The sequence below is a fragment of the Pseudonaja textilis genome, chromosome 3 (assembly GCF_049901715.1).
Source record: "Pseudonaja textilis isolate UNSWEBS1 chromosome 3, rPseTex1.2, whole genome shotgun sequence".
Lineage (NCBI taxonomy): Eukaryota > Metazoa > Chordata > Lepidosauria > Squamata > Elapidae > Pseudonaja > Pseudonaja textilis.
In genome coordinates, this window is record NC_141992.1 from 136,956,754 (window position 1) to 137,245,111 (window position 288,358).

Consider the following 288,358-nt stretch of genomic DNA (forward strand, 5'->3'; position numbering starts at 1 on the left):
TGCAAGGCTATTTGATGTCATTTTGCTGTGTTGGCTTAGAAGAGGCTCTCTTAGGAGGGGTCTCATTTATGCTACCAGAGAACACCCATTATACTTACAAAGTTTAAGTTTTCTGCTGGCAACATGTTAGATTGTAGGAAATGATGGAGCTATAAAATCCAGAGCCCCTGATTCAATTGAATGCTAGTTGAGATTAGAAATATTAAAATAAACTAAGTACAAATGAAGACAGTGTTAACAGAGCACTTATAACAAGATCAGAATCACACGCAACCAAATGCACTTTTATTTTATGTGAGATATTTCAAAAAGCCAGCTATTTGATCACATCCTCCTACCTCCTACAGAATTTGGATTCATGGTGTGTAATAATATGAGTACCTGTCTGATAGCAGAAGGGAGACATAAAAGTTCTTTGGATGAGTTGCATAATTTGGCTTAAAAGGTTGAAATAAGTTCGCTTTGCATATCATAATATAGTAAGATATACAACTGCAGCTGATACACATGAACATTTCAGTTAGTAACAAACCTTAGGAAACTGCTTTTGCAGCAAGATGGATAATAGTCTATCATAATACGTTCAGAAGAAGGCTCTCTGATATCTAGGCAATTCCAAGATAGCAAGATAGCTACTGGAAACTACATTTAAAATCATTTTGCATTTCTATACCCAAATGCTGTTTCAGAATCTCTCTTCCTTGTTCACTTTGCATTGATAAAAAGAGCCCTGAGGAAAGACCATATTTGTATTACAAAGCTCTGGATGTCCTTCAGCGTGCCAGGGCTCTCTCACAGTATTTGTTAGCCACTATCTGAAGCAGCAGCATTTTTTCGCATTCTCCTTATAGATACAGCACAGTTCTGCAAAATAATTAGGTTGGTTTAAGGAGTTGCTGAAGGATGTTAATGTATACTAAGATCTGAAAGACATTTTCTTTCCCTGCAAATCCAAAGTCTATGTAAGCCCCGGTATTTGTCAAAGATTGTTAAGGGAACCACAAGGCAAAAAAAAAAAAAAAAGCTTTAACTAAAAAGTGAAGATCACTAATCAAATTCCACTTGGTGGAGTTCAGACTCCTGAGACAAGGATGCTTTTGGCACACACGTAGAGAACTAGAACATTTCTTTCAAGTAATTAGATTGTTCCAGTTTTTTAAAAAAATAAATATGGGCCTAATGGACACCAACAGAAGCCATCCAATTGCTCTCTAGGAGAATCACATTAAAAATTTGGCCAGAGGCCTCCTTTTATGAAAACCCCCATGTTATGCCTGTCCTTTCTTCCTTTTCATCATTTTAAAAATATTTGAAGAAGGATTCTTCAAATAGTTGGTTCACTAGCAAAAAATAACCTTCCATAATATACACTATGACCATTTATTTTTTAAAAATATGAACTACAATTTGGAAAAGAGATAATTAGTTAATGGAAAGTACTATAATCTTTACTCCCATTCTTTTGCTGTTTACTTTTCCTACATTAAAAAAAAGAATATTGTACCAGTTACATATTTTTATCTGTATTCTTGCAAAGCACATAACATGAACAGATGTAATTCGAGTACCTGTAACTCAAGTTCTTCAAGTAGTGATGACCAAGAATCCAGCCAACCCATCTGCATGGCCCATTTGCTGTTCAAGGTTCCTTTTCAGGGATCTGCTGTATCAGAAACTATTGAGAGTTTAGTGAGAGCATGCCAGTTATGCCTGATATTCACAGAGGATAGGACCCCTACCAAAAGAGCTATTATTGAGTTGGGAGTGCCCTAAATATTGCCCTGTGCAAGATTCAAAACTTGTCTTGGTTCAAAGAACAAAGGAGAGATTTCAGTAGTAGATCTCTATTGGTCTTGGGATTCTTTCCCCCCGCCCACCCCCGGGGATCTCAGAATATATATGCTAAAGTATCTCAACGTTATTTATTAAAGTTGTATGCCACCTCTCTCACTGATAAGGGAATTATGAACCTTATATGGTTAATTTTAATTTTAAAAAGCATGCAGAAAGTGCAGGCAAAATGTTTTCCCCCTTTCGAAGAGTCTGTTCTGAAAATCTGGATAAGCAGCTTTGTTAAATAAAGCTAGATCAGATGGGTGGGTGTCAGTGGGAAAGATGGGAAAGTTAGCCCTGGCTGTACCTTATAATGTCTGCTTTCTGGCATTCTCTTGCATTTATTTGTAGTCTAATTACTTATTTGAGATCAGAAAAAAAGAGGTAGATTAGTGGTGGGAAATCCATTTTTGTGGTGTAAGCTGTATGCTCTACTTTTCCAAAATCAGAGAAGGAAGGCTATCCAGATCACTTTTCACAAGCAAGCCACTTTTCATTTTGGAGCACTTAATTTTAATATGCAGTTGCTCTAGTGGTCTTTATTTAAAATTGATCATTCTGGCCTATTTTACAAAGGCAGAGATTATAAAGCATGCCTGTATTTTAATCTTTAACACATACTGAGAAACAATGCAGCAGTTCAGTCATTTATATGAAATCATATAGTATAGCTTGCTTTATAAATTGTCCTGACAAAAAGAAGAACTAGTTTAGATCCTATGACAAATATTCATTATATAATAACCAGCTATTTAATTGCATCTTTTTTTAAAAAAATCTTTTTGTTTTTGAAGGGTCAGACTCTAGCACCCATCAAAATGAAATCAGTTTTCAGGTTCCCACTCGGTCACAGCTGGGCGAGAAGTTCTCTTCAGAAGCATCCGGGACAGATTCTACTAGCCAAGATGCCTGTGAAGGAGAAGCACCTGTGGTCCAGTCAGATGAGGAAGATGTGCAAGTGGACACTGCCCTTGTGAATACAGAAACGAAGAGCCCCTCAGATGCCAGCGATGAAAGTGATTAACAGATTGAGGCTTATCACAGTGCCCTATAGGAATTTAGACTGGAGTGAAATGAGGAAAGAAATAATCGGCAGAGCTTATCATGTTTTATCTGCAGAGAGATAACTGTATACAGTCATAGAAAATATGTGTTTTTATATTAAAAGCATTCTGACAGCACATCCATTAAGCAATAAACTCTTGCCTTTGGAACAATTTACCTTCCATGTTGATGCTTAATAAAAAGGACAAATTGTGAATAGATTTATTTTACAATCTTCAGTAGAACTATAATACGGAGATAATTTTATGCCTACGTGGTAAGTTAGTATATTTTTGTTCCTAAAAGACTGAATATAAAAAAGGCTGTTTATCTTACAATGGAGAATAGGCTAGTTATTTGGAACAAGAGACATTGAATGGGTATTTACATTAAAGAATTAGAAAGGTAAATGCTGTATCCCTATAAAAAAGATAAAACGATGTGTATAGAGTACTTGTTACTCTTTGTGTAGAGTGGAACCAAAAATTGAACAACTTTTTTTTTGTGGCTTTCATGCAATTGCCTCAATTGAAGAGATCAGCAATGGGCAAAAAGCAATGCTTGGATTTTATAAAAGAAAGGTTGGGTGACCTTTGGATTTAATCTGGCCCCCCTATACCCCTGTAACTTACATTATTTGTCATCAACATGTCCCAGGGATTCACAGTGGGATGTGAAAATAAGATACATGCTAAGCATGAGATTAAAAACATGTTTAAGAAAACCACACTACTATTTCTCACACAGTGGCCCTTACAGATGGGCAACCTCTATATTAGATATTTAATTTTATACATTTTTTAAAAAATTATTCCACCTTGTACTATTTTTATACATAAGGTGGTGAACATATCTAATACTCCTTTCTCCAGTTTTCCCCACAACAATAATCCTGTGAGGTGAGGTGGGCTGAGAGAAATTGACTGACCTAAAGTCACCCATTCAGTTTTTAGGCCTAAGGCAGGATTAGAAGTCACAATTTCCTGGCTTCTAGTATGGTACTTTAAGCACTATCTGTTATCTTTCATCCCTTTAAGAAATATATTTTACTATTAGTTATTTTTCATCCTTTTAGCTGGGCTTCAGTATTATTCACCATATTGGTAGCTGTAGTGATATTGTGAGGATCACAAGTTCTACTTTCCCCCTTCTGTAAATATTTGAAGGACAGGTGTTCTAATTTGATATGTCTAAGGTCTTGTTCTACGAGGACAAATATACTAACAATTGGCGGCTTTATTTTTTACCTTTTCTAATATTTTAGAAAATATTGATTTAGCTTGCTCACAAAGCCTATGTACTATTGAATTATTCTGTCTCAATGGAATGTGAGAGGGAAAGATAATTCAGTGCTGTAGTTCTTCAAAACCCCTCTGTTTGGACTTCAGATTAGGTGAAACATTTATTTCACTTTTGTTGCAGTAATATAGCTTTGCAAATAACTTGAAGTACTATTCCATAAACTACATCTTTTCTAAGCCCATGATGACAGTTCTAAGTAAGACAGCTAGTTTTAAACCATATGATCTCTACTGCTTTCAGAAGAAAGACAAAGTGTCCAAAAAGTGTATTTTTATTAAACCTTGTATTACAAACCTGAAAAGTAAACAAAATCTGGCAATAAACATGAAGTCTTTCCTTACAAGGAAAGAGCAGAGCAGCGCTAATAAATTAAATGTCAAACTGTAAGCCATAGTCAGAAGTTTACTGTCAAGAAGGAAAAAATACACAGCAAGGCCATAAAAACCGGACAACCACATTGGAAACACTTGACTCTTGTGTTATTGTTAAATATTCCAAAACAATTCAGTCTTCTGCAACAACCAACAATATGTATTTTATAAGACTTTCCTGACAGTCACTCACCACTGGCAAGCTCAGTGCAATATGGGTAGCTCTACGGTTTTGTTGAATTCAATTATGAAACAAGAGTTTGTGAAAACATTTTCCCTTTTTTATTCCACACATACTGTACACACAACCAGAAAAGGGCAACAACTACTCCATTATTATTTTTGTTGTTGTTCAGTGATGTAAGCAGCACTTATAAATGTTACAAGAAAAACCCTGTAAGCATCCAATCCATCCGACGAAGAAAGTGAAACGTAAGGCTTTTCTTCATCTTGTCTCTTTGCCACCCTTCCCCACCCTCCCAAGAAAAGGCTCAAGTATTTAAAACAATTTACAGGCTTATGTACAAAAGTTATGATACTTTTTTTTGTTACACGTGAAAGGAAAAAAAAAATAGACAAGATGGGAGCAAATGCATTTTCACATTCAAAAGAAGTATGCAAACGTGCTAGTGGCTCTAAATGTGATCATACAACAAAACAAAATTAATGCTGACTGTGACAGGGTAAAAACAGCAGTGGAATGAGAATGGAATGTTAAGATTGCACGTCTATGACAAGAAGCATGGCTTCAATCATTTTTCAAGGATGCTATTGAAGGGTTTTTGATAAAGTAGACAACAGCACCAAAAAAACCACAACAACCCAGAATGGATTTCCTAATGAAATCAGGCACAGTTTTCGCTTGCATGCCTCCGCAAAGCAGGCAGTCTTTTTTTTTTTTTCTCTTTCATTTCCTCCTCGAACAGATGCATAGTGAAGTGCTGGTAACAGAGAACATTTTCTCCAAATCTCCCATTTGCCTATGATTAGAAAACTAAGTCCATCTTCAGCTGCCATAACCTCTCAAATAAAAGTGTTAAATTCTCCAATTTAAAAAGGTACAAAACTTTTCCTGCCTGTTACAGAATACAAGCCAAAAGTATAGCAATTTCTTTCAAGTTTTGCCTCCTATCCCCTTTTTTTTTCGCTGTAGAAAAAAAAATCTGCTGACATGATTGGAGAACAAATTATAAAACTCACCAAACTTCAACCTACCCAGAAAAATAAAAGAAGGGGGTTATTTAAAAGCCTTGTCACAATTAGGTGGAAAAAGGCCTTTTTTTGTTTTCAGGCAGCGGGACAAAAACAAATTATCGGTTCCCTTGCTGCTATCAAAAAATGTGTGTGTACAGCAGTTAAAAAAATCCTGCTGAATCAAACTATCCTAAGTATAAAATAAAAATAAAAATAAAATTCAACAGTTTAATGCTAAATCAAAATTAGTTCTCTAAAACCAGAAGAAAATCTTCTGTAGAGCTAGTGCAAAGACAGCTTGTAATCTACAGCAATACTCCAAACTATGATATAATTACAAAAAATATATATAAAATTGACCAAAATGAGAGAGAGTGTTGGCATCTTCATGATTAACTTGAAGCACTTTTGGATGAACTGGAGGATGAAAGTCTTGATGATGGCACGTCAAGGGTTGCTCTCTTGCGAGGCCCTCGTTTTGGTGTAGGCTTGCTGATACAGATCTCAATGGTGCCATTCTTGCCAGATACTTTGCCACAAATTTGATTGACTAAGCTGATGATTTGTTCCTAGTTGAAAGAAAGAAAAAAAAAACATTTTTTCTAACAACCAACTTCCTATTCCAAATACCCTGGCAATAATATGATAAATGGAAGGCAAGATAAAGCGACCAAGGCTTTTCTTAATCGACTGGCTGTAATCTGAAGCGATTATTACTACTGCTAGTCTCTTTGTATCACATAGAAAGTTTGTATTTGAGCATTTTTCTGTCTGGGTTGACTGTAGCAACCTGCCCTGTCCCATTTAAAATGTTGGCTTGCAATGTTCAGTTCCCCTTTTCTAGCCATGCCACCTTTTCTGAATGAGCACTGCTGAGTGTATTTATGCCTTCCACTTTCAGTCTTTATAAAAAACATACTAAAACAACTGAAAATCTTCTCTACAAATTGCTTCCTTATCATTACAATGCTTTAATTTCTCCTTTGAGAACCATCATTTTTAGTTTTAGTGAGACCTATGGCCTTATTTTTCTAAAAATGCTCCATTGTGTGTACAGAGCTTCTCTACTAATGGACACGCTAAGGGCTTATTTTGCTGTTGCAAGAGACATCCACCGGAATTTATACCCATGGTAAAACCTGACATTGCAGGTGCTAGAGTAGGTCATGTTGCCTTCATTTGAGTGATCACAGAGTCCAGAACATTTCTCTCTAGTCGGCTGATACTTGTATAATCTTAACAGTAGGTTAGGCCTCAAGAACTGATGAATGTCAAGGCAGTCAAGATTGAAGTTGGTACCAGTCTTGGATCTTAAGCTTTCCAAATACAAAATGCAATTTCAGCTTTAACTGCCAGTATCAGTGTGCAAGAAATGCAAGTAAAGGCCCAGTAGGAGGATCATAAGCTTCCAAAGAAGAAACTTCATGTATTAGATTTGCATTTTCCACTCTGGAGCCCCAGTCACCAATCCTGGCTATCATTTAGTAGTTGTATTTGGGAAAGAGAATGCTAGAGCCGTGAAATCGAGTCCGAAGACCACGAGTCACGCTCGTTCGGTCTGGCGCTGCTTTAAATTCACGATAACCAGCTGAATGAAGCGATTGATATAGAGGTTTGTTTAAGCAAATGTGAAGTTAAGGCGAGAGATGTTCCAGGCAAAAGCCTCTCTTCCCCCTCGGAGCACTGAAGGCGCTAACAAGGTATTGGAAGCTCTGTGATGGTGATTCTTTTAGATAAGACTGATGGAGCTGGTAAGGAATCTCAAGAGGGTAATTAGAGAAAGAGAATCAAAACTGAGAGTTTTGGAGTCTTTTTTGCTATTCCGGCCAACCAAAAGAAAAAGCTGCCTAATCCTGAGAAGGCTGAGCAAAAGCTGGGGACGCTAGGGAGGAGTACCAGGGAGGAGGAGGAGCGTCCTTGTAATTAAGCCCAGCCTATCCAAGAGGAGACTGAAACACCTCCCGCTACTACTGGATGCTCTGAACAGCTCAGGGGAGAATTACACAGTTCTCCCTCTAGGGATGTATGGACTTGCAATTTTGCCAAATGCCACATGATTAAACAACCTCCCCGTTAGTGACTTGATACTGTGGCACAACCCTCGTTCTTCTCACAGAAAAGAAACTCTCTTTTGTGTGTAAGATGAGAGCTGTGATTTTTAGTTTAAACACCTCAAGCTTTCTGGTTTTCCACATGTGCTCTGGATTTCTGCATCTTGTACTGTTAGACTTGTATGACCAATTTCTAATATCTCTATGAGAAAAAATAGTCTAAGAGGAAGTACTGTAGATCCTAACCCAGATTTTCCAATTAGGGATACATCACTTGTAACTGACCAATAACTGATCTTGCCACCTGTTGATGATGTTTAGTTGAGGCTATCACACTCCGATGATATATCTGTCTTAGCTCTTTGAACCTAACAAAAAATGCTGAGTCCTGATTTCCTCTTTGAGGGGAAGGCTTGTTCAGTAATAAGAGAAGTAACCCCCCCAGTTCCCTGGGGAAACTGAGGGATACAACTATGTAGGGTCTTCTATCTTAAGCATCTCCTTAAAATATATATTTAGCAACTATGTTGTTTTTCTGTTTTCTTACTATGGCTATTCAGTGTTCTTGAACCAAATGACCAAACTGCTTATGCCAGACCCATTTATAAGTATTTCGAATGGCATCTCAGAGAATTTGGTGTTAATGGTTTTGGGTTTAAGTATACCTCTGACATCCATTTTATTTGGGGGGATTGTTTTCTGCCTGTTTCTTTGGATTTAACCCTCAACGAACAAGTCAACCTGGGTACAGAAATTCATATAATGTATTGACATTCATTCCAAACAAACATTGGGGCTTTTCATTCAGGTATTATCTGTATTGCACGTGCTACTTATTGAAGTTACAGTATGTCAACTGCAAAACCATGGCTTCCCTTGATGAGCTTTGAAGACAAAAGATTGTACACACTGTGTATGTAAGGAAGATGTCTGAAGCCAAGGAATTGCTAAGGAATTGTAATTTTTGTTACTGTAAACACTGTTTACAGTATAGGGATGTTCAAATCTATTTTTTTCATTTTATAATTCTTAATAAAACAAGTGAGGGGGTAAAAGGCAACAGTGCAAATTTATCAAAAAAACTTACTGCAACAATAAATAGAAATTATCCATTATATTAAAAAGCAAGAGCAACAACTCTACAGTTCATAAATGCAATATATCAAACTGATACAGTCTTAAAAAAATACCCCACAAGAACACAAACAGTATTATACAAACCTCATCATAACGATACATTAGTTTCAATCCACGACAAGACTTCTGTTTTTCTACATGCCGCTGGGCACATTCGAGGCAGAAGACAACATTTTCATTTTCCTGTACAACCTACAATTTTACAGCATAGGTTGAGAATACTGATAAGTTACATGTCATATTAAATATCTGTGTTTCAGCTGAAGCCTTAATGTAACTTATCTTAGATAGTGAGATAATATTATATTTTTAAAAAACAATTTATAATTTCAGTAAAACTGAATTCAATGTGCTATGAAGTAGCTAACTATCTTGTTTCAGAGCAAATATTCAAATAGGAGCATATATCCCCTATGAAGCAAGTATCTCCATAGCAAAGGGTTTTTTTTTGTACCCCTGACCAGTCTGTAACCTTGGATGGTGGCAGATCAATTCTGAGCATCCCATTTATCAGTGCTTTCCAGTAGACTCTGTTGAAATATATGTCTTGCACTTTGCTGAAGTATGCACATTATTTTAGAAATTATTCTGCAGTTAGGAAACAATTGATATATTAAAAGACCAATAATTCTATTACATTCCTGTTCTAGCCTCTACCCTCTTGAACAACATCCTCCAAGAGACATGAATGGTGTCCATTCTCTGGAGGTTTGGGAAAGCTCTCAAACCCTGGGTTTGCTCTCATGCCTGGGATTAATGATAGACCGGGGGTGGTTGGAGACTGTTATATTGGGTATTATTATGGCTTCTTTTAGTCTAGGTTGTTTTGTTTTGTCTGTGTTTTTAACTGTCTATTAAACTTTGCAAATTGAAGAGTCTAGTGGGGTGAGCAGTTGTGTGAAGAAAGAAAGAAAGAAAGAAAGAAAGAAAGAAAGAAAGAAAGAAAGAAAGAAAGAAAGAAAGAAAGAAAGAAAGAAAGAAAAAACAGATGGATGGGTAGACAGATAGATGGACAGCTGGATAGATGGAAAGAATCGGGAATACAGGATTTGAGAAATTTATCTTACCATGGATAAGTAACAGAGATGCTGGCATATCTGACACCTTCTTTCGGATGTCTCTAACTGCCACTTTCGAGGCTTTTTCTTTCCATCCACTCCCAAGCTGCTGTTGTCATGGCTCCCATAGCGAGCTGAAGAATGGAGACCGGCCTCGTATAGCTGCCGCCGCTGCCTCAATTCTGTGTCCCTGTGAAGATTTAAAATAATTAGAAAACAGCAGTCTCAAAAGGAAATTCAACGTTACACCTGGAAGGCCTCGTTTTTACATGCAGCCGAGCCTTTAATGATTGTCAGTGGATAACATGGCACTGCATACACTTCTAGGGAGCAGTGCCAAACTCCTGCTGCTCCTTAATCCCACCTAAGATTGTGTTAGTGACCACTGCAGAACAAGTAGGAATTCTAATGGACTGAAAACTTCAGAAGCAAAGACTTCTTGCTGAAATCTCTATGACACTCCTTGCTTCAACTAGATTGTTTTGCCAGCCTGAATTGCCAAAAGAAATGTCCCTCAAGACACTTCCTAGGAATCCAAGAATGATGGTGGCTTAACATTTAGTAAAAAAGAAAAAGAAAAAAAAGTAAAAGCTGAATATATTGCCTAGAGTCATTATGGCTTCAAAAGTGATTTCTGAATGCATAAATACTTGCTGACCATAGAAGAGGAACAAATGGAACATCATGTACAAAAGTAATGAGTGGATGAGAACAATGGAACATTATTCAAAGCAGCACAAATTAGACTTCAAAAGAAGACTATCCTTGACTTGATACACTGAAGATGCTTTGCATTGCAACTTAAAACAGTTCCAGCTACTCTAATGGTTAACAGTGTTATTATGAAAACTCTTGCTGTCCTCATACTGTAAGAAAAGAAATTCAATTTGAACAAACCCGAGGACCATTTAGATGGACAAATAGGAAAACAAATGCAGCCCTCTTCACATTTACAAAATGCCCTCTTAAGAAAATGCATATGTAAGAGGTAACATGGATGTAACATTCTTGAGGAGAAACTCCATGTGGAGATCCTCAATGAACTTCTCAAGTCTTTTGCCCTGAGTGCAAATACGCAGGGAAGAAGACTTGATTCAGACTATCAAATTAACAAATTACTTTATTAAATACAATTTGTAGATTCCAGTCATCAGTTTTTCTATGGATCGTTGATCTATGCGATGTGCTATCGATCACACTTGAACAGTGGGTAACGAAGCTACATGATAAAGAACAAAGAGAACACAGCATTATATTAGAAAGACAACACCTTTTCCCTCCTTTCAAAAATGGGAGGGGAGGGAAAAATATTAAATACTTGTTCAGTGTTGAAAATGGAGAAGCTGTGGAACTCTGCTCATGCCACGGGCAGATTGAAAGACAGGCTTTCCTTGCTTATCCATAATTACAAAATAACCTATACAAATATTTGGAGCAGAAAGTTTTAAGCTCTGGGTGCAAATACTGAGTTCCTTCATTTTACAAAAAAGTGAATGCTTGACAGAATGCTTGAATCCTTCGTTTTGTCTTCCAACGGTTTACCAGCACACCAAGCCTGGAAGGTCTTCTCCATCTGTGGTTGGGCTCATTGGTCCTGGCTCATTGGTCCTCTCACAGCACCCACTGTAATTGTCATTAGAGTTTCTTTCAAGAGAAAAGCGGATATGAAACAAGGTTACCTGAGCTCTCTCAGAAGGGCCGATATTGTACTCAGAGCAGACCCATTTTCTTTCTTGGCTTCAGCTGTCGCAATTTGATACAGCAGCTTTTCCATTGAAAATGGCTTGGGTATATGTCGCCTCTTCATTTCCTACCACAAATATTTCACTGTTAGCTCTCTCTTACCATACAATGAAACACATTCCAATGGAAAGACCCCATGCAATCATTCATATGACATCTCCAAATCAGACTTAGTTAACTAAATCACGGATTTCATTTTGAAAGTTAGACATTGTCTAAGAAATTTATAAGCAAAATAGGTGTCTGTAATAATGACTGGTTTCATTAAATAGCATGGCACAATGTGTCTGTGAAGTCTTCTTTCAAAAAAGGCATTCTGCTTTTTTAAAAGTTCGACATTTTTACCTTGGCAGTTTTAAAACCCATGCTTGTCCACTGGGTGGTAGCAAAGTGCACAGTTTCAGAGACATTGTAACCGCAGCATACTTTTGACACGAAAGATCCTGGAAAGCAGACAATGAACTGCCCACTCTGTTGTACAGTACGGTGCACCTTGACCCCCTCTTTGCACAATACCTCTGGGGCGATCTAAATAGAAAGAAGAAAGGAAATCACCCTTTTAAAATCTTATTTTCCTGCCATTCAATACTTCCTGCATAGTGCAATGAAAGCCTTCAGGTTATAGACATTGTACTTCAACCCCCATAATCCCACAATCCCTGATTCATAAAACAATACAGATATCATATAAATGTTAAATGTTACAATACAAACTGGAACTTCCAGTGCTTATTGCTTATGCAGATGCTATGTTCCTGAAAACAAGCACAGCTATTACTTGTTAGCTACCACAACTGAGACTGGGACCTTGATCATTAAATGAAGTGGTCAGTAAGTGAAACAACAACTGTGCTTATGATCTTATTTCAGCTTTCCTTTGCTTTACAGACTTGTACAGATTGTACATGTGAGGAACTGTCACAAAATTATTTCTTCATCACTGTAATAATTGTAAATGGTCACTAAAAGACACATTTGCTAAACAAGGACTACTTGTACTTTCAGTAGAGAAACCTTAAAGGTAAACTTTGTGAGATACCATATTTGGATGCATCATGAAAGATACTTTAGGTAGGAGTTTCAAATTTCCAAAAACGTTGACAACATGAGAAAAATATTACCTATCCTTGAAGGTTACTTTTAATGGAAATCAAAATATGTGCCAGCCTTCTTTACCTATTTACCAACCAAGATTATTGGTGGGTGTAGGGGATGTAACCTTTTTTTAAAAAAAAATTGGATGCATGCGTTGTTTGGGGATGTGGTATTAGCTGTATGATATGCTAGAAATGAATCTGAAAGATGGCAGGTCTGGATAGTATCCAATCAGGTGGTTAAGGAGTGGTTAACTTCTATTTTGAATGCACTGGTATCCTTATCAGTTTTAGGTTGCTGGAGACAGAGATGTTCTGAATCCATTAATTCTCTGTCCCCGCTGTTCAGTTTAAATGTTTATCCAGGAAATCTATGAATTTAATGCCAAGTAACTCAGTCCCTTTCTTTGATGGATGCAAACCATCTCTTTTGTACAGTTTTTCATTGGACCAGCTGCAGACATCATGATTAATAAAACCAAAGCCTTCCCTTTTACACCACTCCTTTAGCCACACATTAAACTCTGCTACATGCTGCCCTTTCCCTTTTTGTTCCTTGTATACTGGTAGAACCTCTGAAAAGATAAGCCTACAGTCCATATTACTAAGTTCATACCCCAAGCTCTGGAAGTCTTTCTGAACAGAAAGTACATCCTTCTGGGATAGATCATTTGTACCAAGATGTATAATAGCATCAACATCACAGCCCTTGCTGGCATTCTTGACTATCTTAAGAATACACTTCTTGTCTCTGATGGCAGTAGCACATGGTAGACACCTGACCTCTTTCAAAACCTCAGTATTCTTTCCTAAATTTATATCCCTGACAATTGAGTCCCCAACCAGAAGGTGGCTTCTCTTTTTGGATGCCTTGCTCTTCTTGTGTGACTGGTGCGTAATACCTGATTCACACTTTCTCCTTTCCAAAGTAAGTTCTTCTAGGACCATGATCCCTGGCTTACTTAAGTTATCATTATCACAACTACCTTGACCTGTCACTTTAGTGTCCCTATTAAGATGAGCAAGGGCTTTGTATTTGTTATGCTGGGACACAGCAAAAAGTTTGCATTTATGGTCCATAGCTCTCACCCTGCCAGATCCCACAGTTGTCTATACTGCCCTTTTCCTGTAGGATCTTTGTGGTAGTGGGGGCTGGTAGCACGGCAGCTCAATAGATGGCTGGGTTGGGCACCTAATTTCTGCTTGAAGAGCACAGATTAGAGATTCTAGACAGGTAATCTGTCCATGTCGACTGGTCATTTTTTTACAAAGAGGACAGTATCCAAGTTTGAAAAGAGTACTGCGAAAGACAGCTGTAAAACAAATATTACACTGAACTAAGCCGGTCATTTTGAAATAAAATAAAATAACCATCTCAAGCGCACTTACTGTAAATATCTTATTGGTATTCTTGGTTTATAGTTATATGATTCATGTGCCGTTAGGCGCGTGGGCCGCTATCTTTCTCCTTTCTATTCACCCTCTGCTTCCTTCACAAGCAGCCAGCAGCTCCTCCCACAACCTCTGGGAATTTGAAATGCAATGGAAGCAATTCAAACTGCCTTTCTCCTTTCTACTCACCCTCTGCTTCCTTTACAGGGAGCCAGCAGCTCCCCCCACAACCTCTGGGAATTTGAAATGCAAGTCTTATGGTGTGCACTGAGATTGGCCTGAGATTTGGATATAACTTTGCCTTGGATTGTCTGAGCCAGAAGAGGAGACCCAAGTGGCAATTGTAGTAGTTGTTGGGGGCTGGATGATAAAAAGGTCAAAAGCAGAGATTTCTGACCTCCTTTTCATTTATACTAACCCCAGGTGATATAGCTCTTTGTTTTGATGATAATATTCTTATGGCTATTCTTATTGGTTGTTATGTTTTAATATTTTAACTTATCCTAATGGCTTTTATAAACATTAATGCATTACTATGGTTGTTTCAACTGTTCTAATATTATAAACCACTGGGAGTCTCTGGGAGATTTGGTGATATATTAGTGTAATAAATCAATAAACAACCAATATTTTTCTTATAAAACTTGCACTTGCTTTAACACACAAGAGAAAAATGAATGTTTTGCAATTTGAAAAATATATAAAGTATCTGCTTTTAAATAAAATATACTTTGATTTGTTTTAAATAGTTTAAATGCATTTTTAAGAAGAAATGTTCCCAAAGTAGAACATTTATAGAAGCAATACAATGGAGATTCTCTCAGAGATAACACACCGTTTAATGGTGTTTACTTCTAGGTAAACATATGCTGGATTACAGGGTTAAAATAATAAATGCCTTAGGCTTGCAAAACTGAATATTTTTTTCATTTATTCTGCCAATGTATAGGCAGCCTATAGGAGTTTGTCTGCCATCTCCACATTGGGGTTTTTTTGGTACTGCTATGGCCAAATCATCAGTGTATCCAAATCTGCGTCCCCTTGTTGCTGGCATATCTAATATGTTTAAGTTGAATAGCGTGGGTGTACTCACAAAGCCTTGTGAGAGGCCATTGTTTAATCTTCTTACCTTCCTTATATTGTCCCCCATTATTATCTGAGCACTTCATGCTCAGCATGTTATTAATTAGTTGACACAGAATTTTGCAGGGGATAATCCTTCCAAATGGGTTGTGTCACATGCCACAATTAGATCTATGAACATGGCCATGGTTTTTGGAATCCTGCTTCAGTATAGCCTGTTAGGCTTAGCACCTGGTCTACACAGCTCCATATCATGTGGCATATCAAGATTTAATGAAATGGTTGAGTTTTACACATACCCATGGCAATATGTTTTTTTTTTGTTACTTAGTTCCTTGCTTCAAAATAACTGTACAACAGAGTTCACTGCTATCCATAAATTTACAAAACAAAATTGAACTGGATTCTTCTAGACAGAAATCAGAAATTGACTTACCATGACATTACTTTCAAGCATTTCCAGTCCTGGAGTGCCATTGGCTTGCAACAGAGTATGTACCACTTTGTCAAGTTTTTTCTCCTCTGCAGCAGGAATGCAATACCTGTTCACATTTGACACAGAAACGAAATCACAAAAAAGGATATGAATTATGGATCAAATAAGATACTATTCATCAGAAGGCAGTGTCCCAAATTGTATGTCCAAAACTGAATGCCAGAGTCTAAAATAAGATTAAATTTCAAAATTACAGTATTTAGTAACAGTACATCATGACACTAATGCCGAGTTATATATTGCCCAAGATAGAGAATAAAAAGATTTTATTAGCTGAACAGCACATAGAATGGAAGGGAAGGGACTTGATTGAACCCGACGCTTATGAATCTGCAGTCAGCATGCTTCCGTATGCAAAGACAGATTTTTTTAGGTAAGTGTTTTCAATACTAAATTAGTTAATTATACATAACTGAATATGTCATCTTTATAATATAGAGCTCATTGTTAAAATCTGAGTAATGTACAACTATCTGCAGCAATAATATCTGTGCTGGTTGTCACCTTTAAAGCCCTTCATGGCTTGGGTCCGGGTTATCTGAGGAAACATCTCTTGGCAGTGACATCTATCTGACCCATTAGAGCAAGGCGGCAGGGAATGCTGCGGGTTCCACCCCTGAGGGAGATATACCTGGTGGGACCTAGAAGAAGGGCCTCCTCTGTGGTGGCTCCATCTCTCTGGAACATCATTCCCCCAGAGATTAGAATGGCCCCCTCATTAATAGTATTCTGAAAGGCACTGAAGACCTGGTTTTTGCCAGTGGGCCTGGGGAACCCAGAAAGGAATGGAACCCATCAAATGGCTAGTGTGATCTGCTGTTGTCGGGGTGGGGGGTGGGAGTTGTTTTGTTTTGTTTTTTGTTTTCCCAAATTTTGTTCTATTGTACTTTACTAATTAAAATTGATTCTTTTTGTTAGTTCTTATTGTTTTTATTTTTATTTTTTGTTTTAAATATGATTTTACATTGTGTAAGCCGCCTCGAGTTGCAAAGGGTGAATAGGCAGCAATATAAATAAAATAAATAAATAAATAAATAAATAAATAAATAAATAATCTGTACAGTATAAATCGTAAGGTAAGATAAAGAATGACAGTAATTTCCCTTGAACAGTGAAAAAGCTATCCTTATATAACCAATTAAATTAATTGAAGTTAGATTATTAAGAATTTATGTTAAGACAAATCCAAATTTCAGATGTGGCACAAATTCATATCTATCATGATTTAAAAAAATTCCAAGTAAAATTAAATAGTGACAGATTTACTTCTGAAATGTTGTTCTGGATAAGGCACACTCCTACAACTTAATTAGCCATCCTGTTTTTGTTTTATTTATTTTTTTAGCGTATGGTACATGTTCGCCAGGGATAACCGAGGTGGCAGGCTGCCTCTCTGAAAAGAATTTTTTCGGGCAGTGTTATCTTTACCCGTGATAGGCAAACAGGGGAGGCTCCTTTCTTGGCCCTACACAGTTTATTCACTCATGGGAATTGAGCTGCCTACCTCAGTGGTGCGCAGGCCCAGTGTCTTACCACATGAGCCACCGCTAAAAAAAAAAAAAAAAGCCATTCTGTAGCAACTGTACATACTTTCCAGTAAAATATGCAAGGTATTCTTGCAGGAGTTACTGTGTACAAAACTTCTTTGATATATTTTGTGAGGTCATAAAGTTTAATAACACTTAGTTTAAAAAAAAAGTTGGAAAAGAAATCCAGCCTGGAGAATTTGTTTCATTCTATTATAATTTCATTCTATTATATATTTTCTGAAATTTTCCAAAATTGACACTAAATATAGGAAAACAATCCCAGCCAATTGTTACATTTCTATAGTTAAAAAATTAACTATAACAATTTCTTCACAGCTAAGTCAAGCTGTAGACCCTGGATATTTAAATCTTTCTCCAGATAGATTTTTTTTTAATCAAGAGCCACTGATTTAAATTTCATACTGGTTATTAATTACTCAAGAAAGCCATTATCTTTTACCCTCCCAATGATTATATTGCAGTAAATTATATCTTGCACATTTAGGCTGTACCAAACCTTGTACATTAGGTCAATAAAAAGCACTGAAAACTTGAATGTGTGAAACAGCGTATTCTTTTAAAAAAAATACCTGCTTTCCTGACTTTGGGGGAAGCTTTTTTTCCTATATAACAAAGCAGGGAATTTTTAAAAGCTCTTTTTAAATTTTACATTTAGTTTCAAATGGCTAGAATAAAACCTAATCTTGCAGGAACAACAGAAAAATCCATGAATGGTTGATATATTTTATCAACTTCCAATCTTTCAGTAACTCCTCTCTCCCTATTTATGAAGCAGATTTTAAAGAGGTAAAGAGAACCATTAATGGAAATCAGAATGGGTTATTTCTTGCTTGAATAAGAAGTCTTTTCTGATACTGTGGGATTGTTAGGCCCGTTAATCCAGAAAACACAGATTGAATAAGATTCTCAATTTCTCAATACCTTTGTGAGTTTAATTAGTATCTGAACCATTTAGAACTGACTGAATTTTCAATAGTAAGACTATACTAATCTCACTTTCCTGCTGTATTACTGTAGGTAGTAAAATTTAATTGTGCCACAACAAATGCCAGTCTGAATTTTAACTGGATATTTTAAAATACATTACAGCAGTTAAATTAGAGAAAACTTAAAAAGATAAATCGTAATGCAACTCTACAAAATGCCTTTCTCACCCAGGAAAATAACAGTAATTTGGTGTGCCAGGTTAAACATTTTGTTTATCCTAAAATTTTACTTATCTATACTTACTAGGATATTTTACAGTGCTCATTTTTAACATTATTGGATGCTGCCTTGACATTCTAAATAGAATGATGAATGATATACATTTTTTATTTTGGAATCCCCAACAAAAGCAAGGGAAGTACAGAAAAGAAACGCACATTACTTACCAAATGCAATCAGCACCAGTGTGTAAGTAGTCAATATATGGAAGGTGATTTTGGTCTCGAGACCAGCATGAGGTAGAAAAGACCATGCCAATGTTTAGCCAAGGAATTGTCACTCCTAAATTAGTAACATCAGATCAGAAGAAAACATGATTACTGCCAATCTTCTCATTTAAAAAAACCCTATTGAATTATGAACTGTTAACTCTTAAAATTATATTGAAAGCTGTATGTGACATTTGATGTTCCCTGAAAATTTAGATCTGATCAGAAATGAAAAAAGAATGACAGGTTTTACGAAAATGAACATGATCCTAATCTGATCAGTCGAAACTCTTTTGATCCCTGGGTCCTGATATTGACATGTAACAGTATCTTAACAAATCAGCTCATATAGCTTTGTATGCGAATATGAATTTAGCTTTTGCCAATATAGCTAATCCTTAATTGATGACCACAATTGAGCCCAACGTTTCCATTGCTAGCTAACCAAGACAGTTGTTAAGTGAGTTTGCTGATCTTTCTTGCCACAGTTCTTAAGTTAATCACTGCAGTTGTTAAGTCAGTAACAGGATTGTTAAGTGAATCCAGCTTCCATCATTGACTTTGCTCACCAGAAGCCAGCTGGAGAGGTTACAAGTGGTAATCACATGACCCTGGGACTCTACAACTGTCATAAATACATGCCATTTTCTAAGCATCTGGATTTTGATCATGTGACCATGGGGGTGCTACAATGGTTGTGTGAAAACAGTCACAAGTCTCTTTTCAGTGCTGTTGTATCTTCAAATGATTGCTAAATGAATACTTGTAAACTGAGGACTACTTGTACCATGTATTAAGAGCTAAACAATGCCTGTACCAAACACAAGCAGTGCTCATAAAACAATGATTGGAAAAAATAACATTCCCTTCTTCTGAGGAAGCCGATCATTCCATTTATCTCCACAGATAAATGCAGTCACACTATTGAAACTGCATGAAAACATTACAAAGGGTTTTTTCAATAACAAAAATTGCAAGTAATAGCAATATAATACCACTATCAGCTTTGACAACTGTCTCAACCAGCCTTTGTAAAATAGAAATCACCAAATGTTTTTGTAAAGAAAAAACAGTAACAGCAAAAATCGGCACATTAATTGGCACAGCACAAATCCTTTGGGACAGCAAATAATGGAGCTACTTGTGCCTATCAATCACTATACAGACCTTAGATGCTACCACTAATGCACCGAATATTAACGAACAGGCTACAACAGATTTGAAGAAATCAACAAGGACATGATCTGCACAATATACACTGCTCAAAAAAATAAACAGAACACAAAAATAAGACATCCTAGATCTGAATGAATGAAATATTCTCATTAAATACTTTTGTTCATTACATAGTTGAATGTGCTGACAACAAAATCACACAAAAATTATCAATGGAAATCAAATTTAGCAACCCATGGAGATCTGGATTTGGAGTTACACTCAAAATTAAAGTGGAAAACAACACTACAGGCTAATCCAACTTTGATGTAATGTCCTTAAAACAAGTCAAAATGAGGCTCAATAGTGTGTGTGGCCTCCACATGCCTGAATGACCTCCCTACAACACCTGGGCATGCTCCTGATGAGGTGGCGGATGGTCTCCTGAGGGATCTCCTCCCACACCTGGACTAAAGTATCCCCCAACTCCTGGACAGTCTGTGGTGCAACATGGCGTTGGTGGATGGAGCGAGACATGATGTCCCAGATGTGCTCAATTGGATTCAGGTCTGGGGAATGGGTGGGCCAGTCCATAGCATCAATGCCTTCATCTTGCAGGAACTGCTGACACACTCCAGCCACATGAGGTCTAGCATTGTCATGCATTAGGAGGAACCCAGGGCCAACCGCACCAGCATATGGTTTCACAAGGGGTTGGAGATCTCATCTCGACTACCTAATGGCAGTCAGGCTACCTCTGGCGAGCACATGGAGGGCTGTGTGGACCTTTAAAGAAATGCCACCCCACACCATTACTGATCCACTGCCAAACTGGTCATGCTGGAGGATGTTGCAGGCAGCAGAACGTTCTCCACGGCGTCTCCAGACCCTGTCACGTCTGTCACAAGTGCTCAGTGTGAACCTGCTTTCATCTGTGAAGAGCACAGGGTGACAGTGGCGAATTTGCCAATCTTGGTGTTCTCTGGCAAATGCCAAACGTCCTGCATGGTGTTGGGCTGTAAGCACAATCCTCACCTGTGGACGTCGGGCCCTCATATCACCCTCATGGAGTCTGTTTCTGACCGTTTGAGCAGCCACATGCACATTTGTGGCCTGCTGGAGGTCATTTTGCAGGGCTCTGGCAGTGCTCCTCCTGTCCCTCCTTGCACAAAGGCGGAGGTAGCGGTACTGATGCTGGGTTGTTGCCCTCCTATGGCCTCCTCTGCATCTCCTGATGTACTGGCCTGTCTCCTGGTAGCGCCTCCATGCTCTGGACACTATGCTGACAGACACAGCAAACCTTCTTGCCACAGCTCGCATTGATGTGCCAGCCTGGATGAGCTGCACTACCTGAGCCACTTGTGTGGGTTGTAGACTCCATCTCATGCTACCACTAGAGTGAAAGCACCGCCAGCATTCAAAAGTGACCAAACCATCAGCCAGAAAACATAGGAACTGAGAAGTGGTCTGTGGTCACCACCTGCAGAACCACTCCTTTATTGGGGATGTCTTGCTAACTGCCTCTGCTTTCCACCTGTTGTCTATTGCATTTGCACAACAGCATGTGAAATTGATTGTCAATCAGTGTTGCTACCTAAGTGGACAGTTTGATTTCACAGAAGTGTGATTGACTTGGAGTTACATTGTGTTGTTTAAGTGTTCTCTTTATTTTTTTGAGCAGTGTATTTAGCCTCCACCTCAATCTGATTCTTTTTATAATAAAAGGATCTGGGTTAAACTGTGGTGCGATTATTGTAACAGACAATGCAAACTTCAGCAGCTTCATATGAAGAGAAGTCTGCCCATCTGTGTTGAACAGACTGAAGGGTCAATGGATAGCATAATTACATGCAGTTTAAATACTGCGATGACAAAAAGTTTACTGAATGTTAATTTATTTTTAAACAGCATTTATTGATGGCTGGTTACAGGGAAACAGGGAAAATGTGATTTATTCAAAATCTTTCTAGAGTGCCACAACTACAAGTATGGAGAAAATACATCCTCTTACCAGGCACAGCACCAAGATGTCGCAGGATGGATCCTGTGTTATTAGGAAGGACTGTTAGGTTCCATCCATGCCTGTGAAAATTAAGTAATATTAGCAAATACTATAAGCAAATATTAAAGGCCAATTCAAAATACTCAAGTTTCTGATAGTGAATCTAGAGAAAAAAAATTGTCCCCTTTCTTTCTCAAAAAAATCTAAGTGCACAGTTTTTTTTGTATAACTGATCAAAAATCTTACATTCATTTTCAGTGTTGTGCCTAATTTTTTTTGAAGAACTAAAATGATTAATAAGAAATTGATTAACTTTTTGAAAAATGTTTATTTTTATAGATGTCAATAATTAAAACCATCAGGACTACTACTTTTTCATTTTAATAACTGTCCTGTTCCCAATGTAGAAAAACAAATCAACAAAATATATAATTATTCATTGGTGACTAGATACTTTCTGATGACAGACTATATGCTGGTTGAGAATTCTGAGAACTGCAATTTTAATTCAATTAGAAGGCACCATGTAAAGGGAGGCTATTACAATGTTTTTATGGCTACCTTGAAAGATGCCAGGAATTAATGGCTAACTATACATTTTCATCCAAAATAGGTTATAATTCAAATTTAAGCAGCCTCTGAAATACTCATATTTGGGGAATGAATAAAGTAAACCTAGCAAAAGGATTAATTAATTCAGAACACAGCATAGAAAAGCTAATATATACTGGATTCGGCTACTTTATGCAACCAACCAACCAAATTTCCACTCCCTCGCATCCCAAAAGAATTGAAATAATCTATTCTTGGCAATAGATTGACTTGAAATATATACTCCCTTTAAAATCTCTTGCTCTTAAGTCAAAATAGTACAGGAACATGCAATTTTATGGCTCTCACAGAGTCTGAGCTGAAATTATATGCCTCTCACTTAGAACTTCATAATTATCAATGCACACCACACCACATGGATCAAACTGAGTAGTATCTCAATAAAACAATTAGTTCCCATTGTTGTACTGCCAGAGTTTTTAAAAAATCAAGCAGAATTCTACATAACGTTGCCATGTATTACCTTGAAAAAGGTTCCGATTTTCCCACAGGGAAACCACTGCCATGGGTATTAGTGTCCACTTTCCCACAGTGTACAGCTACATGGCAGTCCTTCTGTTCTACTAATCTCCAGTATTCTTGCTATTAAGGGAAAAAAAGCTACCCAGTTGTAATAAATGTTTAAAATTATGGCCAAATACAGTATCTCAAATACATTCTTTACCTTTTTTCTTAGAAAAAGAAACTTTAGCAAATGAACATGCTGTAGATTTCTTAACAAAAGTTCTTATTTTCAGTCTTTCAACAGATAAAATGTTTCTGTTGGCGAAAAATATTTTTAAGGCATTTAGAAAGTAAGCATTCATTTAATATTGCAAGAAGAATAGAGAGCATCCTGCTGCAGCTTGGGGTCTTTCGGCAAATTTAGAAAATTGAAAATTCTGGAAGTTTAATTGTAGAAAAATTGTGGAAAACATATAAAAGAAGGAAGAACCATGACTACCTAGAACTGATAAGACATTGAATCAAATGAGACCTTTTCTGAACATATTTTTTTTAATGTAAGATCAAGTATCTTTCGCCAAACAATGAGTTAAACTCTTCTGGTACAGCTACCAGCAAAGAGAAATTGCTTAGAATTTAACCTTAGGATTTGGTGACTTTCTCACACGAATGCTAAATTTTATGTGGTAAAACAGCAGAGACTGCAATAGCTATGAATAATGATGGACCTAACTTAAATTATTCTATTATGTTTCATGAATGTTTTTGACAGTTGAATGAACGTATTTATGATAAAGTGGTAATAAGGAGGAGATTTTAATGAAATATTGGATCCTGAACTTGACAGAAATACACTGACATGAAAAAAAAAATCATTAGTGAAGAATACAAAATACAGAAGTATGATAGCTAAATAAGTGTAATACACAGATATGCATTTGAATAATATTTACACTAGAAAAGTATATTTAGAATTGTAACTTAACTGTTATAATGATATATTATACCGTTTCTTTTGTTATATTTTTAAAGCACTTTTTATGTTTTGCTTTTTTGAGAATCTATTGTATCTATCAATTAGTTTGTATTTTGTTCCTTGTCTTTTTCCATTATTATTTAAAAAGCAATAAATAAATAATAAATATCCCCCCCCCCAATTTCCTGCTTCTCCTTTCTCTCTCTCTTAAACTTAGCAACATTTTTACTTGTCTTTAAAGCAACCCTACTTTTAAGGTTACAGAACAGACTGCATTCATGATGACCAAGATTGTATCATTATTACCTGCCTGCATCCAGTTATTATGAGTTTCCATGTAAAAGCATGGTTGCCATTACTTGCTGGATGCTTAGGATTTTTCATTTGTAGGTGGGAAAGCATCTGAGTCCAGAATAAGACCGGTTTTAATACTAGGACATTTCTCACCTCTATTTCTGCTGCTGTGGGGTCTTTGCTGAAGCACATACTCATGACGTTTCTTGCTGTTCGGTAAAAAGTTGTTAAAGAAACAGACCTTCCCTATGAAACAGAAACAAAAAGTGGAAGAATTATGATCCTACATTTTTTCCATATACTATAATGCAACTAAATAGCAAAAATAGGGGAAAAACAAATGATTTGGAAAGAAAATTTATTCTGGCACTCAGGATATTACTGTTCTTTTTTTTGTATTTCCAGCTACTGAGTTCCCTCCTCTGTTTCACAGACAGTTGGTAAACTGGTTGCGCCACTGATTGTTTTTCTATATTCCAATCCACCAAAAAAATGCTGGCATGTATCTCAACTTTCCCTCTAACAGATTATTCTCCTCCATTATTTATTATTGTTATTATTGTTGTTTTGTCACACAGTTAGACAGATGTTCGGACTGGATTTGGCATTTTTTTCTATTTAATGAGTCCTTTCCAAGGACCTGGGATAGGCAGTTGTGGATGTTTGATGGTGTTACAGATATTGTCACAGGATGTAAACTGTTCCAAGTAAAGCTGTCTTTTGCAATTGACTGATGGCAAATTTGTCAATGCTGATGGTGTTCAAGTGGTGCTCCAGTTATTTTAGGATTGTACCCAAGGCACCTATTACTATTGGGACTACCTTTGCTTACTTTTGCCACAGTTTTCTATTTCTATTTGCAGGTCTTTGTATTTATTATTATGATTCATTGCACAATCAGGCAGATATTTAGATTGGGTATTGTTATCATGATTAAAAGAAAAAAATGGGAAAAATAGAGAAGGCAGGATTGTCTGAATACTGGCCTCCCCCCCCAACTCCTGATTATGCAAATGAATCAGGGTTAGGCTTATCCAGAAATCTATGCGTTCCTAAAAGGTTCATTCAATCATGTTTTATGCTATGTGTCAAAAAGATGATGCCTTCCAGATACAGACAGTTGTCAAGCAAGGAAAGAAAAATAATAGCAATTGCCCCCACCCCAAAGATGATTTCTAACTGGCAATTTATATTGGTTCTGAAAAAAAACACCACAAAGATACTTCTTTAGAAATGTATTGGAAGACTTGATTTCAAGGAATTATTGCAGGCAAGGTAGAAAGCTAGATAAATTTCCTTCTACCACATATATTCTGAAATCATGCCAGCCATACAAAGCTAGAGATTAAAAACCAAATGAAAAATAACGTATTAGTATTTAGCCATATATCACTACCTAATATATTGCAAAACTGAACTAAAATGTTTGTTAGAAATAAAGAAATATTACAAAAATTCCATATTATTTATTTATTTAATTTATTAAATTGTTATTGTGAATCAAGAATGCATCATGATTACACAGCTGTGACTTTTCTCCTTCATTTAACTGCTGCTGCAAAGTTTGCTTTCAACTGGAATACATCTGTGTCAATTTCCCATAATTCTCCGCTAACATGACTAATGCTGGCTAGGAGTTACAGAACTCCAAGGATGTGGAAGGCATAAGATTGGAGAGGCTGATGCATGGCTTATAGCTCAGTAGTGGGAATATCCCAATGTTTCTCAATCTAGTATTATCTAGATGCTTTAAATACAACACTTGTCATCAAGGGATGATGGGAGTTGTAGTGCAATGCATTGAAAGGGCACCTATTTATTGTATTATGTCTTTATAAAGACAGAGGATCACAAAGAAGAACTATACTGAATTATTATTATAAAGGTTTTGCTTATTTCAATGACATAAATTTTCAAGATTAATACTGAGAGAATGTAGACTAATTTTTTTTCACAGCTGCCTGGATTGTGGAACTCAAAGCTGGTATACTGTATATCATGAACATGCAACCAGTGGTTTAAAAATTATGTTTTCTATCAAAGCATAAATTAATTCAATTAAATCTATTGATATATTTCAATCAATTAAATCTATTGATTTATTTTATTTTATAGGATGTACTGACACAAAAAACAATCAATTATAAAACCCATAAATAATTTTCATTTCAGGGTAAGCAACATTTTGCATTGTCTTTGATACATTAATTGTATGATTATACAATTTAAGATCTCTTGCAAATCATTTGCTTTCTCAGCCAAAAACATGCATATAAAAAACCCTCATGTTCCGGTTTGCAAGGCTTCGGCGGCGGCAGGAATCTGCTATCGTGCACGGTTTCTGCTGCGCTCGCCGCTGGAGTGCCCCCGATCCAGCTGGATTTGGGGGCTAATAGTTACCCCGTAGAGGTAACTGAAGATGGGGTCCGGGGGAATCGCAACCCCCCTCCTCAGCTGGCTTAACTCCCTTTTCTGAAAGCGGTGGAGCGGTGGTCAGCAATGGCCGCCACAAAGAAGCTTTCATCCGGATAAGAATGTGCAGGAGGAAGCTGTGAAAGTGAAAGTTCTGGCTGACCGGGATAATAAGCAGCATCAAAATACCCTGAATTTGAATTTCATTAAAGATACATCGCTCCCAAAGAAGATTGGAAAAAGCGGCGAATGAAAGTTGAAAGGGAAAGTTTGTTTTTTCTCACTCTCCTTCCTTACGGTGATAGCTGTTGAAAGAGAAATCGGAAAAACCCGCTTTGATATCAGCAGGTAATTAAACTGAAAAGTAAAGCCAAGGGGACAATAAAGATTTCTGAACATTGAAAAAAAAAACTTTCTTCGTTATAAGTGGGAAGGGAGAGGAAAAGAATTAATATTAAGATTTTGCTGGAGGAGGCTGCTTGGAATCTATAAGATTAGAGCTAGATTGTAACAAGACTTCTAAAAGATACATTCTAAATTGGAACTTTGCAACTGAATTGTAACCCCAGGAAGAGAAAGTGCAAAAAGAAGAAAGTGCTAAATGAAACAGTCTGTGTGTATTTGGATTGCTTGGTGACTTTGGGACTTTTGGAAATTATTATTTGAAAAACGAAAAACATTTGGGTTGTTTAAAAAATATTTTTTTTCACAATGGCATTACTTGTCGATGAACTGAAAATGGAATTTAAAAAGTTAAAAGAAGAGGAACAAGAAGGGAAGGGCTCTTCTGGCTCTGTTTTTCATTTCTTAGAAATGGCGATTTCTACCTATCAGAAACTACAAGAACAACAAGAAGATTGGGGTGAAGAAGAAGCCATCTTTAACGAAAAAGCAACTTTAGCTGGGAAAGAAAAGGGAAAGAGGGGAAAGAGAATGGGAAATTTAAGACCTAAAAAAACAACCCAAAAAGAGAAAAATAAGGTGAAAAATCAATACAATGTTAGAAAGCAACAGAAAAGAGGAACACAGAAGAGCGTGGAGATCAAGAGGGTGGAGACAAAGGGGTAAAAAGGCTAGATTGGAGAAGAAAGGAAGGGAAAAGGGAAAGAGAAGTTACAAAGGTTTGAAACAAGATGTAAAGAAACAGGATTTTTTCAGAGATAATGGGTAAAAATATAATTAAAAAAGAGATTCTGCAAAAGTACATAAGATTGTATATTTGTATTTGAAACAATGTTTGAAAATTGGAACATTATATGATTATAAAATGGGATAAAATATTAAAAGGAATGTGTAAAATGTTTAAGATTTAATGATAGAGTTTAATTTGTTATTACTGTTTTAATTATATTATTATATTATATTATTATTTTTTCTTATTTTAAAATATAGTATGTAGCTTTAGAGTGTACTAAGCAGAATCTGAATGAAAATTGTATATTATTTTAAGTGTTAAATTTAGGGGAAAGATATAAAGGCGTCATACTTCAATCAGTGATTACAGGAGAAATTTTGTATTAATGAGAAAAGATAATAGATAATTGAAACATAACAGACAAAAGATATAAGCATAATGATCTAAATTGAGTTGAAATAAATAAAATAGAGTTAAGAAAGTGAAAAGAGGGGAGAAGCTATATAGAAAATGTAGAATGGTAAATAAGATATGAAATGGTATATAAAGTGAGCATGAATTCGAATTTATGTCTGTACAAAAAGATGTAACCCGGGATTAAGCCGCTTTCCAAAAAGAAATTTATGTTTTTATGTTTTGTGTTTTGTTTGTGTATGTTTGTTTATTGAAAATTAATAAAAATTTTATAAAAACAACAACAACACCTCATATGCATATTCATTTCTCAAACCAATACCTTTCTAACATTACCATAAGCATTCTATATATGTTTATCTATAAATGAACTACTAAGGAGACATCAAACATTCTTGTCATACTCCATGCTCAATGTCAAACTTGTTCCTAGGCATTCCAATGATTTTTACACATGTTTTACTTCCATTATACACCATTCTTACTGGATTTAGTAAACAACAGCAACCATAGCTTATATTTCATTTGTTGATCATATGTACTCCATAAATCAACAAATGTACAATAACGTTTCTTCCTCACACATTAACTGATGAACTGCTGAAGAGGAAAAAACCTGATCTACACACTTCCCCACACAAAGCTATGTTGCAGATCTTGCTCTATCTCTTCTTGCACCCTTTTAATCAGAACTCTGCCAAACATTTTCTCAGGCACTTAACAAATTACTCATCCCTTCAATTTTTACATTTGCCCTTCCTCACTTTCCTTTTGTAAAAAAGGTCATTCTTCGAATCAACAGAGCTGCTTTCTTTACAGATAAAACTGAACAACCTCTCCCTAAGGACATCTCATATATATTTTAACTTTTCTTCACTCAGACCATCTTTACCTATGTTTTTTAGTATTTAGAACATTCTTACAGAATGTAAGATTTTACCATTTTTCCTTAGTCATTAATATTTATCTCATTTCTATTTTACTCTTTGGTAAATTCAGTAACTACAATTTCCATACAGATCTCTAAAATTGTCCTTCAAATTATCAGTTCAGTTTCACCCTAAATCAATTCTTATTACTGTTTTAGCCCTAATTATTTATACTCTGTAAGATGCTCAGAGTTGTAGTTGTGATGGTTTGTAAGATGACTGACTGATTAAATAACTGAATTCTCACATCTGCTTGGGGATTTCTCCTATAAGCTGGGAGGCAGTTTTGCACAGAGTCTGATTCAGCTTTGGAGACTTAAGAGGGTCACAGTGCTTGATGTAATTAATTCCAAGCTACCCCATTTATGATCCATGGTTTACTGAGGACTTTTGACAGGTGAATGATAGAAGAACCACTTAAATCACCAGTGGACTAAGACAAAAAGTAAATCTGAATATGGTAAGAGCTTATGTTTCAACCTACACTATGTGTTGACATGTGCAGTGACCTATTCCCTTTTAGGGTGATAATCAGAGAGAATTGCTATTGGCTGCTGTGATGTTTGCACAACGTACTGCTAATAAAGTTATTAAGTTTTGCTACAGTCTTACCACTTGATGAATGAGTAAAGGGTGATTGGGGAAAAGTCTTATAATGTGATCTGGGATGCATTTTGGCCTTTGGAAAATGGTTGGTATTCTCTCACATCTACCTCTTTGTTTTCCTTCAACAAGGCGTTAGATGTCTCTTCTGGTGTTCCGTTTCCTAGAGGCTGTCCAAAAACATGGCAGCTTCCAAGAAAAGGAAGAATGCATAAGCACAATATGATCCTAGATCACTGTCACCTCCATTTTCCAAGTGGTAACTGAGGCTTCAATCAAATTAAATATACCAGAACCTCAAGAACAGGGGAGAGCAATTAATTTTCCAAGAGCCTACATGAGAAACTGGGACTGCTATGGAGGGCCTTCTGCCTCTTTCACCGCCATTCCCCCACTGTCCCAATGCTACTGCCTGGACAGAGGCAGCCGAAGGACTTGATGTGGCCCAGAGACTATAAAATGCCCAGGTCTGTTCAGGAATAATTTCAAGCCTCTTTTGAAACCCAACAGGCCGTTAGGCTCTTGGTGAAAAATAATCAGAAAATAATCAGATAGGTTTTATTTCTTGCAGAGGCATACAAAGTAATCAAAGAGTGATCTGACCATGACCAGGGACAAATATTATTACCCTCTCCTCACTCGCTAAACCGGAAGTATGCCAATTAAACTCAGCTATTTATTTCTACTCTGTGTTGGCCTGGAAATACTCTGGAGACTGTTGTGGTCAGTCAGGTTTAAAGACTGAGGTAAAATTCTAAAAAGGCCAGATGGGTTTAGTCCATAAACCATCTGGTTTTCTGTGGGCTCCAGATTTAGCTCTGCATGAGATGATGACTTGGGAATTCTCCTGAACACATGACTTCTGCTGCATATGATATATACATTATTGTCACGGTCAGAGAAGTCATTGTCCTACTTGAAGTCCTATATGGAGAGGGCCTGGTTGATAGTATATCATGTCCTTATAAAAGCTAGAACTAGTTTCTCAAAACACTTTATATGAGGCTGTTTTCAAAACTACTCTAGAAAAGCTTCTGGTACAGAATGCAGTAGCCCACGTGCTAGTGAGTGGGAGCTGCACCATCATATAATACAGAAGTTAGTGATAAGATTTCTGGGTGCCTTGAAAAATGCTGACCTTAATCTTTAAAGCTCTATAGGATATGGCTTGTAGTATGTCTAGGACCACCTTTTCCAAATGCAACTAATCTGTCCAAAGTGCTTATCCCATATAGGGAGGTGCAGGGTTCCCAATGCATATTACATGAAAGATCATGGTCCCCAAAGGCAGTGTTTTTTTTTCCCTATGATGGTTCCATGATACAAGAAGTGCAACCACAACTCAGTTTTACTGGAAAAATGCTGAGGCTTCTAATCTTCAAACTACTTTGCAGGGTTACTACTTGGCTAGGATATACATGCAAGTGGTAACACTACTCAAAGTATTTTTTCCTAGCTAAAATCTAGCTTGAAGCACCTATCTAAAGAAAGAAAGGAAAAGAAAGAAAGGTAATTGATTATTACAAAATATTAAGTGTCCACTACAGGAAAAGAGGCAATGAAATTTTTAAATGTTTAAATCTCAGATTTTCATGTTTGTAAATAAAAGGAAATTGTGTGAAATATTTATTGGGCCAATTTAATAATAAACAGCATTCAAAGCACTACTTCTCAGCTATCCAATCTGTGCCTGTAATTTGGGGCTTGCCAAGGCTGTAAAGCTAATACCAACAGATTTTGAGTAATTTTTGCCAATTGAAAGCAGAAACTATTTTTAATATTGAAATAATAGAAAATACTTGTAGCTCAAGTTTTAGATTTTGCTCTCTAAGTTTAGATTTTTTATTCGTCATAAAGAAATCTCCAATGAAAGCTTTCTCTTGCCCTTCTTGAATTCTAATTTTTGCCTAAAATTTATACTCATACAAGGTCACTTTGGTTTTAAATAGAAAAATATACAGTGTATGTGAAAATAGTGTCTTTGCTTCTTGGCTCTCTCTCTCTCAAAATATCTGTATAGATATGGAAAGGATTTCTTGGACAAAAATAAAAAAAATTCCTTTGATCATTTCTGTTTACAATTCCTGGATTCAGATACATCCTAAATGCTATATGAACTTGGCTCTAAGAATGACAGAGCTCGTAAGCTAGCTTTCCTGGCTAAAGCTGAAACCAGCAAATCATAATTAATCATGATTTTATGTATGTTTCTAAATCCTACTTTGCAAGCAGAAACCACTGGATCATTTCAGCAGAAATTATATTTTGATGCACAGTGAAGAATGGTTGAAGTTCTTGAGCTTAATGCATATAACACTAAAACAGAATTTAAATCTCTAATTGATCTGTTTGCAGGGCTGGACTCTTTGGTATTATATATACAAGTATATTCAGTCTCCCGACCAAATACCTATTTTTTCTATTTGAGATAGATTAAGTGCACTTTTATTTACATAAATTGCAGAAAAGCAATGCCTTTAATAAAAGTATTTAAATAGCCATGCGGGTACATATTACAATGAATATGTACTTAGCATTTGCTTAGCATTCTATTTTCACAGGTATTTAACTATGAAAAGCGATTTCAAGCAACGATACTAAAAAAAAAATAATTATTTATGTATTAAATGAGGCTTACTTTAAGGTAAATGTGCCAAAAAGATACAATCATTGTTATTATGTTTATACTTAGTTCACTTGGTTCTGGTGACCAAGTTTAGCAGAATAACAAGAAAGTTGTAGATATTTTAACAAAGTTAATATAGCCAGGTAGGTGTATGAAAGTAACACAAGTTATTGCATTAGTTAGCACCCATGTACTTTTAGCTGATTGTGACAAATTGTTGCAGCTGAAGCAGCAAACAGCATATTTTCGAAGAGGTGATTACAGCCTCTAAGGGGGTAGAATATAAGATATGCTGTCAAATTGGATGTGACTCAAATGTAATATTATGGAAAAGAAATCCATAAAGATAAAATATCTCAAAGGAAAAAAACTAAACAGGTTAGCAGGCAGAAGGAGGCCTGACAAACCAAAAAGGCCAAGTTTAATCAACATGTGCAAGTAACATAAAACTGGGGACCTAAACATAGTACATGCTAGTCCCTGTCTGAAATAACCTTTAAGTTTAAAGCAATCTTTACAACCTAAAACAAAATTTAAAAGTTGTCTAGATGCAAAGAAAAGCATCAGTCTTTAGTGTCATTATTTCCCAGAATATTTCTGGATTCCCATATAGGTAAAATGGACCTTCTTAGAAAAAGGTAATTTGACTATGGCCTAATGCTTAGTTTCTAAATGTGCATAATATTAAAATAAGACAAAGGTGTAATGTAGGAGCAAAAAGAATGTATAGAGAAGATTAGAAAAATGGGGCAAAGTAATTCTACCAGCTTACTTTCCAATAAATGAGTCAGCATGATTACTATGGTGACCATTTTAAGAATGAGCATGCCTTCCATAGTGATCATATTTTGTGAGTCCAATTATATGCTCTGCAATTATGAAATGTGACCATGGCTCCCAAATTTTGAATCCGTAATGCAAAGAATGCTGTTCATTATGTACAGTCAGTGGATTCTTTTTGTTCTATTTTGTTCATTAGGTTGCTTCCAGATGAGATTTTAACGTTGTCCTCACCCTGGTATAGTTAATTTTCAAGGGATCTGGATGACGTTGTCTTCATATGTAGCCTAGCCCTGGATTTGGGGGTGTTTTTTTTGCGGGGGGGGGGAGGAACGACAAGGAGGAAAAGATGGGAATAGCTGCTCAAAGTTTTTTTGAGAAACAAGCATTGTCTAAAACTCAAATTTAATCTTACAACATTCCAATACATGTTTATTGTATATAAATGTGAAAAGAGGATGACCCTGTAATAAGTAGCTTTAGCTTTGCTGGATGATAGGGCTCTTAAAATGTATTCAGCCACAAACCATACCAATTATTATTATGGAAATAGGATTACTTGTCACAGGGAGAGTTGCAGATGGCAGTATAGCTCCCAATAACACAGTCTACTTCTGTGCTGAAATTAAGGAAGATATTGATAAAACAAGCCAATATGATTTGTGGGCCAACATATTGCAACCATACGACCAAACAAAAGCCTGAACATGGGTTAGTGTGAAGTGGTCCTATAATATACACTGCTCAAAAAAATAAACAACACAATGTAACTCCAAGTCAATCACACTTCTGTGAAATCAAACTGTCCACTTAGGTAGCAACACTGGTTGACAATCAATTTCACATACTGTTGTGCAAATGGAATAGACAACAGGTGGAAAGCATAGGCAGTTAGCAAGACATCCCCAATAAAGGAGTGGTTCTGCAGGTGGTGACCACAGACCACTTCTCAGTTTCTATGTTTTCTGGCTGATGGTTTGGTCACTTTTGAATGCTGGCGGTGCTTTCACTCTAGTGGTAGCATGAGACGGAGTCTACAACCCACACAAGTGGCTCAGGTAGTGCAGCTCATCCAGGATGGCACATCAATGCGAGCTGGGGCAAGAAGGTTTGCTGTGTCTGTCAGCGTAGTGTCCAGAGCATGGAGGCGCTACCAGGAGACAGGCCAGCACATCAGGAGACGCAGAGGAGGCCACAGGAGGGCAACAACCCAGCATCAGTACCGCTACCTCCGCCTTTGTGCAAGGAGGGACAGGAGGAGCACTGCCAGAGCCCTGCAAAATGACCTCCAGCGGGCCACAAATGTGCATGTGGCTGCTCAAACGGTCAGAAACAGACTCCATGAGGGTGATATGAGGGCCTGACATCCACAGGTGGGGGGCTGCTTACAGCCCAACACCGTGCAGGATGTTTGGCATTTGCCAAAGAACACAAAGATTGGCAAATTCACCACTGGTGGCCTGTGCTCTTCACAGATGAAAGCAGGTTCACACTGAGCCCATGTGACAGATGTGACAAGGTCTGGAGACGCTGTGGAGAACGTTCTGCTGCCTGCAACATCCTCCAGCATGACTGGTTTGGCAGTGGATCAGTAATGATGTGGGGTGGCATTTCTTTAGGGGGCCGCACAGCCCTCCATGTGCTCACCAGAGGTAGCCTGACTGCCATTAGGTACCGAGATGAGATCCTCAGACCCCTTGTGAGACCATATGCTGGTGCGGTTGGCCCTGGGTTCCTCCTACTGCAACACAGTGCTAGACCTCATGTGGCTGGAGTGTGTCAGCAATTCCTGCAAGACGAAAGCATTGATGCTATGGACTGACCCGCTCGTTCCCCAGACCTGAATGCAATTGAGCACATCTGGGACATCATGTCTCGCTCCATCCACAAATGCCATGTTGCACCACAGACTGTTCAGGAGTTGGGGGATGCTTTAGTCCAGGTGTGGGAGGAGATCCCTCAGGAGACCATCTGCCACCTCATCAGGAGCATGCCCAGGCGTTGTAGGGAGGTCATACAGGCACGTGGAGGCCACACACACTACTGAGCCTCATTGTGCCTTTTTTAAAGGACATTACATCGAAGTTGGATCAGCCTGTAGTGTTTTTTTCCACTTTAATTTTGAGTGTAACTCCAAATCCAGACCTCCATGGGTTGCTAAATTTGATTTCCATTGATAATTTTTGTGTGATTTTGTTGTCAGCACATTCAACTATGTAATGAACAAAGTATTTAATAAGAATATTTCATTCATTCAGATCTAGGATGTCTTATTTTTGTGTTCCCTTTATTTTTTTGAGCAGTGTATATTTTAATCTGCTATTTGGAGTTAAAAGTAAATCATGAATTATCTGAAGATGGGAAGGCAGGTTCTATAAGAACCCAGATACTTTTAAGAAGATAATACACAGCCATCATAATCAAAATGGGAAATCCTCATCTGAGATAATAGGTATGAAAATATATTCATCAAAATGGTTAAACTTACTCTGTAGAGCAGGACTATCAAACTCCTGGCCTATGGGCCGGATTCGTCATGCACTGGCCATTTTGCAGTTTAGCGAAAGGGGAAAAGTCCCAATACGTCATGTGACAACGTGAGTTTGACACCCCTGCTATAGGGCATCTCTTCAACCAAGCGGATGTGAGATGTGTTTGGACCAGAACTCTCGCCTATATGCTCTTTGGCAACAGATTAAAAGGATCTGCACTAGATCCAATGTTAATTGGATATAGAAAAACCAATTTTATCTATTCCCTAACTAAAACTTAGGACAGGGCAAGGTCTCACACCTCTTTTATAATGACAGAGAAGGCAAGGTAAACGGATATTAATTTCACATATACTGCCTAGATCCTTGTGGGAAATAAACAGGGATATGAATCTGGCTAATAGAAACCTAATGATATTCAGTGTGGGAGTCAGATCTCCGTTCCTGAAAATGGTGATTACTTCAAATAAAACCACTGACTTGTGTCTGTGCAGTCTTCCAAGCGGCACCTAATTATCAGTTCATAGAGATGGGACAAAGAGCTGTGATGGAAAAGCAGTGAGCACTGGACACAAGTACCAACATAAAAAAGCAATGTATCTCATCCTCCCTTAGCATTTCAACATACTCAATCCAATCTTGCTAACAAGTACACAGCATGTGGTAGTGCCAGATGCTTAATATAGTGGGAAGGCTGCCAAATCAAATTGAGTGGAGGAGTCAACATTCTTTTGCAAACGGATGATGAGCTCAGTGACAAGCAAAATAAGCATTCCAAATCACTGTTTGAACTAAATCAGAGCTGGCACAGTGTGTGAAAATACTATGTGCATTTTAGACGTGCTTTCTAACCAAGACCCCAGCAAGATTTCTACTGACCTTGTATATACACTTGTGGAGGTCACAAAGAACACCAACCTCTTCTTCTTCTTCCATTGTGGTCTCCTTTTCCTGAGAGAAGAGTCGTCGCCTACCTGTTTTTTGAGGGACCTCAACTTCTTTTGCTTTGTTCCGGAAGCCATTTTTATGAACAACGCCATTGATGAGTCCGTTTTTGGGCTCGTAGCGGGGCAGAGACTGGAATTCATAGTTGTTATCTGAATGTCCTTCCAAAGGACCCCTCCGCTTTTCCAGAATCTCCTTTTCAAGGAGAACTTCTTTCTCCAGTCTCTTGTGCTCCTCAGCAGAGAGGGAATCATAGGAGAGTAGATACTGGCAATAGGCTTCCTGCAGTTTTGCTAACCTGTCCTGTGCAGTTTTGGGGATACGCAGCATATCTGCCAGCTTATTCCATTTCTTGAGGTCAGTCACCTGCTGCATACCCCCCATTTCATTGATCAACTGGAAAAAGCAGGCCAAGTCTAGCTCACAGCCTCCTGGAGGTCAATGCAGCAGAAAAGCAGGGGGGGGGGGAAGGAAAAAAAAACAGAAAATTGTTAAGGAAATTGAACCCAGACCACATTCATTCAGCCCCTAATTTTTATGAATATATCTAGATAGTATCATTTAGTTGCAGATGAAAGTAACTTTTCTCTTAAATGCAAAAGCTCTCTGTGAAAACCAGAGGCTGAGGAGAAGGATTAGTTTAGCCTTTCCTTTGCTTGTTTTTTATGGGCAATTAAAAATGTTGCAACCTAGGTAGAATGATATGGCCAGCATGTTAATTAGGTATTATTTCTTTGCTAGTTTTCTAATGAAAACAAAGCAAACATACATAAATAAAAACACTTCCCACCCCCCAATTACTCTGATTACTTCATGAATCTATTACTGTCTTTCCATTTTTAACTTCCCTACCCAATAGAATCTACCATACTGAGAATGGAAATCTGCTTCAAACAGGATGTATCTCTTTCTCTCTGCTTGTATTTGCACACATCATCATACCACAATATGTTTTATTTAATTATTATTCAATACTTTTGAATATAGCCAATTGTTTAGTCCACAAACTACAGTTAAACAAGGTACAGCTTAATGCATCGGCAACAAAGCCTTTGTTCCCTTTATGTCCATCAGCTTACACTGAAATAGCACTTTGCTTTCCCTTGCTACAAAAGGTTAGAAAGGAGAGTTATTACATAAAATTCTGCTGTAAATGTGAGCAGCTGAATTAGTGTTTTTACTTTGTTATACAGTTTTGGTCCAATTTAGTTTTGTGGTTGCCATAAACCACTATTCCACAGACCAAGTGAAATGTATACTATAGCTCATATTTTCAATATAAACAAAAAGCACATTTTGGTGATTTCACTTGGTGAATTCAGTTTCTGAGGTTTAAGAAGAGGAACCATGTGCAAATAAATGTCTGCTGATGGTACAAAATGTATTAGCTGAGTTCACACAACACAAGTAGCAATATTAATAAAGAAAGACAAGCTGTTGAATCACTCCTACCAGGCATGGCTAAACAAGCCTAGAGAGATCAATACACGATTTATCTGGAATATGTATGAACAAGGAAGGCTGAATATACGAAAGTCATGGGCAAATAATAATTTCTGATAATTGTTTATTACAAAGAGCAAGCCAGAATTCTTGGTTCATGCATAATTCTAAAAAAGCCAGCTTTCAATTTGATTTGTTTAATCAAAGGAGCTAAGTAAGAGGGACTGAACAAGATGCACTCCAACATTATTCATTCCTAGTAATTCTATCTCATATGACATTTTAATAGAGACTATCCAACATGATAGCCACATGTCAATAACAGAAAATGTATACAATACATGAAAAAACAAGAGCCAGATGTGAATTTTTGACAAAATCTTAACAATTTCTGTTAAAGTTAACAACATAAAGAATTAATGCAAACAAAATTTACAGGATTAGTTCTGAAAATATTCAAGATGTTTAATACTAACAAGACACTAATATCAATAGTGTCCGAATTAAAAAATCATTTGAATTAAAAAAGCAAGGTTATTGATATAAAAACCTGTTCTTTAGCCATTTCAACTGGAGTTCAAAAATATTCTGCATTTAGATATTATAGTGTCTGTTTTCATAGTAGCCTATTCATTTTCTCAAAACATATTGCCTTGACACTTGTTTCCTTTGGCAATTATTTAACATTTATTTTACTAGAACTAACATTTGGGCTAATAATTTTAATGAAACATAGGGCTTTTTAAACAAACCGATGAACCCACAGGAAAAATCTGTATTGCAGTCTAATAATTAGCCTTAGTGAGAATATACTTTTTTGTCTTCAGGCCAAAAAATATAGGAAAGCTTTTGGATTATTGCATCCTTTTATAATACATATATTATATACAAATAACATTAAATTTTATTCCAAGTACAACTTTTTTTTAACAAATCAGTCTGTGGAAGAAAAGAACTAACACAATTCAGATATAACTGGGTTCAGATTTAATGCCAAGCAGCAGTTTACCAGCCTGATTCTCAGGAAGACATGTTCCCAGCACTGATATAACTGTACAATATAGTGGTACCTCAGTATTCATGCTTAATTGGTTCCAAGAGGCATAATGTATACTAAAAAGGATGAGTAGCAAACAAACCATATGACTTACCACTTGACGCTTTGTTTTGGCTTGGAAAAGCTTTCTACCTGTCCTTGTTCGCAACCTTCTTAGTAAGGCTGACTTCCCATCTACCCTCTGTGCTGTTGCCTGCTTCCTTTTGCAGTGAGCTTCTCAACACGGCCAACTTCCTGTTCTGTCCTCTATAAGCTGTCTCCCACTTCATTTTGCTGTATGTTGAGTACCAGGATAATATTTCGACGTTGAAATGCGTCAGGTACCAAATGTAATAGTTTTGAAGCAGTCAAATACTGAGGTACCACTGTATCAGAAATGATTAGCAGTACCTTCTCTAGGCTTTGATATTTTCTTAAGTGCTGGTGTTCTTCTTTGCCTTAAAGTGATGGTACTTGAATTGTCTGATAAATTATTCCATTTCTTGGTCTCAAACAATGTCATTATTCCCACAAAATTCCCAAACCTGCTCTTTGACACAAATGTCTTGGCAGACCCACAACTGGATCCTCAGCTCACAAACAACCAATTACAAATTGCTCCAACACCCCCAGGATATGCAGATATTTTCTCAGTTTAAGAACCTCTGCCTTAGAGGACCTGTGGGCCCATCTCAGTCTTACACATCTGCTTCCCTTCTCTAGCAAGGCTGCAAAACAAAGGATTCTGTTGCAGTTGAAGTTTCCATTCAATTGACGGTGGTAAACAAAACTGTATCATGGTTCAGGGACATCATCCAACACTATGTTATTGTCTGATACATGAAGAAACAAGCCAGTGTCAAACTTGGACTGTTTTGACTTATTTTAACAAATACTAGTAAATAAATCACAAAGTGTGGTAACACACACTGAATTTAGGATGAAACCAACCATTTCTATCTTCCTTTCCACAACTTTACCCGAAGTGAATGGGGATGTACAAGAATCCAAGGATCATGCCAGCTCACTCTAAGCATGCTAAACTGAAAGAGCATGACCCATGCATTCTGGCTCCCTGATCCACTCCTTTTTAGATTCTGTATACAGAAACAAACTGGGAAGCTGGCAAGCTTGCCTGTCTCCAACTAATGGTCTGCACACCAGTCCTTTGGTTTTCTAACTGGCCATGTCCCTTACAGTAGCCAGTTGGCAATTGGACAAGCTTTCCTGTGGTAGCGCATCTCAAAATTCTCATAGCTCAAAACTGTGGCATTCTCCAGATTCAAAGTTCCTCTGAATGAAGTCAGTAATGCTAAGCACACACATGAGCAGGTTTAACAGAAGCCCAATAAATTCTATTAACTAAACATTTAAAATGGTAACTATCTGCTCCCACTTGATAAATCACAGTATTGATTATATTTACAAACAGCACATCTCACAAAAAATGTCTTTTAAAAATATACCGTGAGATTATAAACTGGTGCTTTAATTATACTTAATTAAAAAGTTCCTAATTATAATTTATTACCAGTACAATCTTTCATTAATTTAAAAATCTACTTCATATTCATATTCACATAAGCCTGTGTTCAATATTTTCTTTTGTATTCCCAAAATCAACAGATTCTTAAAAATAAAAGTAGCATATTGGATAAAATCCTAAAACTTGATCATGCTAACTACACTTCTGTCAACCTATCTAACTGTTTAAAGCTTACAGGTAGTCCTTGACTTATGACCATTCATTCAGCAACCGTTTGAAGTTATGATGGTGCTAGAAAAAAATGGACTTATGACTGATCCCCAAAGTTATGGTTGTTAAAGAGTTCCCATGGTCACATGATCGCTTCAACTCCTCCCAGTCACCTATCTTTCTCTCATCTCTGTCCTTTCAGATGCCCTGAACTCTGCCATATACCTTGCTGCCACAGCTGCCCTCACTGACCTTTGGCATCTTCCTCCTGCTGCTGCCCCCAAATCCAAAAGCTAGGCAAGTATGCAGCTCCGAGATGTGAATGGTAAACACATCAGGGTGGCAAGGCCTCATCTGCTGAAGGGAACTTGTCAGGCTCAGCTGAGAAAGAGGCAGAGACAGCAAGGTGTGGCACTCTCCCTTGTTAGGCGAGGGAGTAGAGCTGGCATTGGCTCCCTGGATTAAGATGGAGGTTGTATGGGAGGTGTTGTTTGCGATGGCGGCAGAATTGGAGGAATGTGTAGTACACAGAGGGGCAGCATGCACTCTGTAGCTCGTGTTGGAAGCATTCCTGGAAAAGCAGTTTGTGAGCTTCAGTAAGGGGAAGACCTTCCGCTCGCTGTCAGCCAGACTTCTTCCTGCAAAGCTTCATGAAGGGCTAGCAGCATCCAACATGCTGAAACCCACAGAACGGTTCTTCAGGAGCACTTCTAGCATGCACCCAGTGTCTCACATTGCTGGTCATTCTTCCTCCCTGCTTCCTTCCAGTTCAACCTGGCAAGTACCCTTAAGCAGACGCGGCTTTACCAATTCTGCCACACTCACTGTGCACATCTCAAGGCTATGAGATGTGGTATTTCACCAAAACACTGAAATTCCAGCCCCAATTGCCACTGCAAGCCAAGGAGCTCAAAAACATTAATTCTTAAACTCTTAGGAATGAAAGATAAAATACCTTTTAAATAGTACAAGGCATTTTCAAATGAATTATTGTTCCTACAAAATTCTACTTTTTGCTATCATATGTCTCAGAAACAAAGAAAGTGCAGGTTCTTTTCCTTTTCATTACTCATTGCAAAAGACAAATAAGTCCACATTTTGCAACACTGGAATAGGTAACTACTTATCATCAAAAATTGCCAAATGCCTAGGAAGCGTTGAAAATAATCATTTCAATCACTCAAGTATCCAACTAGAAATCTCTTTAAGAAACGACCAGGATAAATTAGAAGGAACTTCATTTTAAAATGAACACAATTTTTCTCATGAGAAGAGAAAAGTTAAATATGGGGATGGGGGGGGGAATAATTATATGCTTTTGATCCAGATAGCTTCCCTGGGAACCCCCTAAGATTCAAATGTAGAGTAGATAAGGGCTATTTTATTACATACATATCTGATCACTATATCTTCTCAAGCCATAACATAACGTACTTTAGAAATCTGAGTATGTTTGCTCTGAAGAGAACTGCCCTGTATGGAATGGCATGGAAATCTATTGCTTACCCTCTACCACTGCTTTGTGTTTGCTGACGATTAATCTCAGCATAAATCAAAATGGTTGCTTGCCCCAAAGAGCAACAAAAAGCCTCTGTGAATAAGGGACTCACCTATGAGTGGAAGCTCTTCCATAGTAATGCCCTGAGATTTGAGGTGCTTCTTGATACAGGCCAGACGCTGCACATTGGGCCCCCAGCGCCTGCTGAGTTTGTGAATGTGCTGGATCTGGGTCACAAACCGCATCTCTTCATTCAGCTTGCACTCGGGCCTCCAGTCAGGAGGAGGGATCACCCGGCACATTCCATACTTCTCAACCTGAGCACGGACTGACTCAATGTATATCAATGGGTCATGGAACTCCTTGGGGGAAGGCCTGAGAATAGGAATCTCTTCCATCGTGGCCCACCCAGACTTGATGCTACCTTTCTCGTGCTTCCCTGTTGAGTCATGTGGCTTGTGCAAGGACTCTGTTTGAGAGGTAGAATAATGTTCACAGGAGGCATTTTCTGTTTTGCTATGTGCTTGTTTCCCTGGCGTGTTCTTCCCAGCAGCAGCAGCTCTTTTCGGCCTATTCCTTTCCAGACTCTTCTGTGGCACTTCCTGACTTCCAGGCTTTTTCACGTGGCCATTCAGCAAAGGTCTTTCCATGGATGCTGTTTTTTTGCTTGGGGTTTCGGTCACATTGGTGGTGCCCTTCACTTTCTTGATGGGTGACTGTATTTTGTCAATATGGTTCGCTTCTTCCAGCCTCCTTTTTGAATTGCGCAGCCCTTCCCTCAACTGCCTCCCTATCTCCTTAGTGCATGTCTTTTGGTTCAACTTGCCATTGACCTTGACACCATTAATAGCTGTATTATTAGGCTTGGTCACTCCAAGGGATAGCACCTGTTTACGGGTTTTTGCATTGCTACTTTCCATTTTCCCTGAGATTGTATGGTTGACAGGTGTACTGAGTTTGTGGTGATTTAGTTTGGTTTCCTTGACCAGTTCTTTCTTGGCTTTGGTGTATGTGACAGTTCCCTTAGTCACTGTTGCAGTGTACTTCACAGTTTTGGACGGTGAAGGTCTGACGTCTCTCATCTTTTTGGCACTGGCTGTATTTGCACTCAGAGTTGACATTCGAGTGATACCGTTGACCTTTGAAACCTGGAGAAGCCAGGAATATCAGAAAGCAGGAAGGAGAGAGAAAAAAGAAAAATCAATGAATACTAGATAAGTCAATGAATACACAATAAACCTTGAAGGCTTCACCTCTCTTACAAGCCTCTTGGGGAAAAAAACACATACACTTAGTTACAACAAATGGCTCTAGATATTATTGTTATGTCATAGACTTTGCTTAGTAGACAGCAGTATCAGATGCTTTTTTAAAAATAAATTTAGGAGTGAAACTATAGAAGAAAACAGCATGAATTGTGAGCATATCTTTACGCCTCTAATGATCCCCAGTGAATGAGACAGTGCTTCTGTTTCTTAGCACTGCTAGATAGTGGGACTATGCAAAGATTTTGTATCATGGTTTGGTTCTAGAATGGATCCAATGTTGTTTGGATTTTGTGAATATATAATATGTGCTGCCATGTTTCCTTTTGCCTTTTCTGTATCCTACTGTTATAAAACAATTTATGTATATATAGAGGCATCTCAAAAGTACTTAAAACTTCCAAAACAATATAATATTTAGGGCAAGTCTAAATTAGTGATAATAATAACATTAGGAATGACAAGGCAGTAGAATGAATAACAACTAGGATGAAGTAAAGTTGTAATTTATTCCAAGTTAAAAATAATCTAAGTCTGTTTTGCGTTTGCGCAAGATCACACATATAAATGCATAAATTTTATCTCTCTCCACTCAATACTTGTTTTCTAATATTTATGTGCTGTATCCATCATCTGTCACCTATGAGACATAGGTCTGATTGTCTGACTAGGGATTAAGAACCAACAAGCTAAAGGCAACTTTAAAGGAAAATATCTCATATCCATCTTCTATCATAATTTAAAACTAGTCATAAAATAATAAGCATTCATAACTAGGATACAATATTTAGTACTGCAAGGAAATAATATCTAATATGCACCCAAGAGATTAGTCTGGCTCTGAATGATCCAGCTTCTACAATGATCTCAGGAGGTACATGTTAAAATTATATACTGAACATTTGATCAATAGTTATGATATGTGCAATTGTTATTATTTTATATTGCTCAACAAATTTGATATCAAAGCAGTTTTACCTTGTATTAATAATAATTTGGAATTGCAATTATTACAATCCTTAGCCAGAAGTTCCAGTAAGATCTCTGGGAATCAGTTGAGATTAATTTTTCTTAAATTTTTCACAATATTTAATTTAATTTCTCCAGTATTTGATCAATGTCTAGCTTTGCCAAGGTAAGTTAGAAAGAAAAAATATAATAAAACCTTGGACAAAGGTATTTGAAATTCTGTGAAATTACCTTATTTTCTCTATGTGAAAGTAAGCGAGGTTAGTGTAGAGAACTGTACTTCTGTACATGTATCAAATTACTAAAACAAAAAAATTGTGTGCTGTTTTACACTGTATAAAATAAATGACAAGATTAGTGCAGACTGCACTGAGAAGACTACTGGATTAGATTACTTCGTTTGTTTCTTCCAACTGTATATAAATTTGATGCAGCAACACAAACATTTAAGTGGAAATAATTTTGCTTTCAAGTGATGAGAACCTGCACATAAAACAATCCCAGGGTACTACCAGAAAGATGTTCTTGTTCAAATGTTTGCTAAATCATAGGCATATAACAAAAACATAAAAACTCAAGTCTAAAAGAGAAAAGAAAGCTGGAAACGATTTTAAAATTAAATCTAACTCCTTTTAGCAGAAAGCTGATCTCAAAATATTCGTACGTAATGCTGCTTTACCATTCTTAATTCCTAGATTTGGTGGCCGGCCTATAACCCTTTCTGCATTTTCTATTTTCTGAGTTTTACTGTAGTCTGATATTATTTTATAACAGATATGATGAAACCACAGTCTTCGGGTTTGATCCATAACTTTCCATAACAAACTTTCAGGAAAAAAAACCCATCTCAGATTCTGTCTGGTCCAAGAAAGTGGCTACATTAAGCACATACAATATATTGGATAGTATGAGAATAAGACAAGGAAGAGTTTATTAGATTATGTTTCATATAAATTAGGGTTAGAATTAGCATTCCTCAGAATTTAGTAAATAAAAAGCATAATTTTTTTAAAAAACCTAGTGAAATCTAATTGTTGCAGTTCTTTTCCAGTTCTCTCTAGATTTTCAGTGAGTGCATTGTTGCTCATGAACAAGTTTCCCAAATATGCTGCAGGAGTAGGGAACGTAAATAATTCAGAATGCAGCCAGGCAAAGGACTCCTACTCCTGAAAAAAAAATCCTTTGACTGTCCATACTTAAAGAGGAATAATGTTATTTTTCTGCCACTGCAGCTTCTGTTTATACAATGATGCAACATAGCTGAGTGAATAGTACTGCCTCTTCAGTGTCTTACTTAATGGATGCCATACATAATTTTTTCTTTACACAGTATTTTGAAGTTTTCCTTATCACCAATTTAGTATCCTATTTTTTTTTCTAGGAACATGTTTAGAATTCTTTTTGAAGAGCATTTCATCAGGAAAGGGAAAGTTGCAGCCTTATTTCTAATAAAATTATGAAAAAGTAAGTCTCTATTATTTTCCTACTCTGGAAACCCAGCTAGAAAAATGAAAAACTTCTCCACATTCTGAACTCTCATTCCCTTTTCATACATTTGAAAGATCCCTTTGATCCACTATTTCCAAAGGAATTTTCTTTTTAAACAGGTAAGAGTAGCAGTGGTTAACATTAATTAACTGTATTTCAGTTTTGCTTTGCTTTAATAAGAGAATAAAACCAGATTACAAATGGATCACAATGCCATATTGAGTTTTTATAAAATTCTGTGAATGAGACAAGATGATTGTTCAGTAAAAGTCTTTTGAAGAAGCTTGCTCACAACCTTTAATAGATACTGACAAAAATATTTAACAGGTTCAGATGGCTAAGCTTTTGTGAAGAACATTTATGCACAACAGGGTTACAACAGTAAATAGAGAAATAAGACATTAAAAAAATAAGTCTGGGAAAAAGGGACAATAGGGAATCAAATAGCAGCCAAGTTGAAGTACATTTGGCTCATGAAGAGAGAGCCTGGAGAGAATCATAGAGAATAAATGGCTATATCTGAGGAAAAAAGATTGTGCGAGAGCAACTTTAGTCAGAAATGGAAGTAGAAAGACCAAATTGGAGATAAGCATCTGAGAAGCAAAATAAAAGGAGGAACACATGTGACTGGGGAGAAGAGAGAAGACAATTGTGAAGAAAGAAAATAAAGCCAAAAACTAAAAGACTCAGCCAAGTGTAAAGAACAGTGAAATACAGATAAGCTTAGGAAAGGGATTATTTTAGCAGAATTCCGAGGAACAGTATCGGTTCCTTAAAAACAAATTAGCAAACAAACAAACAAGCAAAAAATCTTTCTTTAGAAGTCTTTTATGAATTCAAGCCACAGCCATCTTTAAAACGGCTGTGTTTTCCAACACTTGGGTGGTGGTGATGATGGTGGATGGGAAATCTTCCTTATGACAACTCTTCTTCATGAATGTAATCTCCTTAAATCATTGGACAAATGCAATCTATAATAAAACTGCCAAGATAAAAATGCACGGTATTGTAGGGGAAATATTAGAAATTGCAACCTATCATAACTAATTTGGTCCCTAAAAAGTACCTAAATAATACCTCCAGCTTGGATCTTTCTGAGCCAGCTATGAAACTGCATGAGTGCATAATCTTTTTAAATATATTGTCTTCTATCTTCTAAAACTGTCCATATATATTTTAATCCTTAATTTGTTTCTAAACAGATTTTTTCCAATCCAAAAATGATACTAGGTAGCTAAATATGAACCAGTATTTTACTTTATAAGGCACAAAATAACCTGTCTGAAAGCCTGTCTCCGAAAAGATGCTTCTATAGATCAAGCAGAAGGAGCAATGGGTCTCATTCAGATTATAAAAATCTTATTTTCGATTGCTTGACTATTAATATTAATGCCAATAGAAAAGAATATTTATACCTAAAGCTTGAGCTGCAGAATTCTTGGTGCTCTGCGAGTTTGGTTGTTTTCTTGCAGACGTTTCATCCAACTAGGTAACATCATCAGTGCTAGAAGGGAATGGGGTTTGCTTTCTGTGGCTGGGCAAGTAAGTGTTGGTGGGAGTTTTTTTTTAAAATAGATCCTTAATTAGGCTGTTATTTGTCTAAGTTGGTTATTTCTTGTTTGGGTACTGTTTATTCTTGGTCTGGTTAATTCCTTATTCCATGCTTCCAAGTTGGTAAAATGAGGACCCAGATTGTTGAGGGCAATATGATGACTCTGCCTTAGACCACTATAAAGTGGTGTATAACTCTACGTTATATAACATTTTATATCACTTTTCCTCTAAGTGCTATTGCTATTGTTAATGCAGAAAGAAGTTATTCCTTGGTGGAGGTTTGTCTACAGTAAAGGACAGCCTAATCAAGGAAGCACCAAGAGGAAAACATCACTCCCATCAACACTATTAGGGCAGCCACTATATATAAATAGAGATCAAATCCCATTTTATTTTAGCTTTGATGATGTTATCTAGTTCGGTTGTGAAATATCTGCAAGAAAACAATCAAGCTTAGAGGGGTCCAAGGACTCCACAGTATTTGTATTAAGCTGAACCAAGGGCTTCATTCCAGAAAGAAAAACATTTTTTTAAAAAAGACCCAACTATATATCCAATTATAATAGTAGGTTCCAGATGTTACATTGTTTACAAATTTTGCATTTTGCTCATAATTACCTTTAAATACTCTGCTAAAGAACTGATATCAAAGGAAGCAAAAGCAATTGTGGTAGGCAGTTTCTTACCTTTCTACTGTTGACATGTCTCCCCCCCATTAATCAAACACACACAACTTTTGTGAGCCAGTCTAATAACATGGCTGCACTCCCCGATGCGCAGGATCACCATAGAGGTTCTAGAGTCAGAGTTCCATCCCGAGGCAGTGCTTACACTGAGCACATAAGAAAGAAGTTAGTTGAATTGTAAAAAGTAACAGTGATTAATCATTAGATTTTATCACTTGTTACACCCACGCCAGCTAATGAGTTAAGAATCGCTACACATTCACAAACATAAAACTGTGTTTTCTACTTTCCACAGTCACAATCAGATTCACAGACACACACAGACCAGAGGTGGTGTTCAGCAGGTTCTGACCGGTTCTGGAGAACTGGTACTGGAAATTTTGAGTAGTTTGGAGAACTGGCAAATACCACCTCTGATTGGAGATTTTACAGTCTCCTTCCCCTGCCATGCCCACCAAGTCACGCCCACAGAACCGGTAGTAAAAAAAAAAAAATTGAATCCCACCACTGACACACACACACACACACACGGTTTAAAAATACTGAATTAATATTAACTTATTTGAATTTTTTTCCAAGATGTCAACCCAGTTTTGAAACAACATTTGACTACTGTTTGAATAACCAACAGAGGCCACCAATGCTTTAGACTTCCCAACTCCCAACCTCTCTACCACAGTGATTGAAAAAGGGACTGGACAGCAGGGGAGAGAAAGCATGTAAATAGCAGAGATTTATATCAGAACAGAAGAAACAAATATGCACATCCACCAAAACATAAAATATGTAACAGAAAAACAGAAAAGGTTTGGACGGCCAGAGCTAAGAGAGAGAGAGAGAGAGAGAAAAATCTCTTTTGGGATAAAATATGTTGACATTTATTCCACAATTTAAATAAAGTGGCTAAGAACTAATGCTAACATTATATATCTTTATACGTGTACCTACTTGTGCTGAAAAAAGAGCCTTTTCATTACAATAGTTCTAATGTAAACTGATCCAGGAACTCATATAGATATTATATCAAAAATTAGTATGACAATAAAAAAGAGTTCATATGTTTAAGGCAGCAATACTACAATATATTATAATTTTATAGTAACATTTGCTAATATCCCTATCTGGAAAAGAAATGAATGCAAGACAACCTTCATTCATTCCAAATGAATGTTAAAAATCCCTCAACTTTAAGAATGACTCTATATGAGCGATGGAAAGTTTTTTATACTCAGTTTTTAAAAGCCTTACCATCGTACTGCACAGTATTTCATTTTCTGCTTTATCCGTTTATTTCTTTCCTACCATTCAGTCTTGGGGGAAAAATCTGTAGATACTTTGAAGTATTATTCAAAACTGGATATTTCATACTTTTCAAATTATGCTGAGAATAAAAGAAACCTTCTCAGTCTAATAAAATGGCTTTGTCATCTGTGACAAGAAAAAAGTATAAATATTTGGGGTCACTTTTTTTCCACTTCAGTGATTGTCTTGTGCACTTTCTTCTGCCCCTATTGTGTTTTTGGTGTATAAACCTTTCTCTGCATTATCTCCTCTTGTCCCATTTCAGAAAAGAAATATGTTCACAATAGAAAGAATAAAAAGTCTTATGCATTTCTATGGCTTAAAGACCCAATTTCATTGTGGGTCTTGTGGAGAAATTTCATTGTCACATTTGCTTCACCAACTTAAGAAGCACAACAACAAAAGTACAAGGCAGTGAACATTAGGACTAAGTTTGAATGTTTATGCTGGATTTCATAAACCACGAATGGGCATGAAGGTCAAGGACTTCTCTTTGGCCTCTCACTGATCACCTGGTTTCATCTATGGTTAGCATTCATATTTTTCATTACATCTAAAGCCAAACAATTCCCGTTTAATAGCTCTTTAAAGCAGTTAACAAACTAATTGGTTATCACACAAATCCAATCCAGGTTTGACTGAAACAAAACTATAATTCCTTGATTTTCACATAAAAGAGGACTCCAAATGTACAACACAAGCTGAGAATCAAGTGTCAACCAAGGGATGAGGAAACGTTGGAAGGGGTGAGACACACATTTGACCCTGGCACTCATACTTAGCACATAAAACTGCTAGGAAAGTTCACCTGAACCGTCTTAAATCAATCTTTCTTGCTCCTGTGTCTGAGGCTTTATGTCTGTCAATTTTGATTTACATTTACAGACAGCTAAGCAGAAAAGATACCAACTGACAAAAGACGGGCTGGGATTCCTGGCCTAATTGCTAAATACAGATGGGGAGGTTACCTTAAGGGTGCCAACTGGCAAAGAGTCAAAAGCATGCAGATATTTCCTAGTCTTTTCCAGCTGAACAAACATCAGCCAAACAAAGCCTTGTTTTAGGCTCAGTTAGTTCAGGGAGGTATTAGAGATTAGAACCCTTATGTCACAGAGAGGGGAAAAAGCAGTCATTACAAAAGAAACACAAGTCAGGGAAACATATTCTAGAGAAATGGGCCCTTCTGTCTTAAAGGCTGATATGAAATCCAGCATAGAATGATGAAGGGTTTTCTCTTGATTTATCTCAATAAAATTGAAATAAAATGACAAAGCCTGTAATAATCATCAGGAATTCTGATCTATTTATTCACTATAGCATGCCCACCCTTTTTTATCAGATGGGGATGATATGTTTATCACAGCTGTCCTGTCTTTCCCAAATTCAAATGTTTTTGTAAACCTTGCATCGGTGATTGACACACTACCTTAGCTTCGAGGAGATGCTTATTTGAGTCTGTTTTTGGTTGCTGAAACTCCCTGAGTTGGTTTTGACCCAATCATCTCTCAATGTACTGTACCCCCACCCTAAGCTTGGTATTGTGGGGAATAAGTAAAGGAGAGAATCCTAGGAACACCATCTTGAGTTCCTGGCAGAAAGCCAGGGTAGAATCCTAAAAAATAAATTAAACAATACATCAAAAAATAGAAGACAATGATGTATAATTTATGCAGAATGCAGCTTTTGGGTAGGATGATCAACAACCTCTTGCAGAAAAGCAAGACCTTTTCAATGGCTATTTATTATAGTAAGCCCTATCAAAAAGGGGAACTGAAAAAAAGTTCAGTGACTTTAAAATCACTCTATTTCACAGTGTACCTCTCAAACCCACTCAATCTTTGCCAGGAGTGGTTCTTAAGATAAACTGATACCACTTTACCCCAACTGATTTATCACACAATACCTGTTTCCTTAAATCCTGAGCCGAATGATGAAGGGTATGGTGGTTGTTAGCAGTGAGCCCTTTTGTGGAAAAGCCCGTGTTTGTTGAAGAATGGTGATTAGCAGCAGCTTGGTCTTTTCGACTCTCAGACCTGTGTTCACTGTTTCGTTCCTTTGCTGGCACTGTGTCTTTGACTTTTTGTTTCTGAATAGGCTCCCGCTCTTTCACTGATTTGCTGGATCCATTGAAGACTGGACAGGGAAAGCGGGGAAAAACAAGAAAAAGAAAAAACTGGTAAGTGTATGAGAGAAATTAATTCTATTTCAAACAGAAAATACTATCACTATTAGCTTCTGCAATTGATCAGTACTTTGACATAAATAAATCTCACTAGTGCATCACAATAGGACACACAGAGTTAGAAACAGATACAGGTAGTCCTTAAGCTTACAACCATTTTTTTAGTGACTGTTCAGTTATAACACCATTTAAAATATTATGACTGGGCTTTGCACTTATGACTGTCGCAGCATTCCCATGGTCACATGATGAAAATTTGACAACCACCATTGCTATTTGTGACCTTCCAAGCAGGCTTTCAACAAGCAAAGTCAATGGGGAAAGCCAGATTTGCTTAACAATTGGGTGATTCGCTTAACAAGCAGGTCAAAAAAAGTTATAAAATATGGCATAACTCCCTTAAAATTACCTTGCTTAGGAACAGAATTTATGATCCCAATTGTGGTCATAAGTTAAGGACTACCTTTAATCATTTCAACCTATATCCCAGAGAAGATCTGCACACAGGACAATAATCATATCTGTGGATTATAAAGTACTTTCATCCTGTGCCAAACAAGGATAAGTATTAGTATAAAATTCCCCTAGAAAAAAGAACACCAGAATAATAAAAGATTGAAAATCCCCCAATAGTATGCAACTTGTTTCAGTGGTTCTATCTTAGACCTTTTGGATGCAGGCATTTATTTGTGAGAACACGTAAAACAACAAAGAGAAAATTGGAATTGCTAACATATTAAGCTCAGTTCAAACATTCTATTCATCCTTACAAGGACAGAGCTATGATTGGCATTCCCACTCCAATGGCTACAAAATATACTCATGATGATATTAAGCAGGGGTGGGATTCAAAATTTTTAACAATCGGTTCTGTGGGCATGGCTTAGGTGGTCATGTTATTGGCTGGGTGTGGCCAACTCAATATCACTCACATCGAGGCACGCATCTCCTCTTCTCTCATGACTGTGGGAATGCTGCAACAGTTGTAAGTGTGAAAAATGGTCATAAGTCACTTTTGTCAGTGCCATTGTAACTTTAAATGGTCACTCCACACAAGCAAAGTACCAGAGAAGGAGGGGGAAAAAAACTCCAGAGAAGTTCCTGAGACAGGAAGTCTAGTCCTGCCAAGAATGTAATAAGGGTTAACGGAGAGGCAGTTTCTGTAAGCAACACCAGAATGTTTCCTTCCTGCCTTCCTTACAGGATTAGGCCAATAATTTCTTCTAACAACTGGTTCTCCGAACTGCTTAGAATGTTAACAACTGGTTCTAGCGAATAGGTGCGAACTGGTAGAATCCCACGCCTGATGTTAAGATAGGCATGCCAGCCAATTAATGCTCTCTCAACACGGTGAAGTGACAAGCAAACAAAATTAGAAATAGCAGTAGCAGCAGCTTTTGAAAAATGATAGGTGAAAACCACAACTGGGCAGGAAGCTGAAGCAGTTAAATAGGAAAAAATAATGTGATTTTTCTGAATATTCAAAAGCAAGGCAAAAATAGTTATTAACCAGTGCTGCTTTGCTTTGTTTGTCTTTTACTTCTGAATCCCCAAAATTTAAAATCAATGAACATACTGCCAGTGAAGCCATTATTAAAGATCATTATGTAATAAAGATAATTAGCTGCTGTGAAGCAATGTCATTTAATGATTAACATTATCTATACAATAAATCAACCTGTCAATTATATGGAAACCATATCATTATTTCTGAGTAATTCAGTTAAACCACAGAATTTACTACAATTTGCATTTGGATCCTATATTTTTTGCAACCTGCACCAACTTTGCCTTCTCTTTTGCAAACACTTTCCATTGTACCTTATTCTAATAATTAAGCAATTAAATACAGGTAGTTCTTGACTTACAACCACAATTGAGCTCAAATTTTTTGTTGCTAAGCAAGACAGTTTATATGTGAATTTTGCCCCATTTCATGACCTTTCTTGACATAGTGGTTAAATGAATCACGGTTAAACTAGTAACAAGGTTGTTAAGTGAACCTGGCTTTCCTGTTGACTTTTGCTTGTCAGACGGTTGCAAAAGGTGATCATATTACCCCGAGATCAATGCAACTGCCATAAATACATGCCAGTTGCCAAGCATCCAAATTATTATCATGTGACCATGGGGATGCTGCAATGGTCATAAGTCATTTTTTTCAGTATGGTTGTAACTTTGAATGGTCATGAAATAAACTGTTGTAAGTTGAGTATTACCTGTATTTCCATCTTTTTTACTTTAACTAGATCACTGGAATGGATTTTATGTATGTTTAAATTCAGAGTCACAATTTCCACTGCAATCCATTCTTCCATCAGAGAAAGAACAGAACAAAACAACAGGCCGCCAAAGTTAGCTGTTCTCTTCTTTCAAATTAACAAAAATGAAACAGAAAAACATAATGGGAAACTTTTCTCCTGATAAACTTCCAATAATTAGAGGAAGGAAGCATTTGGATTATGAAAAAAGTTGGCTGTTCCTAGTAATTCTTTAGAAAGAGAACCTCTTGCAGAATAGAACTGAGAGATATGAAACCAACATTTCCTACTTTAATTACACGAATCAAGGAAAGCTGGCTTCAGAAACTAAGCAAGTTAGGAAACAGCCCCATAAAGATTTATTTCTCTTCAAAGAAATAAGTCGTGAAAAGAAACATTTCTTTTTGATGAGAGAAGCTGACTAGGCAACCCCTAGTCAGGACACTACAAAGTAAGGCAGAGGGGCAAAGGCAGGAGAATTCATCATTGAGTCCTAGAGAAAGAGCACAGAACTGATTTACTGCGAAGGAGCTGCCAATGTCAATAGAATATGTATGACTTTTGTGGGAGATAGTGACCCAGGTATTATTTCACTCTGGCAGTTACAGTTTAGGACTTTCAGCTACTCAATGCCAAATACATTTTTCAAGTTCTACCGACAAGGCATTGATCAATTTATCTGGATATGACATGAAGGTCACGTGAAGAAAGTGCATTGTGATTAAGGCAGCTCTGCTGATTTGCAAAGAAATAATGGGATTTAAGCCTAAAAAGTGTAGGCTGTATTAGTGCCAGTGTTGGTATACTAACCTAGCAATTAGACACAATACCAAATCTGGAATGAATATAATGCTGCTTGTATGTCTAATCAACATCAACACTAACCTTTTTTTTTGTTCCGATTTAATTTTCAATAGAAAAGAAAAATTCTGTAAGAAACCATTAAAATGTGATTCTGAAGCAGACAGGACACACCTAGACATTACAGCACTAGCACTTAGACTTATATACCGCTTTATAGTGCTTTACAGCACTCTCTAAGCAGTTTACAGAGTCAGCATATTGCTCCCAACAATTTGGGTCCTCATTTTATCCACCTCAGAAGGATAAATCAGGTTTTACAGAGATAGGACATTTGTTTTGAGTCAAAATGGTGCTTTTCAGGCAGACCCCCAACTGGTTGCCCTTCATGTATGCTGGATATCAACTCCTATAATTTCCAATAGGACTAACATTGGTTACATGTATCATAAATGCGAGATGTTGGGCAGAAGAGAGAACTCTAGTTTTGCTTTGGTTGTCTTTTTCATCATCAATATTCTCCACTCCAACTCAATATTCAAATACATACCATGTCCATTAGGAACTTGCTTTTGTGTTTTCCCTTTCCTAGGAGTAGATTGGCAAGAAGATGAAGCATTATTTGTGGTCACTTTTGCATCCTCAGTTTCTTCATCATCTTCCTCCTCTTCCTCCTCATCCTGAGAACTTCCAAAGTATACCATGCTGCTGGGCAAGGCCGAAGAACCTGAAAACAAGTCAGGGACATAAATATTACAGCTGTTTCAAAATGGCTATTAAAAGCAAACCTTTTGAGGAGTACAGAGTAAGGGCTTAAGGAAATGAACAAAGCTCCCCAAAAGTTTGAATATGAAAAAGTTTGAATATGAAACTCAGCTACTCAGCTCAGCTACTAAAAGTTTGAATATGAAAAGTTTGAATATGAAACTCAGCTACTTCTTTAAGTTGGTCAAACAGTGGCCTCTTCATTTGTGTGTGTCAAGGAAAGATATAAGAACAGAGACAGAAATGGCAGTATTTGAACTGGGAAGGTCTTTCACATGTGGACTTAGCTATGGTGGGATTCAAATTTTTTTATTACCGATTCTGTGGGCGTGGCTTGTTTGGTGGGTGTGGCTTGGTGGTCATGTGACTGAGTGGTCATGGCCAACTCGGCAAGGTGGTGCAGCACCTTGCTGCAGAGACAGGGTAATTTCCTACATAACTTCCCCCTCCTCCTCCACCCTTGGGCTGACAAAAAAAAAAAGACCAAAGATCGCAACTGCCTGCAGAGTCTGCCTGCTCTCCTCCTTCTCTGCCTGTTTGTTCTGTATGGTCGAGGAGGAGGAGAGCAGCCGGCCGGTTGGGGGAGGCTTCTTGAGCTGCAAAAGAGGTAGCTGGAGGAGACTTTTTCAGTCTCCAGCCACCCCTTTTTCAGTGCGAGAACCCTATAGCTGCTGCTCCACTTCTCCAATGGGTCAGCGCATGTTGTACTTTTTTTGGTGGTGCTGGAGAACATGCGGCAGTTGCAGTCTTCTTGCAGCAAAAATTACTGATCTCCGGCTTCACTCGACTTCTCCAAAGGTCCGGCGCTGCCCCGTTCTATGCGCTGGCTGCTTGGACTTACTGGGCCTGGCACATAGAACAGGGTGCTTTTTTTGGTGAGGTGGAACTCCAGCCACACAGAAAAAAGCACACAGCAGCTGCAGGCATCTCGCGACAAGGGGAGCAAGAATTCCCAGGACATTTGCCCATCCACCTGCTGGCTGGCTGGGCTGGAAGAGGCGCGTCCACCGGTAGAAGGAAGCGTGCTCTGGGAGGGCGGGCAGATGTCTTGGGGCTGCTGCGCATGCGCACTGCAGTGAGGTAGCTGCATATGCAGTGCACCTGTGCAGCAGCCACAGGGCATCTGCCCAAGCTGCGCCATGGCTGCCACATGGTAGGGAATCTAGGAGAGTGACCAGGGGAAGTGAGCAACCAGGCAACAGGGTTGGGGGCATGGCCAGCCAGGAGTCACCACCTGTTTGGCAATCCATGCCAAATCACCGCTACCGGTTCGCCCGAAGTGGTGCAAACCGGTTGAATACCACCTCTGCATAGCTCTTATCTGAATCACCTACATGCATTTGTTAAGGAAATTTTCATGTGATAGGCATGGTTGCCCAGAGCTGTTTATGGGGGAGTCAAAAAGGCAAGATGGGACTATACATGTACATGTAAAAAAAAAATCAGGATTTGGCCTATCATGACCTTTTTACCTTCCTCCTCTGCTCACATACTGATACTGAAACTTAATCTTTCCTATTTTTAAATTGGAAAACTGTTCTGCATCTCAGCTAAAGACTCCATTCAACTTCTGAGCAGTTTGGGGGCATGCTTTTGATGTGACTCAAAAGTATTTCTTTCTAAATTGTGAAAACAGCATATGACCTTATCAGCACTCCATCACTTCAAAAACTCTTGTTTTCCAACTCACTTGAACTGGAGTCCAAAAGACACAAAACATCTCATGGTAGGGATGGAAGCATTTAAGATCCTCTTTATCATTTTTAATGGAACTCACATATATACATACTAGCTCGATGCCTGTGCTTCACTACGAAACTATGTGGTCAGGTTTAGCTTTGGGGGAGGAAAATAAGGGGGTGGGAATCTTCCTCTGTCTAGAAGCATCCATCGGTATTCATCTGGCTAGAGTCTTGTCAGCGTGTGTGAGAGTTGACAGCAATTTGGAAACTGAAATAGTATTTGCTATGTGAGCAAGGAGACAGCAAGGAACCTGGGAGTGGCTTAGCTTAACTGTTCTGTACTAAAGCTGGTTGCTGCTGTGAAACTAAAAGTGAAACTGAAACTCCTCTCCTGTGCTTGTGTTTTGCATTTGGAACAGAGTTCTTTTCAGATGGGGAGGGGGAGTAAAACTCCTTACATCAGAGTGTGTTAATGATAATATACGAAATACTAATGCTCGAATGGTAATTTTGAAAAATCCTTTCTTAGTGAGCACCTAGAAGCCAAGAGGAACATACGTGGCAAATTTAAAGTTTGTAGGCTTTATGGTTCTGGAGATTTTGTGATGATGCGTGAGTGATATTTTGCTTTTATATATATAGAAAAAGAAGATACGTATTTTAGAACTTCCCTATGACCATTTTTGAACAAAGAATGAATGAATATGTCTCTAATATAGTCCTCTTGGTTTTCCTAAATACCCATCCTTATACTATAAAAATACTGTGTCCGTCATGAACAGAACATGAACATCTGGAACATGGAGGCCACTGTGATACAATGGAGATCCAATGTAGTGTAATTGGTTCAGGTATTAAACTAGAATTAGTAAGAGAATGGTACAACTCTAATCTCAACTACTGACGTTCACAAGGTAATTATGTCTCAGTCCAGTATACAACAGCTGTTCTGGTGGAAAACAACTCATAAGACAAATGATATGCATGCCATCTTGTGTTCCTGGAGGAAAGGTGGAATATAAATCTAACAAATAAATGCAATAAGGTACCAAAACGTAGGTGTAATGATGCACACATTATTTACAATATAGCTTTAAGGTAAAAACGCCAAAGAACCTATCATCATTTCTCATATGAGAGCATCTTGGGGCCTTTTTATTTGCCACTTACCTTCATTAGTCTGGAAGGCCATTTGAGATAACAAATGTTTATGATTTTTGTTTTTAGGCACATATGTCAGAAATGTAAACCACATTTCAATAAAATAATCATGTTTTTCACCATACTACGAAAGCACTCACTGCTGAGAAATACAATCACTTACATTTTAAGCAACCAGCCCTGGGACATAAAGTCTGCTCAGGCATTCCAAAGTTATAACCTCTATGGAACTGCCAGTAGAATGATTAAAGTTTTCAGTTGAGGTTATCCCCTCTGTCCAATGTTACACCCACCCATACAGAACCAAGAAATCCAGGATTCTGGGCACAGCCTTGAGAGTACCTAGATAATTTACAGTTTGATCCAAAGCCTTTTGTAATGTGGGCCTGTAAATTAAGGGGGAGAGAATGACACATTTTGAGATTGAGACTTTAATTCAGAAAGGAGAGTGGGAAAAAGAGATACTAGCTCAAAATCTAGTGTGTGATTACTATGATTAAATATCACTTGTTACTGAGTAAGAATTAACATTACTAATATTCATCTTAACTTTAAAAACTTTTAAAAATTTAAAACGTTAAAAATTACTGAAAGGCATTTATGTTATCTGAACTATCCCCAAGATCAAATCAATGTTGTTTTCAGCAATACTTATGGAAAGTAATAAATCCATAAAACATACAGCTGAACTTACATACAGAATGGATATCCTCTTGGCAAGATTATAAAAAGTAAACAGTATAAATCTTGATTTCTCCATGACAAAGATGAAATGTAAGCCAGCCTGGTATAAATCCCACCAGACAATATTTAAAAGCAAATCACAGAATTTCTTATTAAACCAAGCTGCAACCAGCAACTTGCAAAGTAATGGGGAAATACGAGTAAAAATACAGAAAATGTAAATATTGGTCACTGCATCAAGTATATTTTTCCTTTTCTCTTGGCTTGATGCACTTTTTTTTTAAAGGAGAACTATGAAACCAAGAATATAATACAGTATCTATTTATTCCTAAGAATACCAGACAAAACATTCACCATAATTATTGAAGTGCAAATTAAATGTGTTTTTTTTAAATCTGGGCACAAATCAAGTTGATACATTATAAATTAAGTAGAAGCTATTTCAGTCCAAGAGCTTTCTGGGTAATTTGGGTTGTGGTTTTTGAAAAATTGGATTCTTTTCTATGAAATATATGGCTGAGCTTCCCCTTTGTTTCTAATCCTTCCTTTCTTCTCATAATTAAATACAGCTCAGCTATACACTTGCGAAATGCTAAAACAACCGAAGCCTTCCCAGTGAATAAAGATACATCTTGATATGGAGGCCTCTGGTTTGACTAATAAATATGTCCAATGCCAAAGGCTACATTTCTTAAGGATTAAGGATTCTCCTGTCTGACAAAAGACTTCATTTGATGATACATATCGATGGGAAATCCTAGATATGTTGCCTTATCTTCCGTTCAGTATTCAGATAAGACCAGAAATATCATTGCAAAAGAAATTTGATCTATTTAAAGGCTGCTTTTGCATTTGCCAGTATGAGGTAAAGGGTCCATATGGTTGATGGTACTCAGGTCTATCATTTCCAAGAGGAAATAGAGAAACAACATACAGGCTTGCCCTTTGCAGTAAACATGAAGGCAGAGTTGCTTATGCCTCAATAAACAAGAGCACTTCTTAGGAGAGTCAATTTAAAGTCTGCAGAAGGACTCTGCCTGCCCTTCAAAGCATCCGTCTTATATTACTAGTGGACCTTAGACAGCCTAGAATTATGCCTGTGACATATGGCCCAATGTTATCCCCACCCCTCTAAAGCAGCTGGTGGGAATAGAGAAAACATGTCATAATTGTTTATTCTTTATGGTAGTGGCATGTGGACAGGATTTAGGGATTATTATTATTTTTAATAGGAAAGGAATAAATAAGGAATAGACCAACTGTGGTCATTGAAATCAGCTAAAGGGAACAATTTAGCTTTATTTTCACTCTCAGAGAAAAGATAAATAACAGAGGTAATAATAAGAAAGAAAGAAAATGAAAGGATTATGTTTTTAGCAAAATATTTTTTTACTACTAAGGCTGGGTTTGATGACAAACTCTCCTTTGATGACCGCTAAGGAACTCGATTAAATTGCTGAAGAGTATTTGAAAATATCCTTTAGCATTATTTTATACAATATCATTTATAGGAATCCCTCATTTTTATAGTTAATATACAATGTAAAATAAGCACACTGAATGGACAATACTTCAATTACTGAAGTATTCATTACTCAGGTTGCTGAGCTGGTCCAGACAGGAAAATCTGTTTTAGGGTCTCTTTGGTTGTAATTACTGATTTCAAGAATTCCCTCTCTTACATTTTCCTTTTCCCATTGGCTGGTACACATATTTTAACTATAGCTGAATTAAAGTAATCTGTCCTGTTGGTTAATCTTAGCGCAGTATGATACAGTTGTCAGCAATAATTTTCTCCATAGTCTTGTTCTACCAGAGGTGGGTAAGCTATTTCTGGAATTTATCATTTTAGATTGCATGTAAGAAACCACACACACAAATCTCTGAAATTCCTAATCTAAACCTTTCTTCCTATAATAGTGGAGATAATATTGGAAGTGGTATATAAGGGGTTTTTATTTTGGTATTGTAGAATCACATCAAAAACACTGAAAGCATGAAAATATAATAATAATAATTTCCCTATCTAGCTATACATGTTTTCTTAACTGCTCCAATACACTTGCAGTTTGTTTTTTAACTATGGTGATTTAACTTTATTTAACCTGAGCTCAAAATGCACTCAACTGCAGCAGATCCTATTGTTCCTTAAGGGGGCCCTTATGGATATTTGGAGACAGGAAACATGTTGCTGGGGTGGGAATTTGAAGAACTACTTGTATGTGTTTTGGAGATGGGATTACAATACTTTAAAATGCAAAATCTTTCAGAGATTAATTTGGGAAGCAATGCCAGGTTACATGGCTTTTAATCAAAATCTTGAAATACACGCATACAAACACACACAGAGGCATATATATTTGTTGTATATGTTTTGGCCAATTGGTTTTCTGCTTAGGTCTGAACTTCTTCCCAAGAGAACCTAGAAATCATCTAGAATCTGCCCAGAAAAAAACACAGGAAATTGCAAATAAAATCATTAATGACCAAAAGAAAAGAAGAAAAAAGGCTAGGCTGCATTAATAGAGGGACAGAATCAAGATCATATTTAGTGTTAGCATCGTGGAAGGCTTGCCTTGTTAAAACCACACTTGGAATATTGCATCTAGTTGCCAGGATGTAAAAAAGATGTTGTGACTCTAGAAAGAGTTCAGGGAAGAATAACACAGATGATTAGGGATTGAAGGCTAAAACATATAAAGAATGGTTGCAGGAATTGAGTATGTCTTGTTTAATGAAAAGAAGATAGGGGTGACATGATAGCAGTGTTCCAATGTCTAAGGGGCTGTCACAAAGAAGAGGGTGGGGTCAACCCATGGGTGGGATTTTACCAGTTCATACCGGTTCGGTAGAACCGGTTGTTATGATTCTGCGGCAAATTGTGCCCCTGGCTGGCCCTGCCCCTCCCTGCTCGTCCTTCCCCTCCCCGCCTAGTCAATGTCAAACACTCAAAAACTTCTGGGAAACTTCTATAATGATAATTAACATGTCAGAATGAAGGTAATACATATATATTTGAGTAGCTTCTCTGAAACATAGAAAATAATTTGCACTTCTGAATTTAGTTTATGAAAATGAACTGGACAACTTTCATTTCAGATATCCCTTTTAGCATCACTGACATATCATGGGTGGGGGGGCTTTCCCTTTGTGTGGATGCAGGTACTCCTTGGCTTATGACCACAGTTGAGCCCAATATTTCTGTTGCTAAGTGAGATATTTGTTAAGTGAGTTTTGACCAATTTTATGGACTTTCTTGCCACAGTTGTTAACTGAATTACTGCAGATGTTAGTAACACATTTGTTAATGAATCTGGCTTCCCTATTGACTTTGCTTGTCAGAAGTTTGCAAGGTGTGATCACATGATCTGGGACATTGCAACCATTATAAATATCAGTCAGATGCCAAGTTTCTGAATTTAGATCACATGACCCTCACATGCTGCAACAGTCATAAGTGTGGAAAAAAGTGTGGAAAATCTTAAGTCACTTTTTCAGTACCACTGTAATTTTGACCAGTCACTAAACAAACTGTTATAAGCCAAGGACTACCTGTAGTTGAAAACTGAATTTTAAATTGTATTTTAGCATAGTGAATGAATATTTCATCTACCTTATTACAAATAACCAGCAGTAAACCATATCTATCAGCAGCTACTTACATTATTGCAGAGAATGCAAGCTAAGATCAGGTCATGATTGAAATAAATTAGCTATTTGTTCTTCTTTAGAGAAACAGATTAAGCTTCCTCATTCTGCTGACACCCCACCCCACCCCCAATGCTTGGGGGCTACTTCAGTTAAAATTCCCAGTAAGTTGAGCAGAGACATACACAAAATCCAACCATTTCACCAAAATAATGAAACATTTGATATTCTCTTGACATAAGATTTGTCCCTTTTGTACCAGAGTATGGTGTCATGGCAAATTTATAAAGGGGTAAACCTGCTGTCTTTGCAGCACATACTTGTTTTTGTCATTTGACTCTTGCCCTTCCCCTGCAGACACCTAAGCAGAGAGTCATCTGTGGAGGAGAAGAAAAAAGATGGTGGCCATGCCTTTGACATCAAAGCCGCAATGCATGTAAAAACAGTTGGGGCTTTGACCCCATGATGGAAGTTGGCATCTTGATTTTTTTTTGACCCTTCTGCCTTTAATAAATATCCCCGGGAAGCACATCTGCTGGTTGCTAAGGATGATACTAACTCATGTCCCTGGAACCTCTGGAACCCACCAGGCTTTAGAACACTGAAGCAAAGCAAAAAAAAAAAAAAGGCAGACTAAACAAAACCTAGTGTCATCCTTTTCATCACCCATTGTTTTCCCACAAAGCATTCTAAACATATGATTACTTTAAACACATGCATTTGGAATACAATAGGGAAAAAATGCCAGGGAGGAGAGGAAGGATTTAAAATGGGCGAACTAACAGAGAACTGCATGCCTAAACTCTAAATCTCTCACAACCTGTTTTTCCCCCTCTAAGAAAAATAGCTGTATGCGTGATGAATACACAGTAATTGTACTATAAGTGAAAGAAATTGAAAAGGTTGGACGGAAGTTTGGGGGAGTTTCCTGCAGTTATTTCCAGAAAACTCATTATGTAGAAGCATAATGTTACAATCCGAGATGTGGGTGGAGGTGGAAGGATGAGATTTTCTTGCAGTTCTCTATGTCCTGCAAATACCTTCCTTCCTGTTTCCTTCTATGGAATATTTCCTCTCCCCATCTCTTCTTTTCTAAATCAATTTGTGACAAAAAGGAGATGATGTTCTGAACAAACTGCAAATGTCAAAACTTCTTGAATTCAGTGTAACATAGGGCAAAGGAAGTGTTCTCCAAATAAAACTTATTTTCTACATTACACTAACATAAATAATAATTAAAAATACACAGTCCATATAAAGACAAATTAAAGAACTAACAAACCAAAGTTGGAACATGTGCTCAAAGTATATATATGATTGCACTATTTTTTTTAACCCATAAAGCACTTGTTTCAGTACAGATAATATTTCCAGTTAATAAAGTGACTGGGCATGTTTGTACTTAACTACTTAAATAATGATAGATTGAACTATTTGGGAAGAAGGATCTGGATGTTTAATAGCCACATCTTCTTTACAAAACAAATCCTAGCATAATGCTTGGCTAGTGAGAATTCAGAACAATATTCTATTTGAAGCTTACAAGCCATTTATAGAACTGTCAGCAAAAATAAACTAACACAAAAACATGCACAAGAGATTTATTTATGAATGAGACAGTCGCTGTTGGTCTGACAGGTTTCAAATTAACCATAATTTACAATGTGTCCAAGAGCCTCAATTCAAACATTTGCCTGAACATAAGGGAAAAATAAGCATGTAGAAAGATGCAACTTCTATGGGTTCAGGCAAGAGGTCTGAAAGGTGCCTTTGTTTCAATGAAACCCTAACCCTAACCTGGGACTCTGTTTTATTTGAGTCCTGCCTTTTATAGAGTTCTACCCTTTTCAGGGAACCACCCGACACAGATGTATAGTAGGAGAAAACTGAAGGAGGAAGGGCTTTGTATAGGGCTTTGAGTTCTTAAAGGAAAAACAGGATATAATCCTAATAATTAAATAAATAAACCCTAAAACCACCAAGTAGAATATATGTTAACAAATTCATGACATTTGGAAAGCAAGTCTTTAAAGTCTGTATCTGTTTCTTGCTTTAGTGTCGGTGGCAAGATGGAGAAAAACCTCTTACCTCGAAGGCAGAGAAATGTAAGGAAATCTTCTGTCTTAGGCTTCCTTTTGGAGAGGTCAGAGATCTGTGTAGCTGGAGGGGGCAATAATGGCTCCACTATTTTTATTGGAGTTGTGCTGGGACTGTTTGGCTGAGACTGAGCAAACTTTCTTTGTGCTTGCAGCCTTGGCCTATGGAGAAACAGAGGAAACACAAATGCAGTTAGAAGACAGGGACTAAAGCAAAAGATGTAGAATTCTAGTTGCAATATCTTAAAATCAGTGTCAATATAATTTTCTGTCTTTACTGGGGTTCTTACAATGTCAATATTTGTTTTAAATTTACTGAGGATGTTTGAGTTGTTCTAGTGTATGTAAACCACAGAGTCATTGGGAGTATGCTGGAATGTACATTTAATCAATAAACCAAAAATAACTATTGTAACTAACTAAAAACAAACAAACAGAAACCTGCTTTAAAAAGCAAACATCCAATAAAGAGCTTCAAGAAAACAATTATGTACAACAAATATGCTTTTTGGAAGACCTGGAAGCCAATGACAAGAACGACAGCCATGAAGCAGAAGGATGGAATATTTTCACTAGTCAACAACATTCAAATGTAAATTTTAAATTATGGTGATAGTAATATGTCAGGGAATTTGCAGCAGGTGTCCAAATGAAGTCAGAGATACTGACAATAACTTGTAGTTTTATATAAATAAATATATTTTACATCTATATATACAGCAAACAAGATAGTCAGGCAAACAGGAGCATTATGAGGTAAATTATTGAGCACACAGAAGAAAAAGGCGGGGAAAAAGGGAAGCTCCCCTTCCACACTCACAGCAACCAATCGCAGCACAGTTTACCTCACGCAGGAACTAGCATTCTCCAATAAATCAACCACAACTGTCTGTTTTGGCTCACTGTACAACCCCATTGCTCCAGCTACTAAATTTAAATATAGTAACAGGTGATGATATATAGATTTTTTTTTATTTTGCCACAGCATGCTTACTTGCATTTTGAATATATGATTTTGATAGCAAACTGTATTTCAAACCCCTTCTAGAGTTTATATTTCTTTTCTTGCTATTATTTTTTATCATAGCCCAATACAAAATACATGTGTGGCATATCGTTTTTCAAAAAGTGCACCTCTAAGTTCCCATCCCTTTCAATATAAACTCTAAAAGTACATACTTTCAAGAGATATATTATTGATTTCTTGGAACTGTAGTATTAGACTCCATCTATTGCTATCAAAAGGCCTCATTCTTTAAACACTGTCAAAGTAGTAGCATCAATTATGTCACACAGATAACAGAACAACTTTTTTTTAAAGTCCAGTTGTATTTTTTTACAATTTTAAACACAGAACTCTTTCAATGATATGAATCTGTACAATTCTCAGGAAGAGATATATATCCATCTATTGGATAGATCCTGAATATAAACAAGACCATAGCACAAACTTAAATAACCTGGTGATGTCCTCTGTGCCACCTCTGGCCTGTAACAGACTTCCCTTCAAATTAGATTTTTCCCCCCACAGATTTCCTAATTCAATCCAATTATGTGTCATATACAACAAACTCTATTTGGCTGTCCACTGCAGAATACCTTACAATCTGAAAGCAGCTAATGTCGGTGGTTTTCTAAGAGTTGAAACTTGCCTGCAATTGAAGCCAAGTTCCTATCATTTCACCAGCTGATAATGAATGTGCTTATGATTTTGCTCCAAGATGTTGTCAGATACATAAAATATTCCAAGATGATCTCTTAATGAACCGTTAATGAGAATAATCATCTGCTTATGCATATTTTTTTGCTTTTCCACAACACACAATGCAATACTATTAAAAGCATCATATTTTAATACTTAATATAGTGTGCTTCTTGCAAATGTCCTTAAGATTCTCCTGAAGTAGGAGATATAGAAAACAAAAAAGCTTTTCCACAACCCCTCCAAAACACCAGTTATGTAATTTAGGGGTGTAGCAGGCTCAGCATTAAAAAGGAAAGATGCTGCTGTGGCTAGAAGTGTTTTTTTTTTTTTTTTTGCAGAACTTTGGCTAATGCTTGTTCATGAAAAAACATGTCTGGCTGCACGTAGTTTACATGAACAAAATCAAAACTGCCTTTTTTTTTTACCCTTGAATCTATTTTAACACCTTTTTCTTTTCAGTAGTAATTTTCCCCTTTTTTTCTATGACTAAGAGAGAGACAGACCCAAAATTACCCAGCTGGCTTTATGCCTATGGCAGGTCTAAAAAATACACGAGTGGCCGATTTCTACTATTTTCTACAAAATAGTTCTTAAAACTAACAATCCCCTAATATATCATGTTCATTTTCAAGTGTATCTCTAGGAATTTTGCCTGTCAGTATCTGTTTCTGTAAGTTCCTATAAACTCCTACTTATGTCATTTATTATTTATTTAGCCACTTTGTTATCTGTTTTCCTGCCTTCCATTATTTTTAAAATAATCACTCCCGTTATCTCTTGTTCACATCATTTTTCCAAAATATTTAAGCCTTAGCTTCATTATTAGCATTTCCAGTGAATAGTTCAGTCTCAAAATTCAAAAAGGAAGTACAATAAATATGTTTCTTCCTAGGATACAGCCTGAAAAGAAAGGATGTAAGAAAGGTCAGCCTTTTATTAAAGATCAGGCTGCTAAGTGTCATCTCAATCATTGGTAAAGTCTGAATGACAGCCTTCTTTTCTAGACCAAAAATAAGGATATTCTCAGCTAATAAAAGAGAAACTGGTTCAAGACCTAAAATTGACACATACGGCATGTTATATCTATATAGAAGTAAATTCCACTAAGCTCAATGAAGCTGATGATAAAAATGAAAAGACATTCTTTCTGCCCATTATCTCTAGCCAGATAGAATAACTAGCTATCAATATGAATTACAATTCTGAATTTATTAGTCAGTAAAAAAGCACTCACTTTATAGTAACATATACAATTGAAAATATACCATATATAATAAAATATAAAATTAATCAAGATATTTAATATTTATATTATGTTAGAGTGCTCAATGCTTTGCAAACAATAGTTACCGTAGTTTGACCTAGTGGTAAGATATCAGTAGAAAATCAGGAAACCATGAGTTCTAGTCCTGCCTTTGGTATGAAAGCCGGCTAGGTGATCTTAGGCCAGTCACTCTCAGCCCAACTCACCTCACAGTTATTTGTGGGGAAAATAGGAGGAGAAAGAAGGAGGTATATTAACTGCCTTTAGTTATTTATGAAAATAATAAAGGTGGGATGTAAATAAATATATAACTAAATATGTTTATAACAGTTAACTGTTCTTGGTTTGTATTAACTTGATCCTAATTTTTTTTTAAAAATTCCACTTTGCAGCTAAACTGCAAATATTATGTGTACATGTATCTTGTTTTGTACTTCCTACAGTATTCTCATAGAATATTACACATTCCAACCAATATACAATAATTTAGAAGATAATTTAACATTATTATCAAAGGTAAAAATCCCAGACTATATAAATAAAGTCTTATATGTTTCCCCCATATACTTTTGTTAACTAGGTACACTGCAAACAGTACTTACTGTTAGAAACATAAAAATTATATTTCTGGAACAACTCATTTAGCTAATTCTTAGTTATTATAGTAACTCATGATTACAAATCAGATTATTATTTCATGGGAATTTATATTAATAAATCCCATTTTATAATTTAATTAAGCACCTGACTCATTTTACCTTGAAACTATCCTGTTTCTCATAAAATAAGGCCGGGTCTTATTTTTTTTTGAGCCCCCCCAAAATGGCTAGGATGTCTTTTCGGGGGTGACTTAATTTCCTCCCCCACATACACCCCAACCTAGAGCGCCCCATGCGCACTCACCTCTCCGCAAGGCTGCTTCTATCGGCCGATGGGAGCTCCCCAAAGGCAGAGTCACCAGCCGCTTCTATCAGCCGGTAGAAGTGGCGTCGTGGAGAGGTGAGTGTGCATGGGGCACTCTACATGTGAGTGTGCATGGGGGGGGAAAATCTATTGGCCGGTAGAAGCACCCTTGTGGCGAGCACCCACTCACACTCCCCTCGCCACGAAGCCGTTTCTATCGGCCGATGGAAGCTCTCCAAAGGCAGAGTCACCAGCCGTTTCTATCAGCTGGTAGAAGCGGCCTCGGGGCGAGCGCCCATTCACAGTCCCCTCACCATGAAGCCGCTTCTATCAGCCCATGGAAGCTCCCCGAAGGCAGAGTCACCAGCCGCTTCAGGGTGAGGCGTTGCTGCTCGTGGAGTGCTCCTGACAGGAGCGCCCCACGTGCACTCCCCTCGCCACAAAGCCATTTCTATCGGCCAATGGAAGCTCTCCAGAGGCAGAGTCACCAGCTGCTTCTATCAGCCGAGCGCCCCACGCACATTCCCCTTGCCAAAAAGCCACTTCTACCGGCCAATAGAGGTGGCTGGTGACTCTGCCTTTGGGGAGCTTCTATCAGCCAATAGAAAAAGCTGGTGACTCTGCCTTTGGGGAGCTTCCATCGGCCAATAGAAATGGCTCTGTGGCGAGCGGAGTGTGAGTGGGGCGCTCCTGTCAGGAGTGCTCCGTGGGCAGCCACGCCTCGCCCTGAAGCGGCTGGTGACTCTGCCTTTGGGGAGCTTCCATCGGCCGATAGAAATGGCTTTGTGGTAAGGGGAGTGTGCGTGGGCGCTCGCCCCAACACCGCTTCTACTGACTGATAGAAGTGGCTGGTGACTCTGACTTCAGGGAGCTTCTATCGGACGATGTTCTATTGGTAGTAGATTGGTGTATTCTAGCCTAGGCTACCTGCAGGGCACTCCTAAAGGCAAGTTTTCTCCTTCCCCTTCTCCCCCATTTATCTTCACCTTGTGTAGTTTTAACGAACAATATGAGAAATGGCAGGGAAATGCATGGATTAAATAGGCCTAAATTTTGGGGGCGGGGCTTAATTTCACCTCATGCCTGGAAATCATGCCTGGGCCTTCCTATTGGTGGAGGCCGTATTGTTGGAGAAACATGGTAACGATCTGTAAATAACATGACAAAAAATACAATTATATTTTAATATTATTTTAATTAAAACATTCTTTAAGGGATGTTTGTTCCTCAACATCCAACTTGGTTAAAAATGATATAACTGAATAATATGTGAAAAATTGGCAACACTGATTTAGATTATTCTACAATTCTCTTCTTTCAGTAGTGCTGATTAATACAAATATATTAGCTCACTGAATTTAATTTCCTATTTTACGGGACTAATATAAATAAGATTTGAATCTCATTACAGTATTTCTTTAATAGTCATAAAATGGGGAGAGAAAGTGGGATACAAATTTCTGATTAAGCTTTAGTATGTCCACCAATATACCTCTTAATTCATCCTTCTACCCAAATTTATACAAAGGTGAAATAAAACTTGTTTTAATCATTGCTCTTCAAATAGAATTTATCCCAATAGAGGGAAGGCGGATTTGTACCTTTAACTCCCCAAATTAACTGACAAAAACAGCAGTTCACTCAGCAAATTGCAATTGCTTATGTAGATTGCAAACTTTTTGCAACTGAACAATAAATATACCACATGGATGATATAACTGCAGAGGGAAGAAAAAACTATCCCTAGTGGCCACATGATACTGTATATTGGAGGTTTCTTTATATTCCCTGGGCTTTTTTCTCCTAGAGAAAATAGGGTTGTTACCTTAACACTAAATACACACACTCTTCCAGTTATATACATTGACAGACTGGAGGCTTAGAACTATGGCAGTTTTCCACACCTTGGTTATCATCTCTACACATATTGATTTTAACTTCTAGAATTCTACATGGTTACTGTTGACTGTTCTGAAAGAAGTTTGAAAACCTGGATGGTATCCAACTTTAGAGAACAATTGTCTGTGAAATTAAAAAACTTTGGAACCATGCATATCCAGAGAATGCAGAGCTGTGTGTGGAATAAACACAACCAATAATATAGAAGATATATTAAAAAGATACCTGCATGGTTAAGCAGAATTGCTCTACATTTGATAAGTCAGTGAATGATCCAGACTAGAATACATGTTTTCTGCTGTAGCCTGTTTACAGCCTATTGTATTTATAATCCAAGTGCATAAATTGCAGCCTTGCTATGTCACAACTCTGCCATATATTGATTTGGAAGGAATATAAGAACATTCCCTTTTGCTTTTATACATTGCAGCCATTAATTTCAGGAAAGCAATAAAAGAGGAAGCTTGACTTTAAAACAGTAATGTTTAACCAAAGGTCAAACAAAATGAACCGTGTTGAAATATAAATCAAGTTTTCTAGTTTTACAGTTAAGGAACTTGCATAAAATAAACTAGAAACTCAAACACAAGTAACACCTCAACTACCAATACATAACTATTAAAAAGATTTATTCTAAAATAAAATAACATGCCTAACTTTTGAAATCTCATTTTTGAATTTTTCAAGAAAATGCTGAGCAAAAATTATGGCATTTATTGTAGGCCAGTGATGGCAAACCTTTTCAGCACCGAGTGCCCAAACCGGAATGCACGTGCATGCACGCGTGCTGGAGTGTCGGAAAACTGAAGACCAGCTCGCCGGTGCATGCATGCCTAGTTTTTGGCCATCTTGGGGGCCATTTTCAAGCCATTTGGGGGGCAATTTTTGGCTCTTTTTAAGGCAGTTTTCAGGCCTTTTACGGGCCATTTTCAGGCCATTTTTCAGGGCATTTTCAGGGTGTTTTTGGCTGATTTTCAGGCTGGTTTTTGGTCTTCTTTTGACCTGAAAAATGGCATGAAAACAGTCTGAAAATGGCTTATAAAACAACCTGAAAAGGCCTGAAAAAGGGCCAGAAAAGCTGCCAGAAAATGGCCTGAAACAATTTTCAGGCCATTTTCCAGAACTCCAGTACCTGCAAAGATCAGCTGACCAGAAACCAGAAGAGCAGCTGGCGATGGCACGCGTGCCCATTGAGAGGGTTTTGCGTGCCATAGGTTCGCCATCACAGTTTTAGGCAGTGGAGGGGTAGTTTGATTCAGAATTAATTTGGTCATTGGGAACTACCTTGTCTGCTTTCCTCATTACGTTTACTCCCATCCTATAATATTAGTGAATTAGTACTGCTCAGTTCTCAGTAGTCTTTCAACATCTCCTAAATCCAAAGATGATGTTAAGTTATTGTCTAACACTAGCTCTATCATCAATATTCATTATAATTCATTAACATAGCTTCAGAGAGCTCACATTTACATATTGTAATATTGTTCTATACTGTCATATTGTAATTAGTTTTAACCATGATTGTTAAACAAGATACAGATTTGCTGAACACGGTTTATTCATGAAACATTGTTTTTTTTTAATAAATCAGAATGACTACATTCCCCACATCATGTTAAGCCAAAACTGAACAGATCACATTACTGTTTTAAACTGATATGTGAACCTAGCAGGAATCTTAAATCATACCTTAGAGGGGTCTACAACAACTCACCATGCCAAACTCATTGCAGCCAACTCACCATGGCCAACTCGCCATGGGACAATTTGCCATAAGTCAAGAGTTATACTAATATCGAAAAAATAGTGGAATCATTAAAGAAAGGATGCCAAATTGGCCTGAAAACAGCAAGTTTCTTGGCTGATTTGGGGGCAGTTTTCAGGCCTTTTGGGGTCATTTTCATGCCATTTTTCAGGGCATTTTGGGCTGGTTTTTGACTGGTTTTCAGGCTGTTTTGGGGGCTTTTTTTGGCCCCAAAACAGCCTGAAAACAGCCTGAAAATGGCTCAAAAACAGCCTGAAAAGGCCTGAAAAACAGCTGCAAAGGGGCCAGAAAAGTGGCCAGAAAACAGCCTGGAAAACGGCCTGAAAAAGTCTTAAACCATACCTCAGAGGGGTCTACAACAACTCATCATGGCCAACTCACTGCAGCCAACTCACCATGGCCAACTCGCCATGGGACAATTCGCCATAGGACAAGAGTTACACTAATATCAAAGAAATAGTGGAATCATTGAAGAAAGGATGCCAAATTGTTGAATTGACCTGCAGTGAATTGTCCTGTGGAGAGCTGTCCTGCAGGGAGTTGGCCATGGTGAGTTGACCATAGTGAATTGGCTATGGTGTGGTGAGTTGGCCACAGTGAGTTATCCCATTCCGCCTTAGAGTATCATCATAGAATTGCAAAATTTCATGTTACGGGTGGCAACAGATGCACAAATCTCTAGTTCTTCACTGATTTCTACAGGCCACCAGATCTTTCCAGCCCAGATATGACAACTTTTATTTCCTAGAGTTTGGCTAAATATTTTCACATTGCAGCTAAAGTTGACCAACATTTTATAATGTAAATTAATGGGTTTTTAAAAAATCCACTTAGTTGTAAAAGGATAAGATCACCCTCTCACCACAGGCAAATGCAAGATAAGAATTCTAATCTTTGCTCAGTTATGAAGTTCAAACCAGTCATGTACTTTCAGGATACTCTATCTCCAAGACTGTTGATACATAATATGTATGCAGTAGGAATGTCCAATCTATACTCAGTTGGAATGTAGAATGAGATCATCATCAGCATTTCAACAAACATCATATAAAGCCACTAGCTAAAGCATCACTATTGCAAGTGTTACACTGATTAACACTGGCATAAATGGAAATATGTTGACAAGGTTCAAACAAAAGGTCAAAATGTTGTGGTTATCACATCTGCAATTTAGGCTTAGTCTGGAGTTTTATTGTGGGAACGAATTACTCATCTTATAGTTTTTCATGTACTCAAATTTTAACTATTTTTGAAAAATGGGCAGACTTACTTATTTACCTATCTATCTTGTACCTTCTGACCTACCCACCCACTCAGCTTAGAATTCAGGTTTTCATAACTTTTATGCATTGTATTTACAATTCAAGATATTTGTTAGTCACTGTCTCTATTTTGATATGGGAAAATGTCAGTAACCAAATACAAATAATTAGAGCAAGACAAAATAGTAAAGTTTGTACTAAAGGTAGATAACAAGCAACAGCAACAAGATGTTTCCTGCAATTTAGCCATGAAATGCAGGATGCTATTAGCCAAAAGTAAGGATGCTATTAACAATATATATTGATCTATGTGTTACAACTTATTGTAAACAGGTGCATTAACATTACAAATTCTCTTTTTAACCAGTTAAAAGAGTGGAAAGGTTGACATTAATGGAGTAAATATAGTATATTCAGATTCAAAGCCATATACGCTATTAGTCACTAATGGTAAGTATCCCACAAATCATTGGCAAAGCAATTAATAGAGAAAATAGTATTTACAAGGGATTCAAGAGACTTAGCAGACTTACAATATTTCACCATAAAGTTTCAATTCCCAAATGCTGTTTATTTCCCATTTTTAAACTATCAGCCAGATTAATACTTTTGAAAGTACAGTAGACATAACTAGTATGTATACTGACACATAACAATGCATTTTACATGTTCAAATCACATTTATTCAAAGCAGTTCTAAAAAAAGGTCAAATGCTCTTGGAATAAAATATATTCAAAATATTACTAAGTTTAATACTCCTTTCATGACTCAGCTTCAATGTGGATCTTCTCCTTTCAGTATAAAATAATGGCTAGCCATAAAATTAAAAATAGTAAGGGCAGGATATACCTAAATAAATAAATAAATAAATAGAGTTCAAGCAACTGCTAAATCCATTGCAAAAACACAAATTCAACAATCCTTCCATCCTGTGTTCTAGGTTAGACTGATTTTTAATAGCCATTCTAATAATAGCAGTCTGATATTTAAAAAAATGGTACTTTATGGAATCCGTCATAAAAGACTTTCCATTTTAAGAAGTACTGGTGAAAATTACTTTAACTGAAGTAATAGCATTTGTTTAAATAAAATAAGTCTACTTTATTTATTTACTCTTTATTTCTGTTTAAATTTTCCCGCTTCTTTAATCAAAATATCAGGACTGTGTTCACACATTTATACTAAGTTGTAAACTAGTTTGCAAAGCATAATGACTAGGTTTACAAAAAACCCCACTAAACCCACTTATCAAAATGTAATTACTCTAAACCAGGAACGTGTAATACTTTTGGTAATCCTGATGCACTTTAACTGCCATGAGTCCTAGCCAGCAGACCTAATGGTGAAGAATTGAGAAAACTGCAGTTCAAAGTATCAAGGAATGGGGTAGAGTGCTAAACACTGTAAAATGATATTTATGCTTCTTTCATTTTACTTCTTCAATAAAAAAGATATTTAATAATTATTGCTTCGTAAAACAGAGAGAAACAATCAAGTCCCCAAAGAGACTTAGATTAGTTATGGTCAAATTAGAATACAATGCAGTCACAATCTAATAAATCTACTGCGTTGTTTCTGGCCTCTGGTGTACTATATCCAGCATTCTTTATAGAGATACTCGCATACAAACTTTCATTGTCCACAACTGGTGCAAACAATGGTAGTTTTGCATTCTTATAGCTACGCTTTGAAAAGCCCTACGAGCTACTTCAAAGTATATTTTTTCTTGAGGAGAGAGTAACTTCAGGGCAGACTGTGGCTGTAATTGGCATGCTACAACACACATTCGACTGTATCACTACTGCTACTTTTATTTATCTAATTTGCAATTTCACCTCACCCATGAGTTTGACATATTCACAGAGGCCCTGCCCAGAAGGTAAGATAAACAAACAAAAAGAGTCTGCACAGCAAAAAAAAAAAAATCTCCAATCAATATACAGTATTATTGTTACAGCCAAGAGTTTCCATTTTGTCCCTCCACCCTCATACTGAGTTTACCTACTAATGGCTTTATGGGAATATTTATGCAATTTCTTTGGCAGCAATGCAAAGGTGGTTTGCCATTGCATATTCGGGGACACTTTTTCAACTAGCAACCCAGCCAACAACTCAGTGTGTATGTGGTAGCTACTCATCCAAAACCAACTAGGTTTACACCTTTGTAGCTTTCCCAAGTTCAGTCATTTGTTTAGTGCTGCCATTTTATTATCTTCCTCCTATCTTTCTAAGTAAGTTTTTAATTGTTACCCCTTTCTATAATTTTTTTTTAAAAGATCTTCTATGTAATCTTTTGTAATTTTTAAAAATTGTATTGTTTTTGTGTATTTTTTAGCTTTTAAAATTATTGTTTGCACTTCACCCTTATGTTGGTTTATGACCGTAATAAAGATTTGATTTGATTCCTCCTACTTCATTTCCTGTTTAGAAAAAAAAAATATTTACACACAACCGCTACACCAGAAACCTGGATTTCTTAGACTAATTCAGCAGGCAGCAATCACTTTACACCAGAGAAGATTTAGAAAATAGCTAGATGGTGTTGAAAGGTGTCAAAATGCCTTTCTTTCGAGGATTCGATTTCCCCGCTGGGAGAGCTCCAGGCGCAAGGATAAGGACAACTGCTTGAAAGCTGGATCTTTTTATTTTTCAGGAAGGCGGAGAACAGTGAGAAGTCTGCGTTCCTGGGCTAGCTAGCTTCTTATTGTAAGTCCCTGTTTTTTTATACCCTTTTCTCCCTTTGTAAGTTGATTTTGTGTGAGTGTTTGTATTTGTGCCTAATGTTTCAAATCCTGTTTGAGTTTGTCTTTATTTCCGCTGGAGGGCAAACTCCGTGGGGTGGCCAGATTGTATTATTGGTTTTCTGTAATCTCTTTTAGCTTTAAGATAGTTTTTCATATTTGTTCCGTGGCAATCTCCTGTCTGTCCCTTTTGTAATTTATATTTTGTGTCTTTTGTCTGTTTGTTTTGCTTATTTGGTATGTCCTGGGCTTGTAAGGGTTTTCTAAATTATCTTTTGTTTTCTTTTCCTATTTGTCTAGTTTTCTTAATTACTTAGGCTTTTGTCTATAGGGATTCTTTAATACTTTTTATTTGATTCCTTTTCCTATGTAAGTTTTTTTTCTGGCTGACCTGATGTTCCCCTTGGGCTTTTCCTGTCTTTTGTGACACTACTGCCTTCGTGAAATTCCCTTTCCACACAGAGAGCATATAAATAATTGCTAGACATCTTTATTCATTGGCTAAAAATACCATCAAGCAGAATGATACTCATTAAAAATGGAAAAAATAATGTTGTGTTTTGCTTTGTATCTGTTTTTAGAAGGACTATAAATTACGGGGGAGTATTAATGAAATGAATTAATGAGTATCTGGGTCTTATGGATTATCATAAGGGGGAAGGTCTTCCCCACACTCTCCATTAATGCCTAGAAAAAGGTGAATGCTGAGTGAATTGTGGAGTAAAGTTGCTTTCAAGGGACAGATATTAGTTTATTTTTTTAAAAGTGAATATGGCCCAGAATGCTGAATTAGGGCATAGTTCAATAGGGCTAAAGCTTTGGCTTGGCATTTTCTTTCTACTAACCTTAAAAATGTAGTTCCCTTATTTCTATTTTGAAATGATCTGATACAAACCTAACTGCAAAAATGTAAAATTAGAAAAAAGATGTAAGTTTCAAACTGTGAGTTCTTTGTTTCAACCAATACTGAATTTTCCTAACTGTTTATAAATCAATATCAAGCTGGATATTACAGTATACCAATCCTTTTTTAGCCAAAGCTCTTTATGATACAAATTCATCTGTCTATTCTTTCATGCAAAATGCACAAAAGGTGTAAGAAATAGGAGACAAAGAAATTACGTCATGAGAAAAACAAGAAATTTTATTTATTAAATTTATTTGTGCCCATCTCATTTCAAACTAATTCCTTTTAAAATTTCCCTGTCTGTTTCAGCAACTTTAAAGTCATTCTACTACGGTATATAAATTTATCTATTAGTTTCAGTGTTTTATTACATATAACTTGAATCATTCACTTTCTTCCTGCCAGATAGCAATAGCAATTAGACTTATATACCACTACGATGCTCTCTCTAAGCAGTTAATAGAGTCAGCATATTGTCCCCAACAATCTGGGTCCTCATTTTATTGACCTTGGAAGGATGGAAGGCTGAGTCAACCAAAATGCAGTCAGCAGCAGTCAGCAAAAGTAATACTGCATTCTAACCAATGTGCCACTGTGGCTCTTAAATACTATATTCTGTGCTTAACATAAGCATATAAACTAAAAAGAATAGAAAATATTGTACTGAAAACATTAACCAAAATTATTTTAATTTCTAGAAACTTCAATGTGACTTTATTATATTACATACAGTCTCAGAGGGAATAGTGAGATTATTTTACATACAGTCTCAGAGGGAATAGTGAGGTCTTAGAGTTGAAGCCAAAAGATAAATATGTTTTATTTGTTTTATATAGTTAAAAACTTAATACAGTTATAAGTATCATTAATATACAGATCTATCAGTTTTTGATGACAACAAAAACATTCCTTTTACAAAACCAACATAGTTTACCAAGATTATTTTGATTAGGTCAAATCAAAATCCCTCAAAAAAGTTATTTTTTTTGTACTTCCCAGAATATTTTGTCTGACTAGCATTATGATTTGTAATCAAAAATGTACTTGACTTTAAGCCTGCCTTAAAAATCTCTTTCAATGTTACACTAGGTAATGCATGTAGTAAGTGATTCAAGTTCTGAGTCATATTAAACCTTATATGTTTGACACTAATAAAGCTTTGGTTCAGATGTGTCATTTATACTATTTTCTTTTTCCAGCATGGTATGATTGGGCATGTATAAATTCTATTGCATGTTGAAGTCAGAACACAAGGATTGAATTTCAGAAAAGAAACAGCACACACTGAGAACCTATTCATATGACAACATCCAAATCTGTTATTCAATGAAATCAAGTGAGAAACGCACAATTAAGTTGTGATGAACACTGTAGCTTACCACGTGCTGGACGCATCCCATCCCATTTTGCAATCCTGGGCAGGCAGCCAAGATAAGAGAGTTATCATGTCCCTTGTGAGCTGCCATACATAACCAATGGGCTGTGTTCAGCTTGGTGAGACAGGAGCAGTGCAGGTCTGGATTAAGGACTGATCTCATGTGAAACAGTTATTCACTTTAGGATTTATGGGGCATACTAAGAAGGTCACTGAAATATTGATATAACCTTTCCCAGACTGGCTGGGAATATTGGGATTTGCAGTCACAACATATCAGGAAAGGTCAGGTTGGTGAAGGGTGATACACACTGGATTTTACCCAAAGGCAAACAAGTTTCCTTCTCTATTTGTAATGTTCTTTTGACATTTATAAAATATCTAGCAGTCATAACCTACTGCATACTATAATATAAACAATTCTAAATTTAATTAATACCTATCCCTGATCTTAAGCACAATTATATTTGAAAATACAAATATAGAACCACCAAGTTAGTATTTTTGTTCACATGTCATGGCTTATCCCCAAACAAGAACAACTACGCTGGTTAATTCCTCCCATAAGTGGGCATGGCCAAATACAGATTATTCTCTCAAGGTTTGCTTGGTATGCTCTATAAACCAGAACTCTAAGTTTGTTTTGGAAGCAATAAACCGGAGAAAGAAATGTAAAACAAATCATCATTTCATTTTCTAATTTGTCTATTTGAATAAGTGAGAATCCTAGTTTTATAATGACAGTATTATTTTATCATTTGAATCTTCATTTAACTTAGCAGGAGCCGGTAAAGTTAAGGCATAATATGACTTATGTGGAAAATAAACATAATTTCTCTCTTTGAATTGTTATGCAAGTACAACTTTTTTCTTCTATGGAAGCATCATTCTATTAGTGCATTGTAAATAAACAGCAGTGGTATTGTATCTATGCTATACATTTTGATTCAAATTAATCTTATGTACCTAAGTTTTTAAAACTAAAAACATACCCTGACAGAACAAATATAGTCAATGGAAAACTTTGAAAGCTGTTTAAAGACTGTAAGTCCTCTCCTGAAGGAAATATTTTATTTTTAATTCACAAACCATAATTTTAATTTACCAGTACTGATATTGTAAATGTAGATATAGCTTTCATACGTTTTTTGTAACTCGGAGTTGGCCAATCAAGAAGTTTAACTTTTTTTGTATGTATAACTGCATATTCATCCACAGAATCTCGCATTGGAAGATTAGGAAAAAGTAGAACTGTCAAACTTGGTCCCATGTCAGTTTTTAATTTATCAAGGGATTTGTACTGCTCCTAAAATGGTGTTGACTTTGGTTGCAAATCCTGAAACTTTTTCATCAGCTGATACAGCTTAACCTGAAAATCTGCAACTACTCCTCAGTAGTGGTGGTGGTGGGATTCAATTTTTTTTACTACTGGTTCTGTGGGTGTGACTTGGTGTGCTTGGCTTGGTGTTCGTGGCAGGGAAGAATACTGTAAAATCCCCATTTTCTCCCCACCCCACTAACCTGCTTTCCAGCACCGTTTTCCTGTGCAGGGCAACAAAAGACCCAGCATATCAGCTGGGACTTGGGAGGCAGAAAATAGATGGGGGCGGGGCCAGTCAGAGGTGGCATTCTGAACTACTCAAAATTTCCGCTACTGGTTCTCCGAACTACTCAAAATTTCCACTACCAGTTTTCCAGAATTGGTCAGAACCTGCTGAATACCACTTCTGCCTCACTTTCAAGATTACAAATGGATACTTGGCTGGAGCATTCTTTAAACCTCACCTGATGAAAGCTTGCACAAAATTTTGAATGTGTTTAATTGAAAAAAAAAACCCACCCTTTATTATGGCCTTTAGTCTGGAGAGGACAACAATAAAATATTATAAATATACAATTATTTCTGAAAAAATACATAAAATGCCATCGAATATATTATTATAGTAACTTTAATATAGATAGTACGAACATTTGTGCTAAACCTCAACTGTAGATAGGATGGATACTCTAATTTCTCTTACTATTATAATAATCCTCTAACCTTTAATAAACATATTACTGTAATACAGAGGTGGTGACTGTTCTTGTGGCTGATACAGCTACCATGGCATTTTTCATTCCAAGTGATTCCATCTTTTAAATAATATGTTCCAAAATTATGCAAAAATGTCAACAGTTTCCTATTTACTTCATCTTCTAAGCGTGCATTACTTCTATAGGGATATTTTCCCCAAGTTCTGCAGCTAAAACAAATGCAATATGCTTTATTGGACTTGATTTCTTCACTGAAACTCCTTTTTCTTTTGATAAGCATATTATGAATTAATGCCTGCTGAACTGGCAAAAATATCCCATGCATTTCATTAAAAAAATAATCAATCTAAGTGTAACTTTTACATGTTAAACGAATCAATTTAAAATGTCCATGGTTAATGACTCACTGCATTCCATGCAACAATTCCAGATATGCACTTGAACATGGTTAAACCATTATAATTCATATATTAGTTCTCAAAGTTCTACTGGAGGGTGTTTTTTTTGTTAAACTGTAAAGACAAATGGTCCCCAAAGAAGACGCATAATTATTATTTAATGATAGATAAGCTTTGACTTTGAATATATTTTTAAAAGTCATGCATACAGTGTTACAGCCCATGACATTTGAAGGTTTGAAAGGACAATCACTCTATTATGGAACTAATCCTATAGGTTTATTCATATGGTTAATTAAAGAGTTTAATGAGCTTTTGGGAAGAGAAAAATACTTCAGTAACGGACAACTTTAAGCCACAAAAAATGAAGGACACAGAATACTCCAACTTATTGCGCAAAAATAACCAGGATAAACCATTAAACTATAAGTAACCATGATTAGTAGGTTGCCATAGGATAAATAGACATGTTGCATAACATAAGACTCTTTAATAGTTGTACCACTTTATAATGCTGTTCTGTAGCATGGAATTCCTACATCAACCAACCCAACATGTGTCAGATTTTATTTCATCCTTCAATGGACACTAATTTCCAGTGCTGCTTGGAGTGTTGTTATATGGTACTCGTAATCCAGATGAGCTGCATGGTACAGAGAAAACCCTTCCATTGTCTTTATTGTGTGTTAGGAAATGGAGTGAGGGCCTCTAAGTAACTGGCAAGAAGCAGCTATCAATTTATTTGGTTGAGTACAAAATCATATGTTTTGAAACAGGCATAAATGTGGCTCCATTAGGTGTGTTTTGGCTGGCCTTAATAAAGGCATTGCCTGATTCTGGATACTTTCAACAGTTTGGCAAGTACTAATATCCTAAATAATACCTCTTTTTCACCTCTGGTTATCAATATGCAATTATATACCATGTAGAACCTTGATGTCAGATTCCCCAGCAGACCCATGGGTTCAAGTTTTTCTAGCTTGTTTTCATCAAGATACTGGCTGCTGATACAATAATAAAGGAAATGGTCTTCTGTGGAAAAGCTTGGAACAATTTAATTAGAACAAGATTCTATCAGTGCCTAAACCTGATTTACTACTCAATAAGGAACACATAGGCCTTTGGCTTTGTTGGTACAAAGCCTGCAGTTTGTTCCAGTTCACATAGCTAGATATATACAGAACACGTGGCATTACAGCACTGGAAAACTAAAACCATTGCATATGTTAGTTGTGGGAGTGTGAGAATCACTGACAGCCTAGATTGCATGCTCTTTAATTAATTGCATATTTCAAGTGGCAGCATGCTATCGTTCTTGCTAAAGGGACAGGAACATTTTAACCACTAGAGGGCAAACCTTACCAAACTGTAGATAAAAATCAGAGCTAGAAAAAATATAATTGTTATATTTCATGTTATGCATGTATATATTTGGTACATAGATTAAAAAAAACACCAATGAAATAACCACACCTAAATATTCAATTGTACTCAAAAGAAAATTTGCACATATCTATTATATCACTCTGGCTGGTAAGAACTGGTTATGGGCAATTATTCTAACATACTTAAATACATTGCGCTACTTGTAAAAGTATAGTTCTAAATCCCAGTGTTCATCTTCTTTGTTATTGTACAGTTTTCTATTTTGCTGAATACATGCAGTGAATTCAAAAAGTATCCAGACTCCCTTTACTTTTGTCAATTTTGTTATGCTGCAGCCTGATTCTATAGTTGTTGAAATTCTTCCCCACCCCCTCATTAATGTACACTCAGTACCCAATAATGACGAAGTGAAAACAGAAGTTTAGAAATGTCTGTAAATTCATTAAAAAAGAGAAATATCACATTGGCATAAGAATTCAGACCCTTTTCAACAACACGTGAAATTTAGTTCACATGCTTCCTATTTCTCTTGATCATTGCCGACATGTTTCTACACCTTGATTGGAATCCATCAGATTGACCACATTGTGGTAAATTAAATTGATTGGACTTGATTTGGGAAGGCACACACCTGTCAATAGAAGACCTCACAGCTGATAATGCATACTAATAGGGTTAGGGTTAGGGTCCTGCAGAGTTCAAAGATAGGATTATTGCAAGGCACAGATCTGGGGAAGGCTACAGTAAAATTTCTGCTGCACTAAAAGTTCCTAAGAGCACATTGGCCTCCATAATTCTCAAATGGAAGAAGTTTGGCACAACCAGGAAGGACTCTTCCAAGAGCTACCCATCAAACTGAGCAATCAGGGGAGAAGGGTCTTGTTAAGAGAAGTGACCAAGAACCTGATGGTAACTCTATCCAATCTCCATGTAGCATCTCTGGAGCTGCTCCAGAGATGCTGCATGGAGATTGGATAGAGTTCCAGAAGGACAACCATTTACTGTAGCCTTTCACCGATCTTGCTTTTATGGCAAAAATAGCTAGATGGAAATTTCTCCTCAGTGCAAAGTACATGAAAGCCCACTTGGAGTTTGCAAAAAAGCGCCCGAAGGACTCTCATACTGTGAGGACCAAGATTCTCTGGTCTGATGAAATCAAGATTGAACTGTTTGGCCTCAATTCTAAATGTTATGTCTGGAAGAAACCAGGCATCACTCATCACTCATCAACTGCCTAATATCACCCCAACAATGAAGCATGATGGTGGCAGCATCATGCTGTGGGGGTGTTTTTCAGCAACAGGTTCAGTCAAAGGTTCACTTTTCAACATGACAACGATCCTAAGCACACAGCCAAGACAACACAAGAGTGGCTTAGGGACAACTCTGTGAATGTCCTAAACTGGCCTAGCCAGAGCTCTGACTTGAACCTCACTGAACATCTCCGGAGGGACCTGAAAATGGCTGTCCACCGTGCAAAGCTTGTTCTGTCATACCCCAAAAGACTCCAGACTGTAATTGCTGCCAAAGGTACTTCAACAAAGTACTGAGTGAAGGATCTCAATATTTATGCCTATGTGATATTTTTTTTCTTTTTAAATAAATTTGCAGGCATTTCTAAACTTCTGTTTTCACTTTGTCATTATGGGGTACTGAGTGTACATTAATGTGGGGGGGAAGAGAATTTCAATAACTGAAGAATCAGGCTGCAGCATAACAAAATTGACAAAAGTGAAGGGGGTCTGAATACTTTCTGAAAGCACTATAAATCCCTCCATGGATATTTAGGTATTCCCATTAAAATAGCATTGTTTACAAGTAAGGTTTTCAATTTACCATTATTTTTACTCGATCAAATTTTTGAAACTGTCCATCTCCTTCACAGAGGAACTGGGCAGAATACAAATAAGCAAAAATGAAAGCAGTATGCGAAATTTACAATTTTTAAAAAACAAGAACAGATTAAAAGTTCGTATTAAAAAGTTAATTAAAAGGCGGGGGAAGGCATTCAGGGCAGTAAGCAGTCTCATGACTATGTGCTGTTCTGAATGCCACAAGCAGAGCCATGCTTTTCATCTTTCAAAAGGCCAGGGAGGGCATCACTGCTTTACCTCTGAGGGGAACCATAATTCCACAGGGTGTGGACAATGGCGGGAATGGCAATCTCTTCCTGGACCCCACTAGTTGGAGTTTTTTAGCTGACAAGGTCTGCCACATCCCACCCTTGCCTGCCCAGATGGGACCGGCTGATGAAAGGGGATTATAATAACAAAATATAAGTCAGCTTGTCAGAATCCTGACATCATCCACAAATCTTAAGTACCATTACAATGATTGCTTAAAGCATCTATTTTAACCGCACAAATGATATTTAAAAGAGTTGCACTAATTGATAATTAAATATGTTGCTATCTGCCATCTCTATTTTTCCATTTTTGAAAAGTTGCTCTCAGTGTATTTTGTCTCCTAATTCTATTTTCACCACCCAGCTTAACCTTCTTTTCAATAAGTTAAGTTGCCAAGTTGAGGCAAAATAAGTTTGCAAGGCATATCTATCCTGTGGTTGCCATTTAATTCCTTGATTTAAATATTATGCAAACTGCTGTTTACATAATTAATTACTTGAATATGAAATAGAAGCAAATCAATATCCTCTAATTAAACTGGAGAATTTTCCTTGCTTTCAATTTTTTTCCTCAGCTTTTGTTTAATCCTAGCAGAAAAGAGTGAATTAAATATAGATAAAATGTATACAACTAATAGGTGAGAAATAATTTTCTGTGAAAGCATATTTCACAAACACTAATGATAAAATATCTCAAAAACTGTATTTTTATTTATAGTAGGGGGGCTTTAAGGCTATTGAACATTTCTGAGGGACAACGTTTCTGACTTTTTACAAGTTCTATGTACAAAATTTTAAGTAATGTATTGCTGCTTGTCTCCCAGACTAAAATGCATGTTTATAAATGGATCTGGTTCTTCACAAACAGATGTGACAATCTGTTACCTCCATTTCTTAAACTAAATGTAACACTAAAACAAAACCCTTTAGGGAAAGTGCTTTGTACATTCAGAGAACACAGAACGTAAGAGCTATAGAGTACAGGTATTCTTTTGCCCTATGATGATTTGTTCCAAAGTTATGACAGCACTGAATGAAAACTGGTTATGTCTGAGCCTTGAAGTTCTGCCTGTTCCAGCACCCTGCAGTTATGTGATTGCCATCTGGATGCTTGGCAACATGTTTATACTTACGATCTGTTACTGTTGCCTATAATTTATGTAATCACCATTTGTAATTTTTCCTGTAGGTTTCCCCAGATGGTCAGTGGGGAAGTCAGCAGGGAAAGTTGCAAGTCACAAGTCTCCTCTATCTGTGCACCCTCTCTCCCAGCCTGTGTCTCCCGCATACGTCCTCTGAACCCACCAAACCTCTCTTGCATCCTCTCACACCCTTGCGCACCATCCTCGATCAGCATTGCATCTCTTGCACACCCCCTCTCAATGTTCCTTGTACAATTGTCCATCCCCTTATCCCAAAGGTGTTTTTTCAAGAGGCAATCCGACTTTCTGGTTTTCCTTTGAAGACGTTTCGCTTCTCATTCAAGAAGCTTCTTCAGCTCTGACTGTCAGAGTGACTCTCTGACTGTCAGGGTCAGAGCTGAAGAAGCTTCTTGGATGAGAAGCAAAACGTCTTCAAAGAAAAACCAGAAAGTTCAGTTGCCTCTTGAAAAAGCACCTTTGGGACAACCATGACCTGGATGACTAAAAATCTCTATAGACATGCCCATGCCCTTGCACTCTCTCCTACACACAGCCCTCTCCTCGGTTCTTTCATGGGGTTCACTTCCTTCCTTATCCCATCACCCTTCAGTCAGGAGATTTTCGAAAGGGGCTTCCAACCTGCACCCTCCGGTGGTTCACAGGTATCCTTCCTGGATCTTCATATAGTCCTTTATGCCCTTACAAAGCCCCCTTTTGAACCCCTTAGAACATTGTCTCTCCGTTTCCTGACTCTGAAGGTAGTGTTCCCCGTTTCCATCACTTCAGCCAGGTGGGTATCCAAACTCGCTGCTCTTTTCATCAGACAGGACCTTTGTTCCTTTCACGATGATAGGGTTGTCCTCAGTCTGGACCCCTCATTTATTCCAAAGGGTTAACACCTGTTTCACAGGTCCCAGGACATTATGTTGCCTGGCTTCTGCCCCCTCCCGCACCATGACTTAGAGCAGCAGTGGCACTCGCTAGACGTAGGTAGGGCTCTTAGAATATACATTAAGCACACTTCCTCCTTCAGGAAGTCTGAAGCCATTTTGTTTCCTTTTCCCTTCTCACTTGGGGCACAAGGCCTCTTCTCCTACTATTAGCAGGTGAGCCAGATCTTGCATTGAGCAGGCCTACAAAGCTGCAGCCCTTCCGGTTCCTCGAGGTCTGATGGCGCACTCTACCAGAAATGCGGCCACTTCGTCTGCCTGGGCGACCCAAGCAACCTTGGAGGAGATCTGTCGTGCGGCCACGTGGACATCTCCGTCTCCTTTCATCAGATACTACCATCTGGATGTCTTTGCCTCGGCAACTGAAGCCTTCAGCAGATGGGTGCTTCAACGAGTGGTTCAAGAGTCGGTGTGATGAGCCGGACGAGGGCCCACCCATGGACATGCAAGCTTTGGTATGTCCCATCCTGGGCTCTCGATGCAGCATGGAGGAGAATGGGCGTTGGTAGAAGTTACCCTGAACGTCCTTTCTATCTATGCTGCGAGAGAGCCCAGCCCCTCCCTTGATTCGTCTGGAGAGGGTAAGTCATATTTCTGTATTCGTTTGTGCCTTCAGAGACACCTTTCAGTCTGTCAAGTATCTTCGCCAAAGCTGGGGTCTCTTCTGGGGGCTGGCTTTTATATCTTAGTACAGACTCAGCTAAATGACGTCATAGGAAGGAGTCAACCCATCCTGGGCTCTCTCGTAACATAGATAGAAAGGGCGTTCAGGGTAACTTATACCAACACCCATTTTCTTGAAGCAGAGAAGACACGGCTATTGGCAATGCCTTTCTGGAGGCCATGCAGTAAACAAGTAGAATGAAATCTACATTTGGAAGTGTCACTTCTTCACATAAGACTTTTTACTGAATTAATGAGATGCTTCAGCATGCCTCCACTGTTAGATGCATTTATAAGACTACATTCTATTAAATTATATGAACTTAAAAGAGTCTGACCTTTTCCTTGAGGGCCCTTCTTCAAAATCTGAAGAACTAATATCATTGGAAGTTGAGGATACTTGTGATGCATCATCCTTCTCGTTCTCTAGCTGTTCAGACCCTGGCCGTAATCCTTTAGACGGTCCATTACCAAGGAGTCCTGTAATTAAAAAAGCAAAAGCCTTAAGAAAAATACTCATAAATCCACTCCAAAATACACTAACGATAGCCAGACACACATACACACACAGAGAGAGGAAAAGAGACAAAGAGTTATATTATAGAACCAGGAATCCTTTTTCTAAAAATATCAACTGTATAAAATGTAGCCTAATATTGCTAAATATATTTAATGAACCTATTATATTGCTTATGTCCATTGTGTATCTTATCTCAGTTTTATCTTCCAATCTTTTCACTCAATATTTTAAACCCTGTGAATGTTGAAACTATGTGCCTTCTGAAAATGTAATTGTGACTTTCTGCCCAAGATGAGATTTTAGCCAGATACTTCCTGATTCATGTTTCATCTCATTTTATTGAAATACTTTAGGCCGGTTAAGTACAGTAAAATGTCAACACTACAGACCTAAATTCACTAAATTTTAGATGTAACAGATAAAACCTGAATTTTTATTTCACCTCAAACAATGGACACCTATTTTTTCATATTACAGGTAATCCTCAATTTATGATTGGTTGCATAATGACTGTTCAAAGTTATGACCCATCTTCCAAGTTATGACAGCCACACCACCCTCCCTGTCACATGATCTTATTTTGGGAGCTTGGGAGCTGGCTCACATTTACAACACACTGCAGCCTCTCATGGTTACATGACTGCTTTTTGCAACTAGGTTGAAGAATGGTATGTGCCAATATATTTTCCTCTATTTTAAGGATTAACACAAAGCTCTTTAAAACCATGAGAAATAAAATTAAAACCTCATGAATACCCCATTTGTTTGTGATTCTTAATGTGGAGAACAATAAAACAAAGTGTGGTCTTCACCATCAAAAGTTTTGGGATCCTGTTCTGTTCACACATGAAAAACTGGAGAAAATCCGAATTTCCATAATTCTAAAACACATTTCAATGTGATAGCATATATGAATAAAAAGCAGAGATGCTCCCCCACCTCTTTTCTTTGTTAATTGATTTTCTTTCTCCCACTTTTCACCATATCTTTATCTCCATTTAACACAAAAGATAATAAGCGGTTTCAGCCAAACACTGGCAGATTCCGGAAGCACACTTGGAAAAGATCACTTTGCACAGGTCTGTCTCACTACCTATACACAAAAAAGCCATGCCTCTTGCCAAATTTATACTTACCAATGATATAAATGAACTGTGTATGCATGAACTGAGCTCTGTGGTTGCTAGGAGTTGTATATGACTTGATGGCACATATTCAATCAATATTATGAATGGATATTTGTCAGCTACAAATGCATCCCTAGCAGATTCTATGACCAATAAATGGTTGTAGCCTCACAACTCAAGTTACATTTTTAAATAACATACTTGATGTCATCTCACAAAATGGAAGGCTGCCTTTTATCGTTAGGTGCATTTTTTATGATGAACAGAAACATGATATAACGAACAGTCATTAAAAAAACTTATTCCATGGTGCTCAAATATTAATAATTGTTTCAAACATTTGCTAAGAGGAAGGTTAGTTTTTTTTAAAAAATAAAACGTGTTAAATCTTAACAGTCTTGACATTCCTGTTTTCATTTATTTCCATACTCCAAAAATCCATCCATTATTCATATATCACTGAATTTGGGCCATAGATTATTACATTTGGCACGTAGACAACTCTCCCTGTCCACAACCTAGTATATTTATAACTGATTATTAGAAACAAGACTTCAATATATTGTGGGAAGGTTTTCGCAGTCTAGAGGCAGCGTTAAAACACAGTAATGAGACTGAGAGGCCCCTCCACCAAGATTGTGAAAGATTCATACAGAAGAAGAAACTAACGTTACCACATGGTGCAAGAGAGGAAAACTCTTAACCACCAGCTGATGAGTGGCTTTGAAGAAATGGTGGGCAGCTGATGCAAGAAAGCCACATGATCTCCTGCGACTAGGTTAACCCAATGAAATGTGAATAACTGAGCAAGGAAGAGGGGAAAAAATACAGGTACATTTTACAGAACCAGTATGGCAGGAAGAGGGAAGAAGGCCTTATGGACTGAAGAGTAAAACCACAGGCTGTGGATATTAACCCCAAATTTCTCTAGAATCATTATTTACCGTTTCATTATTTACAGTTTTATGAAACAGAAACTCTGTAAATATTGATTTGCCACAAATTGGGAAATTAACTAAAAATCCACTTTGTCACCTAGTATAGCATAAGGTATTTCATGGAAAGAACAGCATCACAATCAGAATATAAACAACAAAACTCTTAAAACATCATCAGGGTTTTTCTTTTTGGACTTTTTGCATGAAACATTAAAAAAATGAAAGTTATGTTGTAACCATAGAATAAAAGGCCAATTTAAATATATCTGTTTCAAAAATAAATTGGAAGTCACTTTTTGTCTTTTTCTTTTTTTACCCTGAACTTTTGACTTTGCTTTATCTTTCTTTTTTTCTTTCTATCTTGAAGTTTTTGTTTTTATTCTTTCTAGTTTTTAAAAAAATCAAACATAGTTATTTTTTGAAAAATTCTAAAATATTTATATGGCATAAAGTATTTTGCAACGTGTACCTTATTTTTATACCCAAGGAGGAGCCCATCTGAAAATCACACTTAGGAGAGGCCAGGCTGATGTGTAGTTTATACAATTATACATCCAGTCCTTTATTTTTTTTTTTTTTGGAAAAAACCCTTTTAAATGTATTGATTGTTTTCACTTTTGTTCTTTATTTTGGTAATTTAACTGTTACCTTACAAATGGTACATCTCAATGTACACTCTTTTACATACATGTGAAAAATAAGGAACTTGAATTGTCTTTTTAAAATAAATTTACCCATAGACTTAGACTTTGAATATGCAGTTTTATAAAGTTTTTCTTGGCTTTGCTCTTGAATTTTTCTTTGTAAAACAATTAAATGTTTTATTCTTTTGAACCTTAAAACAAATAAAAGCATAACCATGCTTTTACCATAAGAACAGTTCAATTCAGTGCAATTCACAGATCAATTTGCGGGCGTGCATAAGCACACCAGTGTGCCTACCACCGTCCCTGTCCTACTGTTCCCATTTATTTGTACTCATTTATTATGTATATACTTATACCAGTTTAAACCTACATGTTTATAGGTTATGTTCATACTTATACTTGTTTTCTCATACACGCTTGACAAACTAAATAAATAAATAAAATAACAAATAAAATAAATTTCATGAGGTCATAAAAGACTAAAGAACTATATGGTTCAGATTCCTATTCCCTATGTATCAAATGCCTATGGAAAATCTTCAAGCTGGAGAAAATGGTACCACTCTGTGATTGAACCTCTGCCTGTGATTGATGCCCCTGCTTAAAAGCTATTCTGCAAGTCAACATTTAGAACAAAGATAGGTGCTTTAGACAGCACAGCAAGTGTAGCTGAAAACATAACACACACAAACATACAAACACACACACACTTATAGTCTTGGAATTAAGCCAACTGAAACTCTCTCTCCAGTACTTCCTTTTACAAGCATCCCTCAGTTATCAGCCCATAAACCGTAACTAATTTAAGTTTATTTCAGGCTTTAGCTAAACAACATTTAATTGCAGTCTGGAATATAAACTGTGAATAATCCCTATGCTTAAGTAAAGCCAAAGCGCTCCGATGAAAGTAAGAATGGGCTGAGAAACCAACATAACTTTCAATTGTTTTAGTGGTAGTTATAAATTCTAGTTACATATTGAAATCTTTAAATAAATGTAATTGGAGTATTTTTCCATAGAAAACAAATTGTCTTCAAAAAAAAAATCAGTTTAAGCTCCATCCCCTTCCTGTAAATAGCCCCATAAACATGATGTTCTCACGAATGTCACAAAGATGGTCCATCCCTTTTGATAGTCCCAGTTTGCCACATCCTGGAAAGCAAATGTCTGGAAAGGGAATACTTTTGCACTTGTGATGGTCCCCCACAGACTTTGTACTGTACACAAGATCTATAAGAATGCAGCAATTCCCAGTAGACATTTGTCCAGCAATGGAAATATTGGAATGGTGAACAAGTTGAAAATAAAATTAAAAGCACAAGGTGAGAATGTCTTGGATACAGTTACAACCTAAATTTCTTAGTAATTCACTGTAATACATACAATGTTTTTGAGTCAAAACCCATTTATAATGACAACATTGTCTTCTGTAGGTTAGATTTTTAAAAGCCAATTTAAAATTTATTCTGAAAACAGAATAGATTCCCCTCTTGAGGAAATAAAAGACTGATACTCCAAGACAAAAATATCTTAACCAAGAAGCTGCAAATAAAAAAGAGAGAAGTTATCATAAATTTGTCCCCATTGATCAGATTATGAAGTGCACTCAAAAGAGAAATAAATCAAGTTATCCAATTTAAATTCTTTCACCCTTTCATAATACCTTCTGTTGCCAATTTGTTTTCTTTAAAAAATGTCATCACAAACAAGAAGCTTTTCCCTAGAGTTCCTTCTACCAAAACTCTTCATAAAACTGAAAAATAATCTTTGGTGATCATGAAAAGCTATTCCTGTCTTGTTGATGACAACCAACATAAAAATGGATTTTAATTTATTGTTTCCTTTTTCTTTGCAGTTTAAAAAAAACGTTGTTGGTTAAATTTACAGTTAACAAACTCCAGGGAAGTCTAAATCACGTATATAATTTGAGGCCCTGTAGTTATTTAAGTAACCTTTATGAAAGAATTGCTTTTATTATTTTTTCCAAGACTAATATTTATTCTGGAGAAATGCCATGCTAACATCCAAGCTATATGAAGTTTATATCGTCAAAAAAAAAAAAAGAGTTCTGTTGGCTGTTGCGTTTACTTGCACTTCTTTCCTGACTTCAATTTCAAAATGTTCACAATACTTTTTAAAAAGAGCTGAAAATGCATTTCCTTCTCTCCGCCCCACCCCCCTCAAAAAGCCCACCCCCAATGATTATTCTAAATCTTCCTATGTTCAGGAGAGCCAAACACTACCAGGCATTACATGCATGCTTTACTTTTTCTGTTGAAAGTAACACAGACTTCTTTTTCATTATTATGTCTCCAGGGGAACTTTGTAACTTGAACCTTTCAGCATTGCCTTAACTATAATTTAATTAACAGAATGTCTGCAGAATTGGGATTTATCTCAAGAACCTGTTCACACTGCTTCTGATCATCCAAATCCGAGCTAGGTTGTTGTGTAACCAGTAATAGTACTAAACACAAAATTCCAGAATATGATAGGAAAGGGTTAATTTCCTCACTTCTACTTAAAAGAAAAGCTTACTGTTTCTTCTTGCCCTATAGAAAAAACTCCATCCCTTTGGTTGCATGAATTGATTTAAAAGAGGTTTACCTCTTTTACCTCTTTTATTATCCCAGCTTTATAATCAACTTGCAAAAAGAAAGATACATGGAAGCTGAAGTAGAATATAGCATACTGGGATAAAGAAACTTGTATTTGAGAAGCTTGGATCATTCTTTTAATCTACTTCCCCTTGTAAAATGGGCCAGGTCCATCCTCTGAAAAATGCTGCATTTTGTCCAACTACCATTCTTGGACATTGGAGTTGGCAGGGAAGGGAAAATACTCAGAGAGTGGGTCAGTATAAGTTTTTAGAATATTCTTTGGTGGTCGTTTGAGACATTTCCAAATTCATATGCACATCTAGTCAAGTGTACTATTATTTAGAAAAGGTGGCATATAGGCAAAATTCAGGAAGCACAAAAAGACATTGTCTATTTATTAATTTATTAATTTATAGATTTATAACGCTGTTCAACTCAGAGAATGCGAATCTGGGCAGTGTACACAGAATAATAATAAAAAAGAAAACTAAATATCATTTATAGGTAGTTATTGTCTTACATCCATTATTTCAGCAACAATTATTCCAAGTAGTGATGACATTAAAAAATGGACATATGATTGGTCCCCTAGAGCCATCACATCATGATCATGTGATCAAGATATGAACCCTTGGGTGCTTGCCCCATAGTTATGTCATCTCAGGGATCTTCAGTCACAAGAGTACAACCTTCCCTGCCAACTTCCACAAGCAAAATCAATGGGGAAGCTGGCAGGTAAGATCAAAGTCACTCCCAGCCCACAGAATCCCCTGACTGCAGGCTTTGCTGAACTTCCTAGGCCTCCCCCAACTCACACACAGCCTGCCTTGAGCCTCCTAAGCTCTAAATTCATATGTGACCTCTACTGGGTCTCCCAAGCCCTCCCTCAATTTGAATGTGCCCTGCTCTTGGCCCAACTCCTTCATGGACTTCACTGAGCCCCCCAATTCTTCCCTACCCATCTTCAGTTTGCATACAGCCTGCACTGGACCTCCCTTGGCTTGCAGACAAGTCTGCCTTGGGCCTTTAAGGGTTTCTCCGAACCCTCACAGCATTCCCCTCATTACCTGGAATTCCTATCGCTTCACACTTAATAACTCATGCCTCTTGGGTTGACATCAGTTGAGACTGCGGTTGAGAAGCAGTGCCGTAATATAATGTCACAATTTACAATTGTTTAGTGATAACAATCCCAGTCCCAGTTGCTGTTATAACCCCAGGACTAACTGTACATCTAACAAGCAATACATAAATACAAAATGTAAATTGGAGAACGAACACACAAGAAAAGAATCACAGGGGAGAGGGGAGTTCCCACCCAACCAGCCCTTAAGATCTGAGGGAAGAACACATTAAGTATAGCTAGACATTTTACACTCCCTGTCATGCCCCTGTTGGAGTCCGACTCTGAGGGAGAGGAGGAACAGCCAACAGGGAGTGGAAGTGTGGCTCCAGAGATTGTGGAGGAGGCTGGGAAGTCAGAGGAAGACCCAGGCCCATCCCCTTTCCATCCTAGGGCACAAAGGGAGGAGAGGATAAGGGAGAGACGTGAATGCTGTGGTCTATGAGGGAAGAATGGGCCTTGATCCTGTTCATGGGCTGCAGCTGTGAGAATTGGTTAAAAGGACGGACATGGTATAGACCAGTGCCAGAAACAAAGCGTGGAAATATCTCTAGTCTGTCGTTCCTCTCTGAGTTTGGCGTCCTTTCCAATGTGTGTTCCGATATCTGTGGACGTCTTCAAGCCCTTATCTTGCCTGGTTCCCTTAATTGATTCAATGTTTTTACTCTTTATATTATAAATTTTTAGTTTAAACAGCATTTCCTTCTTTTCATAACTGCTTGTGTGGAAGTTTTTTTGTCTCCAGTCAAGGATATTTGGAGCTTTGAAGCAAAGTGAAGGAATAAAAGGGGCTTCAACTGTTTTTGTGACTGTGTTTATTTTGTATCCCACCCTGAGTCATCACACTCCCCCCTTAGATAAGAGATACAACTGGTCTGCTTGTACTGGAGGAACCTGAAAGATTCTGCCCATTCCCACTTGGCTATTTTAAAAAAGGAATCTGGGAATGGGGCTTTGAGATCCATAGAGAACATTTTAGAGGGCAAAATCTTGCTGGTGGAATAAAGAGAGATCTGACAGATTTGCTTTCGTGGTAGATCTTGGATGCTGCCTTGCTATTCTTGCAGCTGTCGGTCAGGATTATCACTGCTGCATGGTCACTTAACCCTCATTCCATGATGAGGAAGATGTTTCAGGCTGCATCAATCTTCTTTCCTTCTCCTGCCACCTTGACCTGGCACAACTACCTCATAATCAGCCTCGGCTTCCTGGATAGGAAGCCATGACTTTTATTAGAAGGCAGAATATTAGACTGAAGGGAATAAGATTCTTCCATGAGACGAGAAGTAGCTTTAAGCTCTATCTCCTTGCTAAAAGAAGAAAAGTTAACTTTTTTTCCTTTTTGCCTCTATCACTGTGACTGTGAATCAAAACATCTGCTTTTAATACACTTGGAAAATTATTTGGTCATATAAAAATGTATTGTTTCATATGAACTATAGCTTTTGTCTTTTTTAATTACATTGTTTATTTTTAGATTGCACTTATAAAAAACAGGGGAAAGATTTTATTTTTAAAGAAAATTAAAACAAATGGAAAAGAAGGATTGAACTAGCTGTTTTCCTCATATCCAAAGTCAAATAACAAATAACACTGAACTCAGCAGAAAAGTGAAAACATTACCAACAAAGCAAGGGAGTGGGGACTCTTTCTGAAGACATTTAAAATACATGAAGTTAAAGAGTTAACCCCTTTATAAATTATATACTAATCATCAACTATTTTTGTACCAAAGCTGAACTCAATCCAAACCCAAATGAATCCATTGCAAAATAATAAAATATGTATTATGCAAGTGTATGTATAGAACTATTCAATTTTATAATTACTGTAGCAATACTCAAAAGGTCAAGCTTCTGCGGATATCTGGAATCATAAAGTAATTATATGACTTGGAATATTGGGGATTTAAAATAAAAGAAAAATAATGCACTCTTGTAAGAGCTAAGAGCTAACCTGAGGGACCCCATCAGTGGAATGATCTGACAAAGGGCACTGAAAATAATAACCAAAAGATGTTCCTTTGAGGATGATCTTTTGTCCTCATAAAAGACTCGCAGAAAATTATTATATAGTATCTATGGTTCAGGGAATAGTGGTCCTTTTCAATGTTAGAAAAGGGTGGTAATGGAACATACGTCTGTATGTGTATCAGGCTGGCAATTATTTCTATAAAATCTGATTCATCAGATTAAACAAGATGCACCAATGTTTGTGCCACTAATACTTGAATGGACAAGAAGCTGGCAAGGATTAATAAATTCAATAGAAATAGAAAGTCAAATATAATATAGTACTTTACATTTTAGTAACAACTTTCATTATTGCTGCAGTCTACATCAGACAGTAAAGAAAGTCTAAACTACAGGAACATAAACATGAAATATTGTTAAATAGTACCTACCTAGCAATTAATAATTCTTTAAACAGGTGCTGTTGTATTGACAAAGCAAATCGTGCAGAGCTTAGCAACGGTATCAGAAATTGTACTACATTAATTGAACAGTAGGTATTGTAAAATTCCTCTTACAATTACTTCCTGCCTTTATTGTTCCCAAGTTATTGTATAGAGTGGGACTCCCTATAAAACTACAATAATTTACTCTTGTCATCTGATTCATACAAACTAATATTTGAGAATGTTAAATTATTCCTCCAGCAGCACTGCTGGTAATTCTGCTTTATTCTGCTGATACAATAAAGATTCTTCTATAATTTGCCAAATTAAATGAATTTAATTTGTAAGTGCAAGACCACTGTTTCGCCTTTGTGCAGGATGAGCTCAGAACATGCTTCAAACTTTTTGTAATTTATAACCTATAAATATTGCCTTTATCATCAGATAGCAAAAAATATGAAGTTTCCAGCTGACCTCCAAGAGCTAGGTATATCAAATTATTTAAATAACCATGTATGCTACAAATCTTTCCTGTTATTTTCATTTCTTTAAACACAGTGGAAGTAACTTGTATTACTTCACACTGGTTAGGCACAAATGACCTTCTGCTGAACCATTTAGAGCAGTGGTCTCCAATTTTTTTGGAAAGACAATTTTTCCACAGACCAAGGAGGGGAGAAGGAGCACACAACCTAGATCCCTCACATGTACAGTTTAGACAGTGATATTAGTGCTAGGGTGTAGCTGCAAATACAGATGAAGCTTTGCTCACTCACCCACCACTAACCTCCAGTTGTATGGCCCGGTTCCTAACTGGCCACGGACCAGTCCTGATCCTTGTGGCCTGGGGATTCGGTATCCCCGATGAAATGTCCTACTGTTTTTTCTAGATCAAAGCTCAACATTAATTGAAAATCTATTTTTGAAGATATTCTCTGACTGACAAATATGAGACATGATAAGAATTTCAATGGCAAGCCAGTTAATATTTGTAGAAAGAAATAAGTACAGTAATTAGCTGGGCGAGTTAATTTAATCTAAATGAACGTAGAAAAAGTATGTGCTCTTTTGTGCTCAAAGTTTCCTCAACCCTTCTCCACTAAAGTCATATTGCCAGAACAGCCATTATAATATAGACATCCAGTGAGGAAGGCAAATGCATGTCACAATGAAAGCCCAGCCTATCAGACGAGCGAACAGAAGCATCATCCCAATCAACGGATGCTCTGAACAGCTCATCTGGAGAATTATCATGTGCACCAACTTTATAACTTTTATTTTTTTTAATTAATTAAATTTATAGGCTGCCCAGCTCTATCAAGATTTCGGGCAATATTGATGGCAATCAATACTCTATTTCCAGCTACTTTCTCCTAAATGAAAATTTAGGAGAATAAAAAATTACCAACTAATAATAATGAAATTATTACAGTATTCTTTTTCCCACCCTGGTGCCAAAAAATGTTTGTAAAAGGGGCCACTGTGGTTTGATCTCTATAACCCTAGAAATACAGTGCCAATTACAAAACTCTATGTCACTTGGTAAAAGCTGATGTGAACAACTACACAAACTATACAATCCTATTTATACTGATATCAGTTGGAAAGACCAAACTTGAATATAAACAACAAAGAAAGATTCATTTTCCTTCTGTTTTTATACCAAGGTCATGTATATCAAGGTCGTCATCATCAACACCTCAGAAGTTCTAGTTCCCAACACATTTCCCTCAGTCATGTCTAAATATTCATGTTTGAGGGAGGAAAATGGTTCTTTATCAGAGGTGGCATTCAACAGGTTCTAACCAATTCTGGAGAACCGGTAGTGGAAATTTTTAGTAGTTTGGAGAACTGGCAAATACTACCTCTGACTAGAGATTTTACAGTATCCTTCCCCTGCCACGTCCACCAAGCCATGCCCGCAGAACCAGTAGTAATTTTTTTTGAATCCCACCACTGTTCTTTATCTATGTAGAAAAGTCTAATTAATTCAATGTAGCAGGGAAAATACTCAGTTTTCACTGAAAAGCTTGCCTGCTTGCATTCAGATTGATAATACCATTTTGTTTTGTAAAAACTAAAAATATATATTTTCTTAGTCACAACAAATTCATAGATATTTCTGGATGCACCTGTGTCGGCTAAGAAACTTTCCTGATGTCAGGAAATTCACTCCCATTTCAATGTGATCTGCGACATGCATTGCACAGCCTTTTGTTTGTTTGTTTGTTTCTTCTGATAAATTTATCTTTTGCATAGAAAGTATAGTTTAAGGTAAAGGAAATTTGGCTGCTGCATAGGCTTCTGAGTCTATGATAAAAAAAATCATAAAAAATAATTGATTTTAAAAAGCATAAGCATATTTTAAATAAATCCTTAAAATATGAAAGTTTGAGAGAAACATTTAGCTTCTTGAGATAACATCATGTAAATAACATTGGACTTTTCTTATGATAAGCCACTTGATACTTAATTGATATGCTCTTCTCCTGATATCATGTCAAAAGGTATTAGCTGATTATTTTTCCAGTCTGCAGAATAGTAAGTGTATACATGTGGATACACATAGTTACTAAAGAAGTTGAACATAGCATAGCCTGGTTTTGTTAGGTTGTCAGAGGGAAGTGATCAGCAAAACAAAATTGGGTTAATCGTGTATCTTGAGAGAGATTACTTTTCTCTTCCTGTTATGTATTTTAGTCCAAAACTGTCATAAAATCAAACCATCACAGGTTCATTTTGTTTTGTATTATTCTGGGCCACAAGTGACTTGACACCAAAAGGGATATGTTTGTTTTAGTTAAAAGCCAAACATTATTCATCTAGGTTACTGGGGCATGTTTCATTTGAAATAGCCACCACAGCTTGGCCACCTCATGCTTTGCTTATTTTATGAATATATTGCATAGTTGTACAAAATTGGTTTCATTTTTCCTGTGTTGCTATAAAAAGCTAACAGGAATTTTCAGCAATGTGCTGTGATAACAAAAAAACATAGCAGCAGCCAATTACAAGGCAAGCTGCTCTATATGAGCATTTCACCACATGGAGCAACTGCCATATAGATATTATTACAAGCAGCCATTTTGTGAGAAGCAATATTGGAAAACAACAAGATTAGAGCTGTGTAGCCCTTTAGACTCAAAGGCACAAACTATTCTGGAGGAGAAGGAAGCAAGCATAACATATGTATACAATACCTTAAAGCAGCTAGATCTTTCCCCAGGATCACACAGTGATTCTCCCAAAGACACATTAGTTTAAGAAGATGCAAGTGGTGGTTACATTAATACCTTTAATGTTTCACTGTTGTCACCTTCCTAGGCAAACCAGGCAGGAGAGACAGCCAGGTGAGCTAATTCTACTTTATTGGAAGGTTACATTAAAGGAATCTTGTAAGTTTGAAAACACAAATCTCCCACCATCACTTTTAACAATATGATGCTTTAGTGTCGGCCCTGAAGTTGGCATAGATGTAGCCATGTTTTAGCGTAACCATTTCTTATTCTTTGCTTTTTCTAGGCATTCTATTTAAGGGTTTAACACTGCTTCAGGCTTGCCACAGTCTGATAACAGGAAAAGGGGGGTTGTAGAGATAAGGGGGAATGTTGTAGTCTAAATAACATTCTTTCCCGTGGGAACTGAGGGTGTGACTGCAGGTGATTAGGGGTGGTTTGGAGGCATCGGATCAGATAGACTGAGACCTGATTGGGGATGTGACTTTGGGGGGTAGTTTCAAAAGTTTGCTTTTTATTGGGTGTAAATCTGGGGTGAGATCAGAGCCAAATTTACACCAAGACCTTGCCTATTTGATATATTCCTAATAAAATGATCTTTGAAGAAAATGCCTGGGTTGAACTTCTCGTTACTGGGGATGTATTACTTGGAAGCTTGACAGTTAAGATTGGATCATTTTTAACTTTCTTTGCCCATTAAAGCTGTGGTTTCCTCCTCCTTTTATCTGATTGTTCCCTGGGCAGCATCTCTTCCTCATATCCCTCAAGGTCCTTCCCACATACCCCACCCAATGCCCCATAGCAGCTTTTAGTCTTTCTATCTGAAGCCATGGAGAGATTTAAAAAAAGAGACAGTAGAATCTGTTCCTGTGTAAGTTTTTTGTAGTTGCCAGTTCTGATTCCCCCCAAAAATGCCCTGAAGTGAACTGAACATCTGCTGGCACTTCTTTAAAGAAGCAACACCATTTTAGGGGATTGAGCAGCTGTTTTAATGTGTTGCCAAAACACATTCACATTTTTAAAATTTATTTAAATACTTATATGATTGTCCATCTCACAATACTAACCATGAGTAGAGTACATAAACCTACATCCCACAGTGCCCAAAACAATAATCCCAATCACAAAAAGCACATCAACAGCATCAGAGCTCGTGTAACCTTCTGACTCAAAGACAGCCAGGTTTTCAAACTAAAAAAAAGGGCCATCTAGATCTCCGGGGAGATGTTGCTACAGAGAAGGAGCAAGCCCAGAGTCCTACAAGCTGACACCGACAGAAGAAACCTGAAGCATGCTTTCTCTGCTAGATCTGGTGGGCTGAACAGAGACCATGGAAATGAGACACAAACAGTTTGGTATGTAGGACTTTCTAAGTGACAGGCATCTTTTGTAATTGCACTCAGAAGACTACAGGCAACCCATCCAGATTAAAAACCAGCAGTGTCATGTGAGCATAATGAGAAATGCTAAAAGTTGCTGGTGCATTGTTTTCAAGGGCAGCTCCATGCAAAGATTATTACAATAATCCAAACATGTCTGAACCCAGAGGCATTTTTAATTATTTCAAAGCACTATGTAATTTTACTCTTAAAGCTTACTCTTAATAAAATCCACTATAACATACTCCACTAATCCTACCAGAGCCAGTTAGGGTACTAACTCAAAACCAACAGGTAGTCCTCAATTTACAACCATTCAAAGTTATAACAGCACTGAAAAAATGACTACTTTCACACTTTATGACTATTACAGCATCCCTATGTTTATGTGATCAAAATTTGGGTACTTGGCAAATCCCAGGGTCATGGGATCATCATTTGTAGCCTTCCCAGCTGGCTTCTGACAAAGTCATTGGGGGAATTCAGATTCACTTCACAACTGCAGGGATTCGCTTAACAGTGGTGGCAAAAATGGTCGTAAAATGGGGCAAAACTCACTTCATAACTGTTTTGCTTAGCAACAGTAATTTTGGCCACAACCGTAGTCGTATGCTGAGGACTACCTATATCTAGATTTCTTATTCTCATTAAGCTACACTGAAAGACACTAGAAATGCTAAATAGAAATATTAGGAAAGACAAGGAGATAAAAGGGATGGAAATAAGAAAAGAGTATAAATTGCAGGCATTTGCAGACGATTTTGTTTTTATATTAGAAGAACCTCTAGGACTAGGACCCAAGTTAATAAATAAAACAGGAATATGGGAAAATGGCAGGATTGAAAATAAATAAAGGGAAAACTAAGATATTGGTAAAAAAAAATATGACAGAGAAACAAAAAAGGCAAACACATACAATCAATGTCATATAATTCTTCCATGAGGTTAAGGATAAAACTGGAGCTCTGATCAGACAAAGGACCTATCTAGTCTGGCATTCTGTTTCTCACTGATCAGTCAGATCCTTATGAATGACCAGGAAGATTTTCCCCATTATTATTCTCAATAACTAGCCTAAAGATACATTTTGTCTCAGATGTTTTAGTCAGCATGTAGTAATAGCAACAGAAAGCCTTTACCTCCATGAAAACCTGTTTAAACTGGCAAGTATCACTTCATTTGCAATAGCAAAATCTGTGTAAAAATATTTTAAGTCTCTTTTGGGATATGTTTGATTATCTTGACTTTCAACTTTTTTTTAATCAGTCCACATGTGTTTAGTCATTTTCTTTCATAAAGTCAAAGTTTATTTTAGACTTCCTTGGAATGTCTTCAACTTGGCACATGAAGCTGTGGTTATTATTTTCAGCTGCATCAACAATCCAATCCAATGTCGTGATAGATGCCAAATAGGATTCATCCAGGATTACTTTCCTTATGATGATTCCATTTATAACTGATCTATGACACAGACATTTATGGTGTCAAGTAATTATAACTTTTTTGTTACGACTTGATAGATCTTTACAAGTTATCTGACAGAGCATTTAATTCACAAAACAGAAATCTCTCTGGATTTGCTTTTCAAAGCTGTAGCGTATCCAAAATTCTAAAACTTACTGTTTAAACACCTTTCCCTATGCTTCTTCCTACAATTCTCCAACAATATCCATATGGACAAACATCATACTACATCTAAATAGCCTCTTCACACGTTACTATAAATAATATGAGAAGAGGCCATAGGGAAAACAGTTACTATGCAACCATATTGTATTATCTTCTCCTCTTATACAAACATAATAGAAAGGAGGTTAGGGAATATTGATTTTAAAATAGCAGGAAAAATACAAATAAGTAAAGCAAAAAATCAATAACTATTGTCATACTAAGCTAAATTGGGCTGCATTTTTCTTTACTAGATATGTGGCTTAGGAAACTGCACACTTAGAAAAACACCAGATTTGGAAATAATTTCTTACAATAATTCCATTTTAAAGCAGAAAGATAACTTTAGAAGTTTCTTACAGTTGTGCCAATAAAAGTGCTGTATGTATCTACAAATAAAGTTAATATCTTCAGTAAAACTGTAAATTCAGTCTGATATCTATAGTCTTTCTCTCCCAGGGATCTTCAAACATGACAGCTTTAAGACTTGTGGACTTCAACTCCCAGAATTCCTCCTTTAGTCATGCTAGCTCAGGAATTCTGGGAGTTGAAGTCCACAAGTCTTAAACTTGACAAGTTTGAAGACCAGGCAGTCCCAGTTATCAACTATGCATGAAGATAGAAATCAACTCAGGCAGGTCCCAGTGGACGTTAAGTATATAAGTGTTATATACTTTTGGAGCTATGTAGAATATTAAGAAAGGCAGATTTAGCACAGCAAGTTTAGAATGTAGTCTTAGCAGAAGCAAAGACATAGAGCGTAAATTGGATAAAATTTGTGCCAGGATGAAGCATCATCTATCTGGATGAGAACATAGGTTCCATTTTACATCTGGAAGGTATGACAACAAAAAACCTCCATGATGTAAATGAACCAGCCTTAAAATCAGAAAAGGAGAGTAATATACTTTATTTATTATCTAAAATCAAAGGTGAGACCAAACATATAACCAATCTGTATTTTAAATAAGCGACAATACCAGACAACTATTACTCATGACAGCACAGGGGAATACAGAATCACTGTGAGCCTAAAAACCTGACTGGGAGAATTAAAAAGTGTAGCATATATAGGTAGCCCTTGACTTATGATCACAACTGAGCCCCAAATTTTCATTGCTAAGCAAGACAGTTGTTAAGTAAATGTTGACTGATTTTATGACTTTTCTTGCCAGTTGTTAAGCGAATACTTGCAGTTGTTAAGTTACTAACATGGTTGTTAAGTGAATCTTAACTTCTTGTCAAATTTCTTGTCAGAATTTTGCAAAAGGGATCACATGACTCCAGGACACTGCAACCATCATAAACACTGTACATGCCAGTTGCCAAGCGTCTGAATTTTGATCATGTGACTACGGCATGCTACAATGGTTGTAAGTGTGAAAAAAACTATCATGAGTCAGTTTTTCCAATGCCATTGTAACTTCAGTCACTAAACAAATGGTTATTAAGTTGAGGACTACCTGTAATTTTCCCTCCTTGCTGTGTGTACAGTATTCTATAGTATTAGATTTTTAATACCTTTATTTTCTATGTTGTCTTTGTATGTGCTAACACAATGCATCTATGACATGGAGGCAACACACTTGGCTACACACTTACTTTGTGCAACAAGCATAGCTTATAAATCCAACAATGAAGTCATCAGGATAGATCCATTTTAAAAAAAATAGGCATAAAAAAAAGTTAGTTTTAGGACACTTGTTTCACCTCTTAAAACTCATCCTTAAAATCTACATTTTAACCTACTTAGTGAAGCTTTCTTCACTGGCAGCTATAACAGCACTGATCCAGATTTACTTGAGTTTGAATAGTTTATTATGCCAACAAAGTTCTTTGGTTTTATTCAGTGATGGGGGCTATAATCATTTTTTTAATCTCACCTTTGCCTCCTAGAATATCTCACCAAGCTCCAACTTATCTTTCAGAGTTTTAGTATTTTACCATATGAGTATTGTGTAGGGCACATACAATATGGAACAGAAAATTGTTTTAAAGTTGATATAGCCATGATGCTCCCTAATTAGAAAAGGTACCCAAGTATACTGAGTCATCTTTAAATCCACTTATTGAAATTGTATTTCAAAGATGGAACTGGGAATGATCAAAGTTACCCCTTTTCTAGAGATTGTGCACGTGCATAAAAATAGCTTCTGAACTCTGCTAATTTTTAAAATATAGACGACAGCAATAATATCTGAATTGGCTCTCCTTTTCCAAGAGTTGACTTTCTATTTCAGTTACAGTTTAATAGGCTAAACTACTTTTTTCTCAGTCTCTTTACTTTTTTCAAGAAATTTTTCTTTTAAACAATGTGACTGACATTTGAGGTACGTTCAATTTTCTTTTTCTGATTGCTCTTTCCAGCTCACAATTAATTTAATATATAGAACCAACATGATGGATGAACAATCTTTTGTTAATGACATATACACCAAAAGCGGGAAAAATCCTCTACTCCTGTAGTAAGTATCATACCGTGCCTAGGTTCAAGGCTGTACTTTACTTTTGAATTTAAAATTTAAATAAGTTTTACAACTGACACATCATGAAAGCTTTGAATAGATATAGTACTTTCTATTTCATTTAAATTTGCTTGACTTTTTCTCACATTTTAAAAAGATTCTTACCTAGCAGCTAAGGCATGAAATAGAATCTAAAACAGTAACAATGCTAAAGCAATAAAAATAAAGGACCATTCTTATTTTTAAAATTTGGAAGCTTCACTTATTTTTTATTCTGTCTTCAATTTGTATTTTCATGAATGAAATTATTCTCTAATTTGTAGAATCAAATCCATGGAACACACCATGTGGTGGAATTCAAATATTGTTGCCACCAGTTCGGTGGGCATGGCTTGGTGGGCGCGCTTTGCGCACATGCACACACTTTGCGTGCCTGCTCACTGCCAAACGCGTACTTTGCGCAGGTGCAGAGGCATTTGCAAAGGCGCAGAGGTGTTCTAACTCGCCTCCTGCAAGCCTACATTCTCCCGGTTGCTTCAGCAGCTGACGCGCAGCACTCTTCTGTGCCGCGCAAAGCAGCTGCACTTCAAATTCAGCAGATAAAGGTGAGTATGGGAGCCCGGGCAGGCAGGCGGGCCCAATAGCAGAGCCAGCAGAGCAGTGGAGAGAACTGGTTCAGTCTCTGCTGCTCATAGCTCCTACCAGGTCTCCAAAACCGGCAGAACCGGTCAAATACCACCACTGCAACACACAAATATAGTTTTGAGGCAACTGGAAAAAGTGAGAGCATAAAGAAAACATACTGAGTTTACTTCTTAATTACTACAGCATTTCATGTTGGATTGTAAATTAGATACTCTTTAGACTTTTAGTTTAGTCCATTCAATTTTCTATTGAAATAGTTGAAAAGAATATTGCAACACTGTAAACCAATTTCTCCTTTATTATAGAGCTATTTTTGTCAAGCCTTTTTTTAATTTGCATCAATTTTGTACATTGCCATGGGCTTTTTCGGAAGTGCAATGAAACAATAAAATGTAAAGATAAATCAGTTCTTCTATTACCAATTGTTATAATGTTCCATGAAAGCCAAGCAATATATCTATAGAAATAGAATATCTGGATAAGGCTAGCAGATTGAAGGGGTGTTTGATTTTTATTCTGAAGCAAAGGATTGCATCTACTATCAGATAATTCTTGTTCCTGGGGGTCAGCATCCTATTATTAGTTAATGTATTACTTCTGTATGAGGCCTCATCATAGCATGTGTTACACTGAGGAGAAAAAAAGCACCACTGAATTCCTCTGAAGGGGTAATTCAGGCTTTGGCCAGAAATCATGAATAGCTGTTCTGAACAATATGTATTACAAGATCAAATAAGACTCCACAAATGGAAATACGCCAAAGTCTTTTATTTCTATCAGGCAGAATATAAATACTCTCTTACTCATGCAATGTATGTGCATATGTATGTGTCTATATATATCTATGTATGATTTGAATCCATCTTTGTTCCAGGAGTTAAAGACAATATACATAGCACTTTCTCCTCCATTTTTTTCCTCAGTTCTGTGAGATGATCTGGGCTAAAAGCCAGTGCTTGGTTCAAAGTCTCCAAGCAGAATTTCAGAGTTGAAGTTAGATTTAAATTAAAACTCTCTTCAATTTTAATCCAATACCATATTAGATATATGGGTTTGTTATGATATGTGCAGAATAAATCTTGAGTAACAAGGATATGCACATGGAAACGTTTATGAGAATAGTTATGAATAATTATTCAGCCACACACGGATACACTAAATTGTTAAAGTTTACTTTAAGAAATAGCACAGTCCAATAAATGGTCCAGGTCATATACATTTAACAGTCCAAAGAAAATTCAATTACAAAATCTTATCGGTTGCCTTTGTCATTTACAGTAAACAAAGAAATCCAAGTATAAGCACAGCAACAGAAACCTTAGACAGCAACAAAATGTCAGAGATACAGAATGTCAGAGATTACAGAATGTCAGAGAGAGCAAGCCATGATCTCTAGCTCCCTCTTATGGCAATCTGCAATACAATCAACCAATCGGAACACAGTACAAATCAATACAGTAACTTTGTCTTAAAGCTACAAACATACATTGTTAGTTTATATATTGTCAATCCAACTAATTGATGGACAGATTCCTAACAGGGTTTTATTAATGTTCTTCAAAAGAAAAAAAATCACAGTTGCTATATTTTACAAGACACTTTGGGAAGGTTTTTACCTTAAGAGGCCAAAAATAAATGCTATGCTCATAACTTAGAATACTAATGAAATAAATGAGGTTCAATTCTATTTATGAAGCTTCTGTGTTATTCTTCTATGATACAAGAAGATAGGTTTCTGTTCCACTTAACCATGCATTGCTCAACTTTACCTTACAAATCCCATTGGTCAGACAATAGGATACCAAGTATTCCAATGTATTCCTATTTATCACTGAATATTATTTCAAGAGCTCTTATTCTCTGTGTACATTCTAATATGCAGATTCTTAGAAATCTTTTTATTGCCCAACAGTTGTTTATCCACTAAGTATCGCTATTCAAAAACACACCAGGACAGAAATTATGTAAAAGAAATCTGCTTAGACTCAGGTTTCACAGAACTATTATTTGGTAGAAAGACGAAATCAAGAAACATCACATCAATGGAAAAATTATATGAGCCATGGTGGCGCAGTGGTTAAGTGCAGTACTGCAGGCTATTTCTGTTGCCTGCCGCCTGCCTGAAATTTGGCAGTTCAAATCTCATCAGGGTCAAGGTTGACTCAGGCTTCTATTCTTCAGAGGTTGGTAAAATGAGGAACCAAATTGTTGGGAGCAATAGGCTGACTCTGTAACCGCTCAGAGAGGGCTGTAAAGTGGTATGTAAGTCTAAGTGCTATTGCTATTATATCTTTAAAAACCAGATGGCTTTAAACAAAAATCTACATTATTTTTACAGGTTTTACAAATTCTATCAGAATTTCTGTCCTAAAAATTAGGTAAACTGCTTTTATATACTTGGATGCCACATTGCAGTTTCAATTGGAAGTAAATACCACTGAATTTAAAAGATGTATTTCTGAGTTGGTCTATAGATAAATGCACTATAAAGACATCCAAGTCTTTAGGATTCACTTGGATCCAGACAAGAAGGGGACTGGGACTAGTAAAAAATAGAATATTCACAGGATTTATTTACAACTGCGGTTTGAAATCAATGGCCAGTGTTGAACTAGAATCCCCAACTACCCCAATCCAGCATGCCAAATTATGATTGATGCTGGGAGTTTGAATGTTTTTATTTCTTCATGGTATCAATACAATGTGTAACACTTAGAATGTTCTCGACTTACAAGTCATTTGATGACTGTTTGAAGTTTGCGAAAGTAGAATCTGCAACCCAGTTTCGAATTCAGCCCCATTTTGGGTGCTCATCAACCAGCCTGTTTTATGGCTGTGTGCAGCATCTCATGATCACACGACTGTGATTTACAAGCTTTTGCTGGAAACCAGAGTCTGGCTTCTGGCCAAAAAACAAAACAAAAACCCATCCCCTAGCACAGAGGTAGGGAAACTTGGTTCTTTTGTCACTTATGGACTTCAACTCCCAGAATTCCTGAGTGAGCCATAAAAGGTTCCCCATCCCTGGCCTACTGGTTTTTCAGTTGTGAGGGAAATCAATTTTTGACTTGAATGGGACTGTTTAATATACAAATGTAGGACATATGTCCATTAAATCCAAATTTGAAACGGCTGTGAAAGCCTGACACACAGACAAACCCAATACACAGACCTGATGATGGCAGATGAGATTCTGCCGAAACATTGCTACAACTTTGAAAGCACAACTATAATGACGTGGGAAAATACCTGAACAAAGCTGAATAATAAACACACACACACACACACACACATACACGTCACTATAAGAGACGTGGTGGCGCAGTGGTTAATTCTGCTGACTGCCAGCTGTTCAATTCTCACCAACTCAAGACTGATTTAGCCTTCCATCCTTCCGAGGTCGGTAAACTGAAGACCCAGATTGTTGAGGAAAATATGCTGACTCTGTAAAACCACGTAAAGAGGGCTGCAAAGCACTGTGAAGTGGTATGTAACTCTAAGTGCTATTGCTATATTGCAATGGAGTTTGAAATGAACATAAGGAATCAAAATGCCTTATGGAAATAACATCAAGAGTCTAGATGAAGAAGTTTGCTACAAATACCTGGCCATCTCTCAGGCTGAAGAGCACTGAAGTCAAGACAAAAGTTAGACATAAATACATCATGTGAGTGAAGAAAATCTTAGTCCTGACACAGTGGAAGAACTACCATCAAGGCAATTAGCAACTTCCAGTCACCACATATACAGTTGGAATAATGGACCGGATTCAATCAAAACTAGAAATATTAGATTAAAAAGTTGAGAAAAATATTGACCATGAATCATGCCTTTCATCCATGCAGTGACAATGTCAAGCTCTATTTACCAAGAAAATAGATGGATACGATGCTGCAAGTACACCAGACATTTGACGAAGAAAAAAGGCTTTGAATTGGTTACAAGAAGGAGTTCAATTCTCTGGCACATCAAGTACCGCGAAATAGCAGAAATTACTTTATGCAAAATCAATAGTACCAAATTTGCAATTTGAGTTCCACAATTGTTGATCTTTTTGGCTACGGCTGTTATTTGTTGCTTCATTATTTCCAGTGATCCCTTAATCTTCTTTGTTTCTAGGCGATCTCCCTGGGTCAGATAATATTTCATTTTCTTGTTCTTCAGCTCATTTTCTTTCATCTGTTGTAGAATGTTTGCCTCTTATTAACATGCTGATCTTATTTTTCCAGTCTGATCTTCCATTTTGATAATGCACCATTTGGCTTTTTTCCCCTTGTTGGCTGAATTTACATCCCAGGTGTTCAGTTATAATTGCAGTCTTGCTGTACATTAATTGGTTTGTTCCTTGTCGTCAACTGATGCTTATCTTTGAGGTTACAATACAGGTAATCCTTGACTTACAACCATTTGTTTAGTGACCATTCAAAGTTACAACAGCCCTGGAAAAAGTGACTTATGACTGGCTTTTATACTTATGACTGTAGAATCCCCATGGTCATATGATCAAAATTTGGAAACTTGGCAACTGATATGTATGTATAACAGTTGCACAGTCCTGGGATCTTGTGACCACCATGTAACATTCCCAGCCAGCTTTCAACAAGCACAGTCAATGGGGAAAACCAGATTCACTTAATGACCACATGATTCACTTAACAACTACAGTGATTTGCTTTTAGCAACTGTGGCAAAAAGGTCATAAAAATGGGCAAAACTCACCTAACAACTGTCTTGCTCATCAATGAAATTTGGGTTCAACTGTGGTCGTAAACCAAGGACTGCTTGTATTGGCATCTTTTATTATCATGGTTTGTTGCGTAGTCAGCCAGATGTTTAAACTGGATTTAGTATTTGTACCCACCTATCAAGTCCTTTCCAATATGCAGGTATTGTTATTTGATGGTGTTAAAGGTTTTACCACAGGATGTAAGTTATTCTAATTAAAGCAGCCTTTTGCATTATTCTTTTTATCTTTTTAATTTATTATTATTACTCCTTTTCTTTTCAAATGTAAAAAAAAGTTTGCAGTTTCAAGAAGCAGACTGTACACTAAACAAAGTAGTGACAAGTAGTTGCTGCAAATATCAGATTGCGTATCTCTCTAAGACAAATAAACAAAGGTTTACCTACATCCAATTTAAAAAATCTTAAGGTTTAGTGATTGTTAGGGATACACCCTAGCAAGATCTGCAGGGCAGTCAGGCAGGCAGGCAAAATATGTGAGATATCGTGTTGTGTAGCTTACACTCAGTAAAAACAGATACAGTGCCAATTAAAGTAGTTTTATTCCAGCAAGAGGTTAAAGCATAGTCAAAACAGTCCATATATCATACACTTATTTCAGTCCGTCCAGGGATTATCAAGTTGCAAAATTCCAATGTCAGAAATGAGAGGTCGGTACACTTACAAAATAACAGTCCAGTAATTTATCTCTTCACAGTAGAGAGAGATATGCACAAACTCAGAAACTCCTCTCTTCCGTCTGCAACTCCAGTAATTGCCAGCAAAGCGTCAGGGAATTATCAGCAATCAGGGAATTATCAGCAATCAGTCAGCGTCTCTTGCTGCCTCTTATGGTGTTTTCACACCACACCCAAAAATACATGCTCAGCATTTAAAGTAACACATACTTTAAACTAAGAATCATAGCTTATATATTATTTTATCTTACCCAAACTAGTTAGGTGACCAATGTTATACCTAACAGTGATTAAGGCAGTGGTCTAGAAACCAAAAGAGTGTGAGCTCTAGTCCTGCCTTAGGCAATGGCATGAAAGCTGGGTAACTTTGAACAATTATTCTTTCTCAGTCCAACCCACCTCACAGGGTTGTTGCTCAGGGGAAATTGGAAGAAGCAATATTAAATATGCTTGCCACCTTGAATTATTTATAAACTATTTATAGAGATAATAAAGGAATAAAATGCTTTAAAGCAAAGCACAGAATATAGATTCTTGGCAACAGAGAAGTCTTAACGTTCGCTATCCCCAAATCTAAGGAGAAACACATTTCTCTAAAGTACTACTTGATAGGTAGATAAATGCAGTTAATAATATATCTATCCATTCTATTAAAAATATGCATAAGACTTTGCATCGGTCTATAGCACGGATAAGTACAGAAAGAATAGGAGGTATCAAAAAGGCCACTGATTTATAACATTGACATTATTAGTTTCAACAGTTTGCTTTTTCAGTTCTGCTCGTTGTCTACAAACGTTGACATACTAAGCACTGAAGTTTAGAATTTTGAAATTAACTGTTATTGCTCACAATTTCACATTTTATAAATGTGCAGCACAACAGCAACAACATTCAAAAAGTAATAATTTTCTGCTTCAAATTTTCCTTTTAGGAGTGTTTTTTAAAAAGAAATAAACCTCTATGAGGTCTGATCATACTGGCTGAATTGATTTATTTGCTTCTCTTTATTTTCTTCCTATTTTGGCTCCATTCCACTTCCTCACATGGCACTCAAAAGTGCTACAACCAAAGGCTAAATTTTGCTCTTCCTCTAATCTACCCTGAGTTTTGACATTCTTTGCAGCAGTAAGAGCTGCGGTATCATAAGACTAAAGCATTATTTTCCATTCACAACCTATCCATCATTCTATAATCATCCCAAACCTATTGTGAAACCAAAGCATTCAGACAGATTATTAGGGACATGTTGCATGTTGGCTAAGAAAGAGTGCAATTTTACATTTCTATTAAAAAGGGCACATATTTTTCTAATGAAATAGTACAATAGATGTTATGCTTAGAAGGAGGGTATATTGGAATAGCAATAAAGACTTTTTAAACATTAGGAAAAATTAAAAAAAAAACATGTTATATTCCAGGGGTCTCCAAACATGGGCAATTTTAAGACTTGTGGACTTCTAATCCCAGAATGTTGGCTGAGGAATTCTGGGAGTTGAAGTCCACAAGTCTTAAAGTTGCCAAGTTTGGAGGTCCCTGTTATATTCCATTGTTCTGGTATTTTAGTTTCTGAGATACAGGCCGGCCCATGTAACAATGCATTACAACCTCTCTCTCCCTCTTCTTTCCTATGCCTTCCTTTTCTTCAGTTTCTCTGTGTTTCAATGATCATCTGTCAATCTCATATGAATTCACTCGGTTACTGTAAATTAGTGATGTGCAGAAAATAGAAATTTTACTGTTTTTCAAACTCAAAATAAGCATTAGTTTTGCCAAGCGGCTCTGGATAGGGTAGAATTCGGCAGAAACAATCTCTACAGGCCTCTGACATGAATATAACAAGCTGCAATTCAATGTGGAATGTCTTTGGGTTTGGAGGTCGCCTGCATCTGGAGATTTTTCGTATTTAACTCTTGACAAGCTAGCACCCCCGTCCCCCACAGAGTTCAAGAGCCTTTTTAAAGTCCTCTGGGTCTCACAAATCCTGCTTGAAGAGCAGGTGGCAACCATAGATAGGAAGACTTTAGCACTAAGTTGTCTTGTATACCAGTTGAAACCATTTCTGCTCATTGCCTCAATCCCATCCTGACTGAACTATTGTAATGCACTCTATGTATGTGTGCATGGGGGGGGGGAGGGGAGATGATGAGGAAGAGATGACCTTATGTGGGGGGACGCGGAGTAAATGGGGAAGAGATGACCTTGAAAAGCATCTGGACACCTCAACCGGTCCACAATGCAGCAGTGCATGAAGTTAGGGTGTACTGAAATTTGCCTACTTTGCATTGCTATTGTGTGAGCTACATTGGCTCCATTATGCTGCAGGGTGCAATTCAAAGTGCTGGTTATTATCTTTAAAGCTCAGCTTGGAACAGGCTCATGTCTTTATCTGTCCCACCAAGTCTTAAAGGGTGGGTATGTTCCAGGCTCCTGTTATTAAAAAAATGCCCTCTTGTGGGACTAAGAAGTCCTGTCCTGAGAGTAGGAAAAACTTGACTTTCCTGGCTTCTGGGATTTTTTTTGTTTTTTGCCTCAGATGCTAGGCCAGAAGGAAAGATGAGTTCAGCACAGGTATGATTTGCATACCTGAGCCTGTTAAATGGAATTCCGGCTTGTATTATGAATATTTTAATTCTGATTTTTTAAATATATATATATTACCGGTATATACATTATATTGCTTTGTTGATTGTTTTTAGCTGTCCAGAGTTCATATGTAGGATAGGTAGCAATATAAAATTTTGAAATAATATACGAATAAATAAATAACCCAGAGAGACTCTCACGAAGAGTTGTAATGATTTTAACAGTAGCCATGCAGACATATTATACCAATCAATAATTCTTGCTGCATCTTTTTTCACTTGCTTTATCTTCTATGTGGCAACATTCAGGAGTGATTTAAAATGGTATGGGCCTCATATTTTTGCATTTTTATTACTGCAACTCTAGTCTCAGACTTTTTCTGGGAAAGAAGAAGGACAACAGGGTCAAATGATGGTAAAGTTTTTAGGTAACAGCAGTAAGAACCTGACCCACGTATCAGAACAGTTTGCTAATACCTTTAAATGTAAGCTACTACACTACGTTCCATTCTGAAATGGCTTGTTCTTCCTTCTCTATGTGTCAACCGGGGCATAAAGCATTGGTGAACAATGTCATTTAGCAAATACATGATGTCAGCTGCAGATCATGCCATCTAGTGATATAGCACAGCAGTAAATACTTCCCCACTAAGAATTCAGAAGCAATACACAATGGTTGTTTCCAAATTACATAGAACTGGATGGGTCAGTCTCTTCAGATCTATAATTTTAGGAGCTCAGCATAGCATACAGAAGCAGCCAGGGAGACGCCAAAGCAGTTCAACCATGTCCAGACTCCAGACCATGCCTTGAAATGATTGCAAACCATTATGTTCATATGATGTTTTTAATTAACAATATATAGTTAATGCCACAACTCTACTTCCAGATGCCACAGAATTTACCACAGTAATTGTTCAACACAGTAAAGAAACAAACAGGCAGCATTTTCAAAACAGGGTACATCTGACTTTTTAACTGTGGTTAGTTCAACCAGTAGCTTGGATTGATGTGTATAATGAACCTAAAAATCCTCATAAAATAAGAACATGAACATAATCCTATATATGCTTTACATGTGACATTTAGATATCCTGTTGTTCAACTAAAGTGGAGTTGTGTTAACACACAAAATCAGTTTTGTTTTTGAGGAAAATAGATTTCTTTTATGAGCTATTTTGCTGGGAAGATACAAAATATGACCTTATGAATAAAAGCCAAGGATACTTAGAGACTGTATTTCATTTTTACAGCCATCTATTTCATGTCCAAAGTAACATTAGAAAGCAAGCTATGTCTCATGGGAATGAGATTCACTCTTTTAAAGGGCCTCTGAAAAACTGATCACCACGGTCCCAAATTCTATGGGTATTAATATCATAGAAGAAACAGAAGCATTAAAAATACAACATGGATTCTCCAAGATTTACTGATATGATATATTACTGATATATATTGATCCCGCTTCCCAAGATTAGGAAGTTTCCTGAAAAAGCCACAGATGTTTCCTTATCATTACGCAGAAACGTTTTTTTATTATTTCATTTACAAATAAATATCACAGCAACTGTAACTACTATGAAATAATAACTATATACTGGGTAGGGCAACTTGCAATGTGACAGCACTCCTTTTGTGGCTCCACAGTTCACTAAGACAGGGCTGAAAAAAAAAGTACCTCAATTTGGGTGGTATGATTTGAAGGCATGTTTCAAATTTGGTGAGACTTAAGAGTGAGAATGGTAATAGTTTGCCTTCGACTCACATTCTGTATCTTAAAATTTCTTCCCACCATACTTTTTCAGGTGATGGTACCATGGCACAGCAATGCTAACTGTGCCCTCCAAAATGTTTGAAAGACTGACCTCTCAAAAGTTACTAACTCCTTGTATAGTCTTTGAATCTCTCAAGGGAACAAACAAATTTACAGTAAAGCAAACATATGATGAAGTAACATCCATTAAGGCAATATCCTCCAGATACATTTAGATTTTGGCTTTTGTATAATGACAGCCAGGAATTATTGGAACTGAAGTCCAACACATCAGTTATTGGTCATCACACTCACAATCTCATACAACAGTTCAGGATGTAAGTGCAATGCTATGTATGGGGATCTCAAATTAAACTATTTGTGTGTATGTGTAAGTTGCAATGAATTATTCCAGACTCCTGGAAACTGCCTGGACAAGTCCACGCAATTTTCTTATTTTTGAAAGTGGTTTGCCATTGTCTTCTTCCAAGATTGAGAATGACTAGTCCAAAATTACTTAACTGTCTTTGTGTCCAAGACACAAACCAGTCCCTTGGTTTTTAGTCCAATGCCTTTAATCACTATATCAAATTGGCTCAAAAGTAACTACTGTGTTTCTCCTATAATAAGGCCGGGTCTTATTTTTTTTTGAGCCCCGAAAAAATGGCTAGGCCGTCTTTTCAGGGGTGACTTAATTCCCCCCCCCTTGCATCTTCAGGCGGGTGAGCGGGCAGCAATGGCTTGGATGTTGACCTCGGCGTTGGTGGGGCACTTCATATTGGGGTCAACGCAGGCAGCACCATATCTGGGTGTGCAACAAAAGTACTTCCTAACGGCAAGCCCCCCCACCATTCCCTCCCATTTCACATGTTTTAATATAGGCCTTAATTTGGGGGGAGGGGCTTAATTTCATTTCATGCCTATAAAACATGCTGGGACTTCCTATTGGGGGAGGCCATATTGTTGGAGAAACAGGGTAGCATCATTAATATCAATAAATTCTATAAATAGAAGAACCAAGGCAGGCAGGCTGGCGTGTGTATACACACATACACTCCACCAAAGCTGCATACTGTGACATATGAAAGCAAATTTTATTGCATTTTGGGCAGCAATGCTGTTGTTCATATATTTGTGTGTGAGAATTCTGAGAGAAAACTGGGTCAAATCTACTCTGGGAGAAACCAGATGCTGTCTTAGTCATGCTCTGTGACTTGCCTTGGAAAGCAATAGTTAACTGCTAAAATATGAACACATTTCAAATGGATGTTTCAAATTATTATCTGACAGAGATATCAGAGAGTTTAAGTCTAGTCCCGCCTTAGCCATGAAAGCCAGGTGGATGACCTTGGGCCAGTCATCCTGTCTCAGGTCAACTTACCACATAAGGTTGTTGTGGGGAAAATAGGAAGAAGAAGGTGTGTTGGATATGTTAACCGCCTGAAGTTATTTATAAAAATAATAACAGCAGGACACAAATAAATAAAATAAAACACAAATATTTATCAGATGTCAGATCCTACAGATTATCTGATACCATTCAAGCCAAAACACTTAAACTGAAGCTACAAACCTTCAATAAAGAGTGCACTTTCCATTTAACTACTGAACTGAGCTTTCATCTTGTAGGAAAGAGGCACTTTGGAACATTTTCATAGTGCTCAAGTGCAGTCAGCACTTGAAGACATTTTAAGTTATGATAATGGTCAGAACGACACCAGTCATGCAGTGTCTGGTGTGCAATGAAAAATGTTTTATCACAGCCACTCAACTGCTCCTGGATTTCTAACTAAGCAAATGTGTTCTAAAATTCTCTTCATAATGTGCTTCTTAGATTTGGCATATAATATCTTCCTTTAATTAATTGTGTCACAGTACCTGGTTTAAAGGTTGTTTTGATAAAAACAATTTATCTATTAGATCAGTGTTTCTTAATCTTGGCCATTTTAAAATGTGTGGACTTCAACTTGTGGGCTAGGAAATTCTGGGCACTGAAGTTCACATCTTAAAATGGCCAAGATCGAGAAACACTGTATTAAAGAAAGAAGAAGAAGAAAAGCAGAATTAAAAAAAAAAATTACAACATTTCTTCTTCCTCCAAACACTGCACTGCGGAAAGCAGTGAAAAAGTCTCTCCACAACAGTAGAAGATAAAGGCAATACTTTACTTGCCTAAGGTAACTCCAAAATAATGAACCAGCAAAACAACCCCTTTCCCCAAGAACAGACTTACCATTTACCCCTTTGAGACTCCCATTAATGCCATCATGCTGCCTCTTCTGTGCATTCTTGAATTCCTTTAGGGATAAATAAAGGACTTTTCGTACCACCCTCTCCTCTGACCACGGAATTCCATCACTATCGTCCTATTGGAATAAAAGAAGTGAGAGAAGAAATTCACTTGAAGGAACTAAAAAAAAAAGAACATTCACTTGCTTGAGAAATGGAGGCTTTAGCAACATGTAAAAAATTTAGGATCATTAAAAGGCTATTAAATAGAAGGCTAGAGTTCCTAGCAGAAATATTTTAAATGCTATCATCACCATCATCATCGTATTTAATTTTTGAAAGAAGCATAGAGTCGTTGGGCTGTTTTATTGGGTTCAAAAACTGATTTCTTACAGTCTAGATTTTAATCTGCTAATTCTTATTTATTCCCTATTTCTTTCACTTTAAGTTTTCTTTAGTCCGTTTTTCGGATTCTCCTATTTGTATCACCCATTATGCTCCTACAGGAATCAAACTCTTATTTTTTCAGTGATACCATTATCTACTTAAACTCTTGAAACATAAGCATATACATTATACCAATATTTTATGAGCACATTTTATTTATAGACTCTATATACATTTAAATCTGGTACTATACTATCAATATCCCTAATTTGATTGGAAGCTGCTCTATACTATAATAGACAAATAACTATGTGTATCTTACAGCATAAGAAGTAAGGCATATTTTCTACCTGTATAGATCAAGTATCAAGTATGAAATAGCTTTAACTCATACACCCTTCCCCCAGAATTTTTTATTTCATCATGCCTCTGCTTGTTGCCTTATCAGAATGAATTCTTTGCCCTAGTCTTTTTCAAGGCCTGCACAACTGCCCAGTGAGAAGATTAGTTTTTTGGATGACCTTCATTTCAGAAAGAATGTCCCAACTCAGTGGCCCAGTTCAGTGAGAAATCAAAACATCAGCATCAGTGATCCATTATGCATTCTGCATGACAAACAGAGTCAATCAATTTAGAGTATAACATCTTTTAAATAAATTATTCAAGTTAGTGGCATTTCTGCTATTTAAAGCTCAGAACAAGTTACCGAAGACAAAGAACAAATGTTTATCCTAGTTCTATGACAGATAATTTGATTGTGGGGAAACCAAAACAAGGCGCAATATAGCAAAGCAAGTTAGCAGTTTGGCAGAAGATTACATTGCATGCTAGAGAAACGCTTCTGTCTGTGCTGCAGTGACAGAATATTATGCCTAGATTGCTTTGAACATAAATCATATGCAAATCCAAGCCAAAATTATAGCCTTTGCAGAAAACTTTTCAAGGAAAACATGTCCCATCAAAACTTTCTGTTATACTATTCAGAATCAATCACTTAATTAAAAAAAATAATAAAGGCAACAAGAAAAGCATTGCTGATGCAAATGGTATCTATAAACCCAAACCCTCACAAACTAAGAATAACAAATAACTCCTGTTAACAAGTACATTATTGCATAATAGGGCTATAAACATTAATCACTACATGAGAATTATTCCAGCTATTTTGTGGCATGGAAAAAGCCACAGACCACATTGGAATTAACTGCTTAGCTTTAACCCAAATCATCAGTTTCTGAGAAACCAGATTATCATTGGCCAGGTGAAGAGCTGGGGATTGAGAAGGGATAACATGTTACCTCATGTTATTAAACGTTAAGCTAAGGTTTTGAGAATGTAATAACTATCACAATCACAACTTTTGAAAGATATAAAATAGATAAAGAATGCTGCCTATAGCGCAGTTTGAGCAACAACTGTAAATTGTACAAATATGGAATAGCCTTAATTATTGTTAATTTCATGAGAAATGCTTAGTAGTGTCCACCTATAATACTCTGTTATAAATGTGGAGTCCTCAGTGCTCCCCAAACTTGATTGTTTCCTTGCAGACAGTTCAACGTTTTTATTATGAGGAAGGTGCTGTCCACATACTGGATCCATACTTTTGGCTTTACCGTATATGTGGGAGTGCTACAGTTTCTAGATGCTGCATTACATAGACTCTGCTATGAGTCCTGAGAGTGGAGATACCATGGGTGTTCCCCTGATTTGTTTATTATTTTATAATGCTGCCTACATCACAAAGTGACTCTAGACAGGGAACAAAAATTTAAAAAAATAAAAGTAAATAAAATAAAATAAATATTAAAATACATAGCAGCTGAGAATAAAACACCCATCATCACAAAACAGGTCAGTGCACAATTTAGTCAGGGCATGTCAATTTTTTCAACTTTTAACTTCCAAACATTAGGAATGCTCAAAACTTGAGACATTCCTTGGGAATTGTAGTTATTTTTGGTTACTTTAATATAATTTAGATGTCCTTGGAAAGTAACCACATAAATATCGTAACTTCTTAAACATTTTGTTTGTTTCATTGTAGTCAGGGCCTGAGGCCTGGACATATGAAAAGCCAGCAGGGTGGTGGGAGCCATCGTGTTCTCCGGAGGGAGAATGCCCGAAAGATGGATGCTACAAGAGAAAAAAACCACCTCTTCTAGGCCTAGTCAACTATGTTCTTTAACTGAAGGGACCCAAAGCATTCTCATCCTGGCTGATAAGATGGGTAGAAACAACTGTGGGGCATATATTCCCTTGAGTGAACCATATGTTCATGTCAAATTAAGAATTGATTCACAAGTATAGTATATGATTCTCTACCATGGACAAAGAATTAAAAAATTAGAACATTAGTTAATATGTTCTATAAACCCAGTTTTTTTTCCCCTCTCCTTATCCTTGCCACACACACCTTTAATCTGTTTTTAATTAAAGATCACATTATTACCAGTAATAGCCAGTTATTAACAGAATTTGTAGTTTGGATTCAAAATTGGGATTTTAAGTAAATACAAGTTACCATAGTCATACCTAATGATCCATAGGTTAAATTAGCTCAATATAATTTTGCTAAATAAGAAACATCAAGCAATCACATCATATCACATCACATCTTATATCATATCATATCAAACATATTTGTAACAATCATGCCAGAAAAATACTAGTAAGATTGAGATTGTATTTCTGAACTTTCAACAAGGGTTCAGGAATTAAAACTATGAAATGTTCGGAGGATCAAAAAATTATATTTGTGCATTATTTTTATAAATGTGCAAATAAAAATAAAAGGTAAGGGGTTTATTTTTACTACTCTGGGGAAAATCACACCATTATCAGAACTTTAGGATTGTGTTCATATAATGGTTAGATGAGATTTCTTATAAACTGGATTGGGAGAAAATATGCAGCGTACATTGTCCCTTTGTTCCTAATTCATATTGTATGTGAGCAGATAACATTAATAAAAAATGGCTAAGATTTCCATATCTAAGTTAGCTAAAAATGAAAGCCAGTAGCACATCTATGTTTATTATTAAGTCTATCCATTTGTACTTTTTCAAAGTAAACAGGAAAACCAGAAAACATGGCTGTGCAACTACTCCTAATATATTTTATCATTGTATAATTTCTGTCTTTATTAAAATGGAACTACTGTATATTACAATCGTACAGATAAAAAACTTGTGCTCTGTTGCTAGCAATATAACCAAGCCACAGGGTGGGAGGGACTTAGTCAAGAACTATTATAGAACTAATACTTTTAACATTTAAAATCATAATTCTTAATCAATTAAACATGCAATTTTTTTAATAAAGATGAGAAAGAACACATTTATCCAAGATGCGATGGATGTAGAACTCTTCTAGAAAATAAAGATTCCAAATGTAATTAACCAGCCAAAAAACAATAATTAAGGTGTGAAAAAGGGCACTACAGGCACTGTTTACTGCCAGATTTTTTTAAAAAAACCTTTAAAACAATTTAACAATTATTATTAGAAGAAAACTGATCAAAAGATTCAGTAATCTATGAAAGACACAATTTTAAAAATAATCTATGCAATATCAACATAAATAAATTCATCTATTATTTCTGTTATCAGAAACAAAAATATTTCCTGTTCTCTTTGATCCTAATATTAAATCACATTGAAGCTCTTCCAAACAATGCCACAAAATGCCACAATGTTTAGTGATCAACCACAGACATTCAATATCCTTACATGCACAATTCTATCTAGTAATATATAAAAGAGGTTGAGATTAATTCATTCCTGTGTGTTCATAAACTATTCTAACAAGGAGCCTTGAAAAGTTGAATTTACAACTCTGGTATTTTATAGAAATAGGGCGTTGGTACTTACCTGATATGCCTGTTCTCTGTGAGCTGTGAAGAGCATCCAGAAGTGGGAGGTGCTTCAGTCTCTTCTGGAAAGGCTGGGCTTAAAACTCCGGGATGCTCCTCCTCCTCCATGGGACACCTCCTCAGCGTCCCCCAGTTTTGCGAAGACTGAGTGCCAAAGTCCGGAACTCATCACCTAATCTAGATCCCTGGCCAGAATGGAACCCCACCAGATGGAAAGAAATGGGTGGGGCTGGAAGCTCTTCACAGCTCACAGAGAACGGGTGTATCAGGTAAGTACCAACGCCCTTTCTCCCATGAGCTGTTCAGAGCATCCAGAAGTGGGACATACCAAAGCTTGGCCTGTCCTTAGGGAGGGACTCCATCTGGATCGAAATCCACTCTGAAACTCTATGGACCCTCTGCAGGACTCTTCTGCCAAATGGCGATGGCGAAGCGCAAGTCGCCACTCTGCAGATTTCGTCTATGGAAGCCCGAGTGGCCCATGCTGCTGATGTTGCCACACTCCTTGTCGAGTGGGCTGTAATGCCCTTAGGAACTGAGATGGACTGGCATTTGTAACTTTTAGCTATGGTGGCTCTCAACCATCTACCAATGGTCATCGACGACACCCTGTGTCCTAAAGTGGATGGGTTGAAGGATAGGAATAGAGCCTCAGATTTTCGAAATACCGCCGTGCGGTCTAGATAGATGCTTAACACCCTTCGAACGTCAAGTCAATGCCATTGATGCTCCAGTCTATGAGATGGTTTTGGACAAAAATTTGGAAGCACCAACTCCTACGCTCTGTGGAAAGCTGAATTTACTCTAGATCCATGAACGATGGGTCCAATCTGAGAACCACTCTGTCCGCATGAAACACACACAGGTCCTTTCTCATCGACAATGCTGCCAACTCGGAAATCCTCCATGCTGATGTGATCGCAATTAAGAAGACCATCTTATCTGTCAGGAATTTGAGAGTAGCGGTTCTTAAAGGCTCAAACGGGCCAGTTGTAAGTGCGGTTAACACCTTGTTGAGCTCCCAAGTGGGATAGCGGTGAATTACAGGAGGTCGTAAGTTTGCAGTACCCTTAAGAAAGCTGCAGACATGTGGATGGTGTGCTATGGAACGAAGGTCACCCCAGGATATCACCGAGGCTAAGGCCGCCACCTGTCTGTGTAAAGTATTTGGAGATAGGCCTTTGGTCAACCCCTCCTGTAAAAAGTCCAATAACTGTCCTATTGATGGGTCGATCTTAGGCCCCTGGCACCAGCAACAGAAAGTGGACCACGTGGCCTCTTATATATGATTTGTAGAGGACCGTCTGGATGCTTGTATGGTAGTAATGGCATCCTCTGAAATCTGTTGGGTCCTTAAAACGGTTCCGCTCAACCTCCATAAGGCTAGGCTGAGCCATTGTGGGTCCGGGTGAAGTACCGGCCCTTGCGAGAGGGAAACCCTCGACAGTGGAATTTTCCAAGGTTGTTCTCTTGACAGGTCCTGTAAGTCCACGAACCATGTTCGCCTGGGACAGTAAGGGGTGACCAATATCAGTTCCGCTCGTTCCTCCAATAACTTCTGGATCAACCTGGGTATTACATGGTGGAGGAAACACATATAGAAGTCTGGGAGGCCACTGACATCACAGACCGTTGACGGCCTCCGCCTCGAGTCGGGTATCTTGAAATATACTGGGGCAATTGGGTGTTGAGGGGAGAGGCAAATAGATCGATAACTGGTTGCCCAAACCTCCGCACTGATTCCTGGAAGACAGACAGGTGTAGGCACCACTCTGCCTGATCTATCGAGGCCCTGCTGAGCCAGTTCGCTTGTGTGTTTAAGGCCCCTGCTATGTGCTCTGCCTTGAGCGACAACAGATTGGCCTCAGCCCACTTGAACAACCTGGCCATCTCCAGCATCAGAAGTTTGGAGTGGGTACCCCTCTGTCTGTTTACATGGGCCTTGGTTGTGATATTGTCTGTCAAGACTAGAATGTGGCATGATTGGAAAAGGGGTAGAAAACTGCGTAACGCCAGTTGAACTGCTTGCAGCTCCAACAGGTTGATGCTTTGTGATTGTTCGGAAATAGTCCAACTTCCCTGTGCAGTGTGGGATTGGAAGTGAGCTCCCCATCCTACCAGGCTGGCATCAGTTGTGATCGTTGCCCTGCAAGGTTCCTTGAAAGGACACCTCTTGTTTATCGTGTTTTCCGACCACCAGTGGAGCGATCAGAGAACATTGTGCAGTACCTTTATTCGGGCGTTGGAAGTGGCTCTTCCAGATCGCTGGAAAGGTAGCAGGAACCATTGCAGCTCTCTAGAATGGAATCGAGCCCAAGGCACAATGTAAATACAAGAAATCAGTTTCCCAAACAGTTGAGAAAGAACTGCCAGGGAAACCCTCTTTAAGGCTCTGATCTCTCTAGCCAAAGACTGGATACTATTCAACCTGTCCTGAGAAAGAAAAACTTTGCCCTCCGTGGTATCTATCACTGCCCCTAAATGAACTAATCTAGTTGAAGGGATCAAATGGCTTTTATCCCAATTTATGGAAAAGCCTTGAAGGGTCTGCAGAGTAATCTTGGTATCCAAATTTGCTTGATGTCTGGAAGATGACAAAATTAAAATCTCCTCCAGATAACATTGTAAACGAATACATTTGATCCTGAGGGAGGCAGCCAAAGCCGCTAGGACCTTGGTAAAAATCCTAGGGGCTGAAACCAGACTGAATGGTAGGGCGATATATTCGTAGTATCAATCACAATAGCAAAATCTAAGATATTTGTAGTGAGCAGGTCTAATTGGTATATGTAGATAAGCCTCTGTCAGATCTATAGAGGTCAGGACACCGTTCTCTCTGATGCCAAGCAGAATGGACTGGAGAGTAGTCATTTTGAATTTTTGATAAACCAATGATCTGTTCAGACGTTTGAGGTCCAGAATTGCCCTCCAGCCCCCCGAACCCTTTGGGACCACAAACAATAGAGAGTAACAGCCTTGACCCCGTTGTTCAGGTGGGATCTCTCTAATGGCCCGAATATGCAGAAGATGATTGATAGCCTCCTGCATCAACGCTCTCTTAATGGGGTCCGTGGACCTAGGGCTCCTAATGAAAAAGTTCAGAGAGGAGGATTGAAACTCTAGCGCCAAACCAAACCTAACAGAGTCCCTGACCCACGCATCAGAGGTGGAGCTGTCCCATTGATCAGCAAACAATTTTAGCCGACCTCCAATGGGAGCTGCTGTCAAGGACTCACTTGGGGCAATGAAAAAATCGGCCTCCAGTGCCTCTGGGGTTTCTTCTGTTTTGGCCTCCCTACTGACCTCTGTTGGAAGATTCCAACCTATCTTGTCTAAAACTGGGTCTGTAGCCTGATGTTCTTTGCGATCTGGTAATGTATGGGCCTTGATAGTAGGGCCGAAAGGAACCCCTTCAAAATGACTGGGGCATTCTGTTTTCAGACCTCCGAAAAAGAGGGGGAAGCACTTTTTTCTTGTTTCTATTCTCAATAAGCAGGGGCTCCAAGACACTGCCAAATAATTTATTCCCCGATATTGGGGTTGATGCCAGCTTGCATTTATGCTTGGTATCCGCCTGCCACTGTCTGAGCCATAGTAGTCTCCGTGCTGATACGTGAGATGCTATGGCTCTAGACGAGAATTTGACTGCATTAAATGTGGCATCGGCGGAGAATTCTGCCACTGCAATAATCTTAGCAATGTCCTGATGGGCTCTGACATTTGACGCCGGCAATATATCCCTCAAGTGGAAGAGCCATTGTAGGGAGGACCGAGTAAAAAAAGGACGCAGCTGTAGCTGCCCTAATGGCCCAGGCATCAGAAACATGCGTCCTACGGAGTGCCAACTCTGCTCTCTTTTCCTCCGGTCTCAGGGCTTCCTCAGCCTCATTGGGAAAGGTTGAAGAAGAGGCCAGTGCCACAATGGGCTCATCCACCTCCGGCATTTTGAGAAAATCTGAAAACTCTGGTGCCAAATTATAATATCGTTTATCGTACCCTGTTGGGGCTGGGTAGGATGCTGCTGATGCCCATTGATTTTGTACTAATTCAGCAAACATACGAGGGACAGTAATAGTTTCTGCCTCATTAGCCAGTTGTGAGAATATGAGATCCTCAGATTCGTCCTGAAACCCTATTGACAATGGATGAGGGCTTGATGTGCCTAGTTTAGCAGTGTTCTTTGCTTTGAACAGTAAAGATTTAAAGAGGTGCAGATGAAAAAGGCCAGAAAAGGTAGGTTGGTCCGGAATGAGGCCTTCGTCATCCGACATTCCTCGTTCTAATGGGTCAGCCTCTGACAACCCCAAGTCCATCTGATGGATCGACCCCACCTCCATGGGAACATCCTGGTCATCTAATTCCACCTCCTCCCGAAGACCCTGGACTGGTATGTCAGGGATACTGAGGAATACCTGAGTTTGATGATGTGCCATATGCGCGAAGGATCAAGCAGACAGGGATCCCGCTTCCAAAGTAGCCAAAAAGTGTCTGGTCCGGATGGATTGCTGAACTCCAGCTGCAATGCCCTTTTGTATGGCCATCTCCATCCATTGCCTCATTTCGATGGGCATAGTCTCAGGTAATCCCTCCTCCTGTCTTAAACCGGTGGCCGTAGGGGTGAAGGTTGCCTCTGGGATTCACCGGGCAGTGCTCATTGGAGGAGATATGCCTATGGGAGGCTGTCCAGAAATAACCTGTCTGTGCTGGGTGGATAAGTCCAAGGGCCCCAACAATGTATTTGGGCCCTGATCCGATTGTTGTGTCATAGCCATCTTGTCTGTCTCCCTGGCCCGTTTCTGCAACTGCCTTTCCAAGGTTTGGTGCCGTCTATGGGCATCCTTATCCACCGTCTTAGAGGCCTTTTTGGGGCCCACTGACTTATCTCGGGACTTATTTGTCTTGGAGCGGAAGACGTTGTCACCTTCCATTGTGAAGGGCTGATTCTCGTGCCTCTAACTTTATTTTTTTTTTAAAAATTATTATTATTATTATTATTAATATTATTAGTATTTAGGCGTGATGCCTACCTCTGTGGTTGAAAGTACAACGCTTCTCCAGGAGTGTAAGTATACACACACACACACACACACACACACACACACACACAAACACACATATATATACATATGCCTATATCTATATGTAAGCCCGTATATATGGGAAACAGTATCTAAGTGTCCCCAGCAAGGGAAACCCCCCAAGCGCTCCAAGCAAGAAATATTCAGAATCCCTGGTCCCCAACAAGGGAAACCAGCTATACAGGTCCTGTCAAAAACATCCTGCTGTTTGAAATGGCACTTGAGGCTTTGCTCCAATGTAACGATCCAAAAGCAATTGCGAGAGGGGGAAAAAAAAACCCTGTTTAAGGACTAGCCTGTTTATCCAACGCCAGCAGGCTAAGAGAGAAATAATCCCAGGAAAGTGGAGTGGGAAAGTACTTGCCTCGGTCCCCAAGAAGGGAAACCAGTGGGGAATGGTGCCTGTAATATTTAGGCGCGAACTTGAAGCCAGCCGTTTAAAATGGCGGGAAGGCAGAATCTCCGATGTTAAATGCCTGAGCAGTTTAACGAGCTGCTGCTGCTGCCTCTCTAAGATGTCAGACAAATGATCGTGTAAGGAGAAGTGAGCCGCGGCTGCGAGCGTTCCGGCAAGATCACAAAGATAAGACGATCGGGGAATTAGATAGGCTAATTGCCTGAAGCGGCCATCTCAGACTGCCTGCGAAGTGGCAGTCTCCGTCAGTCACAAAAAGCTGCTCTCAACTGATCGGGGGATAACCTAATAGAGCCTTGAAATCGCCAGATTAATAGTGGGAAAAATTTGCAAGCCGAATTAACCCAAGAGCAAACCTGAATCTTGACGAGCTGAATCCGAAACAGTTCCAGTCAGGGAGTGCACAACCTCTTACCACGAAGGTTGAGCTAAAACTGGGGGACGCTGAGGAGATGTCCCGTGGAGGAGGAGGAGCATCCTGGAGTTTTAAGCCCAACCTTTCTAGAAGAGACTGAAGCACCTCCCACTTCTGGATGCTCTGAACAGCTCATGGAAGAATTCTTTTTCCTAGTATTAACCAAGCTGGACTATATTCAGATTTCTACCTCAGACAAATTATGCTGTTGACACTTCCTAAAATAGAGGAGGAGGAGGAGGAGGAGGAGGAGGAGGAGGAGGAGGAGGAGGAGAAGAGGGAGAAGAACAGCCACAACAACTAGTACTTCTCTGATATAACAAAGAAGCTTTAGAGAAAAAGTCATGCTATTTGTTTAATCATATGCAGAATAACATATGTGTTTAATTTAACAGATGAAAAAGATTATAAGGTAGGGGAATAGTTTTGAACATGTTTGTCATTATTTGGAGTGTCTAGCAAATGTCCAGATATAATCCTGGATTCTTCCGAGTAAAGCATCTCCTGAACTGTTTCTCAATGTCAGATTCTTGAGTATCAATCCCACCATCAAACAATATTCAAGAGAAAATTGATATTCCTATAACTTCTTTGAAAAATATTGTTCAAGGAACATACCCAACAAGCAGGCATTTGAAAGTCTTCCTATGTATCAGTCTGGGAACACTACAGGAAATTATATTTACAGCCTTCCAGGTTATAAACAATGGATGCAACATACAAGAAAATTCAATATAAAACTTATTTTTTTGGATTTAAAGCAAAAACAGACAGCATATTTTTCATTTCACCACCAAGACAGCATTAACTATTTGAAGCTATTGTTATTTTCAGTAAAAAAAAAAATTAGAATCTATAGGGATAAATTTTCTTTAGAAGATACATCTTTTGTACATTAGGAGACAACAACAGTTGTTAGAATGATTTTAAATATGAACAATCACTCCCCAAAGGATTAAAGTTGGGCATCAAATCAAATTAGCTCTCAGATACAATAAAGAACAGACTGGCTCCCACTGCCCTCAAACTTGCATTTTATGAAACATTTCTGATTGAAAAACCAGACTTAAAATGTATTTCATTTGTTAGTTAATTTGATCTTTTCACAAGAGATCCAGCTATTTAAGAATAATGTTGTAAGCCAGCCAGAGTCACCTTGTAGCGAGAAGGACAGCAACCAAATTTAAGAAATCAATAAAATAAAAACATTTTTCTGACTGATTTTGCAGCATTTTCTTAAGGTTGGTTCCAGGCACTAAAGAAGACTGACTACATCTAATTCTGCTTATCTACAGCAATCCAGGGTACGAACCTTTTATCACGTAGGCACTATACAATCTTTAATAGATTGATAAAATGTATTTGTTGTTGATAAATGTTTATATAATTCTTCCTCAACACCCACAGATTAGGTCAGTGTGGACAAAATCTTTAAATCTGTATAAAGGCTTGCAGTGTTCTTACCTACGGGTGCCCTTGGTAGTTGCTGGAGAATTTAACACTAAACTGGAGGAGGGGACATGAAATCAATGCAGTATATTACGTTCTGCTGTTTCCTTCCTATGCTAATGAAGCAACACCACTTTTTATCTGACAATTTAAGGACAAAATAGGAAATGATGCTGATTTATTTGGCCCAAACGATTGATGTATTAAATTTATATCTCCTTCATGGTGCCACAGTAGGTGGTTGAGAATGCCTATTGAGCCAAATCTAGGTTCTCCACAATTGTGTTTATGGTTAAATTCAAAACTCTTAAAATCTGTTGAAGTTTCATTCAACTGACACCGTCTACCGATATTGGGATTCTGTCTTCCAAAATATCCAGTGATGAAAGATTTCTTGTGACGGCACACTGAGGAAAAGAAAACAAATCAACTTCCTTGTGGAAACACACAAAGTTTGTATATTTTAGAATCTTCTTTAGCTTTGATGAAGCTACCTTGAGATCCATCAATCAAATCAATTATTTCAGTCAAAGACATCTGGAAAGAAACTCAAATTAAATCCACAAAATGGAGCTGCTCTTCCTCTTCAGCATCCCAATAAAAGCAATTCCCATAGTAACTCTGGGGAGGGTTATGATTCCCGCAGAGTAGGTGGTTTGCGATGTAGGAATCTTCCTGGAACAAGTGGTAGCCATCCAGCTTCAGATGAGGAGCCTTGACAAATTATCTGGCCTGGGATAACCCCTGATGACCTATACTCTAATCAACCCTCAGCTGGACTTCCTTAATGTGTTCTACATAGGGCTGCCCTTGAAGATGACTCAGAAGCTACAGCAGTACAAAAGGCAGCAACTAAATTGTTGCTAGAACGACCCCACCAGCACAGGGTAATATTTTTGTCAAGGTTGCAGTACTAGTTATCAATCAACTTCTAGGCCCAATTCAATATGCTGGTTACTACATTTAAAACCTACATGGGGCAGCCTTAGGATGCATTACACATTGTCTTGTGACAACTGAACCCATTCATCTGATATTCGAAAAGTTCCTGTTGAGAGTTTCATCTCCAAGCCTGTAAGATGATGATGGGTACTGATGAGATGACAGTCTTTCTTGTATTTCCCAATTTTTCCCCAGATATATTATATATTGCATCAATTCTCCCTGCATTTTGAAAATGTATTAAAATAGTTGTATTCCACTGTGCTTTTGATTACATATTATAGAAAATGAATTCATCTTGCCTGCTTATATTATATAATTAGAAAATAATCATTTCCCAATTCTAACTAAATTTCAATAGAAAAATTGTACAAATAAATATTAAATGATAATTTATCTGTATAAATTATCTGTATTTAATAGCTCTGGAAGAAATCTATCATTGTGCCATTCTTTTAATGCTTTATTCTCAAATTAATAACTTGCAGAAATAGTGAAAAACACTTGTGATGTATGGCTAAACTAGTGAGACAATATTCACCTAGTTAGAAAAAGATTTTGGAGGTCTTAATGCAAAGGCTGCTTGCTATTTGCACTGGAGGATAGAATCATGGCCATCTCTTCCAAAAACAAGCAGCAGAATTCAGTTAGATTTACACAGCCATATTTAACAAGAATAATGGGGAAGATGCAGAATCTTCAATACTCTTCAATACTCTACACTTGGAACCATGCCATCAATTGTCTATTCCCTGTTTGAAAACAGAAGGGATGTAAGCCAATGCATGAGAAGTCACTGAACTTCATGTTTACAGTGGGTCTGTTAAATTTTTAGTGGCAATGTGATAAGCCTGTTATATGGGATAAAATCTACATGTAAAAAATCTAACTCCACGAAGGCAGTTCAATTACTCTAATGTTCCCTGTTTTAGTACTTCAGAAGAACTGACAGAATATTATTTTTTATTCAAAATCTAATAGGCATTCCATCTCGAAAGAAGTAGTGAGCATAAAACAATTTTCATTAATTAGCCTATTATTATATTATTATTAATCTCTCAGAAGAAAAAGTCTAAGAGATTCTGGAAAACTAGATACTTTCAACTAGATATTTTCAACGTACATTTATAAATTAAGGGAATCCTTGGGATACTGTAAAACTTGATTGAATTGACCAGTTGGAGAAGAGATTCCAACTGTCCATTAAATCATGGAAAAAATAATATCTGCATTGCTGAAAACCTGAGGTGTATACTGTTTCAGGATTCTTCAGATTGAATAAATCCGTGTTCCATTCTTAGCTAGGCTTCTTTGCCTTTCAGTCTATTCAGGCATTATTCCACCCTCCCTTTCATTAGGGGTTTTCTGTTGTGTAATTTCTTCCACCACAGTTTAAAAGCCTGGCCTTTTGTCCTAAAATAGAATTGGAATATAGCCAGAAAGACCTTATGTGCTGTGGTCTAGCTGGATTACAACGCATTCATTTGACCAAAAGAATAGTGTTTTATACTACTATACGGTACTTCTCTTTCATAGAAGGGTAACTGGAGCCACAAATGTGGATACATCTGTAGTACACTCAAAACTATCAACCTTTTATTGCGTGCTATGTGTTTTCAAAGAGTCGTTTAGATAAGATGTTAAATATTTCATGTTTTGTTTTATATTTTTCTTAATGCTCCAGGGCCTTTAACTGAATTGGATAGCATCTTTTTAAGTAAAAGAGCATCAACTTGCAAAACATAATTATACATTTCACCCATCTAGGTTGGCTTAAATAGAAGATGGCTTGACATGAACTGAATTACTTCCTACTTTTCTGAAGCATCTATCTCACCAGTGTACAGGGATGGGTTGCTGAGCTAATTGGATATAGGCCGTTTTGGCTTAACTTTATATCAGTTCTTCTCTTCTTGTGGAGTATCTTTTAAGTTCAAATGCACTGAATGTTGCTTTGGGTTTAGAGCCCAAGCTAACTACTCTTGACATTAATAAAATTATTTTGATCTAATAGGTATTTGGTCAACAGGGTATCACATGACCACTTATTATCTAGCAAACATTTACAACATCTAGTGGTGTATCAGTGTGAGTGTCTGATAAATTCTTTGAATCTTGACTATGGTTTTAAGTTATAGTAGGTTAGTTATGAAATGGAAACACAACTTTGGATAATTTATATCACTCCGTTTTATTTCTCAGACCAAATAAAATGGCAATGAAACACGTAACTCTCAGGGCTATTACAATGTTAAACAAGATCAAGATAGCAGTGTTCCAATATTTGAGGGGCTGCCATAAAGAAGAGGGAGTCAACCTATTTTCCAAAGCACCAAAAGGGAAGACAAGAAACCATGGATGGAAACTAATCAAGGAGAGAAGCAACTAAGGAGAAATTTCCTAACAATCAATCAGCAGAACAACTTGCCTCTAGAAATTGTGGTGCTCCATCGCTGTAGGCTTTTAAGAAGTGATTAGAGAGCTACTTGTCTGGAATGCTATAGGGTTTCTTGCTTGGGGGGGGGGGGGTTGGACTAGAAGACCTCCAAGGTCCCTTCCAACTCTGTGATTCTGATGATATTCAGTGTCATATGTGAAATCTGGAATGGATTTTATCTGGCTTGCTTGATAATAGGACTAATAGGACTCTTAAAACAATGAATAACTTGTGTTTTAACTCTGTTATTCTGTTACCAGTCTACCTTTCTCTCCCACAAATACAATTGGGGGAGGGGGGAAATATAGTATAGTATAAATATAATATTAAATATAATAAATGCAGAGTCAATAAACTCTGTGGATTTCAGGAACCATCAGACAATGTTCAGATATCAAGTTTTTATAATAATTGTTGTAACAAGAATTGTTAACTGATTTAGGTGGTAGTTAGGTATATTTATTATATTTAGAAATGTTTGTGTAGAAGGCTTCCCTTTCTTGTCATATCTATCTATCTATCTATCTATCTATCTATCTATCTATCTATCTATCTATCTATCTATCTATCTATCTGTGCTGTTGTGCCAAGTGGGAATTGTCTTACATTTAGATCTTTGGCTAGAAAAGCTATTAATGGCCTATAAATCTATCTACAAATTTAACCATTATATGCTCCATTCTTAAACTATTCCCATGTTCCCAATTATACTGATATCTAATCTTTTTTCTACTTCTTTGAACTTTATAAGGCTTTGTAACAAAAGGGTGGGGGGGTCATATGATGTCTCAAGGGTATTTGGTTCCAAGATGCAGAATAATGTGGTTGTAGTTAAAACTTCAACATTCCACTATGGAATTATGGCTGGTTTAAAGTGATATTTTAGAAGACTGCTCTTATAAGCAACAGCTATCTAAAAAAGATCATTTTCCAAGGACACTGTGTTTAGGGAGAGACAACACTTTGAGTTTCTTCTACTGAGATCTCATTTTCATAAAATAATTTCAATGTTTCTGAAATGCTATGGCTTAAGAATCACATTTGAATACATAAAATAGCTAGGAACAGGGATTATGCAGCCTGTATGCTATGTAATTTTTCAAATTAACCCATTGAAACATTATTCATGTTTTATCTCAATTAGTCTTTAGTGTAGCAGCTTTTCATATCCTGGTCACTTCTCCATATGTACTGGATTTTTTTTTTTAAGTCTGACACATTTAAAGAGTTTTAGATTGAAGCATTCCGAGGAAGACCTCATCTGTTGTTCTTTTTCCATGTAACAATTCACAAAGATAATACAAACATGGTCCTTCAAGTCTCCTTTTTGCAAAATTATTTGAAGAATTGAAGGAGATCCCAAAGAATAGAGCCAATCTATTCCATTGACATAGTAGGGGATGTTCTGCAAAAAAGCAAGATAGGCAAGAAGGAGATGAATTATTGCAGAGTGGAGCTTATTTCCCTTTGCTCCCATTTTTCCTTTGAACTGGCTCTTCCCTTTCTTCCCGTCATCATTCTGGCTTTTGTGCTTCCTGACAGGCCTGTTCTTTAAGCTACCACTTCAAAGAGGCTACTTAAGACAATACTGCTTTTCTGGCCTCAGTGATTCCAGTTTACACTTCCTTCTTCTATTTGAATTAGTTATTTTTCTCCTACTCCTTTGTCCTCTCTATCTTACAAGGCTCAGCTTCTAAAAGGCTTACCAGTTTATTACATTTCAGAGATGTGTACTAACATAAATTCACTACGTCTGCAGTACGTATTCACTATGTCTGCAGTACATACTACTGCACTAATAGTAGCCATCAGTGCATTTGAGCCTCATGCACTGCAAACAACCAGGGGGCTTTCATACATTGCCCATTCCTGTCTTAACCTAGGCCTGATCTTCCCTTCTCAAAGTTCAATGAGGTCATCCATAACTACATAACAAAACAGACCAATCAACTGAGAGTGAAGGAAAGTCAAAACTTGCCTTATTCCAAGGCAACAATGAACATGGACAGATAGTTAGATTCAGAACACTGACAGAAAGCTAGAACCAACTTATTTGATTGATGGAGTACATTATAAAGTCAGTATTAGAATGTTAGTATTACGTATTTTTATAAAGATCAGAGAGTTAATGACCAATGTATAACATAAAGTTCATTTAAAAAAGAAGAAGAGGGAGTGTCATCAATGCTGATGAAATTCCTGAATGAAAGGCAATATACAGATCAATCAAATAAACATTTTAAACTTCAAGGTATCTGAAATATGAACAGCCTTGTAATATGAGAATGATTTTTCCCCTTTAGAAATAAGTAAATGGAGATAATGTTCATACCCTTGTTTACTCAAAAAATTAGTACTACTGTATTCATAAATATTCCTCATTTCTGAAAAGTTAGGTGGCTAGACAATAATTCATACATGTTATGTTTAACAAGTGCTTCTTTTTAAACAACGGTGTGCAAAACAATTAAGTTCAAATTGTTTGCAGCATGAAACTCCCCAAAACTTTTCAAAAGTCTCATTCTGAGTGCGAAACAGCTGTTTCTTAAGCAAAGCCTGAAACTCCCACAGTGCTAACATGCTCCAATTTCTGATTTCACATTCAAAACAGTACTTTCAGACTAAAAGAAGGGCAATTTGTCCTTCTTTTTGCACTTGAAACTTCAGGTTTTGCACTTGAAACGGTTTAAACAAAACATTAGGTCAGTCTCAGGATTCAGTTTTGGAACCCATGAGCACTTTCCTCTCTCTCTCTCTTTTTTTAAAGTGTTGTGGGTATATAATCTCCACTACAAAGAGGAAAAGAGAGTGAAATAAACTTAAGAAATAGGGGGAAACAGACAAGAGGGACAGATGCATTACCTATTGGTCCGTGCTTATAAATGAAGAAGAGTGGAAAGAGAAATGTGAGACACACACACCTTTTTAACAAACATTCAGTGAAGCAAATCAGCAGTACTTTAAAAAAAAAAGTTCAGTAATTCATTTGGCAAACTATAAATGATACTTAATGCATTTATTTCCCACTTTTTCTTTTTAAAGCTCAAGGCAACACATTCTTCCACCCCAGTTCTATTTCAGCCTTGGGAGAAAGGTTACATTGAGTATTAGTGGCTGTATTTACATATCATGCTAAGCCACAATTTTAGACATGGCTTGGTGAAGAGGCAGAGTTTACAGGTCACATGGCTCAGCATACACAACACTTAAGCCAAAACAAGCAAACAATACTGTAGCTTAGCATAAGCACTGCCAGTAACTAGCCCAAGGTCATCCGCTGATTTTCCTGGATCAGTGAAATTCATGCCTCCCACATCCTAATCCAAAACTGGCAGACACATTTGCACTGTAGAACCCAATAAATCTTATAAAAAGGAAAATACAGGAAAAAATGAACAAAGGAGCTGCTGGCAAAATTGAAGAATCAGGTTCTCCATCAACAATACATACAACTTTAATGAAAATGGGCATTGGTAAATTTACCTGACAACGCCCTTTCTATCTATGCTGCTAGAGAGCCCAGAATGGGTTAGACTCCTCCTGATGACATCATCAAGCTGAGTCTGTCTTGTATAAAAGGAGTAGCCTGTGGGAGCGTCCCCAGCTTTGACTCAGCTTCTTTCGATGACAATTGAGCTGGTGTCTCTGAAAGTAGTTTTAGTCAGCAACAAAAGTCAAACAGTGATCTTAGATCATTGGCACAGCTCCCAGGGACCCAGTGCAGCTGTGCCTTCAGGAAAGCGGGCCTCCACTCTCCTGCAATGCCAAGGATTCGATGTTTTCAATCCAAGGGAGACTGTAAGTAAGGGAGAAGCCCTTGGCCCTCTCCTACAGCTCTTTCTCTGCGATTTTGGCTGCCGCGATCGTAAAGATCGGATCGGTGATAACCGCGCCTCACAGCTGATCGCAAAAGCCGCAGCTGTCCATTTCTAGCCGATTTTGCCGCTCATGGCTATTTTCAGCCTAGGGAGCGAAGAATAGGATTGTAGCCTGTAATTCTTGTGAGAGGCCATTTTGAAAGCTTCCTCTTCCAATGCACGTGGCAAGTGGCCATTTTAGGTGGCCTCACCTACCAATGGCCTACCCCTGTCCTCAAAAGGGCCCTAATTATAATTATATAATGTCTCCCACATCCTAATCCAAAACTGGAAGACACATTTGCACTGTAGAACCCGATAAATCTTACAAAAAGGAAAATACAGAAAAAAATGAACAAAGGAGCTGTTGGCAAAATTGAAGAATCAGATTCTCCATCAACAATACATACAACTTTAATGAAAATTGGACAATCTTTCTGTTTAGTTCTTTCTAATTCCCTCACTAGTTTAGTGACAGTTGACAGAGAGGCGTGGTTAAAAAAAAGAATGACTCAATCTCTGGGCGGAAAGGCATGTATCTACCCACATGTGGATTCTCCAATCGATGTGCTGGAGAATTGGACAATCTTCCTGTTCAGTTCTTTCTAATTCCCTCCCTGGTTTACTGTAGAAACAGAAAACCATCTACTGGGAAAGTATTTTTGTTTCCTGTTTTGCCATCTGATCATAGATGATTTGTAAGAATCCTTTGATTATATATTGAAAAAGAGTTCAAACATGTAAAAAGGACAGAGTTCTGCACAACTCTGCTTCTCTTATTCTTCATGATGCTGCAAAGTGTCTTTTGGATCTAATTAACTGTGTTCCTATTCTAACCAAGTTTGGATTAAAATGTTATAAATTATATCCTGAATGGAAGCAACCAAAAATGTTTTGAGTGTGGTACCAGGCAAAATTATAAAGAGAGCCAAGGCTTCTTGTAAAGTGGCGTGTGAACTGAGGATTTCTGTTACACTGAAAGAACTCGAGATTAACTTCTTATGAAAAACTTCATGACCCAATCAACCATAGTAACAACACTACAAGTTTCTTTTTCTCTCCTTTTTTAACAATTTATATTCTGCTTAGTGAGATCTGTACTTTCATTAGTTCAGAAATGGAGCTGTATATTACTATGCAATCAAGCCAAAAACATTAAAAAGGCTAATATATTGAAGGATAATTTTCTGAAAGCTGGACCTTAGAATTTTTTTTTAAATTAATCAACTCTTTTTTTTTTCCAGGCCTCTTTTCTTTCTACTAACAGCTGCTTTTTGAAATTTTTATGTAGCTGTAATTGTTTCAGAATATCAAAGGGATTTTAAAAGATAAAATATATTTCTATAAACGGTATTACAAATGTTTAAAAAAATCTAAATGCACTCTGTGTAAAATCCAATACTTAACACATATCATGAAACTATTCTGCTTTCTCTTCCCTTCCCACCTAACCTCTTGACTGGAGAATTCACAATATACCTTTTACCCTACCACAATACATATCTAGGATAAATGTGTGAGGTCCAACAATGAACAGCTAAAAATAGCCTCTTGAAAATAATAGTGTTAAGGTTACAGAAACATTAGATCATTTACTATAGAGCAAGACAAAAACATTTCAAAACCTGGTACATAATAGAAGCAGTCTGCCTTGTGCCAAGAAGATACATACAGCACAGAGGGGAAATGGAGAAATAATTATATCAACAGCTATTAAAGCCCCTCGGGAAAAAGTACTTTAGCTGTAATATATGCCTAGCTGTTTCTTTCCATTTCTGAAATGACTTACATTTTTTAAAAAAATAAACACAGCAATATGTTTATTTAAACTGAACATAGTATTCTTCAGTAAATTGCAGCATTATAGAATGCACACACATGCATACATCCACATATACATGCACACCTCAAGTGAATTCAAAGAAGGGGAGCAGGGATGGGATTCTACCAGTTCGCACCTATTCTCTAGAACCAGTTGTTAACATTCTAAGCAATTCGGAGAACCGGTTGTTAAAAGAAATTACTGGTCTAATCCTGTAAGGAAGGCAGGAAGGAAACATTCTGGTGTTGCTTACAGAAACTGCCTCCGTGTGTGTTTTCTGTGATTCTGTGTGTGTTTTGGATCCTTTCCTTGATTGAATCCTGTGTGGCAAAGAGCATCTATAGTCGGCAAGCCTTGTTACAAATTGGACTGAAATGTGAAAAGGCTATTATGGATGATTTTATACATTCTCATAACATACCAAAGGAGGCAGCTAGGCCCCTGGGGGAGCCATGGATCACTATCCCTGTAGGAAGGAGGAAGAGGAGGAGAAAGAAGAACAGGAAGAGGAAGAGAGGATGCTGTGCTGGAGTTTTCTTTAGGCTGAGTAAGTTTCCACACAAGCCTTCAATTCCAAGTATATTTCTTACCAATGCAAGATTTCTGACTAACAAAATGGATGAACTAAGGCTACAGATTTCAAAGACTAAATTCATCAAGAACTGCTGTGTTTTGCTAATCACAGAAACTCAGCTTCATTCACTCATTCTAGATGCAGCTGTTGAGCTAGAAGGCTACATAGCTCACCAGCAGGACAGGAGTAGAGATTCTGGCAAGATCAAAGGGGGAGTTTTAAGCCTTTATGTGAACAAAAGCTGGTGTATCAATACAAAGATTGTAGACAGCCGCTGCGCCATGGATCTGGAGTATATGACACTTAAATGTAGACCCATATATCTTCCACGGGAATTCAGCGTAGTTTTGATTACTGCAGTCTATATCCCACCTGATGCCAATACTACCTAGCTTTGGGATTCTTGTATAACATTGTTAGTAATCAGCAGAATCAGTATCCTGATGCTGTCATATCATAGCAGGGGACTTTAATCAAGCTGATTTAAAAGAAGTGCTCCTTAAATTCTATCAGCACGTTAAGAGTGCTACTAGAGGAGCAAACATATTGGACAAAGTATATACCAACATCAAACATGGCTATAAGTTTATACAATTACCACACTTGGGACAATCAGACCATATGTCACTGCTTTCAGCACCAGCTTACATCCCTCTTAGGAGATGGGCTCTGCCTATAATAAAGACAGTGAAATCTTGGCCAGAAGATGCTTCCCAACTTCAGAATTGTTTTGATAACACAAATTGGGACATCTTTTACCACCCTGACCTAGAGGTGCACACTGCAACTTTTCTGTGCTATATCAAACACTGCACAGATACTATCACTGTGGATAAACGTATTAGGATCTATCCCAATCAGAAACCCTGGATGACCAAGGAAGTCCAGCGCCTCTTGCATGACAGGACCAAGGCCTTTAGGTCCAGTGATGGGGCAAGATACAGTGTTGCCAGAGCTAATCTGAAGAAAGGTATTTGGAAGGCCAAGACTGATTATAAGAGGAAGATTGAGGATAATTTTTATAGCAATAACATGAGGCAGGTGTGGCGAGGGATTCAACAAATTACAAACCATCAACCGACCAATGTCATCCCTGCTGAGGGCGATGCTTCATTGGCAGAGGAACTGAATCATTTCTTTGCTCGCTTTGAAGTGGAGACATCAGAGACAGATAAAACACAACTACCAGCCAATTGTAGCCCCCACCTCATTGTGGAGGAACAGGAGGTGAGGAGCATTCTGAGGGCTGTGGACCCTAGAAAGGCTGCCGGTCCTGATGGTATCTCTGGCTGAGTACTTCAAGACTGTGCTGATCAGTTGGCTGGAGTCTTTACCAGGATCTTCAATCGGTCTTTATCCCAGTCCAATATTCCATCTTGTTTGAAGGTTTCCACCACTGTTCTGCTGCCAAAGAAGTTCCCTATCAATAACCTCAATGATTACAGATCAGGGGCACTCACTCCTATCATCATGAAGTGCTTTGAGAAATTGCTCTGCAGGCACATCATTTCTGGTCTTCTGCATACATTTGATAAACACCAGTTTGCATACAGAAAAAATAGATCTACAGAGGACGCTATAACCAACTCTCTTCACATTGCTCTGACTCATCTAGAACAGCGGAAGGGCTATGTCAGGATGCTTTTTGTGGATTTTAGTTCTATGTTTAACACAATTCTCCCACATAGACTAGTGTCTAAACTTCTGGACTTTGAGCTTTCTAATTCAATCTGCCTTTGGATTATGCATTTCCTGTCCGGCTGCTCACAGAGGGTTAGATTAGGTAATCATACCTTGTCAGTCCTTATTCTTAACACTGGTACACCACAGGATTGCGTGTTGTGTCCCTTACTCTATTCTCTTTATGTGCATGACTGCATTCTCACTTACGTTAGTAATACTATTGCTAAATTTGCAGATGATACAACAGTGGTGGGACTTTTCTCCGGGAGGGGGGTGAGTCTGCCTACTGAGAGGACTGGTTGCTTTCGTAGTGTGGAGACAACTTGGTCCTCAACACCAATAAGACCAAGGAGCTTATAGTGGATTATAGAAGGAATAGATCAGACATTCAGCCCTTGCTTATCAATGGAGACCGAGTGGAGCAAGTGGCCAGTTTTAAGTTTCTGGGTATTACCCTAAAAGAGGACCTGACCTGGGGTACCCACATTGCAGCCCTGGTCAAAAGGGCCCAGCAGAGATTATACTAGCTGAGGCTTCTCAGAAAACAACAACTGAATGAGAAACTGCTGGTGACCTTCTACCGCTGCACCATAGAAAGCATTTTAACATACTGCACCTCTGTATGGTTTGCCAATTGTACAGTGGCAGATAGGAAAGCACTCCAGAGGATTAATGTCATTGCTCAGAAGATCATTGGTTGCCCTCTCCTCTCTTTGGGAGAGCTTTATAACTCCAGCTACCTTAAGAAAGTTCAAAACATTCTCAAAGATCCACCTCATCCTGGGAACCCTTTTTTTGAACTATTACCATCTGGCAGATGGTACGGAATAATAAAAATAAGGACAAATAGGCTGAAAAACAGCTTCTATCCCAGGGCAGTAGCTCTTTTGAATTCTGCTGTATAGGGCAGTGTTGATGTGGTGTCGGGGGTTTCCAGTTCAATGTGTGAAGGGTGAAAGATGTATGTTTATTGTCATGGTCATGGTCATGATGTGCACGGAAGATGGTGTTTGATTTCGTTGTACAAGGTGCAATGACAATTAAAGTAAACTAAACTCTCCATTAACCCTTATTACATTCTTGGCAAGACTAGACTTCCTGTCTCAGAAACTTCTCTGGAGTTTTTTCCCCTTCCTTTGCTGGTACTTTGCTTGTGTGGAATGACCATTCAAAGTTACAAAGGCACTGAAAAAAGTGACTTATGACCATTTTTCACACTTACGACTGTTGCAGCATCCCCACAGTCTTGAGAGGCCAGGTGAGGAGATGCGTGCCTCAATGTGAATGATACTGAGTTGGCCACACCCAGCCAATAACATGACCACCAAGCCATGCCCACCAACTAAGCCACACCCATAGAACCGGTTGTTAAAAAATTTGAATCCCACCCCTGGGGAGGGAGTAGGCCTTCTTGAGACAAATAACATTTTCCAGAGGTGAAATAGTGGAAACCAAACACATTGACACATAAAAATGATGAATATTAGGCATAGCAAGAACAAAATCAACTAAGATCTGCCAGTGCAGAAGCACATCAACACTACTAGAAATCAAAAGAATTCAATAATTAAGGCTGATCCAAGGAAACATACAGATACTAAAATAACAAGCAAAAAAATGTGAACCGGAAAAAAGGTGCAAAAAAAATGAAAGGGCCAAACCAGCAAGCTGGCTAGCTGTCAAACCTGATCTAAGCCTCTCTGCAAAAAAAAAGCTTAATCCAGGGGGTGAATAATCTTCTACAATTATAACTATTCAGAGCCCTTAAAGGGTGGTCTGAACACACTGAGACCGAGTGAAGAACTGGGGACCGTTACCAGGGGGCGTGTCCTCAGTTTTTCAACTCGGTCTGCAGAGCTAGGAGACTAGAGACTACCCATCCTGGATTCTCCCTTCGGCTCAGTGGAAAACAATATAAAGAAGCAGATCAACCTGGCTAGCATACAAAAATTAGTGATAAGCTTGCATTTCTCTAATATTAGCAATATATTGGGACTTCCCAACTAATTTCATAACTCCAGAGTTACATGGATAAAATCGTTCAGAAAAAGAAAATCAACTGCATATTTGCTCTTCAAATGTTATTAATAATTTGCTATAGCCAATTCTCCAAAGTCCACAGTTTTCTTTTGGGTTCAAATCCACTCTCAGCTATGGTAATTCATTGTGTAATTTTAGGACTATCTCATATATAGATACTGTTGCAGAGAAAATGGGAGGGCAGAGTGCCACCATGAATTCCTGAACAAAAGGTAAATAAACGAAAAACCTGTGGTAAAACTAGGGCAAGAACAGTCCATCTTGGGAATAAGTAAACTTATGTGGGCTGAAATAGGCCACTTTAAAATAATTACATGAAAGAGTCTATATAAAGGAATGAAGCAGCAATTGGATTCAAAAAGAACATTACTAAGTATGTACTTGACTAAAATCTGATAACTGATAGGACTGTATTCATCGGAATTAGTGGAAGACCATTAAATATTAATACTGTAGGCCTTTATACCCTATAACGAAGAATATAAATGTAATGAAGGAAGACACTGAGGAATTTTATTTTGTGGATAGCATATGCTTCAAGTAATATAAACTTCTACCGATGATAGCATTGGATACACACCCTCAGTTCGAATCAACTATGTAAATAAGAATGAGAAGACTGATACAATGCAATCCAGTCAACTAGGTCGTTTACAGCTTCAGATTGCGAATCTTTAGTTATTGGTATTCAATATGTAAAAAAGAAAGACAATAGGTGTGCCAGATCTGGATAATATGTACTCAGAATATAAAAGGAATATAAGGAACAGGTTTAATATGCTTCGTTATGTGAAACCAAATATGAAGAGTTGTGTGGGGGAAATGAGAGCCACTGTGAACACAAAGCAGAAAATATCTCAGAATTTAACAAGGGGAACAACTTACTGCAATAGCAAGAGCAAACAGTGGATGAATCCTTTGTGCAATAAGAATATAATATAACTGAATACACACTTTTTATGTCAAGAAAAAAAAGACAAGAAAAGATATTACAATCGAGAATTACAACAAATGGTAGTACATAACAGGAGAAAATAAAATGAGTTGTTTTTGAGACATTTATAGAAAACGGAGACAATCTATGCCATAAATATTCAAGACTAAACATAGCAGAGTTAAAGGAAGACCACATTAAAAATGTTTATAATCAGGATTGCAAAAGGACAGAATGAAATTACAGGTAATCCCTGATTTAGAACAATTTGTTTAGTGACCGCAACCTTATGACAAACAAAGTCAATGGAGATTCACTTAACAACTGTGTACTAATTTAAGAATTGCAGTGATTCATTGAAGTGTGGCATGAAAGGTCCTAAAATGGGACAAAAACATCTCAGCAGCAGAAATTTTGAGCTCAGTTGTGGTTTCAAGTTGAGGACTGCCTGTAATTTATTTTAAAAAAATATATTCAGAAAATAACTACCCAAGAAAGTGAGATACAAACAAGAAACTAATATGGAAAGTTATCAGGTGTGAAGAAATTTCTAATAAACAACTAAAGTTGCAGGAAAATAGGCAATTAAAGTGATAAAAGATCTGACAAAATAATATTTTGGCCTAAAGATTGGAAACATTTGGGGTGCACACCTACACCAAAGAAGGAGTTGCAAAAGAATGGTCAGTTGCTGAATCATTGCAATTACTCCTCTCTGAAGCAATGTTTTGCTTAAGATCTTACAAACAAGGATAAAATAAATAAGGGAAAGGCCGAATTAGTAGACATGTTACAGTAACTTTTGAGGGACATGAGATTGGACAGGGACAAAAGGCACATCATGGCCAAGACAAGAGACTATACAAAGGAGATTTATCATAACTTCACTGATTGTAGTAAAGCCTTTGAACCAGTTAAAGCAATAGTTTTTTCAATCATAAAGTACAATGGTGAAAGCTGCAGACTGAGGGAAGAAAAACAAGAGAAAAAAAAGACAGATGTATCTGAGTTATGGATTTGGAGACAATTACTACCATGAAGGAAGAAGCAATCAATCAGTACTGTCCCATATAAAGATTAATTACTTTGTTGAGAGGATGATCAGCAAGCAGAAACTTATACCCTGAGCATGAGATGCAAGCAGATTATGTACTTGCAAAGTGATGATGGCTAGAAAGGTTGAGGGAAGTAAAGAAAGGAAAGACTATAGATAAAGTGGATTGATGAATCCAAGGATACTTGAATATCCTTGAAGAACTACAATAGCAAGCATTTCTCCTTGCAGGAGAAAAGAACTGAATCTGAATCTAACAATCACATTATGCCAAGAAAGCGAATAAAATTACATTATTTACAATATTATTTCATTCAGATTTATAAATTTAGTTTACTTATTTATACAGTAATTGTATCCTGAGTGTGTGCCAGTTCACTACATGCCTCTCTAAATTGGCTTGATGGGGACAACGGTATTTTGGCTTCCAAGATAGTTTCCTTAAAAGAATTAAATTGGGAGGGAGTTCAGACTTTTCATATTTCCAAAAAGACTGCTCTGTCTCTGGAGCATTCAAATAATCAGATCTGATGGGAGTATAAGACCCAGATAAATTTAGATTAGTTCAGATGAGTGCAATCATCCTTGATGGATACGAGTCTTAGATTGCAAACATCTTCAATGATCAATCACACCTTTAGCTCTAGAAACAGATTGGTAATGGGTATAGTTGATACAAAAGGCCATCCTAGTGATTTACTTGCATCAACTAAGATTTCTTTAACTGTTTTCAAGGGTAGTTTATATAGTCAAGCCTGAAGAATACTGAATTAGAGTATGAATCAAGGAATCAGTGTTTATGTTTGAGTCCAAAATTGCTTGCAATAAATACCAAGAAGTCATTTGTACAAATAATCCTAGCCTGTTTCCAGATTATTATAGGACACATATCAATGCATTATAGGATAAGCACACATTGTGGGATAATGCAATATCCATTAAAAAAAATCCAGGATCTTTTTTTAAAAATCTCATCCATGGCTATTAAGACATTTTTAATTTTTTGTTGTGCATGATCTGCCCTATCCAAACTGGAAAGTAAAAACCTAGTAAGTATCAAAACAATGTTTTTTACATACACAGACAGACACACAATTTTGCTTTGTTAAAATTCTTTGAAAGCATTAGATTGTATTAGTTAAGTGTTTATTTACCACTAACCCAACTGAATATTTAAAATCAGGGTATGCCTCTCCTCTCCAACTCCAAGTGCAAGGAAACACATATACTCATGAGCTCTATAAATAAAAAATGTGCATTTATCTCCAATTAAAATCATGTGTAAATTTATATGCAAATTCAATGAAAGCCAGAGGCTCCTGGCAAACTGCCAATCTAGTCTGTTAGCGTAGGAAGTTATGAACGCAGCGCTGCCATAAAAATTAGCATCTTGGAATTTAAACTAGAAAACAAATACATAATTTTTTGACAAATGAAGTGATATCATTCATATCAGCAAAGGTTTCTAAAAGGGAGGGGCAGGATTCTCTCCCATGCCTCCAGTAAACTGACGGTTAAACTTAGTGGTTCTGCAAGAGTGAACATGAAGCTCCTGGTCTGTCTTTGCAGAATAATAAACAGTACTTCAGTTAAAATAAATGGCCTCTACAAAGGCCCACACAAATATGAAAAATTCCATAGTTTAAACAAGGCTATTACATTAGAAGAAAATAGAAATAATAGAAAATTAATCTAAGGTTTTCCTAAGATTATTCCTCGTAGTGGAAAAAACCCCTTTGATAATCATGACATAACATCTACCTATAATATCTTTGGAATCTCAAGACAAAAATGAGAGTAGAATCCTGTACATGAATAAAATGAATACTGAAAAACTTAAATTACAGCATTTTATCTTTATGGAAGTGTGTACACTTCTGAGAGAGGCTGTTTATTTTCTAATTCTGCACCTGAAGGTTTTAAAAATTCAATTTAAAATTATATAGCAGGATTTAAAGCTTTTAAGCTTTTACAGGTGTTGCAATGGAAAAATGACAGTGCGGAAAAGGAGAGCAAAGGAAAAAAGTACAGTACAAATCAAAAGCATGTTAATCTGTTTGCCACATCATGAATCACATCACAGCTTTTAATTTTAATTGAAACGAAAATTTGAAAGCTTTGAAAGAGCAAAGAGATGCTAATACTTACAACAAAGCTAGACAAAAAAAAAAAAGATTTAATGACCTACTACTCATCTGAAAAATAATGAAGCAGAAATTAGAATAAAGTATCTCTAATGTACTAAGTCAAACATTTTATCCCGGTAAATCAAAGATTACAATGCCTTCCTGGTAATTTAGCTTTTACAGTTACAGTGCTGTGTTTAATTGCTACTTAAACATCCACATTAGTATTGGCATTTATTTATAGATTTGTATTTGTGTGTAGAGTGGAAGCGAGTAAATTTGACACTGAATAATGTGTTGGTTTCTAGTATTTCTCCTGCAACAGTAAAATGCAAAGTAAAAATTAGACCTGGGCAATTTTGTGATTTCAGTTGCCAGAATTCCTCAGCCATTACGGCCTTTGCTAAGAGTTCTGGGAGTTGTCTAGTTTGGCAAATGTTGGGTTAGACAGTGTAGGATCAGGACTAGGGAGACTCATATTTAAATCCCTACTTAATCATGAAAGTTTTATTTACCTTGTACCAATCACAATTACTTAATCTACTCAGGGTTGTGATGAAGGCAAAATGGATGAGGAAAGGAAGGAAAAACAATATTCACTTTATTCACTTCTTAGATATAAAGATGTGGGATTAAAATATAAAAATATACAAAATGCACCAAAACAGCTCAAAGATATATTATTGTCTTAACAGGAAAATATCCCTTGGTAATTTAATTCAGATCAGACAATTTATTATGCAGTTTCTTCATAACACCCATACACCTCATATTCCTGTTTCTGCTGTACAGGCAGTTCTCGACTTACTGAAGTTTGTTCATTCAAGTGTTCAAAATAACAGCATTGAGAAATATGTCTTAGGACCCATTTTCACAGTAATGACCTTTGCAGTGTCCCTATCATCGTGTGATCAAAATTCAGATTTTTGGCATTTGGTTCATATTCATGACTGTTGCTTGTTCCAAAGTCATGTGATCACCTTTTGCGAACTTCTTATAAAAATAATGGGGAATCCGGATTCACTTAATTACTGGGTTATTATCTTATCAACTGCAGTGATTCACTTAACAACTGTGGCAAGGAAGGTTGTAAAGTGGGATAAAACTCACTTAACAAATATATCACGGAACAACAGAAATTTGGGCTCAACTGTGGTTGTAAGTTGAGGACAACCTGCAGTTGAAAATATATATAATTGGTAGCAAATAGCAAAAGGCTCAACAATGAGAGGGAGTTACCATTTAATTATAGCTTAAGAACAGCATATTACAAGCTTCCTTCTCAATCCAATTTTTGACCACATTGAAGCAGCATAAAAAGCTTGGAAAACCCCTTCATGACAGGATTGAAAATTCTGAAAAAAAAAACCATACTCTGCTGTATTCAAACTATGCATTTGCATTAAAGGCTTGACAATATTTTTATAGATGGAACACAAGCACCCAAATCCATTAACAAATTTCTGTTACTTTTTGTTGGAACTGTCTTTCTCAGATTACCAAATAATATTATTATCTTGAACTCTCAGAAAATGCTAGGACAAATTCCATTAAGTCATAGTATGTTGAACAAACAGACTAGCCTGAGAATCACTCCCACATTGTGCCAACCTCTCTCACCATTTTGAAGCCTGCTTTCTCTATCTGAACAAAAGAGTGCAAAAGAAGTATATGGCCCAGCACCCCTCTGTGGGAAAGATGGGCAGTTTTAAAATTTGATAAATAAATAAAATAAAATGTCAAAATGTTGATTCAAATCCATCTCCTGCAGTACAACAGCTCCTGTAGGAAATGACCAGGCTGAGACTGAGAGAGGGGTCAAGCATGTCACCAGTCTCAAGTCACAAGAAATCTAAGTCCAGCCCACTTTGAATTCCACTGGCCCTTATCTACTACCAATTTGCCTTAACTGTTAGTAGTTCAGATTCTTGTAGAGAGTGCTAGCATGCAGTAAACATGTATCATTTGAACCATTTTGGCTCCTGGTTTCATATGCTTGACAGCTCCTATTATATCATATCCCTCATGCCAAAACTCTATAACAAAGAAACACTTTTAAAATAAGTTCCCCCTCCCCATTTTAAAAGGAGAAGTATGATGTGAGGGAAGCTGCCTGGGTACAATGCCAGTTGCTCCTCCTGCTTTGTAAGGTCTCCCTGAGAACTAAGTTGGTAAAAAAGAATCTCAGAAGTTTACAGGACACTGTGTGTACCTGCATTATCAGAACAAATGTGCTTTAATCTAGTACGAAGAGGAACTGTCTAAGGCTAGGCTCTCTCATCTTGAATTTGAAGTCCCTCTCATAGTTGTGAGGGTTAATAGAGATATTTTTTCCTCCTCACTTTTCTATTTTCTTTCTTTTACACTTTCTCTAAGGCTGTCAAACAGGGATGGTTGGTTCGGTCTCCCACTACTGAAAGAAATATCTGAAATCAGATCCCCAAGGTATCACTTGGAACTCAATATTACATAAAATCAATTCCGTCTTACTTATGTAGTTATTTAACACATTGCACTTCCTTTAAAAAAAAAACAATTTCCAAACAAACTGAAAATATGAAGCCCAGTGCTAGAACTAATTATGTGAAATCTATACAGATTTAAACAAATTAGCAGAAAATCACAGCAAAAGGTTCTGAAAAGGATCCACTTAAATAATCAAGAACATTAACAGTCAGTGAAATTGAACCACAGAAAATGTCTGACAACCCTCAAAAGCCGGGACTCTCCCCCAAGAGCACCATAACTGAAAAGGCATTCGTGCAGTTCATATCAATGACACAAAGAATGACTCTGCCACAAAATCCAAATGACAGAACAAGTATGTACTGAGAGGAAGCAAATCAGTTCAGTTCAACACAAATTGATGCCATCTGCTGCCAAAAGGCCTAGGTGTGCAGCAGAATCATGATTGCTGTTGCCCATTTCTATTCAATTGAAATACAAAGGTAATTTTGAGGAACTTAAAATTTAGACAAAGCAGAAACTGGAATAAAAATTGGTGGCAGAAACATTAACGATCTGAGACGCAAGAACATCCCCATCTTACTGGCAGAAAATGAAGGGGGTATGAAACTGCTAATCCTGGAACTCAACGCAAAATGTAAAAAATAAAAAGCTAAATCAAAGCTAAACATCAGGAAGCCAAAAGTAATCTAAACAGCTGAAAACTAGTGACATAAAGATAAAAGTTGACAATGAAGAAATCTTATCCATTCTAGACTCCTCCATCCCCCAAGTTCCAAAATCAACTGAATTGGAGATATTGGATTGAAAATTAAAATGTAGAATAGCACCTGGGTGCACAGCAATGATTATCATGGAGAAAATCTGGTAAACAAAGCACATCAGCTCTAATACCAGACACAGAAAAAAAAGTCTACTGTTTTTCCTATAATTGCCTATAATTGTGAAGACTGAACACATTAAAAAAATAACAAATTAAAAAAAAACAGATAAAAGAAAACTAGTCTCCTATAGCTTTGGAAACTGTTCCTAGAACATCATGGACAACAAATATAGTAAATGAGATTTTAGATTGCATCATGCCAGAAATACTGGAAACTAAGATGGGAACAATAAGGCTGTCTTATTTTGGTATGTCATGAGATCAAATTCTTTACAAAAATCAATTATGCTAGGAACAGTTGGGCACACTAGGAAATTACCCAGCAAAGAACACAGTGGATAGATACGATCAAGCAAGGTACTGGTTTAAGTCATAAAAAATTGGAAAGAATGGAGAAATCTAATCTATAAAGTCTCTGAAAGTCAGATGTGACTGAGCAGATAAAGATAGGCCCAAGACCAAAGTCTATTGTGAAACCATAAATGATTAAGAAAATGACTATTTAAGAAAAGACTATTTGCTTAGAGGAGAGCAGCATAACCCATCATCTTTTTGAAGCAACAGTAGCACAAATTCAGCCCTGTATAATCTGCATTTGGAAGGCAGCCATGGAAATTTGAAGGAGGAAAAAGGAGGTCAAAACTTTCTCCACTCTTCGTTCTGATTTCTCTCTCTCTCTTGAGATGCTTCTCTTATTATTCTTGTAAAAAATTATAGAAAATCAATGCTCCCAAAAAGAGTATTCTGACAAGAGGAATTGAACACATAGGACATGTGTATGATAAACCGGGGTCCCCAAACTTGGCAACTTTAATACTTGTGGACTTCAACTCCCAGAATTCTCCAGCTACCCTGGCTAGAGAATTCTGGGACTTGAAGTCCACATATCTTAAAGCTGCCAAGTTTGGAGACCTCTGTCATAAACAGTACATGGACACATTTTGACATGGTATATCAATATGAATGAATTATCTATCAGATAAATGGATTATACCCTAAATGTTCAAAAAGGAAAGGTTAAATTCTTCAACTAATAAATAAAAATCTGGGCCATACTACCTGGAAAAAACACAAGCTAACATACATGGAGTATGCCAAGTTAGAAATATAAGCTTTATAATTTAATTTGACCTCGAGCGACAAAGTACCATATAGGATTAAATTCAAATTTAGACTGTTATTTTAAAATGTTAAATACATCTATCATGTATTCAAATTATTCTATTACATTAATTCATTTATGATTATTTTTTTGGGGGGGATAGACCAGACAAATGAAATAACCAAGATTTCCTCAATTTGGCAAAATGAAACTAATATGCCTAAAAACTTTGGTGAGCAGTATCTATTGTGGATTGCAGGTTTAACCTTTAAATCAATGGAACAGATAAATTGTGAAGAACCACTGATCTTCTATTCTTGTTGTTATAATTAAATTATAATGTAAATCCAGTTTAAAATCTTTGTGCTCCCTTCCCCAAATAACTATGAAGGACTGCAATAAAAAGATTCGTAACAATGAAACTGTGAATAAAGTGTAAAGAAAGAGAGGAAGAAAGAAGGTTGCTGATAAACCTTGTTCCGAACTCTTTAATTCTTGATGAAATGAATGAGGGAAAAATATGGAACCTTCTAGATAATCACAAAATGACTTTCATTGTCAGAAAGGAAGCCAGAAGGAGAGAAAGCCTATCATGGTTTTCCAAATACAGTACTTTGCTTTTGTTTTTTTAATTCACAGGAAATTTCAAAGAATAGTATTTGCAGTGCTCATTTTTTTAAAAGTTAGCTAAAACTCTTTAATAGTTTAATGACTATTCATGCAAAAGACTCTTCCTCCCTTACTGTGATTAAAACCATCTGCTCATCAAATTATAATCCTTAATTCTGGGAAAACATTATGCTATTTTCAAACTACAGTTTGTTATACATAACTCATTGTGTTTTTATTTACCATAAGGGTGAGCAACCCTTTTGCAGCTAAAGTTTGTGATTTTTAATATACTTTTGGGGGTGACTGATTAACTTAAAGTGTTTGGGGGCCTGTGGGAGCAACTACGGATTATTTTTCTCTGGTTAAAAAAAAAATGAAGATTGTTTTTTTTACCTGAAGTTTTGTGTAATGTGTATGATCAATGCAATTGTTAATTTTCATTGTATATTGACTCAAAGCTGCACCTTTTACTAATTTTCAGTTGCACAATATCAAAGGGTCACTGATTACCCACCTAATTTGTGTAATGCCTGTGTGGGCCAGAAAGTGTCCAGCAAGCACAACAAACAGGCAGATGGTTTTTGTTTCTTAAATAATTCCTATCTCATTTTCTGCCATTATTCTCGTGAAAGTTATCTGGATATATACCACAAATTATTATTTTTCTTTTTTTTTTTTACAACTGCATGGATTATTATTATTTTTTTAAAAAAAGAGCTAAATAGAAATAGATGAATCTGGGCACATCAATTACCCATTACTCTCAAGGGAACAGCAATATGCAGTACAAAAGCTGGCAGGAACTAAACTGTACTGGCTTGGGACCAGGTCTTTATGTCACAGTTTTAGAATTAACATTGGACTCCTCCTCTACTCACATTTTGTGTCAACGAATGAAGAGCAGCCACATTATGCCTTTCTCTGCATCTCAAAGCCGTTCTGTCCACAAAGCCAATTCATGAAGGACCAGGGTTTCATAGACAACAGCAATGTTGAGGGAGGAAGTAGTCTTTCCATGACATCATCCAGTAATCTGAATGAATTCCAGGAACCATTCTGGACTGTTTAGCTGTAAACTATTTCCTACCCATACAACAGAAAAGCTTATCCTTCAAAATATACATATAATAAGGTTCCTAGTCTCAAGACAACAAAGATTTCAAGACAGATACACCAACGCATGTTCCACCTTGGCACTAGCCTTTTTACCCTCTTATGAAATGGAAAAAGTATCACCACAGAAATAAAATATAAAGAACTCTTTGCCCCCATTGTTGCCACCTGTCGTGTTGGATCATATGCCTGAAAATGAAAAGTGGTCATTTTTGTAAACATTCAGGGACGTTCTAGACGTTCTTTGTATAGTTTATGAAAACAGTCACTGCTTTACACATGTAAGACTGCAGCATTGCTAAAAACTGCCTCAGGGGTTACACTGAGTTCTGACTTATTAATTAACTGCTTTGTTTAAAAAAAATGCAGTTATTGCGTTAGTAAACATGAGGAATTTACATTGTTCCTGCCAAGATCAATGTACGTTAATTTAAACCTCTGATGTTAAATAGATTCTATTTCTGTCTGAGATAGTGAAAACCAAGCACAACACTTTCATCCTGGCCCCACCTCCCTAACAGGAGTAGAATATGAATAACATGCAAGAAACCATTTGATATTCTCCTGAAATACCACTTGTTTTATGAATCTGAGGGAAACAGTTACATTACCTAGCCTACGTACATGCATACATGTCATCACAACCGAATGCTATTTAATCAACTTTTAAATTACACAATCTTTAATACATTTCTCCCGACAGATCTAGACCATTGCACAACATGAAACCTATATTATGAAAAATGTAATAGTCAAATTTCATTAAGATATGTTGGAAAAAATATTTCTTCTTTTAAACATTCTCAATAGTGCAATTCCAAATTCAGCTTTTAAATTTAATTGGCAAATGTATAGCTTTATCTCTTTTCTCAGTTTTTTTGTATTTCATACCTAGAAGCATATTCTAAGATATATTTAATTATATTCAATTAATGCTTTAGAAATACATAAAAGTGCCCTGTATTAGAAAAAAGCAGTAAGTACACTTAAGAGTACAGAAATTTAAACTCTCCAAACAGAAGTGATTACATTTATGTTCTGTTCTTTAGGCTCAGGGGGATGTTGCAGCATCACAGTCTTTAAAATCAAGTTCATATTCTTCAATGCAGCCAACTAAGAGGTGAATATTTGTTTCAAAAGTACAGGTATTAATGTCAAATATTCTAAGTAATCCATGGAAAGATACATGCTTGACATTACAAGACAAGATAGAAAGACCTGCACGTGGATTAGAAAACAAACAAAATCCATCAGGAGCAGGGCTGTCAAACTCCGGCCTGCGGGCTGGATGCGTCACATGGTGACCACACCCACACCCGGTTTAGCAAAGGGGGGGGGAGAAATCCAGATACATCAGGTGACGCCACCATGGCGATGTGAGTTTGACACCCCTGTTGTAGATGAAGAGCAAAGTGAATAGAGACTTTTAAACCAAAATAGGTTTATACACCACTGCAGCTTTAGCTTAAGCAATTAGGTACAGCCACTTGATGTAATGTAATGTAATATTGTAATGTCATGTTGATATAATGTGAATTAAAACTGACAGCACCAAATTTAACTCATGCACAAACTGTTTTCCTTCCCATCTCTCAGATAGGAACAGGAAGAGATGACAAGAACCGATTGAAGAGAATATACATTTTGGAAAAGTTATTGGAGGAAATACATTTTAAAAACTATTATTTTCATTCAGAGCCAAATGCACAAATGTCATGATGAGACCAAAGAATGAATGTTCCATACAATATGTAATACAGAATATGATAATGTGAGCAGAACAAAATTCACTTTAGTCTGGACTGTGGCAAAAGATTTTACGCATTTCTATTCCTATTCTATTCCTGCTTTCCAGAAAGGAATTCCTATAGTTTTTAAAATCCGTTATCTTCAGGTATAGTATTTTCCTCTTAAGACTTTTTAAAAACTTTTTTACTTCAACGTAAAAATCATCTTCAGATCTTGAAGCATTTGCAGTCCAGTAGGAAAGAAACACAAGAGAAAAATGGTAAATGGGAATAAGGACAGAGGGTTAAAAATAATCGTTGAGTGGTACTAATCCTATTTTCGTTAACATTGACAGCCACTAGGGCAGTTAAAGAAGACCACTAATAAACACAGCCGTTTATGCACACTTGGCTACCGTGAAAAGTAGTTTTAAAAAAGCAAAACCATTTTTAACACCCGCTCCACATTAGACGTGTTTGCATAAACTCTGCCTGAACGAACAGTAAATTAGAACATATTTAAAAGCAGTGACAATGATGAATGCAAGGGGCAAAGAGCACAACATAGCCATTGGTGAGTCTTCCTCAATCTCAATCAACAAAAGCAGGAGGAGGAAATTGGCAATGGAAAGGGCCAACATTTCCTGTTGGCCATGCAGCATGAAAAGCAAGGAATCTCAAAGGCAATGTAAGGAAAACGGAATAACTTCACATTATTGTACTATTAGAGAAGGAGACAGGGTTGTTTTTTTTTTGCATCCAACTCTTATGCATTTAAGTAAAGCGCTGCCAGGGAGGGCTAAGCTGCTAAAGTTCTTCTTTTGTTACATCTTGTTTGGAGTCTGTTTTAACCACACAAGCCATTCACACATCCTTTGCATTTCTCTCTTGCTGCTAAGGCAATTGTGTTTCAAATGCATCATAAAAGATGCTGTTTGCGACTTAACAATAGATTTAACAATAAAAGCAAAGCACAGAATTAAGTCGCCACCCCTCCAACAGCTTTCCCCAGTCTGGTGCTTTATGCTGTCTTGGGAACTGCATCCCAGCACATCTAAAAGTCTTCTAACACATTTATTGGAAGCTACTCAAGAAAAGCTTGATTTTGAAGCACCTTTTTAAAAAAATTAACTAAGGGGCATTTTTAAAAAATTCCATTATGAAATTGGCAGCAGTTTGAAGGAGAAGGAAAGCACTAGCCACCAATATGGCAGGGATGGTTATTAAATTTGTTTTTCTTTTTATATTTATGTGAAGGAGGAGGAAGGACTGAAGAAAACTAAAAACTGGAATTTCCCCCAAGGCTCTCTCCTTCCACATTTTGAAGAGTTTCTGTGTTAAACATAGCTTAACAGGGAAACATGGGTTCAAAATGTAATTGGTATTGCTGAATGAATCACGCCAACTTCCTTCAACTTTCTGTTCTGTACTCATGACTCTTATATTGCTTTTTAAAATTATTCTGACCCATGAATCTACTCGTTCCACCCATAATTAATCTGTCTTCCATGCTAATGAATATCAACGGTTTTTACCAAAGACTGGATTCATTTATTTTTCTGGGCGAAATAATATCAGGGATGTTGTCGAAAAACTGAGCCATCTCTTCCCAATCCCAGTGAAGCTGGAAACATCCTTTTGTTGTTTAGAGAATAGAACTTGAAGATATATATGGACATATATGGACTTCCTGTGAGTCTCAGTTTGTTAAGAATTATTGGCTTTGGATACTATGTGTCTTCCCTATTTGGGCAGACAGGGGATGCCTGAGGCAGAGCTGGCATTCGTGGATAAGCTAACCAAGAGCACCCATAAGAACTATTCTTGCTGAATTTGATAATTGGAGTTGGCAATGGAGAAGGCAGGGAGAGGCTGTATCTGAGAATAGGTATAAAGACAATAAACAAAATCAATATACAGAGAGAGAGAGAGAGAGAGGGAGAGAGGGAGAGAGAGAGAGAGCGCCCAGTGGATTCTAGGAAAACAGAGAAATTGCTAAATAAGATTTACGGTGAGCAAATACGGAACGGTACTATCATAAATAGGGGGTTAGAATTTTGGTCACAGGAAATAATACAATGTAATCGAAGCGTGAATCATTAATAAATACAGATTTTCATTCAACTTCAGGGCAGACTTGAACATTACATGTTTTTCTTACCTCTTTCTTTCCTGTCCCAGATTTAATACTACTGGTAGTCCTTGACCTAAAGGCATTTATTTAATGACCATTCGAAGTTACAATGGCACTGGAAAAAGTACGTTTTCCACACCTACTACCATTACATCATCCCTGTGGTGACATGATCAAAATTCAGTCACTTGGCCCCTGGCTCGTATTTATGATGGTTGCAGAGTGTCCTGGAATCATGTGATCACATTTGGCAACTTTCTGACAAGCAAAATCAATGGGGAAGCTAGATTCACTTCATAACAGTGTTAATAAATTATCAACTGTAGTGATTCATTTAACAACTGGAGCAAGAGAGGTTGTAAACTGGGACAAAACTCAGTTATCAACTATCTTGCTTAGCAATGGAAATCTTGGACTCCATATTATGGTCATAAGTCAAGGACCTCATTCAAATTCACTACACAGAACACCAGTCTTAATTCTTCAAAAACATATAATGCTAATTTCAAACAGTAAATAGTTAAGTCTTGCTGTCCTAATCAGAGAGTCTAACCAAATCCTTACATAGTTAAGATAAGAGGCAGTAAGGTGTCATGTCTCCTTGCCAACACATTTCATATCGCTGTTCCTTATAGTGACTGCATCTTTCTGCCTAATGGAATGTCAGGATGTTTACCCTATTTGTTTGCAAGAGGAGGGGGAATCAAATATCATCTAGCATCTTCCAAAACAGATATATTAAGTCTTTGCAAAATAACAAGCCTATTTGAAAACAAAAAAACAATGCAATCTCTCCAAGCAGTAACATCACTGAATACCTCTCTCCATGGCATTCTCTGGAAAATATAATTTAAAAATAAATAAATTGCAACCCAGATTATTGTTTTTTTTTAAAAAAATATTGGTAACCTGCTTATTTTGGAGCAAAAAATAATATAATATATAATATATATATAATATAATAAGGCTGGAACTGCAGTGTTTGATTCCACCCCCAAGATTATTCAACTCTAATGATGACCCCCACTGTGGTGCTTTTAAGCTTTTATAAAAGTGAAAAAGATAAAAAGCAGTATTCTTTATTTTCTCACAAACAACGCCAAACAGGAAAATATATTTTATACCTGCCTTCTATATGATGAATCTTAATCTGAAAAAAAAATACATTGCTTGGCTACAAATAGTTTATATTCATATGATTGCTTAAAATTAATATGATAATGAAGCGAAATGGTTTGAAGCCTTTAAAAAAAAAACTCAATGCAGTTAAAAAGCTAGCTTCAATAAACATTTAGAACATTCCACATTTAGATGAAAAGGTACACATAAAACAACAATAAGATCAAAATTCAGAATGAATGCATCTACTCTAATAGTATAGGCTGAATTATGACCATCCACAGATGACCGCACAAGTGGATCAATGAACCCTTTTAGTCCTCTTGGCCATTTTATACAAAATGGCATTAATTTTTTTTTTAAAAAAGCCTTTCAAAATGTACTTCTTGTAACACCAAATTACCTTTTGACCACACAAGTGGAAAATAATTGAAGAAAAAAAAAAACCCCACTCCAATCTAAATTGGGTTCAAAAGCAGATGGTGAACTTTAAATAACCACTTTTTAAAAGGCAGGCCGAAAGGTTCTCTTCTTAGTGAGTCATAACTAGAAACAAACGTTATCTTGTAGGTTTTGATGAGGAAGAGGTTAAGAGATAAAGTGAAAAGGAAAAGGAGAGGGGGAAAAAAGGTTACGCACATGAAATACAATCAGTTTAAGATATCTGGGGGGGAGGGTAGATAAGTCTTGCTCAGTTTTTCCTTTACAGTATAGGCCCTGGAATAAGAAGGATTAAATTTCATTGCATCCCATTTCACCAGGATCCAGCAAGAGAAAAAGGGCTTTATTGACCATTTAAGTTAAGTTCCCCGGTATCTTAATTGGAAACAAAAAGAGCACATATCCTGCCTCTTTTCTACACGGCTGCTTTCAAACCTGAATATGTAATGAAGTGCATAAAAAGCCTTAATATCGTCAAATGGAAGGTGGGAGGCTGGGTGAGGGAGAGACAAGGTGAAATCCCGCACTCTACACACTGCACCGTAACTCGGGGGAGGGGAGGGGACCCACTGAAAGCTCAGGGAGAAACCAATAGAAACTTAAAACGCACATGCCCTGCTTTCAAGCCGGTATGTATAGATTGATTACATTTAGTTTAGCCCAAGAAGTAAGAGGGGGAAGGGCGTCATTAACTAATCTGCTTATAAAATGTATGTGCACATGTTCGTGGGTAAGGGGAGAAATTCATATAAGCACAAATGTTAGTTAAGAGGAGTACGCAGTGAAATCCACCCAAAATAGTTTTATTTCAGAAACAGAACCCTGCACGTTCCATTTTGATTTAAAAAAAAAATACGCTTCATTATTTTGCTGATAGAAAAGACTGAAGTGAGAATGCTGTCAAGCATAGCTTTAGGTCAAAAGCCACAGATACTGAGGGTACCAGGTCTCAAAACAATTCCTTTACTCAGAATTTTGCTTACAGCAATGGTAACTGCCAGCTGAGACACCTTCTGCAGACCTTCCTTTCTCCTAGCAGTAACTGCCTTGCAAACTATAGGTATATAAATCAAAAACTGGAATAGATAAAGAAGGGGGAAAATAAGGGGGGGGAAAGGCATTTGCTACAAACATTCTGCCAGATATTTTAAGTATGATGAACTGTCTTGTCTATTAGGCAAAATGATACATTCAGTTAACCAAAGTGAGTATACGGATAGATTGCCACTTTGTACAGAGGCTTTACTGAGTCTCAACTGGCCTTTGCCAATTTTCTGGCACAATGCAGCTTACACAATCTAGCACGAAGAACAATTTTTTTCACAAAGCTTTCACCTCACATCTATGTTCTTTTTTTAGAAGTGCTAGTTGTACATAAAGGTATCAAGGCAAGAATCAAGCGTCTAGGAAATCACTGTAATTTATGACAATATCTTCAAATAATACAGAGCTTCTTGGTCAAACTTTAAGCTTGGCTGAGCTGAGCAATTGCAGACTTCTGTCTGTTATATCATCATTTATAGCAGCAAGTTGTTTATAGTAAACTTCTTTTGAGGAAGAGAGTTTATAAAAGCTTCTCTTGTGGTGGGTGTGTACATTTATTTAACAAAGGCGTATTAAAATAACTTCTGTTTAGAGAATGACCTACATAACAAAATATGCAAAATTGTCTTTGAAGTGTCTGGAAGCTCCAACTGGAGCAACGTGCAGCACTTTGCTTACTGGTCCAACTCAAAGGTGCCATTTTTAACCTTTAAAGTCTTTAATAGCACAGGACTGGGTTTTCTGAGGGACTGCCTCTCCCCGATTACATTTGCCTGTACCATTAATCTGCCAAAGAAGGCATTCTGCAGACCACATCTGCTAGGATGTGCTAGGATTTACACTTGTAAAGTCCCAGGAGATGAGCCTTGTCTGCTTTGGTACCCACTTTAAGAAATATTCTCTCTCCAGAAGTAACGGTAGCTACATTCCTGTTAATATCCTGGAAGTCCCTCAAGCTCTGACTATGTCATCAGGCGTGGGTGTCTCTAGCGATTCTCAGTCATCCAAGGTCATGGTTGTCCCAAAGGTGCTTTTTCAAGAGGCAACTGGGCTATCTGTTTTTCCTTGAAGATGTTTTACTTCTTATCCAAGAAGCTTCTTCAGTTCATGAGGGAACGCCTTCAAGGAAAAACAAAGAAAGTCCAGATGCCTCTTGAAAAAGCACCTTTGGGACATTAGGCTTGGGAGTCTACGATAACTGGTGACATTCCAAAAAAGGTTTATCACTGTAGTTAATATTCACTTTCTCCTATGTCTTTGTTTTTATATATTTTAATAAAGGTTGTTATATATTTCTATATATTTATTGTTTTATTTAATTGTTGTATGCTGTCCAGTATAACTTTTTGCGAGATAGGCAATCCATATAAATTTGGTAAGTTAAATAAAATTAATATTAATTTTATTAAATATTGTATTTTTCATGAATATACAATTTGTAGTTGTATTAATCCAAGTTTCAAATATTTATGCTATTGTTTACAACTACAAACTACAGTACTTACTGAAATTTCACTGACTAAAGAACTTACAGCTACACATACAGTACATACTTTTTCAGAACTCATTTTGTTATTTTTGTATTTCTGAAATTTACAACCAAGATTTTAGCAATTAGGATTTCTACTCACAGAAAATGGAAACATAACACTTACATAGCAAACTGCCAAAAGGATATGTATTACCAATAACTATCATTAATATGTTCTTTTAAAAACTTACTTAATCCAAAAGCTCATAGCTGAACTCTGATCAAAGTTTCAAGAGAAAAAAATAGAAGCTTTAAGCTACCATTTTAAAATTTCATTATACATTTTTAATTAATGATTAAGAAACGTTTTATCTCATTTTACTTAATCCTCTTCTTATATCCTATTTAAGTTAACATCAAGTGTCCTCCTGCAGAAAATGTTTAATGAACAAGAGCCCAAAATGCATTTACCATATGCTTTTTATTATTTATAAGTGTAAAATATAACTGAATCATAATTATAAATGGGTTAATTTAGCTACCATTGCAAAATTAGTCCATTATGTTCTGAGAATTTAAATAGGGTTCGCTTGTACCCATCTAAGAAGCTAGATTATTCTGAGAAGATCTAAGGCACATTGGAGACCTAGAAGGCAGGATCAGGCTCACTCTCCACATACACTAGAGAATGCATAAATTAGGTGTAAGTTTGGAGATACAAATATAAATTATGATGAAAAGATGGGAGGGGAGGGAGCAGGATGTGTGTGTGTGTGTGTGTGTGTGTGTGTGTGTGTGTGTGTGTGTATGTATGTGTGGATCTACTATTGTCCCATCTATCACCTCCACTGTGATACTCCCAGATTGTGCTCCCAAGCCAATTGGCAGAACCAGGATTTCAAACCCTTATCCAAAAGTGGGGGAAGACTTTAGCCCAGAGGGAAAGATACTGTATTCCAAGCACCATGGCAACGATGGCTCTTCTCCTGGACCCCCTCCAGTCAAAATTCCTTAACTGACAGGATCCAGCACAAGCGAGGCAGACCTGTTCCATTGGGGTGAGACAATTCCTCAGGTAACTTGGACCCATGCCAGGCAGGACTTTTGCCAAGAGCATATACTTCCACCAAAAACATCTGAGATCAAAAGGTCATCATAGCTGTCCAACTAAGGTAAACAAGCTACTCTATCAGGTACTAGTAATATATGAAAATTCATAAGTAAAATGGTAGTTTAACGATGACAACACATCCTTTCATACTGTACAGTACAGGATAAGGCAATGGTAAACCACTCCTGTATCTTACCATGAAAACCACAAGGATAGATAACATAAAGTGATAGAAAAAAAGGTGAAAAAAACTGCTGACTCTTTGAATTGCAGCAAGTCCTGATAGGTCAGAAGCTTGTGACCCTAGCGCTGGCTGCACCATAATTATCTGGCAGACTCAAGCATCTTGCAGCTGCCACGGTGCTCTGGGGACTGGTTAGGGGATCAGGATTTAATCCCAATGGCCACAACCCCCCCCCCCCAAGGGACAATCCTGGAGACGAACTGCAAGATTATCCCAAAACATGTGAAATGGCCGCCAACGCCAAAAAGGGGCAGAAGCGCCTCACGGTAGTTGCAGCCAGCCCAAATCAAGGGAAAACGGATCGGGAGAAAGTGAGTTAAATAAGACGCTGACTCCCACCCCCAGCCTGGGCCACACGGGCTCTCAGGGGCATCTCCACCCAAATTCCAACAATAAACACCAAAAAAAAAAAAAACCCCAGTCCACCAGCAAATAAAGTTTAAAAAATAATAATAATAAGCAAAAAAATGCGAATGGAAAAAAAGGTGTGAAAAAACGAAAGTGCCAAACTGGCAAGCCGGCTAGCTGTCAAACCTGATCTAAGCTTCTCTGTGGAAAAAAAGCTTAATCCAGGGGGGTGAAGATTCTTCTAGAATCTTAACTATTCAGAGCCCTTAAAGGGTGGTCTGAACATGCTGAGACCAAGTGAAGAACGGGGACCGTTACCAAGGGGGGGGTTGTCCTCAGTTTTTCAACTCAGTCTGCAGAGCTATGAGACCAGAGACTACCCATCCTGGATTCTCCCTTCAGCTCAGTGGAGAATCTGAGTCTGCAGAGGCATAATTACAAGGGGAACATGAAATATAAAACATGAACATGAATCAACCTTAGGCTTCATTGGATTGAAATGGACTGGAACTGGATGGTTGTACTGTTTATTACTCAGGACACAAAAACACAAACAAGGACACTAATTTTATAGGAAGGACATAGCAAAGATAGAATCTGGCACCACTAATGCAGAAGAAGAGGTGGTTGATGAGTTTTATGATCAAACTGAAATGTGTACAAGCAACAGGGCTGCTTGTGGTTGAGACTGGAATGACAAAGTTGAAAATATGAGGAAAGAAAATATAGTTGCACTGCATGATCAAGGATACTAAAATGAAGCAGGTGGATCATTTTTCTATTCACTATTTTCAGGAAAAGCATTAGGAGTTGCTTTGAAAGTTGCTTCAATCTTTTAGAACAGGGGGCCCAAACTTTTGGGCTATGGCCCACTAGTGGGCCATGAGAGGTCTGCAACTAGGCCGTGGAAATAGCCAATGAATGCACACACATCCTCACTTGCGTGAGGAGTCATCATAGGTTACTTTTTTCAGTGCCATTAATTTGGAACAGTCATTAAATGAACTGTTGTAAATTGATGACTACCTGTATTTTCAAAGATTAGAATTAGGTAGTTAATTGTTTTTCTTGTGATACTATAAAAGTGAAAGTTGAGCTTTAGAAAAAGCATTGGTGTTGGAGAAATTTCCTGAAAATACTATGCACAGTCAAGAAAACAAATAAATGCATCATAAAATAAATCAATCCAGAACTCTCACTGAAGGCACAAATGATCATTATTGTGGATGCATTATATAAAGATCTAGATCCCTTGAGAAGCCTATAATACCAGAAAAAGTAGAAAGAAAGAGATGAAGAGGTAGATCAGAGGCACAGTGGATTGACTCAATTACATGATGGTAGGTGCACTCTTCTCAAAGCCCAGAATGCAGTCTGATCAACCTAGAGAAGGTTTGCCTATAATAAAATAGAATTCTTTATTGGCCAAATGTGACTGGACTCACAAGGAATTTGTTCTGGTGCAAATGCTCTCCATGTTCATAAAAAGAAAAAAATACATTCATCAAAAATCATAGGTATAACACTTAATAGTAGTAAAAGGGTACAAATAAGCAGTCAAATCATACTAAGAAACATAATAAGTATTACAATACTTATTATTATTAGACACCACTGTGCTAAACAAATAATTCCCTTAACACTATCAAACTATTTACTAAGTCTGCTTTACTATTACTGTTCATCTTCTCATCCTTCCTTTCACCCATCTCCTCCCACTTATGACTGCATGAATGTAACTTTATTGCTTGTATCTTTATGATTTTTATTGACTGTTTACTAGTATAATTTGATTTGATTTATTATGTATAACTAGCAAATGCTGTGTTGAAGGCAGATAATCAAGCATAAGCTTTTAAAGACACACTAATCAGAATTTATTCTCTTACCTCAAATTTGAAATCTGTATCAATTTGTATCAGAAATTAGTATCTAGGCAGAAACCGGTTGTGGCCTATTTTGTATGAGTGGGGAAGACTAGAAGACGGGACAAGCTGCATCAGAGGTTTTGCAAAATGGAAAGTGTTCCAGAGTCTATGAGAGCATGTTTAACATGCCAATCACGTTTATTTTTAACTGTCAGCTGAATAAAACATTTCCTGCATAAGAACATTATTAGTATCATACGTAAGTATTTAAAGTAATATATAAAGTCACATTATTAGCCACCAGTGCTTTCTGGTTAAAGAAAACCCTGTATCAAAACTGAAGTGGCAACATTCATATCCTTGCATGAGAGAATATACTAATCGCTACGCAGAATAAAAACCTCAGCTTTTTATTTTGATACTTCTGCTTATTTATGCAAATACTTCCATTTTCATTAAAAGTAAATGTTGTCAAATATTATCATATAATGAGCAAGGATTTTGTATGACAACCCCTTCTGCACATTTTCCATTTCATCAATTTTTTTTAAAAAAAAATCCTGTCTAGGATGCTTCCTTATGCCCTTTTAATGAAGCCAGCTGCAAACCAAAATATGACAACAGAAGCTTGCTGGCAAAAGGAAACAAGGGGACTAGGCAATGGAGGAGGAGACTTGTTTTAACATCCTCTGGTCAAAGTGCTGCATATCTCACTCCATAAACTATAGCACAAGATCAAACAAATGCAGTTGTATTTACAACATCCTGAGCAATTTAGGAATCCCAGCAGACACAGCTTCCTCTCCTTCCTTTTAAAAGGTATTGCCCTAGTGGAAGCTACTACAGGTTTATGGGTTTATAATCACCATGAGTCAGATTTGCTGCTAAAGGGGATTTAAAAGCAAGCAAAAGATTAAGGGGTTTCCGCCTTCTTCTTCGCTATAAGCTTTTCTCTAAAAAGCACGCAGTTGAAAAGAAGCTTTGTTTTAAAATTACAACTACAAATTCATGAAGCTGTGGTTTCTAGTACCAATCCCCATTTCCCAGCAGCGCAGCAAAATAAGTCTCAGATCAGATATTTTCATTTTCAGTCACTTAAGGAAAGGATTCAAAAACATAAGTGGCTGATACAGCACAGAAGATGTTTCAAGCATCTGTTTTATATACAACTATGATATGATAAATATTGTAGTTATTTCCATTTGTAACACAAACGCAATTGTTATTGCATTTAGTAGAAGAAAGTGTGATCACAGCAAATTTCATCCTCAAGAATCATTCTGGTTTTGTTGCATTTTCAAAAGAGGACTGCAGTAAAGCAACTTTAATCTGGTTTTTAAATGCTGTGGACCAGAATCCATCTCATCAGCTGCATTAATCTTTAGCTATACACATGAACACCAAGAAAGAAATTAAAAAGAGAGATGGAGGAAAGAGATTAGAACCAATGGAGGGAAGCTGGAGGGAAACGAAACACACAAATATCCACTGTGCCATTTGTATAAATCTTAACATCATTCAAGGAACATTTAACAAAGCAACATTCATGATAATACAAGACATTGTTAAAACAATCAAGTATGTATACTCAAAGCCAGGAAGTTTATGAGAAACTTCTGCAGCATATTTTCTGTAACTCTATTTTTGCTTTTAAATGATTTTGTCAGTATCCTAAGCAGAAACATACAGAAATAAATACAAAATCTTACCTGCTCTATTAATCTTACAGAACAAAGGTTTTAAAACTTAAGCAATCTTAACTTTTAGTGATCTAAATGTACATTAAAATGTCCAATGTGTAGATTTGCAATGTACACAGATTTTTCTGATGTTACAGATTTCCATCACTCATGCATATGTATATGTATACATTTACATGAATACCAATGATTTCATTTCCTCTTCTGACATTTCACACTTCAAGCCGTTATCCAAGCAGCAGGACTGCATACAGGAAAAACCAATTCAAATACAATATACTAAAAGCTTGATCTTCACACCTGCTGTGCCAGTAAGTAAGTGAATAGGACAGGGCATACCAACTGCTGTGCAAGCACAGCATCACAAAACACGACATTACACCACTATTTTGAGATGTTAATAGCGGTACTGCACATACAATAACTTGGTCTAAAAACAGGCATTCTCTATGTTCTGAGAATAATTTAGCAATTAATTTAACAATAAGCCACATATACATCCAAGCTATTCCAAGCATATGCTTTATATGGAAGTTTCAGGAAAGGAAGGGTGAACTGAAGGGTTCAGCCAATGATTGCTGCTGAATGAAGTGCCTGGCAAATGGATCTGCTCCTTGGAATTCCTCTCTGGATATGGAGAAGACTCTGGATGACTCATAAGTGGTCCAGACAGTTTGCTGCTTCCAGGGAGACAGTAGGATAGTGATCTACAGTAGGTTTAGAGCTCTAGGAGATCATTTGTTCTAACTGTAGTACAACACCTTTATGGACATGGGGTTTCCTACAATGCTTGGTTTTCTAAACATTTTTGAAATTGCTTGTTTCTTGCTATTAGGAACCTTTGGATCGGCAAGGATTTTTTTTTTTACAGCATGAATGGGCTTCCTTTGATCCTTTGTGAAAGAAATTTTAAATATAGGCTTAGGAGCCTTTTAAGCAATTCTCTCTCTCTCTCTCTCTCTCTCTCTTTGGAATAAACAGCAAAAGGGTGGTTTAAATACTTTGATTTTGGAAAGTTACAAAAGGTCTAAGGGTCTAGATGGATTTGAAATTAATTATAAAAATTCCTTCCCATGGGAAAATGTTACTTTTAGTTTTTTTTAAAAAGACACAATAAAATTAGACTTTGAAGGTTGGACACTAGAGGCAACCAGCAAGAATTAAAGATTACAATTATAGATAGGTTGTTCTTAAAAGATGCTATGAAGAGGAACATGTTTTCCCAGACAAGACTCAGCCTGATCTGAAAGTGGATTTAAAAATGACAGGCTGTAAGAGGGGGAAAGATGTTACATTGGGTATACGAATGAAGCCCACTGATGTCTTAATAATTAAAAGAGATATACAAATAGCAAAACTAGGGAATGACCTGAATAATTTTCCTATATTGAATTTACAAGAGATTTGTTAAGATTTTGAAGAATTTTGTGTAAGGGGGAAAAGAAAAAATGAAAACAAATCAAGTTCTGGGACACTAAAGTATTAAAGATCAGGATTGTTGTAAGTAAAAGAATTTAACATTGCTTTATTTGATCAAAGTTACAATAAATACCCTGTTATCTCAGGATATCTTAATATTTTTTTCTTGCTCAAGATTGAATGATTATTTAAGGATCTGTTCAAAGATAAATGATGATTTGTAGCAGAAAAATATCACTTGTTTTATTTTAAGAGGTGTTAAATTATTAATATTGACTTGCTATGATAAAAGGAAAGTTATTTCTGCATATATTTATTTACTCTGTCCTTTTTTCTACTTTTCTTTTTTTATTGTTTTTTGCATGTTTTATTTTTTCTTTATTTTTCTTAGCTTATGTTAGTTTCTATTTTTTTATTGCAATACTTAATAAAATTACTTTAAAACAAACATATGCTTTATATTAGCCACAATGTGCTGTCAATAAAAAGTGAATTCACGAACAAAACACAAACAAAATGCAATCCAGACAAACTTACTGGAATTTCAGTTCTAATTAATTTGTGCTTATGTTACAAACCAAGACTTTGTATTTTATTTTCTCTGAAATGTTTTAATATAACAGAAAATTTTAATATGTACATATACCGCTTGAATCATTTCAATCTGTTACAAACTCCATTTTCTGCCCATGTTAAATCCATTTACGGTGTGAATGCTAAATGGCTTTTCTCTATTATCACATAACAGATTTTAAAAGCTCCATTTAGTTAACACTAGAAATGTGTAGCAGTTTGTCATTTACTGGAAAGTACACCAGAAAGAGCATCTGTTATTTTGCCTATAAAGCATTACATGCATGCATGCAAATTTCTTCTAATTTTGTGAAAGGAGGGAATCCATTGCAAGTAAAATAAAATACAATACATATTCTTTTCCCCCAAAAGTGTGCATTAGGGAAAATGTGTTCTATTACAGGGATAAAACGGCACATTTTACTCTTTAAAGCAACCTTGTTTTTCCTAAGATCATACACACCAATTGTATGGCTTCTGCTGCCGTCAGACAACTTTGGAAACAGACCAAGCTGCTTTAATAAGTGGCAATCACTGCTCCATTCATGATTCTATACATTCAGAAGTACATTTTCCAAGTCAAGCTCAAAATATTGCACAGCTCTACTATTTTAAGATATTAGCTATACATATTTATTTTAGTGGATTCTTCTTCACAACAAAATTTCTATTTTACTTAGTCAATGTAAATTGTACATTCTGACCACTGGAAGTGCCAAATTGCTATAATGTCTATTTCCTATGCTCATATTTTTCATCAGTTTCTCTACACAATGATTTTTTTAGTTTAATAGCTACCAGTATATGGAAAAACAGAAAAAAGAAATGTTATGTACATCATCTTGAACTCCTATACAAAAGATGGGGTATAGTGTCAATTGATAAAATATTTGTATTCTGTATTAAAAAGACACAATATTCAAAAATGCTTTCCTTGTAGAATACACACACCAGACTGAGCTAAATTTATGATCACCAGAAACTGTAGGTTTGTTAATAGCTATTGTGATATAAATAATAAAATCTAGACATACTGGTATTTAGGAAGTATCACTATGGTTCTTTTCTGCCTTCCCCAATCAAAATCTTAATTGTATTTTTTTCACAAAAACTGCATTTCTGGCCATTTCAAATGAGCAACAGAAGGATCAGTTAACATTAAAAACAAATTACATCATGAGCTTAACTTAGATACAAATTAAATATTCATAAATCTCAGATGGTATCAATGAGACAGAAAAGTACACTTAATTCCTTCTCAATGATACCAAAAGGATTTTGTTTTTGCTGACCGTTTTATACTTTCTTTTGTACTGATTTTAAGTACTTACAAAGACAACTAATGTCTATTTGTAAATACTTAAAATCAGTACAACTAATGTCTATTTTTTTAAAGAAAGCAAAAAAAAGTCTATCGATTCATCAATTGACACAACTAAAAATAAGATATAGCAAATAGACCAGTGTTAGCCTCCATTTAATGTAAAGTTAGAATTTTGAAGAACAGCTAGATTATATGTTCCAGCTCATCCTTTCTCATCTTAACAGATGTATTATTGCACAAGATTTTAATCTTGTCAAGAACTGTGAACATGTTCAAAAATACTTATTCATGGATCCCTTTTGAAGTATCCTTGTGAATTTGAATTCACAGATTATTTTTATCTATTGTATCACTAGACATGGAAGCAAGATCTCATTATTATTTTTTTACACCTTCTATTACCTTCTTTATCAGTCTGTAAAGATTGTTCTATGTGCTGGTAAATGGATTCCCAACTATACTTAGGAAGTTTTTAATGAATGTGCTGTTATTGTCTGTTTACTAAATTGCTTGGGAAAATAGATTTAGAGACACTAAAATATCCATAGCATTTGAGGACATTTTTAGCTAAAATACTTTTTAAAATTAAACATGTCACAAAGAAGGCAAAATCCTGCAGTATCATCAAATCCTATGAGATGCTGATGGTCTCCTATGTACCTTGTGGAATTTCAGAATTTGGGAGAATTTGGGATCATTGTCTAAGTGATGTGACCATCTCACAAAATGTCAATCATTTATTTCTCTTGGCTCCCTTTAATTGAAAAAGATGTGAACATACGGCCTTTCTCAAAACTTGTGAATGACAGGTGGAGAAACCTTATGCTCTGCCTTGTTAAAAAAAAACAACCCAAAACCAGTATATTATGCTTATATAATATACAGTCTGACTAAATGTCATTGCTGACATCCAGCATAGCTACCTAGGTCTTCACAGCCAGCTCCACCCTGAATGACCCATCTAGGCCTTATGGACTCTGCCAGGTCCACTGCAGCATCTCCAAATGCCAACAGCCAATCTGTGTACCAGCTGTTCTTTTGTTGTTGTTGCTGCTGATGTTTGCCTTCAAGTCAGGTCAGACTCCTGGTGACTTCCCGGACAAATCCCTATAGTTTTCTTGGCAGGTTTTCAGATGTGACTTGCCATTGTCTCCTTTGACAAAGAATGGCTGACCCGACGTCACTCAACTGGATTCACGTTGAAGACAGGACTGTAACTCATGGCTTCCTAACGATTCTAATTTGGCTCTTTTCCTTCCATGAGTTCTGGAGTATATGGGCTGGAATATATGTTCAAATAGTATACTATCTTCTGGATATGTAATAAAAATATTTTACATGAATGATAGCATTCGTTTTTTTATTAAGAACATCTTTCTTTCCTCTCCATATAAAAAGAAAATTCTACTGAAATGCCTAATATTCCACATTGAAAGTGTGCATAATGTATGTATCTTATGTACTGGACAATAGACAAAAATACAGCAGCCCCCAATTAAACAAAAATTGATTTGTTGTGCCAATAAAAGATCTGACACCTGATTTACGCTACCGTTGATCAGAAAAAAAGAGCTGCTTTGTCTTGTCATTATTAGGATTTGTCAAATAAAAGTGACAAGTCACAACCAGAGAGAGAGAAAAAATGAAGCTATTTGGGTGCACTGCAAACTGTATAATAAACAGTCTGTCAAGTTTGCTTCCAATCCTCTTTCAACAGAGCATTTTTTAAAGGATACTCTGCATACTGCTTGCAGCTTAAAGTTAAACAAAAGCTACTCTAACTTCCCAGACCACACACTAAGGCCAACTGATATTGGTCATTGATACTAAAAGGTGTTGCAGTAAAGCTGTATTTTAAAAATGACATTCTTCATTTAATTTTGACAGTTCTTTTCTTTTTAAGAGAAGGATGTTATTGTTAACCGAATATGCATTCACTTACACCAAAAACAATAGGAAAAAAATGTCCTAAGAATAAGGTTTTTTGTGTGTTTGAGCAGAAAAAGATGAGCCAATATAATTGATGTGTAATGCAACTGACACCTATTTGAAGAAAATCCATTTAGAAAATAAAGATTTACAAGGTTTTAGAAATTAAAAATCTAGAACTTAAAAAAGAGCAGATAAAGTATCAAGAATCTTATATCAAGAAACAAAATATTACTATTGTATTAAATCGCAACTTTTGCTGAAAACAAGTTTAGTTGGCAATTATCCCTATTTGGATTTTTATTTTATTTATTTATTTTATTTATTTGTCAAAAGCTTAGAGAAACAGAAACAGCTTATATAACAGAAACAAGAATAAACATAAGTTTAAATACAAGAAATAGGGCCTAATAATTGGGGACAATAAGACAGGGATGGCAGGCACGATTGTGCGCTTATGCACACCCCTTATAGATCTCTTAGGAAAGGTGTGAGGTCAATAGAGGTTAGTTTGAGGGTAAAGGAGTGGCGGGGTTTGAGCAGGTGACAACAGAATCAGGTAGTGAGTTCCAGACATTGACAACTCTGTTGCTGAAATCATACTTTCTGCAATCGAGTTTGGAGAAGGTTTACTTGTTATTCACGTGATTCCAGGATACTGCAACTGTCATAAATATGAATGAGTTGCCAAGCATCTAAATTTTGATCACATGACTGTGGGGAATGTGGAAAAATAATAATCATACTACACTTTTTTCAGTGCTATTTTAATTTTAATAGTCTCTAAACAAATGGTTAAGTCCTGGACTACCTGTATCTAAATAGGGAGATATGAAACCAGAAAAAGACATTTTTGAGAGTGCATGAAACAGTTACACCATTCCCTCATCCCATCTGGAAATACTACTGTTTGTTATATTTGACCTTTTGACATTTGACTCATGCTGAAGCTTTAAAACACAAAAAGAATAACAATTTTACTTTATATTGACCTTATCAAATGGCTATTAATGTTTGGGAAACAAGGGCACACTAACTTTATTTCTTTAGCCAGGGACACTGAATAAGCTTGAAATCCCTCTTAGAAGGAAAACAGTCTCCTATTATTAGACTTTTATTATTGTTACTACTTTTGTCATTGGAGAGAAGGAACTAGTTGATACAAAATGAGAAATATTCTTTTTTTTCCTACAAATCGTAAGAGTTGCTTATCTTTCAGTTAGTGAGATAAGGTAAACCATCAAAACTTCATCAAAAAAAATTCTGGGTACAACAAATCTGACTTTCTACCATATTTCAGTTTTTATATACTATATCCTGGAAACTTCCTTTTTATTTTACTGAAATCATTTCTACCCCATTTTGGTGAGGAGGAGGTGAGAGAGGCCTTATTTGAAGAATAATTTTGTTAATATCCTCTTCCTTTTGTGCTTGTTTAGAACATTTGTTTAGCAACCAATTTTTGTCTCTTCGATTTTGCCTCTATATATCAGTGATAGATAGAAGTGTGTAAACTATTTTGAATTCCAATCAAGTTTAAGTTTGAAAGCATTTGTTAGGATCATACTGGGAATGAAAATTGTGTTTTATTTCAACCTGTAACTGGAAAAAGGTGTTTTGTACCTAGCTTAGCTAGTATGTTTTCACAGCTCTGCAAAGGAGTTATACCTTTTCCAGGACCTGCACAATAATTGGGCCATCTCAGGAAAATAGGAGTTTGACTTAAAGAGACAGGCAGTAGTTCCCATCCCAGCTTGTTGCAATAACTGTAAATTTAAGAACTGAATCTTGAAATTGTGTTTTCTCCTCTTTTCTCCCAACTCCTTTTTCTTTGTGTGTGATGTAAGTCTAAATAAAACCTATTCTCACAAATATAAGGATGTGTTAATGTTAGCATTAAATACTAGGTATTTGACAAAATGGCCCTTTTTAAAAAACTATTAATTCAAATATAGACACAATCTATACTAACCACAGTATATCTTAAAAGAAGCCACTGTTGCTTTTGTTCTTAGCTAAAACTGGCCACCTGGCTGAAAATTATGGGAAATTGTATTTAAAAAAATACCTGGAAGGCAACAAATTGGAGGGGCTTTTTTATGATGAGCACTCCAAGAGCAATAATTAAAGTGGTATTTTAATGAACAAAACAGAAACACTTCAAAATAGTCTGGTCTTCACCCACAAAGGAAACAAGCGTTTTATTTAGATCACTGTTTTTCAAATTTGGCAACTTTAAGATGTTAGGACTTCAACTCCCAGAATTCCCCACCCAGGAACTGAAGTCCACATCTCAAAGTTGCCAAGTTTGAAAAATACTAATTTAGATGCATTGCTAATCCTTAGCAAAGAGCACAAGAAAGATAAGTGACAGGGAACAAAAGCTATGTAAAGAAAAAAAAGACCCCAAACTGGCTAGAATGTTTGCCAAAATTGTACATTTCAACCCCCAAGGGATCTATTAATTTCATGGTTAACACAACATGTATTTTTCAGTAGTTCAGTTAAAAGGGTACAACTGTTTGCTAAGCAAATTTACTGGCTTTAAAAAAAATTATAGGAAAATAATAATTGTGTAAACAATGCAAGAAAACTTGTTTTACAAATAACAGGCAAAAAATTGCACAGCAAAAATGCAATTATTGTCTGTATTTATATAAATACTTCATTTTTAGCCTTTTGCAAAATACATACTGAAACACAAAAACGTAAATGTTTAATCTGAAATGTAGTGGTATATACTAATGTGGAAAGTATGTGTACAGCTTCAGTCACACACATCTTATTTATACTGCATAGAAGTCCAACCATAGCTAAATCTCAACAGGCAGAATGAGATGTATCCCAACTAAATAAGCATACTGCACTGCAGCTTTGTTACTTCAATCCATTCAAATATATTGGTCATCAAAACAATAAATATTAAAAATTGAGAAGGAAAAAACTAAGAGGGGAGGACAAATATTAATGTTTTTGGAATTCCATATTACAGAGTATCACATTCAGCTAAAACTATCAAAATTCCTCCTCAACTCTGAGCTCTGTATTTTATCTCAATTAAAGCAAAGAAATGGGACACGGAAAATGCAATATTTTTGTTATCTAGAATAATTTTTTTTAGTATCCACTTTTAGCAGTTCTATTTGCATCAAAATATTTAAATATAATAAAACATTTGCCAGATTGTAAAATTATACTATGAATGTTCTAAATAGTCTTTTTATTTTATTATTAATTTTGTATGCTGCCCATCTCTCCACAAGGCGATTCTTTTCCATATACAAAACTTGTTCAATATTAGAAATGCTTTATCAGTAGATGGTCAGTTTGGAGTTCTGAGTTTTCGTTATTATGGAAAGGTAGATGAAGGAAAATCCCTTAATCCCTTAATATCTGCTATTCACTGGCAAAAAGGAAGATGCAGAATCAGGGGTGGGATTCAACCGGTGTTACTATCAGTTCGATGATTACATTTTTCACGCCCATGCGCACTTCGCAGCCCACATTCAGCCAAATTGAGCAGGCTGGCGAGTGGCAGAGGGAAGGGGTGGCAGGTAGAGGGGTGATGCGGGCCCGAGCGCCATAGTGTTGTGCTTCCTGGTTGCCCTCTCCCCCCACCCCTAGCAGGCAAGGTCAAGCAGCTGTGGAGAATCCAGGCGGGGGGAGCAAGATGCAGGCTGGTTGGGACCCAAACGGCGACAGGTCAGCCCTGACTCGCCTTCCTATCACCAGCAAGCCAAGTAAGCTGGAGGCTGGGGACGGTTGGGGGGAACCTTGCTAGGCCACGAGAGCCGCATGGGCGGTCCCTGCAGCTAAACAAGCTAGGCAAGTGGGGTGGGGGGGAACCTTGCTAGGCCGCAAGAGCTGCATGAGCGGCCCCCATGGCTAAGCAAGCCAGACAGGGACGGGGGGAAGCTAGCTAGGCCAGGAGTGCTGAGGGTGGTGGCAGCACGGCGGCGGCAGCCTAGGCCAGCCCAGGAGTTGGGACTCAACCGGGGCTTGTGGGGGTGGCAGCAAGGGCAATGATAGCAGCAGTAGCGCGGTGGTAGCAGCCTAGGTTGGCCCAGGAGTCGGGACTCAACTGGGGCTGGTGGTAGCAGCAGCATGTAGGCAACCGGGGCTTGCAGAACCTCACTCATAGGTAGATCATGGTGGAAGGCAGACAGCAATGGCTGGTGGGTGGGCGAAGGCAGATTGCAGGCAGCGATGGTACATGGCTGAGATAAGGAGGGTGAGGTGGGTGAGGTTAGAATGCAACCAGCTTGTCACGCATGCACACGTTGTTGCACATGTGTGATAAGGACTGACTGGGCAGGGAGCGGAGAAGCGGGCGGAGAGGAGCAGGGCCAGCCAGGGGCCTGTTTTACCTGTTCTCCGAACTACTGGGAATCGTAACAATTGAACTGGTATAATCCCACCCCTGCAATAAATGTATAATGGAAACCTATTAATTAAAGCCAATTTTAATAAGTTTTCCTCACTGCTATCTGGTTCTGATGCACTTAATCAACTCCTACTGAATCTTATTTTACTGGTAATTCTTCTGGAATCATTTCCCTTTACAAACCTCTAACACAAAGCATCTGATTTATAAGGAAGTATTTTAGGCTATTCTTTATATACAAATATTTAAGTCTCCAGAACTTACATTCCTCCTTCCTTCTCTCTCCCTCAAGACTTAGCAATCTTTCAAGCAATGGGCAGCACTATGTGATTTCTTGTGATGCTGTATATGCCAAAAATTAAAAATTAAATTCAAACAAATGTTATTTTTAAAGTAATCACTAATATCTCATAAAATCACAAAAATCTAATTATATATGGCTATCTCATAAAATTTTGCCTATTTCTATACAGATAGAAATACTGTATATAAACAATATAAGCACATACACATATCAAACAAATTTGAAGTGTATTTCGAAGATCAGTGGCTGTTGTCTAGAGATCCTGCAGAAAACAGAAACATATATATTCGGTACAAATACAACACCAAGAAAATTCTACATCGAATTGAATCAACAATATGAATAGCTATTAGCCAATTATACATTGAGCCACACTAATTAAATTTATTTTATCTAATAAGGTTATTTTGTGTCTACTCTATAAACTCATTAATCCAAAACACTGAAGAAATTACATTCCATCTACCAACATGTTGCTTAGGTAGTACAGCAACTGCTCAATATGCCCTCCTCACTTTTGTCAAAAATGTGGGAACATTCTGATTGAAAATACACCTTTACACCTGTCTTTTAAGTACAGTCTACTTCCAAGTGGTTTCCTTGATTATTTATTTATAGAACAGCATATGGCAAACCAAAATCTGATTTCCTTCAGGCTTCTCCCTGAAAACTGTTGCTACAAAGAAGATAGAATCATACAAAGAATCATAGTCCACATGAATTTAATTTATTCTTAGCAGCGGCTTCAGTCATTTATGACAAGATCTACGTCAGAAGAAAAAAAACAAGAATCTAGAACTGAGTTTTGCAGAATAGGCTAGACAGCATTTATTTACTCTTTCTGTGTTTTGTGTATATCTCCAAAAATGTATGTCTCAGATTAACAAACATACATCATAATATATACCAGATTATATATATTTAACCAAAGATGTTACCAAAAATATACCCTGGTGGAGACAATAAAAACATTTGGAAGATTTGAAACGTGAATTAATCCTGCCAATTCTTTAGAAAACATGCATTTAATATGGAGAAAGTGGAGGAAGAACATGTTCACATTATGGCTGTGCTGGAAACCAGCTTCTTCAATTGACTTTGTTTTCCTAAAGTTCCTGCTTCTTTTGGATCAAGATTAACCAACTTTTTTAAAAAAAGAAGTACATATCTAACTCCAGAAAATAGCATGGCAACAGTAAAAGAACAGATGGATACAGGAGATAAAATATTACTTAATTACATATTTAAAAGATGAATTTAACCCAGTCACGCTGTTAAGGCTTAAAATTATGTACTGTGATAACAATTTTAGCGTTATTACTACTGAATTGCAGTAGGGCATCCAATGGGGTGTTATCCGCATTATAAATAATAGAGCTGCAGAGAAAGTACCTTGTTTTTATTGAACCTAGGCTGAAGAACTTAAAACGGTTATAACAGGTCTTAACTCCTGCTAAGATTGCACTCAACCAAGAATGCTTGTTCTTACCGAGCTTTTGAAAGTTAAACGGAGCTGACCTAGCAAACTGTTTTACAAACAGCACTTTGGACAAAAAAACTTTTTACAAAATAAAAATTTCCTTGACATTGTCCTACGTTCTGCCAAAGAGGGAGCATGGGACAGGATACAAAGGGTATTAATTGGATAGAAAAGATATTGTCGAAGGTAAATTGAACAAATACTATTTGGGGGTTTCACACTGAAACGAATGTGTTGAACTTTGCACAGAAACAAATAGCCCGCAGAGATCAGAATTAGCCCAGAAGTTATTGTGGCTCACTGCCACTAAAGAAGCAGATTGCTGCTTTTTGAACCAATTGAAATTTTCAAACAATATCTAACAGCAGTGCCAGACAGATTGCTTCACAATTATATAATTGAGAAGCTACACAGCACCCAACATAGAAGCATGGTTGTTATTTTCTAGAAAATACTGCAGTTGACAAACGAGTTCTAATACTAACCATATTCCTGAGGATGTGGTGGTTCACAATAACGAAGAAAAAGCTGACATGGAAGGAGAAAATATTCCCACACCACCCTTGAGCAACATCTCAAGGCTGAGGCTGCTACTAAGAACTGCAACGAGTGCTGAGCTCCTCCAGGACTTTGCTCCACTTAGCTTGATTCTGTTCAGCTGCAATGCTAGAAGTTAACAAACCCCACATAAATCCAGGCTGCAAGGTGCTGACAATCACAGCCTTGATTTTCCAAAAAGAAAAGTGAATTTAGTCAAATAATCTACCTCTTCTTGCCTCAAACATTAGCTAGTGAGCTCTTTAACTCCTACTACAAATCATGAAAATGCTTTTCTACAAAATGTCTTTCTAGGTAAAATTTGTGATGTCAACTTTCCTTAGAGCTTAGCTATTAAAACACTGAATGCTTTTGCTCCTAGTTTTTTTCATCTAAAATTCTCAATGCTCTTGATGTTAATAACCACCTACTGAATCAAAGTTAATTGTGGTTGATCTTTAAATACGCTATTTTCAGTTATTTCTCCTAAATAAAGATGTTAAATTGTTCCACTTCGGGGAGAATAGGGAATTTTAGTTAGCTAAAAAGAAAGAGTTTATTGTTAAATATGCTTCGTTTTATATAGCAGTAGTCCTAATTCAGTGTCCATTCAGAGTTACATTAATGAAAAAGTATGACAAACCTTGCACTTGCAGAGCTGTAAAGCAAAGAGCTGAAATAAGATCATAAGTACAATGGTAGTTTCCAACTGCTCTGCTTTTGGGACTGAGTTGTCAGTCTCACCTGTAGTCACTAAACAAAGACTACCTATTGTCAGTGAGCTTTTTCAACATGCATTTCAGCTTGCTGCCCCAAACAAGATTATTTGTTAGTATTTTGATTAAAATGACTATATATAATGGATCACTATTCAGGGATATATTTCATGCTTCAGTACTACAATTCTTAAAAACATTCCTAATACATTTAAATTTTCAAAGTATCATAAATACTTTACTCTTCCCTATAATTTATTTTTGATGCTATATTTACATAATTTGTTTGAAAGATCACCATTAGAATTCCATAATCAGTTTTATTGAAATGGTTATCTACAGTCAATTGTATAGTGATGTAACGAAACATAATAAAGATATCTCCTCTCAAGTCATGTTAATGTTGTGGATACATCCATACAGTTTTCTTGGCAATAGTACTGCAGTGCTTGCTCTTGTCTCCTTTTAAAATCTCTTTTTAAATTCTCTTTCTGGTCAGCAGCCCTGGAAATGCATGGTGGGGCTTCCCATTCAATTAGTAGTCCCAACCTTATTAATCTTCATGCTCCCACAAGGTCAGCCAATAGTGCCTCCAGCTGAAAACCCATACACTCAAATCCTGTATCTATGGTGAAATTAGGTTCATTAACTTTTTGAAGACAAAGTATATGAAAATATCTTCCAAGACTCTCTATATATCTATGCTTTGAATTTAGGATTCTGTCCTGTGCTTTATGATGTTTGGACTTCTTAGCAATGCTATGCAATTTTGAAATAAAGTTCTGTAAGAGCTTTCATTTTGTCATTGTCAGATGAACTAAGTTTTATATTAAAATGCAGAAGAAAGAACAAAATGGGTGCAAAAAACTCTGAAGCACAGTGTTCCCCTGTAATATAAAATGCACAACTGGGGAATGTGATTTTTTTTCCAGATTCTTCCCTGAAATATGTTTTCAAGTTCATTTAACTATACCCGTGCATAATGTCCTTTGAGTCTCACCGCTCCGAATTATGGAATAATTTATAACATTATTCTCAGACCCTGGTACTGTGTTTCTCCAACAATACGGCCTCCACCAATAGGAAGGCCCAGCATGATTTCTAGGCATGAGGTGAAATTAAGCCCTGCCCCCCAAATTTAGGCCTATTTAATCCATGCATTTCCCCGCCATTTCTCATATTGTTTGTTAAAACTACATGAGGTGAAGAGAAATGGGGGGGAAGGGGAGGGAGAAAATTTGCCTTTAGGAGCACCCTGCAGGTAGCCTAGCCTAGAATACCCCAATCTACTACCGATAGAACATTGGCTGACAGAAGCTCCCCAAAGGCAGAGTCACCAGCCGCTTCGGGGTGAGGTGTGGCTGTCTACAGAGTGCTCCTGATAGGAGCACCCCATGAACACTCCCTTCGCCACGAAGCCGTTTCTATCGGCCGATGGAAGCTCCCCAAAGGCAGAGTCACCAGCTGTTTCTGTTGGCCAATGGAAGCTCCCCAAAGGCAGAGTCACCAGCCGCTTCTATCGGCGGGTAGAAGTGGCTTCATGGTGAGGGGAGTGTGCGTGGGGCGCTCGCCCTGAGGCCGCTTCTACTGGCCGATAGAAGCAGCTGGTGACTCTGCCTTTGGGGAGCTTCCATCGGCCGATAGAAACGGCTTGGTGGCAAGGGGAGTGCATGTGGGTGCTCGCCGCGAGGGCGCTTCTACCAGCCGATAGATTTCCTCCTCCCCACACATACCCCAGACCGCTCCATGCACACTCACCTCTCCATGACGCCGCTTCTACCAGCCGATAGAAGCGGCTGGTGACTCTGCCTTTGGGGAGCTTCCATCGGCCGATAATAGCAGCCTTGTGGAGAGGTGAGCGCACATGGGGAGCTCTAGGTTAGGGTGCGTGTGGGGGAGGAAATTAAGTCACTCCCGAAAAGACATTCTAGTCATTTTTTCGGGGCTAAAAAAAAAAAAAGACCCGGCCTTATTTTGAGAAACACAGTATGATTCTTAATTGCGGTTAATTCTTGTCTTTTACTCAGCTTTCTTTGCTCAAAAGGGAAGATTTTCAGTGGTTGTAAAGTATCTCCCTCCCACTACCCCTATAAAATATTGCATTTATCTCTCTTTGGTCTTTGTTTCTTCTATTTTTCATATATATAGCTTTATATTTGTTAATAATAAAGGGACCAGCTTCTTTTCTCTCTTCTTGTTTGTCCTACTCCCACTTTGATTTTTTTTAAAAAAATATTATGTTTCCATTTCTTTATTGTTATCAGTTGCTTTGAGATGCCCAATGTCAAACTGTACTCTCCTCACACCATTGTTCCCCCAATTTCCTCTCTAGTCCTCAGAACTCAAAAAGTTGACTTCTTGAGCTGTGAATTCTTGAGATTTTCTCTTGCTGTGAAATTATAAAGAAAGACAAGGAGGATATTTTTGGAATTTACCATTTGGTAAATGTGATTAACATCTTAGTGTCTAACATTTAATTTTCTGGCATCTAACCATATAGCTTTACAGTTTGGAAGATAGCTGCTGCAGTGTAAGAAAATGGATAGAAAAGAACGGGTCTCATTTCTCTTTGCTCTTCTAACTTCCCTTCCTAAAACCTTGAATTACCAGTTCATTTAAGAGCTAATATAAGTAATCCTCAACGTGGAATCATGATTTTTGTTGTTAAGTCAGTTAACAAGTTAACAAGACAATTAAGTGAGTTTTGCCCAATTTTACAATTTTTCATGCTAGAGTTATTAAGTGAATCACTACAATTGATAAGTTAGTAATGCAGTGTGGCTTCCCCACTGAATTTGCTTGTCAGAAGGTTGCCATGACCCTGGGACACTGCAACCATCATAAATATGAGCCAGTTGCCAAACCATTTGAAATTTGATCATGTAACTATGGGGATACTACAACAGTTACAAGCGTGAAAAATTATCATAAATCACTTTTTTCAGTGCTGTAATTTCAAATGGTCACTAAACACTAAGCTGTAAGTTGAGGACTATCTGTCTTGTTAGTGTGACACTGAAAGACCCAGGAATGTGATGGGTGCTTTTTTAAAGCCATTTCTAGGTTCTTGCACCTGATTACTGAGCAGGCCTTTTAATTCTCAGTGGAACTAAGTCTCCCTTCTCTCCTCTCTCATGCAGACTTAATGAACCATAACCTCCCATTCGTTGATTCTGTGTTTTGGGCTAGCCATGGATGTTAATCTCTAGCTTGTTGTCTAGCTCTGTTGCAACTACAACTCTTGGAATTCCCATCTAGCATACCTGACTATTTATGTTACCATCTAGGAGTTCTCACCCAACGTTTTTAGAGCCATCAGGTTGAAGAAGGCTGGCCTGATTTCTTGTGGTCTGCAGTGTAAATTTACACTTTGTCTTTGTAGTCAACGTTGTTATAACTTTTCTGCGGCAGTTGTTTTATGTTTAAAATGTAATGGCAATTGATATGCCCCTCAACTTAATATGAAGCAAGAACTTTCCTTGAAGAGCTGATGGCTAAAATATAAAACACATGTTTTTGTTAGAATTGCAGTTACGGTGCAGCTGAAAGCTTCTAATTGTATCAGATTTGTGTAGTTTTTTTTTTCTTATCTGCGATGATGATTTGATTCTTGCATGATTTTGGGGCTGTTTCAAATTACCATAATACTTAAATCGTAGAGCTAGGTTATGCAAACAGTTTTTCCGTTTTTTTCTATTTTCGTCTAAAATGCTCAGTATTCTTGATGTTAATAACCACTTTGTTTCTCTTACAAATTGTTAGCATTTCCATTTATAAATGGTGATTGAGAATGTGATCTTTAAAAAAAAGCCTGAGCTTCCATAACATTTTAAGTGATCTTTGTAACCGTTTATATGCATGAAAATCTTATTCTTCAATTAACACTTTTCACTTTTGATTCCAAAATAATTCGATAAATCCATAAACCATTGGTATTGGTTATTAATGCAGAAGAACAAAGAAAATTAATGAATATAATGTTTTTTCATAAAGGCTGGTATATTTCAGTTTTTTAAAAAAATAAAAACCCATAGTTATTTAATGGGTTTTTACACTATTATTTTTAAACTGATAATTGCATTTCCTGTTTTTATTTCCTCCGTGGTTTCTATCCAATTGATAGTATTAATGTCAATTTTTCAAGTTTTGCAGAAATATATAAACAAACTAAAGGAAAGTCAGATCTGGTATTCCTTTTAACTACAATGCTATAGTCTTAAATTAGCTTTGGTTCTTGCTCACAAAACAAGAAATTAAGTAAGGAGAAAAACGGATTGTGCGGTTTATCACATTGATCTGAACATCCTGGTTTGCCTATATAGCTGACTTGATTATTGCAGAGATCTGGATTCAATATGTGTACTCATTTTTGAGAAAGATCCTGGTTGTACAGGGAATTGAAAGCAATAACTGTGATGATGATGCAGGCATTCTCTCTGAAAGGTTGGAAAAATATTTGTCAATAGGAGAATGATGACATATTTTAAAACTTAGTCTATTTTGACCCCATTTCATTTCACATTTGAGTGAAATTTATGAACCAATTATAGAATGGTGCTTGAAAGGCTAATCAACTGCATGTTCTTCTCACAGCAACATCCCCCCTCTGCTTTTAACTGTGGAGAGCTTTCTATATAATTCCCTAATTCAAAGGTCACTTCGGATCATATAACCACATCAGAGTCTACCATGCCTCCTGTAATTAACAACATAAGGCCCACATTCTCAGTCTGGAGACTTTTTAAAGTAAAAGTTAATATTTCCAAAACCAGTTGATAACATTTTATAAATACAAAGGTTTAACAAGCAAAACTGTGATGATCTACTTATAAAAGTAGTATTCATACAGGATAGAGATGACCATATTTTCAAGATCTGGATTTAGAGCTTTTAACTATTTTCTTGATTGCAGGAAGAATGGAACATTTAAGATGGGGAAACGAGAAGAGATAAAAGTGGATTAAAACTTACATAGACTGCATTTGAAGGCAGCTGTTTTTTGTGTATCTCCCCCCCCCCCTTCATACTTCCCCTCCATGAACATAGAAACACAGAGTTTTAATTGGAAAGAGAAAGAGATGTTCCACTACTGGTATGGCACAAATATCTATTGGTACCCAAATAAGATAGCAGTCATTATCTCACTCCAGTCACAGCTTCAAGGTTATTACTTTCCAAATGAGCTTTCCATATGGAGAGGAAAACATCAGTTCTTGAATGTAACCTTAGACTGTGATATTTAAATGTTCAGCAACAGAAAGCTTTGCTAAGAGTATGTTTGTGTGAGAGAGTGATACTAGTATCCTTTTGAATATATATAACGCTTTAGATACTTTAATCTTTGCATTAAAAAATATTTAGTACCACATATTATGGACTCCCAAGGATACAGTTAAGACTGCTATGGAAACTGTACTTTGCAGTTTCTCCAAAACAAAAGCATCAATATCACAGATAGACGTCATTACTTTTATTTAAATTATCCACTGCCCCAATGCTGTATTTAACAATTTGGTCAAATCTGAAAATAAAGCTTCTAGTTGCAATTAGAAACAAATGGAGGCTAATTTAATCCAGTTTAAGTCTTTTAAAATAGTGGTGAAATAGCTTTTTAAAATGTTCAGCGTATTCCCCCCACCAAGTCCCCTCCAGAATGTTGCTACTAAATTTGTGAATGTTTGTGGTATGCCTTGGTGAATCACCCTAACATGAGTGGGTGTTTATGTTTTGAAGCAGTGTTCGACCCCAGCCATTTTTTTTTTCTGCCGACAACTACAGTTCTTGATAAGAGAATAGAAAGAACATAACACAACTGTTTTCCCCCCTTCACCGCTTCAGTGCTTTGAAAAGTCTGAATCTCTTCTATCTGCTACCCATATTGTTGGGGAATCCATGAATTAGAATATGTTCCTAGGGTCAAGGTTGCTTCCCCCCTCCTGTTACTGTAAAAGAGGAATGTGAATGAATGAACACATTCATACCCTATACATGCATACATACCTCCATCTCTGTCTTTTCATACTCTTCTTATCAATAGTTGTATGTTTTTCTTTCCTCCTTAAGTTGAAGAAAAGTATATTGATATGAAATGCATTCGCCTGGTATCCCTGCCTTTGCAACAGATCAATTGCAATTGTTGTCTGCAACTGGGGGGCGGGGGGGAAGGTTGGGCCAGCACTGGGCAGAATGCCTCTTCCCCCATACTGGCCAGGGAAAACATGGAACTACTAATCAATCTCCTGGTGTTTGGGGTTTTTTGTTCATTTGGTTTGACAACTTAAAGTCAATATGCTTCTTGAGATAATATGTGAAACATTGTCTACGTGGCCTTAGGTAGTGGCTGACAAAGCCAATATTGAGGAAAGGACGAGATGGGGAGTTATTAAGACAGCAGTCATTGAGGAATTGACTTGTTTTGAGTACAAAAAGTGTGGTAAGCCATCACCACTTCTGTGAAGACCAGATCAGGACATCCACAAAGCCAAGAAAAAGAGTGAGTCTTTATTCAATTGGAATAGCCTACTCTATCTCAAACCTCCAGAACTCTTGGCTGTCCTCTTGTCTTTGGTCTGTTCAGGTCTTTATAAAGAGGAGGAAGAAGAATGTGGACTGCACCATAATCAAAGAGCCCAAGTAATGTTAATTGTTTGGGCAGGCTTCAAAGCAAAGATGTGCGTGCGTATGTTTTGTGAAATTTGGTTTGCCAACCTCCAAAGATGGCCCTTCTGCGTAACTGCAAAATGTAAGAAGTATCCTCAGGTATAAGATGAAAAGTAATTTGTGTATGTCTGTGAATGCATGCATGTATGTAACCCCACCCCACTTTTTTAGTCTGCCATAATAAGATCAGTGTGACCCTAAAATAACATAGCTCTGTTTTATGCTTGAAACTGGTTAAGGCAGATTATTCAGAATTCAAACTGGTAAAAGAAACAAGTAAGTGGAGAAGTGACTGTTAAGATTGCATTTCTTTTGAAATGAAATAACAATACTGTATAGGAATTCAAATTTCTTAACAACCGGTTCTGTGCACATGGCCTAATTTGTGGGTGTGGTTTGGTGGTCATGTGACTGGGGTGGGCATGGCTAGGTGGCCATGTGACTGGCAAACCAAATATAAGTAGTCTTCGCTTAATGGCCAGTTGCTTAGCAAGTGTTTTAATTTACGACTGACCTCCCCATTGACCTGTTTTTGGTATTCTGACAGCCATGCGCGCGCACACACACACTTATGACCAGTTAAAACATCCCACACAGTCTTGTGACTGAGGTTTTCTATGTATTTTGCCAGTTTCCAACCATTCCTTCTGCCCATTGGGGAAAATGGACTTGTTTAACTACCAGTGTTCGCTTAATGACCACAAGGGCCACAGCAGAAGGCAGGCAGCAAAGGCTGGCCTGGCAGGCAAAGGCAGGCTGCAGGCAGCGATGTCGTGCATGCGCAATAAGGACTGGCTGGGCGAGGAGGGGAGGGGCAGGTAGAGAGGGGCAGAGCCAGCCAGTGGCACGATTTGCCGGTTTGCCAAACTGTGCAGAATTGTAACAACTGGCTCTATAGAACTGGTCCGAACCGGTAGAATCCCACCCCTGGCTGAAGCAGAACACTGCCAATTCCAGTTTTGAGGAAAATCATCTTGTTCCTCTCTGCTGAAAAGATTATGTATTTCAGGAAATTTTGTTTTAAAGCTACTATTGCGCCAGGGGTAAACATCTACTTAACCTAGGTAACCTTAGAAAGTTTTCCAGGAAATCCATTAGGTCTTGTCTCACATACCCTACAGAGGTCAAGAGTATAAAATGCAGATGAGTCATACATGTAGTTCTGCTGTATACACTGTTCATTTTTTAAAGCCTCCCCAAATAAAACCCCAGAATTACAATGTGCATTAGGCTACTAAATCAATTGAGCAAATTTCATATTATGTTAACTGCTGTTCAAATCTACTAAAATTTAACACAAAACAACTCTTTCTCTAAATACAGTATTAATCCTTTAACTGTAATACATTAAACTAAATAATGTAAGCCAATTTGTGTTCCATATTCTAGTAAGGTGATCAAGCTTTACACTCATTAGTCCTGTTCCAAAACTGAATTATTCTTGCTTTTCATATTGCTCCCACAGAGACCAGAGGCATTTGGCTCCACAGAGACAAGGAGCCCTTATGAGGGCATTACTGAAAGTATATTACTTAATTAAAGAGGATTAGGGATCTATGAATAGCCTTGTTTGTTAGACAGAACAGCTTAGAGTTTATTTGCTCAGACTGTTAATGGCTTTTTATTTTTATTTATTTTAAAAAAAGTCTTGTTTCCTAAAGAAGCAGCTTTTAGCAATATTACTTTATGGTTTCAGCTAAGGCAAAAGAATGTTTATCAAGCAACTGATGTAAAAGTCTAAGTTTGTAATCTGAGGACTACTGAGGTTATAAAATACAGCAAAGAGTAAAATGGTCAACTGTATCTACTACCAATTTTAAAATGCTGACATTTTCCCACCTCATTTAGCAGCCTACATTTAATGTTCTAATCCTGTGGTTTCAAAATATGCTGTCTCTAGGGAACCCTTTCCACACTGACTCATCTGCTGAGGAATCTCTCCACAATAAAAATAAATTGCTGAGGCATGTTGTTATTTTATATAGATATTCACCAGCCGTGCATCGACTTGTACTGTGTTATATTAGGGATACAGGAGAAGGGATCTTGCAGTCTAATCTAGAGGACACCCGAAGGGGGAATGTTGTGCAATCCCGAGAGAATTCTAAGATCTACAAAATTCCACTAGGTGCATAATACAGAGTAATATCAAACAGCTGTCAAACCACCTCTTGGAAATTTCCTCTGTCATTACTGATCCTTGTAAGTATCTGTCTTTATATAGCAGGCTTAGACACTGTTATTTGTTGATGCACCATATGAGAAATCTAGGGATGCAAGATAAATGGTGAAATGTTCCTTCCACTTATCTTAGTTATGTTCTCTATTAATTTTTAGTTGAAATTAACTTCTTTCGGGTTGGTTAGAAACTTTAAAATGGCATAAAATCAAGCCAGAAATAAACCAAGGGCTATGAACAAACCACATGGGCACATCATTATCACATATCATATTCACCTCGGTTGCAAAGAGTAAGCGAACTGTTTATTGCTCTAAAACAAGCCAATGTTTCTTCAGTGGTCCCTATTATACTAAGGCAAAAATAAAGCAAATCAGCTTAACTAACTATATGGTATGAGTCCTAAGGAATCCATAGGTACCTTTCCATTTTTTTTCATTAGTTGTAGATTTGAAGCCTAATAAAGCATTTTAAACCTTTAAAAATGCTTATTTCTATTTTCTTTGAAAGTACTCAGAACACCCAGGGAATGATTTTGGCTGCTGTTCACATATTTTTGTTGACTGCCATCATCTATTCATGATCCTAGCAACAGTCAACCTTCCAGATGATTTTCCCTTTTCTTCTTATTCCACAGAATACTAGCACATCAGAAGCCTTCAGAGGTGGCTTCAAAATATCAGAACATTAAACAATGTTTAAAACCAAAGGTCAGTGAAGGTTCTATTCTCATTCCACCGGTTGCCTATGTCAGTGTTTTCCACACTTGTCAATTTTAAGATGAGTGGTGCTCAACTCCCAAATTCCCCAGCTAAGATGCTGGGATCTAGGTAATGCCCTAAGTAATGAAAAAGGAAGCAACAGAGGCTAGTGACAATAAAAAGCATGTGCATTACTGATGATTATGTGCCATTAAATAGGCTTCAATTCTTAGTGACTACACAGTTACACCTTCTCCACAATGTCTCCCCAACCAAGCCCTTCAAGTCTTCCAATGGTGTCCCCATATGATCAACTTTCCTCAGAATTACAAACTCCAAGTCTCAAAATATTAGCAAGGATACATAGCAGGCGTGAGCTGCTGGGGGTTCACAGGGGTTCGGGAGACCCTCTAGCTAAGATTCTGCACAGTTCAGAGAACCCCCAAATCCCACTCTTGGCTGACTCCGCCCCTCCCAGGAATCCCCACGCGGCCCGTTTTGGATGCAGGTAAGTGCAGGGCATGCACAGAGGCTAGGGGAGGGTGAAAAAAGGGGCCTCCTGGAAGTTTGGGAAGGCCAGAAGCCTCAGGAGCCCAGGAAGGCCGTTTTGCCCTCCCAGAGGCTCGAGCAAAGCCTCCGGAGCCAGAGGAGGGCAAACCAGGGGTGCGATTCAAATTTTTTAGCAACCGGTTCTGTGGGCATAGCTAAGTTGGCGGGCATGGCTTGGTGATTATGTTATTGGCTGGGTGTGGCCAACTCAATATCACTCACATCGAGGCACGCATCTCCTCGTCTGGCCTCGTGATTGTAGGGATGCTGCAATAGTCGTAAGTGTGAAAAATGGTCATAAGTCACTTTTTTCAGTGCCATTGTAACTTTGAATGGTCACTCCATGCAAGCAAAGTACCAGCAAAGGAGGGGAAAAAAACTCTAAAGAAGTTCCTGAGACAGGAAGTCTAGTCTTGACAAGAATGTAATAAGGGTTAATGGAGAGGCAGATTCTGTAAGCAACACCAGAATGTTTCCTTCCTGCCTTCCTTACAGGATTAAGCCAGTAATTTCTTCTAACAACCAGTTCTCTGAACTGCTTAGAATGTTAACAACCGGTTCTAGTGAATAGGTGCGAACTGGCAGAATCCCACCCCTGGGGCAAACCCCACTCCATGGCCACGCCCACCATGACCACACCCATCCAGCAACCAGGCACAGAACCTATTGCTAAAATTTTTGAAACCCATCCCTGGAACATAGGTGAAAGTCTCCAGTCCAGTTTTCTGTTCAACATCTTCTATAGCCAAAATAGTTTGCCAACACACAAAACATGCAGCTTGTGAGTCCAATGGAAAGGATTATCTTTAATGCCACATATATTTTCCTCACATCCTTTACGTTGGAGGAATATATAACAATATAAAAAGTACTAGCGCTTTAGTGCACCCTCCGCAATTAAACAGAGCAGTCTTTCCATCCTTACGGAGAGGAATTGCTATTTATAGATAGTCCTCAAGTTACAGCCACTATCCAGTGAGCAAAAGTGGGCAATTTCGGTGCTTGGTAAGCAGCTCAGATTTACATTAATTGAAGTGCCTCTTGGTCACGCATTTGCCATTTGTGATCATACCTGCTGGCTTCCCACAAGCACAGTCAATGGAGATGCCAACAAGGAAGTTAGAAGTCATTCCCAATGAGGCCTACTACAGAGTAGGAGTTCCCGACGGGTGAAGAAGGCTGATATGTATTCCACAGTGCCCACGTGTGCTTTGTAGTATCTGCCCACAGCACCTCTCCACCCCTGGTGCACTGCAACCACCCATGCTCCTTGTTTGGAATTATCATCTAATAACCTGTGTGGTCCTGGGGTTATGAAAGCAACTAGGACTGCTGCCCTGCCAAAACATTGTTTAGCACCAGAGATGCTGTTCAAAATTTCTATGATAACCCACAACAACCTGACCTTTATTGAGGCAAGATAGCTGACACTCAGGGAATGGACTAAAATTGGAGGGAGGTGGACCTGTATCTCCTGACATTTCTTCTTTTGCAGTGGGACTGGAAAAATGAAGACTCCCTCATCCCTGGAATGGCTGTTGCTGGAATAGATGCTTTTCATCATCATCTAGGAGCTAAAATCATGTCTGTGTGTTTCTGTGTCCATGTGTTTTCAAAACTTGGGAATATTATCATTTGGAACTCCTGGAAGGGATCACTATTATCCTCTTTGAGAAATGCCACAATGAAATGAAACTCACACGTACAATTGGATGAAGGGGATTGCCATACAAGTCTTCTAGAGCCTCTTAAGGAATCAATCCTTTTTAGGTTTATTTTATTTAGCCATGGGGACAATAAGCTGCTGAAAGATCTATGTTTAGTCTTCTGCAAGATCAATATTTCATGTTGAATACATACACACACACACACAGGCTGCAGGAGCAAAGTCCGATCTCTCTTGCAGTCACAGCCAAAGCAACCATGAAGGCATAATATCTACCGTTGATTAGGGGGAAAGGCCAGTCAACTGCAGCCAAGTAAATTGAAGATCCTGGCCATATTAGCCCAAAGGTCATCTTCTATAGATTGTATGCTTAGAAAGTTCTTTATTGGGGTAACAGGAACAAAAATTGAATACTTAAAACTAACTCCAGGCTGCTTGGCAGCAGGCTAATGATAACATTGAAACAATGCTTTAAGACATCCTCCCCAAATGGTTAGTGAAATATCGCTGCACCTATTGCGAGCAGGAAATATAGAAGAGTCCAAAGCTAAAAGGAAACAACTGTGACTCAGTCTAATTAAAACTTGATGTAGCATAAACTAAACTCAAATAAACCCAAACTACTCTTTAAGAATAGCACCTAGGTGTTCTAAATGAACCTCTAGCAAACCTTTACCTGTACAAATACTTCATAAAGTATTTTTGCTCAATTGAATACCTCTGCCAGAACTATCTAGCATAGGGCACAGAAGCCAGAAGTAATGAGGTAGGTGGACAGTAATAATACACCCAACTTTTTCAAGGCTTGCATTAAAGACTCAAAAGAACAAAGCCACGGGTGCCACATGTATTTCAGACAAAAGACAAAAGTAATGATTAGTTGGCTACCTGTCATTTTTCCCCCGCCACCATTCCTATTACTTAACCTAAAACAGACTTTTAAAAGGAACCTTTAATGATCATTAAACATACCTTTCCCCTTTAATTAAAATGCAGTGCAGGCTGCAAATGAATGCATTGCATTAGCCAAAAATAGCAATTCAGCTGGGTCACCTTTGGCAGATTCCTACCCACCACCCTACACAACCTTTCTGTAGCTATTTCCTTTTGAAAGCACCACCTTCATCTAACTACCAAAGGAAAACTAAACCTTTGCTTCTGGAAAAGGGAGGGGGGGCAGCAGGAGGAGGGAGAGAAAGGAGGAAGAAGAATGCAGTTTCCGTGTGTAACAGGCTAAATGACTTTATGTCATAAAATATCAAAGCATTTTTAGGATAAGCTTTTCATTAGCAATGTTTAACCACAAGGCTGAAACTGCAAGCATAAAAAATTCTCCTGCATATTTATATGAATACATTTGTTTATGCCGTAGCTGGGTGACTCTCTCAGTCCTATTAAGCAGGCAATGATAAACTAATACAGAAAAACCTCGCCAAGAAAACTGGAGGAACTAGTCAGGCAATTGCCATAAGTAAAAACTGCCTCAGTTTTTGCATGCACGCACACATATACAAGTTAGTGAGGATCAAATCATTTGAATCTCATTATTCCATTGGTCAAATATATAAAAAAGGAAACTTTATAAATAAAAAAACACTCAATTTAAGAGAATTAATAAACAGAAGGAAGCCCCATCAGAAAGACATGATCTAAATTATTTCACTTGTACCAGTAAAACATTCAATTGTACAGGGAAGTCCTTCATTTGCCACAATTTGAATTTCTGAGGTACGAAGGCCCTATTTTTAATAGGAAAACATCTTTCGGAGGCTGTAAGTCTGAGTCAACAAAATTATTCCAATTTGTCTGTTCACACATTTAGAATTCTTTTTTTAAAAAAAGGGGGCGGGGGCGCAAACAACCAAGACAGAAAAAGATGACTGGCAATGAATTATAAATCAAACCAAGCCCAGCAAAAATTGGCCCCTGATGCAATCAAACCATCATCCAAAAACTGTTTTTTAAAAAGATGTAAACAGACATGCATTCATAGAATTTCAGAGTCCAAGCCCTGTGTCTGATGGAGAAAGATGAATTCTTCCCAAACATCCTGTAGCATGGCTAGGGAAGAGAGGCATGTGTGCTCTTGATAATAAGACTTTTGAAGGACATACATAAATTCTGGTTAATGCTTGCCTAATGCTTCTATAAAGAAAACAGGATAAGCAAGGAAGAATTTCTCAACAAAAATAGAAGTAGGACACATCATTACACAGGGAAAAGTACCTGTTACTTAAGTTTGTTAACTGAAGTTTGTACCTTGCACAATTTGCCACCACTTCTTCCCTGTCCCTTGGATCTGCTTTGTCACATGAATGACATATTGGAATACAGAGCCACCTAATCAGGTTTCCACGTAAGCTATTGAACAGTTAATAGAGATGACATTCAAAGAAATAATATTGTGGCACAACTCTTATTTAAAAGCATCTGTGAGATAGCTACTAAAGCCACAAGGCTGTACAAACATTTTTAGGCTCTGAAGAAATTGAGAAATTCTTGATGATAGCTTGCAAACCACAAGAGGGAAAGGCTGACTGACTTGGTATTTATAAAGCCTTACGGTTCAAACGTATTTTGTGTCTGGAGAAATACAGTTTTATAATTGGGCCAATGGTGCTTTCTCACTCTTAAGACAAGGGTTTGAGTAGTACCATATTTATTATGAAGGAAGATCACTCTGTATTTAAGATGACTCCACTACAATACAATGTTAGGACAGGAAAAATGCATCTCTTTCCAATTTTTACGTTTTAGCAAATCTAAGACTGGTCTCCAGAATTTTAAGATTTCTTTTTCTGGAAATAGAATTGTGTTGTCTTTTCTTTCTTTACCTGCTGATTTGCTTCATTCCCTGAACCCAGTTCTAAACCATTCCTTCCTGCCCCCTTTTGGGAGGGGGGGATCTTTCCGAGGAGGAAAGGGGGAAATGTTTGTGCTTTAGGTATGTTTATGTAACTTGTGTCTACTTGATTATTCCTCTGTGAAATTGACAAAGCTGGTATATGCAAAGGGTGAATAAATAAACTTTAATCACAGAATATGTTATTTTACAAGCAAATAATTTCAATTGGTTTTAAATCCAATTGAATTACTTTTTTGTTCTGGCCCTGCCTGTTTTGGAAATGTGGCTTCTGGTTGACATACCCACACACTCATGTACACAAGAGTCTTATGCGTGCAGAAGGAGATATCGTCATGATTTATCTGAGCTCAGCAAGGTGGAAAAACTGGGCACGGCACTGGATTTTTATGCTATGTTTTCCCCCTATTCTTTTATCTGGGGAAGGTGAGAGAGGAATCAACTTCAAGGCTGTCTTCCTTTGCGATAAATAATATAGTTTGGGATAGTGATGTCTTATTGTTTAAATCTACACTTATGTGCATTAGTACAAGTTTCTATCCCTCTATCCATTACCTCTTCTCCTGCTAAATGGATGCTAGCCTCACTTACAGTCCCAGAAACACTTCTGTGTTTTCATCTGACTAGGCACTCCCAGACTCTTTGAACTGAGAATGATTAAAATAAACAGAAGAAAAGAGAAGCTTGGAACAGGAATCAACAGCACTGAGAAATCATTTTCCCCCAACTGGACCAAATTAAACTTACATCCAAACAAATTTAGAGATCTTCATTAGCAAAACTGTGATAATATAATTGCCAATGGAAGTGCGGGCCCCAAAATGGGATGGAGCCCATCAAATAGTCTATTTTTGGCACAGTGGTGAGAATGGGCGTTGGTAAATTTACCTGAGAACGCCCTTTCTATCTATGCTGCTAGAGAGCCCAGGATGGATATGACTCCTCTTGATGACATCATCAAGCTGGGTCCGTCTAGTATAAAAGTAGCAGCCTGTGGGAGAAACCCCCCAGCTTTGGCGAATATACTTGACAGACTTTAGTGAGTGTCTCTGAAAGCCAAAACAGAATCGTGAACCCTAACATACCTCACCACAATTGGGGCGCAACAAGGGAGGGTCTGGGCTCTCTAGCAGCATAGATAGAAAGGGCGTTCTTAGGTAAATTTACCAATGCCCATTCTCCTCCATGCTGCTTCGAGAGCCCAGGATGGGACATACCAAAGCCTTCATGTCCTCGGGAGGGTCCTCGTTCGGTCTCTCACTCCGAAGTAGGCACCACTCTCTGAAGAACCCATCTGCCAAAAGCCGCACTTGTGGAGGCGTAGGAATCCAGGCGGTAGTGTCTGATGAATGGAGAAAGGGATGTCCATGTAGCCGCTCTGCAAATCTCCTCTAGAGGTGCCTGGGTGGTCCAGGCAGCTGAAGTTGCAGCACTTCTAGTGGAGTGTGCTGTCAAGCCATGTGCTACTGGCACAGCTTTGGCTTTGTAGGCCTGTGCGATGCAAGCCCTGATCCACCTGCTTAAGGTGGCAGGAGAGGCCTTGTTCCTCCAGTGGGAAGGGGAAAAGGATACAAACATAGCTTCTGTCTTCCTAAATTTTAAAGTGCGTTGGATATAAATTCTAAGAGCTCTTCTAACATCTAAGGTGTGCCACTTGCACTCTAAGGCGTGGTGTGTATGGGAACAAAAATCAGGAACTACTATGTCTTGGGTTCTCTGGAATACAGAATTTATTTTGGGTACAAAGGTAGGGTCTAAGCGAAGAACAACTCAATTGTTGTGAAAAGTGCAGAGGTCCTGCCATGAAACCCTCCATGTGGGCTCCCCAACCCAGGAGACTTGCATCGGTGGTGCTGATCAGTCTGTCCAGTTCCTTGAACGGAAGACCCTTTGAAAGAGCTGGGGAAAGCCACCACTTGAAGGAACGTCGGACCTCTGGAGAGAGCAGGACCTTGGCAGATGTGTGGCTGGTTCCTGCTTTTTGAAAGGGGAGCAGGAACCATTGTAGAGCCCGTGAGTGTAGCTGTGCCCATGGAACGATGCCTATGCATGAGATCATTTTGCCCAAAAGTTTGAACAACAGTGTCAGGGAGACAGTGTGTTGACATTGGACCAGTTGAATGATCTCGATAAGGCTCTGCCCTTGGGCTGGAGACAGAAAAACTTGGCACAGAGTTGTGTCAATGATGGCTCCCAGATGGAGCAATCTGGTTTTTGGGAAGAGATGGCTTTTCTTGGAGTTGATGGAAAAACCATGGTACTGGAAGAAATGGAGTGGTTTGAAGATCTTGATGGCCAGAGTGGGTGGAGGACGACAGGATCAAGATGTCATCCAAGTAGCATTGGATCCTCACTGGAACAAACCAGAGCGAAGCCACCAATGCCACAAGTAGCTTTGTGAACACTCTTGGGGCAGACGAGAGCCCAAAAGGAAGGGCCCAATACTGGAAGTGGGAATTCTGGTAACAGAAACGGAGAAAGTGGTGATGATGAGGCCAGATGGGAATGTAGAGGTAAGCCTCCATGAGATCAGTGGAAGAGAAGAGATCGCCCTCCCGAACGCTCTCCAGAATAGAATGCAGAGTCTGCATTTTGAAGTGCCTATATGGGATAAACTCTTTCAGAAATTTTAGGTCGAGAATGGCTTGCCACCCCCCCCCGAGGCCTTAGGGACCACGAAAAGCCAAGAATAAAGCCCACATCCACATTGTAATTCAGGGACTGGTTGAATGGCCCTTATATCAACTAGGTGACTAATGGTCGATTCCATAAGTGCCCTTCATGAACTGTCCCGGGAAACGGGGCAGAGTAAAAAATTTTCTGGGGGTGGTGATAGAAATTCTAATTGTAACCCCAACCTTACTGTATTGAGTACCCAGGCATCTGTCATTGACTGCTCCCATCTGGAAGCAAAGGAGGCCAAACAACCTCCAATGAGAAGGGAGAACAAGAGATTATTTAGAGCAACGGAAGGAGCGACCCCCTCCCCATGAAAGGTCTGTTTACCCGCAGCTTGTCTGCCAGTAGCCTCATGGTGTTGATCTTGATGCTGAGAATACGCTCTCTGAGGTCTGGAGAAGCGAGAAGCGTTTTCAGGCCTGAATGAGGAAGGCTGGTATGGAGTAGGGCGGAAGTCTACCATCTTTCCTGTTGATGAAAGGACTTTCCTTTTGTCTTTTGTTTCAACAACAAATGGGTCAAGGGCATCTCCAAACAGCTTCTCACTGGTACATGGGGCAGAAGTTAGTTTCCACTTTCGTCGAGGCTCCGCTTGCCAATTTCGTAGCCATAGCAGTCTCCTAGCTGCCACTGATGATGCCATGGCCTTGGAAGAGAACTTGGCAGCATTGAGGGTGGCATCTGTCGAGAACTCTGCTGCTGCTATGATCTTATTGTTGTCTTGATGCGACCTACAGTCTGATAGAGATATGCAGCCTTGAAGTTGGCGTAGCCAGCAGATGGAAGACCTTGTAAAAAATGTTGCGGCAGTTGAGGCCCGGGTGGCCCAAGCCGAGGCTTGATGGTTACACTTCAGTGTTTGTTCGGAGCATTTGTCCTCTGCCTTTAGCACATCCTCAGGCTCAGTTGGAGTGCTTGAAGAGGAGGAGGCCACAACTGGGGCGTCTACTGGGGGAACTGCCAGAGCCGTAGCTAAGGAAGGACCCACGTTCTAGAACCGCCTATCTTCGGACGATGGGCAGGGGCTTGCAGTGGGGAAGGCAAATTGTTCCTTAACTAAGTCAAGAAAGTTGATGAGGGAGGGAAGGACCTCCAAATGAACAACGGGTTTGGAGAAGAGGTAATCCCCATGCCCTGATTGTACCACTTGAGGCTCGGTGGCAATTTCCTCCGCTGACAACTGGGCTGTTACCAGTGCCTTGTGTAGGAGAGGTTTGAATAAAGCGGATTTGAATACAGAAGCCGGAGGAGGCTGATCAGGCCTCAGATCTTCCTCTTCCTCCTAGAGGTTGGGGACACAGATTTCTCCCTCTTCCAGATCAGAATCAGGGGAGGGGCTGCGCTCAGATGATTCCTCATACTTTCCCTGAGTGAGGTCCACTCCTTCCGTATAGGTAAGTTGGGCCCTTTGTTCTACATGGCAAGGTAGTCCCCTTTGGGGAATCTGAGCTAGAGGAAAAGCTGGGAAGGAAGGCTGAGGTCTGTCTGAAGGCCTGAAGATGTGTTGAAGCCCTTCTGCCAGACCCTGTCTGATGGCTAAGGAGACTACTTCATTGATGTCAGAAGATCTGCCATTTGATGGAGGATCCGGGGGCCGAAGACCTGCTGCTGCTGGAGTAAAAGTGGACTCTGGTCTTGATCGAGAGCTATTTTGGGCCACGGATGGGATAGATGAAGAAGAAAGATCCCAAGGAGTCTGGGCGAAGTTGGGAGCTGACCTGCTCAAGTCTTGAGGTCCTGGTTGGATTTCAGGTCTCTCTGGGGACCAGGATTGGAGGTGGCTAAGAGGAGCTGAGATATCTTCCCTCTCCCTAGAAGTAGCTGGCTGAACAACTAGAGGATTGGCTGGTTGGGGAACCTGTTGTAGTTGACCCCTCATTTGCTCAATAGTTTTGCTGAACTGCCTTTCTAAGGCTGCATGCCTTCGTTTCTCTGCCTTTAATTCGGCCTGGGATATTTTCTTAGGGCCCAAAGTTTTGGCCCTAATCTTGGCCGCCACCTGTCTTTGAACAGACTGGGAGCGTTGTCTCCTTCTCTTTCTTTTGCCAGCTTGGGGGCCTTGAGAGGTCAGGCCTGAAGGCTCTGTGTGGGCCTTGTCTTGATCCATAGTATGTATAAACAGAGACAAAGGTGCTAGAAGCGATCCTCACTATGTACTGTCTATGCAGTAGCCTGAATAGGAGCTTATGAATAGAAGAAGCTGGCCTTTGGGGGATGATGCTACCTAAAATGGCAGCTCACTACTTTCTTTAGAAGAAGCTTTCAAAATGGCCACTCGCCACGTGCAGTTGAAGAAGCCTCCAAATTGGCTGCTCGCAAGAGCTACAGGCTATGCAGGGGTTAAATCGCTCCTTTGGATATAAACAGCCCCAAACAGCGAAATCGGCAATAAAGTGAAAATTTACAATCATCTGACAGGCGCTGTTATCGCCGATGCGATCTTTATGATCGTGGTGGCCGAAATCACTGAGGGAAGACTGTGGGGGAGGATCCAGGGTTACTCCCTACTTACTTACTCCCACAGGCTACTACTTTTATACCAGACGGACCCATCTTGATGATGTCATCAGGAGGAGTCATACTCGTCCTGGGCTCTCGCAGCAGCATGGAGGAGAATGCAGTATTGCAGGCTAATTCTGCCAATTGCCAGCAGATCGAATCTCACCAAGCTCAAGGTTGACTCAGCCTTCCATCCTTCCCGAGGTGGGTAAAACGAGGACCCAGATTGTTGGGGGCAATATGCTAACTCTGTAAACCACTTAGAGAGGGCTATACAGCATTGTGAAGCAGTATACAACTCTAAGAGCTATTATTATTTCTACTTAATTGTTGTCATGGGGGTGTTGTTACAGTGTTTTTATTGTTTTTATATTGGGTTTTTATCTTTGTAAGTCACCGTCACTGAGTTGTGCAACCATACATATTTTCTTAAATGAATAAGTAAATTCTGGCAGCCTATGCCAAAGTTATTAATTTTATCTTCTTTTTATTACAACTAAAACAAGGACCTGGATTGTTGGGTGCAATATACTAACTCTGTAAACCACTTAGAGAGGACTGTACAGCATAGTGAAGCAGTATACAACTCTAAGAGCTAATACTATTTCTACTTAATTGTTGTCATGGGGGTGTTGTTACAGTGTTTTTATTGTTTTTATATTGGGTTTTTATCTTTGTAAGTCACCATCACTAAGTGAGTTGTGCAACCATACATATTTTCTTAAATGAATGAGTAAATTCTGGCAGCCTATGCCAAAGTTATTAATTTTATCTTTTTATTACAACTAAAATATTAGCAGGAAAAACAGTACATTACTACTATTCCTTAGCACAAAAAACAAAAGAGTCACAAAGAGACTACTACCTATTTAAGCTATCAGGCAGAATCAGTTATCGGATAATCTAGCTAACCCTAACTAGCTATCACATTTATGATCAGTAGCATTTTCTCTAAATGGCAGCCCAGTAAATGTTTTCCCCTCTTGCTCCTATTTTACTCTAGTTTCATAATTAGCATTATAATTTACGTTCATACATACTCAAAACCAATCACACGGATTTTTCCATTTTGTTCACTCTCATGTACCAATAGAAAAATATCACATGCTAATTATCAGCCCTTTTTGGAAAATAAACAGAATCCAAAAGCTTTTTATGGTTCATCTTTCTCTTTGATTTCTAAAAATCTACATAACCATATTAATTCAATTCTGGGTATCTAAAGTTACAGTATCAGACTACTGTAGGAATATATATAATAACTACTTTATACAGCAACCAGTTTGCTCCTCTGCAAGCTAATGAATTCAGTGAGCAATTATGTTCATTATGCACATTCGTAATATTAAAGTTTCTGTATACCAATAGCTCCTGATTTCAGCTATTTGACTATTGCCCGCTGGCATCGTTCCTACCAATTCGACAACGCTGAACAAGCTGTCAGCCTCTCTTATGCTACGTCCATGACAAGGAAAACATATAAAGCCAAAAACTGCTAAGAAAGGCAAGGTAAATTTCAAAAATGAACAGAAAACTAGTCACACTTGCAACTTACTTAAATTAATCTTCTCACTTAAATTATCCAAGACTTCTGATCTGGCGTTACTTCTGATTGCAGAACAAAGAGCTTTAAAGAATTCTCAGGGCTAGAAAGTATGTTTTTACAAAGGTAGGTTACACACCATAAAAATTCAAAAAGCTGGCTTTCATAACATTCGCTGCCAAGATAAATCATTCTCACTTTGTTAATGCACTGTCATTTATTTCCGCAACACACACTTATAATGTATTAAAAAATCATCTAGTGATTATGCAGCAACAAGCCTATTTGAATATACATGAACATACACAGATGTACTGAGTTCTGTATTTCATCAATTCAAAATCAAGATTCAGCAAGCTATGAATAGTTAACTACTCTCTGTAAGTTCATGTACAAAAAGTTTCAAACGTACTTTCCTAGATGAGTAGATTAAACATAAATCAGAGGGCCACATTAACATTACATCAATAATTTAAAAATTATTTAGAAGCATGTTACAAGTTAATGTTTTCAATGAAATGGATGTGAAAGCACAATTCTGCATTGGCTTATGCCACAATAACTTCTAAAAATTTACTGGATCAACACTCATTTACTTGAGCCATAATATAGGCAGTTCTCAATTTATGACCACAATTGAGTCCAAACTTTCTGTCGCTTAGCAAGGAAGTTGGTAAGTGTATTTTGCTCCAGTCTACTACCTTTCTTGCCGCCGTTAAGTGTATTACTGCAGTTGACAAATGAGTAACCCTAGTGTTAAATGAATCTTGCTTCCCAATTGACTTTGTCATAAGACTGCAAAAGGTGATCAATCACATGACCCAGAAACACTCATTGTCATAAATGCATGCCAGTGGCTAAGCACCTGAATTTTGATCACATGACCACGGGGAAGTTGCAACAGCCATAAGTGTGAAAAACTGTCATAGGTCATTTTTTTTCCAATGCTGTTGTAACTTCAAATGGTCATTAAACAAATGGATGTAAGTTGAGGACTATCTATAATAGGGAGCAAATAAATTGCAACACAAATATAGCAGTGTTACCTTCGAAGTATTTCATATCATACAAAAAGAAAATGTCAGCTATACAGAAGACCAATGTTGATATAAATTTGTATTTAATAACTGCATAACACTCTTCTGCCTCAGCGCCTAGCTGAAATTTTCTGGGCTTAGAAGCTAAGCAGGATCAGTTCTTGACTTACTACAGGTCATTTAATGACCATTTGAAGTTATTACAGCCTCAGTAAAAGTTTGCTTTCCAGTTCTCCCGCACCCCCCCAATAAACACACAGTCACTTGATCATGATCTGGGTGCTTGGTAACTTACACGACCAGTTTCCAAGTGCTCTGCAGCCATGTGATCACCGTTTGCAATGTTCTTTGCTGGCTTCCCCAGAAAGTCAGTGAGAAAGCTAGCAGGAAATGTTGCAAGCTGCTGCTGCCTGTTGCGGAGCTGAGATTCCCTTGCTGGAGAGAGCTCTTTGAGAGTGCAAGGGCTGCTTGCTAGGAGGGAAACTCAGCCTTTATTTACCCTAAATCAAACTACAGCATTTTTTAGAGTATATCCCTCTCCCCTTCAGAGCCATCAACATCGACATTATTTGGATACAGTATAGTTCAATGTCACTGTCTAATATATTGACAGAAATGACCTTATCCTGTTTTTCCCCCTAAATAAATTGATATCAAAAAGATGACATGCTATTGCCTTATACTAATTCATAATTGCAGCAGTCGTATAAAATCGCAGCAGTCGTATAAAATTAAATACAAAATTAAATTTAAATAAGTAGCATAATTGAGCTTTGGTGGCGCAGTGGTTAGAGTGCAGTATTGCAGGCTACTTCTGTTGAGTGCCAGCTGTCAAATCCCACCAAGTTTAAGGTTGACTCAGCCTTCCATTCTGCCAAGGTGGGCAAAATGAGGACCCAGATTGTTGGGGCACTATGCTGACTCTGTAAACGACTTAGAGAGGGCTGCAAAGCACTGTAAAGTGGTAGACTCTTCCCTCTCAGAAAATGAAATATAAGGTTTGACTGCATTATGTCATTTGTTTCTAGAACCAGACCACTTTAAAGAACAAGTAATCCAATATTTCCTGCTGTGTACCAATTAAATACCAAATGTCAGTTAATATTATAGCAGAAGGAAAGAGCAGTAAGATGTTCATTCTAAATGAACAAATAGAAGAAATTTCCTACTTGGTTCAAGTGTCACAATCTTTATCTGAAAACTTAAAAAGAATATTGTAGGGACCTTAAGAACTATGGTTTAACAAATTTTATTTTACTAGATAAGCTTTTGTGATTCGTTGAAATAAATTTGGTTAGTATTTAAGATGGCAACAGTTCTTGTTTGAAAAAATAAACATAGCTACTTCTCTAGAAACCTATCAACCAAAATGAACATTGTGCCAACTACCCTATCTTCAGCCTTTCACTTCTGATTCCAGTGATAGATTTTTCATGCTTTTCTATGATGGTACTCACATTCCACAGCTGTTCCACTTCAGAGGGTAACTTATTGTCTCCACAAGTTGCACTGTTAAGCAGAAGGATCTAGAGAGTGGAAGCAACTCTCCTGATTTTTTGCTATCATGAACTAACTCAGCATTCTTCTCCTTGTTTGTAGATAGCACCCAATTAATAGCAGGAAGTTACTAGGTTCTTAGGGAACCGGACTTCAACCACTAAAATAACAATTCATGATTTGGAGTAATATCTGTATTTTATTGTTATCTTTATCTGGAACTATAATTATTTGAAAATAACTGCACTTTAGAGCTATTAAACAAACATTTAGTTCCAAAAGAATCATATAAATTAATGGTAAAAAAAAAACCCAAAACAAAAAAAGTGTGTTATCATATCAGGAGAAAACTACAAGTTATACCACCATTTAGAAACTGGAAGGAGAGGAAATTACCTGCTTAGGCAAAATTAGCAATGGCAGTGCACCTACTTTACATCTTACTGAGCTAGAATAAAATTACCAACAAGCATTTTTTTATCTAAAAGTATTACAAAGTTGATCTTCAATCAGGGATGGGATTCAAAAATTTTAACAAATTTCAAATTATGTGGGCATGGCTAGGTGGGCATGGCCATGTAACTGGGTTTTCTTTTTTTGCAGCCCACCCAGTTTTTTTGCCTCCTGGGCCTCAGGCAAGCTTCCTGGGGGCACGTTGTTGCTCCCAGGAAGCTTTCCTGGGGCCTAGGAAGGCAAAAAATGGAGCATGAGAGGGCGGGGTGAGCAACCCCGCCACCCCTGCATGCCCCTTTTTGCCTTCTGGGCCTCAGGGAAATCTCCTGGGAGAAGCAGTAAGACAGCACGGGGAATCCCTGACACAGCTGATCATCGGAACAGCTTATCATCAGGGGAAAAAGAAATACCTGAAGGACTGACTGGGCGCGGAGAGGGGGGTGGGCAGAGAGGGTGGGGCCAGCCAGGGGCACGATTTGCTGGTTCTCCAAATTGTGCAGAATCATAACAACCGGTTCTATAGAACCAGCCTGAACTAGTAGAATACCACCGCTGTCTTCAGTTATGATCAAGAAGATAGACAAAATAAAGAGATACCTGCTAAAGGTGAATCATTATTTAGATTAGAATACTGATATGGCCACCCAACTCAAAAAGCATGATTCATTAGAGCAACTGGCATTTAATAACATCTGATATAATCTTCTGTGATCGATTCATTATTGGAACAATTCTTTCTACCTATATGTTCCCTGACTACCATACTATTTAGGGCTGTTAACTTATTTCTCTCAGTGTCATAGTGTTTTTAGGCAGGAAACTTACAGCACAGTTGACTACCTCTGGATTACTTGGTCTAACGGCACACCAGACACAGAGAGCTACCTCGTGCAGAGGATTTAGTAGGCCTCGAATTACAAAACAGGAATAAAATAGCAAGAGAAGCTCTTTCTAAAAAGCAAATACAACCGGATATGAACAGGGGAAGCTCATTTATTACAGATCATAACAAGCAAGAAAAATGCAGCTGATACCATGTGAATAAAAATTAAAAGTGTACAGATAGTCTTCAACTTATGACAATTGAGCCCAAAATTTGTTGAGACATTTGTTAAATGAGTTTTGCCCATTTCATGACCTTTCATATCACAGTTAAGTGAATCACTGTAGTTAAGTTAGTAACACAGTTGTTAAGCAAATCTGCCCCACCCCAATGACTCTGCTTGTCAGAAGGTCACAAAAGGTGATCACATGACCTGGAGTCATTTCCCAGCGTCTGAATTCTTATCACGATTATGAGGTTGCCACAATGGTCATAAGTGTTAAAAATGGTCGTAAGTCACTTTTTTCAGTATTGTTGTAACCTTGAACAGTCACTAAATGGATGGTTGTAAGTCAAGGACTACCTGTATATAATCTAAGCAAAATAGGATAGTTGCTTTAAGCATCTGCTTCATTCAAATATGCTCTTAACCCAAGTTGAAGCAAACAGGACTGCACTTCATTTTTTATTTCAATTAGCCTTGTGCTGCATTTTAACTACATCCACAGGACGTTTTATGACTTTCACTCTTTTTGAAAGCTCCTACCAAGAAGGTAGCTCCTTAATATGAAGTCTGTGGTCTTCACTGAGAATGCTTGCACCAGAGGCCTTTGTATGGCCATTGAATCAGTGACTGAGCTGTATGTTTCCATTGCTCAACATTCAACTGCTGAGCCAATTAATTCCTAGCTCAGCCACAGTGTGCCCAAGTTTTCAAAAACCTGTCTTTGCTTGCAAAATAACAAAACTCTACAGAGCTTCTGGTCAGCCTGTTCTCACCTGGCAGAAATGTTTGTGATGGTTCAGTTTTCAAATCTAGGGTTTCAGTAACACAGAACCTAAGGTCCTTAAAAAGGAAAGGTGGCTCGATGGCTTCAAAGAACTCCTTTACAAGCAATTGTTCAGGATTTTTTTTTCTGGGAAGGTCTGGACCAGACAAACATACCAGGGGGCAGATTCCACTTAACAACACAACCAGAACCAAGCTTGACAATTTGACTGTTTACAGATCCTTACAATTCTTCCTATCTGCATAGCAACCCAGGCAAAAGTAGCTGAGATGAAAGGGACAAAACTGAACAACAAGCGGCCAGGCACCAATCTGTTGCTTTCCCCCTCCCCTCCTTACAGCCACTGCCCCCTCCCCCCCTTGCAGCCACGGCTGCAGCGAAAGATAAAATTGTTATTTCTCATTAGTGCAGAAGAGTGGGAAGGAAAGGATTTCTGTTGTTCTAGTATCTTCCCCTCCTCCCCCCGCCCGACACATCCCGCAGGCAACCATTAAGTTCTTGATGTCTGTCCTTAGGGGTTGTTTCAAATCTCTATGTCTATTTCAGCTATCAGAGCAATGTACCATCATGGTTACAGCTGCTGGAAAAAGTGCCTGGCTGCAAATTTTCCAACATGCTAACCTTTCATCTATGCTGTTAGCAAAAGCTTTAAATGCAAAAGACAATAGGTTTTGTGATTTCAAATTTACCATTTTATACAAACTATTCAGGGGTTATTTATGTGATTGTTTGCAAACAGCGTGGATGCTGGTACTGCCCCCTGCATTCAAAGGATCATAGTAGGAATAGAGAGGTCAATAGGCTTCGAAACTACAGTATTTAGAAGGATAGAGTGGAAATAGTGACCTAGTGCTCAAAATAGAACAAAAACATCATGTTGTACTTGTACCACTAAATTTGGCCCTTCCATTTTCTTAATATTCAAGTAAATAAAGAAGTAACTACAAGCAGAATTACTTGTATGGTAAGCAAGAGAATATTATTTCACTTGCAAGTGGCAAAATATCCTGAGGAGAATAAGCATTGGTATATATGTAATCTCGTCAGGATTAAGCACAATCACCTATAAGATTATCCCATATAAAAATAACACTTTCAGAATGCAACACTTGGGGGAACCTTAGCAAAAGGGAGAATATGGGAAAGTAGATAGCCAAGGTATATTTTTTCTTGATCCTAGAAACTCACAAGCATGCTGCCTTTTTGTTCTTAACAAAAACACTCTGTCTCTTTAGAATTTTGTATTTAGATAATTTTCAATAAAAATAACATGGAAAATATTGATAGATAGTCCTCAACTTACAACCATCTGTTTATAGTGATTGTTCGAAATTACCACAGCACTGAAAAAAATGACAATTTTCCACACAACTACTGCAGCATTCCCATGATCTTGTGGTGAAAATATGGATGCTTGGCAATGGGCTCATATTTATGACAACGGCAGTGTCAGTATCTAAAGCATGGGTGTCAAACTTGCCATATCACTTTGCTGTCACATGAGGTTTCTTCACATTTTTCCCATTCATGGAGCTGGGGTGGGCATGGCCTGCATGTGACACATCTGGCCCACAGGTCACCAGTTTGAATTCTCAAAGCAATCAGTGCACTTTATATTGCGAGTTTATAGTTATTTGAAGAATTTTTAATCTCAAACATTTTGATCACTGATCTCATTGCAATTTTATTTAAGAAGTACAACATTAAGATAAAGCTGCAACAATTTTATAAAGAGAAAAAAAGTTAATTTTGAATTGAAAAGAGCTTGCATTACTTCAAAGCAGAAATTCCCTACTCCATCCCACACATATGACTGAATTCTACTTTGTTTAGATTTGGAAGTTTTTTCAAAGAATTTTTAGACGTACAAGAACCAAAAATTTAACTAGCTACATTCAGCTCTTGCCAGCTTTATAACTTCAGCTGATTTTCTATCGTTTGCCACAAGTAAACAATGACAAACCCAAGACAGGAATCCTTTCATCACAGTATGCTATCTTGTTAGTTACCAACAGAAGAGATTACCATACTTCATTAAGTAGGTTAGTGGAATTTTTTCAGTGAGATTAATGCAAGTGAAATACCCAAGTAAAGGACTCTATGCAGGCACATAATTGGTTATATTTCCAACTTTTGGCACCTAGCAAAAATATACATTTGGAAAGACGTTACAAGTACATGAAAAAAAGTAGCAGCCTTAATGGAACTAATTGGCTCTTAATTATATTTGACTCCATGGTTTTAAAGACGTTTCTTCCCATTTCAGTTCTGTGGTTCTATTAAAACTGTTTCAGCGTTTAGAAAGCACTATGAAAGGAGAAAGCATGCTTCATAGAAAAATAGGTTTTGCAACTAAAAAACTAAATTGCCTTTGTTAATAAGAAACAGAAAATTAACATAAAAACTGAAAGTTACTTTTAAGATGAGCTCATTGTTTTTATCCAATCTTTGTCTTTGTCCACGTATATGATATATAGTCCATTCTTGTCTGCTACAACATGCTCTGTTGTTCAACAGGCCACTCTCGTTTTTAGTTCTACCTGATTGCTAAAAGACTGGTTTACTATTTGTGATTAAATTCAGAAATGTCTTCCAGTTGTAGGCCTTCATAAATATAATCATATATCATAGCTCTCAATATCTTTCCACTGAGAGTATGGTTCCAGATTAAGCAGCTCTCTCTGATATTCACTGCTCTCCAATCTGCTCTTTAAGTACTGTTTCCCTACATCATGCCTCCTCTTTATTACACATCACAATAGCTGAAAATATGATCTAGGCCTTTTGTTATCGTAATAATAGGCAGCAGAAGACACATTGAAAAAGTCTGCACATTTAGTAGTACAGCATATATATACTTGACTGCAAAAGTTCCAGGATTCAATTCCTGGTATCATTAAGGTAAGGCTGAGAAAGACCTATTTGAAATCAGTTGGTGACACAATGTCAAGGTAGATGGACCAAAGATCTGAACAAACTCCAGATGGTTTTTAGCAATGCTCTGCCGCCTTTAATGAACAGAAACTAACATCTCAAAGCCTAAACTGTGCTCTTCGTGTCCTTCAGGATATTTGCAGCAATTGTGTACCAAACCTACTTGAAAAATCTTTTTTTTAATTAAACGTTTAAATAGGCTTGGATTTTCTTTGAATCCCTATCCAGGAAAATCAAAAAAATAACCTAATACATTAATTCAGAGTAGGAAAAAGAGAGAGAGAGAAACAAAGATGGGAAGATGTGACATTAAAAACTAACCAGAAATCATAGAAACCTAAAATTACTTGTCCCCTAAATTGTCCAATTGTCTTTTAAAACCTCAATGAAAGGTTTTCTGCATTTCATCCTAATTTGAAACTTCATTGGAAATATTTAATGCCACACAAAACAGAAAACAAATTCTTCTTCCAATGCTTAAAAATGTAAGATTCAGTCCATAATCAGAAAGGAATTCAACTGAAATACTATTACCAAATATATATCAGAATTAAGAATCTAAGTACATTGCTTTTATTAATTTTAGTTTATTGGAAGCAGATATGAAAGAGATTTTTTTTAACCCTGTGCAGAATGCAAACCATATACTACTGAAAATCTCTACACATATATAACAAAACAGATAGGTGTATCAGTATATCAGTATCCTTCCCAAGATGTAAGTGCCACAACTATCCTTATTCCCAATGTTCTGGTCTTTTAATTCCTATGTTACACAGCAGTAGTATTTGAGTTATGATTAAAAGTAGCTTTGCCTGCCACCCTCCTGCTTACCTTTCACTTCATCTGTCCACAAAACAACACACACCTAGTACCTGCTGACACACCTTCATGTATGTATGTATAAAACAGGGCGTGTTGAAACCCAGGTGTTAAAGTGGTTTTTCTTTCCCTTCCTTGTGTGACTAAACTAATTTTATGCACACAAAAAAGGGGGCAGGAGGCAGATCTTCAAGCAGTCAACTCAGGGCATTCTTAAAGGCATCACTGACAATAAACAAACCACCAAGCCATCAGGAGGCTCGCCCAACAAGACTTATTCATTTCACGTGGCTGCACAAAAAAGTGGATTTGTGCTAAGTGTCTGGAAATAGGGATTGCCAATGGAATTTTCTTACCTGGGACCAAAGAAAAGTTCGAGCTAACCCAGACTTACCACTATTTAACCCTGGCCACATGCCTAGATTTTTTTTTTACAATTCTTTAAAACTAAAGACCAATTGAAAGATATGCCCCGCTGCTCATCTTCAGAAATTATTCAAGAAGAAAGGGAAATAAGAGAACAAAGCCTAAAATAGTACAGGCAGACCTCTCTTACTATGTCATTTAGTAACCATTCAAAGTTATGATGGTCCTGAAACAACCAATGTCTGCATTTACAATTTTAAAAGCATTCCTCAGTGACACGATTGCTACTGAAGGCAGTACGTGTCCCATGCCTGATCTGTTTTTCTTTTTCCTCCTCTCTGCAGAAAGGAGAGATTAGGAAGAAAGGGACTACAAGAGAGTAAGTAGATACTCAATGAGGAATACACATCAAAAAGGAATATGTGGTATCAGCAGCCTCAACTACGCTGTGTAAAGAATTCAGAGCGTTTCTCATTATATGCTTGTTTACTCTCTTGTATCCCCTTCATCTCTAAACTTTCCACTCTGCCTGCAGGGGAGGGGTATCAATCTGGCACATGAAATATTGCCTAGAGAAATTGCTTGGGTGTTTTTTTTCCCCTCTCTTTTCCCCCCTAAATAAGCAAGTGGAGAGGAAGGAAGAAGAACAAACAAACCTCTAGGCATTATTTCCTGAGCATGATCCAATTTTTTCATCCTTACTCCCAAAACAGTAGAGAGATTGGAGAAGAGGAGAATACAAAAGAGTAAGCAGGCACACAATGGGGAATACACATCTGGGGTACGCATTCCAAAGGACGGGGAGTGTAAAACAAGAAAACATAGTCAGTCATAGTCATGTGATTCCCACTTAACAACTGCTTCACTTAACAACAGAACTGCTGTTCCCAACTGTGGTAGCCAGGTGAGGATTATCTGTAATCCTTTCACAAGATAAAAGATGAGACTGACCAACTTGAATTTGCTGTTGAATAAATACTAGTTGAATTCATACCACACACTAAGTCCAGGCAAAATTTGTATTGTGATTTCCTGCAAATGTGTGAATCAGGTCACTCTTCAGCTCATGTTGATCGCGAGACAGAACACAATTCTTGTCCTTAATCCATTCCGTGTGTGTTTTCAACAGCACCTTAATATTCCTGCTATTAAGGATTTCAGAAAACAGATACTAAAGTTGCCCCCCTTCCCTAAATCGGTCAGCATTTTTAATTACAACTACCAGCTGGTCTAGAACAAATATTCTTCTAGTCTACTAATTTTAATACACAAATGTTACCAGATGTCCTGCCTGGCTGTGCAGACAAATAAAATCTATGCCTTAATTATACTACTCATCTGAGGAGCTGCCCCAAAGGCCACTGATTTAAATGAAACTTTGAAATAGTTCCCATCTGCCTGTTATGCTTCAAATATGAAATCCTGCCTTTTGAGTAAGTTAGCAGCAAAACACTAACCGATTAAAAAATAAAATATTGTTAATTTCACGTATTTGCAATACTTAGCTTTATTTCTGTGTGCTGCTTTTGCAGACAAGTGAAAACGTATTTGGATTTTTTTAAATGTTGCCTTTGAAAACACTGAATATTTGGGGTTAATGTAAACAGCTATTTTTAATTCTTAAATCAGGAACAAAATAACGCGGGACAGAGGCACATGTGTAATGATAGAATTAACTATATCTTTAAATATATTAAACTATATTTTTAAAGCTAACGTTGATTGGACAGTATAATACTATACCATTATACCACTAAATTGCCTGAGGTTGCCCTTGAATCGATCCAATATAGCCGAAGCTCTGGAGGCCAATCTTCCCCTAAGCTAAGGAACAAGTATTACTCCTGAGAGGAAACCACAATCAGCTGCATTTGTCCCCACCCACTTATCCAAAAGAAGATGCCCCCAAGGTAATTCCAAAGTGAATTGTTCAATTCTCAATGGTGGGGGAGAAATCCTATCTAAGCTGACATGTAAGTCAGAGCTAGGTAAAAAAAAAAAAAAAACATGACTTTTTGGTTGAACCCGATTTCCTGGTTAAAAAATTCCCTCCAAAATCTGGCTGAGCTGTACATCACAACTGCTTTCAGAGTATTAATATTACAATAAATAAAATTTACATGTGTGCACAGACACATGGAAAAAAAGGACTGTAGCCACAGAAGTAAGCAAACTGCCATCTTGGGCAACAGATACATGGGAAGTGATCATTATTTTGACTTACTAGGGTTTTTGCCTATTAAATATCTCAATGTGCATTATAATATAGAACAGGCTTGCCCTGTGGTTCCACAACTATTTGCCTCTCTTACTTTAAAAACCCATTTAAAATAGTTTAAAGTAGTCAAAGGCCTTACATATTACGTGCCATTTCCTATTTTTAAAAAGTTAGAAATACAGAAACCTCTATCTTGACTTAAACACAAACACAAAAGAGAGCCTTGATCTAGTTCGCCCAAAGGCAACCTAAGGGGAAAAAAGCACATTTTTTATTAGTCTGAAATCAAATAATTTGTCACCTTCTGTTATATCAAGATTCATACAGAAATATACTTCTCTGATATAAAAGCTGAAAATGTTTTACCAATTCCAACTCAAATGATGTTAAACTTCCACCTCAAATTAAAAGTTTAATTATCTTGATACAGAAGTACTACTAAATTTATTGAGACCTAAGCAGACATAGAAAACTGAGTAGGCACAACAATCAACATTACAGTCAAGTATTTATCTTTTTAAGGTAAAGGTTCCCCTCGCACATATGTGCTAGTTGTTTCTGGCTCTGGGGGGTGATGCTCATCTCTGTTACAAAGCTGAAGAGCCAGCACTGTCCAAAGATGTCTCCGTAGTCATGTGGCTGGAATGACTAAACACGAAGGCACATGGAATGCTGTTACCTTCCCACCAAAGTGATCCCTATTTTTCTACTTGCATTTGTACATGCTTTCAAACTGTTAGGTTGGCAGAAGCTGGGACAAGTAACGGTCGCTCACTCTATTACACACTGCTAGGGATTCGAACTGCCCACCTTTCTTGTCAACAAGCTCAGCATCTTAGTCACTGAGCCAAAGATGCCACTGCATCTTTTTTTATCTTTTTAGTTTAGTATTTATCTTATTTAGTTCCCTTTTGTACAGGTTTTGTAAACTTTTATCTTTTTAATACTGTAAACTACCCAAAGTTACCCAGTGGTAAAATGGGTGATCAATAAATTAAATAAATAAATTCCACATATTTCAATAGATTTTAAAATGAAAACTTTAAAGGAATCCAACATCATCAAAAAATGAATAAAGCACTGATTTCAGCAAACTCACTATAGGCTTAGATGTATTTTACCAATTTGAATTGCATCCTGAGAAAATGATTTATAGCATCTGAAGCTTATTTTCCAATTGACAATCTCATACCTGTCAAATTTTACCCTTTTCCTTTATAACAGTTAAGAATTTCAGACAATGATGATTTTTTTTAAAGGATAAATCATGGATGTGACCCTACTGAGGAATAACCCAGGTCTGGCCTTGAGCTGCAGTCATCTCTCTCAGAGGACATCTGGAGGAAGGTCACTTGAGCCTCCTGTTTAGATCTTTCACAGAAAACCTTTCCTCTAAGTACTGGTGGTCAATGAAATTAGCCTTTTGGGGAAAACTGTTGCTTTGTTCAATCAAGGACAATACATCTATGATATCCTGGGTCTAGCTAGCAAATCTAGGAACTAAACCAACCCTCTTAACAAACCTTGATAGAATTGTAGACTCTGTCTGGTTTTTACCCATCATCTGTGTAAATCGGCTTACAAGGGAGTGCACTTTGGGGAAGCAAAATCTGATTTTCATCTAATTAGGCACAGGACTGATTCATTAACTATTCCAGGAGCATATTGTTTCCCCTTTTCCTCTACTTTATCAACTACAGTGGACATTTAGGATCCATAGTATCCTTTGGCTATGTTGGCCTGTACTTCTAGGGCTATAGTGACAAAACATGAGGGAAAGCAAAGCTGAGCTATGCTAACAATTCAAATTGGTTTCAAAACCGCATTCATTTTCACAGTTCCTTTTTAGGTAACCTTAATGTTTCTAAATAAATATATTACAATTTACAGATTTATGATTCTCAGAACTATCATCTCTAAGATTATTTGGAGGCAAAGAGGAAAAAAAAACCACAAGAGTTTAGAAACCCTGTAGCAGTGACAGATATTTTTAGTGACTTTCAAATGAAAAAAAAAGCTGATAAAAATCAGGCAATATACAGCTAAAGACTAAAGGAAATTCTTATCTCACTGCAAGTGCCCTGTAACTACTATTTTAAGTAGCTTCTGAGGTAATTGTCTACCTGCTGACAGCCATTAAAAAATAGTTTATGGCAAGTGGGAATCCTAAACTCCTCACAGAATGGAAGCTACTCAAGTAGTCATATTCCAGGCTCCAAGCTTATTCTCTCTCCCACTTCAAGACACTCTATTTTAAAATTCACACTGTAACAATAATACTATAAAATGATGCCTACAGTATGTACACAGCATGTTGGAATGGATTCCTCAGCTTAGCCTCATTGCGTGTACATTGGATAAAACAAACACTGACAGCTTTTTTCCATTTATAAAGACCCTATGGCAGCTGCGGTGATCCCACCACAGAGCAATGAATTAAGTCTAAAACCCAGCTGGAACAGAAGCCACCTTTTTTTCTTCACAATACAGCAAGATTATCATTGTTAACCTAGGCATTGTTGGAAAATATTGAAAAAGGGAGAGAGGAAGAGAGAGGGAGTGGGGGAAGGGAGGGAGGGTGGGGGGAGGGAGGGAGGGATATGGAGGTAGGGAGGAGAGGGGAGGGAGAACACCTCTTAGAAAATTAGCTCCTATAAGCATGCAAATCCACATAAAGACAGACATACACCTGAACTGATTGCAAATTTCACATATGGATATTTGGAAATGGAAGGAAAGGCAAATCAAATTATTTCAGTAAATTCATCAACTGCAAAACACTATATTATACACCCCACTACAGTTAGCTTTTTATAGTCAATTTGTTTTGAGCTTACGTTTTGTAGGAAGATACTTGAAAATAATATACTTTTAATATTACTGAGGGGAAGGAAATCTAATCCAAAGAACAGCTCCTTCTAACAGGTCACTCAGGCACTGGACTGCTTCTGACCTTCTAACAGGTCACTCGTGCTTTTCTGCTTCTGACAAAAATAAAAACCAAGCTGAAAGGAACACAGGAAGAAGATTTTTTTTTTCTTTTGGTATGTATGGAAATGAAAGAGCTGACAGTTGGTTTAAAAGCAATCCTGACAAAATGCATTCGTGTTTTTTTTTTTAAGGGTTTTAGTAATCAAAGTTTCTAGCCAAGCCATCAATATTAGAAGCATTGTCTTCTCTGTGCTCTAGTATACCAAATCTCAAGAAATCCACCTATTATTGTGAAGAGGTAGAGGAAAATATATTGGTTCCATGGATTTCTAAGGACATCAATGGGCTTTATGGAGAGGAGCTATAATTAACTGTTTAAAAGAACCCCATAGTATATACCAACACCTGTAAGAAAACCCCAACATATCTGGAAGGAAAGGGATAAACACCTCATCCTTCCTCCCACAGGCCACATCTCAACGGCCAAACATCCCCTCTCGTAACTGCTTTTCCTCGGAGGAAGCAGCTGTCCTTTTTTTTTTTGGTTACACACATGTATATTTAATATACAGTGGGCTTTTAGGTTTTCCAAGACTGAACTGAGGCTTCAGTGTTCACATTAATAAAATCGTGCTTAGACTGCCCAAAAGTACTGCTACAAGATTAAGCATTGTTCAAATTAATTTTAGTACAGAATAACTAAGAAAACATTGGTATACTAGCAAAACGTATATATATATATATCATTATTAATACGTAATCAGTTTGAAAGCATCTAAAGAATCAGCCCAAACAAATTACTCTATGATGAAATTAAGTATTCCAAGTCAGACTCATAAAATCTAAATAGGCTGTTTCCTTAAAAAAAAATCTCAGACCAAAGTTCAGCTGAGCCCTATACAGGTAGCAAAGAGACCTTGTTTTAGGTTGATACTTTTATTGTTAGTCAGGCACCGAGTCTATCAGCAGTGCCCTTCTGATCCCATTCTTCTTCCAAACTAATAATCTATATGACAACTTAGAGGCCAAAGACCAGAAGGAACATTACTAAACACCTTCACATACCTCTGATATATTGCATTTGTTGGGATATTAAACTAGAAGCAATTCTGGAAGCCAGTCGTCAGCTTCAAAGGAGAGCTTGCTTATTTATTTGACCATATTAGCTCTTTATAAGAGAGAGATTTCTTTCTTATTTTCTCTCTATGCGACTGATATTAAAGGTATCTGCTGAAAATGGGGATTCAGTGCATAATAGTTTCTAATTGCTTCATATGTCAGATGGTCTTAGTATTTTTCAGTTACGATGCACATTAAATTCACACTTGATACAAATGAATATTTGAATAATTCAATATGAATTTTTCTCAAGCAAGAAAAATGCCCCGAGAGAGCAATCCTATGTCCAAAAGCAACTCTCATTTTGTTCATTGGGCTCTATTTTCTAATAAACATTACTGAAGAATGTGCTAAATTATTCCAAGATGGGAGATAACTCTGTAGCCCTCCTAATGTAACAAAACCCCTTTATGATTCTGCCTTTTGTGCATATGTGTGTGGAGAGATGTGTTATATGTGTAAAACTAGCCATGGGATCTGTAAATTTATTTATGTTCAGGCTGATGGGCCTATTTGCAATTCTGAAAGCATAATATTGGTATTCTCACAAATGGATGCCATTGTTGGGGACAGACCATCACAAAATAACGTTAGAAAGGTATCTGGTTGATCCCCATCACCTTCTCTAACCTCTCAGGATCCTCTTTATTGTCTCAGCTTCTGTTGTCTTTTATTCTGAGCAGGTGATCACAATTCAAAACAGAATACTGAACAGCAGCCATTGACTATTTTTTACTTCCCCCAAATGCCTTGGGGATCTCTGGCACCAAGAGGCACTTTGTGCCAATGGCTGCTGGAAATGCAGATTATGCTTTAGGGCAATATCTGCTGTGCAGCATGTAACTTCCTGCTTATTTTTTTAAAATTAAAACACTGAATAGAAATAAAAGCATGTAAGGGAGGGAGCTGAGCGTGCACAAGAGAAATGCTATCGACTACTGGTCACTACAGGTCCCCTACTGGGTCTCCCCTAGCCTGAAGGAAAAGCTTGGGTCAGTATGTGTGCACAAATAAAAGGTTATTTTATTAATAACGCAGATAGGTCCCCAAAGGTATGTCATTGCTCAGCAAGGTTTTTCTTTTTTGAGATTGGGGTGGGGTAGGTGCAGAGAGGACAAGAAAGAGCTGTAATAGGGGAAGCCTGTGGCAGATGGAAGGAAGTTTAATCCCACATCTAAGAAAACTTTGTAATTTGGATCTACTTTTAAGTAACCAATAAACTATGGATTATGGTCAGGATACAGAACAGAATTCCTAATAGGACAGACATTTTAAGTTTTCTTTTTCATCAAGGAATATTTAATTGTCTTAGGTGTTCCATTAGTATTTTTATCTCAGAAATAATTTGGTTTTCCTAAACTACTCCCAATGTCCTCCAGATATGCTAGACAGCAAAATAGCTAATATTTGCTGGAGGAGAAGGAAAATGTATTTCAACACATCGGAAAAGCAGCAAGCTGGACAAGTCTCTCTCAAAGGATAATGGGATAAAAATCACTCACTACAGTATCAACCCTGTTGAACGTTCCAATCAATATATATTTCCATTAGTCCTTTACAGTAGAGTCTCTTTAGTTTTCCATGGATTTTTGTACACAATTGAAAGAAGCCTATATTTGGATGAGAGAATATCTTATTCATCCCTGTCATCCTTAATCCACATGAACTCCAACAAAACAGAAATTAATGCAAGAAAAATCTTTGCAGAAGAAGGGGTCGGATGCTGGATGAAGCAGAATGTTCTATCCAGATAGCTGACCATCTTCCCACACAAGGTTATAAAGATGCTCTAGACGAACACACCAACATTTTCATTTAGTCCTTGCACCTAGACATTCTGACCTATAAATCCAAATAGCTCCAGATTGCATGACTAATGGCCTATAAATGAAAACATCTGGAGGAATGTATATTGACGTAGTCAGGAGTGATGTAGACCAGTGCAAACAATGTCCTGTTTAATATTTTTTGGGAAGCTCTCAGGCATATGATAGTCAGCTTATCCAATTGGACATCCAAAAGTATGTACTTCTCTGATCTCACTGACTGCTTGATGTGAGATTATGAATCATACAATAGTTTATCTGTTTAGGGCTTAATATGAAACATGAATGAAACAATTATGGTTTAGAGCCATGATTTAATGTTATATCTTTATACAACCAGTAGTTTATTCAATTTAATGGTTAAACTACAACTTATTGAAAGGACTCTTAACCTGTTTGAGATGTGAGTACACATCATGGGTGCTCTCATAAAGTGACTCACGGTAATAAATGTTTTGTGAAACTGATTATCTATGAATTTCTGCAGCTCTTCCTTTCTCTCTCTCTTATTCATCAAATGGACAGATTTTGAAAGAAAGCAGCTGCAATCTACCACTGCCCTTTTTTTATTTTTTTAATAACCTTTAGAACCATTGGGAATATAAAGATAGCTTTTAAATAAAAATTACGCTGGAGACTGACATTCTGTTTTGTATTATGCTACCTTCTCAATATTTTAATGAAGTTTTTTTTTTAAAGTATATAGAAAAGTTCAGTATTATATAGCAACTTAGAGGAGGGGATCTGCAAGCAAATTAGCACATCTGGACACCATACTGGAGATTTTAGGTTTATTGCAATATACAAACACAGCCAGAGGATATGTTCACAAATTACATCAAAACTAAAATTAACTCCATTATGGCTTAACATAGTAATTGTACTAATCCTCTATTGAATAAGTAAATAAAAGGGGGAAGATCTGAATATCTCCATTGCACCTCCTATAAAACTAACAATGTAGAGGGGCAGTGTAAAATATTAAAATGCAAGGAGAAAAACAGCTAATTACATAATAGGTAAGGAAACACCCAAGCTGGCTTGTATATGAAATGAGTCACTTGATATATTATGCACACAGAAAAGGTGTAAGCTGAAACAGTGCCAAATAAGCCAAAGACATTGGCTTCTTTTTTAAAACTTCTGAAGCAACTGAAAAGAAAATATTTCTGCCTCTATTCAGTTCATTGATAAAAAAAAATAAACAACCTATTGTGCCTTGTCACAACAGTTTTATCTTCCTTAGAGAGATACAGGCACACCAATTATACCAACTTACATATTACAGTATGATAAAGATTAGAGAAAATGTTTTTGGGTTGAAGAGTTTAATTAAATCAGAAAAATATATTTCTGTTCCTTTTTAGTAAAGAAATACAGTTGAAAAGGTTTGGTCGGTTTGATTGAATAAAAGGTAAAATATTAAAGCTATTTCAATGTATTTAGTTGCTGTATTTTTGGGATTATAAGATGCACTCCCCCCCCCCCAAAAAAAGTGGGTGGAAATGTCTGCGGTGTCTTATAGAGTGAATATGGGCCTCCCAAACCCTCTGCCTATCCCATTTTTGCCCTCCCCAACGTCCAGAAGCATTCTGCAGGCATCCAAAAGCACTTGTTTCAGCCTCCCTGGGAGGGTAAAACGGGACCCACAGAGGCCTCCAAGGCCAAAAATGGGCCCGGTTTTGCCTGCATAGTGCTTCTGGACGCCAGGGAGGGCAAAAACGGGAGACTTTGGGAGGCCAAAAATGGGCCTGTTTTTGGCCTGCATAGTGATTCTGGGGGGCGGGGAGCAGAAAACGGGACGCGTGGAGGCCAAAAACTTTTTTCCCCTTGTTTTCCTTCTCTAAACCTAGTTGTGTCTTATGGTCCAGAGCATCTTATAGTCCAAAAACTATGGTATTTCATTCTATACTTTCAAAGAATATCAGCTATGAATCCAAGTGCTTCTGTATCGCCAATATGGGTTCCATTTTTTCTTTTTATCAAAAGCCATGTTTGGAAGATTCCTTGAATTTTGAAAACAGCCCTCAGTGTCATCAAGGGCTTTAAAAGTCCCAGAACAAGTATGTATCATTCTTCCAAGAGAAATGCTACCATGATAAAAGTGAGGTTTACACAATCATGTTGTCTTTCAAAAAATCCATTTGTTTTATTGTGTTTTCTATAGTCTTTGAACTCTATCAGGATTTAAACCTACATTTGCAAGCGAAGACTTCATCTATGTCTCAGATCCTAAGTTACTGATTCTCCTGCTGGTATCACACTGTGCACTAAACTCATTTGCATTTAACATGTTTCTGCTATTTATTAATCTCTGTAGGATGATGAATGAAAGACTATGGTTTATTATTATTGCATTAAACAGATTCCACAAGACAAATCTTGTTAAATCTTGGTTTAAGCCTGTTTTTCTATCCCACAAAGTTCAGCTAACATTACCCATGTTGACGTCCTATTAAGATATCCCCAAAGGAAAGCAAGCTCTCCTTTGTATTAGAATTTAATCAGGCAACATTTGGTCTTTCATTTTCTCTCTCTCTCCCCCCCTCCCCGCTCCCCCCATCTCCCTTTTTCAATATTTTCCAACAATGCCTAGGTTAAAAATGATAGTCTTGCTCCCTCCCTCCCTCCCTCCCTTTCTCTCAAGATTTTGTCCAACACCACATAGATACATTCATACATGCTGAAAGTCACTAGCAGGCAAAAAAGAAAAAAGCCCATCGTTTAGTATAATCAGTTGAAACAATAGTCCCTTCTTGAATCACTTGTAAGTAAATTCTGCTAATTTCAACACAACTTATTTCAATACTAGGGCTACTAGCTCTGGACTGTAACATTACAGATGACCACTGAGAGGCAAGAAAGAGCTGGAGTCTTCTGGACTTCTCTGATACCAACTAACGTTCATCTGGATTTTTGCAGCATCAATCCAGAAGCCTCATTCACAACACGCACTATGATTTACTGTTGTAACCTTAGGTCTACACTGTAAATCATTAAATAAGAACTTAGTCCATATTTCAGTTGTGTTTGCATGATTTCCTGTACCATTGATAAAATAGGTATTTGTAAAAGCAAGCTCAGGTGGGCCCTTTCTGCTGGAAAGAATAGGGCAGGCAGAAAGGGCTCCTCAGTGACAATGGAGTTAAATCCTCATTTAGGTTTTGCACAAATCACGAACTGTAAGCTATCATAAATCTTGAGGAGAATTCTTAATTCTGTTTTTCTGATATTCCATATATCCATTGTGGAACTGGATGGCATAGTTAACCACAAATTTTAAGGAGCCATATAAAACAAAAGGTAAAATGTTGCAACACACATGCTAATTAAGTTGAGTCTTTTAGCCTTGAGTGTTGTTAGAACACAACTTCTGGATCACAAAAGCCATTTTAACAGACTTAGATTTTGGTTTGGCAGCATACCATTATGATTTATAAAACATGGATTATGACTTAATTCAATGTGTGAACTCAAAATTGTGGTTTCTGCAATAAACCATGTTTATAACAAATCATTAGACTTCCAAAGAGAAAAATAATCTTCAGACGACTCTGAATATAAATTCTGAAAAATAATCTTCAGATAAAAAATACAATGTACATTCCCCAATTAAGATTTCATATCAATTGTTGTAATTATTAGCCAAACAAAAACATAGTTAACAAGTCATGGATCTGTTAAACCATTTTCAAAACCATCGGAATGGACCACTTATCTGAGTCAGACTTTTTAGCAAAACATAACACAAATTTCCTGATACAAATATCAGCATCCTTTTTTTTTTCATCAACCATAGTTCAACAAAGTTAATTGTCTTGGCACATGCCCCAGGGTTGTTTGCTATTCTTCTTAGCACAAAGCCTATACTTCCAGAGCCAAACTCAATAAATGATGTAACTCAGAACCAAATATATAAAAATCTTTATTATAACTGTCAATCTCTTAATAGATTTAAGTTCCAAATTGTCCAACTCTTCCACAAACGTATAACCCTACAAAATAATATTCTTAGGCAAAACACGTACACTTAAGTGCATTTAAAGCACTCATGAAATCTATAGCTAAATAGAATGCAGATGATTTTCATTCAATTTTTATTTTCATCACAAGCAGGAATTGCTAGCAAATGCCTACCATTCTCAAAGCTCCAGACAAAAAATTAAGTTCATGTTTGAACTTCTAATTATTTAAAAAAAAAACAGAATGGGGAAAAACTATCTTTGTAAATTAGAAGATGTAAGCTGAGTTTATTTTTAATCAGATGATTAGATGTCTAAATTTCAGTAAAAACAGTAGAGTTTACTTCCAAATAAGCATGATTAAGTATGAACTGCACATCTTTAAATACATTTTAAAAGTTTACATTATGTTAGAATGCCTGCAAGGTTTATTGAGATTCTATCTATTTTATTTATAGTCAACCTTCAGTGTCAGATCACAGCCTATCCAGTCCTACAATCTGTTTTTCATATACATATGTTAACATACAGGATGCACATAATAAGAACTAAAGTAATAATAAGCAGTGGAAAATGATACTAGAAATGTATAGAAAAATCACATTTGGGGATATTTAAATCTCAGAAATCTAATCTACAGGATCTAAAACGCTTTGGAAGAAAGAAATATTTTCATTTAATATTCAGAAGATCCTGGGTTAAAATCAGAGGTGGTATTCAGGAGGTTCTGACCAGTTCTGGAGAACCAGTAGCGGAAATTTTGAGTTCAGAGAACCGGCAAATACCACCTCTGACTGGAGATTTTACAGTATCCTTCCCCTGCCATGCCCACCAAGCCACGCCCACAGAACCGGTAGTAAAAAAAATTAAATCCCACCACTGGTTAAAATCCAGTATATTTGGGAAACATAACCAAAGGCCAATACACTGAGACATAGCATCTTCACCTGCCATCATGGAGACATTTCTTGATATTTTGAGAATTTCCAAGGTAGTGAGCCATTTTATAAATCCATTTAGTTTGGCATGCTTACAATTTCAACTCTAGATGCAAAATTAAGGATTTTGTCATTGTTAACATCCACAAAGAACAGCACCTTATCAAATTGCCATGCTGCAGGAGTATATAATAAGTGTGGACCACACCATTACTTGATAATAGCTTTTTCCCATCTAGCACCCTTCAGAAACTCTTGTTTGGGCATTTGCTGGAACCTGTATGTATATGAAAGTCAATAAAGATTGAAGCTCTATTACACATTCTCTAATTTCCATGGAACTCTCTAGGTCAGGGATGTCAAACTCACATCATCATGGTGGTGTCACATGACGTATTGGGACTTTTCCCCCCTTCACTAAACCAGACGTGGCCAGCACATGATGCATCCAGCCCACAGGCCAGGAGTTTGACAGCCCTGCTCTAGCTAGATCAGACCCTGAAATTAATTCCAACACAAGGCTGAAACTACTTTTGTTGAGACTGGCTACAATAACATAACCTTGCAACTAATTGTGCTGCACTTCCCCCTCCCTCTTATGGCTCAGTGAATTAGGGAAGTATCTTCATGCGCCCTTATCTGGCTGATCTGGACTTCAGTCCCTTTTGCCTAAGCAACAACTTCTGCATTATCTTCATCAAAGTCATCTTCCTTACTTTCCAAACTATGTCAGGAGATATAAAGAGCCATTTTGTTTGCTTTTGCTTCAAGATAAAGCATAGCTTTCTCTCCCGGTTATGCAACACTAATAAACCAGGATACAATGTTATCTATAGCAATTAAATTTGCACTGTGACTTTAGTCAGCCAAGCCTACCTCACAGGGTTAATGTTGTGGGAAAAGCAACAAAAATGCTTTATGCAGCACGTGGATCTCCTATATGGAAAACAGGTTAGAAATATATAACAAATAAATAAATGAAACTAAATATATGAGATAAACAAAATATACATAGACTAGCTTTTAAATTTTAGATATATAAAATTCTGAACAGCTCTTAACAAATTTTAGTCAAGTTCTTGGTCAAACTAATGGCTCTCTTTGTCTTACTCATGATGTTACTGTCACAATTTATGGACCTGGCTGTGTGTGGCAATGCTTGCCCTTGTATTATAGATAATTTTCAGATAACTAAAGGCCAGGAACTATTAGCTTTCCCAGAGTTTCATAAGGAAATCATGAAATCAAGTTAAACTTTCCCATTTCTAAAGTCTCTTGTATGGGACTGTATACTAGTTTCTTTATTGGAACCACACTATACTGCAGAGCTAATAGTTAAGGAAAAAACACCCAAGCATCTTTCACTTCCTTATAATATTCTCTACCAGAACTGCAAAGGTAGTAAGTTGTTTCTTATCCCTGAGCTGAGAAAAGGGACACTTGAGAATTAAGTCATCTCTGAAAAATATTTCTCATGCATCCGTGCAACTAAGCTTGCATCAGAGATGCATAAGAAATAGCAGCAATTTCAAAGGCTTCAATTACTCTCCCGAGCAAAGTCACAACTTCACCAGGATGTGATATAAACCGAGGGCCATGCTCTCTTGGGAAAATCAGAAATCCCAAACAGAGACGCAGCACCAGCCTAAATGCAATCGGCCCTTCAACCTTCCCAACAGGCAAGAGTGACATGCAGTTGCTAACAGCACTAACTGGCAGACCCTGACATAAATCCCTATGCATTCCTCACTAGTTTTTTTTCCCACACCAACAAAACACCAACGCCACAAGCCATTTCTTATGCCACATACAGAAATATATAAAAAGCATGTGTTTAGAGGACTAAATGAACTCGTTAACCTTTTCTGATCCTTGTAATCCATCATTCAATTGCTATCCACATAACTGTGATAGTTATCTGGGGACTAGGTTAGATTAAAAATGATCAAGATGATAGGATTTTCACACTCATGAATTTATTGTCCTCTGATAGCAATTTGCCATCTTCCTCTGTTATCGTTTCCTTCAGCAGAATCAGGAGCTGATACCTATGTTAAACTGAATGGTCAATGTTTATGTAACATTGTCCTTCACACATAACAAATGTAAAACTCAGTGATTTGGGAATCCTTTTAGTTCTGGTTCATGAAACATGCTTCTAGAAACTGCCAAACTTCCCCAGAACACCCTCATTTAAAGGATGAGTTCCCAAGAAAATGTAGAGTTCCCAAGAAATGTAGAGTTCCCAAGAAAATTGTTTTTTAATCTTAAATCTCTAAATTCTATATAACTCTAGTGAGATATAAAAAAGAGATTGGTATTTCAAATTCATCTAAAGTTTCTAAACTACGTCCCATTGAGCATGGTTGGTTATACTTTAAGTTACCATTAGTGGTACAGAAATTCTTTTTGAGGATTTACAAAATTCTTTGGAGAATATTAAAATTCACCAAATTTTGGATATTTGATTATATGTACAGTATATCCACAGTTACCGAAAATGTAACTGGAAATTATCATGGAATTATGAAAAAGTTTTGATCATATGCAGTGCATGTTTTACCATTGCAGAGACATAAGCCCTGGACAATTTCATTAGGGAAAAAAAAGTGACTATTACTAATCTTCCCTTTATTAGAGGCTTCCTCTTAGGCATCAATTAAATATTAATTATATACTTTTCAAATAATTGTTTAGCATATCAAATATGGCTAATATTTAAATTTGTTATTCAATCCATCATAGAGATAAGTTTTATGACATGTTCCTGAAATTATTTGTTTTTTATGTGTATATTCTTTGACTAGTATCGAGTTTAATCCCATTTTATCCTCAATATTATGAAAGAGACTGAGTTAAATGGAAAAAGTATAATTGCTGCAAGACCACTTAAAAAATTTAAATTTGAATTCAGGCTCTCCTAGTCAAATCATTTAACATAATCCTTAAGAAATGTATGCACCCAACCTTTGATTTGTATTGGGAAAGTTACAGCAATTCCCAGAAAGCTGTGGATCCATGAAACAGTTATATTCCTGAGGCTCAGTTCCTTTACAGGGTGAGCTGTTGAATTTTAGCCCCCAGACACAGCTTTTAAGAATCCTTAAGGGAAAAAAATTAATGTAATTATATAAATGTGAATTGTGATAAAGTGAACATGGTTACACAATTAGTACAGTCTCTCTACCCCACCACAGATTTTATTCCACAATATATGAAATAAGCTTGAACAGATTTAAACAAATAGCTCAGATGCCAACCCCAAAACCATTCTATTCAGCCAAAGATTAAATGACTGAAGAATATAGCCTAGCTCCCTCAAAAATATGTTCCAAAACAACTTAGGGGCCACATGATGAACTTTTTAATTAGGGAAAAATGAATGCTTGTTGTATACATGATAGTGTGCAAGTTATGTTAATACAGACTTTCTGATACTTGAATTTCACTTTAATCAAATTTCCTCCTTGAGGACGCTTCAATGGGGGACGATATTATATGATATTCAAAGATCATATTTGAATAGAGATTCTCTCCCCAAATATTATTTCAGTTATGCCACCCTATTACAAAATATAGGAACAGCTTACAGCACTGTTTATTAAGATATATAAAATATCACACAAACTCCAAGCAACTTTATAGATCAATATAATTCCCAACTATTTAGAACAAGACCACTATCTGTGTTTGTGGTAATAACTACAATTCCACTTAAAATGCATACTAACATCAAAAACGGGAATTATATAACTTTCAAAGATGCTGGATGAGTTGTGGCATTCTCTGCATAGCTGTGCTTTCCAATTTCTACATCAGCAGGAAACATGAGTTTTCATTTGATAAAATAACTTAAGTATATTCTAGCATAATCTCACAACATTATTAGTCCCCAATATATCATATTTTCAGTTTCAAACCTATACTTGATATCAACTTCACAGTATAAAGTACAAGCCAGCCAGCAACAAAAACAATACATTAATTCTACAAACATTAATTTTCCCCATCACTAAATTCTTCCACTGAGAGTAACCAGATGACTGCATATGCTCAATTTGCAAACTGGTTACACAAGAACATTATGACATTTTATAGGCAGGGTTGCAATCTACTTTACATATAAGTCCAATCATATGTGGACAATATGTTCTCGGAGTACTTCTGACATCAAATTCCTCAGCCATTCCTTCTAGATGAATAAAAGCTTCCTCCAACTGCTCTTAACAAACACTATTTCTTTTGACTTAAAACAGCCATTTTCAGGGCAATTGTGGTTTTATAATTTTGAACAAAATATTAAGCATTTGTGAAAAGATGAAATCAGAACAAAACAAATTACTGAAGAGGAAGCTTCAATTGAGGCCAAAGCCATACAAGAAAACAGAACATAATTAATAGGTGTGGCCATCCTTTGGATCCAAATATACCTCATTAAACTTCAGACAATATATTTGACTACAATTAAAATGTATTACAAATTTCTCTTCTTTGTGGCGACATAAGGAGGCATCAGATCTGTGTCAACTCTTAGCAATTACTTACACCAACCTTATTTCTCTAATCAGGATGATCTGTTCTCGTTTCAGCCTAGTGAACGATGCCAACCCATCCCAAATGTTCCATTGTGCTACACATAACACACACAAAAAGCCCACAGTTAAACTGAGTGGATCATATAACCCCTAGTGCAGAGGGGGGAGGGAGCTCATTTTTAAGTACCAGAACACACTTTATATGCAAGGACAGGGGTATGGGGGGGAGGAAATGGGTCGACTATGTTATTGTAAAACAACTGGGGCATACAGAAAAGCGATCCTCTTCCTTCAGGAAAAAATACTTCCTTTCACGGGGAAGGTGTCTGCAAAAGAGGAAGCAGTTTAACCTGAGCAGGTCAGACAGCAGAAGGGCGCCACTATTCCCTCGTGGGAAGGCGAGGGCGCCAAGAGCTGGAAGGAAGCCCCAGAGCTATGCAAATACTTGCTACACCTGTCCGCCTGGCTAGAGGCCTAATCGATACCAGGCTTCCTTTTCCAAACAGGTAGAGCCCCCTTCCTAGCCCGTTTCTCATATACACGCAGCGCCCAGTCTACACAACCCGCCTCGGATTGTGACGTCACAGAAGAGTGGGCGGAGACTTGGAATTTGAGACTAAGATTCCATCGCGGGCAGCCAGGCCCTTCCCTTTGTGACGTCAGAAGATCAACAAAAACTTGGCCCCGACTAAATGTGGCCTGGAACCAAGGAACTCGCGTTGACATTCCGCTTTAACCTGTTGCTGGCGCTGTGTTGTAGGATGCATTAAAACCACCGCACGTAGTTAAGTTGCAAAGCGGCAGGAGGGTCCAAAACAGCAGCCATACTTGTGATCGCCAGTCACCGCAATGGCAGAAAAGAGGCCACCTCTTCTCATCCCTTCTCGCAACCTGCCTCCCCCCTCCACCGCATATATTTTCTTTCAACTTGAGGAACTTGTATGAACACCGAAGATGTTTTACTCCTCCGTCAGAGATCCGGAATCACGCAAGAAGAGAGAGACACCCCTTCACACACATACACCCCCAGTAAACTGCGTGAGCAGAGTTGCATTGTTCACTCGTGCAGGCGTAGAATAGCTTAAGACAGGTTTTTGCCGTTTTGTGTGTGTGTGTGTATTTTAACGCTCCAGATTCCCCACCCCCTTTCTGCTTTGTTTCAGTACATGGGAAACATGCGCAGCCAGCATGTTTAATAGATTTTCTACATAAACACTTCTCTTGACAAAATACTTTCAAGTATCATACTTCGGAATCTCAATGCCTCTGCAATGCGGTCCTATTTTTAATTCAGAATGTGATGGGGGGGGGGAGATTGAAATTCCCTTTTATTGAGCTGGCCTCTCTTTCTCCCAAATTCGTTTCCAAACTGCTAAAATAGTCTACGATGACTTTATGAAGTGTTTATTGAAAACAAAGAGGAAGGGTTTAGAAAATGATCCAGCCCCATTCCTAACACAGAGGTCTCACAAGAGAATACAACTTTGTGTCAGTTATAACAGTTTCGTTGAACACCTGCCTATTTTTATTCAATATTTTCAGTCTTTTTTTAAAAAAAAAAATAGGTCTACAGTATTTTAGTTTAATCTACTCTGTTGCTACAAACTTGGTTAATTTGCCATCCCAATCAAATCTTACATGGAGCAAAAGACAAACAACACCATAACAATTTCTGTCTGGTTGTAAGATCATACGTTTTCGATTTTTAATATACCATTTTTACTATTAAAGGTATTTCTCTAGAAGCATAAAAATCAGTCAAATGCAGAGCCATTTTTGCTACCAACACCACCACGGCTACCAGGCCTTGCAAGCACATTTCTCATAACATGATGCCCAACTGGTTTAGTTTCAACTGCAAACCCAGTAAAGCAAACGATCCATACAGGTTAGTTGATAGATTAAACATTAAACTCCCCGAAACTATACATTGAATTTCAAATTTACTCCATCGTCGTACAGGTAAGATGCCCCCTCAAACCCCTACATACATTACAACGATGGAAGTATTTGCATACAAAGTGAAATCTGCTTGAAAAAGCAGTTTAGCTGCATTATCAATAGCACCCCCCCCAGCCCCGTGTCTTTCATCTTTTAAAACTCAATTATGACTGTGTAATATGAGATCAATACATGTATCGCGACCGAATCTGATTTCCAAACCAGCTTTTTTCAAATAAAAGAGCTTTTGAAATTCACTTCCATTCCCAACGAATGGAATAGCCAACATTTCTAGGCATTCTTTAAAGCCATCGTTAACTTGACATTCACGGACATTTCCAGAAACCAAAGAGATAAACGGTACGGTACAACCACTTACATATTTCTTTTGAATTATATTCCTCTTGGGTCTTTCTTTGCTCATTCTGATATCCGGATTCTGATTGCAAATGGGGACAATTGCTTCATGAATTAAAAGCCGCAACCAATTTTGAGGGGGGGAATCCTTTTTGTTTGTTTGTTTTTCTTTATTGTGGTTTTCTTGTAATCCGATTTTCTTCGCACACAATGCAATTCTCCGTGCAATAAATCCAAAATAGGTTGGAGGTCGAACAGAAGGGGGAAAAAAGCCAAATCCAAAGCAAACCACCACCACCAAAAAAATCACCTTAGAGAAACATTCATAATGGAAATTTTACACCCTATACACAAAAAGACACCCTTGCTGTCCCCCTTTTCTCTGTTTCAAGCCACCAAAGCGATCTGTAGGCCTGTAGTGTCCGAGATGTAGTTTACATCTTGAAAAGGATGGGAGGGGGGAAGGATTAAAAGGGGATATTTTTTTTTGTAATGTTGGAAGTCACGTTTCAAGTGCTGCAGCAGACAACTCGAGCAGCCGCGAAGGCTGCACACATTGATTGTATGAGTCGTCTCTTCTTCAGTTCCCACACACAGATATACACCGAGACAAACACGAGAGACAACTAATCAGGACGGCTTTCCATCAGCAACTTTAAGTGGCCCAATTCCTTCAAAAATATTATGTTATGAAGAAGAGACAGGCAGACGAGCAGACAAACCGGAGCGGGGGAGGGGTAGGAAAGAGGGTAAAGAAGGACTTAGGGCTTAGCCTCAATTCTTTAACGTGATACCAGCCGCAAAAGGAGAGAGAGAGAGAGAGAGATCACTCTCTATGCATCCCCGCAGCTCCAAGCCAAAGGGATCCCGGTGCAGCTGCAGCTTAAGGAAACCAGGGCAGCCTTAATCTCTTTTCGCCCCGGCACACGCACTCCTGGTGGCTGCCCCAGCCGGAGGCACCAAGTCCAGTTCCCGGAGGCCAGCGAGGAATCCTGGCGAAAGAATTTGAGGACAATCCCTGCGTCCAACGACACGCTCTGTCGCCAGCTCTTCTCTTTTCTGTGTCTGCAAAGCTCTTTAATTGTCCTCCCTTGCCCTCCCCCCCCTTGCCTGGCGAGCAAAACGCAGCTTCGTCCGGCTACATCTCCCGTTATTCTCTGAGCTCAAAAAAAGGAGGCGAGCGAGCGGGCTCTACCCTGCGACTCAGCCTCGCATGCAGCAGGCAAGAAGAGAAAGAAGCAGCTCCGTGCGCCGTGGCTTGAGAAAAATCGTCCTTGCTCTCTGGGAAAGTTGCAGCCAGCCTTGAGACAAAATGGCTTACAATGAAACTACAGCTCCCAAGCTGCACAAGGCGCGCAGCTGCAGGAGCGGCGCTCTGATTGGACGCTGGGATTGTCCTCGAGGCACCTTTCTTCCACCTGCCCCGCCCCTTGGGTGAAAGCGGGGGGGGGGGGGGCGAATTTGCCATCCTGGGCTTCAGCGGAGGCGGCTTTTTTTTTTTTTTTTGCGCCAGCCTTGTCAGCGCGTTCGCTCTGCGCGGTGAGCGTTCGTGCGTTTGCGGCAGCGATGGCTCATCGCTTCAGCTGGGGGTGGTGGGTGGTGGGGTGGGATGGGGAGAGTGCGGGAGAGAGGAGTCGGGCCGTGTTTTGTGCCTACCGCTGTTTATCTGCGTTTCCGGAAAACAGGATCCTCTTTGGCGAAGGAAAAAAAGGGGGGCAGCAGAGCGGAGCCTCCCGTTTGCAGGAGATTGGGGGTGTTGACATTACCTGTGGCTGTGGGAAAAGGGCGGGGGTCCTCACTGGCATGGATGATAGATTAGAGAGAGATCTTTCTATTACCGCTGAATGGAAAGAAACCAAGGGCAAACATGGTGCCAATGGAAAAAGGTCTCCCATTTACCTCATTCTTATGAGGAGGGAGCAAGGAGGAAGATTCCCTCAGGGCTGGGATGCGTTTCCAATTTTAGACGGGACCGTAGTGGGAATTTTTTAAACCCGAATATACATATTATTTACTGGGAACTAAGCTTTGTCTCCCCCCCCCCCCATTCAAGGGCACTTGCTCTCAAGTAGGAGCTCCTGGGATCAAGCGTATAATTGGAGCAAGAAGAGAGGGGGTTGAAGGAAATGACTTGGTGGGAGAGAAACCTGTTCATAAGAGAAGATACAGGACAGGACAGGAGGAGCGTCTCTTAGATTCGCCTTTTTTTTTTCCCTTTGAAAAAGCATAGATTCATTGGTTTTGTTAACCATAACGATAGGGGTCTATAGAAAAATAATGTAGGTAAATTGTAAGCTGGGCCAAAAATACTTCTTGTTGGTTGCTAAGCAGTCCTGCTCTGCTTTCCAGCCAGTGTCACTTCAGGACAGTGAGCCTGGTTTGTCGGGAAACTTGCTTAACATGTCTCCAAGGTATTTTAAGGTCATTTCCCTCCACCCTGTCCTTTCTCTAATACTGGAAGAGGGGGGGGAATGGCTGCACCAGATTACTTTTAGCCTGTATATATAGCACCAGCCAGACTGGTGGGAAAGGGCATATTATAATGAGGTTACTTACATGTAACTTCTCGTAAGCGTTTTCTCTGTTATATTGCCAGATTTAACATGTTGAATAACAGCAGACTCTGGTTAAAAATAAATAAATAGCAGGGTTTTTGAAAGCAAAGATATTTTAATACATGCAACAGAATTTAGTGAGGAAATGATTATAGTCTCTTCCTCCCCCCCCCCAAATGAATAATTCTATCTTTGTGCACCAGTTAATTTTTATTTATAGGTCATGTTCAGTTAAATCCTGTGTCCCACTTCTTTCCCTCTTGTCAATTAAAAGAATTGTTTAAATCCCCCTGGCTGAATTCAATGGGACTTAATACAAGAACATTTTGGAAGAGTGACATCATACCATTAAAACAGCTACAGCCTGTTAAATATGTTATTAATTCATTTTTAAAGAAATAAATCAAGAGTGAGGGAACTGCTGGCCCTACAAATGTTGATGAACTGTAATCCGGCATCTTCAAAGCATCATAGTCAATGGTGACAAATGCTAAGAAGGATAATTCAGATCTCTATCCCTGAAAAAATGTTGAAAACCAAGTATTAAATAAATACTTTCAAGTAAATGAATGTAGCCAAGAGAAATAACAGCCCTGGTGAGTGTATCTTAACTTAAGCTTGAGGGACAGAAAAGCAGTGATACTGATTTTTATAAATCATAATGTAAAAGTCATGTAAAAACATATATACCTGTTTAAAGTATCCTGATAAATATTAATTAGAATAGAGCTGGAAGGGACCTTAGAGGTCTTCTAGTCCAACCCCCTGCTCAAGTAGGAGACCATAGACCATTTCAGACAAGTGACTATCCAGTCTCTTCTTCAAAACCTCCAGTGATGAAACACCCGCAACTTCTCCTTAATTCCCGGTTGCTTTTCTCTTTGATCAGTTTCCATCCATAGTTTCTTGTTCCCATCCATTATTTCTCAATTAGCTGCAAAGGTTACAAAAATAGAAAACTAACCAAGGTAACTAAACACCCTTTGGAGGAAGATCTTGATTTGGAGTCTATAAAGAAAGAGAGCCAAGCGAACTTTTGTAGGGAAAGAATTCCTTGACTTTAGTTGTACAACAAAGATGGTCTTGCCCTGTGTCACTAGACTTCAGATAGAAGGCAGGCACCAAGTGGGACTTCAAAGGGAGATCCTATCTCATGGTTAATTCATAGAAAAACAGGCATTCCTTAAGGCCTTAAAGGCCTTGACTAGTTGAGGGTTGAGCTTGGATTATTTAAGGATTTTAAGAGCTGTCCACATTGTCAAAAGAAAGGCTCCTTCAATGCTGCTGATTTAATGAACAAATCCATACAAGCCGCCTTTTCAACACTGATGGTTTATCTTCTTCCAGAATTTTGGTTTTCCTTTTGGTTTCACTTCTAGATTTAGTTTTCACTCCTCGTATTTCTTGATGTTCGTCAATCCAAATACTAATGATTCTGATCCTTCTTACCTTTTTGAGATGAGCCATGGCCAGCTTGGTGCTACCACATACAGGTAGTCCTCAACTTACAGCAGTTTGTTTAGTGACTGTTCAAAGTTACAACAGCACTGAAAAATTGACTTAGGACCGTTTTTCATACCTATGACCTTTGCAGCAGCCCCAAGTGATTAAAATTCAGATGCTTGGAACTGGTTCATATTTATGACGGTTGCAGTATCCCAGGGGTTACGTGATTCTCTTTTGCGACCTTCTGACAAGCAAAGTTAATGTGGAAACCAGATTCACTTAATAAGCAGGTTAGTAACTGATGAACTGCAGTGATTCACTGAGCAACTGCGGCAAGAAAGCTTGTAAAATGAGGCAAAACTCACTTGAAAATGTCTCAATAACAGAAAATTTGGGCTCAATTGGAGTCGTAAGTCGAGGATCACCTGTAATCACTTTCAGTGGGCTCACAACTCAATTGATATAGACTCATAGCAACCATTCAGTCTGCTGTTATGTCATCCATTTGGGTTTCTATAGGGTGATGATGAGGATGTTGTTCTTGAAGAGGCCTGCTCACCCATTAGTCTGCCAGCAAGTTATGTACGCTGCAAGAATTAATCCCAAATGCAGTTCAGCCAAATTGAAGCCTTGGGCCAATCTTGTCTGGTCACAGAAATGCATTGTATCCAGCCTGGTTAGCACCTGGAAGAGAAACTACCAGGAAATACCAGGAATGTAAACTAAATCAGGAAGGGAAGATCACATCTATACTGTCGCTAAGGAAAATACACATGTAACCAATTACTTGTTGGGAATCAAATTATAGACAAAGGCTTCTTGATATTTACTGTTAGGTTACTAACTCGGCTTGGTCATTAGGAATTTATCTACCTCAGAGAGTTGGAGCTATGAGAAAATCGAAGGAAAGCAATGACCAATCTCCTGAAGAAAATAAAACCAATCAAACAAATTAAAAAAACGAATTCTTGGCTGTGCTTAAAACATGGGTGTCAAACTCGCGGCGTCATGTTGCCGTCATGTGATGTTTTGTGATTTTTTTTTCCCTTCATGGAGCTGGGGTGGGTGGAGCCTATGTGTGCGACATCTGGCCGACGGGCTGCCAATTTGACACCCCTGAAAAGAGTTAGCTGAATTCAAATCTTTGCTCTCAGCACCTCTTCCCACTTTTAAAAATTACGGAGGACCTTAAAAAGCTTTTGCTTGTATGGATTTTATTAATTGATACCATATTAAAAATTAAAACTAACCTATTTGTGGGATATTTATTGAATCATGTAAAAGTAACAATATTAAATCCATTAAATATTAGCATAGCTGTAAATAAGATATCTTCCTTTAAAAAATCACTATATTTTTAACAAATAAAAAATAATGAGAAAAGTGGAATTATTTTACATTTTTGTAAATATATTCAATATCTGGCAAATAATTTGGATTTTGTAGACCCCTGAGTGGTCTTGGGGTCCCCGACCACATTCTAAACAACACTGCTCTAAACTAAAGTATCTCAGAAGCTGTCTCCCAAATGACATGAACAGAGCTTTCTCCGTTTCAGCATCTCAGTCTGTTCCACGAAAACCTATCTGTTTTTGGTCCTTACAAACACCAGGCCAGAACCATTTTATTCCCCCACCCCCAGGATTTTTAATGTTATGAAATTCTTTCACTGCATTTTAATCTGATCTTTACTCTGGTTGTCTGACATAAAGGGGAGACCTTGTCAGGTTCCCCTTGGATTTTCTTTGCTTTTAATAGGGACTTAATTGCATTTTTTTTCTGACTTGGCTACCAGAGTGCTACAGTACTACAGCAGGGTTACAGTTCTCAGTGTGGTGCAAAATACATCTTGATCCTAATTTTATAGTCTGAAAGAAACTGGTGCTCTCACTCTTGTTTCAAGAATGATCTGATCAGTATTCTAAACATCTCTTGTCCTAATAAGCAGACTTGGAAAAACACAGCTCTCTTGTGATCAGCCATCCATATGAAGATTTTAATAAAACAAACAATTTAAGTAAAAGGCCTGATACACTCATGAAGTACTTGATATAAACCAATTAAAGAGCCTAATTGTAGCAGGCCTCAAAAGGTGAGTTAGCAAATTTATTCTAATGAGGAAAATCTAGAAGAGGGACAGGATGCATTCTTGCTCCTGGAAAAACAATTTACTGAGTCTTGAAATTTCACAAATCATCTAATTTGATTTATTTATTTTTTATTATTCAATATAGCAAACGGTGTTAAGTGAGCTGATTAGTGTGTCATTCCACAGAGCTGAATCCACTGAGTTCCTGGCACATTGCAATCTACCCTGACAAGATTTTCAAGTTTTAAAAGGTGTTGGAATAGTACTCCTTAATCTTGCAACATGTGGACAGACTCAACCATAGTTAACAGCTGGGAAACTTAACATTTTAGATTAGGCCAATCCAAAATTGCTAGGGAATCAGTCATTCATAAACACATAGAGATAAACAGTATTTGCATATATTTTTAAAAAATACCAAGTTCAAAGCCTAGGAAGAACACATCCTAGGAAGAACCCAGTTAAGCAGGAAAGAAAACCAGATAAAAGATCAGGGAAGAAATAATATCCATCAAGACGGAAGCCATATCTCCACTAAGACTGGCAGGAGAAGCTACTTACTAGTAAACAGGCAGCAAACTCCCCTCCCCCTCCCACTGATGAAGTTACCTAGCATGATAATGAAACATCTGCAAGAAAACATCCAAGCTCAGATAGAACCAAGAACCCAATGCCTCAATTCTGACCTGCATACATTTTCTTCTATTGGAAGCTTAGGGTTAATGTTATTGGAATGTTTAATGTTCTGTTAAATGTTTTAAAGAGAGAGATAAGTGAATTCTTAAAATGTTTATGGTAGGTCAAAGCCAGGAAATATTTAACACCTTTAACATTTTAACAAGTTTAAGGGCCCAGATTCAGTATACTTAACTGTAATCTTTGTTTCCAGCATGAAAGCTGCCAGAAATCTTTGATTATTAAGTATTGCGCAGAGGTGGTATGCAGCAGGTTCTGACCAGTTCTGGAGAACTGGTAGCAGAAATTTTGAGTAGTTTGGAGAACCGGCAAATACAGTATCTTTTCTCTGCCACGCTCACCAAGCCACGCCCACAGAACTGATAGTAAAAAAATTGAATCCCACCACTGGTATTGCGGTTATAGTTTGATCCTGAATCATACGAGAAATTATAATATACATTTTAAAATCTCTGGGGAGATAATGTACTAGACAATTTGTGTTGGTCAAGGGATTTAAATTTCTAATGGCTGTTTTAAAGATTTTGAGAAATTGTGTGTTGAGTATTATTTACCTACAATACTAGCTTGACAGTATATACAATTGAAACATACTAATTGAACAGAATGGCTTACTAATTAAACAACTTTCTGGATGCTTTAGCAGCATTCACAATATCTACAATTTTAGATTCCTTAAGAAATACAGGACTTGATCAGAAATCAATTATTCAGTTTATTAAGGAATTTAAATGTAAAATTATTTTCAACTCACAGAGCTCAAAAAAATGTATTTACACTTTGAAAATGTAGCCCTTCCTTGAGTATAGCAAGATATTTTGCTTGACAATATTTCCAGGAATAGCTTTATAGGTTTGCAACCTTAAGAACTATAATGGCATTTACAATGGAGAAAACTCTAGGGAAATCTATGGAACGTATGTATTAAAAAAAAAATGTAAGATTGGTTTCATCTATGCTACTTTGGTCCTCGAGGCACTGCAGTATTATAGTTGAAAATATTAAATAGTGTTTTTTTACAGCAAACCTATATTTTAAAATATATAATATTTAACATTAAATAACACAGTAATTTATATATAATCATTTTCATTCAAATTTTCATTGATTGGTTTTTTGTTTTAGGAAAAAACATCCCAAATATATCAGAAAAATATGGCAAACATAATTATTTTATTTTAGTAATTGTAAGATCAAACAATTGTTTCAGCAGATAAGACCAAATTCACATATTAATCCAACCATTGGTAATTTACAAACCATGATTTATTAGCAGTAAAACAATATTCCTGAAGATAAGTTCCAAGAAGCATGTTTTCAACAGGTAACTAAGGGCCAGTATAGGTAGTTCTCAATGTTCAACAGTTCACTTAATGACCGTTCAAAGTTACAATGGCACTGAAAAAGTGACTTATGACCATTTTTCACACTTACGACCTTCGTAGCATTCCCATGGTCTTGTAGTCAAAATTCACATGCTTGGCAACTGGTTCATGCTTATTACCATTTCAGTGTCCTGGGGTCATGTGAAGCAAAGTTTTGACAAGCAAAATCAATGAGGAAGCCAGATTCGTTTAACAACTGTTTTACTAACTTATCAACTGCAGTGGTTGACACTTAACAACTGTGGCAAGAAAGATTGTAAAATGAGGCAAAATTCACTTAACAGATGCCTAGCTTAGGAACAGAAATTTTGGGTTCAATTGTGGTTGTAAGTCAAGGACTATCTATATAGCAGATACCTTTCAAATTTTGCTGTCGAGAATATTTTAGAAGGTGGACACTGTACAGTGATTGTCTTGTTCAGCTGCCAAATGGAGTTCAGCAACTCTCAATGGACATAGTAAAGCTAATGATTGATTGAAAAAATCAAATTATAAAGCCACACAATATATTGATATTTATATTGACTCTGGGCAATGTACAAATTAAAAACACTCCCAATACAATGAAATGGAGTATTTTATTTGTATATAAAATATGTACTGTAGCTTGTATAATGGTCACACTAAAGTTGAAGGCCTCAATGATGATAACAATCTAGAACAGGGGGGTCAAACTCAAGGCGCTTAGATCTGGCCCATGGAGCCACCCTGGAAACAGTAAAGCAGTGAAGGGCCGGCCCACGGTGCCTCTGCCAGTGAAAACAGAGTTTGGGAGTCCGTTTTCACTGGCAGAATGCTCAGGCCATCACAGATACCCCTGACACAAATGATGTCAAGCAGGCCATGCCACACCCATCCCACACCCACCCCAGGTCAAAAACAATCCTGATGAAATCAAGTTTGACACCCCTGATCTAGAACATCCCAAACTACAAGTTGTTCTTTCTGATGGAATGCAACTCTATTTAGAAGGAGTAGGTCCCCAACTCCCCAAATAGAGAACTAATCTCCCAAAGGATGGACTAGTTCTAGTCCATGCCTCACCCACAGAAACTCCCTGGCTGACTTTAGGCCGGCCACTCTCCATTCAGCTTACCTGAAACACTGCTTGTAAGGGAAAATATAAAGATAACCAAATGTTTATCATCTTAAGATCCTGTGTACAATATATCAATCTAATATATAAATAATTAACAACATCTAAGTTTGTTGGCACTCATCCAAACCTTCACAGCATCCCACTCTAGTTCAGAACATGTACAGGTTTTATTTAAAACTTTTAAATAAAATGTTCTATTTTGATTCAGGTGTTACGGAGATGTAAAGCCGAGCATCACTTGATACTGAAGACAACCAGTTCCAAAATACTTGACAACTACCTACAGCAGTTTAATATAGATGTTAAATAGCACTGGAGACAAATTGGTGTTTGTGACAATCGACAGCACAGTTGTCAAAGCATATTGACAATATATTGACTTAATGCTACCTTTGGATATCATCTCTGCAAGTAGAAACAGATCCATTGTATTATAATGCCCCATCCCTTACTTAAACAGAGATGGTCCAGGTCAACATGCTGACAATATTGAAACCTGCTGAAAATAAGGCATGGTCACTATGAGAGATAACCTGAGACCAAAAAAAAAATAGAGTATTTCTTTTTATCTCAGGTTATCTCTCAAAGTGACTATGCGTGATTCCGTCTAAGACTTAGGCCCAAACCTAACTTGAAAGAAGCCAAAATAAGCAATACCCTCCAAGAATGTATAGCATGTGTTCCAGACTAGCAGGCTCGAAGCCTGCAAACCTGATTGGCCCGCTGATAGCCGATCATGATTGGTCGCCATAGACTGATGCGATTGGCCAGTAAACGGGCTGCCGCGATTGGCCCTGCCAAGAGCGGCAAACTCAAATCGCCTTTATTGGCTGCCTAGCCGCAGCCAGCCCTATATAAGGGGCTGCTGCGGCTGGGATTAGTTGCTCAGATCTGAAGTCACTAATAAAGAGCTGTTGTTGCTATCTGAGTCTTGCCTCCGTTCTTGAACCATCCTCCCAGATCTAACAGCATGATTGCCTTTCCAGGTCTGGATCTCTATTGTGTGGGTTCCCCCGAATGTATGGATAGAAATTTATGTGGCTGCAGCAAACACAATTGGATATGTAAAAAGGCCCCGTGGCTTTTATTTTAGTCTGCAAAGTTTTCAGGTAGCAATTTTAGATTATAAACATTTGGCCTGCATGCTGTTTGTACACAAATATACATTTATATTATATATTTCCTCTAGAGGTCTGTTTTTCAAAAACAGACTGCACTTCAAAAAGGCTATTTGAATATTATTTTCCTTTTTTAAAAATTCGGTATGTGCTTTGTTTTAGAAATCAGATAATAAGATAGTTTTTCCTCACAGCCTGATGCCCTCCAGATGTTTTGGAACAAGAACTCCTAGGGCCCCAACCTATTTTCATAGCATCAGATTGTAAACAATTATTCAAAAGTTTTAAATGGAAGATTTAAAGAGTCTGACTTTTCCTCTTCCCCTTCTTCAAGCTCTTTGAGATGTCAGCACTAAAAAGATGAATCATTTATTAGTAGGAGGCTTGAAACATGATGAAATCATCAATTGACACTTCAGTGGCTTTTAGTGCTGTTGTTTGCAACACGTCAGGAATAGGGACAGTGTGGGTTTTTCAGTGTTTCACACGGCACTGCTGGTGGGATGTTGCAATTCTGTGGGTGGATTTTTCTCTATAAAATGCTTTATCATCATAGAAAATATGGGAACTCGTCTTTAGGGAGAGCATGACTAGTCCATGACTATTTTTTAAATGAATCACAATAACGTCTCCCCGAAATACCACACATTCCAAATTTGTTGGGACGGGGGACGGGACGGGGGGGGGGGGACACCTTCTATTAATCAGTTATAAGCATCAGAGGAAATAGTGAGGTTGTCTGAAAAATGAGTTGTAATGTAGCTTCTGCCAAAATCAGATTTCTTTTCTTAGATCACACCCAGGATGATTTGACTTTGGAAGCTACAACATGGCCAATCTTTTTATACTCTTGTGAAAGAAACCTGCGAAACTCATTTGAGTGACGAATAAACAATAGATGTCTGGAACTCTAGCAATTGCCCGTATTCATCAAGACAGCAACAAAGGGTTAGTTGTACTTTGCAGAACATTCCAAAATTGAGAGGCAAATGATACAAGCTAAAATGGGTTGGAGTCAGTTCCAGAACTGATACAGGGCCATTTCAGTAAAAAAAATCATATGGAACTATTTTTTTGGATCATTTGAGTTAACTAGACTGACAAACCCATGCATTTCCTCTATTATAATAGTGATCCATGGCACAGCAGAGGCTGGACTTTAAATTCTCTGAGCCTGAGAGTTGTCCTGCTGTGACTGTACAGTAGATGGTTGTGTGATAAAAATTTGTTGCCAAAATCCTCAGTCTGAGAATCCTGGTTTCTTACTGCTGATTCAGTTCTGCAAGGGTTTTTCATCTACAGTAGTGATAGCCTAAATGGGCCAACACCAGAGGTAAAACTTTACCTTACAAATCTGGTGTATGTGTGTGTGTGTGCGCACATGCCAAGGGCAGAGTTACATGTATTGGCAGTAATGAGTTACATAGTGGATGATTGTGGGATTTCCATTGGTAAAGCAATTGGATGGCTTATTGAACCTGTATGGAGATTCTCAGTCATCCAGGCAGGGGTGGGATTCTACAGGTTCATACCTATTCGCTAGAACTGGTTGTTAACATTCTAAGCACTTGGGAGAACTGGTTGTTAGAAGAAATTACTGGCCTAATCCTGTAAGGAAGGCAGGAAGGAAACATTCTGGTGTTGCTTACAGAAACTGCCTCTCCATTAACCCTTATTACATTCTTGGCAGGACTAGACTTCCTGCCTCAGAAATGTCTCTGGAGTTTTTTCCCCCTCCTTTGCTGGTACTTTGCTTGTGTGGAGTGACCATTCAAGCCATGCCCGCCAACTAAGCCACGCCCACAGAACCGGTTGTTAAAAAATTTGAATCCCACCCCTGCATCCAGGTCACGGTTTTCCCAAAGGTGCTTTTTCAAAAGGCAGTTGGACTTTCTTTGTTTTTCCTTGAAGATGTTTTGCTTCTCATCCAAGAAGCTTCTTCAGTTCTGTATATGTTTTCAGAACTGAAGAAGCTTCTTAGATGAGAAGCAAAATGTCTTCAAGGAAAAACAAAGAAAGTCCAACTGCCTTTTGAAAAAACATCTTTGGGACTTATTGAACATCATTTGTTCCTTCTCTAGAGCTTTCTACTTTCTACCTAGTCTTCAAATTCATATGGAATTGTACAAAATTAGCTAAAATGTGTTTGCCTAGAGTGAGCAGTACCAGGCAAAATCAGGATTCAGTACCTCATTGTGTTTGCTTTTCTTCCCCCTGGAGTTTGAACCACCTCCTAATTTCTTGATAGCCTGACAATTTCACCAAGATGTTCAGGTTTGCTACCTGAACAATCAAGTGCTGGGAAATAAAGGCCACTTATTGATGTGTGCACTAGATAGAGAAACCAGATCTGTCCCAAGGCAATTTTGACAATCACAGGATGGCAGCAAAGAGCTCTGTAGCTCTTTGCTGCCATCATCAAGTTGCTCGGAAGAGACATTTTGTGGTCACCCAGATTTTATCAGCCCAGATCCATAGGATGGCACAACTTTCTATAGACAAAATAATATTTTAAGCTTTATTAGTGAAATAAAACTAATACAGTTACAAAAAATTAGAACATTGTTGGAAAATAATAATTACTGTGTCAATACTATTACATTACTAGAACACCACATTTTAAAAGCAATTAGAATGTATTGCAAAGAAGCATGCCTTGGAGAATATACAAGTTACAGAAAGAGATCCAGAAAATAATTTGAAAGATCAGAATCCTTAAGCTAAGGGGAAGAATTACAAAGACAAAATATTGGACATTCCTATGTGTGTGGGCATGTGCGCATGAGAGAAAAAGAAAGAAAGTCAAGGAGAGAGAAAGAGAGATCATTTAGTTTATGATTTGATGATGACAGGGGAAGAAGTCCTAAATTACAGGAAGGAAGACCAGGAGGGATTTTCCTACCTTAATCATCAGATCAGTTACACAATGCAACCAGCCATTTGATGAACTTGTGGGATTTCAAGGTTTCATTAAACTGCTTGACAAGGGTTTAAAAATCCATCATGGCGTGCACTGGAGATATTTCAAAGGGACACATCTTCAATTGCTCTCTGAAGCAAATAGCATTTAGCATGGGCAGTATTTGTTGTGGGATGACAGGGAAATGAGATGCAGATGGAATTTCTATCATCCTTTAGCATTGACATTTGGCAACATATTAATACCACCCAGAAGACTAATGCCAGACTTCCGTATAATATTTAAGGGATTATACAAACTCATAAAAGGTGATCGACAGAGGATAGGAGGGCAATCTGCGGGCAACAAGTAAAGTCCAAATAAATAATATCCAGTCTGGATATTCATACTATCAGGAACGGATATTCTTTATATTTGTGAAGAAATCACATCCTCTCAGTGCCAAACTGCTGCCCTCCCACTGTTTTCAGTGTTTGCTTATAATGAAATATATCACCTTTTTTCTTTGCAATCTCAAGGTGGCTAACATATTGATTTTTTTTGACTCAAATTTATAGCTTTATGGTTTTTATCCAATTTTAGGATCACAATAGTTATAGCAAATTTTAGAAGAAAGAAAATAAAATACTACATATACAGTTTAAAATACAGTCAGAAATAAAAATAGTTGAAGTTACTGGGTTTGAGGGTTTGTTTTTCTTTTTTTGTTAGCTGTTTTCTGTTGTTTCTAGCCATGACATTTCTGAACAGAGCTTTAATTAATTAGAGACATTTTAATAATAGATTTCTTATGAGTAGTTAACAGTCTCTCTGTGTTTGTGTGTGCATGTGTGAGAAAGAGAGACACCACAAAAGAGAAAACAGGTAAATAAAGACAAATAATGATTTGAACAAGGAACAGAAAATGCAGTCTAATGCAAAGAGTGAGACAGTAGAAGTATAGCAGGAATGAATCAAATCAATTAAAGGATCACAAGTTAAACAGAAACAGCCAAAAAGAGGATGCAAGAAGGAAGTCAGTAATTAAAAGACTAGTACAGTGGTGGGCTGCAACTGGTTTAACAACTGGTTCTGTGAACATGTGCTTCATGCGCACATGCAGCATTCGAAATCCCCCAATTTTAGCCTCTAAAGCTTATCTTCTAGAGCACCGCCCATGAGTAAAACAGCCGAGGCGTGGCAATCTACTGTGCTGCGCAAATCAGCTGAGCTGAAAAACACGGGAATATAGGACAGGATAGGGCAGGGGTGGGCAGGCGGGCGGGCGGGCGGGGCCAGCTGATTGCTGGAGCTACCAGTTCACTAGAACTGGTCCAAACCAGCAGGAGCCCACCACTGGACTAGTAGTTAAAGGAAATGGGACTTCATTAAAAATGATCTAAATTCTGAGTATACCCATATTCAGATATTTCCTATGAAGGTAATGGAAGGAACTATATATATTGGTGCCTGTTTCCACCCTACCCTACTGATATTGTTGTATATCCTGTATTCAGTTGTAATTTTTTTTTGCAATTGCTTTATTATTATACAACATCCTTATTGATAATTAATTTGATTCCAATTTTTAGCTAGCTAAGCCTAGGTGAGTAGTCACATAAATGCCTTATACAAAATTGTGATTAGACAGTGTAAGTTTTACAGAATGAAGAACTTAAGTGTTTGCATCATGCAACTATTAATAAGTTACTTTAAAGATATCAGCTCTTCTAACTGGCAGGCAGTAGGAAAGAGCATTGGATAGACCTTGTACAAATACTAGAAATCTTGGCTTTCTGCCTTGGTTTTATTAATAGAACACAACTCTTGGCTCTACACTCTACACTCCAGATTACAGGGTAAGCCACTGACCTCAAGACCCTGGACTGGGAATGTACTTTCCAGGACTGCATTTGAGCAAGGCCCATAGTCCCAACCTGAAGCTAATATTTGTCATGCATTGGACAATAGTTGTGTTATGTGGAATCTTTTCACACTAAATTTCCATCCTCCTCTTCACCCTGGGGAATGCTGTATAATATGGTATCTGCAGAACTGTCCTAGAATATTCTGGATTATAATAATGCATGACATCTAGATTTAACCTGCAACATAAGTCAGAAATTTTAATAAGATGCAGATTACACCTGGCAGAATTCTAACTAGTGAGGTTTGATGGTGGTTCACTTCTGAGTTAGTTCATGATGCTGGTTCCTTTAAAACTTCAAATGACTAGAGGCTCAAATATCTGAAGGTGCACTTCCTCCAGTATTATCTTGCCAATCTTCCAAGATCTTCTCCATAGTGTTCTGCTACGAATAAGACGTCTGTCATCAGGTTTTAAAATCCCCTAGTAATCTAATAGATGACTCTAAAATCACGCCACTTTGGGGATTAGACGTGGTTGTGATTGATATGAATGGCAAAATCCTTGTGGCCACTGAGATCTCTGGTCTTCCAGTAGAACTGGACCAAGTAGCCCTTCTTGCTGTCACAAGGAGCAAAGGGGAAACATAATCTCCTGAGAAGTAGGCTTTGTGTGGCACGACTCTCAACACTTAATAATTGAAAATGTAATTTACTTATGCTGATTGGCACAGTTTCATGCAGCAATTTAATTTGTCATAGGGAAGATGTTTAACAGTTATAATGAAACAATTATAGTCAAAAAAAGAAGACTCCGGGTTGTTACTGCCTCCCCTCCCTTTTCTCATAATGCTTGATAAGCCCGGAAGATCCTCTTCTACTGCAGAAACAGGGAACACCCTATATTTGGCATCTGCTAGGCATGGTTGACCTCATAAGCTGCCTTTCTTCTCCTGGTTATTAGGGGCTACTCATATGATTCAGTGGTATTGTATCCTCATTTTACCTACCCAAAACCTAAGTCAAAATCTATCTGGTGGAAACTGCACAATGGCTCCTACTGTCTGCCCACGAGTGATCTACTTTTATTAATTACATCAATCCTAACAAATAATTATAAAATAATGCCACATAAAACTCATGGAAAATGCCATTTGAATTTAGCCAATTGAGATAATTATCTCTTTTCATATATTTTTTTTTCTGCAAGAAAAATTTCAGGGTGCAATAAGAGTCTCAGTTCACTTACCAGGATAGCAAATTTTTCCAGCTATACATTTTGCTGACTGATGTCATTCTTGTGTTCATCCATTAGAATACGCCTGTTTAATTGGATAATCCAGCAAAATAATGAAGCTTGCTCGGCCAGTTCCTAGCAAGTTATTTTATTCTTCTTGGAATAGTTAGTGGCTTGGTTAAGATACAAAACAGAACCAAGAATATTTTTTTTAAAAAAGAATCACAACTGCATGTTCCAACTCATAGATCATGCAGCACCATCACCAAAGTATGATTTATTGTGTGGTTTACTGTTCTAAACCAACAAATCGTATTGCAGCTTAGTGCAGTGTGTAAACTCAGCCACTTATCTTTAGGAACAAAAGAAAGAACTTTATTCTTTTTGTCTATGATAGTAAAGGGAGTGCTTTTAAAAAAACAAAACAAAACAGAATTCAATTGAAGCCTGTTGTTTTCCATCCAGATTTCCACAGTCTCTAAGCACTGTGAAAGAACATTCATAGCATCTCTTAGCTCACCTGGGATGGAGATGTACAATTGAGTGTTGTCGACACACTGAGAGATGTTCTCACCTTCATGTAGATGTTAAAAAGGAGTAGAGAGAAGCCTGAAGCACTCTAAAAAGCAGGGGCCCTGGGCTAGATCTCTCACTCCCTATCATTGGACTGGTCTCAGAGGAAGGAGGTGAACCAGTACAAGACTGTCCTCCCACCCCCATTGCCCAGAGCCAATCCTATAGGATGCCACAGTCGGTGATATTGAAAGATATGGAGACATCAAGAAGAGCTGGGATAGGTGCGTTACTCCCATCCTCCTCCTCCATCTAAAAATGCAACCAATTCATTTCCATTCCATATCTGGTCATGAAATCTGACTGAATGGGTCCAGATAATCCATTTCATCCAGGAGCCTCTGGAGCGATGCTTCTTGAGAATTATTGGATACTGGTTAGTTTCCAGAAACAAATATACACAAAACCATTCATAATGACAATTCCTAAGGCTCTTTTTTGGTGTTCTACTGTGTCTTTTAAAATTGTATTTAAGTAGCCTGACAGGTTTGCATCTGTTAGGCATAAGACATCTGTGTGTAAGTTTAATCTAACCTTTGTGCCTTTCTGATTGATTTATGATACCATGCTGCACTAGAATTGCTGAGCCCAGAGAGTGAAAGGTTGGAGGTTTCAAACTTCCTCTTCTAGATTTCCACTAAGTCTACACAACTCTGACAATACCTCTTGCTTTTGAGCAACAGCTTGGTCATTCCAACAGCCACCATCAGTCTTAATGGGATCACCTTATCTGGCATTTCCCCTCTAACCCAAGGATCTATAACCCCAGGATCTGTAAGAGATCAGGCTCTCATGAACTGTACTGAATTTTTGATGATAATAATAATAAAAAAAGAAATGAAATGAAATAAATCTTTTTTGTTGTGCAACCTCCTAGAAACATTGCTTAGTACAGGGGCAGGTAACTAAAAGTTTCAACCATTCTACTTTTTTTAGGGATTTAAACAAATCTTAACAGGGACAAATCAAATCAATTTTTTTTTAAAAAGTAACATTTTTGATAATGTACAGTTCTTTAAGAAATGAATTTGTTCTAGATAATCCTTGGTTTGTTTTTATGGTTTTATTATTAAACAAAATAAAATGTTTTCCATATCATGGAAAATACTGAAAACTATTGCTTTTATCTTACTAGAATTTAGCAGAATTAGTAGAATTTTATAAAATAATATTTGCTTGGCCAAATTCTTGAGCCAGTGTGCATTACCATTGCATCTAAAATCACAGTATACTGCAAGGTTCTTTTTTGAAAAAATCTATTTCATGTAAACTTTAAAGGTAGCATCTAAGTTATGTCTGAATTAGTTTTTAATTGGTTTACATGTAATGCATCAAAGAATGACAGTACCTTTAAATGTTGCTATTGATTTGCACTCAAAAGCCCACAGATTTCTTTGGGAGTTGCCTGTGATCACCAGTGTAAGTATCAGCTTAATAAATAATTCACCCAAAACAGCATTAAAAGGATATTAAGGATTTAGCTTAAACCATTCCTGAAGGAGTCCATCTTCCCCAACTATGGATCAGAATTTGCTATGAACATAAAACTGTATCAAAATCAACCAATCAATTCAATTATTATTTTGGCCATAGACCAACATAAAGTACATTTAGGAAAAAATAGGTCTATTTCATTATTAACACCAAAGAGATAAAAGCTAACTAAAAACTAAGATTGCTAACACATTGCTGTAATATTAAAACAAGATAAGTCCTCAAAATACTAATACATAAGCAACAACATACAGATTGCCTCTCTGATATAGTGCTCAAGACACTGGCTTAGATACCAGAAAACTTTGACTTCTAGTTCTGTCTAAGGCATGAAAGCTAACTGAGTGTCTTTGGGCTGAGTACTCTCTTTCAGTCCAAGGCAGCTCATAGGATTGTTTTGGAGAAAATAGGAAGAGGAAGGAGCATTATGTATGTCTGCTGCCTCAAGTTAATGATAAAATAATAAAGGCAGGGTAAAAATAGCATTTTTTAAAAAAATCAATATTAATACTAAGATTATGGGCTAGAGGGGGGGTGTACTTCTGAAAGCCAAAAAAAGGATGTAAAGCAGACTTTAAAAAAAATAAAAGAGACATTTTCATGCCCAATATCCATATCTATTTGCAAATTTTAATTGCTGCCAGGCAAAATCTAGCAATGTTGCGTGTTCATTATCTGGGAGGAGAAAATATGACCTCTAACACATGTCAATACAGAAGAGTGAAAGTATCTCAATTACATTGGTAATAGGGACAGTGTAAAAGTACATGTAAAATGACCTTGACAGCATTTTCACTATGGGGACAAATTCCCCTCCACTTGAGGATTTTTGTAATGGTTTCTCCCATTAAGAACTGATGAGGATAAAACATCAGGTTTGGCTCTGAGAGAAAGGCTCTTTGCTGGGCAGGGAGACTAAAATAATTAGGTATCTGTTCAGTTCCCATCTGGAATGAGTTGTGTAGCTCTGAAATGGGCTGGAATTTGGCTGGGTTTCAAAATAATTTGACAATTTCCGCCATCAGTTCCATACTATAAATACAGCGTGGAAGTGGAGTAAGAAGAGCTGGGTATGGAAATGGATGTAGGCCCAGCTGGGGCCACCTTCCAGAATAACTGAATGAGCCTGGAGAAAGACATGGCTGCTTTAACTGTTCAAAGAAAGGCAGTTTTTATGTACTCCTGGCTATTCTGAAACATTTCCTTCAAGGATTTCTTCCAGATATTGATAACATACTTTTCAGATAAAATTGGGTTTCTCAGAGTGATTTCTCAACAGATTGTCAGCTTGGTTATTGTAAACTTGTCTACATCATTTTCGGCAGAAGAGCTTAGGCAGCACAAGCTCCTACTACTGGATGCCTATTATTTATGTAGTTAAAGTAAGCCGCTATTGACCTGGGGGATCAAAAATAACCACATGGCTAGTGGTGTGATCTTGATTTCTCTGTGGGTTTTTTTACATTGCTGCTTGACTCATGTATGTAAGTCATGAAGATGGTTTAAGAAATCCCTTTCTTAATGTCAATCCTTTTTGCAGCTTTCTCCAGGTGATGGCCTGGTGAGCTGTCTAGACCAGGGGTCTCCAACCTTGGCAACTTTAAGCCTGGAGGACTTCAACTCCCAGAATATTAGGAGTTCAAATCCGCCAGGTTTAAAGTTGCCAAGGTTGGAGGCCGCTGGTCTAGATTATGCCTGCCATCCTTCCCAATTCTTGGATTCCCAGCTTCTTTATCCCTGCATCCATGCCAAAAAAAAAAGCAAGCGAAAACTCCAAGTTTTAAATAAATTGAGTTTCAATGTTTCACTTTTTACAATATGAATTGCTTATTTGTTACTTGCCTGTTTTCACCATTTTTGAGCATCAACAGCCTTCATGGGCAGTAAGTAGCCTTAACTATACATTTCTGGTCCAATCCGCTTTGTCTTCTGACAATAATAAAGTCCTGGTGACCATCTATACTGAATCTTTATCTACAGAAACATTTTGAAAACAAAACTGTCAACTGATGCTGGAAAGAATCTGGTTCTAAATTTATTAAAAAGTTCGTTTGGAAGGAGGACATAAGGAATAATGCTGTGGATATTGGAGCTGAGCTAAGTTATACCTCATTTGTGTATTATTCATAGAATCGTAAGGCTGGAAGTGGTCAAGTAGGCTACCAGCTTCAAGTTCCTGCTTAGTGCAGGAATTTAAATTAAAGCTATCTAGCTTCTGCTTCAACATATCTGATGAAAGAACCCTCACATCTTCTATGGGTAATTGCCAGCATATGGATTATACTGAGGGCAAGCCTACCATACCAAAATAGGCATAATGAAAGGATTGCATTTTCTCATTGGCTTGCTACCTCTAGAGTTTGCAAGACCTGTTATTTTGCTAATCAATGACCAGGTGGTGCTTCCAATTTGCTTAGTAGAATACACACTGATGCAAGAACCTCGATGTAATTTGAGGTCTTCCATTGTATTCCATCCTTGCATTGCTGAATCACTGATAAGAAATCAAGGCTTCGTGTTTTCTCTGATAGAAAAGCTTTTGATTCAGTTTGCTAAGAATTTCCGTGATTGCAGCTTAACAAGAGAATATTTTTTGCCAGAGTCCACCCTTAATTCATTTTGGTGGGTCACAGGTGACAAGAGATAACATAATTAAGCAAAAAGGTGGCTTTTGTCCTCTTCCCTTAGATTTTGTGGAAGTTATTTTTCATTATATTAAACCTGCATTAGGCCACATAGTTTAATAATTGTGTATTTCCACATTTTTTAAAAAAATGTGATTCTGCACCATCCATTTTAGTAATGGTGGTCAAAAAGGAGATTGAATATGGATAAAACAGGGTTGGAAATTGCATGTAAACCTGGGGTATTGTTTGTCCCCCCCACCTTCCATGCCCCTCCCCCAGCTTAATATTATGTAGTCTTTTACTTACCAGAATAGTCTTCAAGGTCTTAAAAACATGGTTTCAAAAGCTTTCATGTTCTAACACATGTATTCCAAAGGAGAAAACATCTCTGCTTCACTTCATTATTAATTGAGGTAATTATAGCTTCCAGAATTTGATTTGCTGTTATATGGCATCAAACATGAGTTTCGGCTTGCAGCAATCATTAATATAGGTCTGATGTACTTAGGATTAAGGCAATGAATGACTGTGTTACAAGTTCTGCTTCAGTGTCAAGTTTTTCTTGTATATGTTGGCAACCAATCATGATCTTCATTGTTTCATTTGACAACTGAAAAATCCCACATATAATTAAGTCATATATTTTAACTAAGCTCACTCCAATGTTCAGTTTCAATTTTGAAAAATGTTTGTGTTATACATGTGGCATACTTGGCCTGTGAGTGAAATGGGGACTTAATGAAAAGCACAAGGCCTTCAGCTTACAATGTTTACAACGCTTTGTCCTGTGTTCCAAAGAGGACTAAAATCCCATTCAGATTCAATGTTCACATTTATTCTTTATTTCCTTTCCCCTATTATGACCCCAAATCTTGACTGACTTTCCACAATTAGCAAAGATGGTGGACATAGTAAAATTGTGCCATAAACTTTTCTAGTAAGACCTTCCATAAAGTCTGGTAATAAAAATAGTTTGATAAGTGATTACCCATTCACTCAATTGATTAAAGTAGTTCTAGTCTTCCCTTAATGATATTGAGCTGGTCAATCTCCCTCAGCCCAATCCTCCTCATAGGAATTTTGCTTGTGAGGGAAATAGAAAGCAGAAACATTAAGTATGTTTGCCATCTTGAAGGGAGAGAGAGAGAGAGATGGAGGGAGAGAGAGAAGGAAGAGGGAGAAAGTAAAAATCTAATAATGATGATAATAATACAGGAAATGCTGACTGTGAAAGGAAGCTGAAGAAACAGTTGGACCACCTAGTTAGCTGCAGCAAAAAGATCGCCCAGCCTGACTACAAGCAAAGGCATGAAAAAGTAGCAACAATGGAGCACCTCTTGAATCCTTTCAGCATTGAGAAAATCACCGTCAATCAATTGCAAAAGGCAGCTTTACTTGGAACAGCTTTCCTAGCAACAATGCCTTTAGCACCACCAAACAATAACATATGCTTATCTCAGGTACTTGGGAAAGACTGGCTAGGTGGAACAAAATACCAGACCCCATCAAAACATATAACTGACTTGTGTGATTAACAATCTAATAATAATAAAAAAGCATAAGGTAATGAACTATTTGCCTTTCCAGTGTGGGGATTTTTTTTTGTGTGTGTGTGTGTGTGTGTATGCATGTATGCGTGTATGTATGTGCATGTGTGTGTATATACATGTATGCATGTAGGTGTATATATGTGAGTTTGTGTGTAATAAAATTTTATTGAATATTATATATTTTAAAATATATAAACAGATGGTAAAAACTGGTTTACAGATACAGAAAAATAAATAAAAAGAACTTGTTTTCTCTAACCAACATTTCAGTTTCACCATTTCTACCAGTTCTGTCACCTTCACAATTCATCCCTCCATTGTGGGAATTTCTTCCATTGGTTTGCATATAATATGTTGGATACAATCACCATATGTACAATCCACCTTCCATAAATCTTTTCTAATTGGTTCTCATCAATCTTTTTTAAAAAAAAGTCTGGATTTTTCTCAGTGTTAGTCTCTAAAATTCTTTATAGCATAGTATGTATCCAGATCAGGGGTGGGTTTCTACCGGTTCTGTCCACCTCTGTAGAACCGGTAGCTCTGAAGAACAGCAGACATAGAACTGGTTCTATGTCTACTGATGTTTTTGCCCACCTGCCCACCCGGGCTCTTACCTGACCTTTACTTCCTGATTTTTTTCAACTTTAGCTGCCATGCGAGGCACAGCTGCAGTAAAAAAAAGCAGGAAAAAAGGGCTTTTTGAAAGGCTGCTTCTCTGCATGCAGCATGCTGATGACGATTTACAGGTGCACGCCAGCAGTTGCAGGGAAGCACATCGTAAATCACCGAACCTCGTAAATGACCGAGCTGGTAGTTAACCCTGTCGGATCCCACCCCTGATCCAGACTGTTAGTATATATCATTCTTGCCCATTTAATAACATTTTATTCGAATTCCATAGTTTCAAAATTTTGAAAAGAAAAGTCTGTTAAAAATTGTCAAATACTTTCTCCCAATCCAGAAAAATCAATGCAGTTTATTTTCCATTGTGTTTTTCCGAGTAATCTAATATAATAAGAATATTTCTAATGTTACCTCTCAGCTGTTTTTTTGAAAAATAGCTACATTGGTTTTCATGTATAAAATCCTGCAGAACACTTTTCATCTTTTCAAACCAATATGAAGATTTGAGTACTGTCTTGTATGTGATAAAACTCTTTAACATATTATTTGATTTTTTAAAAAAGTCTCCTTGAACATTTAGACACTATCCTTTGGCAAATCTAATTGGGCCTAACCAACAAAACAGCAGTTATAGAAGAGAGAGGGAGGGAAACCCAAAAACAGAACCAGAGAAACCTTTGAACTGCTTTTTAGGGAGAGAGTAATCCTGTTACTTTGTGTTAAGCAGCCACATAGGAAGGACTTAGGTACAAGGCCCAAATTTCAGAATGCAAGTAACAGATCTAAAGAATAATAAAAAGAAAAACATGTTTTGCAAGTCATTTAGTATTGCTAAAAAAAGAGGACATCACATTTACATATGCTATTGAAATCCTACTTCGAAAGCATGCAAATGCAAATAGATAAATAGGCATCACTTTGGTGGGTAGCTAACAGTACTCCTTGCATCTCAGCATATAGTCATGCCAGCTACAGGATCATGGAAGCATCTTCGGACAATGCTGGCTCCCTTGGCTAAGAAAAGGAGATGGACATTGCCCCCTAGAGACAAAAAAATGGACAAAAGAAATCTTTACCTTTTACAGGTAATCCTCGACTTACAATAGTTCATTTAGTGACTGTTCTAAATTACAAAAAAGTGACTTAGGACTGTTTTTCACACTAACAACCATTGCAGCATTCCCAAGGGCACATGCTCAAAATTCAGGCATTTGGTAACTGGTTCATATTTACAAAGATTGCAGTGTTCCGGGGTCATGTGATCACCTTTTGTGGCATTCTGACAAGCAAAGTCAACGGGGAAGACAGGTTCACTTAGCAACCATGTTACTAATTTAACAACTGTGGTGATTCACTTAACAAGCGTGGCAAGAAAGGTTGTAAAATGAGGCAAAGCTCACTTAACAAATGTCTGACTTAGCAACAGAAATGTTGGGCTCAGTTGTGGGCATAGGTTGGGGACTACCTGTACCTGTTTTTTTTTAAAGAAATAATAGATATAATTTAAATAGAAATATAATGCCCAATGAGAAAAATGACTAAATGGGACTGCCTGTTTGGGATATAGTCTATTCTAGTATCATTCTTAGTAGAAAAAGGATGTGTATTCATTGAATGTAACAAAGCAAGTTGGAATCAGGGGTGGGGTGCTACCAATTCTGCCTGGCTCTATAGAACCGGTAGCTCTGAAGAGCAGCAAACACCAAACCAGTTCTGTATTTGCTGCTGTTTTGCCCACCCGGGCTCTTACCTGTCCTTTATTTCCTACTTTTTCAACCTCAGCTGTTTTGCGTGGCACAACTGAGGTTGAAAAAACAGGAAAGAAGAGGATTTTCAAACACTGTGCACCTTTGTGCAGCGCTTGTCAGCTGTCTGGGAAGCACAGCTTAAGGTTTTTTACACACACGCATGCGCGCGCAAAACATAGTCACCAAACCAGTAGTAACACCGGTTGAATCCCACTCCTGGTTGGAATCTTATGTCAACTCAAGACATTTAATTCTGAGCAGCCTTCATTGATCATGTAGAAAATAGGAGCTTTGCAAATGTGTGTGTGTGGGGGGGGGGGAGGTGACATGCTCTATTTGTTCTTTGTTGGGGTAGGCTAAAAATGAACTTTATTTTCATATTTCTCTGTACTGCCTTTTCCCCATGCAAGAAATTGTAATAATTGATCGCTACATTTAAATAATCTTGCTTTGATTAATTCTACAGAAAGGACACTGTAAGAGGCAAAAATCAGAAGGAGTCTGGTAGCACCTTCTCAGGCTCATGAAATTGTATGCCTTTAATTAAAATTTCTTAGTTTGACAAGTTGCAATCCTGTTTTTGCCTAACACAGGTCTCCCTCTACTCTGGCTATTGCAACGCGTGGATTCTACTCAGTAAAACTTTAAGTATTGTAGACGCATCTTGAAACCTACTGACTTCCTTATAGTGCGCCAACATGTGTATTTGACATCGTCTTGGAAGCAGGCAAGGCTTCCAAAGTGACTGGAAAGTGATTCAAATCAAGGTGCATTTGATTTACTCAATAGGCGCATTGAAAAAGACGAAACACCATTCATGGGAGTGAGAGGATTTACACACGATGCTTTCTATCAAATTACAAATTAGGAGGGTGGAAAGACAAAGGAAAGACAGTCCCATTTGGATGTTCTCCCACTGATGCCAAAATGTCAGAGAGCAGCTCTTTCTCTGTCAGACTAGCAGCATGCAATGCCTTTTGGCTTAACACATTGGATTCTGTGCCTTTCTCAGTGTTGTCTTGGTAAGCAAGAAGTATAAAACAAAATGACTCAGAAAGGGTATCATGGCAAAACACAGGCAAGGCAGGCCAGAAAAATAAGCTTGTCACAGGACAGCTGTAAAACATGCCAGAGTCACAAATCTAAACATGCAAATGATGACAGCTATTTTGCTCAGCTTCCCTTCCTTCTCTAGACATTGCAATTTTAATTTTTATTGCCTAGATGTGTTAATTTGGGCACCATATGTGCAAGGCAACGTTTACTTCAGCAGCCAACACAATAGAAAACACAAGCTTTGGATACACTGAATCTCAAGAGGGGAGGGGGGGGAATACAATGTCCTGCCAGCAAGAACTATTAAAGTGGAGAATAATTGTCCTGAGGGAAGAGGTGGAACTTCTGGATCAGAATCCAAGATAGTGAGACAGGACAAATATTTGGAAAATTCACTGAGTCAAATAATCTTCTCCTTACAGACAGGAGGCCAAGCAATTTCCTTGCTGTTTCCTAGCTCTCATTACTGTCATTTTAAGATACTTTACAAAATAACTGATGTGGTATCTAACAATGTAATTTCTGAGAATCGTCATGGAAAAAAGAAAGAGATGTACCTTTTGTTTCATTTCAAAGGCTCCATGGCACCCAATACTATGCACATCTGGCCTTTATTTGTCACAGAAATGCTTGAGGGGAAGGATTCATTTGTTCTTGAATACATATTAAAATCTTTAATAGAATTTTTAATATTTTTTCTGGAGTATGTGATTGATTTTTCTCAACTTTTTTTTTAACCAAACTGACCTTCAGTGTTGGCAACAGTCCTTTGATTGAGATAAATCAGAAAGGAAGTTTCTGTTGCACAAAATATATACAGGTAGTCTTCAGTTTATGACCACAATTAAGCCCAAAATTTATGGTTCCAAATCGAGACAGTTCTTAAGTGAGTTTTACCCCGTTTTATGACCTTTCTTGCCACAGTTATTAAGAGAATCACTGCAGCTGTTCAATTAGTAACACAGTTGTTAAGTGAATCCCCATTGACTTTGCTCATCAGAACATCGCAAAAGGGAATCATATGACCCTGGGACATTGCAACCGTCAAAAATATGAACCAGTTGCCAAGCATCTAAATTTTGATCACGTGACCATAGGGATGCTGCAAGGACCATAAGTGTGAAAAATAGTCACACCATTTTTTTTAGTGCCGTTGTAACTTCGAATCTTTAGGGTTGAACTAATTGAACTGTTGTAAGTTGAGGACTACCTGTATCTTAAAAATGAAGTCGCCTTTAAAAAACAATTCATGTTTGGTTACCTCTTCATGGAAAAGGAGTGAGATAAGTACAATAATTTCAATCCTACTGAATTTTATGGGAATTATATAACTACAAATATGCAATGTAGGAAACTAAGCAAAAGTCGTAGCAGAACGTCCAAATCTTTTAATTTATCTTTCCTTTTTTAGAACAAGGAGATTGCCAAATATCTGTCATATTCAGTTATAGATTAGAGGTTTTTGGAATGCTGACTTTTTGGCTTGAATTCACAAGTATCTCTAATTTGACAGGTAAGCACTTAAATAGATCTCATACGTTCTTGCATCAGTCTCTGCAGGCAACCTTTTTTTCCCTTTTTTCTTTTTGCAGGCTATAGAGAGAGAAAGAGAAATCAAGAGGAAATAAAGGATTAAGGTAAGAACTCTCGTGACTGTAGGGCTTAATGTCTTTGAAAATATACTGTATATGCTAACCCTAAAGATACATCAACCTTAGAAGATAGACTGTAGACAAGCTGGGCCACAGGTGTGTGAATAGAACGGAGTGGGTGAAAATGATCATGTGGCGCAATGATGTCAGATAAACATATTTTTTCCATTTTAAATCTGTTTTTTTAAAAAAATAGAATATGGCTTTAATTAGGTTGCTTCCTCACTTAGGAGCATTGATTTTCTACCATCATTGTTAAGAAATGGATTTCATACAACTTGGTGTTACATTATCTGGCAGAGTTCTTTCCCGTGATCAAGTTCTCCTTTACTATCCCCTCACAAAATTATCAAGCACAGTTTTCTGTGAAAGTTATCTGCTAGTTTTTCTGCTGGTAATGTTGACCTCTCTTATTGTTCTTCTGATGAACCCTGGCTATTTTGCCAGTTAGAGAAAGGAAAACATGAAAAAGGAAATTGGAACTTTCCTACAAAAGAGATAGTAGAATATTGGGACAGTTAGATTGGTTATAAACTGTATTACAATGTCTCAAGTGAAACAAATGGGAAGCAATAAACAGACCCTGAAAAGAGAAATGTTTTAATTAAAAGCAGTGGTTCTAAACAATTTTAGTGCAGTCTGGAGATGCTGATGCTACCATTTCATTTTATTTTAATGATAGGAAAAAAAAATAAGCAGAAGGCCTTCACCTCCTCTTCCCCAAAACACGGGAGATTTCACAAAGATGTAAAAGAGATTTTGCAGCCAGGAGGAAGGAAGGAAAGGAAAGAAGGAAGGAAGGAGAAAATAGAAAAAGAAAAATTCAGGAAAAAGGAATAGTGTAGAAATGAATTTAATAAGATAAAAGATAGCATCTGATTTCCCATTTTATTTTATTGTTATTTTTATTTAGGAGATTTATATTGCCACCTATTTGCATATGGTGACTCAAGGCCGCTTACAAGAATATTAAAATATCATATAAAAACAATAAAAATAATAATAGAAAGAATCATATAATAAGGTTTGAAATTTTTGAAGTTAAGATAAATTGAAGTGTGAGCATCCACTGTTTTACTCCATTTTTGTGATATATATATATATATATATATATATATATATATATATATATATATATATATTTTCTGAGGTTCTCGTGGGTATTTGTATGTGGATCTTTGGTTATTCGGGTTTTCTCCCGCGTAAGATTGGCAGTATCTAGGCAACGTTTCGATGAAGTCTCATTCATCATCTTCAGGCTTCTTTCTTCGGCTCTGTGCTTCTCAGAGTGATATATATATATATACATACGTACATACATACATATATATGCAAACCAACACCCACTATGAAGATGCAGCAGGACCACGAACTAGAAGCCAAACAGCAAGATCACAACTCTCCAGCTCAAATCCCCAGCAACTAAAACTAACCTGAGCACAACCAAGCCCCTCCTGAACAGAACACGCCTCCAACCAATCAGAACACGGCTAACCCCCAACCAATCAGAACACAGCCAAACCCCTACCAATGAGAACACACCCCACCCAATCAGAACACAGCCAAGCCCCCACCCAATCAAGTTCCACCCCCACTGGCAGTTAAAGGAGGAAGCAGCTGCAATCTCCATTACTCTGAGAAGCACAGAGCTGGAGACAGAAGCCTGAAGATGATGAATGAGACTTCATCAAACGTTGCCTAGATACTTCAAATCTTACGCGGAGAAAACCCGAACAACCAAAGATCTACATATAAATACCCGCGAGAACCTCAGAAAACAAATATATATATATATATATATATATATTAAAATAGCAGCATATGTGACTTGTTTTTTATCAATAAAGTATAGTACCCATTAACATGTCCAGGCAAAATCAAAATCTAAAGAGACAATGCAGATATTATATGAGTTGATGTTTACAAAACAGTTGCAAATTTTCAGGTTTCATTCCAGAACATTTCATTAAGCAAAATGATTGTATACAAGGAAAGCTATAGGAAGGTGAAGGGAGAAACTCTGGCTGATCTTTGTGCTTTCTTTAAGCAGTATAGTCTTAAGAGGAGTGACAGAGAGCCTTCAGATATGAAAATTTGTCTTATTAATTACACAGTGGTAGGTTTTCCTGAAGCTTTGTTGGAAATATGAAATTAGAAAATTTGGTAGCATCCTATTACTTTTTTCCTAGATTAATGCCAGTTCATCTTTTTAACTTTAAAAATGGAGAATATATATATTTCTGGTAGGTAGTTTGAACAGTTTGAGAGATTATTTGTGGAATTTCTCTCTATAAATGCAAAGCAGTCATCACTGATGCTTCCCTACAGGATTTAAACACTGTTTCCCCAATAAAGATGTGTTTTGAAACAGGAATGGTGTCACAGAAATTCAGAATTAAAACACGACATATCTATCACAAACATCGGCCAGGCTTTGGTCACTTTTCATTGGCATAAAAAGTTGTTGACTGAAGAATAAAGCATTGTTTCATTTGTTTCTTTAAAAAAAAGTCTCCCTACACATGTTTGATGGTTTAAATTGACACACAGATGGTATTTATAAAAAAGCCTCCTCAATTTGTCACTGTGAAATCACTGTGGGGATTAGAGAAGGAGGTAGCCATCTCTTTGATATGCTGGGCTCATGCTCTGAAAGGGTTTATAGATCAGAATCAGCACCTTGATCTAAATGGGATCCAGTGCATACGTAGATGAAAGGGGTTTTAGCACGTGGAATCCATCAGGGTTCCAACTCTGAACTTTAGTTTAACTATAGGACATTTTCCGTTGTTATAAAACAGGTTTTCAGAATCAATCGAAGAAGTCAAGATACACGGAGACTATTAAGATCTTCTGTTGAAGAATGAATAGAAACAATTGGGGTATTCTGAATGAAGTTGTATCTATTGTTTTTGCTGTGAATAGAGTGAAAACTCAACTTTTTGAGACGTGTTTAATTAACATTACTTTTGCTTCATGAAACCTAATTTAGTAACATAGAATACTAGGGGAAATAATGAGTTCATATAATCCTAACATTTCTGATAGTGCAATATTTTGCTGGCAATTTGGGGGGGGATTTGCCATCAAAATATCCAGTCCGTGTGTCAGTGAGCTGGTTTCACATGATCTCCTAGCTATAACACAGATAGTCCTTGACTTACAATTCAGTGACCATTCAAAGTTATTACAGCAGTGACAAAAGTATCTTATGACCATTTTTTGCACTTGCCATCCCCATGTTCACATGATTAAAATTCAGATGCTTGGCAACTGATTCATATTTATGACAGCTGCAATATCTTGGGGTCATGTGAACCCCTCTGGTGACCTTCTGACACACAAAGTCAACGGGAAGGCCAGCTTCCCTTAACAACAGTGCTACTGACTTAACAGCTGCAGTGATTCATTTTACAACTGTGGTAAGAAATGTCCTAAAATGGGGTAAAACTCACTTAACAAATGCCTTATCAACTGAAATTTTGGCTGAATTGTGGTCATAAGTCAAGGACTATCTGTGAAGTCGATTACTGGATATGTCCACATAGAGTTCATCATGGATTGCCACCACAAAATACAACATTCTAATTCTTTGTTGTAATCTAACAGCTCTATAGATTTTGCCCAGATCCAGTAGCCTCAGAGAAGCCATTTATTTTATACAATGGTATATGCTTTAAGAACCTGGGGGTTCTTAAAATCTAATACCCGTGCATTTTCTTATATTAACATAACCTACACTACAAACATTACTGTGAACGGCTGATCTGCACCATACTCATGCAATCCTTACACTTATCCAAAGGCAACAGAATGACTAAGGAAGGCTACAGATGACTTCCTTTTTTCCGCACCAATTTTAAAGAGCTGAATTTTAAAACCGCAATTTAAATTTCTGTTTTTGTAGGACCAAGTGGTTACCTGATCACTAAGTAGTCAGCTATGGGAATAGTTGAAGAGCAGGGAGTGTTATAAAATGAACCAAGGGAGTAATTGTTTAAAGCAATTGTACCAGCAACCTATTCTTGACTGCAGTTAGACCTGTAAAAATATCCAGGAAACAGTTGAAATGAGAACTCTAGGAAAACAATTCTACAAAATGGAAATAAAGACTCTTGTTAACTGTGCCTCTGTATGGATGAAATTTTTCAAATGTTTGTACCATATGGAGCACTCTCTGGAGTGACTTTAATCAGATTTTGGGAGTAATATGAATTCAAGAATTTGCAGTCTACTACTACTGCTTTCTTATGAGTTGCAAAGCTAATATGCTGAGATTTACTGACAGAGACAATGTTATGTATCTGTAAGGTAAAATATTGCACAGTGTGCCAGTTCACCATTGAAACACAGAATTCTGCGTATTTTGAGTTTAGGAAAACTGATACAGATGGATAATGTTGGCCTTAACATGTGTATGTGTGTTGGGGTGTGTGTGTGTTTGTGTGCTACTATGCAAGCTCAGTGTGGGTTAGCAGACAGATGTTTTTCAACTTCTCAGTCTGGAGCTTAGAGAGTCATTTGCCTGAGAGAAACAGCCAGCTTCTATGCCTAAGGAAGGATTAAAAAGTGGTGTGTGTGTGTGTGTGTGTGTGTGTGTATACATGTACACACATGCTCACACACACAAACACACACACACACACACACACACCTTTGGGTTCCTAGCTCTTTACTAAAATTGTCTCAGAATAAAATTATCAATTTTCTGGCAGTAAGAAGCTGGTCCTAGAACTTCTGTATTTAAATCTCAGGCAATCCATTCACACTAGCAACATTTTAATTCCAAAAAATTATTCACTTTGTTTTTACAACTTTATAAATTACCATAACTAGTTTACAATCTTCATATGTGATTGTTCTTATCAAATGCCTTCTAAAATTACCCTGTTTCTAGTGTGGAAAAAGTAACCTACATAGGTTATAAACAGAGTTTTATTACTAATGTCTGTCTTAGCATTAAGCAATAGATAACTGCAAACCAAAGGTTTCTGTGTGAGTATGTGTGTGGGTGTATGTATGAGTGTGGGGGTGGTTTTGCTACCCTTGTAGGAAAAAGTAAGAGTGCTGGCTGAGAGAATGTTGTTCATTCTTTGGTGATTTGCACATGAGAAACTATTATCACTGGTGAAAATCAGAGCTTGTCACAAAAGGTCAAACGTAATACATGTTAGGGAAGGCAGCTTACGTATTAAATATCACTGAATTCATTGATGTGAGTATACGTGAGATATGTCCTTATCTTCAGATGCCAAAGGCTGATGAAATTCAGATGATCATTACAAGTGGGTAAAAAATTTTCTCTATCTCTTTGTTGCCATCTAGTGGTGGTCCAGAAGCTGGCATTCCAGTTGTGCAATGCCTACCCTATGCTGCGTATAATAAATCAATTTCCTTCGTTCTAAAAAAAGTAGTGTTAAAGACTGTCCTTATGGCTAAGCAAATTAAAAGAGCTTTTTCTCAATTCTCTCCATCATATTCTAAATTCCTGTTGAGATGGTTGGCTAAATGCATGAGAGCTGGAAGCTGGGCAAAATATAAGGTTAAAGTGAAACATTAAAACAATGGGAAAAAAGGATTGTAGTGTATGACAACAAATTTTGTAACACAAATGCATTGACAAATATGTTCATAACTTTTTAGAGCATTATTGTTAAGCACTAACCTTTTTCTACATTGCTGAACATTCTGTGAGAAGTGGAAAGATTTTCTCCATATTTTCTATGGATGGATTTCTAACATGCAGGGTTTTCATGGTAGATTAAAAGGTAGAATGCCTCACAGCAGTAGAAGTCTTTGTTATGTTGCACACTAGGGGTGTCAAACTCAGGGCCTGCGGGCCAGATACATCACGCACTGGCCATGCCCACCCCCAGTTTAGCGAGGGGGAAAAGTCATGATACATCACGTGACGACAATGTGACGACAACGTGGCTACGTGAGTTTGACACCCCTATTGTACACAGTAGATCTGCTCAGGTTAAAAGTTGTCTCAAGGGCTCCCCATCACCAATTTTGGTTCAACATAACATGCCTAATTTTGTTTCTTTTGTTTCTTTGATCCTTTTTCTTTTCATTTTGAGTAAGGACTGGACTGTTAAATGACGGTCTTCAGCCAACAGTAACAGCAATCACTGGTATGGAAATAAATGGGAGACAGTACACACAACTTGAACAAACACACAGCATAATAGTAAAGGTGTGAATAAGGGCAGAAAAGGGGTTGTGTGGAAAACTACTGCAGGAAAAAGTCTTGGAACAGGCTGGCACAGATTGACAATAGTAGTTCAAATCCCATAATAGCAATTGTTTTCACATAAAGTAAATTCTTACAGAAAAATGATTGATCGAATAAGAGCAAATTTGCAAAGAGTGAACTCACATAAAGTGGGGAAAACCTGAATTTAATGAAATATTTACTTGTATGCTTAGGATTTCCTGTTTATGATGGCATATGCTGCCCCAGAATCAGGACTGTCCACAGGAAGGGTACCAAAAAAGTCTAGATGGTATTTGCAACCACATATTTGAAGGTGCTATATTGTCTCTTTTTATTCTCCCCTACCTGATAGGAGCTTTACAGCACCGGATGTTATAAAGCCAGTGGCCACTGCTACTTCTGTGCAGGTCATGTATAAATTTCAGGAAATAACTAACTAGTTAACTCTAGGGGTAATAACGTGGAAATACGTCTGGTTCTAGGCCCTAAGTTTTGAAGATTGTCTAGGTACTGTTAGAAAGAGAATGTTGGATAATTCCTTGATCTGATACATAGAGGAAGCACATCACAGTTATACAACATGTTGGCCTTCTCTGTAATTTTTTTTAGTTTACAGGACAGAGGAGGGAAGATCAATGAATGTGCCTATTTCTTTGCAAATAGTGCCAAAGTTCGGTTTCAGTAATCTTAGCCAATATGGTAGGCGATGAGGGATGTTATGAATCAAGTCCATCTTGAAGGTGAGCGAAATTCTCCTCCCTTGTTAAAAAAGAAGAAACAAAAGCATTGTGTGATGACCCAGGGTGGGATACAAAATAAACACAGTCACAAAAAACAGATGAAGCCCCTTTTATTCCTTCACTTTGCTTCCAAGCTCCAAATATCCTTGACTGGAGACAAAAAACTCCCACACAAGAAGGAGGAAATGCCATTTAAATTATAAAGAGTAAAAAACAACATAAACCAGGCAAGATAAGGGCTTGAAGACATCCGCAGATATCAGAACACACACTGGGAAGGACGCCAAATTCAAAGAGGAACAATAAACTAGAGATATTTTCACGCTTTGTTTCCAGCACTTGGCCGTACTCATGTCCATCTTCTTATCCAGTTGCCACAGCTGCAGCCTATGAAGAGGATCAAGACCCTCTCCTCCCCAGTAGACCACATCTCTCCCTTATCCTCTCCTCCCTGCGTGCCCTAGGATGGAAAAGGGATGGGCCTCGGCCCCCCTCTTACTGCCCAGCCGGCTTCTGCCCTTCCCCAGCCTCCTCCATAACCTCTGGAGCCACGCTTCCATTCCCTGTCGGCTGTTCCTCCTCTTCCTCAATCTCTACCAGGGGCATGACACATTGCAATGCTTGACTTGATTCTAGTCATTCTAGTAAATAATAAATTCTTAATTCCAATTTGTTGCTTAACATCTAAACTACTTCACATTGGTTCATTATACACCAAGCATACTTTTAGGGGTGTCTATTTAAATTTGTGCTCACCTGTCAGCACATAATCTGGAAATATACTGATTCAAACCAAATTAGATAGATGTCTTAATTAAAAAAATGATATAAGTTGTAAGAGGTTTGTTCTCATTGTTCTATTTTTGGTTTGGCTCACTGGTGGAAATTCATTTCAGCATTAGCACAGAACATCTCTGTAGTTCTAGGATGAACTTAAGAAAAAATTTCTTCACATTATTAAAAACTGAAATTTTTAGAAGGGAACAATAACTTCTTCAGACTCTTTAGCCTTTGGTACTGCGGATAGGTAGTCCCCCCACTCTCCGTCTCATTCTCACTCTCCTCAGTGTGTGTTTGTGTGTGAGTGAGTGTGTGTGTCAATGCTCTTCTTGTGTCTTAGTTTTCATTGCTTTTCTTAGAAAAAGATCAGTAAAGGCTTTATAGTTGACTATCCCAGAAGAAAACAAGCTTCCATATGACTAATGGGTCATTTGGGCCCTACTGAATTTTTATGGGTTTCAGCTGTATGTCTGGCTTTGAATGGTGCATTGAAGGGGATCTGGTATCATGTAACCAATTCTACTTTATCTTCTTTTAACTTGTGGAATAAAACTAGATGTCAAAATGTATGGCTTCTGAGAAATGAGGAGGATTTAGCATGATAACAATAAATAGAAATAGAGATCCCATCACATTTTTTTTTGTAATTCAAGCAGCCTTAGCTGTATTTTGCTATCTAAAGGAAAAGGTAGCACTATCTGTTTGAACTATCAATTCAGAGTGGCATTAATTTTTCTTCTGGAGTTTCTGCAGAAGAAAAGATTTCTTAGATGCTTAAGAAAAATATTCATCTGTAAGTTATTCTCCTACATGAATGGTTTTGTGATGAGTATCTCCCCCAGTCTATGTTTGAAGTGGGTGATTGGCCATTTCTGAGCATATTTGTTGTGCTAGTACAGATAACTGATATTCTTAAACTTTTTCATATGTGAGTCAGAGGTCATGACCCCCAAAGTGAAACAAGACATGTCTATGAGTTGCTTGCTCCAAAGAAGGTTATATATTTGAATGACAGTTTTGTATTCACTATTCTTAAACTGATCTCACAGTAACATGACACAGGAAACAGTGATCTTCCACCCACCCCTTTTGGTAATTGTGTGTGTGTTCAACAGCAATGATCAAGGTTAGCCTCATAAAATACATGTGGGATACAGTAAGCTAACCAAAGCAATGGTAGCAGACGACATTGTGCAGAACACAAGATTGTTTATCCATACGGTAGTTTTTATTTTAACATCCTGGTCTATGGTTAAGATAAGTCAAACTTCTATAAGATGTAATTACAGATCATGGTTAAGACCACTTGTTAACCACAATCTGACGTATGCACTAGGTTTAAAAGGCACAGAAGCCAAACAAATAGGTCAAAAGGTTCTAGCTAACAAGTGTAATGAGACAAGTGTCAGAAAGAAACTTTGTACCTGAAAAGGGTGTAGGGGAAGCAGGCAGACATAACTGTAATATGGCAGTTGGGGAATTCTGAGAGTCGAAGTCCACAGGTCTTAAAAGTTGCCAAGTTTGGGAACCCCGGGTATAAAATATAGAAGTTTCTATAATTTGCCTTGTTTTTTCATTGAATTTTTGGGAAAGGTTCCTAATAAATACAAACTGACCCCACTCTCCTCAACAGATTTTTGTCCATGTGGTCTTTGACTATTTATTTATTTATTAAACTTATGTGGTGCCCATCTCACTATCAAATGACTCTGGGCAGCTGATGTTCTAAACATGGACCATTATTAGATCATTTCATTTAATTGGCTTTCCCCCCCCCCGCCCCCGGGGTTATATGATAGAGTAATTATTTAAGTGATTCCCCATACATAGATACAAATTTTTGCATACATGGGCAATAATGGAAAGTACATCCACCAAGATAAAGATGCTTAGTGCCTAATACCACATTGTGTTATTTATGACACTGAGTCAGAAAGTGAGAATTCCATATGTATGGATTGATGGAATGAAAAGGCAAAATGTTTCTTTCCTATCTCCAATAATCAAATATAATCCTGTTCAAAATGTATTGCTGCTTGTAGATGAGGGGAATTAAAATCCTAACTCTGGTGGCTGTTGGGCTGGGAAATATTGCTATATCTTCCATATTGATGAGGCAGGAGTGATATATGTGACCTTTATACACACCACATAAATCTTGTGGAGAAAAGGTTTTCATAAAGGCGGGTTTACTATTTTTTTCTGTCAAATCTCTTCATTCTTTCACTCTATCCCTTTCTTAGACCTTAGACAAACCATGTTTGGAGAACAGGATTAGCAAAAAAAACCAAAAAACCATAGAAATGTGTATATTGTCATTTTAAAGAGACACCATAATCTTTTATCCAAAGTTTCTGGCTTACCATAATGTAAAAACCTAAATGCAACTAATTTTCTTTAGTTAGCATATTGACTTAGGCTACTGCACCTGGTGAAAGGGTCCAAAATGTCAGTCACTTATATTTAATCTATCATGTAAACTGGAAACTTGGGATCAGTGTAGATGGATTAATTGGTTTTCTAGGAATAATAGAAAGTAGAAACTTTGATCTGTAGTAAATGAGGTACAGACAGGGGTGGGATTCAAATTTTTTAACAACCAGTTCTGTGGGCATGGCTTAGTTGGTGGGCATGGCTTGGTGGTCATGTTATTGGCTGGGCATGGCCAACTCAATATCACTCACATCGAGGCACGCATCTCCTTGCCTGGCCTCTCATGATTGTGGGGATGCTGCAACAGTTGTAAGTGTGAAAAATGGTCATAAGTCACTTTTTTCAGTGCCATTGTAACTTTGAATGGTCACTCCACACAAGCAAAGTACCAGCAAAGGAGGGGAAAAAATTCCAGAGAAGTTCCTAAGACAGGAAGTCTAGTCCTGCCAAAAATGTAATAAGGGTTAACGGAGAGGCAGTTTCTGTAAGCAACACCAGAATGTTTCCTTCCTGTCTTCCTTACAGGATTAGGCCAGTAATTTCTTCTAACAACTGGTTCTCTGAACTGCTTAGAATGTTAACAACCGGTTCTAGCGAATAGGTGCGAACTGGTAGAATCCCATCCCTAGGTACAGATCTGCATTTTTTTCCAGTAGATCATCCTGTATGATCTACAGTTTATGAAAGAGATCAGCTCCTGCTCTAAGCAACCATTCACACTTATTTTTTGTTTGTGAATACCAGCTAAAATAGATAAAATAAACAGAAAGGAGAACATAAAGAAGTTATGCAATTGAATGTCTTCTCTGAAGTTTCTTTGAAACTATCAGTATCTTTCTATTGCTTTTACAATTCACATGTGGTGCCTCTAATTTTGTTCACACATTGTATTATATGTGCTTGAGCAGCCAATTTTGGCTTATTGAAGATAGCATGGCTAAGCGAGGTTGCTTAATGTAATGCATGAACCTTACATCTGCATCAGTAAATAAACAATAAATATCAGAAAGTGTAGCCTAATTTATATGGACATTGATATTGAAAGATTTATATTGTTGTTTTTAATTATATCTTCATTCTTTTTTTTTTAAAGCTTTATCTAGAAATGCTTTTAATTGGTTTTGGTATCAGCAGCTGAAATGATAGAAAGCACTGCACAGGCATTTCTCAGTCTGGAAGGGTAGCGCCACAGCCATAGGAACACCAGAGCCATTGGAGGTCTGGAATGGTCAAGATGAACAAGCACACCAAGGCACAGATGTAACAGCACTAGGCAGATAGAAGTAGTAAGGATCCCACTGGGGCATATCCAGTAGAAGTAGTCTTCCTCAGTTGCAAGCTTAATTTCCCCTAGCTTAATTTCCAGCAAGCAGCTTAGGTTAGCTGCAGCAGTAGTAAGACCAAGTAGTCAATACCATTTCAGCAATTAATATGCCTTGCAAGTCATACTACAAGCTTCCTGTACCCACAAAAGAAAGAGGGTTTTTTTTTCCAAGAAGCAAGTTTTGAAAATAGTTGAAAACAATAGACTATCCCAGAACTTGTAGGCACAACCTACAATCTTGGTTGTAGCATCCTCACAATTTCACAGTAAACATAGTCCCCACCCCGAGAAATGAATACATAGCACTAATGTACTATTCCCTGCCAGCTGCTTTGAACAGTGAGTAGCAATCAATACACAGGTGGAGGCTGGTAGCCCTCAGAGTTCTCTCCAGTGCGAGTGAAGGGTGGCTGCTGGTAGCTCTCATGACTGGCATTGGGGTAACTGGAGTATGGGGGTGTTGGACCTGGAGCTGGGTCGATCTAACTTTGGTCAAAATCTTGGACACCCATATGGTAACGCAGAAGGGCGAAGGCAATCAGGAGTCCCCATGAAAAAATGGAGAAGAAACTGAAGGCAATTGATACACAGGCAGAACCAGCCCCAATTAATACATCTCCAGGCTGCACTGATGGCCACTGGTTTGTCAGCACACAGAATCCAATAAACCACAAAAAGGTCCAAACAGCTGAGAAGGCTAAGTCGGCCATAACAAGATACTTGTGATCAGTGGCACTGCTAATCTGGAGGAAGTAGATGTCGACCATAAAGAAAAATATACAAGCCAGGAAGGCAACCACACCAATGCCGATACCATAACGACAGGCATCCTCACTATGATTAAAGATGCAGGAAAGATGAGGCGATGACTTCTGGTTGGTGTAACCTTCCCCAATGATGCAGGAGAAAACAACGAGTGCAAATACTGCACTGAAAATGCGTGCAATGACCTGTGGCTGCTGCAAGCAATGCCACAGGTCAAACGTGCCTCCCGCTTTAGCGGCTCCGTAGGCGCCTCCGCCGCTCTCCATAACTCTCTGACGCTGCTTTCTGTGACTGTCCCAGCCCAGAAACTCCCTATGGCCGCCTCCCCCAAACTTGTGTTTATATCTTCATTCTTGATTGTATTGCATCTAGGTAATGTTAGAGCTTGGTATTGGTACTCATATACAGATGTAATAAACAACGATTAGCAATTATATCATTTTGAATGCTGCGTAGAGTATAGAGCAGCTTTCCACAGCTTGATGCTCTCCGGGTATTTTAACCATTCACTCTGCTGGCAGAGTTGATGGGCATAGTGTGAAACCTCCAAAAGCAGAATGGGACAACAACTCATCATGGCCAACTCATCACAGTCAACTTGCCGCAAGACAACTCAACAAATGCAAAAGTTTGAAATTAATTTCAACAGAACTGTGGCCAATAATAATAAAATAAAGAAAGTCAATCCAGAAATACAAGAGAGTACAATAATTTCAATGAAAACATGGTCACCAATATTAAAAATAACTGAATGAAATGATTGATACAGCATTGAATTGTCCTGCAGCTAGTTGGCCATGGGGAGTTGTCCTACACCCTCTGAAAGACACCAGGTTGGACTAGGGTCAGTTGGTGCTTCAGAAATGTCAAAAAATGTTGCATTTTGAAACCATAGAATGGCTTATGGATAATATTCTGTCTTCTGAATTGCTATGGCAAGTAAGCTTTCCATCCATCCCATTCACACCAGGCCAGAAGAGATGAAGTGACATCTGAATATAGCCACTCATATGTACATGGAGTAATACTTATTCAACACTTATTCAAAACTGGAACTACCCCACATGGAAATGATTCTTGCAAAGTAGAAAAATCTCCAAATATTCAGTGTGCAAAGTTTTAATGTTGCGCTGCACTCTTTTTGCATTCCTGGGAGTCTTTAATGCTGAAAGTTTGGCAGCAGAGCGAGAGGAGACAGTAATGACCATATGCCATATCATTGTTTGCTTTATCAGCTTCAGAACTATTCAACTGTCTTCCCAGCTTTATTTACATCGTTTTTTTAACCACACAGATTAACACAGTTTTCAACACAAGCCAAAAACAAATAAACTTCTATACTTTTCTATCATGGAGTGCTTTCTAACAAGACATTATCTCTAACAAGAATTATTTCTTAAGTAATAATTTGAAACCTGGTATCTCTGATCTTCCAAGGCTTGTGCCAAGTTGTAAATCTAACTGACAAATAAATGAATGAATAAATGCCATAAATAAAGCAAGTTAAAAAGTGTTTGTTTTTGACTTTTTCAATAGATCCAGCATATATTCCTATTAAACTATTGTTACTGATTTTGCTGCTCTGTAAACTTAAATGGCCATTAGCTGCAGTGCTGATCTAGTGCCATGGATAAAAATTGTTTAGGCTTTTCAATGCATTTGCTAATCGTTTCAAAAATCAAACCTTCTCCTATATTTACCTATTTTTATCCGTGAAGAAATGGGAGAAGGCAATTCCTTAATTCACAAAGTAATAAATACCTCCAGGAGGTAGGGACAATAAACCCAGTAGCTGGCAATTTTGATGCAGACTGAAGCTTGATTGGCTGACATTCTTTGCAATCAACTATTGGCTGGCTCGGCTGAGCAATAATTGGTTGAAAGAGTTGTCTACAAACTCCAGAATCATAAGCATACGGGCAACATCACTTTGAATATGCTTTTAAGGACAAAATGAGGGAAAGCAGGAAATTTTACAGGGTACAGGTAGTCCTCGACTTACAATCAAAATTCAGTTCAGAATTTCCATTGCTAAACAAGAAAGTTGTTAAACAGGTTTGCCCCATTTTAAGATGTTTCTTGCCACAGTTGTTAAGTGAATCTGGCTTCCACTTTGACTTTCCTTCTCCGAAGGTCTCAAAAGGTGATGACCTCATCCCGGGACATTGCAGCCATCATAAATATGAGCCAGTTACCAAGTGTCCAATTTTTGATCACATGACCACGGGGATGCAACAATGGTTGTTAAGTGTGAAAAACAGTCATAAGTCACTTTTTTCGGTGCTGATGTAACTTTGAATGGTCGCTAAATTAAAGTTGAAGGTTGAGGGCTACCTGCCTTCCAGATGCAATGGCTGCTAATGTGATGGTTGTTATTTTCTATTAATTGGGAACTAAGTTGCATCCTCCATTTATAATCAAAAACATTCATTATAAACAGTTTTCATTTTCTGATCTCTCCCATATAATTTACCATAGAAGCTCCCAAGTTCTTTTCACAAGCTGGCACTCTGGACTGTGACTTCAAATTATTCTGACTTTTGAAATTGGCAAAAATGGTTGCCTGCATTTCTTGTGGATAAACATATTTATTTCTTTTACACATACATGTAGTACACATTCATCCTGATGAGTTTGCATATAAAAATTGGTGCCTGGCATATCTTTTATAGCTAGAACGGTACTCCAAAGTACCACAAAGATATTGCTTTTTGTAGCAGACAAGTTAATTTTTGTCACAAAACATAGAAAGGGTCTCATCTAATGATCTGAATTTATAGTATGTTTGAGATGTGCTTCTTGACAGGGAAGGGTGACTACAGTTTAATCCTGTTTATCAGGTAATATATATAGATGGCTTCCAAGAAAACAGTTTTAAATATATTGAAGCAAAGGTGGGATTTCCCACCAAAGGTGGGAAATTTCAGGGCAAAAATTTCATAGGTAAAGGTAAAGATCAGGGCAATTTGCCTCCCTGAGTTCTCCCATTTTCTGTTTCCATGATTAAATCCCTCTCCCCAAAAATGCCAGATGGAAAAAATGGACCAAAATTCACCAGAAAAACAGTGACCATAGGCTCAGTTCAGTTAAAATTTTACCTAACATTTAATTTAAGAAGCTCATAAAAAGTGCTATCAAAATTAGGCCATTTTGCTATCAATGTTTGGCAACACAGTGTCCAAGTATTGTGGACCACTGGCTACCCATCTTTTTATTATACTGAAACCTGTGCAACAGTTCTACTCTTTTGAATCAGGTCTTGTTTTGAGAAGAAAATCACACCAAAGTATCTTCAGATTTTTCCTCAGAAAGAATTATTTTGGGATTGGCCAGTGGGATTATAGAGACAAGGAATGCTCCAACATTCACATGAGTTCCATGCCACCCATTCACTATCAATGAATGGTCAAAGATACCTATGCAAAAAGAAATGTATGCTCATAGAATTCCATTGCATAAATTACCTATGTAAATTGTCTGACCCCTTGAAAGAACTTTAAAGCATATTTAAGTTGGAGGGATGAGGGAGAAGGGGGGACCTGTGGTTCCCTAGCTATAGTCGTACATCAACTCCCTTCAGTATCGACTTAAAAGTGCAAATCACTGAAAGTTATACTTCAACAGTATCAGGGACTTGTGTGCATGTGTGTGTGAGAACAGCTGTGACCATACAATCCAAGTCCTTTTTCACATATATGCTATACAATGAATACACAAAAAAGTGTAGGGCTTGGATGGTACATTCATGATTGCCAATTTGATTTTTTCTTTTTACATCCCATCCTTTGTAGACACCCAACCTCATATGTGTGTCATAGATGAGAGCCAGTTTGGTACAACAATTAAGGCACCCGCTTAGAAACTGGGAAGCTGTGAATTCTAGGGCTATGTACTTACTCCATACTATTCAGCCAGTCAGGTAACCTTGGGCCAGTCACTCTCTTTCAGCCCTACAAAGGAAGTGATGGCTAACCATTTCTGAAAAACCTTACCAAGAAAAATGTAGGGACTAGTCCAAGCAGTAATCAGGAATCGAAAATTGACCTGATAGCAGGTACTATGCATGCATGCATGTATGCATGCACACCTTGTGGATATCTCTGTATAGAAAGCTGCAGGTTCTTCAGTTCTTCTCTAGGTGATCTTTTGGCACCTACACTGAGTAAATGCCCAGACTCTAAATAGCCCGCAGGGCAGTCTTTCATTTATGGTACTTGTTATGGGACCCAGAGCCAAGATATATTATCTCACTGCCCTTTCCACACTTAAGATATCAGTATGTTTTTCAAGCTGAAAATCTGGAACGCTCAACATTCTGTGGTCTAATATAGATGGAGTGTGAATTGCATGAATTTTTGCTTTGGTGCCACTTGCTAGTTGAATTAGAATAAGTCCAGCCATACCCGTCCCTTGCCTTGAATAAAAGTGAGATCTCTTTTGTGAAAACAAACTTTGCTTCTTTCCTTCATTTCTTTCCTTCATTTGGCCAATTCCAGGAGCAATATCGATTGCAGATCGTTTTCTTTCCTTCATATAATTTGAGCGGAGTACTAGGAGAGGTTGCTCAGATCGAATCAACTCTTTTGTCACAGGCAGGCAAGATGCTGAGCTCAGGTATGGGAATTAACTTATTTTAACAAACACGCAGTCCGGCACTGCTTCCATATAGTTCAGGACATTTTTTTTAGCTGAGCAAGATTGATGGAAATGTTGTCGGAGAGTGTTAAAATGCACTTTAGAAATAGACTTGTTTCTCCCCCAAAATGAGTGGCTCTTACACCCTATGTTGAACAGGTGATAGACATTTAGACTAGTGACTAGATGAGACCAGGTCTGATCTTAAGGAAGAATGGTATTTTAAAGTAGCATACGGATATGACAATGTCATGCTACTTTTCACTGGAGCCTCAGGCAAGGCTAAAGCTTCATATCCTCAGAAAATTTAGAATAGGAAAGATTGAATGAATGTTCCCTTCAACTGAAACAGGCATCTACATTTGAAACAAAACTAAACATATAAGTACAGCATAACAAGACTTTTTCTACTTCACAGAGAACATACTCCTAATATTAACATCAACAAGATAACACTTCCAATATATTTTAAGAAGTGTTGAGAGTAAGTCAGCAAGCCAGATCTGTAACTTCAGGATAAGGATTGGCTTTGAGGACTGGACCAGTTGGATTGGGGTGTGGAGTGAGGCTAGGCTGTAGCTGGGAGAGGTGCCTGTGTTTCCCTGACCTCTGACCCCTCCAGTGGGCTGGTCAGAGTCTGTGAAGCATGGCGGTGATTTGGAAGCAAGCAGGGTCCTTCCTGTGGATTGCTCCAGCTGCAGCAGCTAGCAGCCATCCTTCCTTCCTGCCTTGCAGGGCTGGCAGTAGCCCAATGTCCTGCCTTGGCTGGCACCTAGCAGCTGACTTTGAACTGGCACTGAACAAGGTAGTCCAACTGTTTAATTAAAACAAAGCATCGTGAAGGCATGTGGTGGGTGTTGACATAACATGATTTTTACCTGGTGCGCTGAATGTCAAGGTGAAGAAATTCAATGAAGCACAGGTTAATGGTGGGAGTAACTATGAGTCATCCCCAAGCATACTGGTATATTGGGTTGCAGGCTACAAGAACTCTCAAAAGCACCACTTAAGTCCTATCAAACACTGACATTGTTGAGAACTTATTCGGTGCCAACATTTACACACAAGCTGGTCCTGGCTCACACAGATCTTAACACCCTAAAGAAGCTGGACTGTTTGATCTGTTCTGTGATGTGGCACTGGCTTCAATTCCCAAAGGACTCTGCTTTGGGATACTTCCACTCCTATGTCAAGGATGGGGCGTTGGGAGTGCCTTGCTCCTCTACTTCTATTCTGTTTCTCCAGAAAGTACTGCTTGAGAAAGTTGCCTTGGTTCCACCATATGGCCTGAGATGGTGCAGCAGCAAAAGGCTCCTTGCAAGCCATATTAACAAGCTGCACATGCTGAATTCCATCGTGGTTACTAAGAAAACTGAGATCCGGACAGAGTGGAAGAATTCCCTTGCCCATTCCATTCAATAGGCAAGAATCAGGTGTCAGTGATGTGGACGGAACCAGTCACAAGTGCCCGTCCTCTTGTGCTCTCCTGGGTATCACCTGTATCTATGGGGCATTCAGTTGAGGGGAAGCCTACTCACCACCAAATCCAGGAGTGTGCACAGCACTTGTTGTTAAGTGGTCAACAGATGCTGCAAAGGTGCCTGCCACACCCCTGAAATTCTTAACCACCTTCTGCAAGTTTGCGAAATAACTCACAATGTGAGATGCGCTCATCATAACTGTGTCCTTCATTGGGTAGAAAAATGTCTGTGACAAGATGCAGTCTGCTTGTGGGTCAAGCCCATCATACCATCAGGGCCTTCCTTTATTAAATCTCACAATTCTGGTGAGGTTTCAATTGTGGAGAGACCTCAATAATTGTGGGTCCTGGACATTTTGATAATCTCTGTCTATAGACTGAGGAAGTTCTGGGACTTTAAAACTGCAAAATACAGCTGTACAGATTTGTCTACGGAGATTCTCAGTCATCCAGGTCATGGTTGTCTCAAAGGTGCTTTATCAGCCCTCTCTCAACAGAGTGGGAGGGATATGACATCATCTATCTCCAGTCTACAACCCAGTCCTTTCAACAGTTCCAAGGAGGCTCCACACCCATTTGCACTACTCAGGTGACCCTGAAGATACAGATAAATCTCCAGGTGGCCTCAACAACCCTCTAAAAGAATGCAAATGACCACCTGACTGCAAGGAGTATAAATCCTTCCATTCCCCACCATCCAGCCAGAGTTGAAGAAGCTTCATGGATAAGAAGCGAAACGTCTTCAAAGAAAAACCAGAAAGCCCGGTTGCACCCTTGCAAGGGCCATACAGATTGCATCAAAATCTCCTGAGCTGGATGGACTCTTCTGCTCAGGTGCAGCAATTGCTGGTCATTATTTCTAACTGTCATGCCCTTGGTAGAGTCGGACTCTGAGGGAGAGGAGGAACAGCTGACAGGAAGTGGAGGTGTGGCTCCGGAGGTTGTGGAGGAGGCTGGGAAAGGGCAGAGGTCGGCTGGGCAATCAGAAGAAGAACCAGGCCCATCCCCTCTGCATCCTAGAACATGCAGGGAGGAACGGAGAAGGCAACAACTTGGCTTATGAGAGAGGAAGTGGCCATGATCCTCCTCATTGGTTGTAGCTGGGGAGACTAGTATATAAGAGAGACGATTACAACATAGTGTTGCCAGAAGCAAAGCGTGTTTTATCTTGGGCTGAAGTTATCTTGGTTGGCGTCCTTCCAACAGACTATGCCTTGTTATCTCCTTGATGTTGGTAATTACTTATCCTGGTCCGTTGTGGAAATTTCATCATTGTAGTTTGTTTGGTTTTTTTATTTCACCTCTATCTGCTCATTAAGTTCAGACTGCTTTGCTTTCTTTTGAAGACTATTTTTGAGTAACTTTTATCTCCAACTGAGAATTATTGAACAATTTGGATTTTGTTATGTTTGTGTTATACTCTGGGTCATCACACTAACTGGGGATTGTTATATGATCCATCTGGTGGTAGACTTTGAGCACTGAGTTTGAGTCGCAGAGACATTGTGGACCTCTGTTAAACTCATCTCATCACGACAGCATCACATGATGTATTAGGACTTTTTTCCCCTTCACTAAACTGGGCGTGGCCATGGCCAGCATGTGACCCATCCAGGCCACGGGCCGGGAGTTTGACATCCCCGTATTAGAGCATTGTTTCAATGCTACAACCTTTATAGTATAACTTTAGTGTAACTAAAATTGGTTGATTTGCACTATTATGGATAATCTCGGACTTTTAGAAGTATTTATGGATTATGACCGCTGAGCAGTAATTGCTCCAGTTCGACTGTTGTATAGCGATTTGCTGTCTTAAAGGGTTGGCCTGCAGGGAGAGGGGTGGGTTGTTGTTGAACACTCATGATTTCTCACCTGTGTCGCCAGCTGTCTAAAAATAAAAGTTATCCAGCCAAATGCCTCATCATCTAATTAGTAAGACAGAAACAGCATTTTTTTTCACCCTAACAACAAAAGCACAAGAAACAGGAGATTTTAAAACACTCCATGTTAGTTGGAACATGGACTTCCATTGAACCAGGATGTGATTCCTATGTGAGGTTTTGTAAGATGTTCATCCAGAATTTTTCACTGTCTCTCAGTGTTTTATCTGCTTATTTCTGTAATTCCTATTGTATTCTTAAAAACCATGGGAGCAGTGAGGTATGAGATTCATCATGGATTATTACCCCAATTTTGCCGATTGTGGGTTCCAGACCTGTCAGATATAGCTTGGCATGAGGCCTTTGTGAGCCAGATAAAAACATTACCACAGAGAACTACTTTCTGGCATTGGAACGTAATTGTTACACAGCTCAACATCTATCCGGAAAATGTGTGCTGAAACCTTACTGATTCAAAAAGGAAGATAACTTGCCATGATACTAAAGCATCAAAACTCTTGTAAAAACTCTTGATAATTGTCAACTCAAACACTTGGCATTAAAAGTTTGGCTGGCACACTTGTAGTACTGAACAGTGCAAGGCAAATATACCTTGCTAATTCACCACTGTTGGCAACTTCCTTAAATTGCAATCTTCCTATTTATTACAGATAACGTGGCAGAAGCAATACTCATATATTTTTCCTCACATTATCTCTCCTTAATGAAAATCGGTTACAGAAGTCCATGGGAAAGAAAGTACCTTCATATTTTTGACACAGTTGTAAGATGTGTCTGTGTCTAATGAACTTCTGGATGGGGCAAATGGGAAGAAGGGCCAACGGAAACAAGTTTAGATCCATGTAGGTATAAGAGTCATTTATCAGTATTGACTGTGTCCATTCAGCTGTTATCTACAGCTCCATTCTTGTCTGCAAGAAAGCTTAGTAGATAGCAGAATCATCCCTGTGAGACTTCTGGCAAGTATAACCCAGAAGCTGAACTAAGCTGTGTGGAGTGTCAGGAAAACCTTGATTTACTGTAGAGTCCTAGCTGGAGAAGCCTAACATTAAAGTAGCCAGTTAGGCATCACGAAAACATAAAACAGAGGAGCACAAAAAAACACACCCAAACCCTACCCAACCCAAACAAAACAAAGCCACTTTGGTATGGTGCTTAAGATGCTATCACAGAGACCAGGAGACAATGCATCTTAAGCCTTTCTTAGGTGTGAAAACTGGTTGAGTTAATTTTTGTCCAGTCACTATCTCTCAGCCCAACTCATCTCACACATTGTGCAGGAAAAATAAGAAACAGGAGTATTAGGTATGTTCACTGCCTTGAGTTACATTTTTTTAAAAAAGTGGAAGAAAAAAGAGAAGCACTAACATCATCTGCAGGTTGCAAACCCTATTTATATGTATATATGAAAATATAAAAATAGCCGCTATAATTTAAACAGAAATAAAATATCATAGGGAACTGAAGTAACTGAATTCCTCCCAGGTTTGACTTTTGCTGGGCAGTAACAAGACTCTGCCTTTTCTTTTCATGACTTTTTAAAAATGGAACTTTCAAATATAGAATGCTTTCAAAGAGAAGATTGTCCTCTGGATACCCCTTCAAATAGATGACACCTGACCAACCTATTTTTACTTCCAGTAAAGTACTTGTAAGTCATGGAGAAAGGAACTTGCTGTCTCTTGAGGAAAAGTAACGGTTGTAAACAGACCCTAACTCTCCATTTCTGAATTTATTTACATGCTCAACTGTAGAGAACCATTTTGCAAGATTCTGTAGCAGGTGAAAACAGAGACAAGTGCAAAGGTAATTGGACTTTCTTGTGTTTTTTTCCCCTATGAAAATGTTTCAGCTCTCATCCAAGAAGTGTCTTTGGTTCTAACCGGTTCTTCAGTTCTAACTGGTTCTTCAGTTAGAATCGAAGAAGCTTCTTGATGAGAAGCAAAATGTTTTGAAAGGGAACACCACCACCCCCCGCCCCCCAAGAAAGCCCAGTTGCCTTTTGGAAAAGCACTCTTTGGACAAAGCTGCAAAGATAGAATACGAACATGGATAGTATGGAACAGAAAAGTTGAACACAACGGAAGATAAGATAAAATAATTATAAATTGACATCTTAGGATCGGTGAATTGAAATGGACTGGGACTAAATGTTTTCAGTCAGAAGATCACACCATTGTTACTCAGGATATCAGAATCAAAGAAGAAACGGTTCTTCTTTGATAGTTAAAAAGGATAGCATTTGGCTATAATGCAATTGGTGACTAAATAATATCAGATTGACTTCACTGAAAACCCTTCAATACAACCCCCATTCAAGTTTATGCTCCAACCACCATGCAGGAGACTGATGACTTCAATTTGTTCAAAGTTCAATTTGAAATCGACAGGATGCAAGCAAGATGTGGCTGCCTATGATTGGGACTGGTTAAGGTTGATTTTTTCCCCTGATTTACGTATAAAGTTACCTGCATTTTTTCTAGTATAGCATCAACAGCTTTCTCTCATCAAATATTCTTTAGATGTATTGATCTTTAGCTCCTGTATATCTAAGGCAGGATGACCTGCTGCTCCTGCAATCAGGGGAATTGAACTTAACACATCTAACAAGAAATTGACTGGGAAAGATGGCCAAAACAGAGCCATCTTATTTATAATTTCTTATCCAGGTTTGCATAACATTCAAACAACCCTGTCAAGTGTCTGATATTACCTAAGACCAGGGGTGTCAAACTTGCAGTGTCACGTTGTGATGTATTGTGACTCCCCCACCTTTGCTAAAATGGGTATGGGTGTGGTCAGTGCATGACAGATCTGGCCCACGGGCTGTGAGTTTGACACCCCTACCAAACACTGTCACAGCTTGGGAGGGTAAAACCAGCAGGAAACCTGTGAGAAAAACCTGTTTCAGGAAATCCTATATGCATATGAGAAATTCTATACACATACTCCTATTACAAAGTGTGAGAGGAGAGGCTGGCTGAAAACAGGCCAGCACCTAGACTGCTGGTGCACTCTCCAGTGCGCAGGGAATGATTGTCCTTTTATGACTTGTGGACTTCAACTGCCAGAATTCCTGAGTCAGCATTGTGGGAGTTGAAGTCCATAAGTCATAAAGGAGTTATTGTTTACCACTTCTGCTTTAAGATCTCTCCCTAGCCACCTAGCAGCTGGTGTCTATAAAAGCTGAGGAGTGAGGTAGCCGGGAGTGTTAGTGTAGGATTGTTGGTGTGGGAGTGGGAAGGAAGGGAAGGTGGTTTGTGTTAGTTTGGGAAACTAGCCTGAAGTAGCCTAAGGCAAATTTACTCTTACCATTCTCCAGAAATAGGGTTCACAAAGTGAAGCAGTAGTGGAGGAATAGAAGTTGTAGCTGAACTAGTAGAAGATGGGTATAGTAAACAGTGAGTAAAAGCTGTTGAGTTCTTGTTGGGTGTGTGTTGCCTAGAGTTGTATTGGCTCTCTTGGAATTTTGGAGCACATTAATATGGGTAAAAGAATCCATGACGCAACACCATAAATCCAAGCAGAAATCCAACAGAAATCCAAGCAAACACCATTTGTCATATTTGTCACAGTCTCCCGAGAGTAGAATATAAAACCTGACAAAAAAAACCCCATACTCTTTTAGTGATAAGTGTGGGTGTAATGTTTTACTACTCCATGGTAGGATTCATGATATAAAGGATAGGTGACCAGATGTACAAAAATAAAAAATAAAATAAAAAATAAAAATCATCATTAAACAGACAGAGCATGGCCAGAATACATTCCAAGAATTGCTGATTACCAAACCACAAAAGTTGCATCATGATCTGGGAGACTTGAGTGGTTTCTGAGCAGGAGAAATTTTGGGATGGCTTGACCAAATGAAATCCTTTATTTTTATTTTCAGAAACTGTTTAGAGAAGCGAAGGGCATTATTTAACTGCAACAGTCTTTTATTTCTTGCTTCAGAACAGAAAGTAAGCATTTCTCTTATCTAAAACAGTATGTTATTTTCCAAACTGTTTAAATGCTCAAGTCAAGGATTGTGCACTTATTCAAAACAAGATTCTATTTATGAAACCTAATTCTTTTAGTATGTTCAAACAGAAATCCAAGCAAACACCATTTGTCATATTTGTCACAGTCTTCCAAGATTAGAATATAAAACCTGACAAAAGAAACCCATACACCTTTAGTGATAAGTGTGTGTCTAATGTTTTACTACCCTATGGTAGGATTCATGATATAAAAGATAAGTTACCAGATTTACAAAAATAAAGACCAGGCCATATTGATTTGTGTACTTTTGCATCATCATTAATGTCAGTCTAAAACAATTTGCAGAGTCCTGGGCAAAATATCAAAAATGAAATAAAATCCCAGGCACGATCAAATTTCACATTTCCATGGGAGTGTACTTACTACCCACAATATCACAAAAAGTTTGGGAACTACTTCTTGAGTCAAGACTATTCCCCTTGATAATTATCTTCCCGTAGAATCTGTATAATAATTTTTTTTTTGCGGGGGGGTGTCTTCATTTTTCAGGAACACAATGTAGAACCCAGCACAGCTGTTAAATATAATGTGACCTTCAAAATGAGCAATGATTTTAGAGTTGCCATTCCGTTTCCATGTATTATTTTGAAAATCTGTTCTACAGAGGCAATAATGCCACATAGAGACCCAGAAAACTGTAACTAGACTGGGTTTAAAATGCTGCTCATAGCCCACAAATGGGTACAGTTTTTGATTCATTCATCATCATGTAAGACTTTTCCTTCTATTTTTTTGTACAATGCTTCTCTACATAGGTCAGTTCTCAAACAAATCTTAATTCGTTTTGCACTTCCCACTTGCCCTGTAGAGACCTTCCACCCTTTTCCAAATATAGATCTGGCGCAACAGAGAATGTAGGCCAATCCTTGAATATGTCCCCCATTTTTTTTTTAGAAAAATAATACAACTATTACAGAAAGAAAAGACACATTTCTAAAAGTAAGTTTTCAACTCTTGACCCACATCTCTTCTTTCTTCTCTCAGCCGATTTTTTTTTCAGAACAATGTCTATCATGCTGGTAATTTTTTCCTACAGCTTTTATCATTCTATTGAAGATAGTGAATTGATTGTCCAGAAAGCAGAGCCAGATATTTTACCAAAAGAGCCATGAAAGAACACAGGAGTTGCTGTTGGGACCAATTATTGTGAAAAGTAAGATGGGAGAGCATAAAGAGTTCCAGCGCCCGGTTTCCTGAAGAAATTTAAAGAAAGTTTTGCTTATACAGTATTTAGAAAACTTTGCTCATATGTTGAGATAGTCCAGCTCAACAAAAAATACAAACTTCTGTCAAATGTGTGATTCTGATGCTATAAATAGGATAACAAATGACTTATTATCAAAAACCTGCTAGCGGCAGTTTGCACTGCATTATGGGCATTGTGGTCTGCACAGCTCACTCTAAGCTTTTCAGGGACTGTTCCTTTAATCTTTAAAAAGTACTGTTCCCCTGCTTTTAACCTGACCATCAAAATTAATGTTTGTGCTGCCAAAATAAAACCCAACCACCTTCTATTTATTTGATTTCTATAGTTGCCCATCTCAACATCTGCCTCTGAGACTACATCAGAAAAACAAGAATTAAAACAGTGCATATGCATATACATATTTCATTCTAACTTTTATGGATGGTATGTGTCTTCCTCAATCTTGGGTCTTCTACCAGAAACCTGGGAGTTTGAGTTGTTCTGCACAGTATCTTAACTGCTCCTAGCACTGCACTTTTCTGGACAGAGAGCTCCGATATTGCTCCTGGGATCTGTTGGAGCCAATTTCCCAGCTTAGGAGTCACAGCCCCAAGTGCTCCTGCCACTACTAGGACCACGTTGGTCTTTACTTTCCACATCCTCTCCAGTTCCTCCTTCAGACCCTGTTATTTCTCCAGCTTTTCAGACTCCTTCCTGAGATTGCTGTCACTTGCGATTGCTACATTCATCACTATTATTCTCTTCTGGTTCTTGTCTACAACCATAGATTTGCCAGTACTTGCCTGCCTGCCTGGTTCTGGAAGCCCCATGTGATCTTAGCTTTATTGTTCTCCACAACTTTTTGAGGGATCTCCTATGTAGACTTAGGAAGGCCTAGCATATATTCTGTGAATATAAATTCTAGAATATAAATCTTCGGATGAGTACACCCAGGTCATTAAGAAAACTGGGGTCATCTATTAGGTCAATAACACCTAACTTATATTTTGTTAGAATTTCTCTGAGGTTTCTTGGCACTGCCTGCATCTTGGGTCCTGTCTAGGATGGTAGACCCCTGTTTCTATCGATCTGGTGCTTAGTGCTTGTTCTTGCACTGTTATGATCAGTGCTTAGTGCTATCTTAGTGCTATCCAGCCCTTTCCAGTCCCTGGTAGGATTTCCCAATGTCTGCTACCACAGCTATCTGTTGATGGCACATCCCATGCAGGCTCTTGTCTTGTAATGGCAGTTCCTCTACTTGATCTTCCTTCCACATTTGCTGCTGCCTCAAGCATTCTTTCAGCAGCTCATCTTTGGGTGCTGATGGTATTCCTGGATGCTCTGGGTTTCGTTCATGATAATGGCTTTGACGCTCATCAGAGTCCACCCACCCTCTTTCCAGTCTCTGAATGTTGGACTCCTTCATACATTGTGAGGAGCTTCTGAGTCTTCACATTGGCAGCTTCCATGACCTCCTTTGCCCAACTCATTATACCGGCAGGTATCTGATGATTGGCAAGGACATTCATGTTGAAACCATTATCTTGTCCTTTCCATTGAGCTGGCTCTTCAGGACTTGTTTGATCCTTCGGTGATGTTTGGATGTTGCTGTCTTCCTTGCTTCCTCACTGTGCTTCCCAAGTGACTCTGGGATATCAAGGTACCTGTGGCTGGTTATATGTCTGCCGTGTGATCTGCTAATAGTTCCACTCCATCGGTCTTAACTAGCTTCCCTCTCTTAAGTATCACTGAACTACACTTAAATAACAGAATAGGAGTTGGGAGAGGGACCTTGGATGTCTTCTAGTCCAAATGCAAATGGCCATGGAAGACCTGAAATTAGATTAACAGCGTTTATTAGTACAACCCACACATCCAACAACTCTCACACAAAATCCAGGAAAAAGAACATCATCATCAGAAAATGCTGATCATGTCCATATGTGGGATGTGGTCCTTGCCCATTATTTTACCCAAAAGTTTTCCGAGTTCAGCTTTTGGCCACCAAAAGCTTCTTACTCATCCCTGTAGTAAACAAATGGCATCTGGGAGAGATGGCTGAGTGGGAAAGAAGATGATTCTCTTTGCCTTCTCTTCCCAAATGGTGGAGGAACATTCCAGATTTTGCTGAGCCTCTACAAAATATTCCAGAGACACTCAGAACTGAGTTGCTGTTCTTATCTCATTTCAGCAACACAGAACAGAAATCTGTGTCTGCTTGCAAATCCATGCAGCAGTTTTTTGCTTACTAATATAATCCTAATAAAGCATACAATATTACCAGGTTTAATTATGCCATCCAGATATTAAGAAATTTGCCTCTTGCTGTTCTACATCCTGCTCTCAAACAATAATCTTTTCTTCATCTTCTGCTCTCTGCATGAAACTGAATAGGTGTTCCATTTATATGGCTCTAGACTCTGGATGTATGCTTACCCAAACCTCATTTAATCAGTTCAGAAAATCCCAAGCTACTAAAGGGCTTTTATCATCCTTGTCCTCATTCAAAGCAAGAAAAAAGCTGAACTAAATGTGAATATTCACATATTCAAAACCTTTGGGAATGCCTCCTTTAAAAGGATACATGAAAGAAACACTTGTGTCTGAGCTGATTTTTTATTTTTTCTGGCCTATTATTGAGCAATATCATAGGTAGGATCCCAGCATTTTGATAAACTTGAAAGCTTTGTGGACAAAGATTTTTCTTTGGGGTGGCTTCCTCCTGACTGAAGGCATATCTTTCCATGCTACCATTTTTGGTGGTTTGGGGATGTGGAGGGTTAACTGGTTAAAGCATCTTGGAAGCCCTCAAAATATACTGTTCCCATCATCCTCAGCTTTGCTGGGAAGAATTTCTGGGAACTTTAGTGCCAGCACATTGTGAGTTATCCTTAGGAAAGGCTGATGTGTACTTAGTTGCTACATGTGTGCTGAAAATAAAATGTGTTGGAATGTGTCATAAATATAAACAAGAATCTGTAATTCACTCTTTATTGTTTGTTAAGGAAATGGGTACTCCTACCCATTTTTCCTGCCTCCCATTTGATCTTCCTGTGGTTGTAGAATGGAGAGAGACAGTTCCTTATATAAGGCTAGTGTAGTTCACTATTTATAGGAAAATACACGAAAGAGTGCAGCTGCTGTGTACATTCTTCCTATTTAGATACATTTAAGAATACATCGTCAATAGCAACCCTGAAAATGCACTGCACTGATTAACCTGTACATCAGTGTGGGTGTAGTGTGTATTGTGCCATTGATATATTCACCCCCACAGTCATGCACATTGTTGGGCTTATCTTCTTTATCTCTTTGGATATCATGATAAAGTATCTGCTGAAGAGATATGCCCTTGTTTTGGTCATGATCTTGTGTACCTGCTGTGGATTTGAACAAATAAACCCTTCTTCCCTACGCATAAAGTACTTATCACTTTATCAGTACTTAAAGCCTATTCTGGAGGTAGAGGTTTATTGTTTATAAACAATAGAAATCCATCTGCACAAGAATGTACATCTTTTTGTTCATTGTATAAGGGCCTTTCCCACTGCTGAGATGAAGTGCTCTCAACTATCCTTGAGCTGGCAGAAAACTAAACCAGCATAGAATTCGCAGTCTCCATTGTTAGTCCTTATGTTACTTCCCTTTCAAGCCCCTGAAACTGTTTGGCTTTTTTTTTTTTTGTAACCTAATGATGACAGTTTGCTTGTTTTTACCTTACCCAACCAGGCCCCATCCTTGTAAGGTATCAAAATGAAGGAAAATAAAACCTATTGTAACACTAGCGCAATGCAATGACCTAAAGTCCGTTTCGTTATGTCCTGGGGATGAGAACACCTTCAAGGACACGCCAGAAAACTCATATTGCTGGAATACATTTGTGCTATGGTTTGGTTTGAATGAGGAAAAGATGTAAATAGAGACAAAAAGAAACAACATAACGCTCTCCAAAAGGTATTGGAAAGAAACAGAATAGATTAACCATGATTTTAGACATCTGTAATATCTATATAAAGTTTTATTCTCCCCAAAAGGTTTAGCTGTGAGTTAAAGAATTAAATCCTTTCTCAAACCTGAGATAGTCTTGCCAGTTTAACTCATAGCAAATGTTACTTTTGAAAAGAAAAGACATTTTAAAATTGTCTTCTTGCAAAAGTCATACAATATGTCAGGCAATACATATACTGAAATCAAATGAGGAAGCCAGAAAAGTACTATAGAGTGCTTTAAGAGATCATTTTATAAGTACTAATTAGACAAGATCAATTAATATAAATCATAGCAGGCCATTAATTTCTTTTGTCTTTCAGATCCCGTTACATTAATTAATTCTCTCTTTGGCCTTCATCCTAATATAGATGAAGTTATATTCATGATAGGAACAGTTTTCTATCTTCAAAACTGGGGCACCAGGAGAAAAAACATGCAGCTTTTTTTTACATATATCTATAGTTTCCTTATGACATTAACACTTTTAAAAAGAATACTATTTGTGCAAACTTGCAAAAATCCTTTGTGTGAATTATGTATAAGCAATATATAATTGTCCGTTGTGTTTTCATTTATGTCCTAATATAACTCTAGATAGTTTTTGTTCAGTTACTGATCAATGGGAGCAAAGGTATTATGCTTCCCTGACAAATGAATTACTCTTTGAACTTTAAAACTTGCTTTGGGGGTCCATCCATCACTTGCAAACTATAACGCCCATTACCCAGATTGCTAGTTCTCTTGTCTAATCCCTACAGGTTAAATTATCTTGATTGCCTTTATTTACTTTGATTCAAACACAAACTTGTTCCCAATCCTGATTCTGCATTCTCTACGAGTTTTTGATTGTCCAGGTCAAACATCGAGCATAAATCTTAACATTTCCAGGGTTCTTTGTAGCTGTTGCATGGCTGGTCCTGGAATGTCCTCTGTTGTTTTTGTGGTTGTCTGGGAGAAGAGGGTTTATGTTTGAAGAACAAAATGCTATTGGCTAGCTTTACACACACACACACACTTTTTTTTCTGCAGTTGGCCCATTGCCTTTTGTTGCCTGATATACTGTTAGGTGACACCTTTCTTACTAAACAATTCCAACTAGAGAACTTGGCATTTACAGAGTTGAATTATTCTTTATCATTGGTGATGGGACAGCACCTTGAACCTCAGCTGAGATCAGCAACCAGTTTAAGGGTGATGCATCACCAGTTGAAACGCTTATCACTTAGGACAGAGGTGAGCACTCTTACGACTTCAGACTAATTTCAGAAAGCTTCTGCAAAAGATCGATTCAGTTCTTTGATAAAAGCTACCTGTCTCTTCCTTACAGCCTGCAAGAGAGAGAGCATAGATCTCTCTGAGAATGAGAAAAAGAAGGGTGGTTGCCACCAAATTAATATGTGTCTCCACTTTTGATTTGGGCCCTACCTGTTGCTTTGTTCAGCATTCTTCACTGTATGTGGACTGATTACCTCTAAGGCAATGCGACCCTTAACAACAACAACAACAACAAAAAGATAAACCAGTGTAAGTTAGGATCTCCCCAGATAAGGTGAATGTGAAAACCAATATGAAATTAACATTGAATGAAATGAAATTCCACTCTTTAACAAATGGACCTGGGAGTCCATTTTCAAGTTTGATTATTGCTGATCGTGGGACTATAAAAAAACCACAGTGCTAAATCCTATTTGCCTCTTTTCCAAGTCACTGCAGATTCTACCAACACACATTCACATACGTGCCTGCTGGGCAGCATCTTTAGTGTCTCTGTCTTTCATCCTACATGTTCCAAGCCATATGTTCATCTTGGCGCTCCTTCCTGTGCTATATTTTCTTATGACTAATT

At 37.7% G+C, this 288,358-nt stretch overlaps 2 protein-coding genes and 1 pseudogene across 2 annotated transcripts in view; 1 reads left to right on the forward strand and 2 right to left on the reverse strand.

Moving 5' to 3' along the window:
• DTNBP1 (dystrobrevin binding protein 1) overlaps window positions 1-3,054 on the forward strand; it is a 44,859-nt gene extending 41,805 nt beyond the window's left edge. The window contains exon 10 of the mRNA XM_026699557.2: window positions 2,628-3,054. Within this exon, the coding sequence (XP_026555342.2) occupies window positions 2,628-2,857 (230 nt within the window). The 3' untranslated portion in view covers window positions 2,858-3,054. The remainder of the gene's footprint in view (window positions 1-2,627) is intronic.
• Window positions 3,055-4,434: 1,380 nt separating this feature from the next.
• Window positions 4,435-230,646, reverse strand: JARID2 (jumonji and AT-rich interaction domain containing 2). Its single transcript, XM_026699555.2, has 18 exons — window positions 229,320-230,646; window positions 118,058-118,190; window positions 87,659-87,800; window positions 64,793-64,962; window positions 55,314-55,490; window positions 51,423-51,652; window positions 42,368-43,403; window positions 36,517-37,013; window positions 24,400-24,492; window positions 22,996-23,114; window positions 21,930-22,000; window positions 18,722-18,836; window positions 15,739-15,844; window positions 12,079-12,261; window positions 11,670-11,800; window positions 10,000-10,180; window positions 9,017-9,124; window positions 4,435-6,313 (listed from the first exon to the last, which is right to left on the reverse strand). Exons 1-18 carry the CDS (start codon window positions 229,362-229,364, stop codon window positions 6,137-6,139), a joined length of 3,714 nt encoding a protein of 1,237 aa, XP_026555340.2. The 5' UTR covers window positions 229,365-230,646; the 3' UTR covers window positions 4,435-6,136.
• A 37,617-nt stretch (window positions 230,647-268,263) lies between these two features.
• On the reverse strand, window positions 268,264-269,576 carry LOC113435606 (synaptogyrin-2 pseudogene; annotated as a pseudogene).
• Between the last annotated feature and the right edge of the window lie 18,782 nt (window positions 269,577-288,358).

What these genes read in the sequence shown, in the direction of transcription:
- JARID2 (XM_026699555.2), bottom strand. Translation starts at nt 229,364, where the DNA reads ATGAGCAAAGAAAGACCCAAGAGGAATATAATTCAAAAGAAATAT. An exon ending in GAAGGGCCCTCAAGGAAAAG is followed by an intron (nt 64,963 to 87,658) that starts GTCAGACTCTTT and finishes GTTTCTCCATAG; the next exon opens with GCCAAGGCTGCAAGCACAAA. An exon ending in TAATGTATCGTTATGATGAG is followed by an intron (nt 6,314 to 9,016) that starts GTTTGTATAATA and finishes TCTTTCAACTAG; the next exon opens with GAACAAATCATCAGCTTAGT.